At 42.3% G+C, this 263,174-nt stretch overlaps 2 protein-coding genes, 1 long non-coding RNA gene and 1 pseudogene across 3 annotated transcripts; 2 read left to right on the forward strand and 2 right to left on the reverse strand.

Annotated features, from left to right (window-relative positions):
- Positions 1 to 70,987: 70,987 nt before the first annotated feature.
- CAP2 (cyclase associated actin cytoskeleton regulatory protein 2) lies at positions 70,988 to 233,763 on the forward strand. The gene is made up of 13 exons (XM_003263543.4): positions 70,988 to 71,393; positions 98,768 to 98,889; positions 103,810 to 103,910; positions 137,461 to 137,538; positions 181,591 to 181,734; positions 182,067 to 182,152; positions 188,267 to 188,372; positions 215,411 to 215,600; positions 217,115 to 217,290; positions 218,960 to 219,083; positions 219,184 to 219,266; positions 227,442 to 227,582; positions 232,332 to 233,763. The coding sequence occupies exons 2-13, from the start codon at positions 98,769 to 98,771 to the stop codon at positions 232,413 to 232,415; spliced, it is 1,434 nt and encodes a 477-aa protein (XP_003263591.1). The 5' UTR covers positions 70,988 to 71,393; position 98,768; the 3' UTR covers positions 232,416 to 233,763.
- Positions 175,541 to 185,695, reverse strand: LOC105740276. The gene is made up of 4 exons (XR_001116320.2): positions 185,535 to 185,695; positions 183,000 to 183,120; positions 177,397 to 177,533; positions 175,541 to 176,165 (listed from the first exon to the last, which is right to left on the reverse strand). It is a non-coding gene; the product is annotated as an uncharacterized LOC105740276 (long non-coding RNA).
- Positions 206,279 to 207,628, reverse strand: LOC100590171 (annotated as a pseudogene).
- A 24,260-nt stretch (positions 233,764 to 258,023) lies between the features above and the next one.
- LOC100604768 (small ubiquitin-related modifier 2-like) lies at positions 258,024 to 258,313 on the forward strand. Its single transcript, XM_003263460.1, has 2 exons — positions 258,024 to 258,170; positions 258,245 to 258,313. Exons 1-2 carry the CDS (start codon positions 258,024 to 258,026, stop codon positions 258,311 to 258,313), a joined length of 216 nt encoding a protein of 71 aa, XP_003263508.1.
- The last annotated feature ends 4,861 nt before the right edge of the window (positions 258,314 to 263,174 follow it).

Below are 263,174 nucleotides of genomic sequence, written 5' to 3' on the forward strand. Positions count from 1 at the left end.
ACTATCTTCCTGCCTTGGCCTCCCAAAATCCTGGGATTACAGATGTGAGCCACCATACCCAGCCTTGCTTTCATTTTTAAAGAGTCATTCTGTGTTATAGATCAATATTTGAGAAGGAATATTGGTTGTAATAACATCAGTTGAACACCCTTTTTTCTTTTTTTTTTTTTAACCATTGTTACTCCTTTACTTTAAATATCCTGACTCTGACTTTTGGCTACCATTTACTGAGCATTCATTTGTGCCGAATGCACTGGCTTACATCCTCACAACCTCACAGCAGGCCTGGAATTGTCATCTCCATTTTACAGAGTTAATGTAATTTGCCCGAAGTCACAACTCAAATGGTAGAACTGTGAGTTGAAATGGGCATCTGTCTGATGGCAAAGAGTAACTGCCCCTGGATTATTTTAGCATCTTTTTCTATGTCACTAGGAATTGTCTTAGAAATTCTAATGAAAGCTAAATAAACATGCCTTCAATTCTGGGATCAAGATCAAATCTAAGGACTCTGAGGCGAGTTGTAGACATGATCAAAACTGTTAATAAGGATCACAGAACATAAACATCTCCATGCTCATTTTCTCTCATTTCTGTTGGCAACATTTGTTCGGTGATAATACTAAGGATTATTATGAGTAGTCATCTTGGCCTCAATCCACTTGTGCCTTTGTGGGGAAAATATACTAATGCTGTGATTTACTATGACGAACTCCTATAAAATCAAATAAGAGTATATCTCAGTTTATGTCAAAGAATATCAAGTAATCATAAGCTTTTAATAAACTTCACCTATTTTAATAATAACTTTGTATTTAAATAGACAATATAGTTACTAAAGGTGTATTGTTCAAGTCATCTACCACTAATTGCTTGCCTGACTCCTTTAAAACTCAGAGGAAAAGAAAAAGTACATACACACAATGAAATGCTATTCAGGCCGGGCACGGAAGCTCATGCCTGAAATCAGCACTTTGGGAGGCCGAGATGGGCTGATCATGAGGTCAAGAGATGGAGACCATCCTAAAAATTAGCTGGGCGTGGTGGTACATGCCGGTAGTCCCAGCTACTTGGGAGGCTGAGGCAGGAGAATTGCTTGATCCTGGGAGGAGGAGGTTGCAGTGAGCTGAGATCGCGCCACTGCACTCCAGCCTGGCGACAGAGTGAGACTCCATCTCAAAAAAAAAAAAAAAAATTAGCTGGGAGTGGTGGCATGCGCCTGGAGTCCCAGCTACTTGGGAGGATGAGGTGAGAGGATCACTTGAGCCCTAGAGGCAGAGGTTGCGGTGAGCCAAGATCATGCCACTGAACTCCAGCCTGGGCAACAGAGCCAGATCCTGTCTCAAAAAGGGAAATAAAAGGAGAAGAAAGAAGAGGAAAAGAGAGAGGAAGGGGTAGGGAGGGGGGAGGGGAGGGGAGGGGAGAAAGGAGAAGGTAAGGAGAAAATAAAGGGAAGGAGAAATGGAAGGGGAAAGGAAAAAGGGGAAAGGGAAGGAGAAGGGAAGGAGAAGGGAAAAGGGAAGGGAAGGAATGCTACTCAGCCATAACAAAAATGAAATCCTGTCATTTGCAGCAACATGGATGGAACTGGAGATCACTATGTTAAGTGAAATAAGCCAAGCAAAGAAAGACAAATATCGCATGTTCTCATTCATATATGGGAGCTTAAAGAGTTGATTTCATGGAGGTAGAGCATAAAATGATAGTTATCTGAGGCTGGGAAGGGTGTAGGGGGATGAAAAGAAGTTGATTAATGGGTACAAATATATAGTTAGATAGAAGGAATAAGTCCCAGCGTTCGATAGCACAGTAGGGTGACTATCATTAACAACAATTTATTGTATATTTCAAAATAGCTAGAAAAGAAGATTTGAGACCGGGCGCGGTGGCTCACGCCTGTAATCCCAGCACTTTGGGAGGCCGAGGCAGGCGGATCACGAGGTCAGGAGATGGAGACTGTCCTGGCTAACACGGTGAAACTCCTTCTCTACTAAAAATACAAAAAATTAGCTGGGCATGGTGTCGGGCGCCTGTAGTCCCAGCTACTCAGGAGGCTGAGGCAGGAGAATGGCATGAACCCGGGAGGCAGAGCTTGCAGTGAGCCAACATCGTGCCACTGCACTCCAGCCTGGGCAACAGAGCAAGACTCCGTCTCAAAAAAAAAAAAGAAAAAAAAGAAGATTTGAAATGTTCCCAATACAAAGAAATGATGAATGTTCCAGGTGATGAATATGCTGAGAAGCCACCATAGAAAAATACCCTGATTTGATCATTACACATTGTATGCAAGTATCAAAATATCACATGTACCCCATAAGTAGGTACAATTATTATATAGCAATAAAAAAAATTTAGTCTGGGCACGGTGGCTCACCCTTATAATCCCAGCACTTTAGGAGGCCAAGGTGGGAGGATTGTTTGAGCCCAGGAGTTAAAGACCAGTCTGGGCAACATGGGAGGCCTTGTCTACAAAACATTTTAACAATTAACCAGCCATGGTGACACCCACCTGTAGTCCCAGCTACTCAGGAGGCTGAGGCGAGAGGATCGCTTGAGTTTGGGAAGTCAAGGCTGCAGTGAACTGTGATTGTGCCACTGCACTCCAGCCTGGGCAACAGAGCAAGACCTTGTCTCAAAATTAAATTAAGTTAAAAACAAATTTTTAAGATTTTTTTTTTTTGAGACGGAGTCTTGCTCTGTCGCCAGGCTGGAGTGCAGTGGCACGATCTCGGCTCACTGCAACCTCCACCTCCCAGGTTCAAGCAATTCCCCTGCCTCAGACTCCCTAGTAGCTGGAGTCTACAGGCATGCACCACCACACCCAGCTAATCTTTTTTATTTTACTGGAGATGGGGTTTCACCGTGTTGTCCAGGATGGTCTCGATCTTCTGACCTCGTGATCTGCCCGCCTTGGCCTCCCAAAGTGCTGGGATTACAGGCGTGAGCCACTGCACCTGGCCAGAAATTGCTTTTAAACTGAGAGAAGACGAAGGAGAAAAGGAGATTTGAAGTCGTAATGGCAGAAGCAGGACCCATTGCAGTTTAGGAATCACCAAGTGAGAGCCTGGCACAGTATCATAACTCCTAAGAGAGTTTGAGGAGTAAAACTGCTCCTAAGAGACTTTGAGGAGTAAAAAGGACTTCTTTTACCAGGACTTGTCCTTTAAGTGCACATGTTGAATGTCTATGTCCGGGGCATACCGAGAATCTTGATCATTCACACTTTCGTAGCAGCTGCATTTCTTATCATCTTTGGCATAGTTCTTCAGCGTGCACAAAGCCTCTTATCTCGCCCACAGTCCCTCTCTAGACCATTGTCTCTTTCAGCTGCTTAGAGGCCACGTCCCTTAAATCTCCCAGCTGTCTTTCTTACCTCTCAGCCCTTGCTTCCTTTATCTGTATTTTAAAAAAAAAAACAATCTTTCCCAGCTGCCACTTTTGGCACAGTGGTGGTCTCTCAGTTCTCTCAGAATGAGACATTTCAGCAAGATGATGTGGAGAAGAAACATAACCATTTTAACAATGCATTTTCAAAATTGGCCCTGAAGTTCTATCAAGAAAAAAATTTCATCCCAGCTTTCTTACAACCTGTGCATGAATCAACCTCGTGCATTTCTGAAAGGGTGAGACATCCCGGAGGCTTGTGCACAGAAAGGCAAGCAATAACCACAGGGCACTTAATTGTCCAAAATAAGAGATTTTTCTCCTTAGAAATGCAGATTCTCTGTGGCTGCAGCCTCACTGAGTTTCTGTAATGCTCTCAGTTGGATACAATGCTAACCAGCATCCCCACTGTGCACAGATATGTAAATGCTAGAAGCTGGAGAAAAAATTCATTTTATTGGAAACTGTTTGGCTTCACTTGGCTACTGCCAATACCTCTGGTTGATTCCAAGCTTCTGTACTCAATGTGATTGTCAGTGCACAGGATAATTCTTACAAGAGAATTTTGATGGTTCTGCAGAGTTACCAGATTTTCTTTTTTTTTTTTTGAGACAGAGTCTCGCTCTGTCGCCCAGGCTGGAGTGCAGTGGCGCGATCTCGGCTCACTGCAAGCTCCGCCTCCCAGGTTCACGCCATTCTTCTGCCTCAGCCTCCCAAGTAGCTGGGACCACTACAGGTGCCCGCCACCATGCCTGGCTAATTTTTTGTATTTTTAGTAGAGATGGGGTTTCACCGTGTTAGCCAGGATGGTCTCGATCTCCTGACCTTGTGATCCGCCTGCCTCAGCCTCCCAAAGTGCTAGGATTACAGGCGTGCACCACCTCCCCCAGCCTAGATTTTCTTAATGTGATGAGTTCTGAGTGATTAAGAGATATAGTATATCAGTATTTGAGGATTTTTATAACTATGCAATAAGTCTTGTGGATCTCTGCACAGCAGAGAGGGGGGATTTGGAATGGCACACTGCCAGGCACTGCTAAGAGTTTTTGGCTCGGCAATTGTCACTCCTTCATTCCCATTCAAGAAAATCCTCAAAAAAATACAAGTGTCTTGGGTAATATACTTGCTCCCTTTGGGGGAGCAAATTTAATCCAGGAAATTTGAACAAATTTGTTGAAATATCTTTGTGTTGCCAGTACACCATTAAGACAAATTATTCTCCCAAAGAATGATATCAACCAATGTTAAAGGTAAATCTCTTAATTGTACAGAAATACATAGCCACCATGCTATAAAGTAAGTTCAAACTTTTTTTTTTTTTTTTTTGAGACAGAGTTTCACTCTTGTTGCCCAGGTTAAGTGCAATGCCACGATCTCCACTCATTACAATCTCTGCCTTCCAGGTTCAAGCAATTATCCTGTCTCAGCCTCCCAAGTAGCTGGGAGTACAGGCCCCTGCCACCATGCCCGGCTAATTTTTGTATTTTTTAGTAGAGATGGGGTTTCATCATGTTGGCCAGGATGGTCCCGAACTCCGGACCTCACGTAATCCATCCGCCTTGGCCTCCCAAAGTGCTGGGATTACAGGTGTGAGCCACCGCGCCTGGCAGAAACTTTTTATATATTCAATGAAGTCCAGGTTCTTGGGGTAAAGGGAAAATCAGCAGCTAAGGTCTATCTAAGCTGTATTTACTCATTGGGAGCATCTTCTTAAGCAAAATCAATCACCGCATCTGAACTTATTCTGAAGAAATCTGCATTGATTATAGTCTACCTAAAGGAGCAGCTGAACTGATACACAGCATATGCGTCTCCAAGCTGAAACGGGAAAATTCAAATCTTAGTATTGCTAATTAGATAACAGTTCAGATCCTGATAGAAATAGCTTGTATTAGAAGGCTAGAGGTTCTGTAACTGTAAAAGATAAACTGGTGTTGGGCCGGGCATGGTGGCTCACGCCTGTAATCCCAACACTTTGGGAGGTTGAGGCGGGTGGATCACCTGAGGTCGGGAGTTCGAGACCAGCCTGACCAACATGGAGAAACCCCGTCTCTACTAAAAATACAAAATTAGCTGGGCGTGGTGGCGCATGCCTGTAACCCCAGCTACTCGCGAGGCTGAGGCAGGAGAATTGCTTGAATCCGGGAGGCAGAGGTTGCAGTGAGCCAAGATCGTGCCATTGCACTCCAGCCTGGGCAACAGGAGTGAAACTCCATCTCAAAAAAACAAAAAAAAGATAAACTGGTGTCATATTTGAGATCCTCCGATTCCAGAAGTTTGTAATCTAACTGAGTTGGCTCAGACCTTCATAGCCCTGGGGCAGACAAATGATACAGGGAGTACAGTCTACAAATTAAAATTTTAAAATGAAAATTGCTGTAATTTTTCATTTCTAGAATCATGCTTTGTCTTTTTGTCGTAATAGTGTTCTCCTTTCCTGTTCTAATACAAAGATATCAATGCTAAAATCTAACCTTTACTGGGCACTACTGGGCATTTCCTCTGTATAAAAAGCTCAGTACACATTGCTGGGATTTTGCTTCTGTGGAATAGCCAGTCTGTGACTCCTAACATGTCCTTGACGTTCTTAATTTTTACTAGGTCTTTGAATAACTGACTTTTTCAAATCTCTATTAGAATGAAGTAGGAGTAACTAAAATGGTGGAAGCTGGGGTTTTTTTTTTTTTTTTTTTTTTGGAGACAGAGTCTTGTTCTGTCCCTCAGGCTGGAGTGCAGTGGCACAATCTCAGCTCACTGCACACTTCGCCTCTCGGTTCATGGCATTCTCCTGCCTCAGCCTCCCAAGTAGCTGGGACTACAGACACCCGCCACCACACCTGGCTAATTTTTTTTTTTTTTTTTTTGTATTTTTAGTAGAGACAGGGTTTCACTTTGTTGGCCAGGATGGTCTCAATCTCCTGACCTCGTGATCCGCCCGCCTCAGCCTTCCAAAGTACTGGGATTACAGCTGTGAGCCACCGCACCCAGCTGAAGCTGGTTTCTTAAAATTAAAATTTTCGCTATTTTATAGATCACTTATCTTTCTTATAATCATCCCAGAGGAATTATTTGCAATGGTAATGGTAAAATTTTAATCATTTTCATGAACTCAGGTCGAGTGAGATACACCCAGTATATGTTTATAGATTCTTCTTTTTTCAGACACAGAAGAGATGTTAGTTAACACTGATACGGATCCAAGCATAAAAACTATAGAAAGGCTACAGGAACATGCAAATGTATCAAAGAGTGAGGCAAGGTATTCGCTAAAGGTGGCAAAATAAAAATAGCATGCAACATGGTATAAAGAATCATAAATTTAAACAAAGAGAAGCGTTGAACTATTTAACTGTTCCAGTTACTTACTGAGGTATCATAAACCATCCCCAAACTTGGTTGTGTAAAAATAAAAACAGGCTGGGCATGGTGGTTCACGCCTGTAATCCCAGGACTTTGGGAGGCCGAGGCAGGTGGATCACTTGAGGTCAGGAGTTTGAGACCAGCCTGGCCAACATGGCAAAATCCCATCTCTACTGAAAATACAAAAATTAGCTGGGTGTGGTGGCACACACTTGTAATTCCAACTACTCAGGAGGCTAAGGCAGGAGAATCACTTGAACCCAGGAGGCTGAGGCTGCAGTGAGCTGAGATTGCTCCACTGCACTCCAGCCTGGGTGACAGAGTGAGACTCCATTTCGAAAAAAATTTAAAAATAAATAAATAAAAATAGAAACAGCAATTCTCTTTTCCTTTTTTTTTTTTTTTTTTTTTTTTGAGACGGAGTTTCACTCTTGCTGCCCAGGCTGGAGTGCAATGGCGCGATCTTGGCTCACTGAAGCCTCCGCCTCCCGAATTCAAACGATTCTCCTGCCTCAGCCTCCCGAGTAGCTGGGATTACAGGTGTGCACCACTACACCCGGCTAATTTTTGTGGTTTTAGTACAGACGGGGGTTTCACCATGTTGGCCAGGCTAGTCTCGAACTCCTGACCTCAGCTGATCCGCACACCTCAGCCTCCCAAAGTGCTGGGATTACAAGCATGAGCCACCCCACCCAGTTCTCTTCTCTTCTCTTCTATCTATTCTTCTCTTCTCTTCTTTTCTTTCGGAGTCTCGCTCTGATGCCCAGGCTGGAGTGTAGTGGTGTGATCTCAGCTCACTACAACCTCCGCCTCCCAGGTTCAAGTGATTCTTGTGCCTCAGCCTCCCCAGTAGCTGGGAATATAGGCCTGTGCCACCAGACACGGCTAATTTTTTGTATTTTTAGTAGAGACCATATTGGCCAGGCTGGTCTCAAACTCCTGACCTCAGGTGATGCACCCGCCTCAGCCTCCCAAAGTGCTGGGATTACAGGCATGAGCCACCGCGCCTGTCCAGAAACAGCAGTTTTCTTGTGCTTGCTGCCTGTGGATAAGAAATTCAGAAAGGGCATAGTGGGGACAGATCTTCTCTGCTCTTTAGTGTCTACTCTGCAATCAGTGGGATGATTAGAATGGCTGAGAGGACTCAAATGCCTGGTGGCCTGAACTGCTGGGGCTGGAAGATCACTTCCACAATAGCGTCTCAGCATGATTGCCCCAGGGCTGTTAGACGACTTTTCACAGAACAGCCCAGAACTCCAAAAGCAAATGTCTCCCATCAACAAGGTGGAAGCTGCACATCCTCTCCGGGCCTGGCCTGAGAAGTTACATAGCATCACTTCCACCACATTCTGTCAATTCCAGGTGAGTCCCAACCCAAACTCAATGGCAGGGACTTTGACCCCACCTTTTGGTAAAAAGAGTAAGAGGTATTTGATGTCATCTTAAAACTGCCATATTAACAAAGTTTTTTTCCCCCAACATAAATTCATTTACCTTTAATGCTATTTTCATCCCAATGTCTCATTTATAAAATATAAGTTCTCTTCCTCTTTTTGTGGCTGTTGCACAAGAGGTTACTTCTTAGTATCAGATGTATTACAGATTCGTTTTTTTATTTTGTTGTTTTTGAGATGGAGTCTTGCTCTGTTGCCCAGGCTGGAGTGCAGTGGCGTGATGTTGGCTCACGGCAATCTTTGCCCCCCAAATTCAAGCAATTCTCCTGCCTCAGCCTCCCGAGTAGCTGGGATTACAGGTGCCTGCCACCATGCCCAGATAATCTTTGTATTTTTAGTAGAGATGGGGTTTCACTATCTTGGCCAGGCTGGTCTTGAACTCCTGACCTCAGGTGATCCGCCCGCCTCGGCCTCCCAAAGTGCTGGAATTACAGGCGTGAGCCACTGTGTTTGGCCTACAGATTAGCTTTAATAATAAAACAGAAATGCAAATGTTAGTAGGATATGTTAAATAGTTATTATATGTGACTCATCACCCAACTTTTTAGGAGACTGATGCTTTTTCTAAACCTAATAATCAACTTGCCAGATACTAGGATGGGAGTCCAAATTCCTAGAGTTGTGATATACACCAGAGGAGAAATAGCCAGATCTAAGGAGCACAGAGGGAATCCTAACAATACAAGGTAGGAGCCCAGGCTCAGAGGAAGCCAGCAGGCTGTATGATGAGAACAGCATGGGACTGGGAAGCTAGAGGCTCCAAGTTCAATTCATGCTCCACCAGTATTCACCATTATGTGCTGGGGCAAGTCTATTTCTTTGTCTTAAGTTTCTTCAAGGAGTTTGGGCTAGGTAACCTCAGGAGTCCCTTCCTTCAGTTATAATAACACTATAATTTTAGTTCAAGTCCCTCCTACTACACTCCTATCAGAGGAGCTTTTAAAGTATGTATGAAAAGACGATAGGAAAAATAATTAAACAAGCATTCCTTTGGTAACCTACTTTATCTTACAATAGACCTGGTGCTTTGTGCATTTCAGTGCAGTTTTGCATATAATAAAATGCCTAAATGAAGCAAGACATGAGAAAGAGCTTGAAGAGAAGGTATTTTAATGCAACCAGGTTACAATCAGGATTTGGGGTCCAGCGAGAGCTTCCCGGCCAACCTGAGGGACATCCAGCAATGATGTCTGTCTAGAACAATGACAATAATTGCCAGTGTCCCTCCCCTCCCTTTTCAAGCTCACCTGATACCTCTGCTATTCACTCAGCCTGAGAAAAGGCGCTCTGCCTTTGAGCAGCAGCTTGAACGACAGCCACCCTCACATTGCCTTGGGCGGGCACGCACGTGGGCTGCTATATGGAGACATCTGTGCCCGCTGAAGTGAGGCTGAAGAGCTGTGTTGTGTTTGTCTAGGGTGACAGGAGGCCTTGCCTAACAGTGAGCTCCATCAATAATCTATGGCCCTGTGGAGAAAGAACCCTATTAATAAGACATGTTGCTGTTTGGAGAAGACAGAGCCAATGAGGCCCTCGTTCCAGGGAAACAGAATATGCTCAGCATGACGCAGCACTCCCTGAACTTTCCAGTTACATCACCCAATAGCTGAGATCAGAAGCAATTTTAGAAGATACATTCAACATACTAATGCCCTTTCGGCCAGCCTAGTTCAGTAAGGTCAAAGTCTGGTCAAAAACACGCTTTGACCTGAGGTTTGCTTGTTTGTTTGTCTTTAAGACTGATCAAGAGCGCTGAGTTATTTTGGCACGTTGGGCTTGTTATCAGGTCACTGTTTAAGTATAGAAATGTTTATCTGGGTGGTTTTAGATCCAATATGGAAGACCCTAAATCATCCGAATTCCCAAATATATTTTCCATTCCATTTAAAGCTCACAATCTTCTAGGTCCGCCCAGTTCTTCTTTATGGCAACAGTTAATTATTAATCCTCCCTTACTTTTAGGTTCTAATTTAAGAGTGCATTAATAGATTGCTCACTCGGTATTTTGCCAAAATCATGGCAGGACAAATTCATTAGCGTATGATGGCTAGAAGCATGAACTTGGAGGCCGACTGACCTGGGACTGGGTCTAGGCTCTACCACTTGCCAGCTGTGTGATGTCAGGAGAGTTACACACCCTCTCTGAGTCTCCATTCCTTCTCTGTCATGGGGGAAATGTCTCATAAAGTATGATAATGTAAAGCATAGAGCAAAGCAAGTAATAAGCATTCAATAAAGAGTAGGTTTTTGTTGTTGTTGTTTTTGAGATGAAGTTTCACTCTCGTCGCCCAGGTGAGAGTGCAATGGCGCGATCCCGGCCCACTGCAACCTCTGCTTCCCAGGTTCAGGCAATTCTCCTGCCTCAGCCTCTCAAGTAGCTGGGATTATAGGCATGTGCCACCATGCCTGGCTAATTTTGTATTTTTAATAGAGATGGCGTTTCTCCATACTGGTCAGGCTGGTCTCAAACTTCCGACCTCAGATGATCCACCCACCTCGGCCTCCCAAAGTACTGGGATTATAGGCGTGAGCCACTGCACGCGGCCGCATCGCTTATTAAGTATCTAAGAGAAGATGCCAAGCAGGCAGTTTGATCCACCGGTATAGAGTTTAGCAGAGATGTCAGGGTCTAAGACAAAACTGTGAGAACTGTCGTAATCATTAAAGCTATTCACCTATATATATATATTTTTTGAGCTGGATTCTTGCTCTTATTGTCCAGGCAGAATGCAGTGGCAAGATCTCAGCTCACTGCAAACTTAGCCTCCAGGTTCAAGCGATTCTCCTGCCTCAGCCTTCCATATAGCTGGGATTACAGGTGTGCACCACCACGCCCAGCTAATTTTTGTATTTTTAGTAGAGGCAGGGTTTCGCCATGTTGGTCAAAATGGTCTCGAATTCCTGACCTCAGCTGAACCACCCAGCCTCAGCCTCCCAAAGTGCTGCAATTACAGGCATAAGCCACTGCACCTGGCCCACCAATATTTTTAATTCACTCCTTCCATTATGGTAGGACCCTCTTGTCTACCCCCTTAAAGTTAGGCAGAGCCATGTGACTTGCCATAGCCAATGAAATGAAGGTGGAGGTGGCTGTCTCACTTCAGGCAGAATCCTTAAGCTTTAAGAGTATGGGCCGGTCACGGTGGCTTACGCCTGTAATCCCAGCACTTTGGGAGGCCAAGTTGGGGGGGGGAGTGGATCACCTGAGGTCAGGAGTTCAAGACCAGCCTGACCAACATGGAGAAATGCCGTCTCTACTAAAAATACAAAATTAGCCAGGCGTGGTGGTGGGCACCTGTAATCCCAATTACTTGGGAGACTGAGGCAGGAGAATCACTCGAACCCTGGAAGCGGAGCTTGTGGTGAGCTGAGCTCATGCCATTGTACTCCAGCCTGGGCAACAAGAGCGAAACTGCAACTCAAAAAAAAAGAAAAAAAAAGAGTATGATTCTCGGCCAGGCGCAGTGGCTCACGCCTGTAATCCCAGCACTTTGGGAGGCCGAGGTGGGTGGATCACAAAGTCAAGAGTTCAAGACCAGCCTGGCCAAGATGGTGAAACCCTTTCTCTACTAAAAATGCAAAAAATTAGCCAGTCATGGGAGCGGGCGCCTGTAATCCCAGCTACTCAGGAGGCTGAGGCAGAAAATTGCTTGAACCAGGGAGGCCAAGGTTGCCAAGATTGCACCACGCACTCCAGCCTGGGCGACAGAGCGATACTCCATCTCAAAAAAAAAGAGTATGATTCACCACGTCCTTGAGCGACCATGATGAACAGATACCCCTGTTGATTCATGACGGACACTTTACAGTGAAAGAGAAACATCTTTGTTGTTCTAAATGACTGAGATTTGAGGGTAGTGTGCAGAAAATTCTAGCCTATTGTGTATGAATCCTAAAGATAGGAATTTATTTAAATGCTTTGAACTGGATGAGATCTCCTTCAGCATGAGTGTTAATGACAATGAGAAGGAACTGAGTCCTTAGCATTTCAGCTGTCAACACTGAAAGGTAAGGAAGAAAGGGGAATTCCAGGGAAGGAGATTGCTATGGAACGAATGTTTGTGTCCCCGCAAGTTCGTATGCTGACAACCTAATCCCCAATGTGATGGAATTAGGAGGTGGGCCTTTGGGAGGTGATTAGATCACAAGGGTGGACCACTTATGAATGGGATTAGTGCCCTTATAAAAACAGGCTCCACAGACAGGTACAGTGACTCATGTTTGTAATCCCAGCACTTTGGGAAACTGAGGTAGAAGGATCACTCGAAGCCAGGAGTTCAAGACCAGCCTGGGCAACATAGGGTCATTTGTCTCTATAAAAAATAAAATAATTAGCCAGGCATGGTGGCGTGCACCTGTAGTCCCAGCTAAAAAGGAGGCTGAGGTAGGTGGATCGCTTGAGCTCAGAAGATCGAAGCTGCAGAGAGCTGTGATCACACCACTGCACTCTAGCTTGGCAGACAAAGTCAGTGTCTCAAAGAGAGAGAGAGGCTCCAGAAAACTGCCTCACAATAGAAGGCACTGTCTATGAGGAACTGGACACCAAGTCTTCCAGTGTCTTGATCTGGGACATCCCAGCCTCCTGTGAGAAATAAACTTCTGTTGTTTCTAAGCTACAAGGCAATTCTCATGCCTCAGCCACCTGAGTAGCTGGGATTACAGGCATGCGTTACCACGCCAGGCTCATTTTTGTATTTTTAGTAGAAATGGGGTTTCACCATGTTGGCCATGCATTATGGCATTTTGTTACAGAAGCCCGAACAGACTGAGACAGACACTGAGGAGTCTCTAAGGAAAAGTGAGAGGTCAAGTGAAGAAGCTGCCTCAAGAAGGAGGAAGTAGTCAACTGTGTCAAATGCTATGATAGGCTAAGAAAGATGAGGACGGGGAAATAAGCACGGGATTTGGCAATAGGGTATTAGTGTGACTTTGACAAGAAAGATTTTGTGAAGGGATGGGAGCAAAAGTCGGCTTATGTTGGGTTCATGAATGAATGAGATAAAGAGAAAGGAGATAGCAAGCGCAGACAAGACAGACAAAGGGAAATTTTCCATTAAGGGAAGCAGGGGTTGGAGGGGATCAAAGGAGCGCAATTTAAGACAGAAGATTGTAATGTGTTTATATAAGAAGAAGAATTAGCCAGTAGAGTGAGAATACTGATGATGCAGGAGCATAGACAACTGCAGGAACAATGTCACTGACAGGCAGAGGGGATGATCTAGGGTTCACCTGGAGAGGCTGCAATGTGGGCAGTCGTCCAGGTAAGAAGACAGAAGACAAACTGTAAGGGCACACATGTAGGTAGGTTGGTAGGTATGACTGGGAGGTACAAGTTCTCTTTTGATTCATTCATTTATTTTTTCTTTGAAATGGAGTCTTGCTCTATTGCTTAGGCTGGAGTGCAGTGGCACACGGCTTACTGCAACCTCTGCCTCCCGGGTCCAAGCAATTCTTATGCCTCAGCCACCCGAGTAGCTGGGATTACAGGCATGCACTACCACACCAGGCTAATTTTTGTGTTTTTAGTAGAAATGGGGTTTCACCATGTTGGCCATGCTGGTCTCGAACTCCTGACCTCAGGTGATCCGCCCACCTTTGCCTCCCAAAGTGCTGGGATTACAAGCGTGAGCCACAGGACTTGGCCAAGTTCAATGTTTTGTTTGTTTGTTTTTGTTTTTTGTTTGTTTGTTTTTTGAGACGGAGTCTCGCTCTGTCACCCAGGCTGGAGTGCAGTGGCACGATCTCAGCTCACTGCAAGCTCCGCCTCCTAGGTTCACGCCATTCTCCTGCCTCAGCCTCCCAAGTAGCTGGGACTACAGGCACCCGCCACCACACTCGGCTAATTTTTTTGTATTTTTAGTAGAGTCAGGGTTTCACCTTGTTAGCCAGGATGGTCTCGATCTCCTGACCTCGTGATCTGCCCGCCTTGGCCTCCCAAAGAGCTGGGATTACAGGAGTGAGCCACCACTCCCGGCCTTGTTTCAATTTTTAAATGAAATCAGTAGTCATTAAGTGAGAGTGAGGATGGCAAAGGTAAGGAAGGTTCTGCATGTTCTGCAGGGTTTTGCATGTTCTGGCTTCTCCCTGCCACCTCCCTGAGCTCATGTCGTACCACTCTCCCATTTATTTTCTCCACACTAGCTGTACTTTCTTCCTTGCACTTCCTTGATCACGTCAAGCACACTTCTGCCTCAGGACCTTTTTGCACATGCAGTTCGCTCTGCCCAGGATGATCTTCCTTCAAATGTCCACATGGCGTATTCCCTTACATCCTCTTGTTCTCATTCAAATGCCATCTTATCAAAGAAACCTCCCAGACTGGCCCATCAAAAATACTGCCCCCTCCTTCTCACCTCTGTCACTACCTCTTTTTCTACTGTATTCTATGTCATTATATTTATCACCTATCTGAAAAGTATATTTACTTGCTTATTTATTTTCAACTGCACCCAGAATTTAAACTTCAAGAGTACCAGAAATATGTGTTTAGAAGAGGGAGAACGAGATCTAAAATAAAAGTCTTGGGGTATGGGAGCGATAAGGGAAATGGAGCAGGAATACCAGGCAGCCTTTAAGGCCCTACCAAGGCCAGAGACTTAAAATGCTGTATCTTTTTCAAATGAGCCAATGTTTAGATTTATTTATTTATTTATTTATTTAGACGGAGTCTTGCTCTGTTGCCCAGGCTGGAGTGCAATGGTGCAATCTCGGCTCACTACAAGCCCTGCCTCCCGGGTTCACGCCATTCTCCTGCCTCAGCCTCCTGAGTAGCTGGGACTACAGGCACCTACCACCATGCCCGGCTAATTTTTTGTGGTTTTAGTAGAGACAGGGTTTCACCATTTTAGCCAGGATGGTCTCGATCTCCTGACCCCAGAGTGCTGGTATTACAGGCATGAGCCACCGCACCCGGCCCTAGAATTATTTTTTTTTACCCGGAAAAAAAAAATCAGTTTTATAAACAAACAGGAGAGGTTTTCTTAGGAAAAAAAAAAAAAAAAAAAGCTATAAGATGCCTAATGAAATGCTTTAGGTTGTCACCCAAACGGAGTTGCAGAATATGTCCCGAAAGCCCCAAAGCCTGATCTCTCAGCTAACTTCTTTGCTCCCAAGATACCTTTTCACACCCATCTCATTCACCTCCTATTAGACACTGGTGTTTTCTTTTTAAGAAATTCAAAGGAGCAGTCTGGAACAAGGAAGAGACTTTTCTACTCTCACTGCAAAAAGCTAAACAACCTTAAAAATTTTTTTAAAGCTGCCGTTACTTATAGCTTTTTGGGTCTGTCTGTGTAAAGCTGAGGGTTTGCTTTGTCTTTTTTAGAATGGGACACTCTTTGCTTATAATATCTTATTATATATAAGTTTAGTTCTATCATAGTTGTAACTAACCTAAAAGGATAACAAGACAAAAATTGTCTCACTTGCTGAGAGAGAAAATGTATTCTCTGGAACAAAGAGTCCCTGGTCTGGTTGGGGTGATAGTCATCTAAACAATTATAATATCTTCTGTTATAATAGCAGCTTGCAAAAAGTTCCAGAGGTGTAAGGTAATGTTCTCTTCTTCCCAGGACCTATCTTGAGTTTCCTTGCCCGTGAAAGATATGCTTTTGGTGATCCTGGCCAACCCCCCTCTAATATTTTATTAAATTAAGGCCTTGCATTTCTTTGTATGGAAGATTCAGCCTAACATTACTGATCAGCCCTCAAAGGTATACAATGTGAACAAGTTCCCAAATCTCAGGGGCCTGTAACAGCTTGAATTTTGCTCATACTAGAAGTCCAGCATGGCTGGCCGCCACTCTGCTTCATGGCATCTTCTTAGAGACTCAGGATAAGCCAGCACAAACTTCCTGGGATGGAGCTGGTCAGTGACAGGGGGAAAGCAATTCAGCAAAGCACAAACTGCCCTTCAACTCTTGCGTAGATGTGATCCACATCACTTCTCATATTCCACTGGCAAAAGCAATTCTCATGCCAAGCCTGACTTGAATGGACTGGGAAAGCAGACTCCTCCCAGGGAGGACAAACAAGCAGACATTGGTAAACAGTAATACAGCCTACCGAAGAAACTTCCCCTGCTCTCCCCAGAAAGTTCATCACTGTTTTTCTACACTTCTATAACTTTTGCATGACTCTGTGATAACAGAGGATATTATAATTGTTTACATCACTATTATAAGGGATAATTGGAAGGACAGCCGGGAAAGGAATGAGGCCAATAGACCCAAGTTCAGGCAAGCTGATTTATTGTCAGGCTACTTTTGACAAAAGCCGAGGAGGCAGCCCCGCTTACAGGCTATAGCAGGGTTTTATAGGGCATAGAACTGGGTCAGGGTGAAGGAAAAATAAAAAAAGCGCGGGGGGGGGGGGGGGGGCGGTGGTCCTATGTGCCAGGTGTCTGGCCGCTTCCTGGAGATATTTTTCTTGCCAGTTCTGTTATGCAAGGTAGACGTCTTAACTGCATCCTGGAACAGCTGGCCTCTGGTCAAACAGTTACAGGCGGATTTGGGATAGGGGGTCTTGCTTTTTGGCCTTTGGGGCTTAGGTCTGTCGGAGGGGTAAACGGTTCAGCTGGGTAGACCCTAACATTCCAACCTTTTAATAGATGATAGAGAAGGGGCGTTGATTTCATCAGACTGCTTCAAACTGAGAGGGGGCGGTGGCTAGGGAAAGGCTGGAAGGTAGGGGTTGGCTTTGGTTTTGAAATTGTTGATACTCCTGGAGTAACATCATGCCCTGTATGGTTCCATGGGCAAAAGCTCAGATACGGTTCTGTAAAAACTGGGTGAAGAGGCATATTAAGCAAGGCCCGAAGATTAGGAGAAGAAAAAGGATTATAGCGGGTACAAGGAGAGGGAGTAGCCAGGGGGCCCAGGTGCTGAGAGACCAAGAGGGCCAAGAGGGCCAGGTAGAGGAGCTGCTTTCCCTGATCGTTTGGGCTCGATCTTTGAGTTTTTTACTGCATCTTGAACTAAGCCTGACTGGTTAAAATAAAAGCAGCATTCTTCGTCTAGGAAAATGCAGAGTCCTCCTTTGTCGGCGGTCAGTAGGTCGAGACCTCTGTGATTTTGTAAGGCGACTGCTGCTAGGGAGTCTAGCTGAGCTTGTAAGGTGGATATGGAAGTTGCAAGGTCATCTATACCATCTGAAAGGCCTTTTGATAAGGTTTTATGGTAATAAGAGGAAGTTGTGATTCCTGCTACTCCTGTGCCTGCGGCTGCTGTGATGCCCAGGCCTACGAGTGGTGGGATAAGCTGTATGGCTCGGTGCCTGCGGTGTGGGATTTGAGTATTTAGGGTTTGGAGGGGCAGGTTTTCTCCTGGAGCTATGCCTATTTTAGGGCTGAGGAAGACCAGTGTACAGGTGCCTGTCCGGTTGGTGGGAAGAGAGAGGTAGGTGGAGGTGCCGCAAAGAAAGAATACGCCTTGGCTAGGGAGGCGGAAGTGGAAGTGTATGGCAAAAAGGGGATGTAAAATGTTGTTTTCTGAGCATCAGGTGTGGAGGGAGGAGGCTAGAGCCGCTTGGGTTAGGGGTTGAAGGGGGTGTGTTGAGGTGAGCTGGCTAGCTCCTGCTGTTGAGTTTCTAAGAGTAGAAAGCAGCGTTTTGTGTCAGTAAGTTGTCTGAGGGTGTGGTAGGCAGGGGATTTCATGCATTCGGAAGTGGGGATGGGGTCAGACAAGTGCTCCACCCTGTGATTCCTATGCAGGGCCTGTGTCGGTTATGGCAGAATCCTGATGTTTCTCCCGTGACTCGGGTGTGAGGGGGGTTGGAGATTTTGCGAATTTGTGTGGGGTTTGTTACTGTGACTGTTTGGATGCCCGTCGGGGGAGTGAGTGTTAAGGTATAGTTGCATAAGCTAGAGGAGAGGGTGCCTAGGGGGACTCCTGAGGAAAGTTCACGTTTTATGCATAGGGATGCTTGCTGGCTGAGTTTTGAGTCTGCGGTAAGTGCTCCTAAGATAACCTTGTGTTTTGAAGTACGTGCGCTAAGATTAAGTTTGTAACTTTTGAGTGCATTTACTCCTCCGAAACTTCGGTAGCGGGGGTGGAGGGTTATATTGGTGAGAACCCAGTCTTTGAGGGGAACTGGGAAGGCATCCTTTGATATGGTTTCTGAGGGGTGTACACAGAACCAGCAGGCCTTGGCCAGGGAGGGGTTAGTTTGAGTATCGTATGTGCCTGTTGAATGGTGCGCTCAAAGTGAAGCGGTAGTGAGGAGGAGGAGGGAAGAAGAAGTAAACAGACAGACAGCAAGTGTAAAGGTAAAGAATTCGGCTTCATCTGGAGTGAATTCCTGTAAATCCCCTTGAAATACAAGATCGGTGATCCAGTCAAGGAATGCCGTGAGGGTGGGATGTTCTGGGTAGGACCGTGAGATGTTTTCTGTGATGCAGTGAAGGAAGAGGGTGAAACAGCAGGACGGGCAAAGACAGGACATTAAGGAGGGGCAACTATTTGTTGGTGGCTGTTATACCTGCTATAAGGAGGATTATGAGGCAAAAGTTTACAGATACTGAGATTTTTTGTTTGAAATCCCACCCAGGAGGCGAGACAGTATATAGTCCTATGGCAAAGAGTAGAGTAAGTAGGCTGATTCCTGCAAGGGCAGCATAATAGATGATTTCCATTAATAAGGGTTTGGATACTTAATGGTAGGGGGTGACAACTTATCTGTTATGGTTCATGAGGGAAGAGTGAGGTCTTCTGGGATGGATGCTAGGCGGAATCAAGTTGGTCCGAGAAGAGTGCTGGAGTATTTGCAGGGAACAGCTGGTTGGTTAGTTGGTGGCAGGTCAGCCGCAAGGGCCCTTTTTAACCTGGAAAGATGGTACAAAGAGTTGTGTCCTGAAAGTTTGGCTGCAGTGGGGGTAGTGAGAAGGACTTGGAAAGGGCCATGTCACTTTGGTTTGAGACTCATTGGAGTAAGGGTTTTTAGAAAGACATACTGTCCTGGAAGGAGTGTCTGGTTGGTGGGGCCTTGGTGGGGTTTTGGGAGGGCCGAGTCAGCTTGTTCGCAGAGAATATGACGCATGAGGGAGAGTGCTGGAAGGTACTCTCCTAACTGAGAGTTAGGAGGGGGTCTGTTTTGTAAGAGGAAAGGGCGTCCATACATTAACTCAAATGGACTGAGGAAGGAGGGGGCTTTTGGACTGGCTCTGATGCGAGCCAGTGCTATGGGTAAAAGGGAGGTCCAAGGTTTTTTGACCTCAAGTGTGAGTTGGGTTAACTGAGTTTGAGAATTCCGTTTGCCCACTCAATTTCTCCGGATGACTGGGGCTGGTATGGGATATGGAGGCGCCATTGAATGTCAAGGGATTGGGAGACTTGTTGGGTAATTTGGGAGATGAAACTAGGCCCATTGTCTGATTGTATGGAGCGAGGGAGACCAAATCTAGGGAAGATTTCTGATATGAGAATTTGAGAGACTTCTGCAGCTTTTTTTGAAGGGATAGGAAATGCTTCTACCTAACCTGAAAAAGTGTCTACGGGGGTAAGAAGATACTTCGTTTTTTTTTGACGGGAGGCATGTGGGTGAAGTTTACTTGCCAGTGCTTCCCTGGGAGTGTTCCTCTGAGCTGGTGTGTAGGGATGAGGAGAGGGCAAAGGGCCCCTTGGGAGGAAGTAACGAGCATATACGACAGTTTAAGGTTATGTCCTTTAGTGAGGTGAATAGATGGGGGGAGGAGAAACAAGGGCGAAGGAGTAGGTATCGCGGGCGTGCATCAATATGGAAGGATTGGTGAAGAGGTGTTAGAATTTCCTTGGTTTGCTCTTGGGGAAGAACAAGCTTTTGATTTTTTATTATCCAGTCCCCATGAAGGAGGCTCCTTGCTGTAGTAGCGAAGACTTTTTGGTGGGAGGGTATCTGGGTGGGACTGCTGGGGTGACAAGGAGGATGGGAGCAAGGAGAGGAGAAAGGGAGACGTGTTTTCCTGCCTCATCGGCCTTTTTATTTCCTCTTGAGATTTTATCTGATCCTGTTTGATGTTCTTGACAGTGTATGACTCCTGCTTCAGTTGGGAGGTGTGAGGCCTGAAGGAGTTGGTAAGCCATTAGTAATGGGGGTTCTTTTGGTGATAAGGAATCCTCTCTTGCCAGATGGTGGCATGGGAATGAAGAATGTGATAGGCATACTTAGAGTCTGTGTATATGTTGACCCGTTTGTCCTTGGAGAGGGTTAGGGCTCTGGTGAGAGCTATGAGTTCTGCATTCTGGGAGGAGGTTCCTGGGGGTAGGGTTTAGCCTCAATTACATGGTTTAAGGTAACTACTGCGTACCCAGCAATTTTGGGAGAGCTGGGGGCTCCAGAAGAGGAGCCATCTATGAATAGTTGGTCATCTGGGTTAGTGAGAGGCTCGGAGATGTTAGGGAAGTGTGGCTGCAGGTGATCCAGAATGTCAGTGCAAGAAATGAGTAGGAGGGGAAGAGGATATGGGGAGTAGGGATGATGGGTTAAGGGGGGCGCTTTTGGCGAGGCTGATTTCAGGATTTTCGATAAAGAGGGCATGGAGTGACTGAATTCGGGAAGGAGAGAGGTAGCTTAACGCCTGAGAGGAGAGGAGATCCTATAAGTTGTGAGGGCTGTGGATGGTGGTGTTTTGGCCAAATGTTACTTTCCAGAGCCAAAAGAGCCGCTGCTGCTAATGCTCTAAGACAGGTTGGCCACCCTCTGACAGTGTTGTTTAATTCTTTAGAGAGGTATGCCACAGGGGCAAAGGAAGGAGGATTTCCTTTTTGTTGCCCTAAGACCCTGAGAGCTATTCCTTGGTTTTCGGTGGTATAGAGAACGAAGGGTTGGGAGATGTCAGGTAAGGACAGGGCAGGTGCAGTGACGAGAGCAGTTTGGAGTTTACAGAAACTGGGAAGTATGTTGTGTGTGGGGCTTAGGGGCTCACTGAGGGGGCCTTTGGCTGCTTTGTAGAGGGGCCGAGCCAGGAGGGCAAAGTTGGGAATCCATATTCTAAAGAAACCTGCTAGTCCTAAGAAAGAGAGACTTTCATTTTTTGAGGAAGATGGAGGCAAGCTGTTTATTAAGGTTGCTCATGCCGGGGTCATGGCTTGGGCCCCACGGGGAGAGTTGGACTCCTAAGTATGTTACTGTTGGGGCAGATAGGGGATTTACATAGCAGGGAACAAATGTAACAATGTATAAGAAAACAGGAACTAGGGAGGGGCAAGGAAGCAATCATGATGAATGAGGGATCTGGCATCTCTTTGTCTGGATGTGGTCATCTGGTGAGTTTCAGTTCTATACTTTTTGGAGAGGCCTGAAGGTCCCTTCCTGAGGAAAGAACTCAGATAAAACAAATGTAAGCTTCAAGCTTTAAGACCAGAGTCAATATCTATCTTTGTCCAAAAAAACCAAAACCAAAAACAAACAAAAAAACTATTTTGCGACTATTGGGTTGGTTTCAGAATCACGTGAGGCCAAGAGTTAAAGACCAGCCTGGGCAACATAGCAATAACCTCTCTCTAAAAAAAAGAAAAAACAAATCAGTGGTGGTGTTTGTTTGCCTGTAATCCCAGCTACTGAAGAGGCTGAGGCAGGAGGATCACCTGAGTTCAGGAGATTGAGGCTGCAGTGAGCTGTGATTGTGCCACTGCACTGCAGCCTGGGTGACAGAGCCAGACTCTGTCTCAAAAACAGAAAATAAAAATAAAATGTAATGATTTTTAATTAAGTCTTGAATATAGTTTCATAAAGTATATTATTCTAAGTTTACAATTGAGCTTTTCTAAAAATATTCAAGATACTTTTTTTTCTTTTTTTTTTTTTTGAGACGGAGTCTCGCTGTTGTCCAGGCTGGAGTGCAATGGAGCGATCTCGGCTCACTGCAAGCTCTGCCTCTCAGGTTCACGCCATTTTCCTGCCTCAGTATCCCGAGTAGCTGGGACTATAGGCGCCTGCCACCACGCCTGGCTATTTTTTTTTCTATCTTTTAGTGGAGACGTGGTTTCACCATGTTAGTCAGGATGGTGTCCATCTCCTGACCTCTGATCTGCCGCCTAGGCCTCCCAAAGTGCTGGGATTACAGGCGTGAGCTACAGCACCCGGCCCCTCTTCCTTCACTCTTAGCCTCTTCTTATGGTATCTATCTCAGCCTCTCTGAGCTTCAGTTTGGATATCTTCTAGTTAACTAATAACTCTCTTCAGTTTCTAATCTGCTGATCATCCACAGAGTTTTAAACTTATATTACTCTATTATGCTTTTTATTTATATAAATAAATATATATAAATTTTTATATATAAATATATTTAAATTTATGTATAAATATATAAATATATAAATAAATTTATATGTAAATATATAAATAAACTTATATATAAATATATAAATAAATTTATATATAAATATATAATTATATATAAATATATATATAAATATATATAAATTTATATATAAATATATATATATTTATATATAAATATATAAATATATATATATAAATATATAAATATATATATAAATATATATATATTTATATATAAATATATATAAATTTATATATAAATATATATAAATTTATATATATAAATATATAAATTTATATATACTTATATATACACATATATACTTACATACTTATATATACTTATATATATATTTATATAAATATATTTATATATAAATTTATATAAATATATATTTATATATAAATTTATATATATTTATTTATAATATATATATAAATTTATATATTTATATATTTATATATAAATATATATATTTATATATATATAAATTTATATATATTTATTTATAATTATATATAAATTTATATATTTATATATAAATATATATAAGTATATAAGTATATATAAGTATATATGTGTATATATAAGTATATACTTATATATGTATATACTTATATATATAAATCTATATATATTTATATATAAACTTATTTTTTTATATAAATTGAAAAATTTACTTATAAATAAATATAAATAATTTACTTATAAATAAATATAAATAATTTACTTATAAAAAATATACTTCTATATATAAATACATAAATTTATATATAAATATACAAATTTATATATAAATATATAAATTTATATATAAATTTATTTATAAATTTATATAAAGAAGTATATTTATTTATAAGTTATAAAATATACCTATTTACTGATTTGTTTACTTTTTAGAGACAAGGTCTTACCCGTTTCCCAAGCTGGAATACTGTGGCATGATCAAAGCTCACTGTAACCTCGAAAGTCTGACCTCAAGCAATTCTCCTGCCTCAGCCTCTGGAGTAGCAACACCATGCCTGGTTAATTTTTAAATTTTTTACAGAGATGAGATCTCACCGTGTTGCCCAGGCTGATCTCGAACTCCTGGCTTCAAGCCATCCACCCACCCTGGCCTCACTAAATGCTGGGGTTACAGATGTGAGCCACAGCTCCTGGCCATAAAATTTTTAATTCTAGATGATTTTTTAATCTAATCTGCTTGATAAAATTTTAGACTTTTATTTCTTAGGATGGTAAGTCTCTCGTATTTATTTAAACACATTAAACATACGCCGCCTGATGATTCAAATACCTGAGGTTGGCCGGGTGTGTGACTCACGCCTGTAATCCCAGTGAGAGGTGACAGCATGCTGGCAGTCCTCCCAGCCCTCGCTCACTCTTGGCACCTCCTCTGCCTGGGCTCCCACTTTGGTGGCACTTGAGGAGCCCTTCAGCCCACCGCTGCACTGTGGGAGCCCTTTCTGGGCTGGCCAAGGCAGGAGCCAGCTCCCTCAGCTTGCAGGGAGATGTGGAGGGAGAGGCGCCAGCGGGAACCGGGGCTGCGCGCGGCGCTTGCGGGCCGGCTGGAGTTCCGGGTGGGCATGGGCTTGGCGGGCCCCTCACTCAGAGCAGCCGGCAGGCCCTGCCGGCCCCGGGCAATGAGGGACTTAGCACCCGGGCCAGCAGCTGGGGAGGGTGTACTGGGTCTCCCAGCAGTGCCAGCCCACCGGCGCTGCGCTCGATTTCTCACCAGGCCTTAGCTGCCTTCCCGCAGGGCAGGGCTCAGGACCTGCAGCCCACCATGCCTTAGCCTCCCACCCCCTCCATGGGCTCCTGTGCGGCCCAAGCCTCCCCGACGAGCACCACCCCCTGCTCCACGGCGCCCAGTCCCATTGACCACCCAAGGGCTGAGGAGTATGAGCACACAGCGCAGGACTGGCAGGCAGTTCCACCTGCAGCCCTGGTGCAGGATCCACTGGGTGAAGCCAACTGGGCTTCTAAGTCTGGTGGAGACATGGAGAACCTTTATGTCTAGCTCAGGGATTGTAAATACACCAATCAGCACCCTGTGTCTAGCTCAGGGTCTGTGAATGCACCAATCGACGCTCTGTATCTAGCTGCTCTGGTCGGGCCTTAGAGAACCTTTAAGTCTAGCTCAAGGATTGTAAACACACCAATCAGCCCTCTGTATCTAGCTCAAGGTTTGCAGACACACCAATCAACACCCTGTGTCTAGCTCAGGGTCTGTGAATGCACCAATCGACACTCCGTATCTAGCTGCTCTGGTGGGGCCTTGGAGAACCTTTGTGTCCATACTCTGTATCTAACTGATCTGATGGGGACATGGAGAACTTTTATGTCTAGCTCAGGGATGGTAAACGCACCAATCAGCACCCTGCCAGAACAGACCACTCGGCTCTACCAATCAGCAGGATGTGGGTGGGGCCAGATAAGAGAATAAAAGCAGGCTGCCCGAGCTAGCGGTGGCAACCCACTTGGGTCTCCTTTGATCCTCTGGAAGCTTTGTTCTTCTGTTGTTTACAGTAAATCTTGCTACTGCTCACTCTTTGGGTCCATGCTGCTGTAACACTCACGGAGAAGGTTTGTAACTTCACTCCTGAAGCCACTGAGACCACAAGCCTACTGGGAGGAGCAAATAACTCCAGACGTGCCACCTTAAGAGTTGTAACACTCACTGTGAAGGTCTGCAGCTCCACTCCTGAGCCAGCAAGACCACGAATCCACCAGAAAAAAGAAACTCCAAACACATCTGAACATCAGAAAGAACAAACTCTGGACACGCCACCTTTAGAACTGTAACACTCACCGCTAGGGTCCACGGCTTCATTCTTGAAGTCAGTGAGACCAAACTGGGCCAGGAGTCATACCACATGCCTGTACTCCCGGCTACTTGGGAGGGGGAGGCAGGAGAATCGCTTGAACCCAGGAAGTGGAGGTTGTGGTGAGCCAAGATTGTACCACTGCACTGAGCCTGGGTGACAGAGACCGTCTCAAAAAAACAACAAAACAAAAAAAAGCCTGAGGTCTTTGTGTGTTTTTTCAACTCGTTGTTTCCACTGGCTCCCATTTGTGGCCACTTTTTTCCTTATGTTCTGAGGGATTTGTGCTTGTGAGCTCTTTCTCCTCTGAGGATCCTTTATCTAAGAGGATCCTTTGGGCCTTGGGTTGAACCAGCATTCTTCTTGCATTTGTTTCTCCCAATTGCCTTATAGGCACTAATAACCGAGGACGATTTAAATTAAATATTTCCTTTGGGGTAATATGGATTAGTTTTTGCCTTCCATTGACTTCTATCAAAGTTAAGACTGGCACATTTCCATAACTTCTTTTCTTCCATTAATTTATCAAAAACTTTTTTCTCACCTATGTATTCATCCCTCTATTCATCACTCCATTATGTTTTTTGGTGCATTTGAAAATAAAGTCACCCCTAAGCCCTTCAGCATACATACAATTAATACTTGTTTACAGTTTTTTTTTGGAGTACAAAATGTAAATGCAATGAAATGCAAAGTCTTTTTTTTTTTTTGACACAGTGTCTCACTCTCGCCCAGGCTAGAGTGCAATGCCATGATCTCGACTCACTGCAATCTCCACCTCCTGGGTTCAGCGATTGTTCTGCCTAAGCCTCCAGAGTAGCTGGAATTACAGGCACACAGCACCATGCCCAGCTAATTTTTGTATTTTTTTTTTCGTCATGTTGGCCAGGTAGGTTTCAAACTCCTGACCTCAGGTGATCCGCCTGCCTCAGCCTCCAAATTGCTGAGATTACAGGCCTGAGCCACTGTGCCCAGACTGTTTTTTTTTTTTTTTTCTTGAGACAGAGTTTTACTCTGTCACCCAGGTTGAAGTGCAGTGGCATGATCTCAGCTCATTGCCACCTCTGCCTCCCAGGTTCAAGCGATTCTCCTGCCTCAGCTTCCCAAGTAGCTGGGACTACAGGTGTGCGCCACCATGCTCGGCTAATTTTTGTATTTTTTTAGCAGAGACAGGGTTTCACCGTGTTGGCCAGGCTGGTCTCAAACTCCTGACCTCAAATGATCCGTCCACCTCAGCCTCCCAAAGTGTTGGAATTACAAGTGTAAGCCACAGTGCCCAGCCAGAATGCAGAAATCTTTTTACCCTGTAAAAGTTTCAGTCCTATGAAGATATAGAACATCAACATAACCCCAGAAAGTCTTCTCATGCCCCTTCCCAGAGTCAGTCCCATGCCCCCTGCCTCCAACAACTAGAGGCATCAATTGTTCTGATTTTGTTTTGTTTTGTTTTGTTTTTGAGATGGAGTCTCGCTCTGTCGCCCAGGCTGGAGTGCAGTGGTGCGATCTCGGCTCACTGCAAGCCCCGCCTCCCAGGTTCATGCCATTCTCCTGTCTCAGCCTCCCAAGTAGCTGAGACTGCAGGCACCTTCCACCATGCCTGGCTAATTTTTTTTTTTTTTTTGGTATTTTTAATAGAGATGGGGTTTCACCATTTTAGCCAGGATGGTCTCCGTCTCCTCACCTCGTGACCCACCTGCCTTGGCCTCCCAAAGTGCTGGGATTACAGGCGTGCGCCACCGCGCCTGGCAGCCTGTTCTGATTTTTATTCCTTCTTACTTTAGCTTGTTCTAGAATTTCATATAAATACAATCATACAATCTGTGTTCTTTTGTGTGAGGCTTCTTTCATTCAGCATAATTTAAAAAATTTGTTCATGTTGTTGTATCAGTATCTCATTCCTTTTTATTGCTGGCTAGTATTCTATTGTATATATATATATATACCACAGTTTGTTTATCCATTCTTGTGTTGATGAACACTTGGGCCCACTTCCAGTTTGGGGTTATTATAAACAAAGCGGCTGTGAACATTTCCATACAAGTCATTTTTTGAACATAACGTTTTCATTTTTCTTGGGTAAAGACCTCAGGAGTAGAGTTGCTGGGTCATAGGGTAGGATTATGTTTAATTTTATGGGAAACTGCCAGACCATCTTCCAAAGTGGTTATACTATTTTATACTTTCATCAACACTGTATGGGAACGTCTGCTTTCTCTTTCTGCACTGTAGCTTTATTTCTCATTCACTCCTTAAGATGCATGCCTTTGAGAGCTGAGCTTTATATGGGGAGTTTCTAATCGACTCCCACGTTGGATGGTCCTGAGACTTCATTCCCTTCTTGTGTGCCCTAAGTGTCAATCAACGTTTTGCTACAGTTCACTGTAATTGAGAAAATACCCTTAGGATAAAAGCCAGTTTCAGGAATATGCCTCCTAGGATTCCTGTTTTTATTTCATTTTCACATTTGCAAATTCTTCACGTGTTTGCCAGATCGTTGAAATGTTAAAAATACATAATTATTCATAATTCTTCGTTGTTTTCCATGAAAGAGTCATTTGAGAAATCTAGTCTGCCATGCTATCATAATGGGAAGTCTGAAGAATATACTTTTAAAAAGTAGATCAGGCCAGGCACAGTGGCCCATGCCTGCAATCCCAGCACTTTGGGAGGCCAAGGTGGGCAGATCACTTGAGGCCAGGAGTTCAAGACCAGCCTGGCTAACATGGCGAAACCCCATCTCCACTAAAATACAAAAATTAGTGGGCATGGTGGCGGGCACCTGTAATCCCAGCTACTTGGGAGGCTGAGGCAGGAGAATCACCTGAACTGGGGAGGTGGAGGTTGCAGTGAGCTGAGATCACTCCACTGCACTCCGTCTCAAAAAAAAAAGTAGATAAGATCATCTGGTACCTCTGATTAAAGTTTTCTGATGGTTTCATCTGGCACTTAGAACAAAACTTCAGCTTCCTGGCCGGGCGTGGTGGCTGACACCTGTAATCCCAGCACTTTGGGAGGCCTAGGGGGGGTGGATCACCTGAGGTTGGGAGTTCAAGACCAGCCTGGCCAACATGGTGAAACCCCATCTCTACTAAAGATACAAAAAATTAGCTAGGAGTGGGGGCACACGCCTCTAATCTTGGGAGGCTGAGGCAGGAGAATCGCTTGAACCCAGGAGGTAGAGATTGCAGTGAGCCAAGATCGTGCCATTGTACTCTAGCCTGGGTGACAGGATGAGACTCCATCTCAAGAGAAAAACAAAACAAACAAAAAAGAAACACAAAAAACAAAAAAACCTCAGCTTCCTATTTTGACCTTTATGATATGACTTATGCTTACTTCTAGGTCATCTTAAAACATTGTCCTCTTGCTATGTTCTTCTTGCTGATCCTCAAACACACTTACCTTCTCTCCATCTTGGGGCAATAATTCCTCCACGAAGCTGCCTCTGTGTTTCATCTTTAATGCTTCAGAGAGACTTTTACTGACTTTGCCGCCAAAAGTAGATCTCCCCCAATACCACTCCTTATCCCAATAGTCTGTATTCTCATAGCTCTTATGACCATAAGAAATTCTGTTATTATTTACCTATTTATTTGCTTGTTGTCTGTCTTGCTCTCTAAGAGAATGTAAATTCTATGAGAGCAGACACTGTTTCTTTCATTTCACTGCTGTTTCCCCAGTACCTAAAATTGCACTTGTAACTTAGAAGGGACTCAATGAACAGTTGTTAAATGAATGAAAGAATGAATGAATTCTGTAGCGACTAACATTGCACACATATATAACATATATTTATGAACTGTAAGCGTAGTCATGCCTGAATATGTAGATATTAATTTTTTTTTTTTTTGAGACAGACTCTTGTTCTGTCGCTCAGGCTGGAGTGCAGTGGTGCCATCTCAGCTCACTGCAAGCTCCGCCTCCCAGGTTCACGCCATTCTCCTGCCTCAGCGTCCCAAGTAGCTGGGCCTACAGGTGCCTAACACCACGCCTGGCTAATTTTTTTTTTTTTTTTTTTTTTTTAGTATGGGGTTTCACCGTGTTAGCCAGCATGGTCTTGATCTCCTGATCTCGTGATCCGTCTGCCTCGGCCTCCCAAAGTGCTGGGATTACAGGCATGAGCCACCGTGCCTGGCCTTAATTTTTATTTTAAAGAATAAATTGCTTTACGTTTATGTCTCCTTTACATGGTATTATTGGAATTCTTAAAGAATTTATATGTGCATAGGCATACCTCCAAAATGTTGCAGGCTCAGTTCCAGACCTCTGCAATAAAGATATCGCAATAAAGGGAATATTGCAATAAAGCAAGAGTCACACACATTTTTTCTTTCTAATGCATATAAGAGTTATGTTTACACTATACCATTGTCTATTAAGTGTGTAATAGTATTATGTCTAAAAAAACCAATGTGGGTCAGGTGCGGTGGCTCTTGCCTGTAATCTCAGCACTTTGGGAGGCTGAGGTGGGTGGATCACCTGAGGTCAGAAGTTCAAGACCAGCCTGGTCAACACGGTGAAACCCTGTCTCTACTAAATATACAAAAATTAGCCAGGCGTAGTGCTGGGCACCTGTAATCCCAGCTACTTGGGAGGCTGAGGCAGGAGAATGGTGTGAACCTGGGAGGCAGAGGTTGCAGTGAGCCGAGATCACACCACTGCGCTTCAGCCTGGGCAACAAGACCGAAATTCATCTCAAAAAAACAAAACAAAACAAAAAACAATGTACATACCTTAATTTAATAATGCTTTGTTGCTAGAAAAAATTCTGGCACAGAGACATAAAATGAGCACATGCCGTTGGAAAAATAGCATTGATAGGCTTGCTCAGCACAGGTTTTCCACAGTCCTTCAATTTGTAAAAAGTGCAGTATCGCAAAGCACAATAAAGTGAAGTGCAATAAAACAAGGTGTGGCTGCATATTACCTATACATTGCAGAAGTGATACTAAGTATTTATTTTAAAAGGAGATGCTGGCTTTCAAAGGGTCGAGAACCACTGTCCTAAGTGCTGATGATTCTCTATCCTCCAAGCACCAACCCATATTTGTCTGACATTCTACTGGACAGCCTACCCTCAGATATTGCATGGCATTCTAAGTTCAACACCTCCAAAACAAAACTCAGCATCTGACTCCACAAAACTTCCTCCTTGTGCTTGGCTTCCAGGTGTTACACTTTTGCCCAATCATCATTTAATCAGTTGTCAAATACTATCTTTGTACCTGCTTGACACCACTTGCAATTGTCTATTCCTTTTCTTCCCCATTACCATGTTGTAGTTTACATGCTCATCATCTTGCCCCTGGTACCTTGAAACATTCTCCTCTGGAGTCTTCTGCTGCCCTTATGCCACTACTATTTACTCTCTAAATGGCATTTATAGTATGTATATCAAATAACGCATAGCCTGTTGTGGGACTTTTCAGCCTCAATAGTCGCATGAGCCAATTCCCCTAATAAATCTCCTTTCATTTATCTATCTATCATCTATGATCTCTCTATCCATCCATCTTTCTATTTATGTCCTACTGGTTCTGTCTCTCGAAAGGACCATTACTAATACAGATTTTGTTACCAGCAGTGGTACTAGAGGAACAGAATTTCTCTTTTTTTTTTTTTTTTTGAGACGGGGTTTCACTCTTCTTGCCCAGGCTGGAGTGCAATGGTGCGATCTCAGCTCACTGCAACCTCTGCCTCCCAGGTTCAAGCGATTCTCCTGCCTCAGCCTCCCAGCTAGCTGGGATTACAGACTGCACCACTGCACCCAGCTAATTTTGTATTTTTAGTGGAGATGAGGTTTCTCCATGTTGGTCAGACTGGTCTCGAACTCCCGACCTCAGGTGATCCACTTGCCTTGGCCTCCCAAAGTGCTGGGATTACAGGTGTAAGCCACCATGCCCGGCCAAGGAACATAATTTTAAGGTAAATGTCCTTAATTGGTTCTGGGGTTTCTGGAAGTGGCTCGTTAATTTGATTAGACCTAAAAATGCTAGGGACTCTACTTCTAGTAGTACAGAGGGCACTGATAGTCCATGGCCTGAACTGTTTTAGAGATACGCAAAATAAATGCATTTGATACTTGTAATTTACTACTTATAAGAGGCAAAGAATGTAATGACTCTATACATAATATTCTCAAACACTTGTGGAAAATCAAGAAATATAATTGTGTCCAGAATTGGTTCCTTCCGGTGGGTTCTTGGTCTTGCTGACTTCAAGAATGAAGCTGCCGACCCTCACAGTGAGCTTTACATTTCTTAAAGATGGTGTGTCCAGAGTTTGTTCCTTCAGATGTGTCTGGAGATTCTTCCTTCTGGTGGGTTCATGGTCTTGCTGACTTCAGGAGTGAAGCCCATACCTTCAGAGTGAGTGTTATAGTTCTTAAAAGTGACATATCTGGAGTTGTTCGTTCCTCCCGGTGGGTTCACCATCTCGCTGGCTTCAGGAGTGAAGCTGCAGACCTTTGTGGAGAGTGTTGCAGCTCATAAAGGTAGTGTGGACCCAAAGAGTGAGCAGTAGCCAGATTTATTGCTAAGAGCAAAAGAACAAAGCTTCCAAAACACAGAAGAAGACCCCAGCAGGAGCGAGTTGCCACTGCTGGCTCCAGTGGCCAGCTTTTATTCCCTTATTTGGCCCCACCCACATCCTGCTGGTTGGTCCATTTTTACAGAATGCTGATTGGTGCGTTTACAAACCTTTAGCTAGACACAGAGTGCTGATTGGTGCGTTTTTACAGAGTGCTGATTGGTGTGTTTACAAACCTTTAGCTAGACACAGAGAGCTGATTGGTGCATTTACGATCCTTTAGCTGGACAGAAAAGTTCCCCAAGACCCCACCCGACCCAGAAGCCCAGCGGGCTTTACCTGTCATAATGATGTTGGTTGATTGGTCCTAGTGTCACTGGATAGAGTGATGAAGGAAATGGATGATCTTCCGGATTGGATTTCCTGACTCCCAGTCCACGTAAGTGACTTAAGAGTCTCTAGGTGTGCCCTGAGTCAGAATCTTCTCTCCTGTAACTACAAGTCTGAAATTGCCAAAAATCAAACAGAAGCCCTCATCACGTGACTGGTTGAATTGCAAGAAAAGCTGAACTCTCAGCCTCACAGACTATCTACTGTTAAAATGAGGGCATTGATTAGGAAACAGTGGAATTCTGCAAATTGTGATGAAGACGTGTAGGAAGACCCTGATGAACCTGATGAGTCTCACTGGCCAGAAGTGACCTCCCCATTTCTACTCCCACCCTCAGAGGCAGCAGTGTCCCCACACACAGTGGTATCAACCTTTCTGCTCCCTTTGAGGGGATTAACAGGAAATAGTAATGGCTTCCCCTGAGGCAGTAGCCATACAAGATAATGCTGATTCTCCTCAGGACCCAACCCCACCACCCTTTTTTGCTTCTAGAACTGTAACTAGACTCAAGTTTCATCAGGACCCTAAAGGCGAAATACCAAGTGTGAGTCAGGAGGAGGTGTGCTACACTCCAAAAGGGCTACTAGACTTTTCTAATTTATAAAGCAGAAATATGGAGAACACATGTGGGAATGGATATTAAGGGTGTGGGATAATGGTGGAGGGAACCCACAGTTGGATCAGGCTGAAATTTGCTAATATGGACCCACTAAGCAGAGATTCTGCATTTAATGTTGCAGCTCAGGAGTAAGAAAGGTGCTAACAGTTTGTTTGGCTGAAACATGGATCAAAAGACGTCCCATCAACAGCAAGTTAGGAATGGCTGATGTCCTGTGGTTTACCGTACAGGAAGGGATTCAAAGGTTGATAATGCTGGAGTGAATTTGCCACGTGAAACCTCACCCACACTAGGAGGGCCCAGAAGACATACCTTTCACCAATGCCTTGAGAAATGGATTTGTAAGGACAGCCCCCGAATCCCTGAAGAGCTCTGTGACTGCTCTTCCCTGTAGACCATACCTTAGAGTGGGAACCGTAGTCACTTAATTGAAAAACATAAATGCAATGGTAATAATTAGATTCCAAGATGGTAGGTCCCAAGTGCTGGCACTCAATGGTCAAAGGCAATGTAGGGGTAGTTACTGTAAAAACAAGAGGCAAGGCAACAATTGCCACCCTACCTACCTTTCTCTCTCTTAGATGGGCAGAGATGACTCATGTAGTTCCTTTTATAAATGAATCCACGGCCAGGCACGGTGGCTCATGCCTGTAATCCCAGCACATTGGGAGGCCGAGGCGGGCAGATCACGAGGTCAGGAGATCGAGACCATCCTGGCTAACTGGGTGAAACTCCATCTCTACTAAAAATACAAAAAAATATTAGCCAAGCGTGGTGGCAGGCACCTGTAGTCTCAGCTACTTGGGAGGCTAAGGCAGGAGAATGATGTGAACCTGGGAGGCAGAGCTTGCAGTGCGCCAAGATCAAGCACTGCACTCCAGCCTGGGCGACAGAGCGAGACTCCGTCTCCAAAAAAAAACAAAAAAGAATCCACGATCCCACTTCACTGTACCATCATAACCTAATCACCCCCTCATTAGGCCCCACCTCCCATCACTGTTGCATTGGAGATTAAGTTTCCAACACATGCTTTTGGAGGGACATTCAAACCTTAGCTCAGACTTAATGGAATCACTGCATATCTGTCATGGGCCGAGTAATTTAAGCTTGGAAAACCCCCCAGAACACTACAATCCCTACTTAGTGTTGTGAAGCTCACAATCTTGTGAGAAAATGATGGTATCACAGAACGTTAGAGCTGGAAGAGACTTTTGAACTTTAATCCAGTCCATCATTTTACAGAAGAGGAAACGGAGTGGAGGACACACCCTGAAGGCAAGTTGTAGTAGAACTGGACTAGCACCCAAATTCTCTGGTAGGAACACTAGAATACACACACACAAATGCACACAGTTGTGCCTGCACACACACACAGAGTAAGAGAGTGCAATAAGTGCATGCAGCCTTACTGGTTAGCCAGTAAATGAAACCCTATTTAAAAACTGGGAAATACAGCTGGGTGCAGCGGCTCACGCCTGTAATCCCAGCACATCAGGAGGCTGAGGTGGGCAGATCTCTTGAGGTCAGGGGTTCGAGACCAGCCTGGCCAACATGGTGAAACCCCATCTCTACTAAAAATACAAAAATTAGCTGGGTGTGGTGGTGCACACCTGTGGTCCCAGCTAATCGGGAGGCTGAGGCAGGATAATTGCTTGAACCCAGGAAGCAGAGGCTGTGGTGAGGTGAGATTGCACTCCAGCCTGGGTGACAGAGTGAGACTTTGTCTCAAGATAAATAAATAAATAAATAAAATAATAAAAACTGGGAAATACTAGTGAAGTGCTTGAGATCAATGTGCAGCCTTGGATAAGTAACTTAAATTCTTTCTGCCTCTGTTTCCTCACTTATAAAATAGGGATGATAATGGCTACCTTTCAGGGTGTTCTGGGAAAGATCAATGATGTATGTAAAATACCCTATCAGCTAGGGATGCTTTTGGCTGCAAGGAACACAAAATCCAACTGATGGTGTTCTAAACAAATAAGGGTTGATTTTTGTCCTATTAAGAGCATGAAGGGGCCGGGCGCGGTGGCTCACACCTGTAATCTCAGCACTTTGGGAGGCCGAGTCAGGCGGATCACGAGGTCAGGAGATCGAGATCTGCCTGGCTAACACAGTGAAACCTGGTCTCTACTAAAAATACAAAAAAATTAGCCAGGCTTGGTGGCAGGCGCCTGTAGTCCCAGCTATTCAGGAGGCTGAGGCAGGAGAATGGTGTGAACCTGGGAGGCAGAGCTTGCAGTGAGCTGAGATCATGCCACTGCACTCCAGCCTGGGTGACAAAGCGAGACTCTGTCTCAAAAAAAAAAAAAAAAAGAGCATGGAGGTAGGTGGCTGCTGGCATTTATTAGTCCAGTGGCATGGGTCCCTGAAAGTTTCTTGGCCTTTCCTTTATGCTTGTGGCTTCATGATGTTCAAATAATGTGAAAGTTCCAGATGTCATGTTTGCATTCAAAGTAGGAATAAGAGGAAACGAAGAAAGACTCTCCTAGGCACATCTATCCCTTGTCCTGGGGACAGTAGTTTCACCTAGACGTGCCCCAGCAGGATTCTGCTTATGTCTCATGGACCCAGTGCCATCATGTCATTACCCTTAGCTAGATGAAAAGCTATAGGAAGCTAAATGTTTGGCTGTTAAGCCTCTGGAGTGGGGATGGCAAGGGAAAGGGGGTTGGGAATAGCTTTTTAGTAGCCAATGAATGGGACCTGCCATAAGAAACTATCAGAGGCCTATTAAAGGGCAGTTTTTGGAATTTTAAGTAAACCTTTGAGGCTTGCCATGAACCTATCCAGGCATTTTGACTTTCAACAATGAACTTTCATTGCAAAGAGTTAATAAGAAAGCATGAGCTTGTTTTGGTGTGCAGTTTGTAGCTCTATCTCATCACTTACTTTTCACATTTTATGGATTTCTTGAAATTGCCCTGGGATTATGGGAATTTGGTGACTCAGGTCATGAACTCCATTATTTTGGCTTTAGCCTTCAAGATAAAGATCTGATAGTAAGCTGGTCTTTACATCTATTTTTAACATCTTGGATTTGGAGGTAAAGGCGATTGTATGGAACCCCAAAACACATTCAAGGTTGCGAAATAATGAAAATGTAAGTGGAGGCATGAAGATTCAATGTGTTCTTTATCATCCTTCGCAGCTTAAGTAAATGACTGACTATTCTCAGAGTCAAAAATAATTCAGGATTTAATTGGCAAAGGTATTTTAAGGTTCTGTCTTTTTCTATTTTTCTCCTGCCTTGGTAAAGCTATGAGTTATGTTGTAAGCACTGAGCATCTTGAAATAGTAGTTACTAAGACAACGTATTAAATTAAGAATTAATTGGATTTTTAAAAATTCTCCTGTGTGTACATACAAACATACTGGTATTATGGTTCTCATTTTACCTTGGCATAATATCCTCCTAAAGAGAAGCCCATATATCTTTGGATTCTGAAAATTATCATTTTCACACCTCCATAAGCAAATAGAATCCTTTTGACATATAAAGGATCTCCTTCCTAGGGAAAAGTTACTTATTATATACTCGTTAGTAGGTCTCCAGGCTGGCTTCCACCAAATTTTAATAAATCATTGTGTTTTCTATAAGTTGATTCCCCAGTTCCCATAATTATTTGCCGATAATGTCCAGGCATGTTTTCCATATGCTTTCCTTAATTCATTGTGCTATGAGAGTCCTCTAAAGTGGTAAATTATGCATCTCAAATCTAAGCTCTGTAAGGGCTGGCAAGTGCTACTGATGATATGAACTACGTAGTCCAGTATATTGTTGCAGTTGTCTATGGAAACAAATGTAAGCTTTCCTGTCAATGCAGGTTAGGGTCAGAAGGCATCTTAAAGAGCACACAACACATCCTACTTATGTTACAAAGAATCAAAAGCATAGATGTTTGTGGGGTTTTTATTTTGCTTTTTGTTTGTTTGGGGGGGACAAGGTCTCGCTCCATCACCCAGGCTGGAGTGTATGATCTCAGCTCATTGCAGTCTCAACCTCCCCAGCTCAAGCAATCCTCCTACCTCAGCCTCTCGAGTAGCTGGGACCACAGGCACAGGCTACTACACCTGACTAATTTTTGTACTTTTTGTAGACATGGAGTTTCACCTTGTTGCCCAGGCTGGTCTTGAACTCCTGGGCTCAAGCAATCTGCCCACCTTGGCCTCCCAAAGTGCTGGGATTACAGGCATAAGCCACCGTGTGCCCAGCCTGCATATCTTCAGTAGAGATAGTATGGCAATATGCTTCTCCCCATAGGCTTCATTCCTTACCTCTGCTGGATGTGAGGCACTATGCTAGATCTTAGGGATACAAAAAGGACTCAGATACGACATTTCCCTAAAGAGCTCATGATCTTAGGAACCTGCAAGAGGAATGATTAAGGTGAAGGGCCCTGATTTAGGTAGATGTCAACTCTGCCCATCTAAGGGAGAGAAAGGTAGGGAGGGTGGTGATTTAAATTAAATGAAGCCTCTTCTCTTGTTCATTCTGTCTTCTCTAAACAATCTTTAGCAGAAGGCAAAGTGATAGCTTTATGTTCAGAAGACTGAGAAAATAAATTTTGACTCAGCTATTTAGCCCTTTGCATCTCAATTTCTTTATCTGTAAAAAGGATGATAGTAATACCCATCCTCTAGAATTATGACAATGTACATAGTAAAATAGAGCCCCTAACTTATGCATTTTAGGGGGAGGAGAATGTACTATTCTCCAGGTGGACTTCAGTGAATTTGATTTTCCTTATGTTTATCCAGCCTCGTTTTTCTCCCTCATACAATTTGTCCTTCAAGGCTAAGATAAAACTTCTATCAACAGCCTTCCTCTTGTGCCTCTCAGATCCGGTGGCTTCCAGGGCTGTTGGCAACACAAACCCCTTAGAAATCACAAGAGTGAAGCATAGGTTAGGGGTGTGGGGTTGGGGTGGCTCAGTAGGGTGTGTGGAGTAGGGAGATGGAAAGAAGGTTGTAGCTGCCATCATTGCAGGCTCCTCAGCTGTGATTGGGATGTGGCTTCCAGCTCTTCTGTCTCTAAAACAGACGATGAATAGAGAGCCTTTGGCCTCAGCACTCAGTTTCCACTCCATCCTCACTTCTCATCTCCCACCACGAGGGCACAAACCAGGGCTTCTTTAGCATGGTTTAGGCAAGTGCCATGCCTTCCACTTAGAATAATTGGGCACTTCATAATTCTTTTTTATTATAAACAATGATGATTTTCTTCATTATAGAAAGAATATATGTTATTTTTTAATCAAAAAATTGAAATACACTTTTTATTATTTTGAAGCTTCACCATCTTTTAAATGCAAGCACGTAAGTGAATTGTTGAAAAAAGTTTTAATTTTTTTTTTTTTTTTTTTTTGAGACGAAGTCTCGCTGTGTTGCTAGGCTGGAGTGCAGTGGCACAATCTCGGCTCACTGCAACCTCCACCTCCCAGGTTCAAGCGATTCTCCTGCCTCAGCCTCATGGGTAGCTAGGACTATAGGCGCCTGCCACCACACCCAGCTAACTTTTTGTATTTTTAGTAGAGACGGGATTTCACCATGTTGACCAGGATGGCCTTGATCTCTTGACCTCGTGATCGGCTTGCTTTGGCCTCCCAAAGTGCTGGGATTACAGGCATGAGCCAACGTGCTTGGCGGAAATATATATTTTTTTAATTAGCTTAGTGCAGTGGTGCGTGCCTGTAGTCCCAGCTACTTGGGAGGCTGAGGCAGGAGGATTGCTTGAGCCCAGACGTTCAAGGCTACAATGAACTATGTTCATGCCACTGTACTCTAGACTGGACGACAAAGTGAGACCCTGTCTCTGAAAATAAAACATAAAAATAAATAAAAAATTAACAAAAAAGAAAAAAGCTTTTAGTTTAATGATTTGCTAAAATTAAATCTATAAATATCAATATTTCATCACCATTGTCTCATGAAAACTGTTTTTTTTTTTTTTTGGCTTAAGCTTTTAAGCATCACAATAATAATAGTTGTATTCAGAAGATTCATTTGCGTCATTTCAGGTATGTTGGTTGGATATATGTATTGTGTATATTTAGTGTGACATTATTTTTAATACCCACAAAGTTGGGAAACAATGAATAAACATTATGTCAAAGACTTTTTTTTTTTTTTAGATGGATTCTCCCTCTGTCGCCCAGGCTAGAGTGCGGTGGTGGGATCTCGGCTCACTGCAACCTCCACCTCCCGGATTCAGGGGATTCTCCTGCCTCAGCCTCCCAAGTAGCTGGGAATATAGGTGCTTGCTACCACACCTGGCTAATATTTTGTATTTTTAGTAGAGACGGGGTTTCACCGTGTTAGCCAGGATGGTCTCAATCTCCTGACGTTGTGATCCACCTGCCTTGGCCTCCCATAGTGCTGGGATAACAGGCGTGAGCCACCGTGCCCGGCAGGTCCAAGATTTTTTTTAAAAGACATGTTGGGCTGGGTGCGGTGGCTCATGCCTGTAATCCCAGCACTTTGGGAGGCCGAGGCAGGCAGATGAGGAGGTCAGGAGATTGAGACCATCCTGGCTAACATGGTGAAACCCCATCTGTACTAAAAATACAAAAAATTAGCTGGGCATGGTGGTGGGCACCTGTAATCCCAGCTACTTGGGAGGCTGAGGAGGGAGAATGGCGTGAACCCGGGAGGCACAGCTTGCAGTGAGTGGAGATCATGCCACTGCACTCCAGCCTGGGCGACAGAGCGAGACTCTGTCTCTAAAAAAAAAGACATCTTGGCCTGGCACAGGGGCTCATGCCTCTAATCTCAGCACTTTGGCAGGCTGAGGCAGGAGGATTGCTTGTGGCCAGGAGTTTGAGACCAGCCTAGGCAACATAGTGAGACTCAGTCTCTAAAAAAATTAAAAAATTAGCCAGGCGTGCTGGCACACACCCATGGCCCCAGCGACTCAGGAGGCTGAGGAGGGAGGATCGCTTTAGCCTGGGAGGTCAAAGCTGCAGTAAGCTATGATCACACCAGTGCACTCCAGCGTGGGTGATAGAGTGAGACTCGCCTCAAAAAAAAAAAAAAAAGACATCTGAACTCACAAATCAACTCCATTGTGGAGGTGATCAAATTATAGAAGAAACAGTTGCACACTTACCACTAGTTCTGTGGTCTTCTTTGTCTGTCTCTGGTGCTCCACCATACATCACTTTCTCAAGGACTGTGCACAGCTGAGACTTTGTCCTGCTCACACACTGAGATGTAGAGTAGAGGAAATTATTCACGTGGGTCAGCCATTTGGGGCTTTTAAATGATCAGATTATTTATCTATAGAAAATTTTACCCTGAATTACCTAAATATCTGCCTTGGTCCTTTGATCCATTTTATAAGTGTACCCACAGGGGAAGATTGGGTCATAGTTAAAAGAATGTTTGTTTATCTACCTATGTGGTACACTAAAACAGGGAGGCATCTTTATCCAAATCTGAGTTGCCTGGCAACTGAATCAGCTTTCCATTTCTAGTTAACCAGCTGTGAATGGAGCCTTATAGAGTCCAAGAATCACACTAATACGTATTCATGGGAGGCCTAGAACCAAGGTCAGTAACTCAGCTACAATCTCAATAGAATCTATATTTCCTGCATTTATTTATTTATTTATTTATTTTTTGAGACGGAGTCTCACTCTGTCGCCCAGGCTGGAGTGCAGTGGCGCAATCTCGGCTCACTGCAAGCTCCGCCTCCCGGGTTCACGCCATTCTCTCGCCTCAGCCTCCCGAGTAGCTGGGACTACAGGCGCCCGCCACTGCGCCCAGCTAATTTTTTGTATTTTTAGTAGAGACGGGGTTTCACCATGGTCTCGATCTCCTGACCTCGTGATCTGCCCGCCTCAGCCTCCCAAAGTGCTGGGATTACAGGCGTGAGCCACCGCGCCCGGCTATTTCCTGCATTTATTATTTACAAGTCATAGGCTCCCGGACTTGAAAGAGGTCTTAAAGGTATTGGAAGAGGCCTTACTTTTTTTTGAGACGGAGTATTACTCTTTCGCCCAGGCTGGAGTGCTGTTGTGCGATCTCGGCTCACTGCAACCTCCGCCTCCCGAGTTCAAGTGATTTTCCTGCCTCAGCCTCCCGAGTAGCTGAGATTACAGGTGCCCACTACCACGCCTGGCTAATTTTTGTATTTTTAGTAGAAACGGGGTTTCACCACGTTGGTCAGGCTGGTCTCGAACTCCTGACCTCGTGATCTGCCTGCTGCGGCCTCCCAAAGTGCTGGGATTACAGGTGTGGGCCACCGTGCCTGGCCAGAAGAGGCCTTACATATTAATCTAAGTGCCATCCTGTAGTTAACTTCACTGTGGAGTTATGGGCCAACCTCGGCATGGACATCTGCCAAGTTCAGTTCTAGCATACTCGAATTTTAACAGATGATGAGGTTTCAAACTATTAACCATGTGCCTATTTCAACATTTTTTTGTTTTCTGATTTTTTAAAAGGACATGCATTATGTTTTCAATGAAGAAGATCACTATTGCTTATTCCATCTTCGGACAGTTTTTACTCATAAAAATTATTCCTTATAATGAGACAAAATCTGTCTATTAATTCTCCCAGACAATCATAGTTTATCTCTTGGTGCTTTATAGATCAAATGTAATACCTTTCCCATAAGACAGGTTAGCAATGTGTTATCCTCATCTAAGTTTTTCCTTCAGGCTAAATTTTCCCAGTTTCTTCAGTCAAACCTCACACATAGTGTCAAGTCCCTTCACTACTCTGATCAGTCATCTCTCAACTCAAATTCATTTTTGCATATTGTTTCTGAACCAGGACTCTGGAAGTAGAATGCAACCTTCCAGAAATGACAGAGTGAATTGGGACCATGCCCTAACCTGAATAATACCATTCTCTTGTGAATGCAACTCAAGATTGCATGACCTGCTTGATACAAACAATCTCTAAAGTTGATAGGTATTGGGTTTATTGAAGATGAAAACCTCTGTCACTTAAACATAGTCTCCTCCACCACGTTCATACACTGTGGGAGTTTTTTGGACCCAAAACAAGACCTTAAATTTATCCTGCTAAATTCCATTCTATTTAATTCTGTCCCTCATATCAATATATCAAAATCTCTAGATTCTTTCTTACATATATCCTTTCTTTCAGCTCAGTGTCTTGCAAATATGTGATGTGCCACACCTTGTATACATTTACCCAAGTAGACGACAAAAAAATTTAAGTAGATAACAAGCATAGAGTCTTATGCTAAGCCTTGAAACTCGGTGCTAGTGATCCATTAATCTACCCCTTGATTATTGCCATTGAAGCGGTTGCTAATCCTTACATCTAGCCCATAATCCTCTATCTTCATGAGGAACAAACTATGAAGAACCTTATCAAATACCTTGCAGGAACCAGAAAAAGAGAAATAAAATACATTGGCTACCTCCTGCATTCAGTTATCTTTATATCACCTCATTTAATTAATTTGTGTTTTTTTAAACAAAGATTTAGTGAGTACTTATTATATGTCAGGTGCTATTCTAGGCTCTGGGTATATGCAGCAAAACTTCTTTTTTTTTTTGGTATTATCATACATTCAAGTATTATCCTCATTTTGCAGAGTAAGAAAATGAGACTCAGAAATGTGAACTACCTCACAAAGTGAATATATACTGTAATAGCATCAGAGCCAGGATCCAAACTTAACCATGTAAATTTCTTTTTCACTGATGGATTTCATCTCTGAAGTACACACCCACTGTAGCTACTAATACTCAAACACTTCAGTTTTTCAGCTTTTGCCTTCTATACATAATACTTTTTTCTTTTTTTTTTTTTTTCTTTTTTTTGAGACGGAGTCTCTCTCTGTCACCCAGGCTGGAGTGCAGTGGTGCAATCTTGGCTCACTGCAAGCTCCACCTCCTGGGTTCAAGCAATTCTCCTGCCTCAGCCTCCCAAGTAGCTGGGACTGCAGGTGCGCACCACCACACCCAGCTAATTTTTGTATTTTTAGTAGAGACGGGGGTTTCACCATGTTGGCCAGGATGGTCTTGGTCGCTTGACCTCGTGATCCGCCCACCTCGGCCTCCCAAAGTGCTGGGATTACAGGTGCCCAGCCTAACCGGATTTTTAAAAAGTAACTGAAATTTGGGTCATTTTTTTTTTTTTAGTAAAAGTAAAAGGCATAACAAAAAGGGAGCCTCCCGAATTTTCAAGTCTCTTTGTGCCTCTCAGAAACAATTGTAGATAATAGTTACCTGCATGCTCTCCACACCTAATTCTCTATGCATGTATGTATATGTATGTGTATAGTTTTTGGACAACTTTCCATATTAGGGCAACTTGGCACATTTTTTTTAATGTGTGCATTATATACTCCTGTACAAATGTAGTACTATATTTGATTTAACCAGATTCCTGCTGATGGATATTTAGCTCTTTTCCAAATCTTCACAATGAAAAGCAATTATTTTAACTTAACTGATCAATTCAAAGTATACTTATAAGGCACATACTAAATGCCAAGCTGTGTTCTAAGCACTTCATAAAAGTGCGCTCATTTAATCTCTAAAATAACCCATTGAGGTAGGTTTTACCATTATCATCTCTGTTATACAGATGAGAACACCGAGGATAGAGTGAAGTAACTTGTCACCGGTCACACTGCTAGTAAAAGTCAGAATTCAACCTTGTTCTGGCTCAAGACTCCATGCCAACCTTTGGTAGGCTTTGATGCCTCTCTGTTGCTGCAACACAATTGTCTATTCCCAAAGTAGATCAGCTGCTAAGCATAAGGAATGAAAGATGCTATTAGTAGCCAGCATTAGCAATGCTGTGAAAAAAACTAGGAAAGAAGATTAAAAAATTGACAGAATGGATCAAGACAGCCACTCCTATTCCACCCTACCACACCCATTCAACAACCTCTGCAAAGATTTTTAAAAGGTAGACAGACCAAATTCCCCTGCAAATGTGACAAATTTCCCTGCAAACATGAAATTACTTCTACCAGACACATTGAGGGAGTGGAGGTGGCAGCTCAAAGAGCTCTGGTTTTTAAATTCTGCAGAAAGACAGCACAGACACGAATACAATTTTGTACAAAGCTTCACTGGAGTCCATGATTTTAAGTTAAGAGTAAACACAATCTAATCAAGGCCTTTTAAAATAATTTGTCTCGAGAAACCTTTTTATCAGAGCTATTTTCAGTCAGAGGAGAAACAGTTTTGTTGCTGAAAAGCTCAAAAGCCAAATGCATTAAATCCTTTTTCCCAGATGCAAAGCAATTGGTTCTCTGGTGCCAATTTTTATATTTCTTAAGAACGGTGGCCAGGCGCAGTGGCTCACACTTGTAATCCCAGCACTTTGGGAGGCCGAGGTGGGCAGATCACGAGGTCAGGAGATCAAGACCACCCTGGCTAACACGGTGAAACCCCGTCTCTACTGAAAATACAAAAAATTAGCCGGGCGTGGTGGCGGACGCCTGTAGTCCCAGCTACTTGGGGGACTGAGACAGGAGAATGGTGTGAACCCAGGAAGCAAAGATTGCAGTGAGCCGAGATCGTGCCACTGTACTCCAGCCTGGGCGACAAAGCGAGACTCTGTCTCAAAAACAAAAACAAACAAACAAACAAAAAACAAGAATGGCATTGCATGCTGCCATTGGTAACACTGTTTGAATACTGTTTGAATCTCAATACTGGCAATACTGTTTGAATCTCAAAAGACTTGAGAACCCTGCCAATGTTTTGGGTTTTAAACTTGATAAAGCCCACCCTCCCATTCCCAAGGGGTAAATATGAAACATAACTTTCAGTTCCTCTTTGTACATTCAATGCTAATTAGCTCAGTTCTCTAATTTTATTTCTGCCCTTTGGTACAGCTGAAGCTTTGCTGGTGTATTAGTAACGACATAAATGTTTGCACATTTCTGAGAGTCTGCGGATATGAATCACCTTGAGAGAAATAGCTTTGATCACAGCATGAGAGCTACATTTCAACAATTTCTTTACTGTGTTGATGTTATTGGTGGTAAAAAGGGAATTTGAACTTTAGGATGAAAAACATAGAAGATAAATAAAAGAGAGAGAGCTCCTGCAAAGTATATATAACTCTTAGATCAGGCAGCCCAAAGAGAAAAAATTCAGAAAATTAATGGCTCATTTGGGAGACACAAATTAATTTGATGATCTGATAAAAGAAAAAAATAACATTTTCCTAGGTTTAGAAGAATTTACAAATAAATTTTCAGAAATGTCGAAAATCTTTGAAATGTTTCTTGACGTTTCATTTGACAACCCCAGAGGTCAGACCCACTGAGGGTTCAAAGGCTGTTGGCCTCCCACTTCCATCTGATGGTCCCTCATATCTGATATGTCCCCTCCCATCTAGTGTGCTCTTATTATACCACATGAGACACACAGTCCGGGAGGGGATTTGAGCTCTCAATAGCCATTTTGTTCTTCTGCTCTTGCAAGTGGAAGATGAATGTTCACATCCAAAAATTAAATATACATCATTGCTCTGTTTGGAATGACATCAGAAATATAAACTAAGAGAATGATAATTACCAAGGCCAGGGAAGAGTGGTGGGGTGGAGATGAAGAGAGTTTGATTAATGGGTACAAACATACAGTTAGATAGAAAGAATAAGTTCCAGTGTTCGACAGCACAGTAGGATGACTATAGTGAATAATTCATTGTGTATTTCAAAATACCTAGAAGAGAAGATGTGAAATGTTCTCAACACAAAGAAATGTTAAGTGTTTCAGGGAAGATATCCTAAATACTCTGATTTGATCATCACACATTGTGTGCATGTATCAAAATATCACATTTACCCATAAATATGCACAATTATATATCAATGAAAATTTCTTTTTGCCTGGGGGTAGTGGTTCACACCTGTAAGCCCAGCACTTTGTAAGCCAAGGTGGGAAGATCGCTTGAGCTTAGGAGCTCGAGACCAACCTGGGCAAAATGGCGAAATCTCATCTCTACAAAAAATACAAAAATTAACCGGGCTTGGTGGCATGTGTCTGTAGTTTCAGCTAATCAAGAGGTTGATGTGGGAGGATCGTGGGTCACCTGAGCCCAGGTGGTCGAGGCTGGAGTGAGCCATGGTGGCACCACTGCAGCCAAGCATGAGTGACAGAGCCAGACCCTGTCTTAAAAGAAAAGATAAAAGAAGCTTTTGTTTTTTCTTGGTTTTATATCATCTATGTAGAAAACATGTGTGAAAGACTTTGAAATGTACCAAAAGATTACTGAGTGACTTCAATGGAAAACAGTGTTCTGCTTATGGTGTGCCCTTGGGTTATCTGGTTCTATGGAGCATGTGTCTTTCATTGACTTTGAGCTATCTTACAACTATGCAAGTTACAGATAAAAGATTTTGCAAACATTTTTGTCAATAGACCTGCAAATAAATTCCACTTGGTGGAGACACAATTGTTTTATCCACCCTGCAGAAATAGCCAGTTTTGCATCTATTTGCAAATTTATTTCATAGCTTATGTATATATCTCCTCTTTTCAAATTCTCCTTGGAATCAGTTATAAAAAATCTTATTTTTCATTCAATTGATTTCATTTTGAGGCTTCTTTTAAAATTTCAATCAGTACATTGTCCTGGCTCCAAAATACTGTGCCAAGAATTTATTCTTGTTTTGTTTTGTTTTGTTCTGTTTTGTTTTTGAGACAGTTTCACTCTCACCCAGACTGGAGTGCAATGGTGTGATCTTGTCTCACTGCAACCTCCGCCTCCCGGGTTCAAGTAATTCTCCTGCCTCAGCCTCCTGAGCAGCTGGGACTACAGGTGCCCACCACCACGCCCATCTAATTTTTTTTACTTTTTAGTAGAGACAGGGTTTCACCGTGTCAGCCAGGATGGTCTTGATCTCCTGACCTCGTGATCCGCCTGCATTGGCCTCCCACAGTGCTGAGATTGCAGGCATGAGCCACTGTGCACAGCCAAATATATTCTTAACCCCTCCATCAGATTACTCATGCCAATATTTTCACAGCTTAATTTTTTTAAGCCATAAAAATTGCTACTGGCTACCTTGATTTTGTTGTTGGTGGTGGTGGTAGTGGTGGTGGTGGTGGTGGTGTTAAGTTAGAGAGAAAAACGACATGCAAGTGAAAAAGCAAACAGATCCATTGCAGCATTCATGTTGAGTATGAAATGGGGGGGAATTTGTTTCTAGGTGTGTAATGCAGTCAACTGTAAAAATTGATGCAAGTGGTCAGAGGTATGCTAGTACTTATTTAAGTACTCTCCAGAAAAAAAAAAAATAACTGATTTGCAACCTAGGTGCCCATCAACAGAGGATTAGATAAAGAAAATGTACATATACATCATGGAATACTAAGCAACTGTTAGCAAGAATGAAATCATGTCCTTTACAGCAATATGGATGCAGCTGGAGGCCATTACCCTAAGCAAATTAACACAGGGACAGAAAACCAAATACCACATGTTCTCACTCATAAGTGAGAGTTGAACACTGGGTACACACAGACACAAAGATGGGAACAATAGACACTGGGGACTACTAGACAGGGAGGGAGGGAGGTGGGGACTGAAAAACTACCTATTGGGTACTATGCTCACTGCCTAGGTGATGGGATGAATCATGCCTCAAACATCAGCATCACTCGATGTACCAGTGTAACAAACATGCACATGTACCACTTGAATCTAAAATAAAATTTGACATTTTTAAAAACTAAGAAAATAAGTGATTTGTAACATTTTCCAATTTCTGTGGCAAAAATACTTCCACAGTGGTCAATTTCAAGCTACTAGAATGAGCATCATTGAACTTGGGGTGGAGAAGAGACATGCTAATAGGCCCTTATGCGTCAAGTGAGCCCCCTCAATTGGAAGTGAGGGGACCAATTTTGGCCAGTACTTAGGGGAAAATATGCCTATGACATTTGACTCCTGGAGTGAATCATTTTTCATAAAAGATTTTGTAGAGTTATTTAAGGCTGGTTTGGACCTGGCACATTAAAATAAAGCAGTATTTGTTTATTTTTCCTGTCTTTTTGCCAACTATTTTGATCAGCTGTCCAAATTTGCTTTCTTTCTAAAAAGTATTTTAAGAATGAGAATTGCATCTATTCTAATATTTATCTTGAAGTGTTTCCCATCATTGTGAAGTTTAATCTGTATTTTTATATCAGGAAGAAACTTTAATAACAATTAAAGCTAAGTGGTTGTAAGAAGAAATATAATTTTATATCTTTTTTTTTTTTTTTTCAGACGGAGTCTTGCTCTTTCACCCAGGCTGGAGTGCAATGGTGTGATCTCAGCTCACTGCAACCTCCACCTCCCGGGTTCACGCCATTCTCCTGCCTCAGCCTACCGAGTAGCTGGGATTATAGGCCCGCGCCACCACGTCCCACTAGTTTTTGTCTTTTTAGTAGGAACGGGGTTTCACCATGTTGGTCAGGCTGGTCTCGAACTCCCAACCTCAGGTGATCCACCAGCCTCAGCCTCCCAAAGTTCTGGGATTACAGGTGTGAGCCACCGTGCCTGGACAATTTTGACTTTAGAATTGCTCGAATACCAGTGATACTCCTTCCTCCATAAATACATACATAGTTTGATCCCATTTAATATAGTTTTTTTTTGGCTGTTTGTTTGTTTGTTTTGTTTTTGAGACAGTCTCGCTCTGTCCCCCAGGCTGGAGTGCAGTGGCGCAATCTCGGCTCACTGCAAGCTCCGCCCCCCGGGTTCACGCCGTTCTCCTACCTCAGCCTCCCTAGTAGCTGGGATTATAGGCGCCCGCCACCACGTCCGGCTAATTTTTTTGTATATTTTTTAATAGAGACAGGGTTTCACCGTGTTAACCAGGATGGTCTCGATCTCCTGACCTTGTAATCCGCCCCCCTCGGCCTCCCAAAGTGCTGGGATTACAAGCGTGAGCCACTGCATCCGGCCCCCTATGTGTTTTTATAGAGATTGTACCACTTCAATTCTTTTAAGGCTATGATGTCTTTTGAGCTAATTTTTGAGTATAGTGTGAGATAAGATTCCATGTTTGCTGATTTATATGTATATATATAATCTATTGAGGTATTGCTTTTTTTTTTGTAGTGGATATCCAGTAAGCCTCATCACTATTTGACAAAAAGACTTTCCTTTCTCCATTTGTCATGACACCTTTGCTGACACCTTCATTTCTGCATTCTCAATTCTATTTCACTGGTCTATGGCAGAGATCACAAAATATGGTCAGTGGCCTAAATCCAGCCTACTACCTTTTTTTTTTTTTTGTAACATTTTAATAACATAGCCATTCCCATCTGTTTCCATGTGTCTGGGCTGCTTTTGCATTATAATGGCAGAGTTGAGAAATTGTAGCAGAGACCACAATGCCTCAAATACTTACTCTACAGCCCTTCATAAAAACAGTGTGCCAACTCCTGATTTATGAACTTATCATTATGTCAACACCATACTGTCTTTATTACTGTGGCTTTATAAGTCATGACATCAGATAGTGTAAATCCTCCAACTTTGTTTTTAATCAAAAGTGTTTTGGCCATCCTAGATAATACTTTGTATTGCCATATAAATTTTAAGATCAGCCTGTCAGTGTCTACAAAATAGCATGCTAGGATTTTGATAGGGATTGTGTAGAATCTATAGATTAATTAGGTGAGAATGACTATCTTGACAATACTGCTGTCCCTCTGTATTTGTGGGGGATTGGTTCCACAACGACACCCACCCCCCACTCGGCAACCCCCGAAACCGCCACACCCCCCAGCTTTTTTCCCCTGCTACCAAAATCCATGGATGCTCAAGTCCATATAAAATGCCATACTATTTGCATATAACCTCTGCAATCCTCCCCTATAGTTTAGATCGTCTCTAGATTACTTATAATACCTAATAAAATCTAAATGCTATGTAAATAGTTGCTATACTGTGTTGAGGGTTTTTTGTTGTTTTATTTTGTTTGTTTGCTTGTTTGTATTTTAAGAAACGGCATCTTGCTCTGTTGCCTAGGCTGGAGTGCAGTGGTGCGATCATAGCTCACTGCAGCCTCAAACTCCTGGACTCAAGCAATCCTCCCACCTCAGCCTCCCAAAGTGCTGGGATACAGGCGTGACCCACTGTGCCCAGTTGTATTATTTTTTATTTGTATTATTTTATTGTTGTATTATTTTTAATTATTTTTTCTGAATATTTTCCATCTATGGTTGGTTGAATCATGGATGTGGAGCAGGCAGATACGGAGAGCTAACTGTATTGCATCTTCCAGTTCATGAGTATGCAGTCTCTCTGTTTATTTAAAGTTTTAATTTTTCTCAACCATGTTTACTTTTCAGTATACAAGACTTTGATGTTTTTTGTTAAATGTATTTGTGAGTATTTTATTATTTGTGATGTTATTTAAAAAGAAATTGTTGACCGGTCGCAGTGGCTCACGCCTGTAATCCCAGCACTTTGGGAGGCTGAGGCGGGTGGATCACAAGGTCAGGAGATCAAGACCATCCTGGCTAACATTTTGACTGAGGCAGGAGAATGGTGTGAACCTGGGAGGCAGAGCTTGCAGTGAGCTGAGATCGCACCAGTGCACTCCAGCCTGGGCAGCAGAGCAAGACTCTGTCAAAAAAAAAAAAAAAAGAAGAAGAAGAAGAAATTATTTTCTTAATTTCATTTTTGGATTTTTTATTTATTTCTACTATATAGATACACGATTGATTTTTGTATATTGATCATATATACTGCAAACTAGCTAACATAGTTTATTACTTCTCTTTTTTTGTGGATTTTAAAGGATTTTCTACATAGAGAAATGAACACAAACAGTTTTACTTCTTTCTTTTCAACCTAGACTGGATGCATTTTGTGTTTTTGTTTGTTTGTTTGCTTTTTAACTTGCTGCAGTGACTAGAGAATATATTGAAGAATATATTGTTGAACAAAAGCAGTGAGAGTGGACATCCCTGCTTTCCCCCTAATTTTAGGGGGAATGTTTTCAGTCTTTCACTATGTAATATGATTTTAGCTATAGGTTTATCATAGATCCCTGTTATCATGTTGAGGAAATTCCCTTCTATTTCTAGTTTGTTGAGATTTTTTAATTCATGTATGGGTATTGGATATTTTTCACGTTTTTCTTCATCAATTGAGATAGTCATGTGATTTTTGCTACTTACTATTCATTCTATTAATATGGTGTATTACATTAATTGATTTTTTAGGTGTTGAACCAACGTTGCATTCATGAAATGCATCACACTTGTTCATGATGTATAACCTTTTTAATACACTTGAATTCTGTTCCTGAATTCATTTTTCTAATATTTTTTGAATTTTTTTTCATGTGTGTACATGATACTGGCTAATCGTCTTTTCTTGTGACTGCACTATCTGGCTTTGTTGTCAGGGTAATACTGGTCTCATAGCATGAGTTTAAAGGTGTTCTCTCCCTCCCTATTTTCTAATAGTTTGGTGAAAATTGGTATTACTTTAATAAAATTCACCAATGAAGCCACTTGGACCTGAGCACTTTTTGTAGGAATACAGTATTTCTAACTGCTAATTAGATTTCTATTAGAAATTACTGGCGCAATTTCTCTTTCTGTTTTAGGTTTATTCACATTTTCTATTTCTTCCTCAATTAGTTTTTGGAATTTGTGTCTTTCTGCAACTCTCTCCCCACCTGCCCAATTTCAAAGTTTGTCTTATTAGTTAGCATAATATTGCTTGTAATAGTCTTTATACTCTTTCAAATTTTGATAGAATCATTAGTGATAGCCTCTTTTTTGTTCTTAATTTTGGTAATTTGTGTTTTCTCTCTTATTTTCTTTGTCAATCTACATAAGGGTTTGTTAGTTTTATTGTATTTTTGATTTTATCTATTTTCTCTATTTTGTGGGCGGGGGTTTCTATGTCAGTGATTTTCATTCTAATCTTTATTATTTCCTTCTTATGCTTGCTCTGGGTTTAGTTTTCTATATTTTTCTAGTTTTTTAAGTTGGAAGCTTAAGTTACAGATTTGTGAACTTTCTCCTTTTCTGATACTAGCTTTGCTGCAGATTTCATGATATTTCTTAATGAATTCAATTTAAAATTACCAGGTAAAACAGTACGTATCTGTAAAGTTTATACCATGGTAAGATCATTTTGACAACTAATGTTTAAATTACAAATAATATCAAAATGCTTTGCATATCTTCTGTGCTGGCAAAAGCTAAAATAAGAAGGAAGATCTGCATTAATATGCTAATTTTCAGCAGATGTATTTTCTGATCTTAAACTATGAGATAAGACTCTGATAGGATTCTATAAATGCCTTTCAAGCAATGAATATGGTCTGTGTTTGTTATTGATACCAATATTTGGCAGTACATGTCTGCATAAAAAGCCATTTTCAAACATGAAATACAGAAAGTCTCATTACAGATCAGCATAAACATAAGAACATTTGCAGTTGACTGATGTTAGGGAATACTAAATTTGAACCCTAATTAAGCAAAATGTCATCTCAGAAAAAGAATTGCATTCTTGTGATTAGACCTGTATTACAAAAAGTTCTTAATTATTATGATTATATTTTGAATTTCATCATTGAAAAATGCAAGAAAATTTATTTTCTCATATTATATAGATAACATCATACATAAGATCCTTGATTGCTTCTTGGCCTACAAAACCTAAAATATTTATGATTTGGCACCTGACAACAAGAGTTTGCCAGCCCCTGTCTAAGATAATATCTGCCTAACAAATTAAAGGTTTACCCCATCTGGGAAATGATAACATCTCTAGCACCTCTAGAATTTTTCATACAGAATGTCTGGCATTCAAAGAAAAATTACTAAGTATTTTTAGCAATAAAATCATATTACTAAAAGCCAAGAGAAAAAAACAGACAATAGAAACAAAGATATGTATTATAGATATTGGAGTTATCCAATAAAAATTTTATTCAATTTAATGTATCCCTAGGTCAACTTCTTCCTGGCTAGATCCCAAAATTGAATATCACCACCCTTCCTTCCGTGATAAAGCTGGCACAGCTGTGTCAAGTGATTATTTCATCAGTCCTACAAACTAGAAAAGTAGAGGAAATGTGCCTTTAGAGCAGCATTGTCAAAGAGAAATGTAACGTGAGCCATGTATGTACATTTAATTTTGAAGTAGCCACATTTTTAATAAAACAGGAAAAAGACTGAAATCAATTTTAATATGCTTTATTTAGCCTCGTACATTCTAAATATTATTTCAACATGTAATCAAATTAATTTTTTGTGAAATTGATTTTTGAGATGACTTTTTTGTACAAAATCTTTGAAGGAAGTTGTAATGGAGAGAAAGTTGGAATGGAAAGAGACAATGGCCTTAACTTATTGTTGTTGAAAATATCTTATTTTTAAAAGGTTACAAAAATATATTTCTTTGTGAGTACATTGCCTGGAACCCCAGCCAGGGACTTGGAAGGAACTGAGGCAAATGAAGCTTAAGCTTCATTAGCTAGAAGGATAAAGGAGAAACAAATATTATTGGCAAAACCGCAATTACTTTTGCACCAACCTAGTAACACCCGGTATGCACTGGAGACTAGGGAGCTGAGAAGACAGAGGACAAGGATAAAAAAGAAACACACTGCCATTTGCATTTTATCTTTCTGATGTTTGTGTCACCTATTAAAAATTAAATTTAGGCTGGGCACGGTGCCTCACATTTGGGAGGCTAAGGCAGGTGGATTACCTGAGGTCAAGAGTTTGAGACCAGTCTGGCCAACCTGGTGAAACCCCATCTCTACTAAAATACAATGATTAGCTGGACATGGTGGCGGGTGCCTGTAATCCCAGCTACTTGGGAGGCTGAGGCAGGAGAATCACTTGAACCCAGGATGCAGAAGTTGCAGTGAGTGGAGATTGTGCCATTGCACCCCAGCCTGGGTGACAAGAGCGAAACTCAATCTCAAAAGATAAAAAATACAGGCCGGGCGTGGTGGCTCACTCCTGTAATCCCAGCACTTAAGAAGTTCAAGGTGAGTGGATCACGAGGTCAGGAGTTCGAGACCAGCCTGGCCAGCATGGTGAAACCTCGTCTGTACTAAAAATTAAAAAAAAAAAGAAATTAGCCAGGCATGGTGGGGTGCGCCTGTAATCCCTGCTACTCAGGAGGCTGAGGCAGTAGAATTGTTTGAACCCAGGAGGCAGAGGTTGCAGTGAGCAGAGATCATGCCACTGCACTCCAGCCTGGGTGACAGAGCGAGACTCTGTCTCAAAAATAATAATAATAATAATAATAAAAGTAAATGTTTTAATTGAGGCCAAATATTACAAATTGGAAATGAGTGGCAAATACATTAGGCACTAAGTAAACACTGCTAGAAATCTAACTAAAAAAAACAGTTGACAACCAGTGAATAAAGCATCTATCCAAGAATTCTGAGGGCTATCCATAGACCCTAAATGCCAAACAAGTAGTAGGATAATCATTCCATTTATCATCAACCCTCAGCCTCTCTCTCCTTCACAAATATTACACTGAAATATATCTAAGTATTGCATAATTCAATTCTTAATTTAATTACATGGATACAAAAATTCTGCTAATATTAATTCAGAAAGTGGAGAACTTTAAAGTTGAGCTATGGCCCTAGCCTCATTTGTCTACTAAGCACGTAAAATGTGCCCAGTACAAATTGAGATGTGCTATAGGTGTAAAATACCTACCACATTCAAAGATTTTGTAAAAAATTGATCTCAAAATTAATTTCACAAAAAATTAATTTGATTACCTGTTGATATAATGTTTAGAATGTACTAAGCTAAATAAAAGTATATTAAAATTAATTTTATTCTTTTTCCTGGGTTTTTTTTTTTTTTTTTTGAGGCAGAGGGTCGCTCTGTCGCCAGGCTAGAGTGCAGTGGTGCAATCTCGGCTCACTACAACCTCCATCTCCCTAGTTCAAGTAATCAAGTAATTCTCCTGCCTCACCCTCCCAAGTAGCTGGGACTACAGGTGCATGCCACCATGCCCAGCTGATTTTTGTATTTTTAGTAGAGATGGGGTTTCACCATATTGGCAAGGCTGGTCTCAAACTCCTGACCTCAGCTAATCTGCCCTTCTCAGCCTCCCAAAGTGCTGGGATTACAGGCGTGAGCCACCACGCCCAGCCTCTTTTTCCTGTTTTATTTAAAATGTGGCTACTTCAAAAACTAAAGGTACATGCATGGCTCACGTTACATTTCTCTTTGACAATGCTGCTCTAAAGGCACATTTCTTCTACTTTTCTAGTTTGTAGGACTGATGAAGACATCACTTGACACACCTGTGCCAGCTTTATCACTTTTCAAGAGAAAGTTAAATTCCAAAATACCAAGAGCAAAAAAACCTCCCAGAATGAGAAAATTACATATCTATCACTATAATTGAATAGATCTATTAAAGTGTTATATAATTACATTGTTTCACAAGTTTGAAATCATCTCAAGAATTCTCTTTAAAGTAATAAGTAGTTTCTCCAAATAGTTCATTCTAGTTTTTTTTATTACCAACACACTTTATGCCTCTCTTAAATATCTTAAATTATATAAAATGAGAATGATGAATTTTTATAAATTTTAGAAAATAATCTTATAAGGAAAAATTTATAAGCAAGCAAAAAAAAGACATACAAAATTTGATGTTTTTTAAGGAGTCAAATTCATTTATTACAGTAAGTAGTGTACTGGCTTACCCATCAATATCAGTCTACAGGTAAAAAACTTGGCTCACACCTGTAATCCCAGCACTTTGGGAGGCCGACGTGGGTGGATCACGAGGTCAGGAGTTCGAAACTAGCCTGACCAACATGGTGAAACCCCATCTCTACTAAAAATACAAAAATTAGCTGGGCGTGATGGCGTGTGCCTGAATTCCAGCTACTCAGGAGGCTGAGGCAGGAGAATTGCTTGAACCTGGGAGTTGGAGATTGCAGTGAGCTGAGATCGCGCCACTGCACTCCAGCCTGGGTGACAAAGTGAGACTCCATCTCAAAAACAAACAAACCCTTAAGGCAAGGTGCTTCAACATATAAAAATTATGATAATATACTACATTAACAGAATGAAGGAAAAAAAGCTACATGGTCATCTCAGTTGATGTAGCAAAATGATTCTCGACAAATTCAGCACCCTTTCATGACAAAAATACACTCAACAAATTAGAAATAGAAGGAAATGGCCAAGCGCGGTGGCTCACGCCTGTAATCCCAGCACACTGGGAGGCCAAGGTGGGCAGATGCCCTGAAGTCAGGAGTTCTAGACCAGCTTGGCCAACACAGCAAAACCTCTTCTCTACTAAAGATACAAAAATTATCCGGGTATGGTGGCATGTGCCTGTGGTTCCAGACACTTGGGAGGGTGAAGCAGGAGAATTGATTGGACCTGGGAGGTGGAGGTTGCAGTGAGACAAGATGGTGCTACTGCACTCCAGCCTAGGTAACAGCACAAGATTCTGTCTCAAAGGAAAAAAAAAAAACATACTTAGAAGGGGAGCAATATAAACTTTTAATTTTAATTTTAAAATTCAACCCTCACCACAAAGAGATACCATAACACACCTATTAGAATGTCTGACATTGGAACACTTGAACATACCAAGCGTGGGTGAGGATACAGAACAACTGGAACTCACATACAAGACAGGTGGGAATCCAAAATTGTACAACCAATTTGGAAAGCTTTTTGGCAGTTTCTTTAAAAGTTTCAGCCAGGTGCAGTGTCTCACACCTGTAATCACAGCTACTCGGGAGGCTAAGACAGGAGGATGACTTGAACCTGGGAGGTGGAGGTTGCAGTGAGCTGAGATCACACCATTGCACTCCAGCCTGGGTGATAGAGAGAGACTCTGTCTCGAAGAAAAAAAAAAGTTTCAAAATACTCCTACCATATGACCCAGTTATTCCACTCCTAGGTATTTATTTATTTATTTATTTGTTTATTTTGAGACGGAGTCTCGCTCTGTCGCCCAGGCTGGAGTGCAGTGGCACAATCTCGGCTCACTGCAAGCTCCACCTCCCAGGTTCACACCATTCTCCTGCCTCAGCCTCTCCGAGTAGCTGGGACTACAGGCGCCCGCCACCATGCCCGGCTAATTTTTTCTTTTTTTGTATTTTTAGTAGAGACGGGGTTTCACCATGGTCTCGATCTCCTGACCTTGTGATCCGCCCGCCTCGGCCTCCCAAAGTGCTGGGATTACAAGCGTGAGCCACTGCACCCGGCCATAGGTATTTACTTGAGAGAAAGAAAAGCATATGTCCAAATACTTGTACACAAATGTTGATAGCAGCCTTATTTGTAGTAGCTCCAGACTGGAACAATTCGCCATCAACATGTGGATGAATAAACAATGTGAGATACAGCCATAAAATGGAATACTACTCAGCAACTTAAAATAATGAATATGGATAAATCTCAAAATAATAATGTGGAGTGAAAGAAGTCAGCCAAAATATTAATACAAACAGTATGGTTCCCCATATATAAAATTAGAGAACGTGAAAATGAATCTATAATGACAGAAAGTGCATCAGTGGGTGCCTGGGATGGGAGAGGGGCCACAAAGGGCGTGGGAACAGGATTACAAAGAGACTCAAGGAAACTTTTGGGGACAATGGATGTATTCATAATCATGATGCTGGTGATGGTTTCCTAGGTGCATACAGATGTCAACACTTAAATTATCGAATTTAAATATGTACAGTTTATTTTATGACAATTGTGCTTTAATAAAACCTGCTATCAAATTATGCTTTACTCACGCCTGTAATCCCAGCACTTTGGGAGGCTGAGACAGGTGGATCATGAGGTCAGGTGATCGAGACCATCCTATCTAACATGGTGAAACCCCGTCTCTACTAAAAATAAAAAAAATTAGCTGGGCGTGGTGGCGGGCACCTGTGGTCCCAGCTACTCTTGAGGCTGAGGCAGGAGAATGGCGTGAACCTGGGAAGCAGAGCTTGCAGTGAGCCGAGATCGTGCCACTGCACTCCAACCTGGGCGACAGAGCGAGACTCTGTCTCAAAAAAAAAAAAAAAAAATTATGCTTTAATAAAACCTGAACCTTAACAATATCTGCCAAGTGTTTGACTTCCTTATATAAAATTAATAAACAAGAAGCCCTCCTGATGGCTTTAGACTATAGGCCTGTGGGGGTTTTTTGTTGCTTTTGTTGTTTGAGACAGAATCTTGCCCTGTCACCCAGGCTAAAGTGCAGTGGCATGAACATGACTTACTGCAGCCTTGACCTCCCAGACTCAAGGGCTCCTACCACTACAGCTCCCAGGTAGCTGGGACTACAGGCGTGTGCCACCACTCCTGGCTAATTTTTATATTTTTTGAAGAGAAAGGTTTTCTCCATATTGTCCAAGCTAGTCTCAAACTCCTAGGCTCAAGTGAGCTACCCCCTTTGGTCTCCCAAAGTGCTGGGATTATAGGCATGAGCCACTGTGCCCGGCCCAGGCCTGTGTTTTTTAAAATCTCTGAAGCATGAGATAACGGTGATGAGGAAGAAGTGCTGGAGATGCATGGAGTGGAAGAACCTTTTCTCCTCTCAACTGTTTCTCCTACAACCTATCAACCTATTGGTCAGCTAAATGCTGTAGTGTCCAAAACAGAAGCCATTAGCCACATGTGTCCATTGAGCACTTGGAATGTGGCTAAAGAGGAGTTAAATATTTTATTTTATCTCAATTCATTAATTGAACTAATTTAAAATTTAATGATAATAGCAACATGTCTAGTGGCTGCCATGTTGAACAGAACAACTATAAAGCACTTCTTGCTAGAAGTCTCTTTATCATTGTTCTGTCCCTGTCCAATTGCTATTTTATTTTATTTATTTATTTTTGGGGGCAGGGTCTGGCTGTGTTGACAGACTGAAGTGCAGTGGTGCAATCATAGCTCACTGCAGCTTCAACCTCCCAGGCTCAAGCAATCCTCCTCCCTCAGCCTCCAAAGTAGCTGGGACTACAGGCGCATGCTACCACACTCAGCTAATTTTTGTTATTTTTTGTAGAGACAAAAAATAACAAAATTTTCCCAGGTTGATCTCAAACTTCTAATATCAAGCGATCCATCCACCTCAGTCTCCCAAAGTGCCTGGATTACAGGCGTAAGCCACATACCTGGCCCTGCTATTTTAGTTTTCTGTGTCCTCACAAAGATGTAGAGGAGACTTATTCTATGAGGGATACAGTGCGGGGACAGAGGGAAAAGTACACCTGAACTCCTCCACCAACTTGGACATGAACACCTCCATCATCACAGAAAGTTCTTTTGGTGGCCGGGTGTGGTAGCTCACGCCTGTAATCCCAGCACTTTGGGAGGCTGAGGCGGGTGGATCACCTGAGGTTAGGAGTTCCAGACCAGCCTGGCCAACATGGCGAAACCCCATCTCTACTAAAAATAACAAAAATTAGCCAGGTGTGATGGCTCACTCCTGTAATCCCAGCTACTCAGGAGGCTGAGGCAGGAGAATCACTTGAACCCGGGAGGCAGAGGTTGCAGTGAGCCGAGATCGCGCCTCTGCACTCCAGCTTGGGTGACAGAGCAAGACTCCGTCTCAAAACAAGAAGAAGAAGAAGAAAAAAGAAAGTTATCTTGGCCCCTGCTGCTCTCGGTTTGCTGACCATGTTTGAACATGATAGATTTGAACCAACGTGAGAAATGAAATTTGCTGTCTGCTTACTTCCAAAGCCAAGAACTGAAGAGTGATTGAACTGCACTGATGGCCTGTCTTAAAATACACAAAGCAAATGCTACCATGAGTCAGCCAAGATCAAGCCCCGCTCCAGAATGCAGACTGTTCTTCACTGCTCCAGAAACCAGGGAAAAGACATCTGGGACTTTAAGCACTGGGGCTGGATTGTATGTGGAGAGTTGAAAAACTACAGAATGTATTCTTACATAATGGCTAAGGTTCCTCCACTGATAAATGCCAACATTCCAGTGGACCACGGAAAATTGTCTATTTTGGGCCACTCTGTGGGAGGCCATGGAGTTCTTACTCATGTTGTGAAGAATCCTGGAAAGTGCAAATCTATGGCAGCATTTGCTCCAATTTGCAACCAGTTCTCTCTTTTTGGAGGGTGGAGGTGGGGATGGGGCAAAGATCTCTCAATGGATATTTGAAATCAGATCACAAAAATAAAAGGCTTATGATGCTGCCATTCTTAGAAAGTTCTATTCAGGTTCTGGTTAGACGTAATCAAGGAAATGATGATGAAACATTTCAGCAAGATAGCTACTTCCTTACACCAACTGTTTTTAGATTTCAAGAGGCTTATAATTACAGTTACCTTTCTTTGAAGTCTTCATTAATGACCACATCAGACTTCATGCAAAATACCTGAACGCAGGAAATTCAGACACTGAAGTCCCTTCTGAATTATATATTACAATAAAGGAAAATGCAGTTATTGTATTTGAAAATATGAGTTTTATGACCCTAAAAGATCTTCATTCATAGTAGAATCATCTTCCAAATAAATGTACATAATACAAACAACAACAAAACTTCAAATGTATACTCATGATTTTAGAAAGTGTATCAACCTTCAAAATGTTTGAATGGCCCCATCCAGTTACTTAGACTTTTCTATAGTTCCTTTATTTATTTATTTACTTATTTATTTATTATTTATTGAGATGGAGTTTTGCTCTTGTTGCCCAGGCTGGAATGCAATGGTGCGATCTTGGCTCACTGTAACCTCCATCTCCCGGGTTCAAGTGATTCTCCTGCCTCAGCCTCCCAAGTAGCTGGGATTACAGGCATATGCCACCACGCCCAGCTAATTTTTTAAAATATTTTTAGTAGAGATGGGGTTTCACCATGTTGGCCAGGCTGGTTTCGGACTCTGGACCTCAAGTGATCCGCCCGCCTCAGCCTCCCAAAGTGCTAGGATTATAGGTGTGAGCCACCGCACTCGGCCTGCTTTATTTATTTATTTATTTTTAGATACGGAGTCTCTCTCTGCCACCCAGGTTGGAGTGCAGTGGCACAATCACAGCTCACCGCAGCCTCAACCTATAGGGCATAAGTGATCCTCCCACCTAAGCCTCCTGAGTAGCTGGGACCACAGACACTGTGCCTCTGCACCTTGCTATTTATTTTTTTAAAATTTTCTGTAGGGACAGAATCTCCCTCTGTTGCCCAGGCCAGTCTTGAACTCCTGGGTCCAAGCAATCCTCCCTCTTGGCCTCCCAAAGTGCTGGGATTATAGGGATGAGCCACCTCGCCCAGCCAATTGCTTTTTTAAAAATGTGGAGCAGATAGGTCTTACTTTACAGATTTCTTTGACACTTTTTATAAAGTTGTAGTAAATTATTCAAGATTTGGCTGAAGATGAGTTTTGTTGCATAAAGAATGAGTTTTCACTGCTGCATATGTGAGAAGTAAGAAATTAATCCCTTTTTTTTTTTTTTTTTTTTTGAGTCAGAGTCTAGCTCTGTCACCAGGCTGGAGTGCAGTGGTGTGATCTCGGCTCACTAAAACCTCCGCCTCCCAGGTTCAAGTGATTCTCCTGCCTCAGCCTCCTGAGTGGCTGGGACTACAGGCACGCCACCACACCCAGCTAATTTTTGTGTTTTTAGTAGAGATGGGGTTTCACTGTGTTGGCCAGGATAGTCTCGAGCTCCTGACCTCATGATCTGCCCGACTTAGCCTCCCAAAGTGCTAGGATTACAGGCGTGAGCCAATGTGCCCTGCCCATCACTCTTTCTTTTTAGAATCAACTTAGATTCAAGACCCTGGAATTTTTCTTCTTCATTAGGTCAGAAACTGGAAATACCAACTTTATTCCATTCTGTGCCATAGAATTCTCTCTCTTCCCAGATACTGCCCCTCTTCCCAGGCATTTTGCAGAGGTGCCATTGAATTTATTTCGTCGCTACTAGGAGAAATCCACAGAATTGTAGTTAGGTGGCTACTGAAGTTCCAAAAATGCAGAATTTCACCCATTAATGCTTTTATTATTCTTAAAACGTGAAATTAAAAAGGTAGCCTCACCAGACTCTTTCAATTTCAATTCAAGATTACTTTCAGCGAGACCCGCCATGTGGTCATGGAAAGTTGACTTGAAAGATTTTGTTCCACTCAGGCCCTGGTTCCATGGGCCAGTGATGCCCGCAGCCCGGCCAGCCATGCTCGCCACCCCGGCACCGTGGGCTGTCTTGGTTCTGTCTGTCCTCACTGGCCGCATGGTGCATTCTGCCTTTCCTGCTGCCTGCTCCTGGGCCTGCCTGCATGTGCACATTGCTGTGGGGCTCCATGGGAATCCTCACCTCTTTTTGTCTCAGTCACTGCGCCTCCAGTTTGCCAAGCGTCCAGCTCTTATGAATCCCTGGAAAGTAGAAGCCTGGGGAAAGAGCCAACACCAAGGAGGGCCCCAGCTCCCTTCTTCACACCACTGTTCCACTCACTATTAACAGATCTGATGGGGCCCATAGAACTTCTGAAATGGTATGAGTGAACATATGCTGTCTCTAAAGCAAAGAAAACCCAGCTGCTTCTGATCTAGTACCATATGAAATCTTATTCAAAAGAACAGGAGTGGCTGGGCATGGTGGCTCATGCCTGTAATTCCAACACTTTGGGAGGTGGAGGCAGCAGGATCACTTGAGGCCAGGAGTTTGAGACCAGCCTGGGCAACAGAGTGAGACCTCATCACTACAAAAATTAAAAAATTAGCATAGTGCATGCCAGTAGTCCTAGCTACTTGGGAGGCTGAAGTAAGAGGATTGCTTGGGCCCAGGAGTTCAAGGCTACTGTGAGCTATGATCCCACCACTGCACTCTACCCTGGGTTACAGCATGAAACCCCATTTAAAAAAAAAAAAAAGGAAGAAAGGGAGGAAGGGAAGGAAGGAAGGAAGGCCAGGTGTGGTGGCTCATGCTTGTAATCCCAGCACTTTGGGAAGCCAAGATAGGTGAATCACTTGAGCCCAGCAGTTTGAGACTAGCCTGGCCAACATGGCAAAACTCCATTTCTACAAAAAATACAAAATTTAGCTGGGAGTGATGGCACACACTTGTAGTCCCAGTTACTCGGGAGGCTGAGGAAGGAGGATTGCTTGAGCCTAGGAAGTAAAGGCTGCAGTGAGCAAAGATTGCACCACTGCACTCCAACCTGGGTGACAGAGTGAGACCTCGTCTCAAAAACAAAATAAAATAAAAATTTAAAGGCTTGAATAAATTTTAAGAGAAAGAAAGAGAAAGGAAGGGAGGAAGGAGGGAGGGAGGGAAGGAGAGAAGAAAGGAAGGGAAGGAAGGAAGAAAGGGAAGGAAGGAAGGGAGGGAGAGAGGGAGGGAGGAAGGAAGGAAGGGAGGGCAGGATGGCAGAAGCTAATTAAGATATAGTTGACAAATAAAAATTGTATACAGATGCTCCTTGACTTACAGTGGGGCTATGTCCCAATAAACCCACTATAAGTTGAAAATACTGTGAATGGAAAATGCATTTAATACCCCAGATAAACCCATGGTGAAGTCAAACATCCTAAGTCAGGACTGTCTGTGTATTTACCCAATGTGTACAATGTGATGTTTCTATATATGTATACACTGTGAAATGGTTACATTAAGCTAGTGAACATACCCATACCTCACATACTTACTTTTTGTTGTGGGACATTGAAGATCTACCCTCTCAGCAATTTGCAAGTATATAATACATTATTATTAACTGTGGTCACCATGCTACACAATAGATCTCCAGAACTTGCTCCTCCTGTCTAACTGAAACTTTGTACCCTTTGACCAACATCTCTCCATGCCCCAATCTAGCCCCTGGCAACCACCATTCTACTCTCTGCTTCCCAGTTCAAACTTTTGAGATCCCATAAGCTGAGTCTTTATTGTAGCCTCAGATATTCTTGTGCGAGCACTGATGAGATGACTACCCCAAAGCCCGCATGGTGTAATCAAAGTGTGCATGCTGATACATTTCCTTAATTCAGGAATTTCCCCTGTGTGATCAAGTTCTCATGTCGGCAGCTGAGAAAGCCACTAACAGCTGGGGAGCTATTTTCTCCTTTAGTCACAAGATGATAGAGATAATCCTGGATGGGAAGTGTGGGGGAGAGAAGGAGGAGAATGTTCGTTGTTCTGACCAGAATTGGTAAGGGGGCTCCTAGAGCTTCCTTTCCTGTAGACTCAGCATCTAAATAACTCATGATGTTATCCTGTACGTTCAATGAGAAACAACTGGATCAGATCAACAAAACACTTGAGGTATCAGAAAGAAGGATCAGGTTTTAAAAAATTAGCCTTATTTTTTTTGTTAATTTTTTTGAGATGGAGTCTCGCTCTGTCACCCAGGCTGGAGTGCAGTGGTGCCATCTCGGCTCACTGCAAGCTCCGCCTCCCGGGTTCATGCCATTCTCCTGCCTCAGCCTCTCCGAGTAGCTGGGACTACAGGCGCCCGCCACCACGCCCGGCTAATTTTTTGTATTTTTAGTAGAGACAGGGTTTTACCATGGTAGCCAGGATGGTCTCGACCTCCTGACCTCGTGATCCGCCTGCCTCGGCCTCCCAAAATGCTGGGATTACAGGTGTGAGCCACTGTGCCCAGCCAACCTTATTGTTATTTTTAAGGATCATTGCAAAAATATTTCATCCAGATTGCATTGTTGCCAAAAACTGAGGAACCCATAACACTCAATAGAGTATTGTTTTCCAAGAGTGAGGTCTGGCCAGGACAATTATTCAAAGTTAATCCCTCTTGTTTTGGTCATCAACAAAACAATGACTATGGAACTAAAACAGGCAGAAACTTGTGTATCTAGAACTGGTCTTTGTAAAACGTTTGTACGTACCCTGACTAGGAATCTCCCTGACTGGAGGGAGAGTTACTGTTTCGGAATTTTCCACTGGCTGTCTTAGAGATTCCATGGAATTACAGGTTAATCCACTCTTTTTTGTATATATTAAATATTATAAATATTCTGTATTTAATGGTGCCAGGTATATAATATGCACGGTATATACAATATTAAATTCATAATACACCACTGACTTTCATTTATTGTTTAAGATTGCTTTTGGACAATCAAAGTTTCTTCTAGGCAATACATATTTTCCCTATTTTTTCCTAAGTGTTATGTGTCACAATATTCACTTCAAGTGATATTTATTGAGAGCCTTCTATGTGCCAGGTGTGTGATATTTGGGCATTTGTTTCACTTCAAAGGGAGTTGTTAATTTCGGCTAAGTTCTGGGTAGACTTCTCCACACCTCTCAGTTTTCTTTCTTTGCCCTCGCCTGCTGCCCCATTTCTAGCAATAATATAAAAACTTACTTCTGCCTTGATTAAATGGGAGGGGCAGGATTCTACTCAATACTCACAATTTTATCTTTAAAACTGAAATCTAATGCTTTTTTTTTTTTTAACGGAGTCTTGCTCTGTAGCCCAGGCCTAGGCTGGAGTGCAATGGCGTGATCTCTGCTCACTGCAACCTCTGCCTCCTGGGATCATGGAATTCTCCTGCCTCAGCCTCCCAAGTAGCTGTGATTACAGGCACCCGCCACCACGCCTAGCTAATTTTTGTATTTTTAGTAAAGACAGGGTTTAGCCATGTTGGCCAGGCTGGTCTCGAACTCCTGGCCTCAGGTGATCCACCTGCCTCGGCCTCCCAAAGTGCTGGGATTACAGGCATGAGCCACCACGCCCAGCCTGAATTCTAATTCTTGATTTCAACTATAGATTATGGCTTCTCTTTTAACTTACAACTACAAAATATACCACATAGAAGAGATATGAAAAGAAATGAAAGAATACACAAATACATGCTGTTAGGATGACGTGATATTTTTATCTGTTCTATATTTTCATTACTTTTAAGATTCTATATTAAAATGGAAAATAAATAAACTTGCTTTCTTACTAATAAAACCTAACCATCGGCCTCAGGCAATTTCACCCTCTGAAGCCTTCTTTATACTCAGAGTACAAGTGTTAAATATCATATTGGTAGCTTTTTCTGGATTCAAATTGGCCTACAGGTCTCTTACATTCTCTCGAATAATTTCTCTTCCTCAGACTGTCTCTAAATTTTGACATCTGGCTTTTCTCTTATTAATTTTGCTATCAAAACCATTACCGTATTTCTTCTCAATAATTGTAATTTTTATAAAAACATGTCACATGCTTTTGGCAATCGTTTTATTTCCTACATTGTTTAAGATAAACTTGCCAGCCAGGTGCGGTGGCTCACGCCTGTAATCCCAGCACTTTGGGAGGCCAAGGCCGGAGGATCATGAAGTCAGGAGATCGAGACCGTCCTGGCTAACATGGTGAAACCCCGTCTCTACTCAAAATACAAAAAATTAGCCGGGTGTGGTGGTGGGCGCCTGTAATCCCAGCTACTGGGGAGGCTGAGGCAGGAGAATGGCGTGAACCCGGGAGGCGGAGCTTGCAGTGAGCTGAGATCGCGCCACTGCACTCCAGCCTGAGCGACAGAGCGAGACTCCGTCTCAAAACAAAACAAAACAAAACAAAAAGATAAACTTGCCTATTTCTCTGCAAGTCCCAACTTTAAACCTGGATTCGTTTCATTAAGCAAACTAATAAAACTGTAGACTCACCACTGATTGCATATTATGAACTGTCCTTGTTCAGGAACACCATGTATAGGTGTGTGGGTGGCTTACGGATGAATGGAGGATATTTGCTAACAGGTGACAAGAGGAAGAGACACCACATGGGCTGGTAGCAGCCCTTTCCTTAGGATTGGGTAATAACATAAAAGACATTTGCGATATCTATGGCCTTGCTTTTAGGCACTTACGGGTTGATAGCGGACACTTAGAAAACAGAAAACAGAAGAAATTTAAGATAGTAATTTCTTTCTAATTTAATGAATAAACTGTAAATTTCAAAGGTATTTAAGGAAGAGATGCAAGTGGACTGAAGCATTCAGGTACAGTTCTAAAAGTCAGTGGCATTTAAAAAAGATGATTATGTTTGTTAAGATCAGTGGTCTTATCTATTTTTAGTTACATAAAATTTTTATGTGGGGACAATCTTATCCACAAGGTAGATTATTAGAGACACACACAGTGGTTTGAGTGGTGTCAGGCACCTCCTTCCTCTTCTCAAATACCTTCTTCTAACCCACCCCGACTTTAATACCTGGAATTTGAGTTAAGGTACGGCCATCATAAGATGGTCTTTTAAAAAAGAAGATATTTCCAAAAGGCTAAACCTACCAAACATGATCTACTCAGATGATTCTGGTGAATGAGGCCGTTTGTGTCTCAAGTCAAACAGGCCCTCAGGAGATTTGGAGAAGAGATCATAGAAGCCAGGATGCCATCTGATACAGCAGCCTGTGGTTTTGTTTTCTTTGGTTCAGTTATCTGTGCTCATCTGTAGTCTGAAGATATTAAATGGAACGTTCCATAAATACACAATTTTAAATTTCAAACTATGCTCCTTTCTGAGTAGGGTGATGAAATCTCAAGCCATCCTGTTCCATCCTGTCCATTTGTGAATCATCCCTTTGCCCAGTATATTTATGCTGTCTAACAAGCTTGTCCAACTTGGGGCCTGTAAGCCACACGTGGCCTAGGATGCCTTTGACTGTGGCCCAACACAAATTCGTAAACTTTCTTGAAGTGTTATGAGATTTATTTATAATTTATATATATATATAAATTATATATATATAATTTTTTTTTAGCTCATCAGCTATCATTAGTATTTTATGTGTGGCCCAAGACAATTCTTCTTCCACTGTGGCCCAGGGAAACCAAAAGATTGGATACCCCTGCAGTCCAGGCTATCTGTCTGTTGACATCATCGGTTCCTGCATCCAACCATAGCCATGGTAATGACTCCATGACCCAGTGTCACTGATATGGTTTGGATCTGTGTCCCTACCCAAATCTCATGTTGAATTGTTATCCCCAGTGCTGGAGGTGGGGTTTGGTGGGAGGTGATTGGAGCATGAGGGCAGTTTCACATGGTTTGGCACCATCCTCCCTTGGTGCTGTCCTTAACGATAGTGAGTTTTCGTGAGATCTGGCTGTTTAAAAGTGTGTGGCACCTCCCCCCTCCCCTTGCTCCTGCTCCTGCCACTTAAGATGCCTCACTCTCCCTTTGCCTTCCACCATGATTGAAAGCTCCCTGAGGCCTCCCTAGAAGCAGAAGCCGCTATGCTTCCTGTACAGCCTGCAGAACCATGAGACAATTAAACTTCATTTCTTTATAAATTACCCAGTCTTGGGCATTTGTTTATAGCAATGCAAGAATAAACTGATAAAATCACCCAAAGCAGGTGACTCGTCTTCTGACATAATCATCAGAAGATGAATAGTAGCCTGACGCCCCATCACAGTGCCTACGTCATTCACCTCAGCTCATTAAATCCCACAGGCATCTTATCATCTCACATCACCACAAGAAGAAGAAGGGCAAGTATAGTACAATGAGATACTTTAAGAGAGGGAGAAGGACTACATTCACATAACTTTTACAACAGTATATTGTTATAATTGTTCTATTTTATTATTGATTGTTATCACTGATCTCTTACTGTACCTAATTTATAAATTAAACATAATAGGTACATATGTATAGGAAAAAAACATACTGTATAGAAGGTTCAATACGAATCTGTGGTTTCAGGAATCCATTGGGGGTCTTCGAACGTATCCCTCGTGGATACGGGAGGACTGCTGTACTGTATAAGCTTTATAGAATTTTGAGGTCCTGGGTCACCTCCTCTGTTGAGATTCTAGCAAAGCCCCTTATATAAAAGAGTTCATTAAAAAGTTTTACTTTGTATAAACAAAGGTAAAAGAGCAGTAGAATCGTTCTAACCATAGGTTAAATAGGGAAAAAGGATTTTTCCCCTGAGTCTACTGTGTTATCAGCCCTTGAGTTCAGCCTTGGCTGTTGCAATTGGAGTGTAATCCATGGGGACAAACTCAGTGCAGAGGAGGTGGCTCAGAATGCAAGGACAAGGGCACAAGGTGGAAAAAGAGACCAGAATACTTTTAGCAATGACAAGGAAGGAGACATCAACTCAAAAGAAATATACAGGACAAAGGAGATGACGGGAGAAATTTTGAGGTAGAGGGGAGAAAAGTTGAAGAAGCAGAAGTTAACACAGTTATCAGCCTCTTTGGCACATCATGAGATCATGGGCTAAGGAGAAAGGCAGGTTTGGGCTGGAATCTCAAGGGGAACTGAAAAGATTTAGAAAAGCCCAGCTACTGTCCTCTTCTTTCCAATTCCACTATTTTCTGACCCAATACTGTACAAGAAAATGTTATCAGCAAATATGTAGTCAATGATCTTCATGTGTCTGGCCTGAGAAAATAGCGATTAACCAAACAAACCTAATCCCCACTTTCTTGGAAAGTACAGGTCTAGTTGGAAAATACGGACAATAAGTATCAAAGAGTTGTGAGGAAGAAGTGTTCACTGGGGGCTAGCCCTTTTGGGGAGACATCATATAGCAGACAGATGCTATGATAGGGCTAGTTCAGGGAAGAGTTCAGGCTTCAAGTTGATGCTCGTTACTTTCCCCTCCAGACTAGCTAATTATTTCTTAGTGGATTTCCCTGCCTCCTATCTCTTTCTAGTCCTATATACCACCACCAAATTAACCCTTGTTATCATGACTATGCTCAAAAATGGTCAATAGTCCCCCAGTGCCTACTACTTAGGCTTCAAACATTTTAGGCTGAGATTGAAGGCTTCTACCAGCCAGGGCCTAACCTTCCTTCCATACCTGGCTTCCACAACCCTCCATTCCAGCTAAACTCACAGACTGTCCTTCATACATGCCATCCTTTATTACCTCTCCACTTTTGTCCCTGCCCATCATCTTGAGGGTTTTTCCTCCACAATCCACTCTTCATGTCTAATTTCTGCATGAAGACTCAACTCTCATGTCCATCAGAAAGTGTTCTCTGATCCCCAGTCTAGAAGCAACCTTCCTCTCTTCTGAACATCCATGGAAATTTGTTCATACTTCTTTTAGAATTTTTTTACGACATTCCTAGAACTGTGGTTATTTTTATACTCTTCACATCTTCCTACTATATTATCAACCTAAAGACAGGATTTGTGGCTCATCCACTCTTAGACTCCATAATACTTTATACTCCAATAAAAAATAGATTTAGCTAAGGAAATACTCTGCTAATGTTTGTTGAAGTTAGTGCTAAAAAAAATGTCATATGAATGGATGCTTGGAACTTCCCTGTGATCCTGCACACATTGATTCTTATGGATATATATTTTTTCCGCATTTCTGGAACACAAATGTTCTAAATGCATACATACTTCATCCATCCATCCATTCATTCATTATTTAATACAAACATATTGAATGCCCGCCATATGCAAGGTATCCACAGGATAGGGAGGGTGCTGGCTCTCGCTTTATGCAATGTACGCACTCGTTGATCAATGTTTATGTCATTTTGTTTCCCTTCTTTCCAGACAAAGGGAAGCAAAGACTCACTGCACCTCATTACTGTCAGCAGAGAGCAATGTGTAATTGGAATGACCTTTGTATAAGTGCTGACCTATGGGGTCAGAATAAGCCTTATAATGTACAGAACCAACTTATGTGCAATTTTAACATCGACAGAGAATACTGGCCTTTAAGAAATTCATCTCATATTTATTGTTTGGAGATTTTACTTTCGGAAGATATCGGTTACATTTCCCCTCTTTTTTTCTCTTCTCTGCAATTATTTTCCTGGCATTCATTCAATAAAGAGATTCAAGTCACTTTTTTAGACTGAAATAAACTTTGATGAAAATTGAAAATCAATGCTTTCCTTCTAATGACGTTAAGAGAAAAGCCTCCAATTTTGTAATTATAATCAATATGTAAAGGGGAAGTGGCCACAAATATGCTGCACATCTTAAGAAGCCGAGTGGGTTTGGTTACTTTAATTTTTAAATAATCAGGACATTTTAAAAGTTGCTGTTTATAAAATACTTTTTAAAAATGTCATCACATGCACTATGAGTGCACCCAATCTTGATGCCTCGCTAAAGCGTTAGCTGTCTAGCTCCTTCTCCTCCCAGAGCCTTTATCCTTATATTGGGTCTGGGGACACACATGCCGTCTCTTGATTCCTAAGGATCCATTACCCATTTCTCTGCACAAATCTTCGGGGATCCAACCTATCTGTGCCTCCTTCAGCCAGGAGCCTCCGGATCTTTCCAGACTTCTTTGCAATACTGCCTCATGCACTGAATCCATTTCTCGCATAGACTGGCGCTTGGCAGGCAGGCTGGCGTTCCCTGGCTCTGCCTTCCCCATCTCCCTGTCTTTTCTCCCACGGCCCATCTGCCCCTCCTTTCCTCCACCCCCTTCTCCTCTCTGCTCCCCTTTATTTCCACTCCCCACCCGCTTGGCTTTGCTCTCCCTCTCCCCCCTCAGCTCGTCTGTATTTGGAGCTCCGGAAGCTGCCGGCGACTCTCCCCTGGAGCAGCGTGACTGACACCGGCTCCTATTCAGCTGGGAGGAGGGAGAGGGGAGGAGAAGGGGAGGGCCGCGGGAGGAGGGTGCGAGTGGCCGATCACGGATTTGCATTGCCGAGGACGGGACCCCAGGGCAGCGAAGCAGGTAATCCTGCAGCGGTCGGGGCCCGGCGAGGCGGGGAGGGGTCGGGGTGCAGGTGCTGGGGGCGCCTGGCGGCGGGCGCTGGCAAGTTGCGCCCGATGAGTGGGGTGGGGAAGCGGCTGGGACGCGGCGGCTGTGGCGGCAGCGCGCGGGGAATAAAGGCGGCGCGGGCGCGGGGTCCGGGGCGCGGCGACCCGGGCGCGGGGCGCGGGCGCGGGCGCGGGCGGACTCCCATCTGGGTCAGCGGAGCGGCGCGCCCTGCCCCCGCCTCCCCAGCTCCGGCGTCCTGGCCGCTCGGAAGGCGGGGTGCGGGCAGGAGCTGCCCGGGGTTGGCGGGCGGCCGCGGCCTCCCCACCGCAGCGCCGCCGCCCGCCCGGCCGCTCTAACTTTCGGGGGTCTCGTACGCCGGGCTGTAAGTCTTCCGGGGGGTGGGGGTGGGAGTCATTGCGCCGGCTCTGACCAGAGCCACCTCGATCAGAAAGTGCTGGAAAGAAACAGACCTGGCTTCCCCTCTGCAGAACCTGACTTGAGGCGATGAGTCACTTCTAAAAAATGCAGAGGCAACTGAGACTGGGGGAACGGCTCGGAAAAACGGCACCCGCCGCTGACTCTCTGACTGCTTTGGGTAGAGGGGTGTTCGTGGAAGTAGCCGCCCTATCATCACTTTTAGGGCCAAAAATCAACCTGCAGATGGCCTTTTCTTTATTCTCATCAGAGTGGTGTTCGCTGCAAGTTGTAGCAATATTTGAATGGATGCATTCTTAAAAATGAGTAGGTATGGGTGACTGCATTTAGGAAATTGAACCAGGACTAGGTCTAAACAGCAGAGTGGAGATGAACACTTGGTAAAAACATCTAGGACCTTTGGTTTTATAGTCATGGAAATGCAGAAGCTTCTGGGACTTGAGCACTGTAGTTTACTGAGTACTATTTCCTTACTGCTTCTGTAGATTTCATTTAAGCAATGGTCCTTAGAATTCTTGGTAAACTAAGCCCACTTAGTGTAAAATTACAAGGGTAGAGTGAACTTCAGAGAATTGGATTTATAGTTACTAGAGTCTAATTAGACTGCAAGCCTCTTGAGAGCAAGGATGGGTTGTTTGGTAGTTCCTACAGCACCAAACAGTATTTGGCTCACAGCATGTAATGGATAGACAATAAAAGTGTGTGAGATAATTAATTCAGTACCTTAAGTGTAGATGGAGCATGACTTCTTGAATATACTGCATATTTTGCAAGGAAAGGCGACTTCTCCATGAATCCCGAAATTTAAAAATTCTTAATAGCATTACAATCAAAGTGTCATATAAATACTTCTTAAGGATAAAAAGAAGTTGACTATGAGATATCAGGAAGGTGATTATCAAGGTGGTCTTTGCTAGTAGGAAGTAAGTTTTTGTTCCCCATCGTTAATGTGAGAAGTAATTTAATTTGTTGATACAGGGTAGGGTTTGGTAAACCTTTGAGTTAAGAGCTAGATAGTAAACGTAGGTTTTGCAGGCCGTATGGTCTCCTCAGCAACTACTCAGTTCCACGGTTATAGTTTGAAAGCAGCTAAAGACAATACCTGAAGGAATGGTATGTTTGTGTTTCACTTTATTTACAGACATTGAACCTTGAACTTTTCACCAGTAACAAAATATTGTTTTTTTCCAGGCATTAAAAAATGTAAAAACTATTCTTAGCTTGAGGGAGGAGCAGAAAACACAAAAGTAAGGGAGAGGGGAATGGATTTGTCCTTCTAGTAGTAGTTTGCTACTCCCACTGATTGATTCTGTGCTAGAATCTGGAGAGGAGCCTATTGAAAGGATTAATGGGCCACATTCTCTTGAGTGCCTGTTATACCTTGGTAGTTAAGTTAAATACCCTCCAGAAAAGCATTAACTTATTTTGAGCATTATGGAGTTTTGTTTTGTTTTGAATATTTCCTAACATCTTTATGCATGAGGTTTTGTTTTGTTTTTAATTTATTATGTAACATTTTATACGTAAAAATAATATGCTAAGTCAAGGTAAGTTATGAACATTATATTCAACTGAACACCTGCGAACCCACCACTAGGTTTATAAACTAGGGCTTAAGAACTAGACAGTTGTGAAAAGATAGCTCATAGAATGGGAGGGAATATTTAGGAATCATGTATCTGATAAGGGACTTGTATCCACAACATATAAAGAGTTCTTACAACTCAATAATAAAAAGAAAAATAATCCAATTTAAAAATGGGCAAAGGATCTGAATAGCTATCTCCAAAGAAGATATACAAATGGCCAATAAACCCATGAAAAGATACTCAACATCATTCTTCATCAGAGAAATTCAAATCAAAACCATGATGGGATACCAATTTATACTCACTACCATGGCTATAATCAAAAAGTCAGATAATAACAAATACTGGTGAGGATGTGGAGGAATTGGAACCTTTGTACACCGCCGATGGTAATATAAGATGGTGCCCTCACTTTGGAAAAGTTTGGCAGTTCTTCAAATTAAACATAGAGTTACCATATGACCTAGCAATTCCATTGTAAATATATGTCCAAGAGAAATTAAAACATATGCTCACAAAAAAACCTGTACACAGATGTTGACAGCAACACCATTCATAATAACCAAGAGGTGGAAACAAACCAAATGACTATCAGTTGATGAGTAGATAAATAAAAGGTGGTATATCTATACAGCGAGATATTATTTGGCCATAAAAAGGAGTGGAGTACTGATACATGCTACAACATGGATGAATCTTGAAAACATTATGCTAAGTGAAAGAAGCCAGTCAAAATACCACATACTGTATGATCTATTCATTTGAAAATGTCCAGACCAAGGAAATGTATAGAGCTAGAAAGTAGATTTTTTGTTGCTTAGGGCTGAAGGGGCTGGAGGTGGGTTGGGTAGGGAAGTGATAGATAAAGGTCACAGGGTTTCTTTTTGAGCTGAAACATGAAAATATCCTCTAATTGACTGTAGTGATAGTCGCACGTATCTGTGAATACACTAAAAACCATTGAGTTGTACACCTTAAATGGGTGAGTTGTGTGGTATGTGAATTACATCTCAATAAAATTGTTAAAGAAAATAAACAGAAAATTGGGGGGAAAAGAACTAGATTGTTAGCATCCAGTTGCATCTTTGTGTTTTTCCTCTGTGTCTGCTCTCATGTCCATCCCAACCCTGAATTTTGTGTTAATCATTCCCTGGTTTATTGTAAAACAGTTTTATCAGATGTGTATGTATTCTAAAACAATAGTGTTTAGGTTTGTTTTTTGATTTATAAAGAAAGGTATTTATAATCTCGCATTCTCTTTTGAGATGGAGTCTCTCTCTGTCGCCCAGGCTGGAATGGAATGGCATAGTCTCAGCTCACTACAACCTCTGCCTCTCAGGTTCAAGAGATGCTCCCGCCTCAGCCTCCTGAGTAGCTGGGATTACAGGCGCGGGCCACCATGCCTGGCTAATTTTTGTATTTTTAGTAGAGAAGGGGTTTCACCATGTTGGCCAGGCTGGTCTCAAACTCCTCACCTCAGGTAATCTGCCCTTCTCGGCCTCCCAAAGTACTGGGATTACAGGTGTGAGCCACTGCACCCAGCCTAATCTCGCATTCTTAAAATTCAACATTAGGTCAGTAAGAATTACCCACGTTGGGCCGGGCGTGGTGGCTCACGCCTGTAATCCCAACACTGGGAGGCTGACACGGGCGCATCACGAGGTCAGGAGATTGAGACCATCCTGGCTAACGTGGTGAAACCCCGTCTCTACTAAAAAATACAAAAAATTAGCCGGGCGTGGTGGCGGGCACCTATAGTCCCAGCTACTCCGGAGGCTGAGGCAGGAGAATGGCGTGAACCCGGGAGGCGGAGCTTGTAGTGAGCCGGGATCGCGCCACTGCACTCCAGACTGGGCGACAGAGGGAGACTCCATATCAAAAAAAAAAAGAATTACCCACGTTGTGGCATGTAGGTATGTAATATTTCTTGGCAAATATTCCATGATTTATTTCACCATTCTCGTTGACAGGCATTTGGGTTGGTTCCTGTGTTTTGCTATTACAAAGAATCCTGCTTTGAAGACTTTTTTTCCGTGTCTTGGCACACATGTGGAAGAGTTCTTCACCGTGAATGTGCCATGTATTTTAATGGAAAAAAAAAAAAAGGAAACCTGATTTTCCTTTGACTTACACATTGATGGCATGTAACCACTTACTCATTTCCCCAAACCAAGATAAAATGACTAGATCTGACGCTCTGACTTCTCATCCTATTTACATTCTAGTTGTAAATGTATTTCCAAACGTTTTAAGAAGTGTGGAAAATCCAAAATTTCGCAACTGAATTTCACAGCAGAGCCTTTTAACCCGGTCACTCACGGACATCTTCATCTCCTTATATCACCTGGGTTTAGGATGGGAGGGAAGACAACTTTATTATTACATCAAAGGAACATTACTTTAATCAAAGCATATGAATGGTTACTAAACCTCACTAAAAGTTGCCTCGTATTGTATATCCTGCTGGGTGGTCTAGTATTTCCGATACGATTTAGTTAGGTAATTCTGATAACAATGAGCCTCGGGCAGATCTAAATCTGTCATTGACTTAGGCAGTGAGCTTTTGCCGTTCATTCAGGATATTTCTCCTTGAACTTAGAAGGGGGAAAGCACCATAAAGTCAGAACAAACCATTATAAGGAATTTTAAAATTACTTTTACTATTTTAAGATACATATAAAATTTACGATTTCAAACTTTTTTTTTTTTTTGAGACAGAGTCTTGCTCTGTCGCCCAGGCTGGAGTGCAGTGGCACAATCTCCGCTCACTGCGGAGAGGGTTACAAGAGGCTGAACATAGAAGGGAGGTAACCTAAATGGCAGTTCTGAAGAGGAAGATGGTTCCTGGAGAAGTTAGATGCTGGAGACACCAAAGACAGACCTGTAGTGGCTGGGCATGGTGGCTCACACCTGTAATCCCAGCATTTTGGGAGGCCAAGGCAGGTGATCACGAGGTTAGGAGATCGAGACCATGCCGGCTAACACGGTGAAACCCCGTCTCTATTAAAAATGCAAAAAAAAAAAAAAAAAAAAATTAGCCAGGCATGGTGGCATGTGCCTGTAGTCCCAGCTGCGTGGGAGGCTGAGGCAGAAGAATCACTTGAACCCGGGAGGTGGAGGTTGCAGTGAGCCGAGATCATGCCACTGCATTCCAGTGTGGGCAACAGAGTGAGACTCCATCTCAAACACACACACACACACACACACACACACACAACAAAACAGACCTGTAGCACATAGACAGCTTTGTTGTCCTATTATTATGCTCGGTTTAATGAGAAAATAACCTCTGTCACTTTGCATCATTCCATTTGGAAATCCAGAGAAATTCTGGGATCCATTGGTTGACTTACTCCCCCTATGTTGAGTGACTGCTATATCCCTAGCATCTGGGGATGCAAAAATGAACATCAGTGAAGGAAGACAGAATGAATAGAAGATGACACTTAAGCTGTAAACGTAAGTCTCAAAGGATCTATTCTGATGATTGTCATCATTTCCTACTTTGTTTCTGTTTAGTTTTAGTGAGAGAAGAATCACTGGATTCTTGGCCAGGCATGGTGGCTCATGCCTGTAATCCCACCACTTTGGGAGTCTGAGGCAGGCGGATCACAAGGTCAGGAGATCGAGACCATCCTGGCTAACATGGTGAAACCCCGTCTCTACTAAAAATACAAAAAAAATTAGCCAGGGGTGGTGGCAGGTGCCTGTAGTCCCAGCTACTCGGGAGGTTGAGGCAGGAGAATGGCGTGAACCCAGGAGGCAGAGCTTGCAGTGAGCCGAGATCCCGCCACTGCACTCCAGCCTGGGCAACAGAGTGAGACTCCATCTCAAAAAAAAAAAAAAGAATCACTGGATTCTTATGAAAATGAATTATTTTATCCTAAGGCAACAAGAACAGTTAAATTGAACCACACTAAGAAAATGAGATGATCAGATTTTTCAGAACCAGGTAAAATAGGCTTCCAGGTGGTGGATGTATAGTTCAGTGTGGTTATAGTGTGATATACTGGAGTTGGAGGCATCCATTTGTAATCTTAGTTTCGAAGCTGCTATGGTCTGAATGTTTATGTCCTCCCAAAATTCACAGGTCGAAATCCTCACTGCCATTTGATGGTATTAGGAGTGGAAGGCCTTGGGAGGTAAATAGGTCATGGGGCAGAGCACTCATGAATGGATTAGTGCCCTTATGAAAGAGAACCAAGGGAGACCCTTTGCTTCTTTCGCCAAGTAAGGACACAGCAAGAAAGTGCCATCTATGAGCCAGAAAGTGGGCCTTGATCTGTATTGATCTTGGACTTCCCAGCCTCCAGAACTGTGAGAAATGAATTTCTACTGTTTATAAGCTATCCAGTCTGTGGTGTTTTTTTACAGCAGCCTGAAAGAAACTAACATAGTAACCTGTGTATTACCCAAACTGTGCAAGTGATAGATCAATATGATATAAGTGTGATCTTTCCATCGAATGTGTACTGTCCTGGTGTTGCTACTCACCCCTCTCCAGTGGCAGGAAAACCAAATGTCTGGCCTAATGAGTTAGGTTGATTGATGGACAGGTTCAACTAATTGGTTACTTGACAGGAGGTAGGCTAAATGCAGATAGTCTTTCTCTCGGCAGTCGTGCTAGAAGCTGTGGCTAGAGATTTTCAGGGTACAATGCAGATCCACAATTATTTAGGCAATTTTTTTTAAGTTTACATTTTTATTTCTCCTCCATTCGAATTTCTTCTCTGTTTCTTAGTACTCCTCTCTGTGTTCAAAGATCTCACTGTAGACAACCTTCCACTCCCCCTCCTTCCATCTTGCTTCAGAATAGCCTCTCTCTTCTTTAGGAATTCACTCCCCTCAATGCCTCTTTCTGAATGGAAGGTGGACTATTATCAATTGAAAGTCTTCAGTAATTGAAAACTTTAAAAAGAGGCTTGTTAATAGTGTGAGTCTCTATATAATTGAGGATGGAACTCATTTTTATGCTTCTTATTTTGGTTCAGCAATCTTTAAACTGTGTTCATTTACTGTATGCAAAGGCTTGCCAAAGGTACATGTGCACAGGTGCTTTGAGAATATAAAGGTCCAAATCCTCCTCTTCCATATGTGCTTTTTCCTAAGGCTAATCTTGATGAGAATGGACCTGTAATGGAGACACAAGTTCTCTTTCCCATCTGCTTTTCCATAATCAACTTCCTCTCGCTTTCCTTGTGAAAAGCATATGTCTACCCCATTTTCCTAATCCATTTTACTGAATGGTTTATGTCTAACCCATTTTAGTAAATTGCTTTCCCCAAGGATGTAAAACTCTAGGGGATGGGGAGGACAAAAAAGGGGGAAATTTCTGAATATAAATTTCGTTTCAGGGGTGAGAAAGCAAATGACTCTAATGCCTGAGCAGAGACCCTTTTGCAAATCATGTGTTTTCTAAATCTATCTTAAAAAACAAAAAGTGAAGGCCAATCTATTCAAATAGTAAACCGATATTAAAGGATAAACTCTAAAAGAGAATGAAATTTTGACTCTCATACAAATAAAAAATAGACATTTTCAAACTTATTTAAAAAATGAGAGAGCCAGAAAGGTTTTGCAGTCGGTTTAAAGGAGATCATTTATAAGAATGCTGGAATGAATTTGCTTAATATATGTAAAACTGGCTTCTTCCACAATGGGAGAGGGAAGGTGATTGGACTTCCACAGGATAAAGTTTATTTGCATGTCTGTATGACTTGCTTTACTATCAGCTTTCTGCAACTTAACATATATCTCTACAGAGTTGTAAAATAGCTTAGTCAAATGCAATCAATGACTGAGATGACGCAGATGAATAAGTAGTAGGGTACTCATGAAATCTGTCTTCTCAATTTTTCCTTACACTGACAATTAAAATAAATATTGATATTTCACTACCATGTGATGTTGGAGTTCAAAAATTAAGTGACATTTCTATAACAAAATTCCTCCCATTTCCATCTCCTCATTATGTTTCTCAGCATTACAGTGATAAAAACAAAAAATAAGAATTAAATTGATGCTCAACATTGACCCATTTTATTTATTTTTATTTTATTATTATTTTTTATTGAGACGGAGTCTTGCTCTGTCGCGCAGGCTGGAGTGCAGTGGCACGATTTTGGCTCACTGCAACCTCTGCCTCCTGGGTTTAAGTGATTCTCATGCATCAGCCTCCTGGCTAGCTGGGACTACAGGCGCGAGCCACCATGCCCGGCTAATTTTTTGTACTTTTAGTAGAGATGGGGTTTCACCATGTTGGCTGGGCTGGTCTCAAACTCCTGACCTCAGGTGATCCACCCGCCTTGGCCTCCCAAAGTGCTGGGATTACTGGCGTGAGCCACTGCACCCAGCCACCTTGACTCATTTTAATAAGTATACACATGCACATATCCATAAAGTAATGAAAAGTAAGTGTTCAAAAGGGAGATTTCCAATAAAAGTTGCTTTTTATTTACTTTTAGCAATTATTTGTCAAAATTTGTAATACTTGTGTTGTTTTCTAAGTCACATCCTACTAACAGTAACAATGGTATTGAGATGTGACAGCCTGCTGGCAGTCCTCACAGCCCTCGCTCGCTCTCGGCACCTCCTCTGCCTGAGCTCCCACTTTGGCGGCACTTGAGCCCTTCAGCCCACCGCTGCGCTGTGGGAGCCCCTTTCTGGTCTGGCCAAGGCAGGAGCCGGCTCCCTCAGCTTGCAGGGAGATGTGGAGGGAGAGGCGGCGAGCGGGAACCGGAGCTGCGCGCGGGCGCTTGCGGGCCAGCTGGAGTTCCGGGTGGGCGTGGGCTTGGCGGGCCCTGCACTCGGAGCAGCCGGCCGGCCCTGCCGGCCCCAGGCAATGAGGGACTTAGCACCCGGGCCAGCGGCTGCGGAGGGTGTACTGGGTCCCCCAGCAGTGCCAGCCCACCGGCACTGTGCTCAATTTCTCACTGGGCCTTAGCTGCCTTCCTGCGGCGCAGGGCTCGGGACCTGCAGCCCGCCATGCCTGAGCCTCCCACCCCCTCCATGGGATCCTGTGCGGCCGGAGCCTCCTCCCCGGCGAGCGCCACCCCCTGCTCCACGGCGCCCAGTCCCATCGACCACCCAAGGGCTTGAGGAGTGCGAGCGCACTGCGCGGGACTGGCAGGCAGCTCCACCTGCAGCCCCGGTGCAGGATCCACTGGGTAAAGCCCGCTGGGCTCCTGAGTCTGGCGGAGATGTGGAGTACCTTTATGTCTATCTCAGGGATTGTAAACACACCAATCAGCACCCTGTGTCTAGCTCAGGGTCTGTGAATGCACCAATCGACACTCTGTTATCTAGCTACTCTGGTGGGGCCTTGAGAACCCCTATGTCTAGCTCAGGGATTGTGAATACACCAATCAGCCCTCTGCATCTAGCTCAAGGTTTGTAAACACACCAATCAGCACCCTGTGTCTAGCTCAGGGTTTGTGAATGCACCAATCGACACTCTATCTAGCTGCTCTGGTGGGGCCTTGAAGAACCTTTGTGCCCATGCTCTGTATCTAACTGATCTGATCGGGACGTGGAGAACCTTTATGTCTAGCTCAGGGATTGTAAACGCAGCAATCAGCGTCCTGTCAAAACAGACCACTGGGCTCTACCAATCAGCAGGACGTGGGTGGGGCCAGATAAGAGAATAAAAGCAGGCTGCCTGAGTCAGCGGTGGCAACCGCCTCGGGTTCTCTTTAACCCTGTGGAAGTTTTGTTCTTTTGCTCTTTGCAATAAATCTTGCTACTGCTCACTCTTTGAAGTCACACTGCTTTTTATGAGGTATAACATTCACGGCAAAGGTCTACAGCTTCACTCCTAAAGCCAGTGAGACTACCGAGCCCACCGGGAGGAATGAACAACTCCAGACTCGCCGCCTTAAGAGCTGTAACACTCACAGCGAAGGTCTGCAGCTTTCCTTCTAAGCTAGTGAGACCAGGAACCCACCAGAAGGAAGAAACTCCAGACCTGCCACCTTCAGAGCTGTAACACTCACTGTGAGGGTCTATGGCTCCATTCTTGAAGTCAGTGAGACCAAGAACCCATCAATTCCGGACACAGTATCAGAATAGCTTTTTTTAGAAAACGTTTTGACCGTTGAATTAGAGTTTAAATTTAAATAATGTTTTTGATGCAGAAAAGTAAGGTAGCCTAATGAGTGAAATAAACTAAAGCACAAAATACGTAAAATTAGGGTAAACTTCTGTAGGGCAAGAAGTGTGGAAATACAAGTGCAAGGAGAAAATGGAATTATGCAAAATTTGTGACTATTGAAGAGCAGCCTGTTCCAGTATTCTTTTAAAATGAGTAAGAATGAATTTCACAGGACATATAAGATAGCTTTATATGTCCATATTTACACAATGTTGGAAGTTACATTCTTTGCGACTATTCACATTTTGGTGCCGGTTTCTATATGCCAATCTAAAAATGTGCAAGAGGCTTTTACAAAATTCTTTCAGGGTATAAACAAGTAAATTGAAGATTCCTGTTGTATGGCTCACCCTGCTGCTATGTTCTGACCAAAAACCAAGGGTCAGTAATTGTGGCAAAACCTTTCTAGCTCAGTATTGGTAAATGAACCAATTCATTAATTGACATAGTTCTAGTGACTTCTTGTTTTACTGGATGTCCCTAAGGAAGACATTTAAGAATTAAAGGTTTTGGCTGGGCACGGTGGCTCACGCCTGTAATCCCCAGCGCTTTGAGAGGCCGAGGTGAGTGGATCATGAGGTCAGGCGTTCGAGACCAGCCTGGCCAACATAGTGAAACTCCATCTCTATTAAAAATACAAAAAATGGCCAGGTGCGGTGGTTCATGCCTGTAATCTCAGCACTTTGGGAGGCCAAGGTGGGCGGATCATGAGGTCAGGAGTTGGAGACCATCCTGGCTAACACGGTGAAACCCCATCTCTACTGAAAATACAAAAATTAGCCAGGTGTGGTATAGACCGGGCGTGGTGGCGGGTGCCTGTAGTCCCAGGCACTCGGGAGGCTGAGGCAGGAGAATCGCGTGAATCTGGGAGGCAGAGGTTGCAGTGAGCTGAGATTGCACCACTGCATTCCAGCCTGGGCGACAGAGTGAGACTCCGTCTCAAAATTTAAAAAAGTTTAATGTATAAATTAGCTATAGTAAGAGATTAACAATAATAACTAATAATAAAGTAAAACATTATTGCAATATATCATAATAAAGGTTATGTGAAAGTGGAGTCTCTCTCCCTCTCTCTTTCTCTCAAAATATCTTACTGTACTGTGCTCACCTATATTTGGACCATTGTTGATCATGGGTAACTGAAACTACAGAAAGTGAAACTGGGCAAAGGGCAACTACTCCATTTGGATCTGTAAATATATAGCTTTCACCAAGTTTGGAAGTTTTTGGTCATGATTTCTCCTTTTGTTTTATTTATTATTTTCATTTTTATTTAAAGCACAAAAGCATAATGTTTTGCTTTTTTGAAACAGGGTCTCACTCTGTCACTCAGGCTGGAAGGCCGTGGCATGATCTTGGCTCACTACAGCCTCCACCTCCTGGGCTCAAGTGATCCTCCTGTCTCAGTTTCCCAAGTAGCTGGGACTATAGGCTCACGCCACCACACTCAGCTAATTTTTAAGTTTTTTGTAGAGATGGGGTCTCCCTATGTTGCCCAGGCTGGTTGTGAACTCCTGGGCTCAAGCAGTCTCCCTACCCCAGCCTCTGAAAGTGCTGGGATTACAGGTTTGAGCGACCGCGCCCAGCCTGAGCAGTGGTTTATGTCTACTTCAGTTTGCAAAGCCTTTGGGACTGTCCTACGCATACACAGCTCAGGGACTTGTGCTGGTTCATACACAGAGCCAGGGCATCCCCTTCTTTAGCTCTCTTCTCTCTGGGATTCTCGCCACACACCTCTACCCCAAGATCCTTTTTTCCTGTTCTGGAAAGACTAGATTTCTTTTAAAGTTTAAGGTGCTTATGCTGCTGTAGAGTTCTCCAAGACTTGGGGCCATCCTCAGGACAAAGTAGCGAAAGGAATAAAATACCAGGAATTCTCCCCATACTCTGTGGACCATGAGGTCCCCTGTTCCTCTACTTTTCTGTCAGTAAGCCCAGATTTCTTTTTCTTTTTCTTTTTGAGGCAGAGTCTCGCTCTGTCACCCAGGCTGGAGTGCAAGGGCACGATCTCGGCTCACTGCAACCTCCACCTCCCGGATTCAAGCAATTCTCCTGCCTCAGCCTCCTGCATAGCTGGGATTACAGGCCCATGCCACCACATCTGGCTAATTTTTGTATTTTTAGTAGAGACGGGGTTTCACCATATTGGTCAGGTTGGTCTGGAACTCCTAACTTCATGATCCGCCTGCCTCGGCCTCCCAAAGTGCTGGGATTACAGGTGTGAGCAACCTCGCCCGGCGCAGGTTTCTTTAGAAAAAAACCTTCAGGTGCCTGTGCTGCTGCTCACTGTTCTGCCACACAGTTCTGTGACTACAGCAACGCTTGGGAGAGAAAAATGCAAACAAAACCCAAAACCTGGGCTTTCCTCGCACTCTTCTATTAGTCAGGGCCCCCTTTCCAGTTCCTCTGGCCAAAAAGAGGAGTTTCTGTTGGAGTGTTCGCTACCTGCACCCCCACACAATTCTGATTTCAGGTTGACCCTGAAGAAAAAAATGAGAAAAAAAAAAGCATTTTACTCCCAAATGGGTACCCTTTTCAATTTTGATTCTTCTCAATTCATGTACTATTGTTTTGTCTTTTGGAATCAGATAGTTGCCTTTTGTGTTTTGAACACAGTTTGGAGAGAGGCTGAACTGGGCTTCTTCCACCTTGAGTGTCCCTGGTAGCCCCTTCCTCTTTTTGAAGCTTTCTCTTGTTTCCTTTTTCTCCTCTGTTTCCTCCACACCATTCTTTTCTTTCCACTTTACCCACTTTCTCTGTTTCCCCTTTTACTTTGGGGTCCCAGGTTCAAAGAGCAAAAAAAAGAAGAACCTGTAGTTTTTTAGTGGTCAACAGCATGAGTTGAAACCCCTGATTGATTGTGTTGAAGTAATAAATTGAAGCTGGGTGTGGTGGCTCATGTCTGTAATCCCAGCACTTTGAGAGACCGAGTCAGGAGGGTCGCTTGACCCCAGGAGTTCAAGGTTGCAGTGAGTTATGATTGTGCCACTGCACTCCAGCCTGGGCAACTGAGTGAGAACCTGTCTTGAAAAAAAAAACAAATGGCCGGGCGCATTGCCTCACGCCTGTAATCCCAGCACTTTTGGAGGCCAAGGCAGGTGGATCACTTGAGGTCAGGAGTTCAAGACCAACCTGGCCAACATGATGAAACCCTATCTTTACCAAAAAAATATAAAAATTTAGCTGGATGTGGTGATGCACGCCTGTAATCCCAGCGACTCAGGAGGCTGAGGCAGGAGAATCACTTGAACCTGGGAAGTGGAGGTTGCAGTCAGCTGAGATCCTGCCACTGCACTCCAGCCTGGGAGACACGGCAAGACTCAGTCTCAAAAAAAAAAAAAAAAAAAAAATCAAAGTCAAGTGTGAAAGTAGACCCAGGAAGCTAGAGACACATGAAGAAGCAAAAGGGGGCTGGAGGAATGCTTGGGCCAAATTGATCACCTGGCTATTTTATTTTACATCAAATGATCACACTTGGATTTGTTGGTAATTTCTATTCATAAAACTGGCCCAACACTTAAGAACTGATCTTTAGGGCTTTTCTTTTTTCATTTTCTTTTAAGAGAGTTGCTGAATCTTTTATTTAATTGCATATAATTACAATGAATGATGGTAAATTTTGAGATTGCAAGGAATTTCAACAAACCTTATTACTCGTTATCTAAGTCCATTAGTATTGCTATAAAGGATACCTGAGACTAATTTACAAAGATTAGAGGTTTATCTGGCTCACAGTTCTGCAGGCTGTACAAGAAACATCTGTTTCTGGTAAAGGCCTCAGGCTGCTTCCATTTGTGGCAAGAGTCGAAGGGAAGCTGGAATGCACAGATTACACGGCCAGAGAAGAAGCAGGAGGAGAGGAGAGGTGCCAGGCTCATTTTTTTTCTTGCCACTCTACAGCTCACGGATGGATGCCAGCCTCTTTTTAACAACCAGCTCTCCTGGGAACGAATAGAGCAAGAACTCACTATTGTGAGAATGGCACCAAGCCATTCATGAGGGATCTGCCCCCATGACCCAAACACCTCCCACCTCCCACCTCCCATTAGGCTCTAGCTGGGGATCAGATTTCAACATAAGTTTTGGAGGGGGTCAAACAAACCGGACCATAGCACTCGTCATTCCAGAGAGACAAGGCATTCTTCACATTGAAATGACAGAATTTAATAAAGTAAAACATTTCTAGTCATGAGAAGTAACTGACTATATGAAACGATAGCCTCCTTTTTTTTTTTTTTTTTTTTTTTTTTTTGAGACGGAGTCTCACTCTGTCACCCACACTGGAGTGCAGTGGCACCATCTCTGCTCACTGCAAGCTCCATCTCCCAGGTTCATGCCATTCTCCTGCCTCAGCCTCCCAAGTAGCTCGAGTAGCTGGGACTATAGGCGCCCACCACCACGCCCAGCTAATTTTTTGTATTTTTAATAGAGACGGGGTTTCACCATGTTAGCCAGGACGGTCTCGATCTCCTGACCTCGTGATCCACCTGCCTCGGCCTCCCCAAGTGCTGGGATTACAGTTGTAAGCAACCGTGCTTGGCCCTATGAAATGATAGCCTCTTTTATGCTTTCAGTCCATGGTGCTTTTGATATCCCCCTGCTTGCAGTCTGCAGTGATTTTGCAGTGTGCTTGTTCTGTGGCCTGGTTTGAGAAGTGCGGTGTGTGAGGCCAGGCGTGGTGGCTCACGCCTGTAATCCCAGCACTTTAGTAGGCTGAGGCAGGCAGGTCACCTGAGGTCAGGCATTCGACACCAGCCTGGCCAACATGGTGAAACCCCATCTCTACTAAAAATACAAAAATTCACCAGGTGTGGTGGCGGGCACCTATAATCCCAGCTACTCGGAAGGCTGGGGCAGAAGACTCACCTGCACCCAGGAAGCAGAGGTTGTGGTGAGCTGAGATCATGCCAATGCACTCCAGCCTGGGTGACAGAGTGAGACTCTGTCTCAAAAAAAAGGAAGTGTGGTGTATGAGATGTTACCATCATTGGGTCTGGAAGATAGAGGAGGTAGTAACACTTGCCATGATAATTCAGGGATTGAGCACTCACTGGGTACAGATCGCAGTGGTGAGTGCTGTGGACCATTCAGAGGGAAATTATAATAATGACATGTAGGCATCACTTTGTAGTTGCAAAGTTCACTTCATGGTCTCCTTTCACCTTCCCAAGAATCCTGAGGCATGTATTATTATTGGGTAGCTAATACTTACGACATATTTCCAGAAGGCCCCTGAGCTTTAGGTCCCTACTCGTAACTGCCAACTGTAGGCACTTGAAATGCAGATCCTCTAACTCTGAACTCCTCTGCCCTGGGCACCTCCACTCCCTATCTCTGTTTTGATTGGCACCACCTTCCCTGAAGCAAAACATCTAAGATATCCTAGCTTCTCTCTTTCCCTCCAAACCTCCAACAATTTAATCTTTTCTCAAATCTTGCCTAATGTAAACTTCTCTTAGATCTTCTTCAACCCGCTGTCACTTTATTCCCAACTCCCCTCCCAGCCCTCACTACCACCCCTTCTAACTACTCATCAATCCCTTGTTTCTCATGTTCTGTTAGATAGCTCCTGGTGCATAATGAATGTTCAATTAATATTTACTCGTCATTCATGCTTCCATGCCTTTGCATATGTGAGGCATAGGCGCTGGGATGCCTTTACTTATTTTTCTTCTTCTGAATACCATCCTCTCATCTTTGAGACTTAATTTGGTTCTTATCATAACTTTAGTAGCCTCTCTACTTCCCAGGGCTCAGTTGCATGTCTGCCTTTCTTGAGCTCCCCTTCCCACATGCTCCCACCACATTCCTGCATGCCTCTGTTACAGTAATTCTCAAAGTGTGGGCCCTTGTACTCTGAAGAGTGCTTCTTAAAAAGGCAGATTCCTGGGAATACCCAGAACTACTACATCAGTATTGTTGAGAGTGGGGCCCAGGAGCCTGCATTTAAGAAGCCTCACCTCTCCCCCAGTGATTCTTACGCAGAGAAAAAAGAGTGGTGGGAATCAATGTTTTATTCTCTCACCTGCCTTGGCCCATACAACTAGTTCCAGGAGTGGGGAGTATGGCCACTTGGAGCAGTCTCTGGGTAAGTTTCACCACCACTTCTGACCGTTGGGAGATGAGAACAGCAAAGTTACTCAGATTTAATGTTTTTTTTCTTTTTTTGAGACGGAGTCTCGCTCTGTCACCCAGGCTGGAGTGCAGTGGCATGATCTCGGCTCACTTCAAGCTCCACCTCCCAGGTTCATGCCATTTTCCTGCCTCAACCTCCCGAGTAGCTGGGACTACAGGTGACCACCACCACACCTGGCTAATTTTTTTGTATTTTTGTAGTAGAGATGGGGTTTCACCATGTTAGCCAGGATGGTCTCAATCTCCTGACCTCGTAATCCGCCTGCCTCGGCCTCCCAAAGTGCTGGGATTACAGGCTTGAGCCACCATGCCCAGCCAGATTTAATGGTTTTTAACTGTATCTTTATAAAGAGGCACAATCCTTTTTCACTTGTTTGTTTTTAAACCTTTTTTGAGTTATAATTTTATATGCAATAAAATTGACCCATTTTAAATGTCCTAACCTACTTTCTGTCTCTATAGATTAGCCTTTCCTGGATATTTCTTATAAATGGAATCATATAACACACAGTCTTCTTGTCTTTCATTTAGTGTAATGCTTTTGAAGTTCACTTGTTTTGTAGCATGTATCAGTATTTCATTCTTTTTTATGGCTGAATAATACTCCATTATAATACATATGCCATATTTTGCTTAGCCATTCACTGTTAATGGACATTTGGATTGTTTCCATTTTTTGGCTATTATGAACAGTGCTGCTATGACATTTGTGCACAAGTCTGTGTGCGAACATATATTTTTATTTCTCTTGAGTGAAATAGAGTGGAATGGCTGGTTCATATGGCAAACATGTGCTTAACTTTTGAAGAAACTTCCAAACAGTTTAAACCAACTGCCCCATTTTCCATATTCACCAGCAATGTCTGAGGCTTCCAATTCCTTCATATTCTCACCAGCACTTTTTATTATCTGTCTTTTAGGTTGTAACCATCTTAGTGTGTGTGAAGTGGTATCTGATTGGAGTCTTGATTTGCATTTTCCTAATGACTACTGATGTTGAGCCCTTGCACATGTGCTCTTGGCTATTTGCCTGTCTTCTCTGGGAAGATGTCTATTTCGATATTTTGCTGATTGTTAAACTGGCATATTTGTCTTCTTATTGAGTGTAAAAGTTTTTTTATATATTCTGGATACAAGGGGAGTAATACATTTACTTGATGGAGGGAGAATGGTTCACGACCCCCCTGCCCAGTCTGTAGTGGCCTGGCCAGCAGGGTCTTCATGGCTCTTCTTTTCGCAGTGCCAGCGTGTGGCCCTTAGGGGACTCCTAGAAGCAGTTCTTTGAACTCTACCTCCTCCATGGCGTAAACAAGTGCAAAGGGGCAACGTGGGGACACAGGAATAGAAAGAGCTTCCTCAACAGCATAGGTGCTTAGAAAGGGCTATAGAGGGGCCTGGGGAATGAGCTCCTCTTCAGTGAAGGGTTTCTATCTCGTGTTTAGCCAAGCGAGTTTCCACTCCGTGATAGGGGAATAGCACAGGGTTTATCCTGGTCCTGGTCAGCATTCAGAGTCCTTTATTTTATGGCTCTGCCTTACTCAGCCCCATCACCCCAAGTCAGTGCACAGAGCCAGGCTTCGGGGTGTACTTAGCCTTCTCCATGGCCTCAGTTCTCACTGGGCTCCCTCCTGCCACGGTAGCCCAGTTCCCTGTGGCCCAGTGCCGTGGACAGCTGGCCGGCCCCCAGTGGCTGAACTGTCTACTCCTCAAGGAGATTGTGCCTTGAGGACACAGTCTGTGTCTCATCCACCTGTGTAGCCCCAAGCCAGTACCGAATGTAGCTCAAAACACCTTTGCAGACGATTTTCTTAAGCCACTGAAGGAGGAAGAAGGAATGAATTCATATATTGGAAATAGGAAAACTGAGACTCAGACAGATTAAGTAGTCTGTCTACTAGAAGACTCAAGACCTCCAGAATCACGTGGGTTGTCAGTGAAGGGGCTGGGTCTCAAATTAAGATTCTCTAATCCCCAGAGTTCTTTTTCCACTACATTAAGTTAGGAGTCCTAGCCTTTTATCTTCAGACGTTTCAACTTAGAGGACAAATGCTTAAACTACGAGGCAGATCAGAGATGGTTCTGAGGGGTGATACCTCCGGAGTGGAGGGGGCAAATGGGATGGCGAGGTAATTGTACATGTGGTTTCAATGGAAATGTCAGGGAGTAAGTATTTCTAATTTCAACTCAGAGGAGGAATATTTATATACAAGGCAAATTAGGGATGGTTCTGAGGGGTGAAACCACCACAGTGGAGGCGGCAAATCGGATGGCGAGGAAATTGTATATGTGGTTTCGATAGTTGATGGAGATGTCAGGGAGTAAATACCTCTCCAGAGATTACTCTGATTTGTGAGACACTGCAAGATCTCTTGGAGGAGCTGGGATTTGGGGAGTGAAAGTAATGGTGCTAGGAAGAAACTTACAGGCAGCAGAATCATGGCATAGGAGAGGGATAGGGTAGGACATGTTTGGGCCTTGGGGAGTTGTCCCTGTGGCTTGTGGGTATCTCAGGAGCATGGGGAATTGTAGCTAGAGAGCTGGGGTGAGATCTTTCTGAAGGTCAAGCTGAAGCATTTCTCTCCTGCAGTGAGACCTGATTAGAGGCCCTAGAGGAGTCAGTTGGCTAACCAGGATCTCATACATGTTTTCTCCAGTTTCATGAAACATTGAGAGTGTTCTTTTTCTTATATAACTTTCTGGTCTCAGCTATTCTGATTACACCATCTCAAAAATCAGAGACTCTTGAAACATCTTTGCAATAAAAAGAAAATGGTGCTTTTTGTTTGCTGTTTGGCGGGAAGCTGGCTCCAGAAATGCTCTATAGGAGAGTAAGCAAAAGATACGAAGGCGGGCACCTTGGCAACGTGAATGTATCTCTGAGTTATACAGCTCCCTGGCTTGACTGAGCAGGGTTTGCTTTCAGCCCCCTCACACTACAGTAGGGCAGGAAATGTTTTTTAATCAGCCTTAGTTTTCTAGATGTGAGCATTGTGCCTAGCAGATAGTGGGAACTGACTGATTGAGTGAATGAAACAAACATATTTAATGAGCCAGTTAAAAAATGAATGAATGAATACTGTGATGGTTTGTTTCTCCTGTACATACCATTACCCAATTAGTAATAGTGAATCACAGGGTTACTTCTCCCAGTGCTTGGTAGTTTCCTGGGAAATAAAAGAAAGTCACTGATGTGGTTACAGTAAAGAGAATTTAACAATTGGCCAGGCGCAGTGGCTCACGCCTGTAATCCTAGCACTTTGGGAGACTGAGGCGGGCGGATCACATGAGGTCAGGAGTTTGAGACCACCCTGGCCAACAAGGCGAAACCCTGTCTCTGCTAAAAATACAAAAATTAGCCTAGCGTGGTCGTGGGCGCCTGTAATTCCAGCTACTTGGGAGGCTGAGGCAGGAGAATCACTTGAACCCAGGAGGCAGAGATTGCAGTGAGCCAAGATCGTGCCACTGCACTCCAGCTTGGGTGACAAAATGAGACTCTGTCTCAAAAAAAAAAAAAAAAAAGAGTTTAACAATCTAGGACAGTCTGATTTGATGGTAGTTTACCAAATATTTTAAATTTTGATGGACTTATAGAGAAATTTATTGTAACTTTATTTTTTGCAGAGAGTTCACATATAAACCAGTTGCTCAGCCTCACTATGAGAAAAGGTTTGAAAGTCTCCAGTTTCCTGTCACCTCAAGTCTATTTCCTTTTTTTTTCTTTATTTCTCTTTAAAAAACACTTTAAAAAATGGGGTACATGTGCAGAACGTGCAGCTTCGTTACATAGGTATACTTGTGCCATGGTAGTTTGCTGCACCTATCGAGCCATCCTCCAAGTTCCCTCCCCTCAGTCCTCATCCCCCAACAGGCCCTGGTGTGTGTTGTTCCTCTCTCTGTGTCCATGTGTTCTCAGTGTTCAACCCCCACCTATGAGTGAGAACATGGGGTATTTGGTTTTCTGTTTCTGTGTTAGTTTGCTGAGGATGATGGCTTCTAGCTTCTTCCATGTCCCTGCAAAGGACATGATCTCATTCCTTTTTATGGCTGCATAGTATTCCATGGTGTATAGGTACCACATTTTCTTTATCCAGTCTATCATTGATGGGCATTTGGGTTTGTTCCATGTCTTTGTTATTATAAATAGTGCTGCAATAAACATATGTATGCATGTGTCTTTATAGCAGAATGATTTATAATTCTTTGGGTCTATACCCAGTAATGGGATTGCTGGGTCAAATGGTATTTCTGGTTCTAGATCCTTGAGGAATTGCCATACTATCTTCCACAGTGGTTGAACTAATTTACATTTCCACCAACAGTGTAAAAGTGTTCCTGTTTCTCCACAGCCTCACCAGTATCTATTGTTTCCTGACTTTTTAATAATCACCATTCTGACTAGCATGAGATGGTATCTCATTGTGGTTTTGATTTGCTTTTCTCTGATGATCAGTGATGTTGAGCTTTTTTTCATGTTTCTTGGCCACGTAAATGTCTTCTTCTAAGACAAGTCTATTTCCTATTTAATCTTAGATTCGTGATCTTCAGAAGCCCTTGGATCTGGGTCTCCCTTGCAGAACTGGAAGAGAAACACTCACTACCGTTATTTCTGTATTTTTGTTCTAGTAAGGAGAACTTTCAGCTAGCAATCAGGAAACCTGAAAGACCCACCTCTTTTATTAACATGAAAACGTTATCCAAGTAGCATTATCTCTTACTTGTTTTGTGAACTTGTTGTGAGGAATTTACAAAACCCTTTAGACAATGCGGAGTTTTAACACAATTTGAAATCCTGAAGAAAAAGGAGCCATGAAAGAGACCCAAAGGCTTACATTAGAGGGAGCAAGTGTGCTCTTTCAAGTCATGGGAGGGAGCCACTGTGGCTCCAAGTAGGAAAAACTAATCTAGCAGGTTCTTTTAAATGAAAATTTCTCCTATGAAAATCTGGCTTTCAGCCTGATCTGGGATGGTGTCAGTGAGTGGGTAGGCAAAGAAAAGGCAGTGAATGGTAGCTAATTAATTAGTCAATCAAAAAGTATTTATAGTTCTCTAGGTATAGGGCACCATGCTGGACTCAGTGGGAGATGCAAAGAAGAGTAAGATCCAACCTCAGCCCCTGAAAAGCTTGCAGCCGGTCTCCTTGGGAAGCGAGGTGTACATGTGCTGACAGGAAAGAAAGCACAAGGCAGGTTTTTAATTGGGCAGTATGTCTCACAGATGCAAAACAGGTGATCCAGGCACATAGGTTGTTATTCTAGGCTTATCACCATTTACATTGGGCCATGGAGTGTCAATGTTCAAAGCATCTGTGAAAGCTGCTTTTATAACTGGTTAGATTGAGCTAGTTAAGGGCTTAACAGACCCTTCACCAATGAGCATAAGATGGGTTGGGTGAAGAAATGGGAATGCTAACATGTCTCCTGGTATAGTCTTTCTTTTATTTATTCTTCAGTTTATCTTAGTAACTGTCCTGAAAGTTTTAAGGGATGAAGGAGTGCTGCTATTTTCCAAAAATGACCCCAAAGAGATTGGGCCTTCATCCTTTGCTGTTGAGAAGCAAAAGAGTCATTGTAAAAATGTTTCATAGGGAAAATATGTGATGAAAAAAACGAATTACATGCCACAATTTTTATGGTAACCGCACATACACGTAGACTTGAGAAAACTCTTTTAAACATGTTGGAGGAATAAGTACATGGACAGAGGAAAATGAAATGTTGGGGACAAAAATAAGGCTATACTGACCTGAAGTTTTCCATTAGTCATTTCCATTGACCAGATCTTCTAGATGACTGCTTGACGTTTCAAATGTAACTATTCCCACTGACAGCAAAATGAGATGGGATGACTTAATAGCTGCAGCTAGCATTCATTACTGACCATGTTCCAGACTTTCTCTACCTTTATACTTAATGGCAACCCTGTGTATAGTATACCTCATGGCTCAGATGCAAATAGTCATAACTGTGTTAACACTGGATATTGATTACAGAAAAATTGTGATATGACACTATTGGGAGGACAAGACAAAAGGCAATACGCATGTAGGTGGTAGTGGGGACTGGGCAAGAAAAAAGTAAACCCGTGTATTTTTGGTGGCACCTCAGTAGATAATGCCCCAAACTGAAGAAAACCAAACAAGACACAGAGATAGAGTCATGTTATTTAGAGATGGGGGGGGCTGCGATTATCAAAGAAACAGTTAAAATTAGTGAAAATGGTTGGCATTTATGACACAGAATAGAAGAGTATAGAACTACTGATTCTTTAAATTATGTGCATGTCTAGCTTTGATAAAAATAAAAATTAGCCTGGATGCCATGGCTCATGCCTATAATCCCTTTATTTGGGAAACTGAGATGGGAGAATTGCTTGAGCCCAAGAGTTCAAGACCAGCTTGGACAACATAAAGAGACACTGTCCCTGCAAAAAATGAATTTAAAAAATTAACCAGATGTGGTGGCATGCACTGTAATCCTAGTTACTAGGGAGGATCTTTGGTGGGAGGGTCCCTTGAGACCAGGAGGTGGAGGCTGCAGTGAACTGTGATTGTGCCACTGCACTCCTGCCTGAGAAACAGAGTGAGACTCTGTCTCAAAACAAAAAACAAACAACCTTAAAAAGTGAGGGGAAAATTCAGATAAGAAAAAAAAAAATGACCAAAAAGGAGGATGGGTGCACTTCTCATTATAATGAAACTTAAAAGAGAATACAAAAAAATTAATTCAAAACAAGGAATTGACATTAATCTCAAGTACAGTTTTTTAAAACTGATTATTATTATTTTTTTTTCTGAGACAGGGTCTCATTTTTTCACCCAGGCTGAAGTGCAGTGGGGTGAACATGGCTCACTGCAGCCTCGACCTCCCAGGCTCAAGAGATCCTCCTGCCTCAGTCGTCCAAGCAGCTGGGACTATAGGCGTGTGCCACCACAACCAGCTAATTTTTCAATTTTATGTAGAGATGGATTTCTCTATGTTGCCCAGGCTGGTCTAGAACTCTTGGGATCCAGCAATCCACCCGCCTCCGCCTCCCAAAGTGCTAGGATTACAGGCGTGAGCCACTGGCCCCGCCCCTAAAACAAATCATGAAAAGGAGAAAGTTGTGCGATGTTATGTTCCTTCCTCTTTTTTCCCCACACACACTCACACTCTGGTCAGGTGCTTGTGTGTATCCTTTGACCTTTCCTTGCCATTGGCTTCTACTTGAATAGGATGACTAGCGAAGATCTGGGGGGCCAAGTTTGAGCTGTGTCATCTAACCCAGTCTCTTCATTCTCCAGCTATGAATCTGGCTTCTTTTTGTTCTTCACTGGGTTCTTACAATATCTTCTTTCCTGCCATCTTGCTGTATCCCCCTATTCTGCTGGCCTCCTGAACCAAACTCCTCGGTCTACCCCCTGGCTCTGACTCATTCCTTACCCTGACCTTGCTGTCTGTATTTGCTTTGACTACTCTATGAGTTTCCTCAACCTAATTCTTAATTCCTGGCTGCCACCTCCTTGTCAAAACTTGGCTAAATCCACTTTGGAATGCTAAGGCGGATGGGACTGCCTGGGAAGAATTTGGAGAATCTGCAGCTCTGCTCTTTCCTCATTCTTGAGAGCCAGGCTAGTGGCAGAGGGTATATGGGGAGAGAGACAGGGAGAGAGACAGAGAGAGTTTGGAGAGAAGGCGGCATGATCATATTGATCATCTTGGGCCCCATCAGTCTCCTTGGGAATGCTAACATGTCTCCTGGTATAGTCTTTCTTTTATTTATTCTTCAGTTTATCTTAGTAACTGTTCTGAAAGTTTTAAACCCAGAAACATCTCTCCAGCTTCCTTGAATGAGCTGTATTTTGACCGCTTTAGAGGCTGTGGCAGGATTTCAGTCTTGCTCGTGGTGATTTTACATGGAGTGACATCTGAGTCGCTTTTCGACTGCATTCCACACCAATCTGTCCAGCCCTGCAGTTTGTGGGCTGACTCCTGTTGTCTTTCAACATACGGAGCACTATGAGATAGTGCGAGTTTGGGTCTTGTCAGGGAGTCTGATTAAGCCACAGTCAGAGATGGCAGTCCTAAGTGTGAAATGTAACAGGCCTTCTCAAGACAGCTTCATCTGTGAGCTGCTGGAGGTGGCTGGTGCCGTTCTGTTGGGAATAGGGGCTTGCTAACAAAGCAAACATTTTTTTTTCTATCGCAGGCTAGGTCTACGGTGGTAACATTTGGCAAGTTGAGTAACAGGGAACATAGATAACTGTGAACAGATGGGCAACTATTAAAAGATTTGAGGGGCTTTCATCATTTCTCAAATGGCCTTCACCCACCTACAGGATACCCAGCTCCCTTGCAAGAGGATTACGTAAAGGATTCAATTACATTTCTCTTTCTTTTTTTTTTTCTTTCAATTGCGATGGAAGCACAAGCTCTGACGTGAAGAGGAGAAGAATAGATGAGAAATTTCTAATTTTGAATTCCCTTAGGATTCGATGCTGATTTCAGCTGTGCAGAGAACACTGCCCCATATTTTGCAAGAGTAACTGCTGCCAGTTTCAGGAGAGATGACTTTCCAAAATAGACAGTAAACTCCGCCCTCCATAGCTGATGACCATCTGACATTCAGACAGAATTACAGAGCTATACAAGTTTTGATAAGTATAACCTTGCTTTTGAAAAACGGCAGTGGCACGTCATCACTGTGTTTAAGCTCAAAACTGATGGACTACAAAACCCATAAGAGAAATGTATTGCCTGGTCCCCAGCAGAAACATAAAATATTTATCCATCTGAGAGCAATTAAATTTATTTACCCCTGCTTTAGGACAGCAGCGTCTCTGATTCAGAAGCATGCTGTTCCTCTTTTGCTCAGAATGATGTTTGGAAGGTTCTTAAGAGGGAGAAGAATTTCAGGCACTGATTAAGAGGAGGCATGTGGTCTTCTCTTAAGGGGCAGCAGCCTGATTTTGCCAAAAGCAGCCATAAGTTGATATGGCCGGGGTTAAGGTGGCTATCAGCTAGATCTCCGTAACCTGAACAAATTAGATTGGGTTTCATTCCTCAGAGGTTGCCTTAATGACATATAAATTCTAGGGCCAATAATCTTAATATAAGTTTATAATTTTAGTGGGTACTTACCCTATGCACACTCATTTAATTTTCTGTTTGGAAGCAGGAAGCATGGATACCCTGCCCCCTCGCCATTTTTTTTTTTTTTCTAGACAGAGTCTTGCTCTGTCACCCAGGCTGGAGTGCAGTGGCGTGATCTCAGCTCACTGCAACCTCCACCTCCTGGGTTCAAGCAATTTTCCTGCCTCAGTGTCCCGAGTAGTTGGAATTACAGGTGCCCACCACCATGCCTGGCTAACTTTTTAATTTTTATTATTTTATTTTATTTTATTTATTTATTTTTGAGACAGAGTCTTGCTCTGTCGCCAGGCTGGAGTGCAGTGGCACAATCTCGGCTCACTGCAATCTCTGCCTCCCAGGCTCAAGTTATTCTCCTGCTTCAGCCTCCCGAGTAGCTGGGATTACAGGCGTGTGCCACCACGCCCAGCTAATTTTTGTATTTTTAGTAGAGACGGGGTTTCACCCTGTAGGCCAGGCTGGTCTCGAACTCCTGACTTCATGATCCACTTGCCTCAGCCTCCCAAAGTGCTGGGATTACAGGCGTGAGCCACCGCACCTGGTTACCCTGCCCCATTTTTATCCCCAGTCCTCTAATCAGCTTTAGTCCCTATTTATCCCAGCCAAGAGTACTGGGTAACTGAAGATCCCTGTCTCTACAAACCACCCCACCTAAGACTAAATTTTGCTTAAACATAACCAGCAGCGTTACAAAAGGAAAATAACCATTTGTCATATTTTAAATTAAAACCCTACATTCAGAATAATTATAATTTAAAATAATTCAGCAACAGAAACACCAAAACAAACCAATGAGTAATAAGTGGAAAACAGCTCTTGGAGGTGATGGCCTCTTTGCCTGCTAAATGATGCTCAGATTCATAAACTCAGTTCTCCTGGGCTGGGCTGTTTGGTTTTATGTAATTGAGTAAATAAAGATTATCGGTGGGTTTAGTCTCCCCTGGAGAATTATACTTTAACAGAAGGAATTATTGGAAATAGTGAAAATATGTTCTCACCATTAGCAGAAGAAGAGCTGGCAATATTAATTTTTCCATATATGTTTTGTGGGCTTTTAAAAAGTTAAGTGCTGTACATAGATTGTGTCATGTAACAAGGAAGCATCCACACAGGCACTTGGAAGCAGTATAAAGGGAGTGAATATTTGTGTATTACATATTGGGCTTGTAGTAATCACTAATGGAATAGAAAATAAGCTCAATATAATGCCAATTTTTTTTTGTTCCAAGTTTTAGGTTCTTTTGGATTTCACATATTTTTCTGATATTTAGAAATACTCTGTAGGTAAATAAAAGACGCATGCACACACATTTATAGCAGCACAATTCACAATAGCAAAGATACGGAACCAACGTAAGTCTCCATCAACCAATGAATGGATAAAGAAAATGTGGTATATATGCACTATGAAATACTAGTCAGTCAAAGAAAGGAACAAAATAATGTCTTTTACACTAACTTGGATGGAGCTGGAGGCCATATTATTCTAAGTGAAGTAGCTCAGGAATGGAAAACCAAATATCATATGTTCCTCACTTATAAGTGGGAGCTAAGCTATGAGGACGTAAAGGCATAAGAATGATATAATGGACTTTGGGGACTTGGGGAAGGGTGGGAGGGGGATGAAAGACACATTGGGTACAGTGTACACTGCTCAGGTGATGGGTGCATCCAAACCTCAGAAATCACCCCTAAAGAACTTATCCATGTAACCAAAAACCACTTGTACCCACCCCCAAAGCTACTGAAATCAAAAAGCAACAATAATACATACAATTTCATGGTTAAAAAATAAAAATGAAGCCATCCCCAGTGATTGTGTCTTCCTCCTCGCTGTTGTTGAGACTGATGGTGTTGGTTTGTTCATCCTCCCTGATGCTCACGCAGCCTCCGTTTGTGCCTGTGCTTTTCTAGAATGGCCAACATGCAAGGACTGGTGGAAAGACTGGAACGAGCTGTCAGCCGCCTGGAGTCGCTGTCTGCAGAGTCCCACAGGCCCCCTGGGGACTGCGGGGAAGTCAATGGTGTCATTGGAGGTAGGGTCACAAACTGTTGTCATTCCTGGTCTTCTTGTGGGTCACTTCATTTTGTTTCCATCATTTCACTCTCAAGGAACATTTCTGTTATCCTTCAGCTTCCCTACTCCTTCCATTGTATGTGACTATAACATTAACCAGAGGCAAGCAATCCCTGAAAAAAAGAAAGGAAGAAAACCTTTCAACCCACAATCCCCAAAAATTATCAGTATCTGTGCCTTTTAGACACGGTCTCGCTCTATCACCCAGGCTGGAGTGCAGTGGTGCAATCATAGCTCACAGTGACTTCAAACTCCTGGGCTCAAGGCATCTCCCTGCCTCGGCCTCCCGAAGTGCTGGGATTACAGGTGTGAGCCACTGTGCCCAGACTCAGTGCCTCTTAAGAGCATATTCATCTTTCTTTCGTTTAGCGTTCATACTGCTGTCCCGCACCCAATGACTAAATATATTATCTACGTAATTATCAAAAAAGAAACTAATGCTCTCGATTAGAATGTAAATTGGAAGGAATTATCATTCTGTAGATTTTCATTTTAAAAAGAACAAATCACTAAATTTAGGAACTAAAGTTTTGAAAGAAGCTAGTCTTATGTGAAGGCAAATATGACTTTGATGTAACATAACGACATCACGGTGTTTTACTTTTGCCTATTCTTAACCAAATATGCCTTTTTTTTTTTTTTTTTGAGATGGTGTCTCGCTCTGTCGCCCAGGCTGGAGTGCAGTGGCATGATCTCGGCTCACTGCAACCTCTGCTTCCCAGATTCAAGCGATTCTCCTGCCTCAGCCTCCCAGGTAGCTGGGACTACAGGTGCCCGCCACCATGCCCAGCTAATTTTTTGTATTTTTAATAGAGATGGGGTTTCACCATGTTAGCCAGGATGGTCTCGATCTCCTGACCTCGTGATCTGCCCGCCTCGTCCTCCCAAAATGCTAGGATTACAGGCATGAACCACCATACCTGGCCAACCAAATATGCTTTTAAAACTATATCCTAATATCATACTGTAAAACATTTTTTAATTACATCATCAAAAATAAAAGGTTGGCTACTTTCTCAAAAAGGGTACCACATATAGCAAGCTCTGCAAGTTATCTACAATAATTTTTCCAATTCCTTCTTGACTAAGGGACAAATAAAAATTACAAATAATTTACTTAATAATTTTTTAACAAATAAAGGACAACCAATTAAATTTGAATTTCAGATAAGGAACACTTTTTCAGGGGGTATAAGGATGTCCCAAATACTGCATGGGCTATACTGCGTGTTACGCACCTACAGCAAACATTTATTCATTGCTTCTCTGAAATTCAAATTGAACCAGGCAATCTGCATTTAATATGGCAACTCTGTTCTTGTCACATGGGCACTTCCTCCTTATCTGACCCATATTGAATCCTGTCAGGTTTTTTGGGGCTGAGAAAAGCCATGGGGAAGAAGGGACTTCAGAAAAAGCTTTCACCAGGAAAGACCTACATTGGTGCTTCTAGAATTTCAGGCGAATTTGGACCCGTGCCTGTATTACATACCACGGGACAAAAATTACTGTGTGAGCACAAATGTGCTGGCTGGTTTATTTCCCCCCTGAACATAATGAAAATTAAAATGCTTTGAATGAATTGAAAGGGGCTGTTGTTTTAAGGAAGGCTGCCAGGAGCCTCTAAGTTTTTTCCGCACCAACTGAGACACATCTATGATTTCATTTTAAGCCTCTTTTTGTTAACTGTATACAGTTGGTGTATGAGATTCAATGAACCTTATTTGTAAGAAAATATTTTCACCCTCTCTTCAGTAACTTTGTTTCATTATACTGTTGGCATCAGAAGATTAAAGACATTTCTCTAAACTACTGACCACAAACATGAAGCCTGTGAATACACAAAACAAAGTTAAAATCCAACTACCAGGAGATTATATAGTATTATTGAGTAAAGAAAAAAAAAACTCAATAATTTGAACTTCACTTATTCAAAGAGGTACTAGACTGAATTTGGTACTTTGTAAAAAAAAGATTTTTTTCTAGGAAAATTAATAGGCTAAGTAGAATTAGAGGGTATGTAATTAAATTATTTAAATTATTTAAGTGTTTAAACAAATATTTTCTCATATAACAAATCATTCCAAACCAGTTATTAAAGCAAAGCTCTTCTGAAACAACTTAGCCCATAATTTACTTCCTACTTGAAATGAAGTAGGATAATTAGTAAATTGTCTGAATGATATCCATCCTTAAAACATTTTACTAATTCTAAACAACACCATTTCCATTTCTTCTTAATTAGTAAGTTTTGACAATTTTCTAAATTCTATTTTTAACAAATCCGCAGAACAACCTTTTACCTTACATGTAAACATCATTACGACAATGTTATAACAAAAGTTATTATTTTTTTTTAACTTAAACTTAAATATGTTTAAAATCGGGCCGGGCGTGGTGGCTCACTCCTGTAATCCAGCACTTTGGGAGGCCGCGGTGGGCGGATCACGAGGTCAGGAGATCAAGACCATCCTGGCTGACACGGTGAAACTCCGTCTCTACTAAAAATGAAAAAAACTACCCAGGCGTGGTGGCGGGCGCCCGTAGTCCCAGCTACTCGGGAGACTGAGGCAGGAAAATGGCGGGAACCCGGGAGGCGGAGCTTGCAGTGAGCGGAGATTGCGCCACTGCACTCCAGCCTGGGCGACAGAGCAAGACTCCGTCTCAAAAAAAAAAAAAAAGAAACTTTTAGAAGGAACATAATCCCTTACGAATGCATAATAGGCATAGATCAAAGGACCACTCTATTGTGCTACTGATATTATGATGTGCTTTAGAAGGTAAGTGTTTTTTTTCTCTGATGATAATCAGTTAAGTTCCGCTCAACAGTTGAAGAAATACTTTTGCGTTTTTATAATGCGACAAACATTGTGCTAGGTGCAAGAAAATTGAAGATGAATTATACACAGTCCTAATGCTCCAGAATCTTTGGTCTCAATGCATTACTATTCATGGCCCCAAATTCTTTGATTAAGGGATGCTTAAAGGATGCAGTTTGGAGAGAAAGACAGGTCTGCCCGCAGGAGGTGTGAACAGAGCTGAACGATGAAAGGAAATTGGAAAATATTCCCTTTTGTCATTGTACCTTCTGCTATGTAGAGGACTCTGTCTCTTTTCTGAAACTTTCTCCCACTTTAAATACTCAGCAGAGACCCCCCCGCCTCGGGCCTCTTCCATAGCAACAAACAGGTTTATCTGTTTCCAAACCCATCCGTAAGGAGCCTTTGGGCTTGTGTCCTTTTTATGTTCCAGAAGTTGTTACATACTGTGCTGTGAACTTTAAGATAACTCAGCTTCAACGTCTAGCTTCAACATCCTGCTCAGAAGTTAGAACACACCTGCAGAGAGTGTAAATAACTTGTTTCCATCACCCTTTGGGCCTGTGGAAATGGGTAATTGGGAAAAAGAGAAAAAGAAAGACACTCTCCTAATAGTTTTGTGAGCATGGATGATATATTTATACAACATGAGAAAAGGAATCCTAGGTTTTGGTTAGAGTTTTCATAGTTTCTCAGCATTGTATTTCTCAATATTAGGGACATGAAATCAGGGACTTAGATTTTTTTTCTGTTAATTAAAAGGCAGGGAAGGAAATGCAGAGCACACCTGTTGGGCAGTTGCCACTTGAGCTTTGCCAGTAATTTGGCAGCTCTGAACCCAACAGGTATGGGCTCAGCAGTCAATTTCATTCCCACTATGGTTGTCCCCACACCCCCCCGGGGAGCGAAGAAGGAAGAAAATGAGTGAAATCAGCTTTCTTTTCCTCCTTGCCCAGAGTTCATTATTACCTTCTGATTGCCCTGGGTAATCTTGGTAACTGTTTGTAAGGTCTTTATAGCACCTGAGCAGGTGGCTATGGAAGAAGGGCCACTGGCTTTGGATGAACCGGCTGGGTTCAGGTTTTGGATCTGCCTTTTATTTGGTCTGTAACTCTGGCCCTGTCAGGTGCTGTGTTTGCAGCCATTTCCTCATCTGTGATGGTGCTACCTACCTCCCTGGGTTTGCAGGGAATGAAATGAAATTATGTAGCGTCTTTACTCAGGAGGATGAAAAATAAGAAAACAGTGTTTTCCTGAGCTACTGAGAAATGTTTAATAAACATTGATGGAGATCCGGGCATGGTGGCTCACGCCTGTAATCCCAGTACTTTGGGAGGCTAAGGTGGGCCGATCACTTGAGCCCAGGGGTTTGAAACCAGCCTGACCAATATGGTGAGACCCTGTCTCTACAAAAACTGCAAAAATTAACAGAGCATGGTGGCATGCGTCTATGGTCCCAGCTACTTGGGAGGCTGAGGCTGGAGAATCGCTTGAACCTGGGAGGAGGAGGTTGCAGTGAGCCAAGATCACGCCACTGCACTCCAGCCTGGGTGACAGAGTGAGACCCTGTCTCAAAAAAAAAAAAAAACCAAAAACATTGATTGAGTGAAGGAATGACTTAGCAAATGAATTAGTGAGAATGACATTAATGATATTAAACTTCCATATTGCCTGTGGCAAGACAGTTCCAGGTTTTCTTTTTTTTCTTTACTTTTTTCTTGAGATGGAGTCTTGCTCTGTCACTCAGACTGAAGTGCAGTGGCGCGATCTCGACTCACTGAGATCACCTCCACCTCCCAGTTTCAAGCGATTCTCCTGCCTCAGCCTCCTGAGTAGCTGGGATTAAAGATGCCCACCACCATGCCTGGCTAATTTTTGTAATTTTAGTAGAGACGGGTTTCACCATGTTGTCCAGGCTGGTCTTAAACTCCTGACCTCAGGTGATCTGCCCGCCTCGGACTCCCAAAGTGCTGGGATTACAGGTGTGAGCCACCGTGCCTGGCTAGTCCCAGGTTTTCATTCAACGGCCAGGGAATAACAAACTGCTCCTTTTCCCCAAGGTGTGGCACCCTCTGTGGAAGCCTTTGACAAGCTGATGGACAGTATGGTGGCCGAGTTTTTAAAGAACAGTAGGATCCTTGCTGGGGACGTGGAGACCCATGTAAGTACTTTCCTCTCCTGTTCTCAGTAGAGAGTTTAAACTTACCAGCCCAGCCTCTGACAACTCTAACAGCCTGAGGAGATCTTTATTTATTTATTTTTTACTCTGGCTAGGCAGATGGTGGCTAAAACATTCATTTACCCATTTATTGATTTAATTGTTCCTGCAACGCCTATGGATAGAGTATTGTCCGGCACTGTTCTGGAAGCTAGGAGCATGGGGATGAACAAGATAGGCCACATCCTGCTCTCACAGAACTTCTACTTTAGTCTGGGAAACAGATGATATATACAAATATGTAAACTAATTCAGGTAGTTTTAAGTACAAAAAGAATAAGAAAGCAGAGTCATGATTTAGATTGCTGGAAGCAGGGCTATTGCTTGAGATAGGAAGGTGTATCTGAGGTGACACTGAGCAGAGATCTGATGGAGAGAGGTAGTGAGCTGTGGAGTGATGTGGGGAAGAGAATTCCAGGCAGAGGGAACAGCAAGAGTGAAGGCTCAGAGCAAGCTTGTTGTGTTCCCAGCAGAACAGAAGGCCTGGGAAAAGATAAGGGAGGGGGGTAACAAGGGCTCAGAGTACAACATGCTCTTCTAGTCACAGTGAGGGACTTGGCTCCCCTTCCCACTGTGATGGGAAGCCACCCGGGGTCACCGGGCAGAGGACTCAGGGCGATTTGATTTATGCTTTAAAAAAGTTCCCCTGGCTGAGCTGACTCAGTCACCAGCCACCCTTCTTCTTTCTGTAAAATGCGGCCTGAGGATATCACCTCATATCCATTGGGATGGCTACTATCCAAAGAACAGGAATTAACAAGTACTGGTGAGGATGGGGAGAAACTGGAGCCTCTATGCACTGTTGGTGGGAATGTAAAATGGGGCAGGCACTGTGGAAAACAGTGTGTTGGCTCCTCAAAAAAATTAAAAAAAAATAGAACTACCATAGATCCAGCAATTTCACTTCTATGTATATCCCCCAAATTTAAAAGCAGCATCTCCAAGAGACACCCATGTTCATAGCAGCATTATTCACAATAGCCACGAGGTGGAAGCAACCCAAGTGTGCGCTGACAGATACACTAAATGTGGTCTGTACATACGATGGAATATTATTCAGCCTTGAAAAGGAAGGAAATGCTGTTACATGCTGTAGTATGGATGAACCTTGAGGACATTATGCTAAGTGAAATAAGCCAGACACAAAAAGACAAATACCGTATGATTCCATTTATTTGCAGTACCTAGGGTGGTCAGATTTGTGGACACAAAGTAGAATGGTGTTTGCCAGAGGCTGGAGGGAGGAGAGAATAGGAAATAGTTCAATGAGTACAGAGTTTCAGTTTTCCAAGATTAAGAAGTTCTGGAGATTGTCCAACTACGTGAATATACTTAACACTACTGAGCTGTACACTGAAAATGGTTAAGATGGTAAATTTTATGTTATGTATATCTTACCATAATTTTGAACAAAGTACAGCTTGAGGAAAAGCAGAAACACAGAATTTGATAATCTCTGGATTGGAAGAGAACTTTAAAGTTACCTAAGCTAGCCTGCCAGTTTTAGACACTTTTCATATTTTAAAAAATATTAACGTCAGCTCCGGGGTTAGTCATTGTTTGCATGCATTTAGTGAAAATCTAATGTGATAGCCAGACCAATTAAAAACATAAAAAGAAATGTATCACTGGGTTCTTCTTTTTCTTTGGCCTTTGTTTCTCACTAAGGATTGAATTCCAAATCCATCTACCTATAGATTTCTCAGCAATGACAGAATACTGGCAAAACCATTTTCAGTATAGATTCACAGAAAATCTGATTCTTGAATAAAGTTGTGGTTTGGGGCTTTTAAAAAAAAGTATAAAGGGATTCTCTCTTTGCTCCCCTCCCAATTAGACATCATATGCAACACCCAACACCAGTCTCCCAGGGGATCCGGTGACTCTGGTTATGCCAGAGGCTCCACGATTGTAATTAAATAGGTGCTTATCTCATCACATTGCAATGTATTTGTTTGCCACATCTGAGAAAAACAAAGATACTTCTCCATTTCTGTTGAAGTACCCCTTGGTGAAACAGACAAACCTTGATATATACGAGTTCTGGAAAAACCTGGGCACTAAGAAGCATCCGCATCAAATGTATCCCACAGCTCTATCGTTACTACTCTAGTCTGTTCTTTTCCTCAGTGTTTTTGTTTACAAGAAACCTTGTAGGCAGCAAGAGAGTGGCTGAGCCTCTTGTATTCCGAGGTGTGATAACTCCTGAACGCTAGCATACACAAAGGAATGTTATCTGCAATACACTGAAAAAGATGCTTGAGTGATTGATGAACATTTTCTCTCTTGAACACTATCACAGTAATCATTGCATCATTGTGGTTACTATTAATTAATGCCAACATTAGGCTTCTGAGGTACACAGTACATTATAACTCATTAGGAGTATCTCAAACATTCTAGATAGAAGCTTTTTACGAGAGAATAATGAGACCTATAAAGAAGTATATTTAACTTTGCATTTTTTAAAAAAGTAAGATTTGCATGCTGTCTTCAAATTGCACAGTAAACAGTCCCTTTAAGTTCTTTTTAGAACAAAGTGAGTTATAAAGTGTAGCTTGATTAAGTTTTTCATCTCTTCGTTCGTCAGGCTGTAAACAGGATGACTCAGATGAAGGAATATTCTCAGTAATGAATGCTTAAGAAAATTTATGTTCGCACTAGTTTTTAAAAAATAGAGGAAAGGAAGGAAAAGAATAAAAGGGAAGGAAGAAAGGCAAGCAAGAAAGAGAGAAAGAAAGAAACACTTGTCATCTGAAAGTTTAGACTCCAGCTCTACAACACAAAGAAAAGTACAGGCAGCTATAGTCCATCTGCCCATGACTTTAATACTTTGAACATGCCATTTATTTTTTCTCTCCCTTATAGAACCATGTGTCATTGGCATTAAGCTTGCAGCTGTTGCCTCTCACATCAGCCAGAAGTGGGGGTTGAACTTTATTCCAAGAACACACCTGTTGCCTAGAAAAAAAGCCCTCACATACCTGATTGTACAGGATGGAAATTTGAGAGCGACACAAATGTGTATCATGTTAAATCCTGTGCCTGTGCTTAAAAGCCATTTCACAGATACCAGTAAGGAATAAGGGCAGCCAAGCTATGATTTAACGTCTGTCTCGATGTGTTGGCTGCTGGTTGGGCTTAATTTACTGAACACTCTATAGTCTATTGACAGAACAGACCACAAAAAAGGGGAACTAATAGCTACAATTAGGAATCTCTGCTGAACTGAAGAGCATAACAGGTTTAGAAAAGATTAGAACTTGTAAAGCCTTCTTGTGTGCAACCTAAACCAAAGGGCTTATTTAAACTACTCTTCAACCCAAGAACCTTGACACAGCTTGCACCCCTTTTAAAAAAGAATAGATAATTTAATGCATAATTGCATACATGCATGATTTTATAATAGATGTTGGGTAAATAGAGTTCTCAATGTCAAAGAAGCAGATCCTCTAGAAACTGTGCCTATATAATACCTAGCCCTTGGTTGGACATCATTTATCCATAAATAGATTTATGTGACTTTGGGTTTTTTTTTTTTTTTTGAGACAGAGTCTCGCTCTGTTGCCCAGGCTTGAGTGCAGTGGCGTGATCTCAGCTCACTGCAACCTCCACCTCCTGGGTTCAAGCGATTCTCCTGTCTCAGCCTCCCAAGTACCTGGGATTACAGCCGCACGCCACTATGTCTGGCTAATTTTTGTATTTTTAGTAGACACGGGGTTTCACCATGTTGGCCAGGCTGGTCTTGAACTCCTGACCTCGTAATTCACCTGCCTCAGCCTCCCAAAGTGCTGGGATTATAGGCCTGAGCCACTGCACCCGGCCATTAGGGGTTATTTTTTAACAAAGCTATCCTATTGTTAGGATTCATGGCAGAACTGATCTCAGGTCTGTTTCTAATTGATGTGACAAATATGAAGCAACTGCAAATCATAGCTTTTCCTAACCCAAGTCCTTTTTGGAGATTTCTAAAATTTACATTTTAAATGTTTCTAGGAATCTGGAATATTTATTTCCTGTTCTTGATTGAAATGGATTTAAAAAACTGCTGTTACCACATGCTCTCACTAATAAGTGGGAGCTAAACATTGAGAACACATAGTCACAAAGAAGGGGACAGTAGACAGTGGGCCAACTGGAGGGTGGAGGGCAGAAGAAGGGTGAGGATCAGAAAGTACCCATCAGGGGCTATGCTTATCACCTGGGCAGTGAAATAATCTGTACACCAAACCTCCGTGACACAAAATTTACCTACATAACAAACCTGTATGTGTACCCCCGAACCTAAACTAGTTTACAAAAAGATATCATTAAAAAAAAATTCTTAATTATTTAAAATGAAAGAACCACAATTTGAACAAAAGGGCAATAAAATTCACCTAAACGTAACACACATAAAGCATACTATGATTAAATCACATGCTGTATAACGTTCTGTCCTTGAGTTCCCTGACTTCTATAAAGGATGAACATGATCAGAAAGTTATTAGAGCCTCACTTTTAATGGGTCATAGTCACTATGCTAGATATTCCTAGTCTTTACCATTTATTTAAATCATCTACAAAATAGGTTGCTCATTTTGTGCCATGCCGTTCAGTTAATGAGTTCAAAGAGTGACAAAATGAGAAGTCTCTCTTCCTCTGACTCGCACTGGCAGTTTGTATTAATATTTGGATTTAGAGTGGCCCTGCTTTTGAAAGCATGACCTTGAGCTAGTCCCTTCATCTGCTCCTTAACGAGGCAGGACGACATAATTTATCGGGGTCTCTGGCTCTCAATAGCCCATGCACCTGACTCATCAGTTTTCTCAGCCTGAAAGCATGAGGGAGCTATTTGGTTTCCAAAGGCTTGCAATAGAGTGGCCTCATCACCTTTATAAAGAGCATCTTCAGCCATGCCGGGGAAGATACCCTGAGAAACAAGTAGAAGGAACCATGTCAGAAAAAGAATACGCAGAACACTAAAGACAAAACATCTTTCCACTCTCTTGTGGTATAGACGAACATCTGGCTCCTTCATCTTAAGGGACCTGTAGGCCTCTACCAGTCTGTGCTTTCCGGTCCTATGAATTGTCACATCTTCCTTTACATGAATCTTATCTCTGAAACATATAATAACCTCATCTCTGGAATAAATGGTACAAAATATCTGCATGTTTATTTTACGGATGGTATCTTGTATTCTTTCAATTCTTTTGATTCTTGAAAATATTTATGGATCATCTGTACTCATTTTAAAACTGACCATTTACATGTTTGGTGCTTTAGAATCTGTGTCTATCCAGGATCCCCATCCCAAAAAATCTTATCAGAAGCACCACTTTGGGGCTGACCAGGCAAACCAGCCCATTCCACGTCGATCTCCTCACCTCCCCACTCTGCCTTCATCCAACTTGCTCTTCCCATGAACTTCCAGTTTCCTGTTCACTGTTTTAATTTGAACATTAATTTTTATTACCACTAGATGTGGAATATCTTGGCAATTGCAAGCCCGAAGAATCTGTATGTCTTTCAATTTCACCAAATGGCAGAGATCCAAAAAATGACTTGCATCAAGAATTCTGCCTCTAGCTTTCATCCAGGCTTTAAATCGGGCATCTTCTTTCTTACTGTCTTAGCCATTAATGATGGCCAGAATTTTTAGAGAAGGAAGCATTTAAGGTCATCCGTTCCAGTTATCCACCCATCCACTCCCTTGCTTGCGTGTTTTCTTTTTTTCTTGCTTCCTTCTTCCCGTCTTTTCTTCTCCCTCTTTTCTTTTTTTTTTTTTTTGAGACGGAGTCTCGCTCTGTCACCCAGGCTGGAGTGCAGTGGCGCGATCTCGGCTCACTGCAAGCTCCGCCTCCCGGGTTCACGCCATTCTCCTGCCTCAGCCTCTCCGAGTAGCTGGGACTACAGGCGCCCGCCACCACGCCCGGCTAATTTTTTGTATTTTTAGTAGAGACGGGGTTTCACCGTGGTCTGGATCTCCTGACCTCGTGATCCGCCCGCCTCGGCCTCCCAAAGTGCTGGGATTACAAGCGTGAGCCACCGCGCCCGGCCTTCTCCCTCTTTTCTTTCTTTTCCTTTCTTTCCATTTATTTTCATCCTTCTTTCCTTCCCTACTTCCTTCTCTCCTTTTCTTTTTTCCCTCTTTTTTTCTTCCTCCTTTCCTTCCCTCTCCCTTTCTTTCTTTGCTTTTATTTTCTTTTACTTCCTTCCTTCCCTCCTTTCTCCTCCCTCCCTCCCTCCCTCTCTCGCTTCCATCCATCTGTCTTTCTATCTTCTACAGAGAAGGAAACTGCAAATTAGAGCGGCTAGGTGATGCGCGTGGTGTGTTAAAGATCTCAGCAACGCGGTGGCAGAGCCAGGAATCTAGTCTCCAGAGTCTCTGTCTGTCACCTTGGCAGGTGCCTACTTTAACCTGCAGTAGGGTGGCCTCATCACATTATAAAAAGCATCTTCAGCCATGCCAGGGAAAACACCATGAGAAGCAAACAGAAGGAACCATGTCAGAAAAAGGATACACAGAACACTGAAGATAAAACATCTTCTCTTCCTGCTCTCTCCTTGTGGTATAGACGAACATCTGACTCCTTCATCTAAAAGGACTCTAGGCCTCCACGTGTCTGTGCTTTCAGGTCCTACAAGTTGTCATGGCAGCTGTGTCTCCCACCACCCTGTGGTAATTGGCTGCCTGGTGAGAAGCAAGACCGCACTGACCTGCCTCCTTCCTCACTCCCTCTTTCTAGAAGAGGAGGATAGGTCTCCATGACCAGGCTCAGGCCCAGGGCAGAGGAGAGGGTGGAAGGCTACTGTGCCTCTCAGTGACCAGGAGAATGCTGCCTCCAGGACAGAACTCTGTCCCTCTAGGTCTTCATTTCTGCTCCTTTGCACTGGAGTGGGCTCGGCCTGGTCATTACTCACTATGCTGTTGGCACCAAATTTGCAGAATTCAGAAAAGTCACAGATAGATCAGCCTCTGTTATCATGTCTTCCCAAGAACGTGGAGAAGTTTTATTCTCAGCGTAGAACACGTGTTTCTACCAAACATGCTTTGATTCACAGCCCGTCTCCTGCTAAATCTCAGGCCTTAATTGGACATCCCTGTGACTCCTTTTTTGCTTAAAGTTTGTTTCTAGAGCATACAATCCGCATCTATCTCACTGAACATTCTACTTTCATAAACACACTTAGAGCTTTGGGGACTGGCCAATAAGAAACCGGACTTGGAATCAAAACCAGACTTCGAAGGGCCACCAGGCCTCACTAGCCACAGGGTTTTCCATCTACTCTACCAATGAAAAAAATCACCAGGATACCTTGCTGAAACAACGAATCAGATTCCATGAGTCTCTAAGGTTAAGATGATACCTGCCCTTTTTCTTTTCCTGGACAGCAAATACACTTTCTGCCAAACTCTTGCCTCAGTGCTTTTCTTTCTGCTTTCTTAGTAATTTAATTTCTTTTTTTTTTTTTTTTTTTTTTTCTGAGACGGAGTCTCACCCTGTCGCCTAGGCTGGAGTGCAATGGCGCGATCTCAGATCACTGCAACCTCCGCCTCCCAGGTTCAAGCAATTGTCCTGCCTTAGCCTCCTGAGTAGCTGGGACTACAGACCCGCACCACCAAGCCTGGCTAATTTTTGTGTTTTTAGTGGAGACCGGGTTTCGCTCTGTTGGCCGGGCTGGTCTCGAATTCCTGACCTCAAGTGATCCGCCTGCCTCGGCCTCCCAAAGTGCTGGGATTACAGGCATGAGCCACTGCACCCGGCCTGATTTAACTTTTTGAGTAAATGTTTGCATGGGTTAAAAAATTGAAGCCAGGAAAAGCACCACATGTACTTTGTGTAGTAACGTGTACTAATGTACGTGTTCATCCCATTTCCCTCCATACCCCTGAAGGTAACGACTTTTCAAGTTTCTTATGTATCCTTCCAGTGTTTGTTTTTGAAAATACATTTATTCTTATTTTCCTTTTATTACTAAACGGTCATCTCATTATATACACTGCTTCACACCTTGTTTTCTTCACTTAATATATTCTAGAGATCTTTTCTATCATTCCATCTAGAGCTTCTTCACTGTTTATTACGGCTTCAAAACACTCCTCTGTGTAGATTATCACAGTTTATTTGACCAGATCCCTGTTGCTGGACATTGGGTTGTTTCTAATCTTTTGCTACAGTGCATAAGCATGTATGCACAGAATTTTCTATATACACAAGTATATCTGTGGATAAATTCTCCAAAATGGGATTCCAGGGTGTATCAGTCAGGGTCCTGGAAGGATACTCATGGACAGATCCTGTGAGTCTCTAAGGTTAAGATGACTAAACTCTTAATCTTGGCGTGGTTAAACTAGGGAATCAATCTTTCTTTCTTTCTTTCCTTTCTTCCTTTCTTCCTTTCTTTCTTTCTCTCTCTCTTTCTTTCTTTCTTTCTTCCTTTCTTCCTTCTTTGAGATAGAGTCTCACTCTGTCACCCAGGCTGGAGCACAGTGGCGCGATTTCGGCTCACTGCAACCTCTGCCTCCTAGGTTCAAGTGATTCTCTTGCCTTAGCCTCCCAAGTAACTGGGATTGTAGGCGCGTGCCACCCTTCCAGCTAATTTGTTTTTTCTTTCGTGTTTTTAGTAGAGACAAGGTTTTACCATGTTGGCCAGGCTGGACTTGAACTCCTGACTTCAAGTGGTCCACCCGCCTTGGCCTCCCAAAGTACTGGGATTACAGGCATGAGCCACCGCGCCTGGCCCAAACAAGGGAGTTTGAGGAGAGTTTAATAAAGGGGCTATTTCCAAAGCTGTGAGCAGGCAGTCAGGAAACAAGAAATCATAAAGGACCCAGGACTACCAATCACAGGAATCACTGCTACACCGAGGTTTGGAGAGGAAGAGAGAGGGAGGCGGGTATCAGAACCTTCCACAGAGAGACACAGCCATGCAATGGAGGCCAGCAGGAAGAACCACGGGAAAAAAGGCCACCTCCCGCTTGCCTCTCTTGCTCCAGTCTCCTGTCAAGCCTTCCACTGACTGAACCCAGTGAGAATCCAGGAGCCAAGGAGCCTTTGGATGTCAGGGGTCCCTGACCCTGTTAGGAAGCAGGCTGCACAGCAGGAGGTGAGTGGTGAGTGGCGGGCAGGCGAGCGGGCAAAGCTTCATCTGTACTTAGAGCCACTCTCCATCCCTCGAATTAATTACTACCTGAGCTCTGCCTTCTGTCAGATCAGTGGCAGCATTAGAGTCTCAGAGGAGCGTAAACCCTATGGTGAACTGCGCATTCGAGGGATCTAGGTTTTGTTCTCCTTATGAGAATCTAATGCCTTATGATCTGTCACTGTCTCCCATCACCCCCAGATGGGACCATCTAGTTACAGAAAAACAAGCTCAGGGCTCCCACAGATTCTGCATTATGGTGAGTTGTATAATTATTTCATTATATATTACAATATAATAATAGAAATAAAGTGCATAATAAATGTAATGCACTTGAGTCATCCCCAAACCATCCTGCTCTGTCTGTGGAAAAATTGTCTTCCATGAAATTGACCCTTGGTGCCAAAAAGGTTGGGGACCGCTGGTCTAGTGGTCGACCTGGAGCACAGAGCAGGGTGCAGCAGGGTAGAGAGTGGGTCTAGAGCAGCAGAACAGGGATAGGCAGGATGCTGGGTGAAGGGAAGGGCACTGTGCTTTTGAGATCTGTTGTAAATTGCCTTCCATGGGGAATATGCCTGTTTTACTTTCATCAGCAATGGATGAGTGTGTCTGTTTCCCCAAACTCACCTACAGAGGGGGATGTCAGTGGAGTTTTGCCAATCTGATAGGTGACAAACGGTATTTCTGTGTCGTTTTCAATTTGTATTTTTCTTACGATGAGTGAGGTTGAGCACTTTTTCGTATGTCTAAAGGCCACAGGCTGGGCGCAGTGGCTTACACCTGTAATCTCAGCACTTTGGGAGGCTGAGGCGGGCGGATCATGAGGTCAAAAGATGGAGACCAGTCTGGCAAACACAGTGAAACCCCGTCTCTACTAAAAATATAAAAATTAGCTGGGCGTGGTGGCACATGCCTGTAATCCCAGCTACTTGGAAGGCTGAGGCAGGAGAATTGCTTGAATCCAGGAGGTGGAGTTTGCAGTGAACAGAGATCATGCCACTGCACTCCATCAAGCCTGGGCAACAGAGCGCGACGCTATCTCAAAAAAAAAAAGAGTCACTTAAATCACTTTTGCTGTGAGTTGTTTATGCATTTCTTTTGTCCATAGGCAGGAGCAAGAAAGTCATTGGTTTATTATTGATTTCTAGAGAACTTTACATATTGGGGATATTAGCCTCTGTCTGTGGTGAGAGATACAAATATTTTTCCCCATTGTCATTATGACATTATGACTAGATTATAACATTGCTGGCCGAGCGTGGTGGCTCAGGCCTATAATCCCAGTGCTTTGGGAGGCCAAGGTGGGCGGATCACAAGGTCGGGAGTTCAAGACCAGCTTGGCCAACATGGTGAAACCCCATCTCTACTAAAAATACAAAAATTAGCTGGGCGTGGTGGTGGATGCCTGTAATCCCAGCTACTCAGGAGGCTGAGGCAGGAGAATTGCTCGAACCCAGGAGGTGGAGGTTGCAGTGGGCCGAGATCGTGCCACTGCACTCCAACCTGGGCAAAAGAACGAGATTCCATCTCGAAAAAAAAACAAAAAAAGACATTGCTTATGTTGGTTTTTTTGTTTGTTTGACCATCCAGAAGTTTTTTTTTTTTTTTTGAGACAATCTCTCTCTGTTGCCCAGGCTAGAGTGCGGTGGCATGATCCTGGCTCACTGCAAGCTCTGCCTCTCAGGTTCACACCATTCTCCTGTCTCAGCCTCCTGAGTAGCTGGGACTACAGGCGCCCACCACCACGTCCGGCTAATTTTTTTGTATTTTTAGTAGAGATGGGGTTTCACAGTGTTAGCCAGGATGGTCTCGATCTCCTGACCTCGTGGTCTGCCCACCTCAGCCTCCCAAAGTGCTGGGATTACAGGCGTGAGCCACCGCGCCCTGCCCAGAAGTTTTTTTATGTAGTAGGATTTATTATAAACATATCTTTTTTTTATGGCTTCTAGAGTGTGAGTTGTCATTTAAAAGGCTTTTTCTGCCGGGTGTGGTGGCTCACGCCTATAATTCCAGCACTTTGGGAGGCCAAGGTGGGCAGATGACAAATGTCAGGAGTTCAAGACCAGCCTAACCAACATGGTGAAACCCCGTCTCTACTAAAAATACAAAAATTAGCCGGGTGTGGTAGTACACACCTGTAATCCCAGCTACTTGGGAGGCTGAGGCAGGAGAATCACTTGAACCCAGGAGCCGGAGGTTACAGTGAATCAAGATTGTGCCATTGCACTCCAGCCTGGGCTACAGAGTGAGACTCCATCTTAAAAAAGAGAGAGAGAGAGAGAAAAGAGAGAGGGAAAAAAGGCTTTTTCTTCTAACACTTCCATGGCTTCATTTTTGACACATAAAGTTGATCCACATTTGAGTTTATCTTGGTGAATGATGTAAGGCATGGGTCCAGCTGTTTTTTTTTTTTTTCCAGGTAGGTTCCTGCAATTCCCATCACTATCATTAATCAGTCCATTTCCCCCATGGATCGAAATGCTGCCTTTATCACATGCTAAACACCTGTATGTCTTCAGGTCTGTTTTTGGACTTTGTGTTTATTCCATTGTGCTGTTCATGTCTCAGTTCCAACTGCTTTAGTCACTGAGGATTTAGAGCAGCAGTAGTCAACCTTTTTGGCACCAGGGATCAGTTTCATGGAAAACAGTTTTTCTACAGACCAAGGAGAGGGATTGCACTTATTTCTATTATTATTATGTACTCATCAGAAGATGGAATCAGTGAGAGCCTTGAGCTTATTTTCCTGCAACTAGATGGTCCCATTTAGGGGTGATGGGAGACAGTGACAGATCATCAGGCATTATATTCTCATAAGGAGCATTGCAACCTAGATCCCTTGCGGGCACTGTTCACAATAGGGTTCACACTCCTATGAGAATCTAATGCCATTGCTGATCTCACAGGCGGTGGAGCTCAGGCGGTAATGCAAGCAATGGGGAGTGGCTATAAATATAGACGAAGCTCTAGTCGCTTGCTGGCTTGCTCACTGCTCACCTCCTGCTGTGCACCCCACTTCCTAACAGGCCATGGACCCGTGCCAGTCTGTGTGTCCTGGGGATTGGGGACCCCTGATTTAGAGTATGTTTCATGTGTAATAGAGTTAATTCCCCCATGGCTCTTCCTATCCAGAGCTCTCCTGGATGGTCTTGCTTGTCTTTGCCTTTTTATTTAAAATCAGCTTGTCTATTTCCAGAAGAAAAATGTTGGAGTTTTTATTGGAATCGGCTAAAATTATAAGTTAGTATTAAAATGTTCACATCTGTGTGATGTTGAGTCTTCCTATCCAAAACCGGGATACGTCTCTCCATTGATTCAAGTCCACTTTTGTATCCTTCAGGAGTAGTATTAAGTTTTTCTGCAGAGTTTTGGCATGATTCTTGAGTTTATTTTGGAGGACAGGGGTTGTTATTTTTAGTAAATGGGCTAATTTTGTCTGTGTATTTTTGAATTGGTTCTTCGTATATGTGAAGGCTGCTGATTTCTGTGTGTTAATTTGTGTCTGGCTACCTTTCTGAAAGTTCACTTTTGTTGCTGTTTATTGGAGCTTTTCAGTTGATTATCCAGCACTTTTTAAATATAAAGTTATTTGCAAATAGTAATTACTGACCTCTTCCTTTTTATACCTTTCATGTCTTTTTATTCACTATTACCTTTAAGACAGTATTTTAAAAATATTGACAGAGGCTTATCTTTTAGCAGGAATGCCAGCCCATTAAGTATGATGCTTGTTTTGGGCTGAAAAAAACTGTGTGTGTGTGTGGTGTGTGTGTGTGTGTGTGTGTGTGTGTGGTCATTTTAATGTTCAATTCTGTATCTCTCTTTTTTTTATTATACTTTAAGTTCTAAGGTACATGTGCACAATGTGCAGGTTTGTTACATATGTACACATGTGCCATGTTGGTGTGCTGCACCCATTAACTCGTCATTTACATTAGGTATTTCTCCTAATGCTATCCCTTCCACATCCCCCGACCCCATGACAGGCCCTGGTGTGTGTTGTTCCCCGCCCTGTGTCCAAGTGTTCTCTTTGTTCAGTTTCCACCTATGAGTGAGAACATGCGGTGTTTAGTTTTCTGTCCTTGCGATAGTTTGCTCAGAATGATGGTTTCCAGCTTCATCCGTGTCGCTACAAAGGACATGAACTCATCCTCTTTTATGGCTGCATAGTATTCCATGATGTCTCCCATTTTTAAGCAAGAAGATTGTTGAATTTTTTTCAAAGGTCTTTTTCAGCATCTGTAGAGATGCTAAAAATATAACTTTTCTTCTTAGATCTTTTAATAAATTACATTAATATATTAATATTTCTTCATATTGAGTCATTCTTGTAGTTCAGGAGGCTATTTAGTTATATCGAAGGGACCATTCTAAACTTTATCTCATGAGCCACTAGGCCCGGCTGACCCCATCACTATTAAAATAAAACTCTTGAGAGTAACCAGCAACTTTCTTCCCAACATTTTCTCCTCAAAAATACGCTTTCATTAGCTGAGCATGGTGGCACGCGCCCGTAGCTCTGGCTTCTCGGGAGACTGAAGGGGGAGGATCATTTCAGCCCAGGAGTTCTAGGCTGCAGTGGGCCACGATCACGGTATTGCACTCCAGCATGGGTGACAGAGGAGGCTCTGTCCTAAAAAAAGAAGAAAAAAATATGCTTTTAGAGGATTGTTCCCAATGTCCTGAATTAATCATGTTACTGAATACTGCAGAATATATGTTCTTTGTCTTGCTTTGCCTCCTTTTTTCCCTATCTTTCCTTCTTTCTAAAACTATACCCATAATTGGAAATCTGTTGTTGTTTTCTGTCTAGACTTCAGGATAACTCTGTTGTTTGCCTGGAGGCTGCTTCAGCAATACTCTTGTACAAAAGGAATGACCTCTTTACATACTGATTTCATTTAGCTTATCTTGTTATTTCTATTCATGCACCCATTCCCACAAAACACACACACACCGCACGCGCACGCGCGTGCTCCCTCCACTCATCTATGAACTCCTCATGATATTGTGTTGGCTACATGTAAGAAAAAACAGTCTCAGTCAAATGTATGGGCACACTGGCTGAAGCATCACTCTGATTCTAGGGAATGTGTTTGCAGATTTATTATATTACTATGCATAAAGCAAGTACAGAATATGTTTTCCAACCTTCAGTATTTTTGTTCCTTTTCTGGTTGTCTTTACATTGTGGTTTAACACTGTTAGTTTTAAAACTTGCCAGATTTTACACACACACACACACACACACACACGTTATAACACATTACCCACCAAGTCTTTTTCATGTATCAAATATAAGATGTTTTAGTGATATAAAAGAGAACTCACATGTGTTTGCAATACAAATCCTTTCTCTTTTAGAAAGCCCTTTTAAAAAATAGTTTAAATAGTGAGATACTTGGAATGCTGATATTTGACTTTCAATTTTTTTAGTTAAAACAAACCAATATACAGGCAAAGTAGCATGATTCATAACTTTGGGCCCACCTGTTGAGAGTTGAGGTTTATTACAAGGTTCCAGAATTATGCTCTTTTCTTCCAGCCCTCTCTCTGTGTAGCACTGTGCCCATAGTAGTTAATAAGTGTTTTCTAAATAAATAAGTGAAAACAAGTATTTAAATGGATGAATCAAATTATTAAGGAACAATGGACTCGATGGACAGATGAATTTACTGTGGCTGACAGCTTGAATCAAGCCAAACCTAGACCAGTAGTTAAAAAACAAATCATCAGCTAGGCGTGGTGGCTCACGCCTGTAATCCCAGCATTTTGGGAGGCCGAGGCGGGCAGATCACAAGGTCAAGAGATCAAGACCATCCTGGCCAACACGGTGAAACTCCGTTTCTACTAAAAATACAAAAATTAGCTGGGTGTGGTGGCGTGCTGGGACCTGTAGTCTCAGCTACTCGAGAGGCTGGGGCAGGAGAATCACTTGAACCTGGAAGGCAGAGGTTGCAGTGAGCCGAGATCGTGCCACTGCACTCCAGCCTGGCGACAGAGCAAGACTCTGTCTCAAAAAAAAAAAAAGAAAAGTCATCACAGCCCAGGTCTTAAGTCATGAAATTAGCAAGTGAAATGTTGAGAAACATAGGCTATTATCAACACCTGTGAAAAGAAGGGGAAAAATACATAGACTATTAGATTGCCATGTCTCTATAGATTTTTGTTTCTCTCTCTCCACACACACACACACACACACACACACACACACACAACACGAGTCCTGAATTTATTACAGCTGTGACAGTTTATCCCGTACCCCCCTCATTCCCTTCATTCTTGTTGCTCTTTTGTAGTTGAGGAAAGTGAGCCATTGAAAGACTGGGGCTCTGAGGCAATTTAGGAAAGTGAGACAAAGATTCATAAGTTACCTGAAAATTCATCAATATATTGACTTATAGTCACTGCCAATAGAAACACCTTTAGCTTCACCTGAGACAAGATATTTATGTGAACCTTACTATAAGTATTTTATTTTATTATTTATCTATTTGGAGACAGAGCCTTACTCTGCCACCCAGGCTGGAGTGCAGTGGCACAATCTCAGCTCACTGCAACCTCCACCTCCCGGGTTCAAGCAGTTCTCCTGCCTCAGCCTCCTAAGTAGCTGAGATTACAGGCGTGAGCCACCACACCCAGGTAATTTGTGTATTTTTAGTAGAGAGGGGGTTTCACCATGTTGGCCAGGCTGATCTTGAACTCCTGACCTCAGGTGATCCACCCATCTCAGCCTCCCAAAGTGCTGGGATTGTAGGCGTGAGCCACCACGCCTGCCCTCTATAAATATTTTAAATCGAAGGTCAGGTTAAGAAATAGAATTTTGTTTGGTTTTCCAGTTTGGATTGGGTTGTGGCATGTTGCTTCCCCCTCAATTGTTAACATTCAAAGTGAGAGATAGGGCAAGAAATGACTTTGGAGTCTGAAAGGATAAGTTGGGAAGTTAAACTTTTGGTGGGGACTTTACTGTGTATTTCTAATAATCAGATCTCCGTGGTTTCAAGAGTCTTTCACTGTATCTATATCATTGTAAACATCTGGATGGAAAGTGAAAAATTCAGTTGATTATCTCAATATATACAAATACAGGCAGTCCCAAATTTCTCAGTGAGCTCCTCTCTCCCCAAAGCTCGTTTGTAAATTATTTCTTAGAAACTTGGAAGACATTTTCCCATAGACCATGGGTGGTTGGGCTCCCATGAAGATATCAAACAGCACCACCGCACATGCTGTGCACAGAGGCTGCAGCTCGAAAACTATTCGCTAACGGTTTGTACCATGAGATAAGTACAGAAATTATGCGTTACACTTTGAAAACTTGTATAGCAGTGCAACAGAGGAATTAAGTCTGCTAAATCTAGTAATTGAAATAACTTAGACTTATACTATACTTTGTATTTCAGTTTTTTAAATTTCATTTTTCTAGTACTGCATTTTTACTTATTTTACAAAGGTATCAGTCTGTGATAGATGAGACATTATGAAGAAAAACCTTCCCTATAGGTTACTGAGCAGTACTTACATAATGCAAAATACTAAAACATTTATTTCACCATGCTTTTAGTTAAATGAAACAAGAAAACAATAACATGAAATGAAAAATAGTCATTTGTTATGAATGCTGATACCTAGGGGAATGTGAGTTTAATTAGAGAAAGCCAAAGACATAAATAGGGATTTCTATGTGTATTTTCAGCTGACTTTGGGTCTGATTCCTTTCTACTTTTGATACCAAACAAGATTTTTCTTTTTTCTTTGTACGAGTATATAGTTATGCTGCTTTGGTGCTTAGCAACCATTATTAGGGTTACCTTGGAATTCACATGTGGGACAAAAAGACAGGAAAAGAGATTTTCTGAGGATAACCAAGTAGGAATTGAAAGAAAGAAGAGTAGGGAGGTGGTATATGCACTTAAGAGAGATTTGTCTTGTTAAAAATAATTTCTGGAGGGCTATTCATTGAATTACTGACGGTGGTCACCTTTGTGGGGTGGGATTATTGAGTGTTTTTACAGTTTAAACATCGATGTCTTTTGAACTTTTTACAACAAGCATGTGTTGCTGTTATCATCAGAAGAGGGGAAAAGGAATATTTGGTGCTAGAATAAAAATGCTTGGAATCAAGATATTACCTGAAAGGCAGTTCACCAAGCAGCAAAAAACAAAGTAAAGAGAAAATGTGGGGGCCAGCTGGTGCGACCAGTCCTGCACAGCTTGGCTACAGGGCAGCCTATTGATCAGGGGTCCCAGCTGCCTGGGAATCCACGAGGAATGAGGAACCAGTGTTTAGCAAGGACCTCTCATGGTTGAGCGGTCATAGTGAGTTCTCAATGCAGATGAGTTAATATTGGCTGGGCCTGGTTCATGAATGACCAAATCCGGTTCTTAGCTTTTTTATTTAAGAGGCAGAGTCTCCCTCTGTCACCCAGGCTGGAGTGCGGTGGCATGATCATAGTTCACTGCAGCCTCAAACTCCTGGGCTCAAGAGATCCTCCCACCTCAGGCTCCCAAGTAACTGGGACCACAGGCAGCTAATTAAAAAAAAAAAAAGTTTATAGAGACAGGGGGATCTCACTATGTTTCCCATACTGGTATTGAACTCTGGGTCTCCAGCAGTCCTCCCACCATGGCCTCCCAAAATACTGGCATTAGAGACGTGAGCCATCATGACTGGCCCTTAGCTAAATTTTACAGTCCAGTCACTAGAGATCAACTTTCTTTTCTTGCCTTATTTTTGTTTTCCATATTAGTAAGAGAGGCAATTTTTTAAAAGGGGAAGGGAAACTAGCATTTGTGGAGGGTCTGCTAGGTATCAGGTCCTGGGCACAGCTATCAACAAACATTACTTCCTTAATCATTAGGAGAACTTTGTTTGTTTTTCTGAGACGGAGTCTTGCTCTGTCGCTCAGGCTAGAGTGCAGTGGCATGATCTTGGCTCACTGAAGCCTCCACCACCTGGGTTCAAGCAATTGTCCCACCCCAGCCTCCGGCTAGCTGGGATTACAGGCACTCGCCATCATGCCTGGCTAACTTTTGTATTTTTGAAGAGACTGGGTTTCACCATGTTGGCCAGGCTGGTCTTGAACTTCTGACCTCAGGTGATCCACGTGCCTTGGCCTCCCAAAGTGCTGGGATTACAAGCTCGAGCCACCACGCCCAGCCAAGAGTTTTTAGTGTATCTTTCGAGGTAATGAAACCATGCCTCAGAAAGGTTGGGTAAGTTGGGAATGGCTATGTGTGTAGTAAGGGGTAGAGTTGAGTTCGATCCCAGGCCTATTTGAAGCTCATGCTTGTGGTTTCTCTACTACATCACACTGCTTTACAGTAATTTCAGTCCTTCATTATTAAGCAGTAATTGCTGAGCTTCTATTGTAATAAAGGCCCTTCTATATAGGCACCTACTGGCTTAGTCCTCTGGAATATATTTTCTACGTGGGGACACAAGGCATATATACATGCATGAAAACTTGGATAAGAATATGACTTAAATAACACAAAATGAAAGGATAATGCCATAATGCTTAGTGTCACAGTGGATTCTAATATAAGGAGTACCTTGTTGTCTCTGATTTTTCTGAGCGGCCTTAGTAGCCAAGTGTCCTTTATTTGTGAAGACCCAAGATTCATCAACCATGAAGGATTTGCTGGTTCTCTAAGTCAAAAGATTTGGCTTAAATATGTTGACAAAGTGCTTTAGATTCCTTAAGTGACAGAAAAACAAGTTAGAGAATTTGGAGAGGAGCCAGTCTGCCAAGTGTTTTGTGGCTATACAATGACTGAATTTGAAAATGCAGTTTATTCACGAGAATGACAATATTCATGCCTGTCAGAAAAGCAAATGGATTTAAACATGCAATGGTGTTTTCTTTCTTTTCCTATTCCCATGCCGTGATAACTACTCACTGTTTTAAATTCTTTCCAGTCTTTGATCTTTTAAAATATAAATTGCAATAATAAATTATTTAGAAGAGTTCAATGTTGGGCTTTTTAAGTTACAATGATGGGTCTTACATTATAGATTTTGCAGACTTTTCTGCACATACTGTTTCTGTAACCTGCTTATTTAACTTAGACCATGTCTTCTGGGTCTCTTTCCATGTCAATGAGTTGAAGTCTACATTATCTTTTTTTTTTTTTTTTTTTGAGACAAAGTCACTCTGTTGCCCAGGCTGGACTGCAGGGGTGCGATCTCAGCTCACTGCAACCTCCGTTTCCCAGGTTCAAGCGATTCTCCTGCCTCAGCCTCCCGAGGAGCTGGGATTACAGACACCCACCCCCACGCCAGGCTAATTTTTGCATGTTTAGTAAAGACAGGGTTTCACTATGTTGTCCAGGCTGGTCTCGAACTCCTGACCTCAAGTGATCCGCCCGCCTTGGGCTCCCAAAGTGCTGAGATTACAGGCGTGAGCCACAGCGCCTGGCCTACATCATCATTTTTAATGCCTGTATAGTATTTCTTCACGTGTTACACCGTAATGGATTCAAATCAAAATTATATGTAGGTGAAGTAATGTATGTACGAGAATTTAGAGCTTGGACTAAGGTGACACAAGTGAACATTGCAGGGTGTGACCTAAAGAGAGAGCACGTCTTAAATTCCATACCATGGGCTCCTTGCTAGCTCTACCCTGGTCCTATCCCTGCAAGGATGGTTATCTAGTGGTATTTATAATCATTTAAAAAATTAGTGTCATTTGACTTGTTTTCAGTTTTGACCCTATTGTAAACCAAATTGCAGTTAAAAGCCTTGTACGATTATTTTATTATTATTATTATTATTTTTTGAGACACAGTTTCATTCTTGTTGCCCAGGCTGGAGTGCAATGGTGCGATCTCAGCTCACTACAACCTCCGCCTCTTGGGTTCAAGTGATTCTCGTGCCTCAGCCTCCCAACTAGCTGGGATTACAGGTGCCCAACACCATGCTTGGCTAATTTTTTGTATTTTTAGTAGAGGCGGGGTTTTGCCATGTTGGCCAGGCTGGTCTCAAACCCCTGACCTCAGGTGATCCACCCACCTCAGCCTCCCAAAGTGTTGGGATTACAAGCATGAGCCGCCATGCCCGGCCAATTATTTTATAGTTATATAATTATTTTCTCAAGGAAAATTCCTACAATTAGAAATTCCTGGCTAATGGCAAGTGGTCCCTAATATTTATTGCCAAATTATTCTCCCACGTATATGTTGTACTGATTCATACTCTCACAGTGTCTTAAATGCTTTAGGCTATTTGGTGATAATTATGAACTAGGAAAATAGGAGTTTTAGGGAAATGGTGCATGATTTGAATGCACATTAATATTCATGACATTGATTGTTTAAAAATACTTTGCCGTCTGCTGAACAAGCAGGAAAATAAAACAACCCACATAAATCATCGTTTTTGCAAAAGAAAACCATGTATCAGTTCTACCTTTTTTTTTTTTTTTTTTTTGAGACAGGGTCACGCTCTGTCGCCCAGGCTGGAGTGCAGCGGTGCAATCTCGGCTCACTGCAAGCTCCGCCTCCCGGGTTCACGCCATTCTCCTGCCTCAGCCTCCCGAGTAGCTAGGACTACAGGCACCCACCACCACGGCCGGCAAATTTTTTGTATTTTTAGTTGAGATGGGGTTTCACCATGTTAGCCAGGATGGTCTCGATCTCCTGACCTCATGATCTGCCTGCCTCGGCCCCCCAAAGTGCTGGAAATACAGGCGTGAGCCACCATGCCGAGCTCTAATTCTACCTTTGATCTATTTGATGCACCAAGAAATTTGTTTAAATTGCCTCTTTGGGATTGGATATGACATATTTTGGATGGGGTTGGTGGGGCATTGAGGTCACCTTAACTGAGACCAATAATGCAGCTGAAATATATAATAGAAGATTCTAGGTCTGGATGTAGAAAAGACACATTGGAGCTGTTTCTTAGTCAGAACTGTGCACTGATGTAAATAATTTTGTGAGCTGGAAGTTGCCAAGGCAACAGTTCTATTAATGAAGAATAAACCTCATTTATTATCAGTGCCTGAATAATTATTTTTTAAATAAATGTACCCGGTGGTCTAACATTGACATTCTCAATCTACCTGCTCATCTTTCCTTCGCAGATTGCAAAACTATTTAGCCTTATTCAATAAGCATGCCTCCTTTCTCCGCCAATGAGAGTAAAATCATTGAAAAAAATCAGTAAAATATAAGGGCATTAAAAATGCTAATTTTTAACAATTATCTAATATAAAATTATTGCCCTTTTGATTTGTGCTTTGGCTAAGGCAGAGCCTGAAATCAACTGTGATTTGGCTGGTATTTGAGCAGGCCAGAGTCTTTAAATTAACTTGTCTTTACGATTTAATGGAATATTGCCAACATATTTGTTAAGTAAGTGGAGTGTGACATTACTGCTTCCTTCCTCCCGTCAGACTGTAAATTTAGACTCCATTTTATTGTGCACACATGGACACTTCAGAAAGGCAGCTGTGGCTGAGTTGTAGCCTTTATGAAATCTCTTGTCTTGAGGAGCCCGAGAATTGTGTTAAGGGAAACAGTGGTTCCAAATGACTGAGGACCAAGCAGGGTACTTTCTGGATTTTAGAGAAAAGGAAATCTTCTATCCAAAAAAAATAAATAAATAACATTTCCCTTTTCATTTTCTTTTTTTGTGAAAATGTTTCTTGTGTTTTGTCAAGCTGAGCAAATGGGAATACTTACCTTTTCAACCATGGGTCATATCAACGAACCTCCTGTCCAGGTTGGATGTTTGCTGTCTGCTCCACACAGTTCACACCTCATCACTTGTTGCTCACATGCACTAATGATTCTGTGTTCCTGTCTTGTTTCCCCTGATTTATATCTAATTTAGCATCTCAGCACATAGTAGGTATTCAGAAAATACTTTTTTTTTTTTTTTTTTTGAGACAGAGTCTCGCTCTCTCACCCAGGCTGGAGTGCAGTGGCGTGATCTCTGCTCACTGCAACCTCCACCTCCCGGGTTCAAGCGATTCTCCTGCCTCCGCCTCTCGAGTAGCTGGGATTACAGGCGCCCGCCACCACGCCCAGCTAATTTTTGTATTTTTAGTAGAGATGGGGTTTCTCCATATTGACCAGGCTGCTCTCAAACTCCTGACCGCAGGTGATCCACCCGCCTCAGCCTCCCTAAGTGCTGGGATTACAGGCGTGAGCCACCACGCCCTGCCCAGAAAATACTTTTTGATTATAAAATTGTGTAGTAAGTTTCTGTTTCACTCAGGTCTTTTCAACAGATTTTTTTCTCATAATGAAAAAAATGTTTGACATAGGAAAAGAGAACATATTTGAAAAAGAGAACAAAAAGAGAACATATTTGAAAAAGAGAACAAAAACCATTCAGAATCCCACTACTTGAAGATAACTTCCACTGATACCATGGCGTGTTTATTTCATAAGGACATTTTTTCAGAGTCTAAAAAACCCAATCATTGTACAGTCTGTTTTCTCCTTGATAAGATAGAATCACAGTGTAATCTGTGCTGGCTGTGTGTATAGGGCAAGTAACACCTGCCAAGCACTAGCAGGGTATAGGTAGTTCAGACGAGATATTAAAATGCCAACTAATAATGGGACCAGTCACAGACCAAGAAAAGCTGGCCCTTCTGTCTCACCACGGCAATTTCAGATTCAACCACAAATAGCAGGCAATCTGATTTCTCATTTCTTAACTCTTCGTGTTAGACTGTGTTACTGACAAAACAGATTTTACCCTCAGAATAAGTTTTAGCACAAGCAGACGTATATGTTTCTTTGTCGATGGCACTTCTGGCTTACTTCTTTGTGCCGTTTCCTAATGGCACACTGGGAAGAGAGTAATTTCCCAAACTTATCAGGCAAAATAGGAAAAAGTCCATGGGAACCCAAGAAGTCATAGCAAAGAAATATTCCGTACTTCTTTATTTTATTCTTGGCTATGACAGCACAAAGGGGGCAGTTTGGATGTTGGTTTAATGCCCCCCTCCATCTCTATGACACCTCCAACCATCCCCAAATAAATATGCTAAAAATAACAATAATAAGCACAAAGAATAAAATCGTATGCAGTTAGTATAAGCATCTTTAGAAGACTTTGCTATTTTTAATAAGCAGAAGCAATCCAAGTAAAACAGCACTTATCAGAGAGTTTCTTAGTGACTTCCCATATCACAGTTTCACTGTCCTTTCCCCCAGATAACTGTCTCTAAGCCCCTCTCACATAAGTATTTATCACACTCACCCTCACCTCACCCGTAGTCTCCCCACACATGTCAGTTCATGGGGAGACGAACTGGAATGGAAGTTCCATAACATTGCCTGAATAAGTCCTTTCTAGTTTTTAAAAAAAGTGGAGGAGGGGGCCACATATTTTAACTCACAGGACTGATAGCAAAAGTTGGGAAGATACAGGGATGTTACGGCTTCTCCATCAACTACTTATAAATCAACATTGGTTGGGTTTAACTTTTAATAATTTATACTCTGTTCAAATTCTGACCATGTTGTTCCATTCATTCTTCCATCTGCTCGGCAGATCTTGAGCACCTGTTGTGTGGCAGGCAATGGGCAGGGTGGAAACTGAGATTGGAAGGTGAGGTGGGACTTTGAAGTAGAGACTTGGAAGAATGCTAGAGGGAGCAGACTAGGACAAAACCAATGATGGCATGGAACACTACTGATGACTTTGGAGAACTTCTCTATTGAGGTCTAGATGGTGTAGACTAAAGAATTGCCTTTTTCCTGCCTTACCATTATTGATTCGTTGCATGATTGGTATTACTTGGAACTGTGTATCGGGAGAAGGCGAATGCCTATGAAATCCATCTGCATCTTGTTTTTGAGGCTGGTCATATGTCCCATCTGTTGTTCTTTGAGCCCTCACCAGTAAAGTAAGCTCCCATACTTAATTTTCAGTCACGTTGCCTTGACCACAGTGAACAGAATCCTTATCAAACGGTTAATACGTGTAAGTTGTCTGCTATATGCAAAACCCCATGCTAGGCTCAGCAGAGGATACAGAAGAAGGGAACTGGAAATCTTGGCTCTTTAGGGATGGAGAGTGCCATTGAGGAAGCAGTGAAGACACTATTCCCACAAAGTTAACCCACAGGGGTGATTAGCATGGGATTAGGGAGAGGGCAGTAGGCTCAGGTCAGTAGACCCAACTGTAATCTTACATTTGTCCACCAATCTTGGGAAATTCACTAACCTCTCCAGGTCTTGATTTCTTTTTTGGAGAGGCAGAGACCTGTCTCTGGGTAAACAAATATATTTATTGTCTCAGGGCTCTTTCTCTTTTTATTCTTTCTTTCTTTTATTTTCCTTGCCCGGGCTGGAGTGCCGTGGCATGATCACGGCTCACTGCAGCCTCAGCTTCCTGGGCTCAAGTAACCCTCCCGCCTCAGCCTCCCGAGTAGCTGGAACTACAGGCAAGTGCCACCATGCCTGGCTAATTTTTTAATTTTTGTAGAGACAGGGTTTTGCCATGTTGCCCAGGCTGGTCTCAAACTCCTGGGCTGAAGCGATCCACCCACCTCAGCCTCCCAAAGTACTGGGATTACAGGCATGAGCCACTGAGTCCGGCTCAGGGCTCCTTCAAGCAGATCCCTGGGATGCATGGGAGACCACCCTGACTGGAGCAGAGGGTACTTGGAGAGGAGTCGTGGCCGTGACGCTAGAAGATGAGGGTCCAATTGTACAGGGCTTTGGAGGCCAGGCAAAATTCTAGACTCATCCAAGCCTTTTATAAGAAATGAGAGCTCTTGAAGTGATTATAAAAACGTAAGTGTCCAGGCGCTGGCTGAGTAGGGATATGATGAGGCATTCTGTCCTCGGCCTGCAGCCTCTGCTCCCAAACACCATTAGCACATTTTTACCCTGGGGTCTTGTTTTCTTTCCTTTCACTCTTCTTTTGTAATCTCCCATTACCATGGCTGCCCTGTGTTCAGCAGAGAGGCAAAGTGCTCATGTGGCTGCTTTATAAATACTTTTGGGTGGTGATAGTTCCCATGACTGGCTTAACTCTGCCCACTTGTCTTCTTCCATTAGGTAAGTAGTAGTAGCTCTGAAGTCAGTCTTGCTGATATGTTTCAAAAGAACATTGGCTTGACGCAATTATATCCAGCTCTCATGATCTGCATTGTTTTCATTTTCTTTTGCCAAACTTTTCCGTTTTCTATGCTTCAAGCCTCTCTGGGCAATAAAAGAGAACTTGGAAAGAATCAGGATTTAGGAATTCTTGCTTCAGCTTTGACACTTGGGCAGAAAGCTTTATTTTTTCTAGACGTTCATCCTGTCACTTAAAAAAAAATGCAAGGATTGAGCGAAATGAGCCCCTTCGGATGGTATGAGTGCATGGTTTTGTTACAGTAGGTTGTTAGTCAGACATGAGCAGGGCAGGAGAGCCCCCGCTCCAGGAATGTCAGGCCACCATCAGATGATGGTCCAGAGGTTGTTAACTGTCTCGCTAAAATAATAATTGGTCGCAGCTGGCACCAAGGAAAGGCAATCTCCCAATAAATAGGAAAAACCTGAAACTAGTGATAAGGTCCCGATAAGATCTAAGCTTATAAGGAGACTCAAGCATGAGCACTAAGAGGCAAAATGGTGGAGTTTAACTGGTATATGACCTTCCTCTAGGAATGCTCTACTGGTAAGGGAAAAAAAAATGCCTCAGGTGAGCATGCGCACAACTTAAATAACACACTGCCCGTGGTTCCTCCCAGGGGCTGGCAGGTGTGCATACGGACAGCCCATCCCAAGGGAAGAATCAGGGGAGAAGAGACACAGACCCAGGAAGAATGCTAACATGTAGAACCCCAAATCAAAGGGCAAATCACACACTTGAAACTCTCAAGTCACCCACTTGGCCCTCTTCCAAGTGTACTTTACCTCCTTTCATTCTGCTGTAAACTTTTTTTTTTTTTGAGACAGAGTCTCGCTCTGTCGCCCAGGCTGATGTGCAGTGGTGCAATCTCAGCTCGCTGCACGCTCCGCCTCCCGGGTTCATGCTGTTCTCCTGCCTCAGCCTCCCAAGCAGCTGGGACTACAGCACCCGCCACCACGCCCAGCTGATTTTTTGTATTTTTAGTAGAGATGGGGTTTCACCATGTTAGCCAGGATGGTCTTGATCTCCTGACCTTGTGATCCGCCCTCCTTGGCCTCCCACAGTGCTGGGATTACAGGCGTGAGCCACCATGCCCAGCCTAAACTTTTTAATAAACTTTCCCTCCTGCTCTCAAACTTGCCTCAGTGTCTCTCCCCACCTGTGCCCCTCGGTTGAATTCTTCCTTATGAGGAAGCAAGAACTGTGTGGTTGCTGCTGACTTGTACAGATTTGCTGCTGCTAACAGTTTTGTAGTGGATGCCCTCTGAGCTGTTTTGTTAATTCATCTGCTAATGAAAATGGAATAGAATTGAGAGACAAAATATATGAGGTATCATTTAGGCCAGTGGTTTTGAAAGTGCAGTGTCCAGACTCGAAGCATCAGCCTCACCTGAGAACTTATAGAAATGAGAATTCTCAGGCCAACCCAAATCTACTGAATCAGAAACTCCAGAGATGCGACTCAACCATCAGTTTTAAGAAAGCCTCCAGTTGATTCTGATGGACACACAGAACCACTGATTCAAGCCTTCTGTGAGATGCATATGTCAACTCAGATATCTTTTTTAATCTGAAAAGATATAGAAACGGGGTTGGTGCTTATGTTCATGTTTACAAAATCAGGCATCTTCAGTCTTCTTTTAAGCAAAATCATGAAATGGGTGAAATTTGTCTTTAGCATTCTATTACCTCCTTTTGGGGCTCATTTCTTCTCTCAATTTCATCTGTCAGGTTCTTCTTTACCTCTTCATTGGCAGAAACTCTAGGGACTTTTCCTTTAGGGTAGAGTAGAGGACCCTAAACAACAAATCTGAAAACACAGTGTCTCTAATTACGAAAAGCAGGGCATCAGTAGACCAAGTGGGGAGGTATGTGGGGATGGCATTGGCAGTAGGGCCTGCAAATTGCACTGAGTACACAGATGCCCATTCCCCCATCTTTAGAGGAAGAGGGGCCCCTTCCCTTTGCTATCTGGTTCTCAAGAAGAGGGCTGATGCAGTTTCAGAAGGATCTGGAAATGCCTTTAGCACAAGCACCCAGTGTGGATGCTTTTTCCATCTTCCAAGTATATTGCCTGTGGCCTTACCCCCCATTGTGCCTGTTCATTTTGCCATCCACATGGGACTTTGCAGCCTGTAGCACTTCCAGTGAAACAATGCAAAGCTTTGATGAGTATCCAGAAATCAACTGGGCTTCCCTAGGGAGCTAGCTGTCTTTCCTGAGGGGATTAGATAGAAATAAGTCATATTTCACTAGTGTCTGCTGGCTCCCAAGGATGGTTTTAAACTGATTTCTGAAATTCATTCCCCTATTCTTCGTCCTAAGACCACACAGCAATAGATGTTCCACCAGCCTGTCTGAGAACCTCGGTTGCTGGTGTGATAACTGATAAAGTTCAAACAGAATGCACAGACTTGACCTTGCCAAAATTATCCCTTTCCTCTCTGCACACACATGCTCACAGGCAGATAGATGCACATGTTCACCCACAAAGGTTGCCCAGGCTTTCCGAGCCCTGCACACATGTGATGGACAAACTCAGCAAAACCCCTCGATTATTTGTCGTTACTGAAAACCCCTACGTTTGGCTTTTTCTTTCACAGTGTTTTGAACTGCCTGAGTGAGCCAAATTCTCCCTTTCAAGTTACCAGACTCAGCAGGTTCAGTAAAATTGCTCCTAAATAGGATGCTGTCTGGTCGAAGGGACTCATGGAACTTTCCAGAAGGAAGAAGCAAGTGGATCGGAAGTTGGAATGAAAGTCCTTTGACATGTCGACTGATAAGGTTAAAAATGAATGTAGATTAGAGTCTGCTAATTATTCCCAGAGTTCCGGGAAGCTGAAAGAAGTACACAGTCAAATTCTCAGAAAGGTTTTGTCTACATAAGCAAAATGGAAGGGAGAGTTGAAGCAGATATCTCAATATTGGGCCATTCTCCACCCCAACCTCAACGTCTATTGTTCCCATGAAACACCATTTGGAGGAAGAGACTAATTAATGAAATTGGCCATCTTTGCTCATCAGACCTGCCAGAAAATTGCTCTATTAGCAACAGGCTAAATGTTGTTACTAGGGAAAGTAAAAAGGCTAATGATCATGCTCATCTTGGGATAACTACAAAAATATTGTTAATGCCACCTCTGAGCTACAATTTTAACTGCAGAAGTCAGACCATCCGAATTACTGTTTCCACAGCAACTACAATTCGGTCGGCTCTGCAAGGCTTGTTATAGATGAGGATGTTACCTCTATATTATCGTTGCTGGGGAAAAGTGCACTTATTTTATTTATAGCCAAGCTGTGCAAAGTTGTATTTTGTAGTCTTTTATTTGGAAACATGGTCATTAGAGACCGACAAAAGTCCTTCTGAATCACTGAAATATATGTTTTGATACGTGGAAAAATACTGCATAGCTCAGAGCTTCCCATTCATAATGTCATAATGGCCTCTAGGACAGTGAGATTTGAAAGCCCTCTATTCTTCCCTAATGAATATCCAAAATTTGAGATCTTGAGCAGTACAGTCCCAGCAATCAGGCTACCAGGACAAAGGGAAAGAAGATGGTGTCCTCCAAAATGGCTTTGAGAAAAACATACACTAATTCAAACATTCAGGAGACTTATATCTGTTGTGTTAATGATGATTGAATTTGTGATTTTAAATGTAAATAGTCTACAAATCTTGGTTTGATTTCAAGCATTTTCGTCTCAGTGGGAAAAAAATATCTTTGGATGAGAAGTGACAAGGAATGTTAGAAACATGAATAAGATGTTCGTTCATTTCATTTATATTTTGGAACGTTTGTCAGATGCCAAAACGTTAATATGAAGTGGTTTGACAAAAACTAGTCATTTTCCAGTTAACACATTTACCCTTCCAGCCCAGAAAATTATCTGATATTAACACAGGGATGAAATTAACCTAATCCTCTTGTTATTTTGTTGTTTTGGTATCCGTTTTTGAAAATGTATTAAGCTAGTTCTTGCCTATCTACTAGAGAAGTCAGTTCATATCCAAGATTGCAGAGAGATAGAAACTGCCCATAAACAGATGTGGAGCTAAAAAGGAGGAGATTAAAAATGAAATTATGTATAGAAGAATATAAACTCATGACCAAATAAAACCGAATCACAGAATTTTTCCCTCCCCACAAAGGAACAACAGCAACAAAAAAGAATTAAAGAAAGACACCGCACTAATAGTAAGCAAACAAAAAACCCATAACCTAAAGCAATACATTTTAGTAACTGGTGGCTGAGTGGCTTTTGATTTCTAACCCTGTCCCCAAGCCCCCTTAAAGACATTCCTTAGGGGAAATGAAATCAGGAAAGGAGAATATGAAGCAAGAAAAAAACATCATGGACTGCTTCTGTTCATAGATGTAAAGCCCTCATGTCTAGGTTCTGAATCAGAGAAATGATCTAAAGTCGGAAGGGACCACTCCGTCCGACTGGCGTGTGTTCCAAGTAGGTGGAGTGAATCCTGGTTTGGGGCATTTAGCAAATTCCCAGAAGAATGAGCAGCACTTGAAGACACAAATAAAGACTGGACATCACCTCAGCCAAATTCTTCCTCTCCCTGTACTAGCAGGCCTTAAAGAATGGAGAGCAGAAAGCATTTAGCCCCCAGATTCTGGCTTGAAAGGGCAAAGAAGCTGATCTCCAATATGATGGCAAGGAATCACCCACATTTTATCAGAAAAATTAAAATATCTGAAAAAATTAAAATATGTGCAAGATGGGAAGAGCCAATGTGGCAGCTACAAGTAATATGTCAGAAAAGGGGCTAGCAGGCAAAGTAGAAAGACATGGGCTTACCCTTGAAGAAAATAGTATTTAAGGAACAGAAACAGGTTCCTCACAATGGCTTAATAAGAAGATAACTTGTACTCTTAGAACTTAACAAGAGTTTAAAAAGTATTTTTAAAATAGCCTAAAGACAAGGTGATAAAACAAGAACGAAATGAAAAGGGAAATTTAAAGTCTGACAAATCATGAATTAAATACATTAATGCAAAAATGATATATAAATTAGAAATGGTAACATATATGAGACCTGTTGAAAATTTGTTTACTAACAATAGAAAAAGTATTCTTATAATCAGAGAATACAGATAACAAACAAGGAGATTAAAGACAGAGAGACTCTAAAAGATATTAAGACATTCAAATATTCTACACTATGAAGATAATAATTGGGTCCCTGAATAGAGACTCTAACAAAAGGAACAGAAGAGACACTGAAAGATGTAATAAAATTTCCCAGAAATGAAGAAAGGACCAAATCTATTCCAGGAAATATACTATGGAATGTTCAAAACTCAAACATATCTTAGTTAAGCTATTAAACCTCAAGGATAAAGAAATAATTCTTGAGATATCAAATCAGAGTAAGTCAATTTCCTACAAGGGAGAAAAAAATTAAGCTAGTCTCAGATGTCACTATTGCTACATCTGGGGCCACGCTCTGTGAAAATGGAGAGAGAAAGTGACCCAAGGATATTATATCCCATCAAGATCTTGTTAAAATATAAAGACAACAGGGAGACTGCTTCAACCTGAAAGAACTAAAACAACTTTGAGAGCTTGTTGAATAAAATACACAGTAATGAATGCCCGGCCAATTAAAAAAAATAAATAACTCAGAAACAGAGAAGTTATGGTGAGAATCATTAGGTTTGCTTAAATGCAGAACTAATACTTAACAACTATGTACACTAATATTACAGATCGAATATGAATGCTATCAGTTTGGAGAAAATAAAAATAATAACTAAAAACTATGGAAGATAGGGATCAGAGATGGAAAAATTGTAAGTACTTATGTTCTCATCTTTCCCAGCAAGAAGTCAGTCAATACTATCTAGAATTATAACATGTCATTTTAGAACACAAACACATAATTATCCGAATTTCAACATTTTATAATCTTTTTTTTAAACTTAGAATGATCTTTTAGGACATAAAAACTACTATGGTGCAGAAACTTTTCTTTGAAGTTTAACAGTTCTTTTTCATTTTCATCTCTACTATTCAATCATAATTAAAATGTAGCTTTTTAAGTCTCTCTGCATATATTCTTAAAAGGTGGTTACAATGATGTTCATTTAATGATTATTTCTAGGTTGTGAGGCATTTTTTAAAAACTTTAATCTTTGCTGGGTATGGTGGCTCATGCCTGTAATCCCAGCACTTTGGGAGACCAAGACAGGAGGATTGCTTGAGCCCAGGAATTTGAGACCAGCCTGGACAACACAGCAAGAACGTATCTCTACTAAAAATTTAAAAGTTAGCCAAGTGTGGTGGTGTGCGCCTGTGGCCACACCTACTCAGGAGGCTGAGGCAGGAGGATTGCTTGAGCTCAAGACTTGGAGGCTTCTGTGAACCAAGATTGCACCACTGCACCGCAGCCTGGGTGACAGAGTGAGACTCTGTCTCTAAAACAAACAGACAAAAAAAGAAAAACAAACAACAACAACAAAAACCCTGTAATTTTTGAAACATTCTTTTTTTTTTTTTTTTTTTTTTGAGACATAGTCTCCCTCTGTCACCCAGTCTGAAGTCTGAAGTGCAGTAGCACAATCTCGGCTCGCTGCAGCCTCCACCACCCAAGTTCACATGATTCTCCTGCCTCAGCCTCCCAAATAGCTGGGACTACAGGCATGCATCACCGTGCATGGGTAATTTTTGTATTTTTAGTAGAGACAGGGTTTCACCATGTTGACCAATCTGGTCTCGAACTCCTGACCTCAAGTGATCTGCTCACCTCGGCCTCCCAGAGTGCTGAGATTACAGGCATGAGCCACCATGCCTTGCCTAATCTTTGAAACTTTCTGCATTAAAAAAAATTATTCCAAGTCAGTATGCTTGATCTTACAAGAATAACTGCATGAATTTTCTTAAAAATCAGAAAAAAATGCCAAAATGGTTAATTCTGGGTGATCTGGATATTTTTTCGTGGTACACTTCTGTTAATTTTTTTAATTTAAAAAATTAACCAAGCTGGGCGCGGTGGCTCATGCCTGTAATCCCAGCACTTTGGGAGGCTGAGGTGGGCGGATCGTGAGGTCAGGAGATCGAGACCATCCTGGCGAACACTGTGAAACCCCATCTCTACTAAAAAATACAAAAAATTAGCCTGGCGTGGTGGCAGGTGCCTGTAGTCCCAGCTACTCGGGAGGCTGAGGCAGGAGAATGGCATGAACCCGGGGGGCAGAGCTTGCAGTGAGCCAAGATCGTGCCACTGCACTCCAGCCTGGGCAACAGAGTGAGACTCTGTCTCAAAAAAAAAGAAAAATTGACATAACAAAAAAAGAAAAAAGAACCAAAAAAAACCCCAAAAATTAACAAATTAGTGGAATGAGTCAAGGGTGAAGGTAAGATAATATGCGTTTGAGGCCATTCCTGCTTGCACGTCTCCTTATGGGGTGTTGAGTCCAGGTGGGGCCCCCTCTACCAGGGCCCAAATGGCACTGAAATCTCTCCTGGGCCCATCTTAATGATTATAAGCCACTGGCTTTCAGTGAGCATATCTAAATGGGGATGGCTTAAGGGACAATTCTCTTTCCTCTAGAAGGTGTAGAATAGAGTTTGGGCACAGTGTGAAAGAGGCTAAGAGAGAGACAGCCTTTGAAAACAAATGCGCTTTGGGGCTCAAACATTTTTTAACAGCTTTATTGAAATATAATTCACATGTCATAATAGTCACCTTTTTAAAGGGTGTGATTGAGTATATTCACCAAGTTTTGAAACCATCATCATTGTCTATTTCCCGAACATTTTCACCACCCCCAAAAGAAACCCCATACCCATTAGCAGTTCACTCCCCATTCCTCCCTCCCAGCAGCCCCAGCACCCACTCATCGGTAGTGGTTTCTGTCTCTATAGATTTGCTTCTCCTGGACATTTTATATAAATGGGATCATACAAATGTACTCTTTTGCGACTGACTTCATTCACTCAGCATAATGTTTTCAAGGTTCACCTACGTCGTAGCAGGTGTCAGTACCTTGTCTCTTTTTCATGCTGAATAATATTTTGTTGTATGGATATATCACATTTTGTTTTTTTGGTTCATGAGTTGATGGATATTCAGGTTGTTCCCATCTTTTGGTTTGTATATGATGGTGTTATGAACATTCATTTACAAGTTTTTGTGTGAAGATATATTTTCATTTTTCTTGGGTATATACCTATGGGTGGAATTGCCAGATTATATGGTAACAATTTTTAAGAGTCAAACATTGAAACTGCCATCTTCCTCTTTGTTCCCAGGCAGAAATGGTGCACAGCGCTTTCCAGGCCCAGCGGGCTTTCCTTCTGATGGCCTCTCAGTACCAACAACCCCACGAGGTAAGAGAGTGTCCTGAGAGGGAAGGTGTCCCAGGGTATGGGCAGTGTAAGATGGAAAACAAGGAGGCAACAAAAGCATTTATTATAGTCGACCTCCTAAAAATGAGACTTATAGCACGTGTAGGTTCTGTCTCTAATCTGGATCATGGTATAGAAAAATTCTTCTCTCTCATAATCTCATTAATAGTCGACAAGTTTTTTTTTTTTTAAGTATGCCATTTGCGAAAAAAAAAGAAAAAAAGCAGTGTGTCTTCTTACTACTAATATATCATTATGGCCAAATTCTTATTGTAACAAATGGACATTACCAGTTTAAAAGGTGAGGTGACTTGTGTCATCATCTTTATACTAGTCTCACAACTTTTTTATAATCAAGGAAGTGTTTATAACTAATTTTTAGCTCAGATTTTGAGCTGCTTTGTTACCAAAGACTGTTCACATCTATGATCATCTCTAACCTCCATGTATGGATTTTATTAGCTCCTATTTCCTAAGTAGCGTAGATGGGCTGAATCGGTGGTTAAGTGTTTTGTGTTTATGGGTCATCTACGGAGCTGCATTGCAGTTTCTGGTTCATCAGGCCTGGATTGTGTCCCAGGATTCTGCTTTTTAATAAGCTCCTGGATGATGCCCATGCTGCTAATCCTCATTCTCAAAACACCAAAATTGGAAAGAATTTTCATGACTCTATAAGAACTTAGTCCACCTCACCTTTCTCTTCCACCATAAATATGAATGAACTTTTCTTAGGTTAAAGATATTTAGAGGTGTGAGAGGATCTGATGCTAACTGCAACAATATTACCAATGTAGTAATTTTAACAACTTTTAATCTATCGTAAAGTTACCAAGTAAGGCCCATGGTAAATTTTAATACAGAAGGAATAAAATTGTGAGAACAGATGTTAAGAGCAAAGTAATGGTTGGCGGAAGTCCGTCTCATTCCCCAGGCCCTGTAAATTTCCGATTCTCTAAACCAAAGCGTGATCACCACCTGCCCAAACTACTGACATTGTGTCATGCAAATAACTGCGTTCCCTCTACCAAGGGTTCATAATAATAACTTTTGAACATGCTGATTGTGTCACGAATGAAATTATTCATTAAAAAGTAGTCCTACTACCAGCATACTTTGTTTTATCAGAAAAAAAATAAAAATTATTCTTTTGGCTAAATATTCTGCATCTGAAGTTTAAGAACATTTATATAAATAAAAAATAAATTGAGCATACATTATGACACAATAGCTTAAATGTAATAGCTCACTTTGAATTATAAAACAAACTCCTGAAATTGAAAATTTTGAGCTAAGAATCCTGGGAATCCAGAACTTTGACCTTCAGGGGATGACACTCAGCTCCATAAAGGGGCAAGACCGGAGATCCAAGACCCTCCCTGGAACGGACATTCCCAGCCATGCTTGTGCAGTAGAATCACCTGCAAAATTTTAAAAAATACCAGTACCTGGGTCCCAACCCAAGGGACTCTGACTTCGTTGGTCTGAGGAGTGGCCTGGGCTTTGAGATTTCTATGGGCTTCATGGGTGATTCTGACTTTCAACCAGAGCTGTAAGCCCCCACCCGAAATGGATATATCACCTCCCTCCACGTGAAAGGAGTTAGCTCACAGCCTAGGTAGGAGGCTCTGTAGGGGTGAAAATATTCCATATTCCACCATGGATGCATTTTCCTCCTTGCTCTTCTCAATCTCTGCTTTGCAGAAGAGCAAAGTGAAACTGGGAAATCGCAAAGTGATGTGTTGTGGATTCAGCCTTAGCCTGCCTTTTCTGTGAAGTGGAAGGAGAGGTGGTCCAATTGAGATTCTCAGGTAGAAGAAGAACTGTGACTTTCCTCACTGGGTTACCACTCCATCCCTTCCCTAAGCCTCAGAACAAGTGGCCTCTCCAATGGCTTTGCAGGCCTTAGACAAAAAAGCCACTCACTAAATGTTGGATGAAAATGTGAGTGAATGAACAATGAATGAATGCATTGGGTCTGTGGCATTCCAGCATGAGCCATGGTCAGGGACAGTGTGTGGCCTAGCATGTGGCTGTGCAGATTCTTGGGTCATATCTACAGTTTCCCTTTCTTACTCTACGGCATTCTCTCTTTTTTTTTCTTTTCTTTATTTAAAGATGGGTTCTTGTTCTTGCTCTGTCACTCAGGCTAGAGTGCAGTAGTGCAATCCTAACTCATTGCAGTCTCAAACTCATGGGCTCAAGTGAACCTCCCACCTCAGCCTCCTGAGTTGTTATTACAGGCATGAACCACTGTGCCTGGCTCTATTGAATTCTTGATAAAGGGGAGGGAAACTGGTTCCCAGGGAGGCATGCACTGGAAATGTCTGGCAGCACTTACCACAGTGCTCCATGTGCAATAAGGCCTGGACCAGGACCAGCAAAATGCAGAGCAGGCTTATGATGGCTACCTCCCTTCCTGGCCCTTCCCTCTACTTCCCTTTCCTCTTTATTCAGAACACCGTCCTACTACTTCCACCTGAGAGAAAAGTAGACCTGAGAGATCACCACATGTTGTTCGGAACCCCTATCCACTCCAGTGGGGACAGCACAGGCTCAAGGGGCTGAAGAAGAGACCCACAACCAGCAAACAAGACCTGGGGTTTTACTGGGGACTTGCATGCAGGGGAGAGAACCCAGTAGCAGAGGGCTGGACAGAAGAACTACAACCACTTGCAACAGGCGTGTTATTTATGTAGCATTTTCATGTAACATCCTCCCTCTAACAACCTCCACCTGGTAACCTTCATTTAACCTAAAACTAAAGGCCTCCATCCCCCATATGGCCAGTGTTCCACGGCGTTCCCCAGCAAGCACCAGGGGCTCAAATGTTCCTCATAGAAGAGCAACGGATCTCCAGGTTGGCCACTCCCAGATTCCTTAGTCTCAGACTCTGAACACACATTCAGGTGGATCTGCCATACAAGATCACTCTCAGGGTATGTTCAAGTCATTGCTGTCAACTGCGTCTGTCATACACAATCGCCACAGTTGTGAAAACAGTCTATGGCCAGACCTTGATCCACCCAGTATGCATTCTAGAAGATGCATCTTAAAGATCAGTATCATAATGCAGATCATATTTTCTCGTAGGAACAATTATTATAACCATTTGTGTCTTACTGTCCTCCTTCTTTCAGGAGGAAGAGAATTAACTGCTATAATTTCAGCTCTCATTGACATACAACAGCGATTCTCCAACTTTAGCGTGCATGGCAATTCCCTGGAGGGTTGTCAAAACTCAGACTGCTGGGCCCCACTTACAGAGCTTCCAATTCAGTAGGTCTTGGTTGAGTCCCAAGATTCTGCGGTTCTAAAAAGTCACCAGGTGATGTGATAATCCTGGTCCAGAGACCACACTTTGGATCCTGTGCTGTATGGATGGTTCTCGCTGTTACAATTCAAGCTCAGATTTATTTCAGGTGCTTCAGAATTTCATTTCCAACTGTCTCTAGACCACTGCTTCTCAAACTTCAGTATTCATTTGAATCATCTGGAGATCTTGTTAAAGTGCAGAGTCTGATTCAGTTGGTCTCAAGTGGGGTGCAAGAGTCTGCCATTCTAACAGGCTCCCCAGCGATGCTGGTGCTGCTGATTTCCCACTACACACTGAGCAGCAAGACTTTAGTCACTGCCATCCAAAATCCCAACAAGCACAGAATCCCTTGGTAGTCAAGTCTCGAATTCATATTCTCTTCCCCTACCATTTCTGTAGCAAAGTAGGCCGTGTTATGCTACAGTATCAAACATCTCTAAAATCTTAGTGATGGATAACTGCAGAGGTTTATTTCTTGTGCACACTATATAGCTATCTGTTGCAAGTCAGCTTAATATCTAGTGGATGAATTACTAAATAATGACTCATATAATTATTTACTTAGCGTTGTAACAGGGCTCTGAGAGAAAAGAGTATAAAATGAATCTTTAACAGGAGTTTTGGGCATTGGGGAGGGAAGATCTTTCAGGGCTGGAGAACCTTCCAGGGAGTCCCTTGGATCCTGCTAATGAATGCAGGTGACCACTCTTGCTGCCACAGCATAAGGCAAAACTAAACCAACATGAGTGGTCGGTTGTGGCTCATATTAGCCTTGTGAGACCCTGAGAGAGAACCTAGCTCTGCCTTGGCCCAGAATTCTGATCTACAGAAACTGTGAGATGATAAATGGATATTGTTTTAAGCCACTAAGTTTGTGGTAATTTGTAACATAGCAATAGAAAACTAATAGGGATTCTCTCAATTCCCTTGTTGCTGAACTCTAAGATAATTTTTTAAAACTTTTTGTGGGTACATAGTAGGCATATGTATTTATGAGGTTCATGAAATGATTCGATACAGGCATGCTATACATAATAACCACGTCATGGGGAATGGGGTATCCATCCCCTCAAATATTTATCCTTTGTGTTGCAACCCAATTATACTCTTCGCGTTTTTTGTTTTTGTTTGTTTGTTTGTTTGTTTGTTTTGAGACGGAGTCTTGCTCTGTCACCCAGGCTGGAGTGCAGTGGCGCTACCCTGGCTCACGGCAACTTCAGCCTCCTAGATTCAAGCAGTTCTCCTGCCTCAGCCTCCCGAGTAGCTGGGATTATAGGCACGCGCCACCACACCCAACTAATTTTTGTATTTTTTAGAAGAGACGGGGTTTCATCATGTTGATCAGGCTGGTCTCGAACTCCTGAACTCGTGATCCGCCTGCCTCGGCCTCCCAAAGTGCTGGAATTACAGATGTGAGCCACAGCACCCGGCCTACTCTTCGTTATTTTAAAATGTGCAATTATTGTTGACTACAGTCACTCTGTTATGCTATCAAATAGTAGGCTTTATTCATTCTTTCTAACTACTATATTCTTACCCATTAACCATCCCCACCTCCCTGCCTCAGCTCCCCTGCTACCCTTCCCAGCCTTTGGTAACCATCCTTCTACTCTGTATGTCAATGATTTCAATTATTTTAATTTTTAGATCCCATAAATAAGTGAGAACATGCAATGTTTACCTTTCTGTGCCTGGCTTATTTCACATAACATAACAATCTCCAGTTCTATCCATGTTGAATTTTTTTTTTTAATAAGACCACAGGCCACAGACCAGAATGTGCCCTTCAGTTCTTCCACCTTCACCCTTCCATCTATCCTGGCAGAAGCAGGATAAGGGATTCTTCAACAGCCCTGATTGACAATGGTGACCCCCAATTTCAAATTCCTTTCTCACTTCGGCAATGAGGAAACAGATCTCTTGCATTCTCTAATACTAGGACATTCCAACATTTTGGCCTTGACCCACAGAAAAAAGGATATTTTACTTCACCACCCAGTTTCACAAAACAGTATTCTTACCACGTGCGCTGCATTCTGACATTTTTCTTCTAGTCTATTCTGTGCTGTGGTCATGACCCACTGAACTGATCTTAAGATGCACTAGTGGTCACACCTTGAAGTTCAGAAGCACCCTTCTCATTGATTTATTACGTGCTCATGACATAAAACATATTATAAAACATTTGCAAAACATCTCAGCTTTTCTTGTCTCCCCTTGTTGTATTTCACATAAATAATCTTTGGGCAAAAGAATGGCCCAGTTCTTATAGTACTTATAGTTCTTACAGTCTAGAATTTGTCAAGCCCATCCTCTTCCAGTTGATGGAAGGATTCTCACATGGAAAATGGCCAAGAAGCCCCCACCCTGGCTTGCTCAACTCTTCATTTACTTTTACAGCAGGTGAGCATAGGGAAGATATGTTATTTCTAGTTCTCAAACATAAAAAACAATATTCAGTGATACATTAATAATCCAGCCCCAGGATGTAGACCTGGGCCCATTCCTTTATTCACTATCCAGAGTCCTTTTTGCAGACACTACATGTAAGAGCCACACTACACAGTCATTTATAAGAGTTGTATGTCAAAATAAAACTGTAGAAAGTGTTTAGTTGACATGAACAAGTGTTTTTTGGCCTGAGGCCACCTCACCTCACCTGGGAGAGATGAGAAAACAAGAGTGTTAACAATTTTAACCATGGGTGACTCCAAAACTCTGGCCCGAGCTGCAGAGGTAACCTTTGGTAAACCATGCATCTGATGCCTTGATGGGCACCACCCCAAGGAAGACTATCATTCGGGGAATTCCTGGGAGGTCTCCCACTGATGTCCCACCAGTCTAACCCTGAGTAGTTTGCAGGAGCAAAAGAGAAGCACCCGGAGGGTGGAGAACTACAGCTGGTGGGCCATAAGTACAGCAGGCTTTCTGCTGCCTTCACACTTTCCCTATTTTCTCCAGCATTTCTTGTGCTGCTAAGACCTGACAGTGAAATGATCTCTGTGTGTGTGTGTGTGTCTGTGTGTGTCTGTGTGTGTGTGTGTATTTGCATGGAATCAATATGTACCTGCACACAGAGAAAAAAAAATCTTAAGTTTTTCAACTTCAGGGAAGATGATTTATGGTCATTGGCTGCCCGGTGGGTTTTATTCTATCTAGGAAGTCTGAGTTCTGTATTCCTCCATAAGGAGGAGAGAGAAAGAGAGAGCGTTTCTACTATCCTCCCTCTCCTTTTCTTGTCTTTATTTGAACTTGTACTTTAAAGGGAAATAGTGCCTTCCTGTGCATAAAGCAGGCATCTAAAACTGATTCTCTTTGCTTTCATTGTTTATACAATCTGAAAAATTAGAAGGAGAAGGAGAGTTAGCGACCCCTCTTGGCCATTCCTCCATCTCTGAGTGAATGCACACGCCCAGCACAGTCCCCCGCTCAGCATTTTCTCAATAAGGATTTTCTAAGGCATGGAGCAGTCATCAAATTTGTTAACACTTTGTTCACATTAAACTAAGCAAAAAAGCCTAGTGGCAGTGATCTTAGGACTTAAGCTAATTATTTAGATGCATGAGAGATCCAGATTATTAGTGGGCATAAATATGTTCCGGATTTTAATAAAACATATTAATTTGTGAGGGTGGTCAAGAGCAGAAACTTTGAACTTGGGCCTGCTTGGATTTGAATTTCACATTTTCTACTCATTAGCTCTGCTAATCCAAATGCAAGAAAAACAAATTCATCTGTGTCTTCTAAGTTTGAGAGTCTTCTATCTTTTTCTCGGTATCTACTGGAGAATTAACTTGGTAATCCACTGACCCACTCTAAGCAAACCAACTTGTCAAGTTACCCACTTGGGGAAAGGCAGTTAAACTTTCTAAGCCTGTGTTTTCTTGTCTTTAAAATAGGGATAACAAATAATTCCTACCTCAAAGGGTTACTGTAAGGATTAAATGAGAAAAAGCAGGCAAGGGTCATGCGACTGAGTAGAAAAGTTCATTATTAGTCAGTGTTGTCTGACTGCTTTAGCAAAAAGTCCCCAAATCTCAAAGGCTTAACAGAAGAGATGTTTTTTCTTGCTCACATAAGGTCTGCTCCAGTGTTTTTGGTTGCCAGTCTTCCACATGGTCGTTCAGGGACCAGGCTTCTTCTATCTTGGGGCACCCAACTCCTCTAAGTCCTCAGCCATTGAATTGGAAAAGAGAATGCAGGAAGGTTTTATGGGCTAGGCTTGGAAATGGCCTATGTCACCTCACCTTCATTCAGCCTTCTGGTCATTCCTAGCTGCAAAAGAGACTGGGGAATTTAACCCACCTCTATGCCTGGAAGGAAGAAGTAACAGATTTGGTGAGCGTTTGGCCAATCCACCAGAGTGAGTCACTTGGATTGGCTAAAATGAGCTCTTTCTCTGTGGAAATGTATTGTCTTTCCAAAAACTCATAGGGATTTTCCAGAGTAATACCCCACTTCTCTAGCTGTCCAGGGAAAGACAAGAAAGACTTTGAAATCTAACAGCTGAATTTTTATTGCACTTTGGTATGAATAGATGTATCTATGTATGTATGCAATATTTCAAATTTTCTTTTAATTACAGTGAGTTTATCCTTTTTGCCTATAAAATGTTTTACCATAACTATAAGGTGTCAAGTTATTGTCCAGTATTTAAAAATGCCAAACAAAGTAATCATGTGACTGATCTCAGAGCATACCTTGGGTAAATTACTTGGTGCTAGTGGCAAGTCTAGAAATTGCAAAGGAAAAGCAAACGAAGGAGCACAGAGCCAAACTCCCAAGTGTTTCTTAAGTCCATGCCCAGAAAATGTCATAGCATTGCTCAATCAGAATTGCTGAATCTTCCTGAAAGATTTGGCCATGATTAGGGCTGCTAAGTTCTGTTGTCAAGGGCCATATGACAGATAACATAATGCAATAAAGTAATTCTGGCCCTAATGTAAAATGAAATGTCTATTTTGAAATATTGCTATGAAGTTGGGTTTTTCTTAATACAAAGGCATCAAGAAAATTTTCTGTTGAGTAACTACTGTTAATTATATGTGCACAGCAACAATTTTTAATGGATTTTTAAATATCTGTTTCATTGATCTTGGAAGTAGAAAAAAACTATAAGAGAAGTAAAAGGTAAAAAAGTTTCATTCTTTGTATCACGCTTAGTTATGTTTCCGTTTAGCCATTTAGTCGCGGTATTTCCCAGTGGTCTGGATTGACAGTTTCAGGAAGGAGTAGCACCTTAGAATCTAAACCAATGACTCACTTTATGGCCTTTTCCAAATTACCTCGATAGTCTCACTTCATAAATATGCGTAAGTTTCTGCTCGATTGATAGTGCTGAATGGGTTGGCTGTCTTCACTACCAACACAAAAGCACCCAAAGGTAATATATGCTTTTAATTTCTGGAGAAGCGTATTAGTTTAAGTTCAACTAAAATATCTGCTTAAATATAATTTATGTAGTATAGGTAAAAACCAGTTGCATTCTGATACTTACAAGATGGCTTTTATGTAAACAGCAGCTTTCTGAGTAGCAGAAGCTGGAGAAATGAGGCAAAAAGAAGCCTTTTTTCCTTTTCCTATGAGCCTTCCAGTGGCAAGAGAATTACCTTGGTAATTACATGGTGCCTAGCATGTGAGGGCTGCTGCCCGTGCTGGATGTAGATGCTGGTTAACACACAATAAAACACCAGGGAAGGAAGGAGAGGCAGGGGTTTGTGTGATATCATCAGCGTCTGCTTGAGTTGACAGCCTGAAGCTACCCAGTCAGGGCTGAATCCCAACAGGAAAGCTAATCATTAGTTTATCAGGATGCAGAGAGGGAGGTAATCAGAAAAGAGAGTAATTCTGTCATTCTTCTGCCCAGACTGTTTGCTTTAGCAACATAAAGCTGTGGGTGAGCCTGTGAGCTGTGACTATGAGTTGGTAGCTTTATAGGTATTTAGAAACCCAGGACTGTGGAGGCAGAAGGGATTTGCTAAGATCCTGTCCTGTTGGAACATCACTCATGGTGACCTTTTTTTTTTTTTTAATCTGATAAGGCACATTAGCTCATCTCTCTTTGTATAAGACATGAATTAGATAATGAATGGCTGCCCAAAGGAAGTGAGGTGGTTATCACACCCTGGGGATTCGAGAGATTATCTGAGGGGTAAAGGTTAATAAAGAAGGATAATATCCTTTGTTTGATCAACTGTTCTATACTGAGTTCGTTAGAATTCCAGACTGCCTTGATGGCAAATGCTACATAAATGATAAAACTGTGTATGTACCAATATTTGACTAGGGAATTTTTATTCTCCATTTAGTTAAATATTGAGATCACTTTATGTTTTTAATAAAATAATTATCAACGATATATCATTTTCCGCTGTGAAGCTCAATATTTGCTTGCTTAGCCACCATCAAATGTGATATAAAAAGTTCTAAGGGTTGCAAGTTTTTCTCTCATGACCTGAATCAAAAAGTAATTTAGAAAGAGGTCACTGTGTCATTCAACAAATCTTTTTAAAAGCCAAACATATTTTGACCTTTTATTTGGATTTCCTATTTGTTAATTGTTTCAGCAGCCTTAACTTAGATCCTCTTTGCAGAACATAGCTTCTATCATCTGTACAAAGCTGTATATGTGAAAATTGAAGGCAAGGAGAAGGTAATTCCAGCTGGCATTCCAGTCTGGATCTGCTGTCATAAATTACTTAGCAGAGGGCATGCTTTGTTACTTTTTATGGTCATGTTCTATATTTGTATGTGCTGGGGGGGGTGGATCACATGACAAAACCATCATTTGATATTAGTGTTTATGTGCACCAACCAGTGAGGGCTCGATTGAAGCTTCACCGTGCAGTACTTTTAATTTGTATATTTAGCTCTTAATTGAAAATGCAGGCACTTCCATAAGTACTAAAACTACAAATAATCTAAATAAATTTTATATAATTGTCTTTAGGAGAAGAAAAACTGCTGTATACCAAGCTAATTGAAATACACTCTGCCTTTCAGAGATTTAAAAACATAAAATTTTGAATGAGCTAGTCAACATTGCCAGAATAATAAAGACCAAAGTTTACCATTTTCCATTTTTTAGCCCCTCCCCTGATTAGCTGATGTCTGTTTAAGAGGAAAGACATTTTTCAAACTAATCAAGAAAGAGGAAAAAAACACAGTTTTTTTTTGTTCTATTCTCCAAATCCCTTCCCCTAGTGCAGCTTCATATTTAAGTTTATAGTGGCAAGCACCTTGAAAATGTCCTTCTTGTTTGATTTTTTTTTTCCCCATAAACTAAACAGGAAAAAAAAATGGTCTTGTCAGGTTTTGGTGCATCCACTGCTTTGAGAACTAGTGTTTCCATATCTGGAATCGTTTGTTAGATAAATTTGCCTGTAAGTAGTTGCTTCAGATCTTTGTCAGGCCTTGTTCATCTTACATACTGCAGCCCTCTTTAATTTCCTCAACTCCATTAATTCATTTTTCAGGCTTTTCTTTCACTAAGTATTTATTGCATGCCTACTCTATAGTAGTCAGAGCACTTAGCACGTCTACATCTATTATTTCATTTGTATGAGAACATACTTTGGAAAATAAGGTCAGGGTGATGTTATTTGAACTTCCTCAGCACCTATATAGCAGTCTCTGTCAAACCACAAGTAACTTCTGAAATAATTATTGTAGAAACACTTCTACTGTTATTTTTTGTGCATATCCATCCCCTCTACAAGATTTGCAGAGCCTCAGGGATCTTTAGAGTTGATATCTCTTTGCTTTTCTGACATATTGTGGTCTTCACAATATTTTTTATTAGATGCCAAGTTTGATGAGAAGAGAGGCTTGGGTTCCAAGTCACTTGTTTTGTTTGAGGAATAAAAGCTAGGTTCAGCCAGGCACAGTGGCTCACACCTGTAATCCCAGCACTTTGGGAGGCCCAGGCAGGCGGATCACAAGGTCAGGAGTTCGAGACCAGACTGACCAACATAGTGAAACCCCGTCTCTACTAAAAATACAAAAATTAGCCAGATGTGGTGATGTGCACCTGTAATCCCAGCTACTCAGAAGGCTGAAGCAGGAGAATTGCTTGAACCTGGGAGGCGGAGGTTGCAGTGAGCTGAGATCTTGCCACTGCACTTCAGCCTGGGCAACAGAGCAAGACTCCATCTCAAAAACAAAAAAAAGAAAGAAAGGAAAGCTAGGTTCATGGATTACAGTGGTGCAGGGAAGGGAGAGTGAAGGAGGGACATTGTTGTTTGGTGATGCTGTTATCTTTTACTGAAAAGGAACTTGATGTTTGGTAAGGACTTAGTTATCAATTGACAGCATAACTGGTAACATGTAAGTCCTGGATCAGCTTTGAAAGAGTATTCCTTATGGGAAATGGGAAGATTAGAAAAGAACAAGCGAGATGGTGTTGGTGAGGCATTTCATTTCAAAGGTTTGTTTCTCTTACACCCCCTTTTACTAAATGAATGCCTTTGAGGGGACCACGGAATGGTTCATTTCTAGATGTGTGGCGCTAACGATGAGAAATGACGGCAACCAGATTTGGGTGACAGATGTCGCTCAAGCCTTCAATGATTATAGAATATAGGTTCTGGGAAGAATGTGCTGATTAAATTCACATGGGCTGTGGAGATCCAGCTGGCCTGATATTTAAATGCTGCTGAAAAATGTTCCAATTAGATGGATTCTTCCCTGTGCAGAGTTTTCATGTAAATTGTGAAAAACGGTACTTTCTTCAGGCAATGAAATTGTTGTGAATGTCCAATGTCACTCCTCTGAAGATGGTAATTATGCAGCTTGAACTACAGAAACTGCAGCGCAGAAGAACTTCAGGGTTTATCCTGTCTCTGTGCAGATGGACTCTCTATATAGAATAATGACCAACACATCACACAAATTGGATTTAAATGACTTGAACAACAGGAGTCCCATCATTTTCTTTGGCTGAATATCCTATAGTTGAATGTGTACAGGATTCCTCTTGGATAGTCATAATTGGATTATATTTCCCATAGGAGCAGGGTTGTAATTTGAAGCTTCATATTTTACCAGCTTGACAGCAAATTAAGCACAGACAGGACAAACTATACATCATACAAACCAAGATACAACTAAAACCTTTCTAATTATTTAAAATGGGAAAATGTGGCTCCAGGTCCTGTAAAGTGGTTAAAATATACTGTTCACGTTGATTATAAGAGTTGCTAATGAATTCTAACTGCAATATAGCTCATAAAAAAAAGTCTATATCATAACTTACCTATCTGAAGCTGATGATGGATGGCCATAGTAGGTAATCATCCATAATAATTTTATTTGACTCTTTAGAATTTGAAATGTCTTTTCGTAGAAAAGCACTGGACCACCCATATTTTTAAAACATTTTTTGTGATTAAGTGAGAGCTCTTGTCTTTTCCTCTCTTGACAGCATTTCTCTGGCCTGGACAGATATGTTCAAAATCACTCTGTAATTCTCTAATACCACACTTGAGATTGGATGAGATTGGATTATCTTTTTCAAAAGTAACAATCAAAGAATCACAGCATTCTGAGGCTGTACCCAGGAGTGCACTGGGGAGGGCTCCCTTGGCACCGGTCTTTTCATTCAACTTTTCTTTGTTCTGCCGTCTCCCAAGGCTTAAATGGGAAAAGGAGACAGACGAGAACAACCGGAAGTATGTGAGGAGAGCGGGTAGAGAAAGATAATCCTATCCCTGTGGCTTGTCAGTTAGAATGAGGGAGGGAGTTGTGAGCTGATCATGTGACTATGCACCTTAGAACTTTTTCCCACAATACTTCTCTGAACCACTTTGGTCTTATTTTCTTCCTTCTTTTCTTTTTTTTTTTGAGACAGAGTCTCGCTCTGTCGCCCAGGCTGGAGTGCAGCGGCGCAATCTCGGCTCACTGCAACCTCCGCCTCCCGGGTTCAAGTGATCCTCCTGCCTCGGCCTTCTGAGTAGCTGGGACTACAGGTGTGTGGCCACTCCCAGCTAATTTTTTGTATTTTTAGTAGAGATAGGGTTTCACTATGTTGGCCAGACTGGTCTTAATCTCCTGACCTCAGGTGATCTACCCGCCTCGGCCTCCCAAAGTGCTGGGATTACAGGTGTGAGCCATCACGCCCGGCCTTATTTTCTTCTTTCTTTCTCCATCTTTTGCAGCCTCCAAGGCAGGGAAGCTGAAGTGTAGGCGTTAATTAGTAACAAGGCAATAATGAAAGAGTGTAACTGTGAGATGCAGGGCTGCCTGTGCTGTTACAGCATGTCATCTGGCCACTTTCATTTCCTTGACTTATTTTTGTACCTTTATTTCGAGTCAGGTTCCCTAAACTTAGTTGTTTCCCTTACATTGACTCTTGATGCTCTTGGGTTTTCCCAGTCTCCAAATCAGTTTAAGTGCTGACTTAGGTAGTGAATAATCACTGAAATGACGGCCAGTAAGTACCAGGGAGAAGCTGATAGAATAGAATATGATTAGTCAGTACTTCTGACAGGGAATGCCCAGCTCTGTGTCCAGTGCTCATAATGAGTGCTCAACAAGAGACAAAATGAATAAACCATCCAAAACCAGCCAGACCCCAGAAATTTGAGATGATTAAGGTCTTTTCCCAAGATCACTTATTAAATGAGTCTCTGAAAACCTCCTCTTGTCTTTCTGTTTGTGGAAAGTCAGCTCTAATTACTTTTTACAGTAAGAGAAACTCAAGGAGTCTGGAAGAGGGTTTTCTCCCCATACTTAGGGGATGCACAGAGGAGATTCATACTTAACAAGATCATCATTAAAACCTCCCCATAATTATCTCCTGACCTATGGATTGCTTATGAAAAAACTATTGTTCCCATGTAGATAAGGAATAGCATAGATCTTTGTGATTAATTTTGGGGAAAGATCCCATAATTATCTCCTGACCTATGGATTGCTTATGAAAAAATTATTGTTCCCATGTAGATAAGGAATAGCATAGATCTTTGTGATTAATTTTGGGGAAAGATCTATTTTTCTTGAAAAGAAACTGTGATTTAAATGTAATCCTGTCATTTAGGTTGTTTCATATAACTGTTAGTTTTTTCTTAATGATTACAATTTTTAACTTTGCTTCTGTTCTTTGTTTAGTTGTTCAGGTATGTCCTAAGCAGAGTTTTAGCTTATGTAATTACTAATTTTACTTCTTGCATTTTCCACTTTTTATATACATGAAATATATAATATACAAAATATATTAATTATATATCATTAATAATAATTATGTATAATATATAAAATTTTATGTTGCTTTGGGCATAAACATTTACTCTCTTAGATAGGCTGTATCTATTGCAATCCTATAGTGACCCCTCAGCTGCTTTTTTTCTTGAGACATGGTCTTGCTCTGTTACCCAGGATGGAGTGCAGTAGTGTGATCTTAACTAACTGCTACCACTGCCTCCCAGGCTCAAGTGATCCTCCCACCTCAGCCTCTTGAGTAGCTGGGACCACAGACGTGCACCACTACGCCAATTTTTTTTTTTTTTTTTTTGTATTTTTAGTAGAGACAGGGTCTTGCTAGGTTGGCTAGGCTGGCTAGGCTGGTCTCAAACTCCTGAGCTTAAGCAATCCACCCGCCTCAGCCTCCCAAAGTGCTGAGATTACAGGCGTGAGTCACCGCACTGGGCCTTTCAATTACTTTTTATTCAGAATACTTTTTTAATCTGATAACATTATAAATATCCCTTTTCATGTTGTTGATGTGATCTCCTACCTTCCCTAGAACCTTATCTAATCAATCATTTCCTTCTTTCTCTCCCTACTGGATCCTTCTGTTTAGTCTACAAGCCAAATCAGTTTTCTCTGTTTAAAAAAACCAAACCAAACAAAACAAAAACAACTTCCTTCACTGCCTAAAATGTCTCTGTCCTCCTCTTTGCTGCCAGCCTTCTTAGGAACACTCTGTCCTCCCTGATGTCATGCCCTCACTTCCCTGTCACTTTTTAATCTCCTGTCCTCTGTCTTTCCTCCTTATTATTTGACCAAAAAAGACTTTCCCAGTGCCCTGCTTGCTTCCTAATTGTCCTCATTCCATTCAGCCTCCTTGAAGAATTTTTACTGCTGACCATCACCCTCCTCAAAGTTTTTCCTTCTGTTGGGTAATAACACTATGCTTTCTGTCTGTTTTACTTCATTTCTTCCTCTGACTTCTCTTCTTCCCTCTATGCCTGAAGTGTACATATCCCTTTAAGATTCATTCTATGTCATCAGAAGAGGACTTTCTCAAACCTGGTCTCTCCCCTGTCAGTTTCATCCATTCCCATGGTGGGGTCCGTCACTCATCTGCTCGTGGTGCCCACTGTACGTCTCCAGCTGAAGGCTCTTGCTGCACGGCCCTGGGCCTGGGTGTCCTCCAAGAGCTCAAATGCAGTGCGTTTGTACCACATACACCTCCCCCAGATGCTGGGCTCCCTCCTCATTCTTTCTCCCAGTTGATGGAACCTCAAGCCACCCTGTCTCTTGAACTAGAACGCCTAAGTCCTTGTGACTCCTCCTTTCCTTCGCCCCCACATCCAGCCGATCTCTGAGTCCTGATGATGCCCTAACCAGGAGAATCTATGGAATGTGAAAACTTCACTTCATTCCCATTTGCTCTAATTTGGAAAGGAAGGCAGGATGAGAGTGAAGAAGAGGAGAAGGGAGGACGGAAGTAAAAATGAAAGAAGGAAAAGAGGCAAGGAGGAAGGAAAGAAGGAAGGAAAAAAGGAAGGGGTAGAAGAGAGAAAGAGAGAAGAAGAGAAAAAGATATTTTTAATTTATTTATTTATTTATTTATTTATTTATTTTGAGATGGAGTCTCGCTTTGTTGCCCAGACTAGAGTGCAGTGGCGCGATCTCGGCTCACTGCCAGCTCCGCCTCCTGGGTTCACGCCATTCTCCTGCCTCAGCCTCCTAAGTAGCTGGGACTACAGGGGCCTGCCACCACGCCCAGCTAATTTTTTGTATTTTTTTTTTTGGTAGACATGGGGTTTCACCGTGTTAGCCAGGATCATCTCGATCTCCTGACCTCGTGATCCGCCTGCCTCGGCCTCCCAAAGTGCTGGGATTACAGGCGTGAGCCACCGCGCCCAGCTTAATTTTTTTAATATAAGGATATTACAAGCTTGCTTTTTCAAAATCTCTGAAATGAAGAAAAGACATAGAAGAAAAACAATCCCACCACTCTCTGACAGACACTACAGTATGGCCTCTTCAACCAGTCTCTGCCTCAAAGCTTCCCCACCTCCAGTCTGTCTTCCATTCTTATCATCGTAACTGTTGCTACAAAACAAAGCAAACAAGCAGAAAACAAAGCAAATCAGGAATGCTGCCATAATCCATTGCCTATGCAATCAATTCCAGACTGCAGAGGGTGACATTAAAGGCCCTTTGCAACTTATTTCAGCCTCTGAGTCCTCTCCTCCAAAACTTCTCCCCCACAGCAAATCCATTATCCCAATCACATTGGACAGCCCAAGTGCTATGAACATGTATAATGTGTCTTTGTTCATGTAAGGGCCCAAAATGTCCATCCTTCTTTTCCTAATCTGTATATTCTTCATTTTAACAGGTGTAGTGTATTCCATAATTTGATTAGCTGGGTTTGGAGACACCAAGAACTGCTTTCTCTAAAAGCTCAAAGGCTAACAAGGGCAAAAGATAAACCTAAACCTTGTATATGGTAATAAGGGTATTGTAATAGGTACTGAGCTGGTGGGGGGCCCTAGGTAGCAGTCCTGAACACCGCATAGGGATTGGGGAGTTGGAGAAGAGGTCACAAGGAAGGGGTCCCTTGAACTGGGACTTGCGAGAGAAGCAGGATTCATGCATGAGAAATTGTGCCTGACAAATGGGAGTGCCTGAAGTGTCTTTGCTCTGGTATTCACACAAACAGATTCAATCTCAGTCCATTCTCCCCCACCCCATCTGCCAAGATGACTTGGTGCTAAATGTGTTTTTTGTTTTTTTTTTTTTGGAGACAGAGTTTGCTCTTTTTGCCCAGGCTGGAGTGCAATGGCACAATCTCGGCTCACTGCAAAATCCGCCTCCTGATTTCAAGTGATTCTCCTGCCTCAGCCTCCTGCGCGAGTAGCTGGGATTACAGGTGTGTGCCACCACACCTGGCTGATTTTGTATTTTTTATTTTATTTTATTTTTTTTAGTAGAGACAGGGTTTCACCATGTTGGCCAGGCTGGTCTAGAACTCCTGATCTCAGGTGACCTCGGCTTCCCAAAGTGCTGGGATTACAGGCGTGAGCCACTGCACCCAGCATAAATATGTATATTTTTTAAACAAGATTGTTGAATTTTATTTTTTAATCCGGTCAATTACTTTTTAATTCTAATAAGCAAGTTTAGGCTGTTCACACGTGCTTTTTGGTATGTCATTTGTCCTGAAGCCCAAGTAAATGTATCTTTATTGTAGTCGTTCTTGCTTTCTCTTTTCATTTCTGTAGTTTTTATGGCAGATTTTAAACTCTTTCTTTCTGAACTTGGTCAAAGGATAATCTTAAGCAGTCTGATGTTAACATTTTAACAACAATATATTCCAGAAAAACCATTTTAACTGCTTCTATTTATTTCAATTAACTAAGTAAACTTGGATTCTTTTCTAGGAAACAAAAAGAATCTTTTGTTCCTCTTCAGCTGTTCATTATTTGTAGTTATTATCTGAGATCCTTTTTGAGATTCTGCTAATACCTGATAGTTCCAAGAATTTATTTGCTAATTTACTAACCATTTCCATTATATTCTGTTAATCCTTGCATAACATTCTGATTCGTTTCTCAAATATGTCCTTATAAATCTCTGTCTAGTTTTGTTTCCTACAGTGGCAAAATGGATACGTTTCTATGTGACACACTGTTCATATTTTTTTTTTTTTTTTTTTTTTTTTTTTTTTGAGATGGAGTCTCGCTGTTGCCCAGGCTGGAGTGCAGTGGCGCGTTCTCCGCTCACTGCAGGCTCCACCCCCCTCAGGTTCACGCCATTCTCCTGCCTCAGCCTCCTGAGTAGCTGGGACTACAGGCGCCCGCCACCATATTTTTAATTGGTCAGCTTTTCTAAGTCTGAAAATATCCTTCTCTGCCTTCAAAGAGCAAAATGACCCTGGGCAAGTACCTTCTCTTGACCTTGTCATAGCTTTTCCACCCCGTCCTCTCCTCCTCCCAAGTCTAAGGAGAGAAATCTAATTACTATTCCATGTCATTAAATACCAGCTCTCTTTACCTGTGATCACTTTAAAGCTTTGCCTTGGCCTTTCTATTTCTTTAAGGTGACAGACATGCATATGAAGGAGAGTTCGGGCATGGGAAGTCACCCACCACTGAGTGAGTGTCTTTCTCTGGATTCTCATGATGTTCGTGCCAAAATTCTATTTCAGTCCAATAAATTTTCTGTTATCTCTGTTCCTAATTTTATACTCATCACAATCTTTCCTTTCTGTCCTTCAAAGTTTGAGCTTCCTTATTCTGTTTTGTAGGTGTATTCGTCAGCTAGGGCTGCTGGAACAAAATAACACAAAGTTAGTGGCTTAAACAACAGAAGCGTATTCCTTCATAGTTCTGGAGGTTAGAAGTCAAGGTGTAGGCTGGGCGCGGTGGCTCACGCCTGTAATCCCAGCACTTTGGGAGGCCGAGGTGGGGGATCATGAGGTCAGGAGATCGAGACCATCCTGGCCAACATGGTGAAAACCCATCTCTACTAAAAATACAAAAAATTAGCTGGGCATGGTGGCGTGCGCCTGTAGTCCCAGGTACTTGGGAGGCTGAGGCAGGAGAATCGCTTGAACCTGGGAGGCAGAAGTTGCAGTGAGCTGAGATCGCGCCACTGCACTCCAGCCTGGTGACAGAGCGAGACTCCATCTCAAAAAAAAAAAAAAAAAAGTCGAGGCATGGGCAAAGCCACGCTCCCTCAGACAGCCCAAGGGAAGAATCTCTTCTGAGACTCCCTCCTGACTTCTTGAGGGTTGCTGGCAATCTGGTGTTTCGTGGCTTGTAAATGCATCATACTCCGTCTTTATGTTCACGTGGTTTCTCCCTATGTGTCTGTCTCTGTGTCTACATTTCCCCTTTCCATAGGGACACCTAGTCATACAGGACTAGGGGCCCTCCCTACTGCAATACAACCTCATCTTAACCAATTACATATGCAACAACCCTATTTCCAAATAAGGTCACATTCTGAAGTACTTGGGCTAAGGACATCATCATATGAATTAGTGGGGGCACACCACTCAGCCCGTAACACTAGATTTGTCAGGCATTGTTCTACTGTTATTATCTGTGTAATGCAGGCGTCATTTGGGCCAGTTGTTCTAGCATGTCCTGGCTTACACCATCACATATTCCTCTGTACCAGTAACTGCTTCTTCTCTCTCTCTCTTTGGAAGCTTTCATCGTGAGCCCATTCAGACCTGCTCAGGTGGAGAGTTCCAGGCCCATTTGCCCCTTTAAGTTGCAAAAGTGTGTTTTCATAGGAGTCAGGCTGCCAATTGGTGGGATTTCATTTATTCGATTTCTTTATTGTTTATGAAGCCTATCATACTGTGTTTGTTGTGTCTTGTTTTCTTATTTTCTAAAATCTTACAGATAAAAATATAAGGAGGGATTACCATCTGTGAAACTCCTTCCCAAAAGTGCAGAGTACATAGATAGCATTCAGCAATTTTCTTGAATTCTTTTTTTTCCTCCATTGTTTTCCTGTCTAATTTTTGTGGACAGTCATATGAAAAGCTCGGTGACTTCCTGAGACTTCACGTGCACACGTAGAACTCACGTAAAAGTGAAGGAGCAGCATTGGTGTGCATTTGATCACACTCCAGGGAGACATACCCAGATTAGACCAGCTCCTCAGGGTGCAGACAAGGTGACGTCAAAGGACACAGTTGGACTGGGATTCATTCTTACAATAGGATAAGGCAGGGCTTAGGCCCCTGTGAGAAAGAACCAAGTACTGGTTCCTAAAGGAAAGGTATGAAAGATGGAAATGCAAACTCTCATGGAGCCCCAGGGCCCCTTGATAGAGAATTCTCACATGCCCAGCTCCACCACTGTGCCACAAAGGCTTCCAGAAGCCCAACCATCAAGGCTGCTGAGAGATTCCTCTCCCCGGCATGGCTGACGGGGGTGTTTTCACACCAGGAGCCACCAGCCCACTGTTCAGTGATAAGGAGCACTCATGAACTCTGCACACGAGCACCCTGAAAAAACCCAGAGGAGCTTGCCCTGGAAATAGCCCCGTAGGTTCTCTCCTGTGTGCTTCTTGTCTGTTTCTGGTCACTCCTGCTTGGAGTTGTATGAGTCCAGTGAGAAGAGTCCCAGAGAGCAGAGTGGCAACTGCTACACTCCCAAGCTTATGTCCTTGGTCTGCCAGCCTGAGATGAGAACTATTTTTGCAGACCAAAATGAAAGACCATGGACTCCCTTTGTTTTTTTTTTTGCAGACCAAAATCAAAGACGGATGGACTCTATTTTTTTGGCAGACCGAAATCAAAGATGATGGGCTCCATTCATTTTCTTTCCAGAGCTCTTCCCTGATAGCGAAGATGTTGTGGGCAGAGAAGGATAGAAAAGAATCATTTCTATAGCAGTTTCACGAGTCTGTGTCTGTGTATTCAATGCTTGGGTGGGGCTCCCCCTTCTCAGGCAAGGCCTTGTCACAAGCTCCTGTGCCATGAATTGTTGGAACCCGCAGCCTGGCTCAAATGACCACAGGGATGCCTCTTTGTCAGACATACGCTGCGCATCTGGCGGCATCGTAAGGGTAATGTGATATGGCTCACAATTTTAATTTTAACAAAAAAATACATCTGTCAGACTCATTTCAGCTGACAGGATAAATATCATATTTCATTGCCAGTTTGTAAACACCTCACTTTTCATCTCTATCTAACATGTTTCCTGGGTAGTTTACAAATTGAAAAATCAAAGGGAATACATTTGAGGCTGAGCATGTGTGCTGTGTCAGTCAAGTCTGAGGGTAGTGTTTATGTGGAGCCGGGTCCGTGCAAGCAATACATAGGTGGCTGACCAGGAAATGTGACGGTGGCAGATTTGTCTTATGTAGCATTGTCTATAGTAATAAAACCCAGTAGAGAAAGTGGTTTTGAGACCATTCGGCAGCTGCCTTGGACACCTGGAGCCATTTCTTCTACAGGTGAAGATGCATTGTGTCATTGTCTCAGGATCCTTTTCCTGTTGCTTCTCTGGCTACAAATTGTTCTTCACCAAAGATGATTTTATTTCACTGTCTTTGAAAATGATTCTTTATAGGTAGAATATGAAGATTCTCTGAAATGATTCCAAAATGCAAAACTCAAGCACTATTGTCCAATTTCTTTACTTGCAACAGGAGGGTAGAAGGGACGGTATTTGTTTTGTGATGTTGGGGTGTTCGTCAGGGAGAGAATTTGAGATAAGTAGAATAGCAAATAGAAATAGTGAAATAACTAGATCCCCAGTCCTGAGGGGTTTTTTTCTCAGTCCCGTTATAAACAGTACTGATGGCATTTATGTGAATATTTATGAGGGACCTTTTAATTAAAGGATCTCAAAATTCTCTTATCACCTGTTAGTTAATTTTCAAAATGTCATGCTAGAGCACGTGGGTAGTAATGTTATATGCCACGTACAGATGGAGAGATCAAAGCCCGCAGATGTTCAGTTACAGAACTTGCCAAGAACCTGCAGTGATCAACTGGGCTTTTTCCAGCCTGGGGCACCAGCCTCTGGTTACCGGTGCCACCCAGCTTTCCCAGGTTTGGTAACCAGTGAGAATCAGGTCTAGGGCTAGCTGGAAAACGACAGGAATGGTGACTTTGGACCCACCCCAACCCTTTCCTGCCATGTGAACTCCCACCTCCCACCCACTCATCTTCCTTTCTTGTCAGTCTGTTTATTACTCTGGGCTGATTTCCACTGACCCCGGAAAAGGATTAATTGATAACTACAGGGGTTAGTAATTATTGACAAGGTCACACTTTTCCAAAAAGTATATGCATTTTCAAATGGAAATCTAAATGCCAGCCAGGTCTTCCCCAGGTTTGGCTTCCTGCTGTCCTGCTTCAAATACTCTTTTCCTTCATTGTTAGGAACCAGAGATGCATAAGAACCTTCTACAGAAGTAGCCCTCAAACTACCTCTCCACGGCAGGCTCTGCCAAGCCACCACTTAGTGCAGAGGCTTCTGAGGATGAGGAGGGGAAGGATGGAATGGGAGAAGGACATCCTGTTTGTGTTCCCACAATCCACGGCACTATAACTTTCAAAGGGTGAAGCAGTGAACATTGGGTATACCAATTCTGAAAGCCTAAAGTCCCTCATACACAACAATCACCTCTAATATATTTGTGGCCAAACATGTTCTAAAATCCAGTAAAATAAGCCAGGCATGGTGGCATGCACCTGTAGTCCCAGCTATCTGGGAGGCTGAGGTCAGAGGACCCCTTGAGCCTAGGAGTTTGAGGCCAGCCCGGGCAACATAGCAAGACCCTGTCTCTCAAAAAAATACATTAAACAAACCAATGAGATAGAAAAACTCTGCAAAATCTTGGGAAGTAGAATTCAAGGAAGTTGTGACAGTTGATAATTTAAGCTCAAGTAAATTTTCTCAAGGGAAAAACCTAGATAAATAACTGACAGTGGGTCAGGTGTGGTGGCTCATGCCTGTAATCCCAGCACTGAGAGGCTAAGGCGGGCAGATAGTTTGAGCCCAGGAATTCAAGACCAGCCTGTGCAACATGACAAAACCCTGTCTCTACTAAAAATACAAAAAAATTAGCCCGGCATGGTGGTGTACACCTGTAGTCCCAGCTACTTGGGAAGCTGAGGTGGGAGGATCACTTGAGCCCAGGAGGTCCAGGCTGCAGTAAGCCAAGATCACACCACTGCACTCCAGACTGGGTGACTGAGCAAGACCCTGTCTCAAAAAATAAACAAATAAGTAAATAACTGACAGTGTTTAAGCATGGCCAGGATATCATAAGATGACCAAGATTATTCTTTAGAAATCAGCCTCAAAATACCATCGATTAGATGTTTAAAGGCTAGGGATCTAAACATGTTTTCTCTTACCCACTCTGTTACTATAATCCAAAGGCCAACTGAAGTCACCCTTCCACTTAGGATCCAGTAAGATGTGCTGGAACCCACATTCGTGTCCTGTGGACATGCCAGGATATTTGGAAGTGCTCGCGCAACATACTGTCACGGTCGCCCCGGCTTCCAGGCTGAGCCACTGCGGAGGACTCAGCTGTGTCTTTTCTGCTCATGGAGCCCTGCAGTTCTCCTTGATTGCATTGGCAGGAGGCAGTTGCAGTTTTAAACAGCAACCTCCAAGCAAGGAACTCAGAATCATCCTCTGTGTCCCCCACTGCCATCACTTTTCTTGCTCACCTCATTCATTAACTCAGCACTTAATTGCTGAGCACGTACTATGTGCCAGGTGCTGAAGATACTGAAGAAAAGAAGCCATCCTCATGCCTGCTGGAAGCCCTGTCCCTTACCTGCCTTTCAGAGCCGTCTCCTCCTGTCCCCCTTGCTGTGGACTTCCCCAGTCACTTATCAAGCCCCTGAGAAACATTCCCAATTGGTGTCTGCTCTGACTTGGTGCTGTCCCCCTGCCCTGCCTTTGACTCTCTCCTCCCTGACAGGTCAGTTATTCTAAACTTCCAGCTAGGCCACTGCTCTTCATTAAATCCTCTTAGAGCTCCCCAAGAGCAAATGCCTGTCTGGCTCAACAGCCTCATCACCCAGAATGCCCCCAGGTGGGTTTGTTTGTTTGCTTGTTTGTTTGTTTGTTTGTTTGTTTTTGAGATGCAGTTTTGCTCTTGTCGCCCAAGCTGGAGTGCAGCGGCACCATCTTGGCCCACCGCAACCTCCGCCTCCCAGGTTTAAGCGATTCTCCTGCCTCAGCTTCCTGAGTAGCTGGGATTACAGGCACCCGCCACCACACCCGGCTAATATTTGTATTTTCAGTAGAGACGGGGTTTTCACCATGTTGGCCAGGCTGGTCTCGAACTTCTGGCCTCAGGTGATCCGCCCACCTTGGCCTCCCAAAGTGCTGGGATTTCAGACATGAGCCACCGCCCTGGCCCAGTTTTTTTTGTTTTGTTTTGTTTTGAGACAGGGTCTTACACTGTTACCTAGGCTGGAGTGCAGTGGTGCCATCATGGCTCACTGCAGCCTCAAACTCCTGGGCTCAAGTGATCCTCCCACCTCAGCCTCCCTAGTAGCTGGGACTACAGGTGTGTGCCACTATGCCTAGCTAGTTTTGTTTGTTTGTTTGTTTGTTTGTTTTGTAGAGACAGAGTCTTGCTTTGTTGCCCAGGCTGATCTCCAACTCCTGGGCTCAAGTGATCCTCCCGCCTCAGCCTCTCAAGTAGCAGGGATGCCCAGTTAGTTTTATTTTAATTTTTGTAGAGATGAAGTCTCACTATACTGTCCTGGCTGGTCTTGAACTCCTGGGCTCAACTGATCCTCCCACCTCGGCCTTCCAAAGAGCTGGGATTACAGGCATGAGCCACCACATCGGACCTGATTCTTACTGCATGCCATTCAGGAAAATTTGTTGTTTCCTGAGCATAGCTTGGCTTTGTGCTCTTTTTGGTATTTTTGTCTGCTGTTCTCTCAGCCTTTCCCTTCAGATTTCTTCTCATCTGTAAGTAATCAGCAAACACCTCCCCTCTGGATTGTCCTACCTGATGCCACCCACAGTCAGACCAGCAGCCTCCCAAGCCCTCGATGGCTCGGTCCCACAGCCCCACAGTAACCGTTTGTTCAGAGACCATCTCATTCATCTTTGAATAGCTCAGGGCCAGGAAAATGGTAACTGTGATAAATTTAGTCATTTATTGTAATTCTTCAGTGAATTTCACATCTCGTTTTTTAAAAAAAAAGCCCACTCATATCACAAGCCCACATTCAGCTCAGAGACAAATGTTAAATCGGCCTAAACCTCACTTTCCTCTGCTGAAAAATGAGGATAATAATACTGAATTACAAAGTCACTAAGAGAATTAGCATCTATCCTTGTGGAAGCCATAGTTTCAATCACATCAGAGCATCTCCTTATAGAGCTGCAGTTTGTGTTAGTTCTGTTGTCATCAACGTTTGCACGCCAAGTTAGCACACTTGGTCTTGAATTATACCCTCTGGACATCTAAGGGATTCATGAACATGAACATGGTGCACCTGCTGCTTCATATCTGTTCCATGAGATGGATATTCTCTCAGTTAATAAGGGGCAGAGTCAAGACTAAAATCCAAGACTGACTCTGATGCCCATGCTGTGTGGAAACCCACTGTGCTGAGGGGTCTGTGCTGGCAGGACGTCCTACCATTACCCGTTTTGCCTTTGGCCCACTCCTGCAAACACAGGAAAATGCCTCCACCAGAAAGTCTACAAACTAACTTCCCTTCCAAAATTAATAAAATTGATGGCCACCATGAGCCACAGAGAAACTGCCTTTAAAGAAAATCAGGCTGGGTGCAGTGGCTTACGCCTATAATTCCAACACTTTGGCAGGCTAAGGGGGGCACATCACGAGGTCAGGAGTTCAAGACCAGCCTGGTCAACATGGTGAAACCCCATCTCTACTAAAAATACAAAAATAAGCCGGGTGTGGTGGCATGCACCTATAATCCCAGCTACTCGGGAGGCTGAGGCAGGAGAATTGCTTGAGCCTGGTAGGCGGAGGCTGCAGTGAGCCGAGATCATGCTACTGCACTCCAGCCTGGGCAACAGAGCAAGACTCTGTCTTAAAAAACAAACAAACCAAAAGAAAAAACAAAAGAAAATCACAACACAGTAACTACCATTCAGTACAGTTTCCAACAAGCAACAGTGTTAAGTCCTCAGAGTCCCACACGGTTCCCCAAAGGGTGTTGAATGACCAAATGTCCCACAGTTGGCATTACCCAGTGTCAGCTACCATCACGGGGAGAGTTCAGTTGCTACTACATTCTTCCATGCGCCTCTCTGCTTGCCTGTTGGGATTAGCTTCTTGAAATGTGTTGCCTTGCCCCTTACTAGCCAGGGTTTTGCATCCATTCTCTCATTTAACAAACACTAGTTGAGATTCTATTTGCCAGATCCTGGTCTGGAGCTGGGAAAACTGTAGTGAGCAAAACAGATCTGCCTTCCTGGAGTTTGTAATCTAGTAGGTCCATCATGATAGTTGTGCCATTTAGCCAGATCTTGAGTTCTCCACGGGGGTGCTAACGTCCTCCAAAAGGGCATTTTGGAAATGCGTGAGGTTGTCAAATACAGGAGGTTTCTTTTGGCATTTGGTAGGCAGATGCCACAAGCTCAGCAACACACAACACAATTCATTATCCCTCCTCTTACTTGACTGTCACCCACCACGTATGCATGTAGGTGAAAAACATTTTTAATCATCTGAGCTTAGAACCTAATTTCATTCCATATTCTATATTAATATGCATAGTAATTTTAATATATATCCTAAATTACCCTGGAATGCAGCTGCAGTGCAAATTGAGGGAAGATGACACTTTGTTTTGTTTTGAACTTTACCATTTGTTATTTTCCATGTCAGAAAATGGCATCTCCAGATATCTCCAAAAGACTTCTTGTATTTGAGTTGCTAAAACGCTCACCTGTATGAGTCCACATCTGTGGCTGTCCCTTTCTGCAGGATTCTATGGGCAGTTGCAACTTTGAGACTACATCATATCTTCCTGGTGCTGTCGTGGCCAAGCATTTATGTCTTGAAATTACTTTCCTTTTATTTCTCCTTTATTTTACAATTAGACACCATATGGATTTCTTAAAAGTGATGTGTACATGTAGTTTATATTATCTGTGAATCTCTTTCAGGCTAGAAAAGAGAGGATTATAAAACACTTGCAATTTTAAAATGGAGTATTGGGTTGGGTGGGGTATAAGTCACAAAGCTAGGTGTTCCTTCCGTGTCAACAGCACTCCTTTGGGGGCAGAGCTCCTGCCCATGAGTTTTCGGTTGTAGTCCTAAGATTCTGCATGGGTCCAATCAGAACAAACAGAATGAGAGCCTTGGAGAAGGATCCTGGAGGCCTCCTACTAGGCCAGGATTGCTGGAGTGTGGGGACTTTGAGGAGTTCTGGAAGAGATACTGGGGCAGCCAGGGCAGCAGGGGGTACCCAAAGGGCTTGGAAAGTGGCCGTTTGCCAACCACTACAAAGGATCACGGTGCCTTAACAGCTGGTGAAGCTGCCCTTGTGCCCTTTGGCTGGATGTCAACTATAAGCTCAGCCCTCCTGCTGACATGTCTGTTTCCCACGCAAGTAAACTCTTCAGGCTGTGCCCATAGCACCACTGGGTAAACCAGAGGACGTGTGCTACTAAAAGAAATCTGTTTCTCTTTCATTCTTCTTCTGCCTTGAGCTGGTAGAAGCTCAGTGTCATTAACATCATGCCCCAGAAATGCGAGTTTCTGATCCGGGGGTTCTTCTAGCACCCTTGCATTGAACTTAAACAGCTTTTCCCAAGGACTGTCCCCCAGTGCCCCAGAGATTGTCAGGGTGCCCCATCTGTTCTCCACCTTTTCCGGTATGTCCCAGAGTCACGTAAGTAAATTGCCTGAGATTCTCAAAAAGAGATGACCTAAGTTTCCACCCTGTTCAAAAGGGCCTGCATTGTAAGCAGGTCCTTCTTACCACATATCGTGGGCACCGTGTTCTCAGTTCTTTCATCAGCTACAGTGTTTAACTCAGCAATAATTATTCCATTTTGTCCAGCTATCCATGATATGCTTTTCTTTCAGTATTTGAGGTCAGTAAAATTGCTTGAATAATTACAATAATAGCAGCTGTCATTTGTAGGCCTCTATTATGTGTCAGACATGAAGCACATATTTCTTAATCGTCATCAGAACCTTACTGATGACATAGGAAGAATACTGGGGCTCGGACTAGTGTGAACGATACGGTTTAAACCCAGATGTTTCCTGTTCCGAAGCCAATGCTTTTTTTGTTTTGCCTAAGAATATTAGCTGTGGGAGCCAGATATATCTGGTCCAAATCTCAGTTCTAGCCAGATGATCTTGGGCAAGCTACTAAGTATTTCTTGATCTTGTTCACTCACTCATAAAACAGGGATAATAATGCTAATGTTTCCACCAAAGTTTTATGATGTTTATATAATATATAGAATACAAAGTACAGTGCCTGATTTATAGTAAGCAATCAGTAAATTTTCATTTCTTACCTCCCCACAAACTGATCTTAAGATGATAGTCATCCCACAGGACTCTCACAGATTTCTGCGGGCTTCCTAGCATGACCTGCTGATGAGGACCAAATAAATCCCATTGTCTATCCAGCTCAGCTGCTCTTGGCCCCAGCCTTGTCCCTGTGTTTATTCTGGAAGGAGTACTTAATGTGCCAGGAGGAAGGAAAGGGTTTGACCTTACTGGTCTTTGCAGGAACTGTGTTTTGTGCTTTGCAGTACCCATGTGTGATGCTGGAAAGGTACATCCTAGAAACTCAGAGAAATCTTCTATAACCAACCATAGCAAATGGTTGTCTATTTTTTCTCTCTATAAATTTCCCAACTTCTTGTGATGTTTGCCAGTGGTGGAGTGCATGTATTTTGATTTTAACTTTGTATTTTGGGGTCACAAAAAAAAAATCAAGACACAAGTAAGCCTATGGGCTGGAAGTCAGAAGGGGCAGAACTGAGGGAAGTTAACTGAAAGAGAAAAACAAGATTGGTGAGGCACCAGAGGGTCCAGCAGGAACATGGAACTGCAGCTGGCAGGCATTATTCTGTGCTGCCAATCAGCACCAGGCATATTATATCCTGGACTGTGTGCCGGCGTCCAAAGTGGCTGGAATTGAAAGTGAACTTTAGCCTATGCGTGGCTGAATTCAGGTCATCCAGTTGGGGGGAAAGCAGCTTTTATCCCTGTCCACTTCCTGATTTCTCCTCACTGATGTTCCATACTCCGTTCTGATCAGCTGCTAGCATGTGACAGGCTGGCTGGATCAAACAGCATCAACCAAATGTTCAGTCAAACATTGTAGTCAGCTAAATATTTTCACATAAGCCTTTTACATTAATAAAATCTCCCCTGCTCCTCTGACCCCTTTGTACTGCTTCACTCCTTTTTTTCATAGTACAATATCTTTAATATGTCTGTTGTTTACTGTCTGTTTACTGCTTGTAAACCCCAAAGGAAAGACCTGTTTTCCCCACTTATGTATCTCAAGTCCCTAGGACTATGCCTGGAACCTAGCAGGTGCTCAATAAATATTATAACAGATAAAAAGGACAAGAAAACATGAGGTCAGAGTTAGTGCACATCAGGCAGAAAAAAATGTTTATGAAGGAAAACAGAGGAGGACATAAAAGACAGTATCTGATCATTTTATTCACATATGAATGAAAAATCTGTATCAAAACAAGATAAACTATTACCATCTTTAGAGAGGTACATTTTATTTCTGATTTACCCAGATCACATTAGACTTTTCAGAAGCTTAATTTTTATTTGTCACTTCAGTGTTAGTTTGTGTATTCATTCCCTTGTTCATTCATTCCTGTTACATGACACTGTGTTTAGCATAAAAATGCAAGCTAGACCGCCAGCATCCACTCATATAACCCAAATAAGCCATTTTAAGTAGTGCACCTCTCTCTCACCTCAATTTGTTAAAATATGGTAGAGATGAAACCAAGGCTAAAGGTTGTTTCTCTCTACAGGCCAACAAATTTTAGGATACAATGAGTAATTGACCTGGGAAATTAAACAAAAATAATTTTACCGCCAACCACAGACTGTACCCATAATGGAGGCTGGCTGTCTCACAGACTTTTGCTGCTGGCCAGAGTGAATGACTCAGCACAAGTCAACCCCAGGAGAGAAACAATACAGAGTTCACCCCTGGCTGATTGAGGGCCAGAAGCGCCATTCTTGTAGGTGAGGAATAGAGCATGTACACATTGTGTTGTTCTGAATTGGAACGGAATTGTACTGAATACAGGAACATATAGCACATTTATGAATCATGTATACTGGATTGAAAATGTGAGAAGAGGCTCCCAAGCAAAGACACACTGAGGAGTGGAGACCAGAAACGAACTGAGCTGGGGCAGGGGGTGGGGGGCAAAAAAAAAAAGCATGCCTGTCGCAGCCGCCCTGCAGATATTACTCATCAGTTGTGGCCCCTGGGAACGCCTGGTTGAGGGCAGCCGAAACAGTATGTCTACATCGGAATTCCTGGTCTTTGCGCTAAAGCCTGCTTCTTCTGCCATTTCCCCCAACTCAGTTGATGACGACTCCATCCTTCTAGTTGTTCAGGTCAGAGACCAAGGAGTCATTCCTGACTCCTCATTTGCTTTGATACCCCACATCCAGTCTAAAATCTACTTTTCACAATCTCCACTACATTCACTCTGGCCTGAGCTGCCTTCATCTCTTGTCGGAATTATTGCAGTAGTCTCAGATACAATGTCCCTAGTTCTGCATTTACCCTCCAATAATCTATTCTCAATACAGCAGCCAGAGCGATCCTTAGAAAAGAAAACCACATCATGTTATTCCTCTGCTCAAAATTCCATGGTGATCTCTGCTTCATTCAGGATAAAAGCCAAAATCCTTTCAGCAGCTCCCATGATTGGTGCCCCAACACCCTGTCATTTTCTCTCTGACTTCAAAGCCTGGCCCTTTCTCCGTCAGTCGCTCCATTCCAGCTACACAGGTCTGCTTGCTCCTTAAACACTGGGGGCACATTCCTACCTCGTGATCTTTGTAGTGGCCATTTCCTCTCTCTGGGGAGCCCTTCCTCCAGATGTCTACATGGCTAATGCCACTTCCAGATATTTATTCAAATGTCATCTTCTCAATGAGACCTGCTCTGGCCATCGTATTTTAAATGGGAACCCACCCCCCCATATATATTTCTGATCCTCCTCGCTAGGCTCTACCTTTTTCCCTCCATTGTTTTTAACAGTTAACATGCTATATAATTTAGTTATTTATTATAATTATTTCTCTGGGTCTCTCTCCCCCTGTGATGGTTAATTTTATCTGTCGACTTGACTGGGCCCTGGGGTGTCCAGATATTTGGTTGAGTATTATTCTGGGTGTTTTTGGATGAGATTAACATTTAAATTGGTAGACTGAGTAAAGTAGATTGCTCTTCCCAATCAGTTGGAGTGCCTCATCCAATCAGTTGAAGGCCTGAATAGAACAAAAGTCTGACCTTCCCTTAAGTAAGAGAGAATTCTTACCTTTGAGCTGGGAAATTGGGTGTTTTGTTTTGTTTTTTCCCTGCCTTCGGACTCGAATTGAAAGATCATTGGCTCTTCCTGGATCTCCAGCCTGCCAGCCTTCAGACTTGGACTGGAAGTTACGCCATTGGCTCTCCTGGGTCTCCAGCCAGCTGACTGCAGATCTTGGGACTTGTCAGCCTCCATAATCACATGGGCCAAATCCTTGTCATAAATAAATAAATAAACACATCCTATTCGTTGTGTTTCCCTGGAGAACCCTGACTCATACATGCCCCTTGCCACTTAAACAAAAGAGGGCAGGGACATCAGAGTGCTGTCTGTATTGTTTACTGCTATACCCCAGCACCTGGACCAGCTCTGGCACATAAAAGTCACCAGTATATATTTATTGAATAAATGGAGAAACAAATGAACCAGCAGGTAACAAAATAACTCTCTTTACTGATAATAGTGAGCAAAATTGTCTTCATTTTATTACACAGTCCTGATTTATAAGCTTTACATCTAAGAACTGAGTCAAAAATCAAAGAATGGTCCTTCCAGCACATGCCTCATAGAAAGTAGTTCTGGTTGTACATCACGTTTCATGCTGGATTTATACACACCGTTAGCCGCACTTTTCCTTTGGGGTCAATGTCAAAATCCAGGCTCAGCAGTCTACAAGCACTGATAAGACTTGGAGTCCATGGGATTTATGGCATACGGAGCTGTGGGACTCCTCTGGACTTGGAAGTGGCCAAAAATCCCCCTTGGACAACAAACAAGCATCTCAGCTCAAGACTCGAAGATGAAAGGTCATTGGCCACAAGTGTGTGCTGCAAAAGAAAAGGACTGCAATTTAGTGGCTTTTTTCCTTAAAAAGCCTGCTTTTTCACACAAGTTTAGGTGCGTGAAAGAAAAAGCAAGAAAATACAGAGAAAGGACAGGAAAGAGACTGTAACTGTCAATGGTGGGAGTTGTTAGAAGTGGGGACAGGGCTGGCCAACAAATGACCTGCAGAAAAGACAGCAACAGAGGACAGAATCTCAGTGCAGTGGGGGGATGGCTATGCCAGCAGCCCATCCAGAGATGTTTATAGCTCCTGAAAGCAACTGCTGTGCATGCATGTGTGTGTGTGTGTGTGTATGTGTGTGTGCGTGTGTGTGGTAAGTGAGGGAAAACAGGCTGCTTTACCTCTGTTAAATGCCCTTGAAAGCATCTCCATGGTTATGAGTGAGACAACCAGAGAGGAAAGGGCAAATGAATACACGGTGAGCAGCCCAGCAGGCCTCCATGAAACCCTGAAACTACCCCACAGGCCTCCCTGGGTCTGTTCACAGAATACCAGTTCCTTAGAAAACTGTGGGTGGAATTAAAAGCTCCATGGATCAAAAAGCTTGAAAAACATCAGGTTAAGTAAAGTTAAACTGGTTTCTTTAGTATCTTGTTCAGTATTCTGAAGTGAATTGTGGGCCACCAAAAGAGGGGGCGCCATATGCAGAATCCTCCCAACCCTGTTGACCAGGAAGCACGGCTCGTGTTGAGCTACTCACCAAATGAGCTAGTGCTCTATGGGATGCATTGCTCTGTTTTTTCTTTTCTTTTTTTTTTTTTGTAAAGATGCAATCTCACTCTATTGCCCAGGCTGGTCTCAAACTCCTAGGTTCAAGCCATCTGCCCACCTCAGCCTCCCAAAGTGCTGAGAATACAGGTGTGAGCCGCCACGCCCAACTGTTTGCTCCTGAGAATAACAAACAATGGAATCTTAGGAAGATGATGTTACCCTTAAAAGAGAAAGGAGTTTCCGATTAAGGATCATTGGAGCTAAGCATCAGTGGCTCGGTACAATGGCTCATCTACCCTGTGGAATATCTTAACACTCACAGGGGAGTTGTTGAAATTCTTTGCATCTCCTGAGTTTGAGGTGGAAACTGTAGATTTACATCCTCTCAGCCACGTTCTACATAAATGAATCTCAGAGAAGAGATCTGGCCATCCCTCTACCATGGGCCACTTAAGAGGGGAGAGACAGTGACCCAGCAAATTCAGTTGACCGGGCTGGGAACTTTCAAATGGTGGATTTGGTAGTTTAAACTGAGATTTATCATTAGAAAGTAGAGACAACAGATGAAAACCAATCAGCATGGTATTTGGCATATAGTCAATGCACATCAAATGTTGACAGAATGAAAAATGAATTGCAGTTCAGGAGAATTTTTTTCTTGCTATTTCAAAGAACTAATTTCTGATCAATATACATTGTCATAGATTTTATAAAGCTGATGAATTTGAATGGTTTCAGCAGTTTTCTCCAATTTTTGTCCCTAGGGATTTCTAGTGAAGTCCCTCTGGGTTTAAGTGAAGCATAGGTGAGACCTTCTGCTCCTCAGCTTTTATGTGCAGAATCTCACAAAGTGAAATTATAGGTGATTATAAAATTCATCGCTGTCAGAAGCCAGATGATACCTCCCCATTAGGGTAAGAGTTGGTATCTTCTCAGCTGAACCAGTAAGCTGAAATAAGAACAAAATACAAAATGAGATACTTCTTAGCCACCTGATCTGTTCTGTTATACTTATTGTAGACAACTAGGTTAAGCTTTGGTTTTCAACTTAATTTTCTCTCCAAAACGTCTGGTTTTTCTCTGCAGCAATTTTGTATGTCGTTATTTGTCATTGCCTAGTATTGATCCACTACTTCCTTCCTGGATCTCAAATAATTCAGCTAAACCCATGCCCCTGCCATGAATCCAGCATTTTCTGGAGTTCATGTTGTCAAGTCCCCTTATACAAGGGAAATACACTAGAGCCTCCTCTGTCTCCCATATTCATTAGATAGCTTCACACTGATGCATGAATGGAAAAGATATGTTTTCTCTGACTGGACTGTTAGTTTTTTGCACTACCAGTCAAGTATCTATCAGAACAACTATAATGAAAACTATAAATCTCAACCTGAGGGAACAGTTAATGTGAAGCGTTTTCTTGTTTGTTTATTTTGTTCTGTTTTTATGGTCTCCCAAGCCCTAGTGTTGCATTAAGATTCAGGACATGAGCTATTGTGAGGCTATTGTAACATCATGGGTTGTTGTGTTAAACGTTTACATTTCCATTCAACTTGACTTTTCCTCTCACATAACCTATCCTTCGGAGAAGTGTCAAACATTGACAGCATAGAGAAAATTGTGGCCCACACATCATGTCAACAGAACTGTGTTCTTGTTCTGATGTATAACTTGTAGGTTTTAGAGTGAGCACTCCCTCAAATTCTGCAGCACAAAATCTAGAAATGATGAGAGATGGGAATCACATCTGTGAACAATGGCAAAGACAAAGAATAGTAAGTGGGAAGTGACAAAAAAAAGTCTACTGTTCATTGTGTCAGTGGCCCCAAAATCCTAGAGACTTTGAATGATTCTGACAAGTTAAAACATATTGATAATGACAATGTACATTATTATCTATCTGAAGGGTACAAAAATGACTTCAGAGAAGGCTTTTTAGCCTGTGATTTGCTGAACACTTTTGCAGAAAAGATATTATATTAAAAATGCCCAATTTGCAACTGCAAGTGTATTATTCTACCTTTATAGAGCAGTAGAACAATCTCACGTCAAATTTCAGTGCTGCCCCAGAGGTCTTATCTAAATAGTTCTATGTCCCAGGCTCCAGATCTCTTCCTTTCTAGTTCTCCTGAAGATGTCAGTAAAGGGGCATCATAATGATTTTCCTGGGCCCCCATGAGAAATTAAATTAAATTATAAATGGGAGCTTGTCATTATTATTACGTTTTTCTGTGTGTCTAAAATAGTTTGTTTTATTTTATTTTATTTTATTTTATTTATTTATTTATTTATTTTGAGATGGAGTCTTGCTCTGTCACCCAGGCTGGAGTGCAGTGGCACTATCTTGGCTCACTGCAAGCTCCACCTCCTGGGTTCACGCCATTCTCCTGCTTCAGCCTTCTGAGTAGCTGGAACTACAGGTGCCTGCCACCACGCCCGGCTAATTTTCTTGTATCTTTAGTAGAGGTGGGGTTTCACCGTGTTAGCCAGAATGGACTCGATCTCCTGACCTCGTGATCCACCTGCCTCAGCCTCCCAAAGTGCTGTGATTACAGGCGTGAGCCACCGCGCCCGGCCAGCTTGCTTTAAAAACAAAAACTATTACTGAAAAAAAAAAAATGTGCCAATGAGATTGTTGAAAGATTAGCATTAAAAATTAAAGTAGGGGCCAGGCCCGGTGGCTCACACCTGTAGTCCCAGCACTTTGAGAGGCTGAAGCGGGCAGATCATTTGAGGTCAGGAGTTTGAAACCAGCCTGGCCAACATGGAGAAACCCCGTCTCTACTAAAAATACAAAAATTAGCCGGGCATGGTGGCACGCGCCTGTAATCCCAGCAACCTAGGAGGCTGAGGCAGGAGAATCGCTTGAACCTGGGAGGTGGAGGTTGCAGTGAGCCGAGATCACGCCATTGCACTCCAGCCTGGGTGACAGAGCAAGACTCCATCTCAAAAAAAAAAAAAAAATTAAAGTAGGAGTTTATGCATGTTAAAAAGCTTCTCTCTGAGATACCAGGGCAATGTAACTATCCAAAGCAATGCATCCTTTGGAAGACCAAGTCACCAGGTTTTATATTCTTGAAGAATGATTTTTAAAGAATATAAGCAAATATAGCTTGGGCATGGTGGCTCATGCCTGTAATCCCAGCACTTTGAGAGCCTGGGGTGGGAGGATTGCTTAAGCCCAGGAGTTCAAGACCAGCCTGGACACAACACAGGGAGACCCGGTCTCCTCAAAAAAATCAGAAACTTAGCCAGGGCTGGTGGCACATGCCTGTGGTTCCAGCTACCTGGGAGGGTGAGGCTGGAGGATCTCTTGAGCCTGGGAGATTGAGGCTGCAGTGAGCCAAGATTGCACCACTGCACTCAGCCTGGGTGACAGAGTGAGACCCTGTCATAAATAAATAAATAAATGCAAATATAGTATATAAGGAATATAAGGAACATAAAGTTTAGCAACCCTAAAATAAGGAATATATATGAACCATCAAGTCTTATAAAGATGTAAAAATATTTCCCAAGGAATCTGTTATTATTCAATATAATGGCAACTGCTGTAAAATCATGTACATGAGTGGTGCTCACTAGGTTTTGCAAACATTTTAAATTGTTTAAATTGTACAAGTGTTTTTGAAAATATCTCCATGGATGTATTCTGAAATCTCCAAAATGTTCCTAGACAGTAAAAAATTTTTATTTAATGGGACTCAACAAGAAGGGAACTAGCCAAGGGAAATACCTACAATTGCGCCAAAGTGAAAGTTAACTCAATTGAACATTTCTGATTTGTAAAAAATTGCTGCTGACTTTAAATGGTGAAAATAATTGCTTCAATTATTAGAATGTGTCCAAATATATATGTGTGTGTCCAAATATATATATATCTCTCTATATATAGAGAGAGATTTTTTTTTTTTTTTGGAGATGGAGTCTTGCTGTGTTGCCAGCCTGGAGTGCAGTGGCCCGATCTCGGCTCACTGCAAGCTCCGCCTCCCGGGTTCAAGCTATTCTCCTGCCTCAGCCTCCCGAAATACTGTTCCTGATTTGGATAACCTTTGCTTGAGAAAACTTTATTCTTCTTCACCTGTGTAATTTATTCTGGCAACTTCCGCTTGTGTTTTCCTAAAGCTTCTTCCCTGATTGGAAGGAGGTTTAATATTTTGTTGACACATGCAAACTTAACAGCTCCTATGTGAAATATTTTCTACTTTTGAAGGTGTGAAACTGGTTAAAATGTTTTAAAACTTTTCCCTTAATTGCAAAGGAAATGTATGTACATGTTAGAAGATTTAGAATACAGAAATAAGCCAATAAAATTAAATAAAAGTTCTGTGTTGACACTTTTTGATGTGTATCTTTCCATATATTTTCTGTGCTGTGCACTCACACACATACACACATGCATCCAAATGGAATAAACTGGTGAAACTTTGCACAAAAACACATAAGCCAAAGTAATAATGATTAATATTTGGTAGTGTGGTTTACGAATGCATACTGCTTGATATGAGCTTTCCTGGAATTTTAAAGGTAGGTGGAACCCAAACCTTTTTCAAAATTTTACTTTAATGCTATTAAGTTTGTTTGAATTGTGGTGGTACTGCAAATGTCATTACCTTGAAATCATTCTTTCTCAAATGATAGAGTTCTCACAGTACATGCCAGGAACGTACTGATGGGATTTTATTTGTGTGCTTGTTTGTTTTCATTAAACTGTTTGAATTAAACTCTTAGAATCATTCTTGATGGTTTGAATCACCACTACTTAAAAAGTAATTATTATTATTTCTGAAAATATCTCCAGTAATTACATCTTCACTTGATCTTAGCCAAAAGGCCGAGAAGCGATGAATAATTACATCTATAGGAAAAAAAAAAATGAACAACTTTTAGCACTGCTTTTTTTCCATGTGGTGGAATGCAGAATGTTTATTGTTCACTTATGTTTTACATCTGTATTTTTCAGTGTTTCACGAAGAGCATATATTGATTTTTATAATCAGAAAAAGAAATTCGTTAAAAAGAAGTAACAATGACTGAACCATTTTCACCTGATACAGAACTACATGAGAACCATGAGTTCCACAAATAACAGACCTATTTTGTTTTGCTCAGTGATACATCTTTGAGGTCAAACTCCCAGAGTTTGTGCCATCTCTTAACAAAAGAGCATGAGTGGGAATCTGGTTTTCCTTTTTGGGTAAAGTTTCTACAAAGCTTGCTGATAAAACTCATTTTACTTTTGCAAAACAATTCCCTTACTTTGGGAGCTAAACAGAGATGAAGCTGATAACGGGACTCAGTTCTTCAACTTTAAGCAGAAGCTAGGGTCATAAAGACATGGAGTCCTAAAATACTCTTCCAAAGTACAGTCGCATCCAGCTAAGATAACCCTTGGAAATGTTTGCTGAAAACGTGCAGTTTGTTCATGCGTCTCTTCCATGTTGGCCCTTTCCACCTTCTGTCAAAGCCACGGAAACTAGGGAAGGCCAGGGAGCAGGTTCAGCTCATCTTCACATGAATTCTGAGAAATTAATTGAGAATCAAAGAAACCTCAGTGAGACGTTAACAAAAAGTAATCTGAGTGACATCTATGTAAAAGTCATTGCAAAGCACACTAGCTGCTAGACATCCGGGAAGCTACCACCACCAATGCACTCCCTTGACAGAAAACCAGGACACCTCTTAGATGAGCTCCTTCTTTAGTGGAAAACCCTTATGTAATTTTAATTGACATCAATGCAAATCAGCCTGTATTGAGTGAGTGTACCTAATATATGCTTAATACTGAAACAAGTTGAAGTACCTCTCATAGACCCCCCCATTGACTTTTCGTCTGACATCCCACACAACCAGCTCCAGCTTTGATGGAAATCACACCATCACTCTAATGTTCTCTTCTATTTTTGATTCCAGCCTTGCAAGTCAGGATGAACTGGTGAAGATAAGACTTCTTTAAAGTACAGGAGAAATCTATTGGCACAGAATAAAAGCACTAATGTTTATTAGAGTTGTGCAAATAGCTGTTGTACTTAGTTCCGTCAACATTGCTTTTTTTTTTTTAATGATGACAGTTCTTCACATAATTGCCAAACTAAAGCAAAAGAAAACTTTCTCAATCTTTATGATGCTTTCATCAGATAACCAATATAAAGTATCTTCCAGAAGACTCTGTCTCCTCAGACTTTAGAGTTTGTTCTAGGGAAGTTAGAGATAAACAAAGATGGCCTTAATAAATCTCTCTAACGTTATAAATATACAGTTTCTGGTTCTTTTTCCCCTTGGGGCAGTGGGCCAGGTATCATCAACAATTCAGATATTCTGGCCTTTCTCAAAAATGTCATTACATTAAGAACATTATGACTTAGCAAATTGTTGGAGAAAATTAGGATTTTTTTTTTAGTAGTTCTGCCATCATTAAAAATCAGCTGCCTTCTGGGGAAACTGATGCCACACCTTTGATCAGGTGTTGAATTTGGACTGAAAAGAATCCCCCAAAGAAGGAGATGTTTGCTTTCTAAAAAATGAAGCTCCAGGGAGGGTATTTAAAACTGATTTTTGGCAGCCATTAACAAACAAGCATGATATAATTGTGTTTGGGGCCAGGAGTGTTTAGAGGGGTTTTTGTTTGTTCTATTGTTGAGAGTTTGGAGGGAAGGAGTCCCTGAACTGCCGTTACCCCTGCATTGGTTTGCTAGGGCTGCCATAACAAAGTACCACAGACAGGTAGATTAGAAACAACAGAAATTCCTCACAGTTCTGGAGGCTGGAAGTCCAGGATCAAGGTGACAGCAGGGTTGGTCTCTCCCCACGCCTCTCTCCTCTGTGTGTCTCTGTCCTCATATCCTCTTCTTATAAAGACACCAGTCAGGCCGGGTGCAGTACCTCACACCTGTAATCCCAGTACTTTGGGAGGCCAAGGCGGGCGGATCACAGTTCGAGACCAGCCTGGCCAACATGGTGAAACCGAAACCCCGTCTCTTCTAACAATACAAAAATTAGCTGGGTGTGGTGGCGTGTGTCTGTAATTCCAGCTACATGGGAGGCTGAGGCAGGAGAATTGCTTGAACCTGGAAGGTGGAGGTTGCAGTGAGCCAAGATTGTGCCAGTGCACTCCAGCCTAGGCGACAAGAGCAAAACTCTATCTCAAAAAAAAAAAAAAAAAAAAGACACCGGTCATGTTGGATTGAAGCCCACCCTAATGACCTCATTTTAATTTAATCATTTCTTTAAAGACCATATCTTCAAATATGGTTGCATTCCCACCATATTTAAGACCCTTTCTCCAAATATGTTACTGGGGGTTAAGGCTTCAGCATATGAATTTGGTTGGGGGGCGGGTGCACAGAGCGCAGCTCCTAACAACTCTGATTCAAGGTCTTTTCACCAAATCCATAAGCCCTTTGCTTTGCAGTGGTCAGAAGGGAAAGAGAGGAGACAGGAAGATATTCATGGCTTTTCCACAAGAGCTGACTAGCTTCTGCAGCAAATGTTTTTGTTTTTCCCCTCCTTCAGTACGGGATAGCTAAAAAGTCCACTCGGAACCTTGAGAGCACTTTGCTTTCTTTCCCTGTATTTCTTTGTTTCCCCCAAAGAGAAGTGTGCCTCTGTCCCTCAGCATATGTCAGTTAGGAAACCGCTCTCCTTGTGTTTGCGTATAAGGGATGGGAAAGAGCTAGTCAGTGAACTTGGCCAATCAGAGGCTTTGTAACTGGCAGGTACCTTGGAGACCACCAGCCACCTGTTGTGCACCCAAAGTATACCTGACCCTTTACCAAGCATGACATGTTCTCTCATTTACTCCTCCTAACATCCCTGTGAAGCAGGTACTGTTGTCAACCCTAGCTTGCAGATTGGGACAAGGGAATCTTGGCAAGTTTGGTCATTGGTATAAAGCCCCAGAGCTGAGTACACTGTGGAGCAAGGATTTGAACCCAAGAAGTCTCATTCTAGAACCTTTGCTCTTAATCTCTTCTTTTTTTTTTTTTTTTTTTGAGACGGTGTCTCGCTCTGTCGCCCAGGCTGGAGTGCAGTGGTGCAATCTCGGCTCACTGCAAGCTCCGCCTCCCGGGTTCACGCCATTCTCCTGCCTCAGCCTCTCCGAGTAGCTGGGACTACAGGCGCCTGCCACCACGCCCAGCTAATTTTTTGTATTTTTAGTAGAGACGGGGTTTCACCGTGGTCTCGATCTCCTGACCTCGTGATTCGCCCGCCTCGGCTCTTAACACCTTTCCCTAGTCTTATTGGTAGAGAACTGAATGTAGAGAACTAACCATATTTTTCTCAGCACCCAGTATCGAGAATTGTCTCAGGGACCTAGCTTCTGGCTCCAGCTCCACTAATCATTGCTAGCTGGTCTTGACATAGTAAATTAACCTCTCTGATCTTGTATTCCATATGTAAAATAGGAGAATTGGATTATGGCCATGTTTCTCAAACTTTTAGGCTAGATCCATAAAAAGAAATACATTTTATTTGGCAACCCAGTACACACACACACACACACACACACACACACACACACAAACTTCATAACCAAAACAAGTGTTTAATACCAAAATATCCATCCTTATTACATGTGAATGCCCTCTGATATTTTCTATTCTAATCTGTTTTCGTGATTTTTAAATACTAATTGTGACCTATTCTGTTGGATTTGTCAAAAAGCTGAACTAGGTGACCCAGTGTAGACTCCTGGAATCCTAAAATCCTGTTAATCTATGTAGATGTCTGTTTGGAGCTTCTCATATCTTGAATGCATATTTATTTTAAACAAATGAATATCACATATTACAGGGGACAGCATCCTTTTTACCTCTGGTATGAGTTAACTGCATCATGGAAATAATAATTACTTCTATTTATTGTGTACCTCCCATGTGCCAGGGCTTTAAAATGCAGTATCTCCTGTAGCCTGTAGGTGGTAGGTATTACCTCTAATTTATAGATGAGGAAACTAAGGATCTGATTAAGTAATTTGCTCAAGGCCCCGTAGGCACCAAAGCTATTTGAACCAAGGCCATTCTAATTCCAAAGCCCTTACATTCAACATTCTTTTCAGAGGAGGGTATATAAAGGGGTTTAGAAGGAGAGGTAAAGTCTAAAAGCTACTGCAGCTGCACATAATTTATTTCCTAATAGTTTGCTGTCCCTGGCAGAAATGACTGTCCTCTGGGGTCTGAAGCCACCGCTGCAGCAATGATTGAAATCACCTGGGAAGCTTAAACAATCCCCGTGCCCTCACCCAGGCCACCCCGGGACCCATTAAATCAAAATTGCTAGGAGTGGAACCCAGGCCTTAGTGGTTTTTAAAACCCCCAAGGTGGTTCTAATGTGTAGCCAAGGCTGGGAACCATTGCTCTGAAATCTCAGAAATTAAAGAGCTGTAAGGAGCTTTTCTATTTTACCTCCTGCAAACAAGATTTACTAAAATACTGCTTAAAGCTCTTTAACTGCTTCCACAGAGCTGAAGTATAGAACCTTTGCTGTTTCTTTGGAGCACACATGAAAATCTGATAAACAACCTTGTATCTGCTTTTCAACACCTAGAGAAATTAGAGAATGCTAAGGATGTAGATGAGATGTTTAAAGCAACTGTGGTATTCTGGAGAATCTAGCTCTGAGATACTTCATAACTCAGCTCATGTCATTTTGTTTTTTATTTTTTATTTTTACTTATTTACATATTTTTTCAAATAGGGTCTCACTCTGGCACCAGGCTGAAGTACAGTGGTGAGTCACAGCTCACTGCAGTCTCAAATTCCTGGGTAATTCTAATTCTCCCAGGATTGGAGTCTCCTGAGTAGCTGGAACTACAGGTGCACACCACCACAGCCACCTCATTTTTTACATTTTTTTGTAGAAGTGGGGTCTTGCTGTGTTGTCTGGGCTGGTCTTGAACTCCTGGCCTCAAGCAGTCTTCCCGCCTCAGCCTCCCAAAATGGTGGAATTACAGGTATGAGCCACCACACCCAGCCAGCCAGCTCATGTAATTCTGAAAGTCATTTTTGTGTGAATGGAAAAGTCAGTTGTTGAATTAGCAGAATTGAGTGTGACCTGTAGCCATAGGCCAAGCGGACTGGGGACAATGTAGAATGCCAACAAAGACTAAAGTCACTATAAATATGATAAGCCATCACATTTTCTTAAAAAGGGCCAGGTGCGGTGGCTCATAGCTGTAATCCCAGTACTTTGGGAGGCCAAGGGGGATGGCTCATTTGAGGTCAGGAGTTCAAGACCATCCTGGCCAACCCCGCCTCTGCTAAAAATAAAATTAGCTGGGCGTGGCGGCAGGCACCCGTTGTCCCAGCTACTCAGGAGGCTGAGGCAGGAGAATTGCTTGAACCTGGGAGGTGGAGGTTGCAGTGAGCCGATATCGCGCCACTGCACTCCAGCCTGGGACAGAGTGAGACTCCGTCTCAAAAAACAAAAGGGTAGGGGGGTTGCCTCGGTGAAAGATTTCCACTTTTTCACATGGATTATGGTAACTGTGGTGAAACCAGGAAGCCTCGCCCAAAGCATTTTCCCACAGGAATAGGATGATGTCATTTTACTAACCTTCCGGTCTTACCCAACTTTATACCGGGGTTATTGCTGTGTGTGATCTATTTGCCATTTGAAATACAAATGGTCAACACTCAATTTCACTGTCTTCCATGAAGGAGTCTTCAAAATGGGAGCTGTGCCATACTGCTGGGTTTTTTCCACATCTCAAGCCACAGCGTTAATAATGTTAAAAAATCTGCATTTTTCATACTTCAGACAGTAAAAGCACAGCATTACCATAACCAAGAACAAATGCGTGCTATTCTCAGAGATGATTATATGTTTCTTTTAGACCCCTTGACAGATGGCAGGTCCTGAATTCTCCTGCTTAGGCCAACATGGATAGAGGTGCTATGCATGTGTTCTGTCTGTAGTAACAGCCCCCGATGTTTGACTGCTTACAGAATGACGTGGCCGCACTTCTGAAACCCATATCAGAAAAGATTCAGGAAATCCAAACTTTCAGAGAGAGAAACCGGGGGAGTAACATGTTTAATCATCTTTCGGCCGTCAGCGAAAGCATCCCTGCCCTTGGATGGATAGCTGTGGTGAGTCCGGGTGCAATGTTGCCTCTTCACCTCATCACACGTTTGGAGTATTTAGGAGAACTCGTAGCTTAGCTAGTACCTTCATGCTCCTTGCACTGAAGGAAGCTTCTTCCTAGGCTGAATGCATCTGCTTTCTCCTACCCTGTTTAAAGTTCAATGCTTTCTGTTCTGAGATACGGTAGAAAGTGTTTTTATCAACCTTTACAAAGCAACATGTGCCTCCCACTTTCAAGTCCACATGTCTCCATTGCTTTTCTTCTTCTTTAAGGCATTTTCTTTCTTATCCTATTTTTTTTTCCTTCTATGCTTGGGTGACGGTCCTGTTTTCTCAGTCCCCCAAACCCGGTCCTTATGTCAAGGAGATGAATGATGCAGCCACCTTTTACACTAACAGGGTCTTAAAGGACTACAAACACAGGTACGTACCTTCCTTTACCCACCCAATTTTCAGTTGATTACTTGTTAGACATATGTCCCTAAAACTCAGTCCAGTTAACTACTGATTCCTTTCTAAGGATCTACACTAATGTACTATAAATTTTAAAGGAAAATCTAATCTTTGCAGATAAAGTCAAGTGGAAAGTGGAATCAATTATCCAGATAATATATGGGTTTTAGAAAGTCTGCCTCAGTTCTCTCGTAATGAATAAACTCTCCCCCATTTGAATGCATGTCACTATCTTATGTATTCCCACAATAATCAGAGAGCTTGGTGATGGAGCAACCCTATATGGTACAGAACCTTTACATGGATCAAAGTAGAGTTGGAGGGTGAGCTATAGAAGAGAGGAGGAATCAGGAAATGAAGTGTGAATCAAGAACAGAAATGAGATTAAACAACAAACCAGAGCAGTGAGAAGGAAACCAGAGACTCAGTTAATATGAAACACAACTGGGGTGGAAGCAGGGATACCTGTAAGACTAGCAGCCATTCAGAGTGCTGCTGAAAGTATAGATGAGTCTAAACCAAGGGGCTTTGCCCAGTGAACCAGCGTGAAAGGACCTTGCGTTTGACAGCACAAGTAACAGATCCCAGAGTAACTTAAACTGGAGTCAGAACAGAAAATAGGCCCTAACGTAGACGTGGCAGAGCTGAAGAAATGTCTAGGAAAATGTCTCCTACACTATTTAAGGGATATCATGAGATTCCTCCCCCTCTGATAAGGTCGTGCCTTGTACTCAAAACAGCTGGCTAAATGTGATGTGGCTGGTGCCTAGGAACTAAGGGAAGAGATGAGGCAAATATAAGAGCAACAAGGTTCTACCTGCTTCTGGCCCTGGACTTGAGAGTGGATCTCCCTCTGAGCTCTTAGATGGCAGCAACGGAAGTGACCATTGGTCAGCAAATGCAGAGGAACCTGGGGACGTCGCATGTGTTGACCCAGGCTGTTCAGGTGGAAGGAAATTAAAGAACCTGCATTATTGGATTATTGTTTCAATTCACCTTCTTTTTTTTTTGTTTTGTTTTTTTTTGAGATGGAGTCTCGCTCTGCTGCCAGGCTGGAGTACAGTGGTGCGATCTTGGCTCACTGCAACCTCCGCCTCCCGGGTTCAAGCGATTCTCCTGCCTCAACCTCCCAAGTAGCGGGAGCTACAGGCACGCACCACCACTCCCAGCTAATTTTTGTAATTTAGTAGAGACGGAGTTTCACCATGTTGGCCAGATGGTCTCAATTTCTCAATCTCTTGACCTCGTGATCCGCCCACCTCGGCCTCCCAAAGTGTTGGGATTACAGGCATGAGCCGTCATGCCTGGCCTCAATTCACCCCTTTGTTTTACTAATGCAGATCTGAAAATTAGAACCAGAAGAAAAGGGTCTACAACAATATAAGACAAATTTTATATGGAATATAGAAAAATTGCATAAAATATATAAATAAATACCTAGTATACTTCCAGGCCATTAATTAATATTACATATTCAAAATTTTCATCACTGTTTTTGTAGATTTTTTAATTTTAAAAATATTGAGTAGATAAAAAAGAATATTTATAAAATACACACGAGATGTAAAGGATTACAATATAAAAAAATACCCATACATCCATCCCTCAGGTTAAGAACTATGTAACAATATTTTTTTACTATAAAAAGCAGGCCAGGTGTGGTGGCTCACACCTGTAATCCCAGCACTGTGGAAGGCTGAGACAGGTGGATCACTTGAGGTTAGGAGTTCATGACCATCCTGGCCAACATGGTGAAACCCTGTCTCTACTAAAAATACAAAAATTAGCCATGCGTGGTGGCGGGCACCTGTAATCCCAGCTACTCAGGAGGCTGAGGCAGGAGAATCGCTTGAACCTGGGAGGTGGAGGTTGCAGTGAGCTGAGATTGCGCCACTGCACTCCAGCCTGGGTGACAAAGTAAGACTCCATCTCAAAAAAAAAAAAATGGAGCCATATCCAACAATTCCACTCCTAGATGTATTTCCAAAAGAACTGAAAACATATGTTCACCCAAAATCTTGTACACAATATTCATTGTAGCATTATTCATAATAGCCAATAGGTGAGAACAACCCAAATGTTCATCAGCTGATGAATGGATAAATAAAATATCGTATATCCACACAATAGAATATTATTTGGCCATTAAAAAAAAGAATGAAGTATTGATACTTCATTCTTTTATTCGGGCAGCAGCATGGATGAACCTTGAAAATATTGTGCTAAGTGAAAGAAGACAGGCACAAAGACTACATATTGTATGATTACATTTATATGAAATTCCAGGATAGTCAAATCTATAGAAACAGAAAGTAGATTAACAGTTGCCTAGGGCTGGAGAAATTTAGGGAAAACTTAAACTTTTTAAAGTTTAAGTTTTTTTTTTTTTGAAGTTTTAAGTAATGATTCCCTTTTGGGGAGTAATTGCTAATGGGTATAGGGTTTCTTTTGGGGGGTTATGAATATGTTCTAAAATTGATTGCAGTGGTGATTGCTCAACTGAGTGATAATTCTGCTGAGCTAAACTATGGAATTGCACACTGGAAATGGCTGAAGTATATGGGATGTGAATTATATTTCAGTAAAGCTGTTATATTTTAAAAAACAAAAAGAAAAACAGCCATTGTATTCCCCTCACAGAATTTAGTCGTTCCATGTTGCTTTTAGGAAGAGGAGCTTTAGCAGACAGAACTCCTAATTCCAGGGTCTTCAGTGCGCCTCTTTTCGTCTTAGGGGCTCTGTCCACCCCGAGAAAACTTTGGTTAAAACAATTGTGCTCAGTTACAGACTTTTTGCATCAAGGCAATTGTGCCCCATGATATGCTTCCAAATGTTGCCGTGTTGCATTAGAGACTTTAGAACTGTGCGGCACGCATGAGAAAGGCATCAGAAATGCAAGGTGGTCTGTTCTTCTGACATGAAAATAACATTTCAGAAAAGAGCAAGTTTCATTTCCCAAACCTGGATATCATATGACAGCATGAACATACACCCGTGGTGACTTCTTGTGTTCCAGATATACAGACACACACCTACACATGCCAGTTCAGGACAGCTCAAGCACTACCTAGGTTTCTGCCTTTTTACCTTCCACCCTTGCAGACTATTTTAATTAGTATCTTAGTTCATCAGCTCCTGTCCTTCTCCCAGTCCCTCCTTGAGTATATGTTGGGGCTGTGGGTGTGAGGGGTTCTCCCCATGTAGCAGCATAGTCAAAAGGGTTAGGCTTTTCTACATGCTTTTGTTCACAAAGAGGGTTCAGTATTTGCCCCTCAGTGTTAACTCTAGCAATTAAGTAGAAAATGTACTTCCAGTAGTACCAAAGATGACTCAGTTAAGCTCAGTGGACCACCTCAAGACTGTACAAGAAGCCGAAGAAATGCAGCTGGAAGTGCAAATGCATTCGTTTTACTGCTAGGAGTAGTCAAAGCACTCCCAGGTCACCCTTGAGCTTCTGAAAGCGGGCTAAGCAGCATACTCCACACCATGCAACACCCATTTACTGGTGGACTCAAGCCCGCGGTGCCGTCTCTGTGTCGCAGTCATTTGTGAGTCGCTGCTGCCCATTGGGCAGATAGGACCTAGGTAGAGGAGTAGAAAGGCAGACTTGCCTGAGGTTTAAACAGGACTGTGAGCAGTGGAATTTGTATCTGTGCAACGCTTACCACCAGCTTGTCTGCTCATTGGCTGTTTTTCTCTTTTTTTATTTTTTTTTATTTTTTTTTGAGACAGAGTCTTGCTCTGTCACCTAGGCTGGAGTGCAGTGGCACGGTCTCAGCTCACTGCAATCTCCGCCTCCCGAGTTCAAGCAGTTCTCCTGCCTCAGCCTCCTGAGTAGCTGGGACTACAGGCATGCACCACCACGTCCAGCTAATTTTTTTTGCATTTTTAGTGGAGACGGAGTTTCACCATGTTGGTCAGACTGGTCTCAAACTCCTAACCACATATGATCTACTCGCCTCGGCCTCCCAAAGTACTGGGATTATAGGAGTGAGCCACCCTGCCCAGCCTGGTTCTTTCAATATATGAATAGAGCAAGTCATTTATTTTAGCTTTATAGAGGTGTGGCCTCTCTGAGTCATAATCATTAAAATTCACATTCCCTTACCATAGCTTCTTCCAGAGTATATGAAAACTGAAAATAGGTTTGCAGCTCCTAATGTGTATTTGGGTCCTGCTCAATTTGTTACCCCTTAAAGACTGATTTCAGGTAAAAGGGCGTGATACTCTTAGTCCTTATTACAAGTTTCGCTAGAACGTTCTTCAAGTCAAAATAATACTGCATTGGTTAAAAAAAAAAAAAAAAGAATTTGCCCATATAGACTTGAACTTCATCCATTGTTAAATTTTTTAAGGAAAATATACTGAATCAGACATGGTGGCTCATGCCTGTAATCCCAGATCTTTGGGAGGCTGAGGAGGGAGGATAGCTTGAGGCCAGGGGTTCGAGACCAGCCTGGGCAACATAGTGAGACCCCCCCCTTTACAAAAAAATTTAAAAATTATCTGGGCATGGTGGTGCACACCTGTAGTCCCAGCTACTTGGGAGGCTGAGGTGGGAGGATCACTTGAGCCCAGGAGGTTGAGGCCACAGCAAGCTATGATCTCACCATTACACTCCATCCTGGGTGACAGAGCAAGACCCTGTCTCTAAAAAACAAAAAGAAAAGAAAGTATATTGAATGTCAACATGCTATTTCTATAATGTCCACAAACATACATGTGTGTTGTATGTACATACACACGTAAACATAGACATGTGTATGTACATTTATATTGAAGTAATGTTCATGCTCTAATAATAGCTATGTGTATACTGCTTCCTATGTGCGAGGCACTGTACTAAGACCCTTACGAGACCCTACAGACTTAGGAAACTAACAAGAGAGACCATTGGAGCTACACTTAGTTTTTGAGTTTTGACTTTGAAGGTGAGATAAAGCGACAATGAGATTTTTCATACATTTGATGAAATAATCAGTACATCTAAAAATGTAGAACAAAACCACACTCACATTTTTTCTATTTGTGGAGTGAATAATTATGACTTCGGTTCCCAATTTCACTCTTTCTAAATGGCATGCCTTAATACAATAGGATTCTAAACATGCTGGTGGTACTTTAGGGCTTTTCAAGGAAAACAAAATATGTCTAGAGACAAGTCATTATTACAAGAGCTTTAATAATAGAGATTTCCATTCGTGATTATCTTCAGATTAATGGCCCAGGAACATAATTAAATTTTTCTTAACTCAAATGTCAGTTCTATAAGTGAGAAAAAATATATTATAGGTTAAAATTGCCAAAAGGAAATGCAACTATTTTTACCTATCTATAAGCTTAATATTTCTAACAATTCTTTCAATCTTGTATGTTAATCCCGTTATAAAAGGTAAGCATTTTACTAGCCCTTGGTTCAATAAAATAGAGATAAAAATACTGGTGATGCCCTGCTTGGTTTGTATTGTCATTCAAAGTATTAAATTAAGGGAATTTAAGTAAATGTCCCTTTAGAAGTAAGGGGTGTAACCTGTTTGTAAGAGATCAATTTTCTTCCTATACCAACTTCTTTGTCAGTCATAATGGCTAAAATTCTCCAATTTGGTTATACTTTTAACCAAATAATTCAACAGAATTATTAGAAAATGAACCCGATGCCTTTTTTTTTTCTTTTTAATACCATTCTCATTCTTGGAAGCATATTGTCTCTCATTTCACATCAGAAGCAGTGCAGAAAGAAACAGTCTCCCCTCCACGCCCCCGTCACGTGAGGGCTGACTGGGACAGTGTGAGGACACCCTACTTAAGTCAGCTTAGCTCTGTCGGGTCCCCTCTCTGTGGTCCCTCTGCTCCATACCTGGAGCTCAGGGCATCCGGCCACCTGCCGCCTCCCCTCAGGAGAGTACTGGGCCAGCTTCCTCCTAGGGTTCCCTTCTGAAGCCCTTCACGGTGACTGGGCTGCAAGGACAATTGCTCCGGGCTCCAGGGCCCCTAGTCACTAGATAACCATGTGCCCCCACAATCTTTTTAAAATTTTATTTTAGATCCTAACTCTGCTTTCTTCCACTCTCTTTCACAACAAAGTGATTTGCGTCATGTGGATTGGGTGAAGTCATATTTGAACATTTGGAGTGAGCTTCAAGCATACATCAAGGAACACCACACCACGGGCCTCACATGGAGCAAAACAGTGAGTACCAGGCCTTCCTCCACCTGTGTAAAAAAAGGCCACACCTATATATACACCTTGTGGCCCAGTGATCTCACGCCTTAAAACTTACCTCAAGGAAAACATAAGATTAAATGTCCGTGTAGAGGGCCAGGCACGGTGGCTCACGCCTGTAATCCCAGCACTTTGGGAGACTAAGCCGGGCGGATCATTGAGGTCAGGAGTTCAAGACCAGCCTGACAAACATGGTGAAACGCTGTCTCTGCTAAAAATATAAAAATTATCCAGGCATGGTAATGCATGTCTGTAATTCCAGCTACTCAGGAGGCTGAGGCATGAGAATTGCTTGAACCCAGGAGGCAGAGGCTGCAGTGAACCGAGATTGCACCATTGCACTCCAGCCTGGGTGACAGAGCAAACTCTGTCCAAAAAAAGACCATGTCGAAACTGTTTATGGAAATGTCATTTGTTGTAGGAGAAATTTCAGAACTGCCTACATAACATAGAAAAGAAATAGAAAAGAAAATGGCTGGCCGGTCACAGTGGCTCACGCCTGTAATCCCAGCACTTTGGGAGGCCAAGGTGGGCGGATCACCAGAGGTCAGGAGTTCGAGTCCAACCTGGTCAACATGGTGAAACCCCATCTCTACTAAAAATACAAAAATTAGCTGGGTGTGGTGGCGCATGCCTGTTCCCAGCTACTTGGGAGTCTGAGGCGGGAGACTCATGTAATTCGGGAGGCGGAGGTTGCAGTGAGCTTAGATTGTGCCACTGCACTCCAGCCTGGGCCACAGAGTGAGACTTCATCTCAAACAAACAGCAACAACAAAAAAAAAGGAAATGGCTAAGTAGTCCACAGTAAGAATGCAGTGAAACACTCTACAGCCATTAAAATGCTTTACCAGTTAATATTAAGCAATAAAGTCAATTGCAAAAGTTTATGAGTATTAAGAGATGTATATGTTAGAAATTGCATGATAGAGGCTGGGCATGGTGGCTGTAATCCCAGCACTTTGGGAGGCCAAGGTGGGTGGATCACCTGAGGTCAGGAGTTCGAGAGCAGCCTGGCCAACATGGCAAAACCCCCGAGCTAAAAATACAAAAAATAGCCGAGCGTGGTGGTGCGCGCCATAATCCCAGCTACTCGGGAGGGTGAGGCAGGAGAATCACTTGAACCCGGGAGGCAGAGGTTGCAGTGAGCCAAGATAGTGCCACTGTACTTCAGCCTGGGTGACAGAGCAAGACTCTGTCTCAAAAAAAAAAAAAAAAAATGTGTGATAGAAATTGAAGAGAACAAGGTTTGAAGACAGGTGTACATGGAAAGCTATGCAGCCATAAAACAGAACAAAATCATGTCCTTTGCAGCAACATGGAAGCCGCTAGAGACCATTATCCTAAGCGAATTAACACAGGAACAGAATGCCAAATGCCATGTGTTCCCACTTACAAGTGGAAGCTAAATAATGGGTACGCGTGGACGTAAAGATGGGAACAACAGACACTGAGGACTACTAGAGATAGGATGGAGGGAGGAGTCCAAGGATTGAAAAACTACTTACTGGGTACTGTGCCTACTACCTGGGTGACGGGATCATTCACACCCCCAAACCTCAGCATCACACAATATACCCAAGTAACAAACCTGCACATGTATCCCCTGAACCTAAAGTAAAGGTTGAAATTATTCAAAAAAAAAAAAAGGAAGATAGATATCATTTTAATGAGGTGGAATTATGATTAAAATGTCCTTTAAATGTTCTTAACTTCTCTTTTAGTGTTTTAAAGTGTATTGAATAGTATTTTTGAATACCTAGGCGATCCTAGGACTTTGGTATCTTAGTAGCAGCATAAGATCCCGGCCTGTGTCTGTTCCCACTTTAATTCCCATGTGAGATGTTGCGCTGACCTTTGCCCCTTTCAGCTTTATCTCTCACATCCTCTCCCATGTCTCACCATGTGTTCCAGCAACCCCTCACTCCTTGTGGTATCCTGAACAAAGTCAGTGCTTGGATTGCACCAAATGAAACTGATGTTGTTTCAAAATTTACCAAACTCATACTGTGTAACCTTTATCGCAATGTCCTGAACCTATATCCTGCTGTATAACCTAATTTCCCCCGGGGAAGTACCCCTACGTCTTCTGCAAGGCTCACCTCACACATCACCTCTTTAAGAAACTTCCATTGATCTCCATCAGCTCCCCATCTGGGTTGAGTGGCTCTGCTCTCTGTTTGCCTCCTTTGCATCTTGAGTATACCTCAGCCATATCCTTAGCATGTGGAATGGTGCTTTACTGTGTGCTTTTGGGACTCTCCCACTAGATTGGAAACTCATCTCTGTCTCCAGCCCCAAGTATAGTGCCTGGCACAGAGTAAGTGCTCAGTAAATGATTTGAACTAAGTGATCAGTGAGGGGACTCTTAGAATGTTTCTTGCCCTTTGGAATCTCTGCACTTGCTTTTCATGGAAACTCCTTTCCATTAGAAGTTAATGTTACAGTGGACTTAGGGGACTTGAGGGAAAGGGTGGGAGGGGACTGAGGGATAAAAGACTACAAATTGGGTACAGTGTATAGTGCTCAGGTGATGGATGCACCAAAATCTCACAAATTACCACTAAAGAACTTACTCATGTAACCGAACACCATCTCTTCCCCAAAAACCTACGGAAATCAAAATAAAATAACGAAATTAATGTTAACTTGAATGAAACAGCTTCTTTGTGAATTCCATTCAGAGGTAAAACTCACTGTCCTGAAAGCAGTACCCCAGCACCTAACCCTCCGTGCTGGATGTCCCTCTCGGTATAGTAAGCAGGCTTCATGCTAAAGGAGAGTTTGTGGTTTTTCAAGAGAGTGTGGGGCCTTCTACATTTGTTTTCCAACACTTATACAAATGTTAACATTGACCCTTCAAGACCAGTGTTTCTTTTTATATTCTACTTTGCCTATTTTCTCCTATAGCACTGAAATGCACAGTGCAAAATACAACTAAGTGGATTTTTTTTTTCTGACCACAACATTGTGACTTTTGAGAAGAGAGTTCAAAAACATGTGAAGGGTTTTAATAAGTAAGGGTATGTGTGGATATGGATGGGTGTTTATGTAGACTAATTGGAATTATTTTTTATCGATTTCCAATGAGATAGTGTTTTGTTGTAGAGCCATGTATCATAAAGAGAAAGTGTCACATCTTTGCAATGGAGTTAGATCATTATTAGAGAACAGTAAAATGAAAATCAGGAGCCCTTGGTTCTATTATTATTTCATGGTAGATAAATGCCAGAGGAATGAGAATCCATTTATGGAAAATAGTGTCAACAAATGCTAGCCTGTTAATTCTCTAATGGTGCCCATGGAAAATGAATAGAAAATTACTTTTAAATGGTTTGAATACCTTTAATGCAATGTGCAAAGCTGAGTAATTGTGTTTATGAATATAAAAGAGAAGAATTGATTATTAATTACAGAAAAATATAAATGTAGTTGTTTTTCTTTGTTCTAAAGTGAATATTATGTTCAAGCTTCACAAAACAATACTTGCTCTTACCATGTACAACACATTCAGATATTTTATTTTTTATTTCATTTTTTATAAAATTCTGGCTGTGACCCAATAAGTTGATTTCATGACCCCACTTGTGAGTCACATCTCACATTTTTAAAAATGTGTTATAAGCTAGGTGTGGTGGCTCACGCCTGTAATCCCAGCACTTTGGAAGGCTGAGGCGGGTGGATCACCTGAGGTCAGGAGTTTGAGACCAGCCTGGCCAACATAGCAAAACACTGTCTCTACTAAAAATACAAAAATTAGCCAGGCATGGTGGCGGGCACTTGTAATCCCAGTTACTTGGGAGGCTGAGGCAGGAGAATAGCTTGAACCCGGGAGGCGGTGGTTGTAGTGAGCCAAGATCGTGCCACTGCCCTTCGGCCTGGGCAACAGAGTGAGACTTGGTCTCAAAATAAATAAATAAATAAATAGTTATAAAACGTGTTACATTTATACAAAATAAATATGATCCATAGAGCACATCAGGCATCATGGATTGCCATGAGAGCTGTTATTTATATTATACATATTATGTGCTCACATAATATGCCAGGGGAAAATTCTATTCAAAATGGTAAAAGCAAAGCATCTACTTCACTTCTTTAATGGAAGAGTAAAATGATAAAGTTTTGGTCAGATATTAAAAATGACTAAAAATCTTTTGTCAAGCTTTAAAACATATGCCTTGAAATATATTTCCTGATTTTTTGTCTTATTCTTCCAAGGTTTAGGAAGCTATTAAAAAGTATATTATAACAATTATATTTTTGAATTTTAAAATCAAATTTCTTTTGAATTATTAAAAACTACCTAAAGATTCCAAAGCATAGTCCATAGCATAAATCAAGCTAATTTCTCCTCTTTTACAATGGCCTGTTGACATTCCAGCAAAATGAAGGATAAACAGTCATAGCCAGAGTTGCAGCATTCTTGCAGAGAAGAGAAAAGGGCTACTAGAATCATCTGATTGAATGGTCTTTGGGAGGAAAAAATAAAACAAGACCGTTTCATTTGTTTGCCCACTGATCACAACTCTGTAAAAACTATGTATTTATAAAATGATAAATATCATGAAAGAATACAGAAAGATGTGGTGTTGATGTTCATGGACACCACAGTATTCAGAGATTTTTTTTTAATTTATTTTTTTATTTTTTTGAGGCAGGGTCTCACTGTGTCACCCAGGCCGGAATGCAGCGGCACAATCATGGCTCACTGCAACCTTGACCTCTTGGACTCTAATGATCCTCCTGCCTCAGCCTCCTGAGCAGCTGGGACTACAGGCCTGCACCACCACTCCTGGCTAATTTTTTTATTTTTTGTAGACAGAGTTTTGCCATGTTGCCCAGGCTGGTCTTGAACTCCTCAGCTCAAGGAATTTGCCTGTCTCAGCCTCACAAAGTGCTGGGATTACAGGCGTGAGCCACCGCATCTGGCCCAGAGGTTTTTAAAAAAAAACCATTCCATCTTAACAGACAGTCCATTGCACAAAATTCCTACTTGCACTGTGAAAAGTTTATGATGACTTAACATCTCAAGTAATTTCAGTAATTGTTGTTTTTTTCTATTTTCAAATTGGATTTTGAGATTTGCACTCTGTGGGGTTTTTAGTGACTGACAGCATGCTGTTCGAGACCTGGACTGTCCAAGGGCACGTAGCTCTACAAAATCATCCTTCCCTGAGTTAACAGTTGGAGCTGAAAGTCCCTGATCCCATCTCCTAACCTCTGCCTCCAGACCGCAGCTGTGTCAGGCAACTGCTGCCCTGTTCAGTTGTCAGGGTGAAATGCCAAACTTTGAGACCAGTGATTGGAAGAGAGTCTATGTGTGTGTGCAAGCGTGCCGGGTGGGGTGGGGGTGAGTTGGGTGGGAGGAAGCAGCTGTGGAGTAATCTGTCTGGAATGTCTTCTCACATTTACCATGGTAAATGGAGTCTTGTCATTTCTATGAGCTTTTTTCCAACGTTAAGACAGCTGTCAACTAGAAAGACCCCACACCAGAAACTACTTGCCGTTTTCAGTTAGTTTCATCTTTGGGACCGGACCTCTTTTTCATATGAGTTTGTGTCGTTTCCTCAGTGCTAAGTTTCAAATGCACTTTGTTGAACAAATTGATCTTTGTCACAAACCCATTAGCAGCACTGTTACTTAGGATCCCTCACAGTTGGTCAGAGCTGTAATATTCCTTGGCATTTCCTTCAAATCAGATAACTAAAGTCGAAAGACTAAGGCCTAGTCTTTACACTTATAATTACTGAAATAATTGATTTTGTTCCTACGAAACTGTTCATTTCTGTGAATCTATAAATGCAGACTATTATTCTGTTCTAAAAAAAGGTCTGTTCAGAAAATTCTGCTCAGATAAAGGTCATGTAAAGAATTCTATGATTAGGATAAATATGATTATTTTATTAACTTTCGGTTGTTAAACTTGTTGACATGTATTCTGTCCTTTCCTATATTTCTGAATTACTTTAGCTTTGGGATCAAATAGGATATAATTATTTGTAGAGTAGAATAAAACTGCACATGGATGAATGTATGTACAGTCTTATGTAATAGTGATGTAGTTCTATTTTTTTTGTTGTTACTGTTTTTTGTTTTGTTTTGTTTTTTTTGATACAGAGTTTCACTCTGATGCCCAGGCTGGAGTACAGTGGCACAACTGCAGCTCGCTGCAGCCTTGACCTCCTGGACTCAAGCAGTCCTCCTGCCTCAGCCTCCTAAGTAGCTGAGACCACAGGCATGCACCAACATGCCTGGCTAATTTTTACATTTTTTTTGTAGAGATGTGATTTCACCACGCTGCCCAGGCTGGTCTCAAACTCCTGGGCTCAAGTGATCCGCCTGCCTTGGCCTCCCTAAGTGCTAGGATGATAAGCATGAGCCGCTGCACCCAGCCAATGTAATTCTTAATAATACGGGTTTTAAAAATCCGTCCTATACACTGTCATCCATCTTAGCCTCTCCTGAACCTCCAGGAAAATGCAAGTTGTTGGGGGTGGTTACAATTACAGACAAGGTGGCGTTTCATTTTTCCCAAAGCAAAACGCTTTAGGATCACTTCTTTTCCTCCAGGTAGATATTTCTTTTCTTTCTGTTTCTTGGTGTAAAGGCCAAATGTCTGTTAACAAAGTGAAAGTTTAATAGCTTACTTTTGATCAAATTAAAACTCAGCCAGAGGGTATCCTGACTTATTATAAATAATGTAGACTCTGTGGCATGGCATTAAATATGAATATGTATGCCTTGTACGTTTTCAAGTCTTCAGGCCTCTTTACCTTCCTCTTGCTATTTACAAGAGAAAACTGTTCTTAAGCTTTTATATCCAAATTTTTATTTAGAACTTATACCAAACCCACACCTTAGGGGTATTAATCAAAGTGAAGGGGCAGCGCCTCAGATGATGTGTTGGATGAGACAAAGCTCACTATTCTCTATGGCTGTTCCCCGGAGTGGCTCTGGCCAGTGTACCTGATCACAGCTGCTTCGTTCTACTTAGCTCAGTTTGGGCTTGTAGGTCCCTTCTGGGGCTCTGGGTGGCCAGTTACTCTCATTCTCCTATGGAAGGGTTCCACATTGCTCAGCAGGGGTTAGAAGTGTCATCAACTGGCCGGGCGCAGTGGCCCATGCCTGTAATCCCAGCACTTTGGGAGGCCGAGGCGGGCAGATCACGAGGTCAGGAGATCGAGACCATCCTGGCTAATACGGTAAAACCCCGTCTCTACTAAAAATACAAAAAAAAAAAAAAAAAAATTAGCCGGGCAAGGTGGCGGGTGCCTGTAGTCCCAGCTACTCGGGAGGCTGAGGCAGGAGAATGGCATGAACCCGGGAGGCGGAGCTTGCAGTGAGCTGAGATTGTGCCACTGCACTCCAGCCTGGGCCACAGAGCGAGACTCCGTCTCAGAAAAAAAAAGAAGTGTCATCAACTAACAAAGGAGCCTCAAATGCACAAATAGATAATAAAGTTAGGTTGGAAGCGGCTGTGAGTTCAGCCTGACAGAGACCACATAATTAAACCAATATGGCTTAAGCATCTACTATGCACCGAGTTCTGGGCAAGGGGCTAAGAATACAAAGATGGGTAGATGGCATTGTGGACACGATTCCTGTCCACGGAAACGCACATTCTAGCTGAAGAAGATAAGCAGTGCAGCATGATAGAATAGGGGGAGCAGTGTGCTAGGGAATCCACACAAGGCATGACGCTTGCCTAGACCAGGACAACGTGGAAGATATGGCCCATCCTGTAGTGCAGCGTGGTTCTGGGGCCAACAGCAACCTGGGCACTTGTTAGAAAGCTCAGGCCCCTTGACCGGGCATGGTACCTCGAGCCTGTAATCCCAGCACTTTGGGAGGCTGAGGCGGGTGGATCACCTAAGGTCAGGAGTTCCAGACCAGTGTGGCCAACATGGTGAAAACCTGTCTCTACTAAAAATACAAAAATTAGCTGGGCGTGGTGGTGCAGACCTGTAATCCCAGCTACTCAGGAGGCTGAGGCAGGAGAATCGCTAGAACCTGGGAGGCGGAGGTTGCAGTGAGGCTGCATTGCACCACTGCACTCTAGCCTGGGTGACAGAGCAAGACTCTGTCTCAAAAAAAAAAAAAAAAAAAAAAAAGAAAACTCAGGCTCTCAGGCCCCACCTCAGCCTTCCCGAATCACAACCTACTTTTCAACAGGATTCCCAGGTAATTTATATGCATAGTGAAGTTCGAAAAGCACTGCTCTACTGTATTTAAGTTGGGCCAAAGGAGTTGTTATAGGGAAATCATTCACTTTTACACGTTCATTTATTTAGTAATTCACTTCCTTGGTAACTATTTATTGGCTACTTACCATGTACCAAACACACACCAGGCATTATATTGATTCTACAGTTCTTCCGTGAAGCAGCAGGGTTTTTATTACGATGCATAAATAAATAACAGCAATACAAAGCTAGGTTTGAAAATAAGCCTTGTGAATTAGACTCCTTCCTGGGTGGGCAGGAAGAGCCACAAAAGGGCTGACACTTGATTTGGATCGTGAGGGTGAGCAGGAGTTCCCTAGGCAAACAGTAAAGGGAAGGGCAGTTTTGGGGCAGAGAATTCAGCATGTGTACGTAAGACATTAACAATGTACTTTGAGAGAAAGGCTGGTGGTTTTACAGAGCTGAATGTGGCAAAAGGTGAGACCAGAAAGGCAGGTTGGGGCCAGATGGTGAAATCCTTATGCATCATGCTAAGAAGGTGGGGTCATGTGGTGTTTGAAGTTGTTTCCTTTGCCATAGGTTTTGTTGTTTGTTTTTTGTTTTTGAGACAGAGTCTCACTCTGTCACCAGGCTGGAGTGCAGTGGCACGATCTCGGCTCACTGCAACCTCTGCATCCTGGGTTCAGGTGATTCTCCTGCCTCAGCCTCCAAAGTAGCTGGTACTACAGCCATATGCCACCATGCCTGGCTAATACCTCAGGTGATCCACCCGCCTCAGCCTCCCAAAGTGCTGGGATTACAGTTGTGAGCCACCGCACCCGGCCTGCATGGGTTCTTAAGCAGAAAGCAACACACTGTGAATAATGACTTACGAATTGCATACAATAGATGGAGAGGTGAAGAGATTAGAGGCCCTGATAAGTGTTAGGAGACTTTAGGGGATGGCTAGAGGGTGAGGTAGTTAGTATGTGACCTAGAGTGTGACAATGGCAATGCAAAGAGATGGAGTGGCCACTGAGTTGGAGGACGAGGGACATAAAATCTAACACAAAATTTCCAATCTGGAAGTCTGGGAGAGAATCGTGGTAATATAAAAATAGGGAAATCATAACGAGGAGCTGGTAGAGAAGGAAGAAAAATCTTCACCTGGGGTTTCACTGCATTGTGTTTGAGGTGCGGGAGGTATAGGAGAGACGTCCAAACACATGGAGTCAGGAGGTGAGATTCAGACCTGGAATTCACTGAAGGGGGAGACCCCGATGTACGTGTTGGGAGTCATCTACCTAGAAATGACTGGCAAATAAATAAGATGATTAAAAAAGAGAGAGTAAGATCAAGGATAAAACCTTGGAAAACACCATTATTTCAAGAATGGGGTAAACTAATCAAGGAGACAAGAGATAGGAGAACTAGAAGAATGGAGGGTCTCAAAGCTATAGGAAAAACAGGCTGGCCAGTGATAACAACTGCAGTAAGCTGTGGTGAATAAGGATTGGACAAAGGCTGTCATCAGCCATGTTTACCATGTTATTAGTAACCTTCCAAGAGCAGTTTCTGGAGGACTGGAGGCAGATGCAGTTTTACAGAATTAAAGAGTAAAAAGTTTTTGTAATCAAAGTACTTTGGGAGGTCGAGGCGGTTTTATCACAAGGTCAAGAGATCAAGACCATCCTGGCCAACATGGTGAAACCTCTGTCTCTACTAAAAATACAAAAATTAGCTGTGTGTGGTGGCACATGCCTGTAGTCCCAGCTACTCGGGAGGCTGAGGCAGGAGAATGGCTTGAACCCAGGAGGCAGAGGTTGCAGTGAGCTGAGATTGCACCACTGCACTCCAGCCTGGTGACAGAGCAAGAATCCATCTCAAAAAAAAAAAAAAAAATAAAGGAGTAAGAAGTTTTCCTGTAATCATCTCTTGATTATTTCTGGACCAGTTGTCTAATTTGATGGATTATTTCTTATGGCTTCAATTTCTGCCTTTTGAAATTTGGGGTATTTGTGAATTTTCATTTTAATCTCTGCTATATCTTCAATAGAATAAGTTTAGGTGAAAAATAGTCAAATATCTCCAGTTTCACACACAGTCATTAAGAGCTGTACTGTGAAGCTCTAAGTAAATGTGTTCTATTTAGAACTGTTTTTATTATCTCATAAATACCTTTGAGTTTTAGTGTCAGTTGATAATGATGCAGGGAAGGTGAACCCCAAAAGTGGGACTTAGCTGGGAGGGTTCTTGGCTTTGCCCAGGCGAGAATTCAAGGGTGAGCCAGCGGTGTTAGACAGCAGCTTCTATGGCAGCAGCAGTGTGCAGCAGCAGCAGAGGGACCATAGGAACTGTGCCCAGAGTAGCAGCTCAGGGAACATTCTTCTCTCCTATTTATATTCACTTTTAATTACAGGCAAATTAAGGGGTGGGTTATTCAGAAAGTTCTAGAAAACAGGTGATAACTTCCATGTCATTGCCATGGAAATGGGTAACTTCCAGGTGTTGCTATGGCAGTGGTCAACTGACGTGGCCCTGGTGGGCATGTCTTCTGGAGAGGTGCTTTCACCACTTTCCCCCACTGCAGCGAGTCTTCAGTCTGGTTTGGCATTCAAGTCCTGCCCACCCCCTGTCAAGCCTGCCTCATACCTCAGTAAGAATCCATAAATATTTTAGAGTATTTCTTTTCTTTTCTTTCCTTTTTTTCTTTTTTTTTTTTTGAGATGGAGTTTCGCTCTTGTCACCCAGGCTGGAGTTCAGTGATGGCATGATCTCAGCTCACTGCAAGCTCCGCCTCCCGGGTTCATGCCATTCTCCTGCCTCAGCCTCCCGAGTAGCTGGGATTACAGGTGCGTGCCACCATACCTGGCTAATTTTTGTACTTTTTTTTTAATAGAAATGGGGTTTCACCATGTTGGCCAGGCTGGTCTCAAAATCCTAATCTCAGATGATCCTCCCACCTTGGCCTCCCAAAGTGCTGGGATTACAGGCATTGAGCCACCATGCCTGGCCATTTTAGAGTATTTAAATCTCTTTCTCCATCAATCAAAATAGTAGTAGCTTTTAAAGCTGCCTACTTTAATGGTCAGTATTATTTTATTTACCAAAACTTTTTCATAATCAAGAATTCAAAACTCTCTAAAATAAGGGCTAGCAAGTTAATATACATTTCTAATTTATTTAAACCATCATTCTGGGAAAATATTCATTTAAAATTCCTTAATTCATGGCGTTGAAGGCAGTGGTGCAACTGAGTGTGTCCTGTTGTCCATTCTTTCCTCCACCCCCTCTTAGGAACATCAGGAGGTGGTGGTTTAGGGGGGCAGGCAGAGATGCCCCCCAGAGCAAAGCAGGCGGTCACTGTGTGTGAGGAAAACTTGAGTGACCCCAGCTGCTGGCACCCCTGTATTGTCATTTGTCACTGAGATGCCACACTCTGCGTCTAACTCCCCAGCCTTTGCTCCCTAGTCCACCCCCACTTCCCGAGGTGGAGCCTCCCAGCAGTCACTGCCACAGCTGAGTGATTTGCTCCATCTCACTGTCCCTCCCAAGGCTGGAGTAAGAAAGGGCAACAGCAGATGAAACCCTTGGCCCATCTCTTTGGGGTCATTCAGGAGTGGCAAATAATCTATCTTTAACAATGAATTTTATCTTGTCACATGGCCAAACTCCATTGAGACCCTCTTCTGAGAGGGATCAATTCGAGTAATACTCTTTTCAGTCCAAAGGAGCAGAGTATAAAGGCATCAGTGAGTATTTGGTGTGCATGTTTTTGTAAACAGGTCTGAAGGCAACCAAAAAGACATTTTTTTGAGTAGTAGTGGTTTCATGAAGAAGTCTGTAGCATCCGAAGATCAGGCTTTGAAAGACGACACTGATGTGGATCCGTAAGTTCTTATGTGATTGTTAACAATTCCATTTCATTTATCGTAATGACAGTGTTCATGTCCCCAGCTCCTAGAATCCCCTTCCTCTTGCTTCTTTACATCAAATCCTGTCCATCCTTCAAGGTCTACTGAAACAGTCCTCACTCAAGAAGCTTCTCTGGGCTGGGTGCGGTGGCTCATGCCTGTAATCCCAGCACCTTTGGGAGGCCGAGGCAGGTGGATCACTTGAGGCCAGGAGTTTAAGACCCACCTGGCCAACATGACAAAACCCCATCTCTACTAAAAATATGAAAATTAGCCAGGTGTCATGGCACATGCCTGTAATCCCAGTTACTCGGGATACTGAGGCAGAGAATCACTTGAACCTGCGAGGCGGAGGCTGCAGTGAGCGTAGATCACACACTGCACTCCTGCACTCCAGCCTGGGTGACAGAGCAAGATTCCATCTCAAAAAAAAAAGAAAAAAGAAACTTCTCCAACCTCTGCTTATCACCATGCCTGCCACAAGCTGGAAGTTATCCTTCCATCCTCAGCAACTGCATAGCACTTCTATACTCTCCGTTTCTTTTGTGATGCTTAGCATTTCCTACCTTATACAGCAGCTATTTTCTCATTCAGTAACATGTTTATGAAGCACTTACCATGTTTCAGGCACTGTGCCACACTGAAACATGGAATTCCCTCCTAAAAGAGTTCCAAAAACCCTACAAAAGGAGGAAAGACACATTTTGGTTGAGGCTTGAAGGCTGTTTTCCAGATAGTCAATTGGGCAAGAGCCTTCCAAACTAGGCACACCCTGAGCAAAGACTCAAAGTCTGGGAGCCAAGTGCCTGCCACATCTGGGAACACAGAAGTATCCTCTCTTCCTAAGCTATGAGCTCATTGAATGCAGGCTCCATTTCTAGTTCAGCCTGAGATCAGTAGCAGTGACTGGTACCCTGGTTCTGGGACAGCAGTGACTTGAAAACAGATAGGATTCAAAGACATTTGCTAAATCCACTGTATTCATTTGTCATCACAATGAAATTTCCAAAGCATTAGTCCATTAACTATAGATCATGTCTGTTTTTCAAAAGCTGCATAAAAATGTGTCTTTTTTTTTTTTTTTTTTTTTTTTTTTGATGGAGTCTCGCTCTGTCACCCAGCCTGGAGTGCAGTGATGTGAACTCAGCTCACTGCAACCTCCACCTCCCGGGTTCAAGCTATTCTCCTGCCTCAGCCTTAAGAGCAGCTGGGATTACAGGCACGCAACACCATGCCGGCTAATTTTTGTATTTTTAGTAGACACAGCATTTCACCATGTTGGCTGGGCTGGTCTCAAACTCCTGACCTCAGGTGATCCGACCTTCTCTGCCTCCCAAAGTGCTGGGATTACAGGCGTCAGCCACCGCACCCAGCCAAAATGTGTCTTTCCTTCTGTCCAGTGATAGAATGGAATGGGCAATGCATTTTATTCAGGAACACTCATCGGCCGCCCACACCTCCTCTGCTCCTGTCCCTTGTCACCCACTGCCTTTCATTCTCAGTTGGTATAAACTCAGGAAACAGAAGGTAGTATTAACTTAAGCAAAAACTATTTTCTTAAAAAGGGAAATGGGGGAAGGTGCAGATTATCTTCTAAAGGTAAAACAAACCCTTCATAACACAGAACGCACAGGCTGGGCGCAGTGGCTCCCGCTTGTAATTCCAGCACTTTGGGAGGCTGAGGCAGGCAGATCTCCTGAGGTCAGGAGTTCAAGACCAGCCTGGCCAACATGGTGAAACCCCGTCTCTACTAAAAATACAAAATTAGCCGGGCATGGTGGCACATGCCTATAGTCCCAGCTACGCGGGAGGCTGAGGCAGGAGAATCACCGAAACCCAGGAGGCGGAGATTGCAGTGAGCTGAGATCACGCCACTGCACTCCAGCCTGGGCGACAGAGCAAGACTCTGTCTCAAAAAAAAAAAAAAAATAGAACACACAGACAAGCCCTGGCCACGGTTTATTGGTCCAGTCTGCACCCTTGATGCAAACTGAGCATCCCTAAATAAACAAAATGTATATATAATATGGAGCCAAAGGTAACTAATCTTTCTAACAGCTATTATTTTGCCTTAACCTCCACCCCTACTATCTACTAAGTATAAATAATTGGAGAAAGTACAGTCGTTTCTGTATGCCCCTGAAATCTGAAAGAAAAAAACCTGAATTTAGTGGTAGTTCAGACTTAAGCCCTTCTGGCCAAATGAAGTAGCTGTCCAGCTAATTCAAGCCACATGTCCCTCTTGGTCTTTATATAACTGTTGGGCCTCTTGAGTTTGTTTCTTTGATGAGTATACTCTGCTATCTTTAACCCTGGAAAGTTTTCCCATGGAAAATTTAATTTTATCTTTCCTTTTTTATGAGAAATTGTATTCTCAAGCTGGCAGACAAGAAGAAAAGACAATCTGGAAATTCCAGATTTGATCTAAATGTCAGCAAAGCCAAACTAATAATTACGGCCACATATCAAGGCAATTTATGCAGAATATATAGATCACTTGAGCATATTAGATTGTGTTCATTATATTCTTTTTCATTTTTGATCTCTTTTTTTTTTTTTTTGAGACAAAGTCTTGCTCTGTCGCCCAGGCTGGAGTGCAGTGGCACGATCTCGGCTTGCTGCAGTCTCGCCTCCCGGGATCAAGAGATTCTTGTGCCTAAGCTTTCTGAGTAGCTAGGATTACAGGTTTGTGCCACCATGCCCGGCTGATTTTTATATATTTTTTAATGACCTCAAGCGATCCACCTGCCTTGGCCTCCCAAAGTGCTAGGATTACAGGCGTGAGCCACTGTGCCTGGCCGTGTGTTCATTATATTCTTCTGGACTCTGCTCTGAGGGCTTGGTCTGCTTTTATCAAAAATTTTTACTTTGAGCATGTAGAACAGAAATCACCACCTATGTTTTTAGAAGGGCCACATCTGGGTATACAGGTAGCGGTTTGAGTACCCATACAGGCATTCTGTTTTTGACTTCGGTACGGTATTTAATAAATTACCTGAGATATTCAACCCTTTATTGTAAAATAGGCTTGGTGTTAGAAGGTTTTGCCCAACCGTGGACTAATGTAAGTGTTCTGAGCACTTTTACATTAGGCTAGGCTAAGCTATGAGGTTCAATAGATTAGGTGTATTAAATGCATATTTGACTATTACAATATTTTCAACTTATAATAGGTTTATGGGATGAAACCCCATTATAAGTCAAGGAGCATCTGCATAAATTAAGAGAAAAACAAACCTAAAAACACTTAGTTACTGGTTTACAGGTACTAATATAGACAGCACATGTTATTCCCAGGCTGTTTTCTGATTTTAAGCTGTTGTTACTTCTCCAAAGCAACTTTGCTTTCTCTTCTGTCTTTTTTTCATCTACTGCCAAGGCTCAGATCTTTCCAGATCAACAAACGAATGACATACAGGGGCCACAGGAGGGTGGGAGGAGTGGAGAGTCATGAAACCATCAGAAATCATCGACAAAACCATGAGATCTGAGTTTTTATGACCTTTCCCCTGGTCTTTGTATCTTGGGATAAGGGCGTTTGGAGCTTTGCCTCTGAAGAAAACGGATCCAAATGGGCCCCACAATTCCTTCATATTTGTGGGACTGTCTTTTTATTTTGACTATATTTAAGTGCCGTTAGTACTTTCATGGAAATCTGAAATTCCAGTAGTGTTGTGTTTTCCCCAAATTGACTTTTTAAAAATTATTAATAAACATACATTTAAAATATTATACAGCACTTCACTGTGGTATTATTAACAATTCTGTGTTCTTGGAAAGGCCCCCAGAAACTTTCTTTTTATTGACAGAAGTCTCAAAATTCTAAGAAGTGGAGCCAGGTGCAGTGGCTCACGCCTGTAATTCCAGCACTTTGGGAGGCCAAGGCAGGAGGATCATTTAAGCCCAGGAGTTTGAAACCAGCCTGGGCAATGTGGTGAGACCCCATCTCTACAAAAAAAATTTTTAATTCCAGTAAGTGATAAAAATAAGAGAACGGAGACAAAAGTCATAAATTCAATTCAGTTACACTCACATTATACAGGATAATCATCTTTTAGTTTTATGTGCAGCCTTTTTACTTGACTATAGTTGTCTTCTAATAAAAGTGTGCTATAAATATGAATGTAAAATTTGCAAGTTATTATGGAAATTAACAAATTTGGAAAGGTGTCAGTTTCACTAAGTTATTGATCAATGTACATCTTACATAAAATAGAAAGAAATTAGTTTTGACATTGAAAATATAAACACACCCTGGCCGGGCACGGTGGCTCACACCTGTAATCCTAGCACTTTGGGAGGCCAAGGCAGGCAGATCACGAGGTCAGCAGATAGAGACCATCCCGGCTAACATGGTAAAACCCCATCTCTACTAAAAATACAAAAAACTAGCCGGGCATGGTGGCAGGCACCTGTAGTCCCAGCTACTCAGGAGGCTGAGGCAGGAGAATGGCATGAACCTGGGAGGCGGAGCTTGCAGCGAGCCAAGATCGGGCCACTGCACTCCAGCCTGGGCAACAGAGTAAGACTCCGTCTCAAAAAAAAAAAAAAAAAGGAAATATATATATATATTTATATATATATATAAACACACCCTAGAATATGAATTTGTGAAGGAAGACCATCTGATTTATGTGTATAAAACATTAGGTCTGTTCTAAAACTGGCAGTTCTTTCTTTTAATCACTCCCTCCTATTATGCTATATGAGAGGCTTATCATGTTCATGTTTTATGTTCCATATTACACAAGGCCATTTGGGATTCTTTGTCTTTGGAAAAATTAATAAACAGTATTTTATTAAAATATTCAGTTGTCACTTTGGGAGGCCGAGGTGGGAGGCTCTCTTGAGCCCAGGAGTTGGAGACCAGCTTCGGCAACATAGTGAGACCAAAAAAAAAACAAGTTCCGTTGTAAGGCATTATTAGTCTCTATAGTTGTAGCATGAAGATGTAAGTGTACTTGTGATTGAAATGGCTTTGTGATTTTGAAACTGCTTTTAGTTTTTGAGACAGGGTCTCTGTCTCCCAGCTAGAGTGCAGTGGTGCCATCATAGCTCACTGCAGCTCAATCTCCCGGGCTCAAGCAACCCTCCCAGCTCCCAGGTAGCTGAGACCACAGGCACATAACCACCACACCTGGCTAATTTTTTTACTTTTAGTAGAGGCAGGATCTCACTATGTTGCCTATGCTGATCTCTAACTCCTGAGCTCAAGTGACCCTCCCACTTCAGCCTCCCAAAGTACTGGAATTACTTTACTTTACTGGGATGAGCTACTGCACTGGGCCTAAACTGCTTTTAAAGTGTATAATTGGACACCTATAAGTTGTCACTGCTACCTAGAGATCATTAATGATAAGCCGGGTGGTTATTGGGCCAGGATGGTTCAGAGATGGGCAGTTAAAGAGAATCTAACCGACAAACAGAAGGGAGTGTGTGTTTGTGTCCAGGAAGGACAGTTTGAGGAGGGGCTCATAAAGGAGGGATGAGGGAGAGGAAACACCCAGGAACAGTGCCACGGCATGTCAGCTGTTTCATTTTGTGGCTTTATGTACAATCTCCACAAATATGTAAAGACAGGTGGCTCACAGCAGTAGTACCACTAAGCTAGCTCTGTGGAAGAAACATCTTAACAAAAATTGTTCTGTCAGCAACATAATCCACCTGTTCAAAGAGACTGTCGGGTGATATTTTTTTCACTTTTTTGGTCTCCTGCTTTTTTTTTTTTTTTTTTCAATTTGAGAGCAGGTACTATTTACTAACTGACCAGCTTAGAAAAATAATCATGGTAGACACCTTAGTTCATTCTTCTAATAAGCCCGTTGATCTGGTCCTCCCTGTTGCCAGCATCTCCACCTTCTACAAAATGGGTGGTCTTTTTCTTCATTCCGCCTCGTGGAGAAGATAATTTGAAGGGCCACAGGAATTTATTTGCTTCTTTGAAGCGTTTTCCAATGATATAGATCTCATGAATCAGATCCTCCCTGCAGATGATGCCGTATTTACCGAGAGATGGAGCCATCAAAGCCTTGTCTGTCAAAGCAATTCGCTTCTTACTGATTTTGCCATAACCACACTTATAGATTAGTTCATTTACTGACTTCAGACTTGGGTACTCCCATGCAATATATGGCCCTACAATCCTCCGCATGTTAATTGAAGCCTTGTTGAGCTTCACAAAGGTTCTGTTGAAGATTTGACAAAGGGAAGAAGCTGCAACACCTTTCAGACCTTTGGGCTCACACCATTGATACCTCTGATCCTGATGACAAACGCCAATTTGGGTTCTGCAGGTACACAGAAGTTGCCAGCTTTTCTTGCCATCCTCGCCATTCGAATTTCAGTTCTGCACATCTGCCTATATTCCTTGTGATAGTGCTTTGTTTTTTCATAGATAAGCTTCCCCCTTGCCTTTCGAAGCATCTTTTGGGCAAACTTCTTTCTCAGGCGCTTGATCTTCAGCTCTGCGAAATTCCTTCCCTTTTTCTTTTTTTTTTTTTTTTGAGACAGAGTCTCACACTCGCCCAGGCTGGAGTGCAGTGGCGTGATCTCGGCTCACTGCAAGCTCCGCCTCCCGGGTTCACGCCATTCTCCTGCCTCAGCCTCCAGAGTAGCTGGGACTACAGGCGCCCACCACCACGCCCGGCTAATTTTTTTTCTTTTTTTGTATTTTTAGTAGAGAGGGGGGATTCACTGTGTTAGCCAGGATGGTCTCGATCTCCTGACCTCATGATCCGCCCGCCTCGCCCTCCCAAAGTGCTGGGGTTACAGGCGTGAGCCACCGCGCCCGGCCTCCTTCGCTTTTTCTTTTTTTTTTTTTGAGACGGAGTCTCGCTCTGTCGCCCAGGCTGGAGTGCAGTGGCGCAATCTCGGCTCACTGCAAGCTCCGCCTCCCGGGTTCACGCCATTCTCCTGCCTCAGCCTCCGGAGTAGCTGGGACTACAGGCGCCCACCACCGCGCCCGGCTAATTTTTTGTATTTTTAGTAGAGACAGGGTTTCACCATGGTCTCGATCTCCTGACCTCGTGATCCGCCCGCCTCGGCCTCCCAAAGTGCTGGGATTGCAGGCGTGAGCCCCCGCGCCCAGCCGCTTTTTCTTAAGGGTTTCTGGCACAGCAGGAACCTTCTTCTCTTCTACACCTTCCATGGTTCCAGCCAGAAAAAGAGTGGCCTCTGCTTCTTAAAAATGGGTAAGAACATTAATAGGTTGCCTGACCTATACTTAAAGTTGGAGATCAATGTTATCTATATACATTCCCCCCATGCTTAAAGCCCTTCAGCTTCTCCTTTTAGGATAAAGATACCTGCAAATCACCCAGACCGTCCTGAGGACAGCTGGTCACTTCCACCTTTGCACCCCAGCATCCCTCATTCATGTGATGTGTGACTCATATCACATTTCATCTACAATTACTTCTTTGTGCATTTGCCACCTCCACTAGATTATGAGCTTCTTAAAAAACAGAACATATGCCTGTTTCCTCATCGAGTACCCCATTCCCAGCAAGGTAGCCCATGGTAAATGTTTGTTCAGTGGACTGACAAAGCAGCCTTAGTTATTAAATTCACTTTTAATCCAACTATTAACAGTTAGATTCTACTCAAACCAAATTCTCTACTACCTCTATTGTTGGGTTTGAAAATCTTTTTTTGTTTTTTTTTTTTTTGTTTTTTGGAGGCAGAATCTCACTCTATCCCCCAGGCAGGAGTGCAGTGGCGCAATCTGGGATCCCTGCAACCTCCACCTCCCGGGTTCAAGTGATTCTCCTGCTCAGCCTCTTAAGTAGCTGGGATTACAGGTGTGTGCCACCATGCCTGGCTAATTTTTGTATTTTTAGTAGAGACAGGGTTTCACCATGTTGGCCAGGCTGGTCTCGAACTCTTGACCTCAGGTGATCTGCCAGCCCCGGTCTCCCAAAGTGCTGGGATTACAGGCGTGAGCCACCACGCCCAGCTGGGTTCGAAAATCTTAGAGTTTAGGTAGGGCGCAGTGGCTCACGCCTGTAATCCCAACACTTTGGGAAGCCGAGGTGGGTGAATAATTTGAGGCCAGGGGTTTGAGACCAGCCTGGCCAACATAGTGAAACCCCTTCTCTACTAAAAATTCAAAAAAATTAGCCAGGCGTGGTGGCGGGCACCTGTAATCCCAGCTACTGGGAGGCTGAGGCAGGAGAATCACTTGAACCCAGGAGGTGGAGGTTGCAGTGAGCTGAGATCGCACCACTGCACTCCAGCCTGGGCAACTGAGCGATACTCCGTCTCAAAAAAAAAAAACAAAAAAAAAAAAACTGCAAGTGTTGGCCAGGCGTGGTGGCTCACGCCTGTAATCCCAACACTTTGGGAGGCTGAGGCGGGCATAACACCTGAGGTCAGGAGTTCAAGACTAGCCTGACCAACATGGAGAAACCCTGTCCCTACTAAAAATACAAAAAATTAGCTGGGCGTAGTGGTGCACTCCTGTAATCCCAGCTACTCGGGAGGCTGAGGCAGGAGAATCGCTTGAACCCGGGAGGTGAAGGTTGCGGTGAGCCGAGATCACACCATTGCACTCCGGCCTGGGCAACAAGAGCGAAACTCCATCTCGACACCCCCACCAAAAAAAAAAAAAAAAAAAAAAAGAACTTGGAAGTGTTTTCCCTTTCCTAATAAAATCTAAAGGAATAAAGCGATTAGTATTTCAAGAAGTAACATTAATGAAAGCAAATTTTGATGTACATTAGTATAGAACTATATTAAATAGAGTATACTTATATATAGTATATGTATCCAAAAAAATCACAAACCTTCCACACGCTGCATATTGGTTTCATTATTTTATAGCTACAGTTCATATATTTAAAAATAGAGGAGGCATCTGTTCCCAGGACAGCTGAAATTAACTTAGAGAAAGGGATTTGCAGTACAGTAGCTTTTTAAAAAGTCTTTGTGCCAATTAAAAAAAAAGTATATAATTGAATATCTGCTCTCAAAATTAATCTTAATAGACCTTAAATGCAGCATTTTTAGGCGTTGTGCTGTGTTCTTGCAACAGAAGTGAACTTTTGTACTCTGAATATGGGCATTTAAAATCATAGATGTGCAGCTTTTCTTTTTTTCTTTTTTTTTTTTTTTTGAAACGGAGTCTCCCTCTGTCACCAGGCTGAAGTACAGTGGTGTGATCTCTCAGCTCACTGCAACCTCTGCCTCCTGGGTTCAAGCGATTCTCCTGCCTCAGCCTTCCTAGTAGCTGGGACAACAGGCGTGTGCACCACACCCAGCTAATTTTTGTATTTTTAGTAGAGATGGGATTTCACCCTGTTGGCCAGGATGGTCTTGATCTCCTGACCTCGTGATCCACCCACCTCAGCCTCCCAAAGTACTGGGATTACAGTCATGAGCCACCGCGCCCAGCCTCATTTTTTTAAGTTGTAAGCCATTGTTACAATGACTCCAATAGAATGTACTTTTTCATTATTCCCAGTCTGAGGCGTTAAGATACTTAAGTGACTCATTTCATCAACATAACAAAGTTGTTTTTTAAAAAAGCATTTGTGTATGGATCACTGCTCCTTAACTAAGGTTAAGTGTGTCTCCCTTCAGGCTCCTAAGCCGGGATACCTCCATTCAGTTCTCAACTTCACTTTCCTGTCCATGTGGCTTTGTGCAAGTCACGTGACATCAGAATCCTGTAGGTCCTGGAAGCTTTTAGATGTATGATTCTACATTGTAGAAATAAAATGAAACTAATTGTTAGGATAAAACATACTGCAAAAGAATTTGTTATTAAGAAAAGGCTTCTTTTGAGAAGGACCAGAAATACTCTGATAATTGACAAGTAAACAACATCTCTTATTTGGTGTCTTTGTTGAATGCTCCACGTGCAGATCCAACCACATAGCTTTTGTTCATTCTGCAGAGGCCCGAATGCAGTCTGCAGGCTATGGCTGCAGTTTCTCAAGACTCTCACTGGTAAATGGTACGGAAGAGAACCCTGTCATGTCTTACCCATCTCAGTCGGGTTCCTGGGCAGGTACTGTTAGTTCAGAGGCTCTTCCTAGCCCTCGTTCTTGGCACCTCCTAGACAAGTTTGCCCATCTGGGAGCGATCCTTCTGTATCTCTAGACTGACCTAACTCAGATTGTAAAGGATACAAAATATGCCCTCTGCCCGTGCCCCCTCTCCTGTGAGCTCTGCTGTCCCACAGAGCCTATTCTCCTACAGTTGCCCACTGGGATGGAGAAGTAGTGGATCACTCGATGGGCACCCAAGGCTGCAGGTTCTGATCTGATCCTTTCCTTCTCATCCAGTCTAGACAACCTGATATGTTACCTCTGCCATGAGAGTCTATCTTTAAAAGGAAATCACCCTGAGGGATCGTGTTGTTCAATCTCTAGTCTCCAAAAGACAGGTCACAACCCTATCTCAGAACAACTTGAGCCTTAGACGGAGAGTCAAGATCTGGGTACATGTACCCCACTACTGCAACCAGTGGGTACTCAGGAAAAATGAATGAGGCTAGAGGCCAGTTTCTAGAAGCAGGGCACAGAGTCACAACAAAGCCAGCATCCAGGGTGACTTAACTGTCAAAGCACAAGACATCTTATATTCCCATAGGATCAAGACTGATTCCGGAGGTGCTGTAGGAGCTCAGTCAACTGCTAAAAGGCATCGGGCGATGGAACAAGCGGTTGTGGAGATAAAAGCTGAGCCAGATATTACACCACTTCCCAATACTTCTGTCATATGTATTCTATCTGGAGGCCCACAGGCTGCGCTACATATGAGTCAAGGTAGCCCAGACCTTCCTTAATTTGGCTAATGACTTTTTTTTTTTTGAGATGGAATCTCACTCTTGTCACCCAGGCTGGAGTGCAGTGGTGCGATCTTGGCTCACTGCAACCTCTGCCTCCCAGGTTCAAGTGATTCTCCTGCCTCAACCTCCTGAGTAGCTGGGATTACAGGTGCCTGCGACCACGCCAGGCTAATTTTTGTATTTTTAGTAGAGACGGCGTTTCGCCATGATGGTCAGGCTGGTCTTGAACTCCTGACCTCAGGTGATCCACCGCCTCGGCCTCCCAAAGTGCTGGGATTATAGGTGTGAGCCACCGTGCCTGGCCATGACTTTTTTTTTTTAAGTCCAAATATAGCATAAAAGATTTCCCTGAAGAAGGCTTTAGAATCAAGCAGATATGTGATTCAATAATGTCTTTACCATTGACTGGCCATTTAATATTGAATTGAAACAGCCTTTCTGATTTCCTGCCATATTTTCTGTTAAAGAGATATTTCAGTACAGTCCCAGTGATATGGTTTTCATAATTAAGATTAATTTCAGCATATAGGAAAGAATGGTTATTCCCAAACTTGTCTACAGATTGGAATCACCTAGGGAAGGTCAAAAAATACAGAAGCCTATGTCACTGCCTCCTCCACCCACAAGAGTATTTCTGTGACACAACCTAGTCTTCTTTGGAATTTTTGGCCTCCCAAAGTGCTGGGATTACAGGCGTGAGCCACCGCACCCAGCTAATTTTTGTATTTTTAGTAGAGACAGTGTTTCACCATGTTGGCCAAGCTGGTCTTGAACTCCTGACCTCAGGTGATCCACCCAGCTCTGCCATCCAAAGTGCTGGGACTACATACAGGTGTGAGCCTCTGCGCCCAGCCTCCTCTCTGTTTTTTCTTGGGACATCTGAAGACAGTGTCAGGCTGTGATTCCACTTGTGGCCAGACAGAGGAGAATGTAGAAAGTTCCCGTGTCATGTGCTGTAATCTCCCACAAAATGAGAAGAGACGGAGGCAAAGATAAGTGACTCTGCCAGGGGCAGCTCACGGAGATCCAGTGAAGGGAACATCTAATCAGTTTGATTTCGAGTCCACTGTACGGTAAAGCGCCTGAATACTAATTGAAAAGTAACCTTGGAAACAAGAGCCCGGTATTGTGCTCTTGCTGGGGCTGATATGGGAATGAGCCAGGACACACAAAGGATTAGTCCAAGACGGAGTTTCAACTGGTCCTGAGTTCCCTTATGTTTTGGCTTTTATTTTCAACTTTGTAGCATTTAATCCTTTGTCCTGCATTCCTGGGCCAGCCATCTGAATGTATCAAAGTTCCAAAAAGCTGAATATGTGGCTTTTTAGTTTCAGTGTCCTTTAATGGCTCTTGGAGAGAGACTCTGAATTCTGAGAGCTAGGGAACCATCTAAATCATTCTAAGATTTAGAAGCCAGCATCGTCTTCCCTTTACACGAAATAGGACTATAAAGCTGCAGTGTTTCAGATGTTGGGGGAAGGGGCTGTCCCTTCACCGGCTGTATGAGTTACGATGTGCTTATGAGTAAAAGTAATATTTCGTGGTTCTCAGTGTCTGAGGACTAGAATACTGTTTGATGTCCAAAGCTTATATTATACTCTCTTTCTGATTCAGAGCAAATTCTCGAATTTTATCCCAGTAACATAGAAAACATTTCAAATACTGGTGAGAAAAATGGTCAGTCTCAGGAACTGTGAAATCATTTTCTACTTGACCTAAGAAACCTGATGGAATTAGGCTGCTCTTTCTTAGAAACAAAGACCATTGCAAATTAAATCTTCAGGAGATGAGCCCTCCAGCCTGCAGGGTTTCTAAAACATGCATTCTGAATAAGACAATTATATTTTATTTTCAGGGTAATTCTACACTTAATAGGAATTATATAAGTACTTTGAAAATAGTGAGTTTTTTTGTTTTGTTTTGCTTTGAGACAGGGTCTCACTCTCTGTTTTCCAGGCTGGGGTACAGTGGCGTGATCTCAACTCACTGCAGGCTTACGTGATCCTCCCAACTCAGCCTCCGCAGTAGCTGGGACTACAGGCATGCGTCACCATGCTCAGCTAATTTTTTGTATTTTTTGTAGAGACAGGGTCTCACTTTGTTACCCAGGCTGGTTTCAAACTCCTGGGCTCAAGTGACCCAAGCAATCCACCCTTCTCAGCTTCCCAAAGTGCTAGGATTACAGGCGTGAGCCACCTTGCCCAAGCCAGCATGTTTTGTTTTGTTTTTAACTGAAAACTACTACAGATTAAGAATCACTGATTTTGATACTGCATAATACTAAGTTGTTTATGACAATAAGGATATTCTGTTTTCATTAACATTTGGCACTTCAGTAATGTTTTACCTTTCATATTTGATATTGAAAATTGATGAGTCCAAGCCACATTTCCATTACTCCCAATTTTTTAAGCTTCGTGACTATTGAATTTGTTTATAGTTTCCTATTATAGGTATACAGTTTTACTTGAGGGTTCAAAAGTAAAACAGGGCTGGGCACAGTGGCTCACACCTGTAATCCCAGCACTTTGGGAGGCTGAGGTGGGTGGATAATTTGAGGTCAGGAGTTCGAGACCAGCCTGACCAACATGGCAAAACCCTGTCTCTACTAAAGATACAAAAATTTGGCTGAGGCAGGAGAAGGGCGTGAACCTGGGAGGCTGAGCTTGCAGTGAGCCGAGATTGCGCCACTGCGCTCCAGCCTGGGTGACAGAGCGAGACTCCGTCTCCAAAAAAAAAAGAAAAAAAGAGAAAAGTTTGCTGGGCTTGGTGGTGCACGTCTTTAATCCCAGCTACTCGACAGGCTGAGGCAGGAGAATTGCTTGAACCTGGGAGACTGATGTTGTAGGGAGCCGAGATCACGCCACTGCACTCCAGCCTGGGCAACAGAACAAGACTCCATCTCAAAAATAAATAAATAAAAGTAAAACAGTATATAGGCCAAGTTTGTGGTATATGTGTGTTTCTATCCTACCAATTTTAAGTTCTGTGAAAATATCACAGATATACAATATTTTGGATATTTTCCAAAATATTAAAACTGGTACTTTGGGAGGCCAGGGCAGGAGGATTACTTAGGGCCAGGAGTTCAAGACCAGCCTGGGCAACATAGTGAGACCTCATCTCTACCAAAAAAAAAAAATAATAAAAATTAGCCAGTTAGAGTGGCAAAAAACAAATTAGAAATTAGCCAGTTAGAGTGGCACATGCCTGTTGTCCCAGCTATTCAGGAGGCTGAGGCAGGAGAATCGCTTGAGCCCAGGAGTTTGGGGCTGCAGTGAGCTATGTTCATGCCACTGCACACAGCCTGGGCAGTAGAGTGAGACCGTCTCCTTCAAAAAAAGCAAAACTGAACTAAAGCAAGTCTCTCTTGTCTATCACGTCTTATTGCCATTTGAATTTGTTAGGCTTTCATACTGAAAACAAAAGTTGTGCTTTACATAAAAGTGAAAATAAGAATAACCATAGCTCTTGGATCAGGAAGAATCTAATTTTTAGTTGGTTCACTAACAGCCAACATTTGATGAAAAGTCATATGGATCCTGGACCCTCATTACCTTCGGGTTTGACAAGCATCTCGGTCACATATGCTCCTTGTTTGGGGGTCAGTTTGTGGCAGGCATATTTGGAAAATCAGGTCCAGAGAGTTTCTGTATCTCTCTTTCACTGCTTAAAAAGGTTCGGAAACATCCAATCACCACTGAATATTTTTACCCTTCCCCACAGCCCATTGGTGGTTACAGTTTCCAGTGTCTCAAAAGAGCTAATCGTTTTATCAGTTGGATCACTTTTTTCTTGTGATTCTAAATTGGCCAAGGCCCAGTGTCATTTAGATCCTGAGCCTTGGACCTGGACTTGGGAGTATGGCTCGTTTGCCTCTGATTTGGCAGCAGGGCTCATTGCCACACAGATCCTACTGACAGGGCCACACAGCTAAGTCATGTTCCACGTTCCCAAGCTGGAGCTGCCATGGTTCAGATCCTCCCAAACAGACCCATGATGCACAGGTGTGCCCTCTGGGAGCCTTTGCTCAGGTTTCAACCCCACTCCCTCATTGGCAGCAGGTTTTGACTCACTCGGGCAAAATCCCAGCAAGGGCGCAGTCTCAATGCAACGCTCTGTCTTCTGTCTTCTCAGGGTCCTGTAGCATCCACAGTATCAGTGTTTTCTGTCCTCTCCTCTGGGCCTGGCCTTCCTCCACCCCCTCCTCCTCCGCCTCCTCCAGGGCCACCTCCACCTTTCGAGAATGAAGGCAAAAAAGAGGAATCTTCTCCTTCACGCTCAGCTTTATTTGCCCAACTTAACCAGGGAGAAGCAATTACAAAAGGTAAGAGAGAAAACAAGACCTTGAAGCTGCCTCGCTTTCCCTCCGGCTCCCAGACACAAAGAGCCGCTGGAGCCCCAGTGATGGATACATCACTCCATCCCTGCCTCCAGCATGCAGGGAGAGGGGGAGCTGGTGCTGGGAAGACAGGAGCCTGCTATGTTCGTTATGTCCATGCAGACGGGCTCAGGGGGTCACTGTGTAGACCAGAAAGAAGTATTCAGAGACTCTGGGTTCTAAATGGACCACCGTGCTGCATCCTTGCTTTAGCCCCCGGTGCTTCCACATCATTGTCCACAACCAAGGCATCAAGATCAAGTGAAATAAAAATGGCAGGCTGGGCATGGTGGCTCACGCCTGTAATCACAGCACTTTGGGAGGCCAAGGCAGGCCTATTGCTTGAGCCCAGGAGTTCAAGACCAGCCTGGGCAACATAGTGAGACCCCATCTTTACCAAAAATAAACAGAAATTAGCTGGGCATTGTGGCACACACCTGCAGTTCTAGCTACTAAGGAATCTGAGGTGGGAGATTGCTCGAGCCCAGGAGGTGGAGGCTGCAGTGAGCTGAGATCGCACCACTGCACTCCAGCCTGGGTGACAGAGTGAGACCTTGTCTCTAAATAAATAAATAAGTAAATAAATAAAAATGGCAAACATTAGCTCCTCTGTCCTGAAGCAGTGTGCAGGCTTGTCGAAGAATTATATCCCACTATACTGGGCTTGGAGCTAAGACTCCAAAATTCTAAATTTTTCTCTGGCTCCAACTGGTTCTGCTGTGCCCTGTGAAACTCATTTGCAAAATAAAGGAATGGATTCATAAAGTCAATTCCATATCCTGATATATACTCACTGGAATGGCCTAACCTTTTAGGCTGTGTCTGGAGAATGATTTAGCCGTAAGAGAAGAAGTAAGACATGATCCTTTTTCGTGAGGTGGTTTGCTCTTTGCAGAATTTTTATCTATTATTTTATCTCCCAACAGAAGAGGTTCCTCAAATTAAAAAAAAAAAAAAAACTTGGCCAGTGCAGTGGCTCACGCCTGTAATCCCAGCACTTTGGGAGGCCAAGTGGGGCAGATCACCTGAGATCAGGAGTTCGAGGACCAGCGTGGCCAACATGGTGAAACCCCGTCTCTACTAAAAATTCAAAAATTAGCCGAGCGTGGTGGTGCATGCCTGTAATCCCAGCTACTTGGGAGGCTGAGGCAGGAGAATCACTTGAACCCGGGAGGCAGAGGTTGCAGTGAGCCGAGATCACGCACTCCAGCCTAGGTGACAGAGTGAGACTCCATTTCAAAAAAAAAAAAAAAAAAAAACAACGTACAGTGCTTCTGTCAACTCTAAACTTGTACAGGACTCAGCTCCTGCATCCTGACTTGGAGAAAGCACTAGACTGTTTTGAAAGTGGCATTTTACCAAAAGTTCTTGTGCTCTTTATTTACATCGTGCTGATCTAGCAAGTTAGAGACATATCCCTTTGCATAAAATAAATGTGTCCATGTGTGTTGTCCTCCTAGGGCTCCGCCATGTCACAGATGACCAGAAGACATACAAAAATCCCAGCCTGCGGGCTCAAGGAGGGCAAACTCGATCTCCCACCAAAAGTCACACTCCAAGTCCCACATCTCCTAAATCTTATCCTTCTCAAAAACATGCCCCAGTGTTGGAGTTGGAAGGAAAGAAATGGAGAGTGGTAAGTGAAGCATTTTAACCTTTATTTTCCTGACACGCGCCAATGAAAGGACCAACAGCCAAACCATTTACCAAGATCTGAAGGATTTTTTTTTTAATTTTTTTATCGATACATAACATTTGTAAATATTTATGGGGTACCTGTGATATTTTGTTACACGCATAGAATGTGAAATGATCGGCACTTTGGGAGGATCACCTGAGGTCAGGAGTTCGTGACCAGCCTGGCCAACATGGTGAAACCCCATCTCTACTAAAAATACAAAAATCAGCCAGGCATGGTGGCACGTGCCTGTAATCCCAGCTACTTGAGAGACTGAGACAGGAGAATCACTTGAACCCGGGAGGTGGAGGTTGCAGCGAGCCGAGATCATGCCACTGCACTCCAGCCTGGGTGACAGACTGATATTCTGTCTCAAAAAAAAAAAAGAATGGGTAATGATCAAGTCAGGATATTTAAGGTGTCCATTACCTTGAGTATTTATCGCTTCTATGTGATGGAAACATTTCAAGGCCTCTTTTCTAGCTGTTTTGAAATATATAAGACAGTGTTGTTAACTATAGTTACCCTACTCTGCTGTTGAAAGTTAGAATTTATTCCTTCTTTGTACCCATTAACCACCAAAGTGAAGTGACAGAGGCAAAAACTACTGGCTAGAGTAGAAACCAGGGTGTTTCTGAATGCTTCTATAAACTTTATTTTCACAGGTTCTCATGCATTCTTTTCTTCAACTTTTTAAATTATTTTGTAAGTGGTGGTAAAATACACGTAGCATAAAATGGACTGTTCACCATGTTTAACTGTCCAGTTCAGTGGCATTAAGTCTGTTCACATGGTTGTGCTGCCATCACCACCACCCACCACAGAACTCTTTTCATCTTGCAGAACCAAAAGTCTGTACCCTTAAACAATAGCTCCCTATTTCTCCCCCCGCACCCCTCCCAGCCCCTGGCAATTACCATTCTACTTTCTGTCTCTATGAATTTAGCTATTCTTTCTATAAGCTTTTAATCAGGCAGCAAGACAGACCATTAATATATGGAACTGGGAAGTCTGTGCCCCACTGTGATGTGCTGTGAGATGTTTCGTTCAGTCCCATGGATGGAGGGATTGATACCTCTGTACCCTACTGCTGCCACCCCCCACTGCCCGGGCTAAGTGTGTGAGCAGGACATAGACACTTCAGATGGGAGTGAAAGCTGTTGTCTCCTTCTGATCTGGAGGGCTTCCCTAAAGATGAAGGACCAAAGTCCCTGGAGAGTTGTCATCGCCTTGAAAACACAATGGGCTTAGACCACTGCTGTGACCCTTCACCAGCCTGTTTGCCCAACTCCTGTTTGACACAGCAGGTTTTGCTGCAGCATCAAGTCCAGACTTGGCATCAAGGCCTCAACAAAAAGCTCTCACATCCCTGCTCCAGCCTCCCACCTGCTAGGGTGCCTGATACCTGATGTTTACAAAGAGATACTGACTTGCTTCCAAGAAGTGGTTCCGTTTTTCCCATCCTAACAATGACAGAGTAAGACCTGTGGTTTCATCTATAAGGAGATGGTTCCAAAAGAATATATTGCAAAGCCATACTTCATGCTGAGCTCGTAGTAATTTCAGTGTGCAGTGGATTCTGTTTATATATGCTGATGTTTAATATTTGTATTTGTCTTAATTCTAGGAGTACCAAGAGGACAGGAATGACCTTGTGATTTCAGAGACTGAGCTGAAACAAGTGGCTTACATTTTCAAATGCGAAAAATCAACTCTTCAGATAAAAGGGAAAGTAAACTCCATTATAATTGGTAGGGCAGAATTATGGCTCTATGGTTATTATGATGTTTTATAAACAAGCTGTATGTATGTAGTGGAGTTGGTTTTTTGGTGTGTTTTTTCTCCCCACAGACAACTGTAAGAAGCTCGGCCTGGTGTTTGACAATGTGGTGGGCATTGTGGAAGTGATCAACTCCCAGGACATTCAAATCCAGGTAAGCAGAGCCTTTCCAACCACGCTGTAATAAGCAGCCTTTCCAACCACGCTGTAATAAGCAGCCTTTCCAACCACGCTGTAATAAGCAGCCTTTCCAACCACGCTGTAATAAGCAGCCTTTCCAACCACGATGTAAGCTGCGGCCTTGCACAGACCATCCATTCTGCCTGCAAGAAGGAGCCTTGAGGCCGGGCGCGGTGGCTCATGCCTGTAATCCCAGCACTTTGGGAGGCCAAGGCGGGCGGATCACGAGGTCAGGAGTTTGAGACCAGACTGGCCAACGTGGTGAAACCCTGTCTATATTGAAAACACAAAAATTAGCTGGGTGTGGTGGTGGGCACCTGTAATCCCAGCTACTTGGGAGGCTGAGACAGGAGAATCACTTGAACCTGGGAGGCAGAGGTTGCAGTGAACTGAGATTGCGCAACTGCACTCCAGTTGGGCAACAGAGAGAGACTCTGTCTCGAAAAAAAAAAAAAAAGGACAGCTAAGTAATCTTTACAGCCCCAGAAACTTGCACAGTACCTGTACATAGTAGGCATCCAGTAAATGTTTGATGAGTATATGATTTGAGTGAATCAACTAATGCATAAATAAAAATACTGTGACACTCTCCTAGTATGATTAGCACCATTCCAAAGAGAACTTTTTTCTCAGGAAAAATTGGTCCTAGATCATGAGGAGGAAAAGTTTTTCTAAAGAATCAGTGAAATCATCAGAAAAACAACCTGAGAAGTAGGGTTGGAGTTGAATTTGCAAAACAGAAGAAAATCTGTGAATTAAAATCTTTAATAATTTTGATTTAGCCACATGGAATTTTATGATATGCCAAAATCTAAAGGACTTCTTGGTTTTGGCCAATTATAACTTCTATCTTTTTTTTTCTTTTTCTTTTTCTTTTTGAGACAGAGTCTCTCTGTGGCCCAGGCTGGAGTGCAGTAGCGCAATCTTGGTGCACTGCAACCTGAACCTCCCAGGTTCAAGTGATTCGCATATGCCTCAGCCCCCTGAGTAGCTGGGATTACAGGTGACCACTACCACGGCCCAGCTAATTTTTTGTATTTTTAGTAGAGACAGGGTTTCACCGTGTTGGGCAGGCTGGTCTCAAACTCCTGACCTCAAGTGGTCTGCCCGCCTCGGCGTCCCAAAGTGCTGGGATTACAGGCATGAGCCACGGCACACAGCCCCAGTTTAGTGTTTCTGATCACTGCATTTATTCATTTAATAACACTGCTTTCTCTCCAAACTGTTATGCATGAAAATTTTAAGGAGGTCACTCATCTTCAGAAAAAGCCTGGTACTTCAAGGATTATCGTGGTTCATAGAAACCTAATGAGACCACACTTTCTGAAGAGCTATTTTGGATGGTGGGAGTTCCTATGTAAAGAACCATGCTTTTTCCCACTTTACATTATTTTTAATTTTAAAAAACTAGAAGTAACAACAGTGAAGTAATATTTGATGGCAGAGGTGAGAGTACATGTTTAGCCATAGTCATGCAATCATAGTGTGTTACAGTTGAAAAGTATCTTGGAAAGAATGCAACCTAACACACATACCACAAACACACCTTAATTTTAGAGAGTATATTTCAAGCTCCCTTTCATTCTTACAGAAATTAAGCTTAGGTAGCAATGGTGAAACCATATATAAGGAGTTAGCATTTTTTTTAAATGTAAATACATCACATCCAAAATACACAACCAAGTAAATTAAGTATAAAACGTGAAAATAGGAAGTTCTAAATATTCATCATGTTTTTGGAGGGAGAAAAAAATCTTAAACCAAGAAGAAACAGAGGAAATTTTCAAACAGTTAGGCAGATATGTCTACCTAAAAATTTAAAACTTCTGAATTCCATACAATGGAATACTGTGTAACCATTTTTTTAATTATACTTTAAGTTCTAGGGTACATGTGCACAACGTGCAGGTTTGTTACATATGTGTACATGTGCCATGTTGGTGTGCTGCACACATTAACTTGTCATTTAGCATTAGGTATATCTCCTAATGCTATCCCTCCCTCCTCTCCCCACCCCACAAAAGGCCCCAGTGTGTGATGTTCCCCTTCCTGTGTCCAAGTGTTCTCGTTGTTCAATTCCTATGAGTGAGAACATGCGGTGCTTGGTTTTTTGTCCTTGTGATAGCTTGCTGAGAATGATGGTTTCCAGCTTCATCCATGTCCCTACAAAGAACATGAACTCATCCTTTTTTATGGCTGCATAGTATTCCATGGTGTATATGTGCCACATTTTCTTAATCCAGTCTATCATTGATGGACATTTGGGTTGGTTCCAAGTCTTTGCTGTTGCGAATAGTGCCACAGTAAACATACGTGTACATGTGTCTTTATAGCAGCATGATTTATAATCCTTTGGGTATATACCCAGTAATGGGATGGCTGGGTCAAATGGTATTTCTAGTTATAGATCCTTGAGGAATCACCACACTGTCTTCCACAATAGTTGAACTAGTTTACAGTCCCACCAACAGTGTAAAAGTGTTCCTGTTTCTCCACATCCTCTCCAGCACCTGTTGTTTCCTGACTTTTTAATGATGGCCATTCTAACTGGTGTGAGATGGTATCTCATTGTGGTTTTGATTTGCATTTCTCTGATGGCCAGTGATGATGAGTATTTTTTCATGTGTCTGTTGGCTGCATGAATGTCTTCATTTGAGAAGTGTCTGTTCATATCCTTCACCCACTTTTTGATGGGGTTGTTTGTTTTTTTCTTGTAAATTTGTTTGAGTTCTTTGTAGATTCTGGATATTAGCCCTTTGTCAGATGAGTAGATTGCAAAAAATTTTTTCCCATTCTGTAGGTTGCCTGTTCACTCTGATGGTAGTTTCTTTTGCTGTGCAGAAGCTCTTTAGTTTAATTAGATCCCATTTGTCAGTTTTGACTTTTGTTGCCATTGCTTTTGGTGTTTTAGACATGAAGTCCTTGCCCATGCCTATGCCCTGAATGGTATAAAAACTCTCAATAAATTAGGTATTGATGGGATGTATCTCAAAATAATAAGAGTTATCTATGACAAACCCACAGCCAATATCATACTGAATGGGCAAAAACTGGAAGCATTCCCTTTGAAAACTGGCACAAAACAGGGATACCCTCTCTCAGCACTCCTATTCAACATGAAGTTCTGGCCAGGGCAATCAGGCAGGAGAAAGAAATAAAGGGTATTCAATTAGGAAAAGAGGAAGTCAAATTGTCCCTGTTTGCAGATAACATGATTGTATATCTAGAAAACCCCACTGTCTCAGCCCGAAATCTCCTTAAGCTGATAAGCAACTTCAGCAAAGTCTCAGAATACAAAATCAATGTGCAAAAATCACAAGCATTCTTATACACCAATAACAGACAAACAGAGAGCCAAATCATGAGTGAACTCCCATTCACAATTGCTTCAAAGAGAATAAAATGCCTAGGAATCCAACTTACAAGGGATGTGAAGGACCTCTTCAAGGAGAACTATAAACCACTGTAACCTTTTTTTTTTTTTTTTTTTTTTTTTTTTTTGAGACGGAGTCGCGCTCTGTCGCCCAGGCTGAAGTGCAGTGACGCGATCTCGGCTCATTGCAAGCTCCACCTCCCGGGTTCACGCCATTCTCCTGCCTCAGCCTCCCGAGTAGCTGGGACTACAGGCGCCCACCAACACGCCCGGCTAATTTTTTGTATTTTTAGTAGAGACGGGGTTTCACCGTGTTAGCCAGGATGGTCTCGATCTCCTGACCTCGTGATCCGCCTGCCTCGGCCTCCCAAAGTGCTGGGATTACAGGCATGAGCCACCGCGCCTGGCCCCACTGTAACCATTTTTTAAAGTGATCTAGAAATACATTTATTGTATTTTATTAGGAGAAAGTAAGTCTTATACCATTATGTAGAGCATGATTTCATTCTTCTAAATGTACGCGTGTAAATACATATATATGCACACATATATCTATAGATATATCTATATCCGATAATCCTAGGTAAAAGTCAGAAGGGTTATACTACATTCATAACTGAATTAAGAGTGTCTGTGGAACTCCTATAGCAAAAATCACACTTCATTTGAAACTTCAAAATTCCCATTAAAATTCTGCAGCAATGAATACGCATAGAAAAAAAAAAAGAAAGAAAAAGAAAATAAAGTCAGAAACAAGAAGAGGATTCCTCCTGTCGTTGCTTCTTGTTCAATAATGCATTAAAAGTCCTAACTGGCCTGGCACAGTGGCTCACGCCTGTAATCCCAGCACCTTGGGAGGCCAAGGTGGGCAAATCATGAGGTCAGGAGATCGAGACCATCCTGGCTAACATGGTGAAACCCTGTCTCTACTAAAAATACAAAAAATAAGCCAGGCATGGTGGTGGGTGCCTATAATCCCAGCTACTTGGGAGGCTGAGGCAGGAGAATGGCATGAACCCAGGAGGCAGAGCTTGCAGTGAGCCGAGATCACACCACTGCACTCCAGCCCGGGCAACAGAGCGAGACTCCATCTCAAAAAAAAAAAAAAAAGTTCTAACCTATGCAATAAGATAATGATCGAGGGAGATAAAACTGGAAAAGGAAGAGACAAAAATGTCCTTATTTCCCAACAAAATAAGTGCCTTTATATAAAACCCAAGAGATTCAAGAAACTATAAAACTAAAAAAAAATTCAGCAAGATGGTATAATATGAACATGCAAAAATCAATAGCATTTCTTTCTACCACAAATAAGTTTTAGAAAATGCAATAGAGGCCGAGCGTGGTGGCTCACGCCTGTAATCCCAGCACTTAGAGAGGCCAAGGCAGGCGGATCATGAGGTCAGGAGATTGAGATCATCTTGGCTAACACGGTGAAACCCCATTTCTACTAAAAAATACAAAAAAATAACTCGGCATGGTGCAGGCGCCTGTAGTCTCAGCTACTCGGGAGGCTGAGGCAGGAGAATGGCGTGAACCTGGGAGGCGGAGCTTGCAGTGAGCTGAGATTACGCCACTGCACTCCAGCCCGGGCAACAGGGCGAGACTCCATCTCAAAAAAAAAAAAAAAAATAGGTAAATCTCAAAAACAACATTGAGCAATAAAGGCAAGTTACAGAATTGCAGGCTCTGTATAATGTATCCATTTATTAAAAAATTGAAAACATGCAAAACAATAACATACATATTAAATATGCTTATGAGAGTTCCATGTGGCCATCCCAGGCATCTCACCTAATGGACAGACCTGGTGAATGACAAACACAAAATTCAGAACAGGAGTTACATCTAGAGAGGGAAGGAAGAAGGTGAATGAGGCGTTGGATGGTACAGAATGGGGGCTTCAACTATATTGCCAGATTTTAGTCCTAAAAAAAAAAAAGCAAATAAGCCAAAATGTAATAGTCTATAAAGCTGTTTGGTGGTTGGACATATATGTACTTATGTACGTGTTATATTATTTCTATATGTTTCTGTGTTTGAAATATATCATAATTTTTAAGGATATGGACATGTGTTATAAAAATACTCTCTGAAAGGATAAACCATGGTGACCTGTGCAGGAGGGCTGGAAACTTGGCCATGTGGCTCAGAGACAAGAGAAAGACATTTTTCTGAATATTTTTTGAACTTTTGAATGTTCAAACCAAGTGAATATCACGACCTATTTAAAACACTTAATACATTGTTTTAAAAGGGCTTGGTCATAATGGGACTAGAAGGTAGATGAGTAGTTACCTGGGGGTGGGGATGGGGATTGACTATAAATGGGCATTAGGGATATTTGGGGGCTGATAGAAATGTTCCCAAACTGGATCGTAGTGATGATTGCACAGCTCTGTAAATTTATTAAATATCATTGGGTTGTACACTTAAAGTGGGTGAATTTGGTCAGGTGTGGTGGCTCACACCTGTAATCCCTCGTTTGGGAGGCCGAGATGGGTGGATCACCTGAGCTCAGGAGTTCAAGACCAGCCTGGCCAACATGGTGAAACCCCGTCTCTAATAAAAATACAAAAATTAGCTGGGTGTGAAAAAAAAAAAGAAAATAAATAAATAAATAAAATAAAATTAGCTGGGTGTGGTGGCACACAGCTGTAATCCCAGCTATTCAGGAGGCTGAGGCAGGAGAACCACTTGAACCCAGGAAGTAGAGGTTGCAGTGAGCCAAGGTTACACCACTGCACTCCAGCCTGGGTGACACAGAAACACTCCATCTCAAAAAAAAATAATAAATTAAATTAAATGGGTGAGTTTTATGTTTGCAGATTTCACTTCAATAACACTAAAAGACTGAAAAGTGGGGGAAGGAGAATGGATGAAAGTTCATATGATTTGGCCCAGCATTCCTATTTTTGGCAAACTATCCTAGGATGATAGTACAAATTATGGGGGAGAGAAGAGACTAAGATAATAAATGGAAATTTTTTAAATTTTATGGAGAAAGATGTTCATGAAAAACAATATTAATGCAGAAACACGTTTAAATACACGTCACCCATCGCTCAGCAGAGGAGCTATTCTTTGGCCCAGCTCTCCTGATAAGAAACAATCTCTGTTCTCAAGGTGTTCACAGGCTACCAGGGAAGAAAGACGTGTTTATTACATATTCAAATGCAGTACTGCCCAAAATGCTGTGGAAATTAAATTCTGACATACCAGAGGTATTCTTAAAATTCCAGTACACATAGAGCATCCCTAATCAAAAAATCCCAAATCTGGCCAGGTCCAGTGGCTCATGCCTGTAGTCCCAGCCCTTTGGGAGGCCAGGGCGAGCGGATCACTTGAGATCAGGAGTTTGAGACCAGCCTGGCCAACATTGCGAAACCCCATCTCTACTAAAAATACAAAAAATCAGCCAGGCATGGTGGTTCACACCTGTAATCCCAGCTACTTGGGAGGCTGAGGCAGGAGAATCGCTTGAACCCCAGAGGTGGAGGTTGCAGTGAGCCGAGATGGTGCCATTGCACTCTAGCCTGAGTGACGGAGTGAGACTCTTATCTCAAAAAAATAAAAATAAATAAAAAATTTAGAAAGGACATCTAGAAATTACCAAAACATTACTGCAGATACATTCTTGAAATATAGATATATGTGCCGTATTATTATTTGTGGTAGAGCCCTATGTGTACCTGACCTTGAACTACCCCTGCCTTTTTTTTTTTTTTTTTTTTTTGCACTGGGGCTCAATTCCAACTCAGTGTTCAGTTTCTATGGAGAGAGAGGAGGAAACAGAGAACTAGAGTGACCTGGCCAGACTCCCCACAAGGAATTCTTTACATCACTCACACCATCAGCAAGAGTTGCTCCTGGTTTGCAATCCAGCCTTTTCTCCACGGTGAAAGAAGAGATGTCTTTATCGCTTTAATTACCATGGCAAGATGGAAAATCATAGAGTTGTAATATGGTCTTTGGGGAAACAGTTCTACCTTTTGGAGATTTTGGGGGGATGTCTGAAAACTGTTAGAAGAGAAATTTAAAACTGATCAGAATTTTTATAGCACTTCGATATTTATAAACAATACAAAGAATGGCCTCCTCTTTTGTATGATCCTATTTATCTATATAATGAATGTCCTGAGCCAAGCCCCCAGTTTTGTCTCCTGAAATGAATACATTTCAAAATACCCAGACATTCATCTCATGTAAGCCTCAAATTCAGCCACTGTGAGATTTTTATCTGGCAAAGGACTTCTGTGAAAAGAATGGTGGTGTTTCTTATTTAAGTTCAGGAAAAATCTACTCAGTTTTTACTCAAGAATAGTTTTACTTGTAAGTGACAACATTAGAACTTCTTTTAATCCTAGTTTCATAGAGATGTGTCAAAAGTAATATTTCAAGCAAATGAATGTGAATGCATCTTGTTTCTTTTATCATGAAATCAAATACATGTTTCGAATCCACTAACAGGGTTGTGAGGCTTTTTCTGAACATCTAGCTGTTGTTTCCAAATTAATCCCTTAATTTTGTCTCAGGAAAGAGACCCTGAGGTTTGAGAATCCCCTTGTGTGGTCTTTTCATTCTGTCCCCGAATGACACCTATCCTATTCTGCCTGAAGACTTTGCCATTAACCCACCTCCCCAGCTTTGACCCAGTGAATTCTAATGCTTGGTTAAGCCAAAGCTAAAGCCAAGAGGAATTGAGATTGTATTTATTCGAGGGCATTGTTATTTCTGTTTCTTTGCTTTGGTCCCAAGTATTTTTTCCTATTTCAGGTAATGGGGAGAGTGCCAACAATTTCCATTAATAAGACAGAAGGTTGCCACATATACCTCAGTGAAGATGCTTTGGACTGTGAGATTGTGAGCGCCAAGTCATCTGAAATGAACATACTTATCCCTCAGGATGGTGATTATGTAAGTACCTTTCAAAAGGCTGTCAAGAATTTTTCTGGAGCCTTCATTATTAACATTCTTAGAGATTGATTAATCAGCCACCAACCTGCGAGCTTTATTTGTAGCATAATTCACAGGCAGGCGAGGAATTCAGGGAGCTGTCTTCCACATCTCTTCCCGCCTATTAGCTTCTTGACTGTACTCACTCCTGGATTTCCAATTCTCAATGTAGTGTACTAATAATTCATTTAATGGACCAGCGTTTATCAAATAGCACAGCATGCATCTGAGTTCGTCTTATGTAGGACTAAATATTTTTCTTTGCTCTGGTGGAGGTAAACAGGAAAGAAGGAGAAATAAATACTTAGGGGAAAAAATGTGAAGACAGAGAAAAGACAATAAGTAGGGCTATTTGTGCAGCTATGCTTGAGAGGTTAAGTGTAAGAATCGAGAAGTTTTATGAAAATGGCAGTTTCCAAATCTTCCACCTGGAGGTTGGATTCAGGAGGCCTGGAGTGAGGCCCAGGAATCTGCATTTTAACAGGCATATCCCTTAAGTCCATCCAATGGTCCTTCTGAGAAACACTAGCCTAAGAGACTTGGCCACTATTTATTTTCTCAGCTTTCTCTCCTCAACAAAGCACTTTCTCAAAGAAGCATACACATATTCTCACACTTTGAAAAGGGAGTGTTAATAAATAAGTACGTTTCCTGGTTCATGAAGTGTGATGGATCTGCTAGTTGCTACTTCAAAGTGGGGAAATAAATACAGAGAAGGCCAAGCATGGTGGCTCACCCCTGTAATGCCAGCACTTTGGGAGGCTGAGGCGGGCAGATCACTTGAGGTCAGGAGTTTGAGACCAGCCTGGCCAACATGGCAAAAGCCCGTCTCTACTAAAAATACAAAAATTAGCCATGTGAATCCCAGCTACTCAGGAGGCTGAGGCAGGACAATCACTTGAACCTGAGAGGCGGAGGTTGCAGTGAGCTGAGATTGTGCCATTGCACTTCAGCCTGGGTGACAGAGCGAGACTCAGTCTCAAACAAACAAACAAACAAAAACAGAGAAAATTCCCTCTAAGTCTGCCTGTGCAGGGAGCCAGTGAACCAGGGAAGGATGGGAGAAAACACAACTTAGCAGGCAAACATCTGGAAGAGGAGCTCCCTCGGCCTGAGGCATCAATTGCCAGGGCCTACACAGCAATCAACACACAGGTTGATCTCCTTAAGCAGACAGTGTGACTGCTGCCACATTCTCCCTTCCCCACCTGGCAGTAAGTTCTTCAGCTCTGCTCAGCCACGTGTCATACATTACAGGCCAGAATTCATCATTTCAGTTTGAAAAAACAAAACTCTGCAAGCCTCAGGCCATGCTTTACTAGTAAGTGTGTATAGACAGTCTAACCCTGAGATAGAGAAGAGTCCTCTCTTGGGCCCGCCACCTAAAAAAATTCCTGGAGAGGTGATGCCAACAGCTTCAGGGTAGGAGAGCCAAAAATTGGAGGGAGGCCTGGCCTTTGCAGCTGTTTAAGCAGAAGGCTCAGCTGCACGGGACTGGATCTGCTAAGAAAAGCAGTGGGATTTGGATGAACACCGCAGACTAATGAAGCTGGAATCTGTGGGCGTGGGACCCAGGCACCTGTAATTAAAGCTTCCCAGGTGATTCCAGTGGGGAGCCAACGTTGAGATCCACTGGCCTAAAGGATGAGTGTAAGTCAAAACCTGAGCGTTCATGCTAAAAACCAAGGTCTCGGCCAAGTGCAGTGGCTCACGCCTGTAATCCCAGCACTTTGGGAGGCCGAGGCGGGCAGATCACGAGCTCAGGAGATCAAGACCATCCTGGCTAACACAGTGAAACCCTGTCTCTACTAAAAATACAAAAAATTAGCCGGGCGTGGTGGCACACGCCTGTAGTCCCAGCTACTCGGGAGGCTGAGGCAGGAGAGTCACTTGAACCTGGAAGGTGGAAGTTGCAGTGAGCCGAGATCACACCACTGCACTCCAGCCTGGACAACACAGCAAGACTCCATCTCAAAAAAAAAAAAAAAAAACCAAGATCTTGCCTCTTACAGGTCAATGACCTTGTGGCCCTCTTCACATATTCTTGGTTGGAGCTGGTAGGGAACAACACAGAGGACCTGCCATGGGCATTATGGTGTGGGAATGGATGGAGGAGATGATTCGTCCTGAAAGAAATTGGTCTCCCAGAGAAGACTCGTTAGCATATTACTAACCCCTCACTGCCAGGAACAGATTTGGGACACCTGTAGTGCAATTACTATCAAAGAGGTGCCTTCATCTGGCACATTCTCTACTTGGCCTGGTTCTTGAGAACAAACACCAGGCCTCATCTACCCATCCAAAAGAGCCCCAAAAGGAATATTGGCTGCACAAACACACACGTTATTCAGATTGTGGGTTCTTTACTTCAAGATTTTTCCATTGCAGATTTTACTCAAGAAGAATACATCACTCATTATAGCAAGGGCTTTGCCTTTTACTTTATTTATTTATTGTTTGCTTGTTTGTTTGTCTGAGACAGGGTCTTGCTCTATTGACCAGGCTGGAGTGCAGTGGTGCGATCATGGCTTACTGCAACCTCGACCTCCTGGGCTCAGTCAATCTTCCTGCCTCAGCCTCTCAAATAGCTGGGACTACAGGCGTGTGCCACCACACCCTGTTAATTTTTGTATGTTTTGTAGAAACAGTGTCCCTGAGGACAGGCAGAGACAAAGGAGAGGGTGGGATTACCATCCCCACTCCTGGGAATCCTTCTCTGCAACTCTGCCAAAAGAGATGCCGAATCAGAGTGGCTCTTCAGCAGCACTACACTATGTAAAGCTTGTCCTTATACAGTGGGGTCTCGCTACATTGCCCAGGCTGGTCCCGAAATTCTGGGCTCAGATGATCAGCTGGCATCAGCCTCACAAGTACTGGGATTACAGGTGTCAGCCACCGTGCCTGGCCCAGGCCTTTCCTTTTGAATGAATGAATGGCTTCATCCCAAAGAAACAGTTAGATCCTATATCTAGGAAGATAGGTACCCATGTGTGTTCCATGGAAACACCACAGCTTATGAGCATGGGCATCAGCTTGTCAGACACATGAGGTTTCAACAAGCACTGCATGGACTGGAAGTCCGAGGAGGCCCAGGAGACAGGTCCAAGGCCTCCTTGCCTTGGAGAGGTTTTCTATCTTCTTCTGAAGGTCTTCTGTCCTTCTTCCTTGCCTTGGAGGATGTCTTCTATCCTCTTCTGAAATGACTGGAGAATCACTGTCGGGGAAAGGAGAGTGTTGACTCAGACTTTTATTTTGACTATTCTGTATTATTCTTTGTGTGTACGCGTTTGTATGTGTATTTTCCAATGGGAGAAGTAGAGTGCCTTGGTGAAGTGTAACAAATGTGTATATAACCCTAAGCTCATTTTTACAATTTATCAAAGAGTAGAGAGCTACCTCTGGGATAAAACCTTTCTACTCCATGTGATTGGAACCAGCAGCATTGGCATCCCCTGGGAGCTTGCTGGAAATGTAGATTCTTATTCCATTCCCCAGACCTACTGAATCAGAATCTGCATTTTCATAAGATCCTGAATGAGAATCTGCATTTTTTTTTTTTTTTCTGAGACAGAGTTTCACTCTTGTTGCCCAGGCTGGAGTGCAATGGTGCAATCTCGGCTCACCACAACCTCTGCCTCCTGGGTTCAAGTGATTCTCCTGCCACAGCCTCCCAAGTAGCTGGGATTACAGGCATGTGCTGCCACGCCTGGCTAATTTTGTATTTTTAGTAGAGACAGGGTTTCTCCATGTTGGTCAGGCTGGTCTCGAACTCCCAACCTCAGGTGATCCACCCACCTTGGCCTCCCAAAGTCCTGGGATTACAGGCATGAGCCGCGGAGCCCAGCCAGGGAGAATCTGCATTTTAATAAGATCCTGGGTCAGAATCTGCATTTTATTATTATTATTATTGTATTGTATTTTACTTTTTGGAGACGGAGTTTTCACTCTTGTTGTCCAGGCTGGAGTCCAGTGGCATGATCTCAGCTCACCACAACCTCTGCCTCCTGGGTTCAAGCGATTCTCCTGCCTCAGCCTCCCGAGTAGCTGGGACTACAGGTGCATGCCACCATTCCTGGCTACTTTTTTGTATTTTTTTAGTAGAAATAGGGTTTCACCATGTTGGCCAGGCTGGTCTCGAACTCCTGACCTCAGGCGATCCACCCACCTTGGCCTCCCAAAGTTCTGAGATTACAGGGGTGAGCCACTGCACCCGGCCAGAATCTGCATTTTCATAAGATCCCAGTTGATTCACGTGCATGTTAAAGTTTAGTGGAGAGTAGTAGGTAAGATAGAGCCCAGATTTGAATTCTGGCTGCACTGTTACTGGCCACATCATTTGGGGCCAGTTGCTTAATCTCTCGGGCCTCCGTTTCCTACAGATGGCATCCCCAAGAACACCTAGCTCATAGGGTTATTATAGGAGATCTGCTGAGTTCATCTATGTCCAGTGCTTAGAAGGATGCCTGGTTTGTTCCAAATGATGCTTTTAGCTTTAATGATGATACTGTCTTGAAGTCACAGAACTGACACATGACATATACAAGTCTCCACGTGACAAAGACCTCCCCATGACACAGCTTGAAATTCGATCGAATTTCTTTGCCTATCATGTGGCACAAATCAGCCTCCCCATCTGTTTGCAAAAGGAAGCCTTAGTTTAAATAACTTCGTTGTAGTTTAAATAACTTTGTTGTTCTTGCCCTTTTCCAGAGAGAATTTCCCGTTCCTGAACAGTTCAAGACAGCATGGGATGGATCCAAGTTAATCACTGAACCTGCAGAAATTATGGCCTAACTTCCCGAGAGACCGAACCCCCTCACGTGAATCCCCCCTATCAAACAAACAAAAAAGCAGCAGTAAAGAGCTAGAAGTTGCAGTAGCCCCTACTGCTTTAGCCTTGGCCTCCAACGATTCTGTGCTATAGACACAGCACTGTTTCTGGCACGCCTTGTGGGCATTTTGAAATATTTAACGTTTCCTCATGATTTGCCTTTGTGTGTGATTTTAGTTCCACATGATGACTTGTGAACATTATGGATTTAAAGGAAAAAAAAAAAGAATTCTGTTCCCCTCATATCATGAACACAGTAACTGATAGGTAAAAAGACTGCATGATTCACTTTTACACTTATATTTCATTGCTAGTTAAAAAATAAAATCTTTGAGACTCTAAGATGTACATTTTTACCTTTTAGGCAATTTCAATATAATGTAGAAGTAGTAGTGTGCCCTGAAAAATGTACACGTTTTTTCTTATTGTTACCACATGTTCACCTTTATCAGCGTGGATACTGTCAGCATGCGTACATATTTCAACCTACGCTTTTAAAAGACGTAGAGTTTATATTAAGGATCAAATTCAGTTCCTTGGTCCTTGGAAGACCTATATTCTCTGTAGTTACTGAAAACTGAAAGTCAATTCTAATTATTCATCTTACATATTTTTCCACCATGTCATTTGAAAACTTACTTTTCTTCTGCATAAGAGATTCTTATGCCAAAACATTAAACAGAAGAAATCATTTTTTTGCTATGTAATACCTCGCAACTTTGCTCTAAAATCAAGCTCAGTTATTATTTTCCAAGTTTGAACATGTTAAATATCAGATGCCTTGTAAATTATGTCTTTAATGTTTTCTTATAGACTAATTTCCTCTTTTCCACCTGCCAGACTTGCTAACCAGGCTCAAAAATGAACATGAAAAAGCCATACATGTATTATTTCTCCTAAAACCTAAGGCATTATCTGTTGGTTTGGCTTGCTGCTCCTATTTTGTAGTCTTGATAGTAGATGCTTCTTCAGCGTAAGAGTAGCTATGATACTCCTTTTTATCTTTTCAGTACATAGTGCTGAAAAATCTGCAACTTCTTGGATCACATTTAATGAATTATAGTATAATGCTTGCAGGCCCAGTACAAGCATATATATTGTGCCTCTTATAGCTTTTGGAATACATCGTTTCCATTTTTTAGATATCTTCTATATCCATATAGTATTCAAATTATTAATGCTCATGTACCAAGGTTTTGCTATAAAAGTTTTGTCTGTATGAATAATGTGGCTTTAGTAAATAATCATTTTTCAACTGTAAACTTATTCTGAAATAAAGTAAAATTCTAATTGTTTAAATACTGTGATGAATTCTGGATGTTAAAATGATCTTTTTTCTACTTTGATTTGCTCCTTGCTCATGTGTCAGACTTAGAAAAGACAGCTGAGTCCTTCGGGTTGGATTAGAGAATTTATCCAGGATGCCATCAGCTTCCCTGATGAATGATGTCTCCTTTGAGATAGATATCAGATAAAGCCATTTGCAATTGGATTGACTGTCAGAAAATTCTAGAATTCAGTTTTGTAAATCGAGTCCTCTTTACTGAGAAAATCCTCCTCATAGATCTTTGTTAACGTAAACATCCCAGAACATAAGTGATTTTATAAATACCATATACACCTTATAAACATATAACTATAAATAACATAATAAATGTATAAGGAAACTCCTAAAAGAAAAAAAAAAAAAGATCCTAAAATGGATATATTATATACCCATAATATAGTGATAATTTTGTATTGAGAAATAAATCCACCCATAATTCTTAGAATCTTTCAACTTGCCTCATACTTGACATCAGTCTTCTAGCATGCCTCACCATATGTATTGAAAATCTGGACTTGAGGCTCAACGATTATTTTACCAGCCCTGTATTCCTTAAGCCAGGGGTCCCCAACCCCCGAGCTGTGGACTGGTACTGGTCCGTGGCCTGTTAGGAACTGGGCGGCAAAGCAGAAGGTAAAGGGCTGGCGAGCCAGAATTGCCACCTTAGTTCCGCCTCCTGCCAGATCAGCCACAGCATTAGATTCTCATAGCAGTGTGAACCCTGGTGTGAATTGTGCATGCGAGGGATCTAGATTGCGTGGTCCTTATGAGCATCTAAGGCCTGATGATCTGAGGTGGAACAGTTTCATCTCGAAATTATGCCCCACCCCCCCACCGTCTGTGGAAAAGTTGTCTTCCACAAAACTGGTCCCTGGTGCAAAAAGCTTGGGGACCACTGCCTTAAACCATCTACTTAAGTAACATAAGAGAAGGTTAAATTTGTTGAAAAACCTTTGGCAATGTATAAGCAATTACCAAAAACAATGCTGCATCACCAGTGTGCCTTGTTTCTTGCACCTTTTGAATTCCTGTGTTACCAATGCTGTGACCTAATAAATATTGTCAAAGCATTAAGAAATCTGTACTTAGCAGAATTGCTGTCACATCTATTCCCAAAAAGTCAAAATGAAAATCAGTGTCAGGGCCGGGCGTGGTGTCTCATGCCTGTAATCCCAGCACTTTGGGAGGCCGAGGCGGGTGGATCACGAGGTCAGGAGATCGAGACCATCCTGACTAACACGGTGAAACCCCGTCTCTGCTAAAAATACAAAAAATTAGCCGGGCATGGTGGCAGGCGCCTGTAGTCCCAGCTACTTGGGAGGCTGAGGCCGGAGAATGGCGTGAACCCGGGAGGCGGAGCTTGCAGTGAGCCGAGATCAGGCACTCCTACATCTCGTTACTTTGTAGCATTACAGGATAAAAGTGACAATTCAAAAGAGGGCTTTGTTGTCTTGAAAATTCATTTTTTGATAATACTCTCCCCTTAGATAATCTATTACTGATAGTCGACCTCTCACAGCAAGCCGTCTTGAAGTACGGCTTCAATTCTAACCACTCCTCCCTACATATATAACTGGCAAGAAATACGTGTAGTTTGATTCACTTATTCTCTCCTTCATTGAAAATGTCTGCTGCAACTTCTTAGACTCTAGATGGGTTTATCTAGGGGATCCCTTCATTTTAAAGATGAGAAAGCTGAGACCCTGGGCTAGAACACAGCGCACACCTTTGTATAACTACTGTAGTTTAGCTTCTAGTCTCAACATATGCCTCAGTCTCAGAGGTCATCAATCCCGTGGCTTCATCTCATCCTTCATTGGCTGAGATTCTCGACACTACCTTCATCTTATTAAACTCCCTTTGATGTTGTGATTCATGATGTGCTTCTCTGGCTCCCCTCCCTCCTACATTTTTTGTTTCCCTCTCAAATGCTCAAATACCTAATTTCAATACCTCTATGTAGAAGACTCCCAAATCCACATTCCCAACCCAAATCCACCTCCCCAGACCTTTCACTCCCAAGTGTCCACAGAGTATTTCTACCTGCCTGTCCCAAACTCATGCAACATGGCTAAAATTAATGCACATCTCTCACACATATCTATCTATTCCTTATCTGCCTTTCTGGTTTCAGTTAATGGCCCCCTCACATTTATCATAGATTTAAAACCAGCCATTTGCTGTAATAAAAAATATGAAAGAGGCCAGGCGCGGTGGCTCACGCCTGTAATCCCAACACTTTGGGAGGCCAAAGTGGGCAGATCACGAGGTCAGGAGTTTGAGACCAGTCTGGCCAACATGGTGAAACCCCATCTCTACTAAAAATGAAAAATTAGCCAGGCATGGTGGCTGGCACACACTTTTAATTCCAGCTACTGGGGACGCTGAGGCAGGAGAATTGCTTGAACCCAGGAGGTGGAAGTTGCAGTGAGCCGAGATCATGCCACTGCACTGCAGCCTGGGTGACAGAATAAGACTCTATATCAAAAAAAAAAAAAAAAAAAATGGCCAGGCACAGTGTGTCACACCTGTAATCCCAGCACTTTGGGAGGCCGAGGCAGGTGGATCACCTGAGGTCAGGAGTTCGAGACCAGCCTGGTCAACATGGTGAAACCCCATCTCTACTAACAATACAAAAATTAGCCAGGCATGGTGGCGGGCGCCTGTAATCCCAGCTACATGGGAGGCTGAGGCAGGAGAATTGCTTGAACCTGGGAGGCGGAGGTTGCAGTGAGCTGAAATCACGCCATTGCACTCCAGCCTGGGCGACAAGAGAAAAACTCTGTCTCAAAAAAAAAAAAAAAAAGGAAACAAAAAAACATCAAAGAGAATCAGATCTTGGAGAAACCATGGTTCAGTCTTGAACATGTTTAAAGCACGTTGTCTCTGTGACATTTAATTGGAGATGGAGAGTAAGCAGTTGGATTTGTGAACCCCAAAATACTGAGACAGGTCTCAGTTAATTTAGAAAGTTTGTTTTGCCAAGGTTGACAACATGCACCCATGACACAGCCTCAGGAGGTCCTGACAACGTGTGCCCAAGGCAGTCAGACCAGTTTGGTGTTACACATTTTAGGGACATGCAAGATGTCAGTCAACATATGTAAGATGAACATTGGTTTGGTCTGGAAAAGCAAAGAGGGGGCTTCCAGGTCATAGGTACATGCATATCTACCTATGCATTTGTAGAGACAAATGGTTACATTCTTTTGAGTTTTTGATTAGCATCTCCAAAGGAGGCAATCAGATATGCATTTATCTCAGTGAGCAGAGGGGTGACTTTGAATAGAGTGGGAGGCAATTTCGCCATAAGCAGTTCCCAGCTTTGACTTTTCCCTTTAGCTTAGTGATTTGGGGGGCCCAAGATACTTTCCTCTCACATTTCCCCCATTTCCTTTTTAAAAATCTTTTGTATAAAGCATTTTAGAAGAAAATGAGTCTCTAGTCTCTGGTTTCATCTGATTTATCATGGCGAGGATGGTTTACTCCTAGATAGGCAGTTCTTGAGTTATTAGGAAAGCTCATTTTTGAAGATTATGAAGTCTCATGTCCTATGAAGAGAAAATAGGGGGAGGAAGGAAGAAAACAACAACCAGAGCAATCCTGGAAAACCGATACAGGCCACATTACTCTGAGGTCCATACCGCAGTAAGCAGGTATGAAAGTGGCTTATGTATGTAAATAGGTTGCTGTTATTTTCTTCTGAGATTTAAGTTGTCTAGCTTTAGTTTGCAGGGCTTTACGAAAGCACAGCTTAGTTTTCAGTGACTCCAAATTAGAAAAATTGGAGAAAAAAAAGAAAAAAATTGAAAACATTATTTTGGAGACTTGTAGCCAAGAAAAATTAGAATTCTGTCCAAACTGTAGAAAACAATAAAAATTGAAAAACATTAGGCAAGACTAGACTCTAACAAAAGTATACTACAATTTTTAAAACACAGTTTTTCTCTCTCCTGTTTCTCATTTTTACTAAAGACAAACCATGGTAGGACTGGTTTGCTTTATTATACTTGGCCTAATTATTTGTATACAGTACAGCAAGAATAATTATTTTTTACATAGACTTTTAAATTGGCCTTGATGGAATGTTGTTCCATAGAAGGAATCTCAGATAAGACTTTTTTAAAGCCAAGCCCAGCCATGGATTTGTACCATCAAATACCTAGGAGTTGGGTGAATTCCTCTCCTCCTGAGGTTCCAAGATAAACTTGGGGCTCCTGGGCCTGTCAGAAAGTGGCATTCTTTACTTAGCACAGGTCAGGAACCCTGTGGGACTGTGTAGACAAAGAAATGAGGCCAGTTTTTCAAGGGGCTTTTATTGGCTCCATAAGTCAAGTTTGATTCCTTAAAGGAAAGCACACCATTCCAGACAAAACCTTGGTAAAATAACCAGTTTCTCCAATTGTGTCCTATTACAAAGGAAAACAGGTTCTTACTGCACTTATGCAAATAACTGTATTGTCATAAGCTAAGAATATGCACAAATAGTTGCCAAATTCTGTAGAAATCAGGTAGAGAGAAACAAATATGCTACAAATTTTGTTCATGGAAGGATACTTTACTCAATTGTTAAAAGCTGTAAACAGCTTAAAGGAAAGTTTTCTTCACTCTGAAAAACAAACAAAAAAAGGTTCAGCAATGTTTTCAGTAAAAAGTTAAAAAGATTACTTCAGACTTCTATTAGTTTATCTATGCAGTTAATTCTGTTCTGCTTGATATTTATGAACATTTCAGTTCTCCATGAGTCTTGAAAGTTTTTATTCTATCCTGATGTTACAATCTTCAAAGTTATCAGAAACCTGCATTCAAGAACACCTGTTAGAGTCTTATAGCTGATTATAAAACCACCTTCTAAAGAGGACCAAAACGAAACAATTTTCTGTGGATGACAAAAAGTGTTAGGGCAGCCACAGTCGAAGTCACAATTTACAAGGAAATTTGTTACCTCTGTGGCACACAATAATTTAACTTAACAATTACTGATAACATACATTAAGTCATATCAGAATTTTAGGAGTTTCTCATTATTTTGGAACACATACCAATAACATAGTTATAAAAATACGGCCCAAAGAAAACCAAACACCATTTTATATTTGGCAATGCTTCCTGTATAATTTTTGTACCAAATAAGCCAAATATGTCATTTTTTAGACTTTAGGGAACCTATTAAGAATATCTTAAAGAATTAATTAGGTCAGTAAAAGACATAATTTATAATTTGATTTTGGAAGTTTGTCAAATACCAAAGGTTTAAAACATTTTATATAGGTTGGGCACGGTAGCTCATGCCCGTAATCCCAGCATTTTGGGAGGCCAAGGAGGGCAGATCACAAGGTCAGGAGATTGAGACCATCCTGGCTAACATGGTAAAACTCTGTCTCTACTAAAAATACAAAAAATTTGCCAGGTGTGGTGACATGTGCCTGTAGTCCCAGGTACTCAGGAGGCTGAGGCGGGAGAATCGCTTGAACCCAGGAGGTGGAGGTTGCAGTGAGCCGAGATCATGCCACTGCACTCCAGCCTGATCAACAGAACAAGATTCTGTCTCAAAAAAAAAAAATTTTGATATTACAAAATAGGATCACAGGTCGTTGTAAAATAAGTCATTCATTTAATCAAAGTGATAACTCAAGGATTTCAAAACAAGGCAAAAACTTTCATTCTTTGACAGAGGAGACTTAATTTTCCAAACAATAAGCCCTCATAAATATAGCATGAAGCCAATTAAATTTGTTGTCCAAAATTTTATAAACAATCTGTAAAAGTTTCATCTTGATCATAACATATAACTTCCATAAACCTTTATACCCTTTATAATCCTTATTAAGGAGTAAGTTAATGGCAAGAAAACTTTGTTAATCTGACACAGGGGCCCATATGCTGGTCTTACATCAGTGTGCCTTTCACATTAAATATTAATCTATAGAGAAACCAAACTTATTTTATGTCTCAAAATTGGCCCTTACAATCTCTTATGACCACCTCTTTTGCAATATGCCCTAGGCCTTGAGGAGTTGAATAGCTTTAATTTCTGGCCCTGCGTCTGAAGAATGCAGTTTATTTTGATTGGCATCTTCTACTGGGCCTAAAGACAAGGCTTTAATTGCTGTCAGTGTTTAAGATTTAGCAGGACTTGCTGTTCTTTTTAGACCCAGGAGTCAAAGCCCTGTAACTCAATGTCACAAAGACTTTAAAAGCACATACAGGAGATACAGGGAGGTAACAACCTTAATTACCTTAATTTAAAAAAAAAGTTTAAATCTCTGTTTTTCCTAAGCAAACCAAACTTAATAATAGTGGCATAAGAATTATTTCAATAAAACATAAAATCTGTTAGGCCAGTTACCAAAAGACAAAAGAAAAGACCTTCTACAGTAACAAAAAAAAAACGTTGGAAGAAAACATTTCCTTTAGATCTTTAAGAAAATATTGTTACCATCAGGCCACGACAAACAGAACAGAACTCAAGAGAAAAAAAAAAAAGACTCATATGAGCTGAAAATGAGTTGAAGGAGAGTGTTACTATTTTGTGGCTTTTAAAAGTGAAGAGAACACCCAAACTGGTGACATGCAATAAAAGTTGAACTTTGGGTTAAAATTTTAAAAATTAAAATCTCATAATTTATTGCATAAGGCCGGGCACGGTGGCTCACACCTGTAATCCCAGCACTTTGGGAGGCCAAGGTGGGTGGATCATGAGGTCAGGAGATCGAGACCATCCTGGCTAACACAGTGAAACGCTGTCTCTACTAAAAATACAAAAAATTAGCTGGGTGTGGTAGAGGGTACCTGTAGTCCCAGCTACTCAAGAGGCTGAGGCAGGAGAATGGCAACCCAAGAGGCGGAGCTTGCAGTGAGCTGAGATCATGCCACTGCACTCCAGCCTGGGTGACAGAGAGAGACTCCGTCTCAAAAAAAATAAAAATGATAATAATAATAATAATGTATTGCGTAAATCAACCCCTTAAGAAAATTTCGTTGTTCTAACCAATTATTTCATGTAGAATTGTTTTTTTTTTAACATCAAACCCAATCCCTACAAAGACCATTATAGCTTCCCCTTAATCATAGACAACTTGATTATATAAAAGTTTTTGGTGTTTTTTTTTTTTTTTTTGAGACAGAGTCTCGCTCTTGTCTCCCAGGCTAGAGTGCAATGACGCAATCTCAGCTCACTGCAACCTCTGCCTCCTGGGTTCAAGTGATTCTCCTGCCTCAGCCTCCCAAGTAGCTGAGATTACAGGCACCTGCTACTATGCCTGGCTAATTTGTATATTTTTAGTAGAGATGGTTTCCATGTTGGCCAGGCTGGTCTCAAACTCCTGACGTCAGGTGTTTGACCTCTGCCCACCTTGGCCTCCTAGAGTGCTGGGATTACAGGCATGAGCCACTGTGCTGGGCCTGGTGTTTTTTTTAAATACAATTTCTTACTGTGACTTTTACAGATCATTCATGACACGCTTGGACTTTCTGGTTTGTCCTGAACATGTCTCTTTCTTAAACAACCAGTCATTTTACTTTAGGGCTAAATTTACCATACAAAATTCTTTCTCATATGAAATTATTTCTCTTTAAACTTTCTTACCAAAAAAAAATTCTTTATTTTTATAACTTTCATTACATCTCTTTTATTTCCTGGTTCTTTTTACCTTGTTTTATACATGACCTTTAAATAAGCTTTGAATTAGACAAAAATTGTTCCCCTTTTTAAAAAGAAACATTTTTGTTAAGAAAGAATGTTTTCCAGCCAGGCACAGTGGCTCACACCTGTAATCCCAGTACATTGGGAGGCCAAGGCAGGTGGATCATGAGGTCAAGGGATCAAGACCATCCCAGCCAACATGGTGAAAGCCCGTCTCTACTAAAATTACAAAAATTAGCTGGGTGTGGTGGTGTGCACCTGTAGTCCCAGCTACTCAGGAGGCTGAAGCAGGAGAATCACTTGAACCCAGGCAGCGGAGGTTGCAGGGTGCTAAGATCATGCCACTGCACTCCAGCCTGATGACAGAGCAAGACTCCTTCTCAAAAAAAAAATTTTCTTACAAATATATTTTTATTGAAAAATAACCAAATAATGAAATATCTATTATTTAATTTAATATAACTTTAAATTCTAAATTATGAGGAGTTTTTCTGCAAGTATTTATCTCATTACATTTACCTAATTATTTTATTTTAATCATTTACCTAGATTATGTATAAAAATTGTGATTTCATTATTTAAAGTTATAGAACCACCATAACTTTGCAAAATTATAACTGAGACAGTGAAAAAGATTTATCCTAACTGACTCCATCTTGCTTTTAACCTCCAAGCTGTCCTTGTTCATTCCTAGTGTAGGCTGAACTAACTTTGGGAGGAACTTAGTTTATAGTTTAGCTTTGGAACAAAGGTGATGACAGTCCTTTCTCAAAACCAACCTTAATGCCTGTGGACTAGACTGCCTAAAGCCACAAGATTGGAAATTATGGTAGTCTGACTAAATTCAAGATGTTGCTATTTTTATTAAACCAGTATTAATATCTTATTTATTAAATATTACACAAGCAAAGATCATTCTGTCTTGGGCTGGATTTATAGTTTTGTAACCCCTGTGCCAAATTTTGACACCTTACAGTATTTGGCAGGGATAAGTATGAAATTGCTTGATTAATAAATGCAAACAAAAATGTATGCTGGCAATTCTTAAGACATTTCTAATATTACTTTACCAATAATTTTCAAGCTACCTTATTTATTATTTTATTTAAATTATGTAAACTTGAAAAAGCATTTGTCTAGTCTTTTTTTGTGATAAACTATTTGATTCAAGTGCTTTTTTTTCTTAAGCCAATTAACTAGAGCTCTTTTATATATTTTCAGCTGTGAAATATTGTGTACACAACACATAAATACATAGATGTATTAGGCATGCCAATAGAAGTACATCTTATAGATTTATAAAAACCTTTTTTTTTCCTATCTTAGACTTTCAGATTCTCGATAACCTGTTTCACAACTCTAGGCAGTTGTCAGCTAAATAGCCTTAAATTTTCATATTAAAGGAAACAACTCAGGTGCAAATCAAATGGCAAAATTTACATCACAAGGTACAGAGAGAAAAAGTCTGGTGATGCTAGAGGGAGATTAAAAATCTAATCATTTATTTGATCAAATCAAACATAAAGTTGCAGAAAGCTATCACAGGATTGTATAAGGAGACTCATTTTATTTAGATAGGGACTACCTATCTTTTAAGCGGATCTCTGAGCTCTGGGCAGAGCCCACACTGAATCCTGGGTCTACAAAAAGGAAGAATTATTGAGGTTAAACCATGTGATGCTTTTACAGTGCACTTAAAAAAAATTTTTTTTAAGCAAAGACATTTCTAAGTGTCTAAACCACACTCTTCCTTAAAATCCAAGAGTAACCTCTGTTGCAATAACTATTTTAGTCAAAAAAAAAAAAAAAAAAAACAACAACAACAACAAAAAACAGGTAACACAATACAAAAGTAAGCAGCTTAAGAACTCAGACGAACTTGGCGGGGCACAGTGGCTCACACCTGTAATCCCAGCACTGTGGGAGCCTGAGGTGGGCAGATCACAAGGTCAGGAGATCAAGACCATCTTGACCAACATGGTGAAACCCCATCTCTACTAAAATACAAAAAATTAGCTGGGTGTGCTGGCATGCGCTGGTAGTCCCAGCTACTCATGAGGTTGAGGCAGAGGAATCGCTTGAACCCAGGAGGCAGAGGTTGCAGTAAGCCACTGCACTCCAGCCTGGGTGACAGAGCGAGACTCAATCTCAAAAAAAAAAAAAAAAAAAAAAAAAAACTGAGAGGAACTTACCAGTTTACATTCTTGGGGTTCCATAAGGAAAAACAGGTTTCTCCCCCAAAGGGAGTCTGGCGGCGCCTTCTCCATTTTCTTTAAGGAACCTGAGGCTGTTATAAACTATTTTAGGTCCCCCATGCAGCAGACGGTGCAAGAAAAAGGAGAGACAGCGGAAGTAAATGAAGAAACCAGAATTCAGCCAACTGAGAAGAAAAAACTTTTGCTCAAAAAAAAGACAAGGTCTTAGGAGAAAAACAAAAACAAAAACATGAAAGCCTTTTAAATACAAACACACACATATGCCCGCCCACACACACACACACACACAATCTTGGATGTTAGTTTTTAATTCAGCTGACTTTTAACCATTGAGTTCCTTTAGAAAAAATGTTTTTAAATCTCATTACCATATTTCAGCTAGGACAAATTGCTGCTATTTCAGAAGTACAGGCACTGCTCTTTTAGTTTGGCCTGGCTAGCAAAAAAAAGTGGACTTGTACGTAAATAAAGCTCCTTATTAGTCAAAATAAAAAATCTTTCCTCCTTTTTTTTTTTCCTTCTGCTGGCCATTTTTCTCCCCCAACCACACCATCTTTTTTGTGTGTGTGGTGGGGTGGTGGAATTTAGCCACTTCAGAGGCCTTGTTCCCCAAAATTAGGAGGAACTTCCTTCAGATTTGATCAAGTCGGGTAGAGTTGATCAAACCCAATGGGAAAAAGACCAAAAACAACAACGAAAATAGAAACAAACAACAACAAAAAAGAGGCAAGCAAAACAAATGATCGCACAACTTACATCATTACTGAGCACTCTAATGGTAAGGAGAAATTAAGACCAGCTGATTGTTAATTTTAACTTTAACTGAGACAAGGCCCAATGCAGTTACTTACCTAAGGATGGTTCTCAGGCTGTAGACTGCTCTCTACCACCCTAGAAGCAGGAAAAAAACCTCATCCTCCCTGTTGGAAGCAAGCTCAAACTCCATAAAGGAGTTAACTGCCTTCCATCATCACGGAAACAGGAAAAACTTGCCTTCTTTGAGTTGGAAACAAGTAAAACTCCAAAAAAAAAAAAAAAGGAATTGTATGGGCCAGGTGCAGTGGTTCACACCTGTAATCCCAGCATTTTGGGAGGCCAAGGTGGGTGGATCACCTGAAGTCAGGAGTTTGAGACCAGCCTGGCCAACATGGTGAAAAATCTCTACTAAAAATACAAAAATCAGCCAGGTGTGGTGGTGCACGCCTGTAATCCCAGCTACTTGGGAGGCTGAGGCAGGAGAATTGCTTGAACCCAGGAGGTGGAGGTTGCAGTGAGCTAAGATCACGCCACTGGAATCCAGCCTGGGCAACAGAGCGAGACTCCATCTCAAAAAAAAAGAAAAGAAAAGAAAAGGAATTTTACAGCAAAATAAACTTTAGATCTCGATCCAATTTTGGGAGATCAGGGATTCTCTAGAGGGGGCGCTTCCAGGCATCAGCAAATTGTCCTATTGGTTTGAGCCATAAAGATAGCTCAAGCTGGTACCAAGCACCAATAGATTTGTCAAAGGTCAGGGGCACTTCTACTCAGAATCTCTTCACGGTTACCAAAATGTGAACCCCAAAAATCTGAGACAAGGCAAGTCTCAGTTCATTTAGAAAGTTTATTTTGCCAAGGTTGAGGACGCATGCCTGTGACGTAGCCTCAGGAGGTCCTGACGACATGTGGCCAAGGTGGTCAGACCACAGTTTGGTTTTTAACATTTTAGAGAGACATGAGACATCAATCAATATATGTAAGATGAACATTGGTTTAGTCTGGAAAGGCGGGACAACTCAAAGCCTCAAAGCAGGGAGGGGGCTTCCAGGTGTCCAGGTGATAGGTAGATAAGAGACAAATGGTTGCATTCTTTTTTTTTTTTTTTAGATGAAGTCTTGCTCTTGTCGCTCAGGCTGGAGTGCAGTGGCTCCATCTCGGCTCACTGCAAGCTCCGTCTCCCAGATTCAAGTGATTCTTGTGCCTCAGCCTTCCTGAGTAGCTGGGATTAGAAGCTACCACCATGCCCGGCTAATTTTTGTCTTTTTAGTAGAGAAAGGGTTTCACCATGTTGGCCAGGCTTGTCTGGAATTGACCTCAGGTGATCCACCCACCTCAGCCTCCCAAAGTGCTGGGATTACAGGCGTAAACCACTGCAGGTTGCATTGTTTTGAGTTTCTGATTAGCGTCTCCAAAGGAGGCAATCAGATATCATTTATCTCAGTGAGCAGAGGGGTGACTGAATAGAATGGGAGGCGGGTTTGCCCTGAGCAGTTCCCAGCTTGACTTTTTCCTTTAGCTTAGTGATTTTGGGGGCCCAAAATATTTTCCTTTCACAGATCTATGGATCTGGAGCCTTCCCTTGTCTTCTCTACCAAATCCTTAGGAATTATTGCATAAACTTAATAGTCCAAAAGTGAATTTCATTAAAAATGTTCATTTCAAAAGAATTATTTTAAACCATTGGCACTTTCAGCACCACTTCAGATACAGATGCAATTTTAAGGGCTTTAATTGCTTCAACTGAGACAAGCTGATTTTATAATCTGTCACAGATTTCTTTTGCATATTTAACCATTTCAATGTTTCTGTACATGATGCAGCTTGTATCTGTGCTACAAGTGAAGAGTAAGCCAGCTCAAATTTCTCCAAATGGTTTTTGTTCCCCTACTGTTTGCTTAGTAACTTGGCACAGAGTATACAACTAACAAAGGGCAATGTTTGCCTGTTAGAGAATTTTTTTTCAGTTTCCCTCCAACACAATGTATTATTATTTTTAGAGACAGAGTCTCACTCTGTTGCCCAGGCTGGAGTGCAGTGGTGCAATCTCGGCTCACTGCAACCTCTGCCTCCCAGGTTCAAGCAATTATCCTGCCTCAGCCTCCCGAGTAGCTGAAACTACAGGCACACACCACCACGCCTGGCTAATTTTTGTATTTTTATTAGAGATGGGGTCTCACCATATCGGCCAGGCTGGTCTCAAACTCCTGACCTCGTGATCTGCCCACCTCGGCCTCCCAAAGTGCTGGGATTACAGGCGTGAGCCACTGCACCCAGCCGGCAATGTATTATTTTATATTTAAAGATAATTCTTGCCTAAAACTGCAACTTTGAATATTTGAGTCCTAAGTCTACTTTATTTCCTTGTTTTTTTAGGACTGTCAATAGTCAAAGAACTATAAACCAAAAATAAAATTATAAGGCCAGAATGTAAGCCAAAAATAAAATTCTGAGGTCCCCCAACCATCTGAATGGACTTCCTCCTCCACCAGGGCACTCTAAAATTTCACCTGAAAGACTGGTTCAAGCTAGGATGGGAAGTGGGGATTGGACATTACCTTCGACCCTCCAGCATTAACATCAACACAGACCTTAAGTCTGATAAGAAACATTAACGGTCAGCCTGGTGCAGTGGCTCACGCCTGTAATCCCACTTTGGGAGGCCAAGGTGGGCGGATCACGAAGTCAAGAGATCGACACTATCGGCCAACATGGTGAAACCCCATCGCTAATAAAAATACAAAAATTAGCCGGGCGTGGTGGCATGCACCTGTAGTCCCAGCTACTTGGGAGTCTGAGGCAGGAGAATGGCTTGAATCCGGGAGGCAGAGGTTGCAGTGAGCTGAGACAGCGACACTGCACTCCAGCCTGGCAATAGAGCAAGACTCCGTCACAAAAAAAAAAAAAAAAAGAAAACAAAAGAAAAAAGAAACATTTACAGTCTATTATCTCTGAAACCTGCTATCTGGAGGCTTCATCTGCACGATTAAATTTTGGTCTCCATAACCTCTTAATGTAACCCAGACATTCCTTTCTACTGATAATAACTCTTACAGCCAATTGCCAATCAGAAAATTTTAAAATCTACCTAAGATCTTGACCTCCAACCTTCCCCGCTTCGAATTGTCCCACCTTTCTGCACAGAACCAATGTATCTCTTTAAAGTATTTGATTGCTGTCTCATGTCTCCCTAAAATATGTTAAACCAAGCTGTGCCCCAACCACATTGGGCACATGTTCTCAGAACCACCTGAGGGCTGTGTCATTGGCCATGGTCACTCATATTTGGCTCAGAATAAATCTCTTCAAATATTTTACAGAGTTTGACTCTTTTCATCAGCAGAATGATACCCTCATAATAACCTGAAGATTCAGATGAAGTAAATGCACCACTTAATAAACTATAATGCCAGGTTTTAAATTGCATTCACCAATATTACAAAGGTTTTCTCATTGAAAATCAGTTAGTACTTTCCTGAGTTCAATAATTCATCCAAGCAACTGATCAGAGGTGTGCATTTGAAAATTTTTTTATTTTTAATAATAACTCTGTGACCTCATTTCTTTCCCTCAAAAGTCAATAAACCTACAATAGGAAGTCTTCCCATGAATATAGTAGTTCTGTAGATTTGTTTTGGGAGAATGAGGTTTGGGAAGACTGATCTTTCCTGCTTATTGTCCCTGTGGGGCATAATAGTGTCCACACATAATGAGTAGTATGCATCCCCTCACAGGGTGATTCTAATGACACATGCCCTCCAGCAGCCCACCCTGCATGCAGCTGATATTGTGATAGCCCCTGCTGCAGGCATTCCTCTTCAACTTAAAAGCTGTAGAGAATATATCAGAGTTAGGAGAATGCAGACTGTCTGTTCCAGGAAATTGATTACCTTCTGCAATCAAGCATGATAAAATTTATGATCTTTTACATATATTTAAAGATGTTGTCCTGTAGCATTACTAAAAGATGTATAGAGGTCTGAAGAAATATTTTACAAGAACTATGCATGACATGTTATCTTCAATAATAGGATATCAATTTATAGCAATATGATTTTTAAAGGAGTTGTAAATTATTTGTATTCTTTATGTTCTGGGATAAAGAGAAAAGCTGGCTGAAATAACCAGGAACTTCCACCACCATTATGAGTTGTTTCTTTAGCTCTGACTACAATGGCAAATCAAAACAGAGATTTTGGTATTTATCTGGTAAAGTTAAGCAAAAAGCAACTATACATGCCTACTGAAAAATAGTATTTGAAAATCTAAGTTATCCAAATTACCTGTACAAATTCACCAAATAAGTAGTCAACACTTACCCTACTGCTCAAAGCTGATATACAAGTATCTGAAGAATAAAAAAGGAATATTTTAATGGAAGCCTATTTAGTGAATGTGGAATTCAGGGAATGATGTCCCATCGTTAACAACTAAAATCTGAGAGATTTTCATGGAGTTATCAAAATGTTCTCTCATTTGTTAGCATCTAAAATAATTATGCCAGCAATATGGTCTACAGGCTGCTTCTACCAACTGACTAGACAACCATTTTCTCAAATTAAATTAACCCCATACTCTATAGTTTATAGAAGTCTCTCTCAAAAAAGCTGCAACCTCTCACCAGAGATATTTCTAATAGTGTTCATCTTCAGTGAAAAAAAAAAAGCTCATACTTCATTAACTTTAAAAAAGTAAAGTAAGCCTTGCATTAATGAAACAGGATCGTTCCCTTGACCCCTTCGTGGGACTCAGCCTACAGCTCTCAACCCCTTACAGAAGCGGGAGCATGCAGGCGAGTGGGTACAGGGGCCAGGACAAGTGCTTCTGGGTAACCAGCAGGAGCAGAACTCCGTGAGAGCCCATGGCAGCAGCTAGGGGTTGCCTGCCAACCCCAAGGCCCCAGAGGCATGTGTTAGAGTGCACTCTCTTAGCTTTGCCATCCACGGTTGGCTTAAGTGTTACACAGCTCAGTGGAGGGTCAGTGTGACAGCCTCTTGTACCCACACCTGGGATCTTGTCCATCATCCAGGAAGAATAAGGTCACATGAATGAATTGAAGGGTGGTGAATGTGGAGGATTTTATTGAGTGGTAGAAGTGGCTCTCAGCTGGATGCGGAGCTAGAAAGGGAATGGAGTGGGAAGGTGGTCTTCCCCTGGAGTCTGGCCATCCCTGGCCAAACTCTTCTCCAAGGTCTCACCATTAAGCCATCCCTGTGAAGTCAAGCTGCTTCTCTCTGATGTCCAGCTGCTTCTTCTCTTGTCTCCAATGTCTGGCTGTTCCTTCTCTCCTTCTCTGCCTCTCTGCCAGTGGAGCCTGGCTTTTTATGGGTACAGGATGGGGGATGGGGTGGGCCAGGGTGGTTTTGGAAAAGGCAACATTTCAAGCTGGAAAACAAGAATGCATGTTTTCACTTTGGGCTGCAGGTGCAGGTTTGAGGATGGGGCTTTGTCCGCAACACTGCCCTTTTCTGCTTAGTATTTCCCAACCTCCTGTCTGTATCATTCATTAGAAAGAGCTTTGCCAGCTGGGTGCAGTGGCTCACACCTGTAATCCCAGCACTTTGGGAGGACAAGGTGGACAGATCACGAGGTCAGGAGCTCAAGACCAGCCTGGCCAACATGGTGAAACCCCGTCTCTACTAAAAATACAAAAATTAGCTGGGCATGGTGGCGCACGTCTGTATTCCCAGCTACTGGGGAGGCTGAGGCAGGAGACTCGCTTGAACCTGGGAGGGGGAGGTTGAAGTGAACTGAGATTGCACCACTGCACTCTAGCCTGAGCAACAAAGTGAGACTTCGTCTGAAAAAAAAAAAAGAAAAGAAAGAACTTTGCCATTAGTGTCAAAAGATCTGTTTCCATTCTGGATCTGCCACTAACTAGAGGTGTGCCCATTTGACAAGTGTCTGTGATACCTTCAAAGACCATTCTTTTACAATGAGATTAATGCGTTAAAATTTTTTTCACATATGAAATTAAACAAATATATAACAAAACTGTGTACCAAAATCTAGTCTCTCCTTCTTATCATTTCCCAGCCTCTCTTGCAGTTGGATGGCCATGTGACTATATCTCCCTTGAAGGAATGTGAGTGTTAAGTAATGTGGTAAATCTCACTTCAGGACTTAGTCTTTTAAGACAGTATATTTTCTCCATGTTTCCTTTCCCTTCTACTAGCCAGATCCTAGACATGGCAACCAGCCTAAATCATGCAGATGACAGTATACTCTGGTTATGCAAGAATAACAAGTTAGAAAGAGCCTCAGTCTCTGAATCACAGTATGGAATAGAGCCATTCACTGACCTGTACTCGTCCTGGGTACTTACATGAGAAATAAACTTACAATGTACTTAAGTGATTACAAATTTGGATTTATGTATCATGCACCCTCTGATTTATTGTTTCCATTACTAGAAGTACCTTCCTTCCAAGAACTTGGAAAAATGTGCACAATATATTATTAAGTAAGGTGAGTATGTATCAGAAAAACAGATTGTCGCCAGGTGCAGTGGCTCATACCTATAATCCCAGCACTTTGGGAGACCAAGGCACGCAGATCATTTAAAGCCAAGAGGTTGCTGCAATAAGCTATGATTGAGTCACTTCATTCCAGCCTGGGCAACAAACTGAATCCTATCTCCAAAAAAAAAAAAAAAAAAAAAGGGCCAGGCAGGGTGGCTCACGCCTGTAATCCCAGCACTTTGGGAGGGTCAACTTGGATGGATCACTTGAGGTCAGGAGTTCAAGACCAGCCTGACCAACATACTGAAACCCCATCTCTACTAAAAATACAAATGTTAGCCAGGCATGGTGGCATGTACCTGTAATCCTAGCTACATGAGAGGCTGAGTCAGGAGAATCCCCTGAACCCAGGAGGTGGAGGCAGCAGTAAACTGAGATTGTACCACTTTGCTCCAGCCTGGGCAACAGAGCAAGACTCCTTCTGAAAAAAAAAAAAGAAAAAAGAAAAAAAATCGGAAGAAGGTAATTACATTCTAGTCCATCAAGTTATTTTTATTTTTTGTCTCAGATTACAGGTGTCTATTTCAAGAGAGTATACATGAAGAATATGGTTTAAAACCAACATGAAAATGATATAACCCAAAGAGAAAAATCAAATAATATTTTTAAATGCTTATTTGAAAAAAAAATGGTAAAAGCTACTTACCAGCACAATTGCTTAGAACCTAGTGATTTCAATCCAGCAAACTAAATGTTTTGCATTTATTTATTTATTTATTTATTTATTTTGAGACGGTCTTGCTGTGTCATCCAGACTGGAGTGCAATGGTGCAATCTCAGCTCACTGCAACCTCCACCTCCCAGGCTCAAGTGATCCTCTTGCCTTAGCCTCCCAAGAAGCTGGGACCACACTTGGCTAATTTTTGTATTTTTTGTAGAGACAGGGTTTTACCATGTTGCCCAGGCTGGTTTTGAACTCCTGGCCTCAAGCCATCCACCTGCGTTGCCCTCTCAAAGTGCTGGGATTACAGGCATGAGCCACCATGCTTGGCCAATCAAACATTTTTTAAACATTTCTATGTGATTGGTACTAAGGGTACAAGGGGACAAGAGCCCTAGTCCCTGCCTTGAAAAAAATACACAAGTAGAAGAATCCTTTAGAAAAATGTAAATTTTTTTATTCCTAAAAGCAAAGTTTAAATGCATACTTTCTAAAGTCACTGAAAAAGAAAAAACAAAAATATAGTTACATACCAAAGTACAGAAAATAACAGAACAAAGAATAAGATACAGAAATAACAGCGCAAGATGAAAAATTAAGATCAAAAGAGATACCAATAAATAAAATGTGACAAATTATATCATGAAAATACAAAAAATTCAATTACACAAATATATATATGTATATATACACTATTTCTAGAAGTATCTCACAACTTTAGAACTAAAAGGATGGCAAAGGGATAATAAATGAAAGGAAACACCAAGAAAACAGAAATCACAATATTAGTAATATGTATAATAACAAAATATTAAAATATGTAAAGCAAATATATTAAACAGAACAATAGAGGTTATTTTATAATCATGAAGGATCTAATTAACGCCAAAAATATAACTCTCAGAAGTCTGTATATGTTTGTATTTGTGTTCTCTTGCTGCATAACACAATACTACAAAATTAGCAGCTTGAAACATTACTCATTTATTATCTCATAGTTTCCGTAGGTCAGAAGTCTGGGCCCAGTGTAGTTGCATGCTTATAAAAGTATTGGTTACTATTAGGATCTCACAAAATTGAAATTAAATTGAGATGCCAGCTAAGGTGTGTTCTCATCTACTCATCTAGGGTTTAGGATCGTCTTCCAAGCTCATTCAAGTTACTAGTGTTGGAAATAAATGCTTGGTGCCACCAAGTGAAAATAGCACTCAGGCAAGTTTTCTCAGCAAGGTAATTTACTTCTATAGAAGGGTGCATCTCATGGATAGAGCAATGGCGAGAGCACACCAGACAAGGGAGGGGAAGGGAGTCTTATTCCTAAAGCATGCAGCTAGCCCCTACTGCTACCTCTTTCCCCTATTGACTAGGGTTGGACCACACAGTATAAGCTAATTCTGATTGGCTATTTTAAAGGCAGCAAGGGTACCTGCCAGGGTGGTGGGGTGAGTAGTTTCGGTGGGAGAGACGGTTACAGAAAAGGTGACTAAGGATGCCTAAGGACAGCACAGGTGACTAAGGATGGCTAAGGACAGAGCACGTGACTAAGGATCCCTAAAGACAGAACAGGTGATAGAGGCTAGGAGGGTAAAGAATGAGGACGTTAAACTTTAAAATGGAGAACAAAGGACAGGGAAGCTGAACATACTGACATATTGGTTCTTTGAAGAGGAACTCAGAACTCATTGTACTTAACAATTTTTTTTCCTCTTGAATTTTAAAGGAAGTTAACAGGCTAAACTTTGAAGAGGAATTTACTGTATCCTACATTACTAAAATTCAGTTCCTTGAGATTGTAGGACTGGGGTGTCTGCTTTCTTGCTGGATATTGGCTGGGATCACTCTTAGCTCCTGGAAGCCATGTGCAAGCCCTTGCCACACAGCCCCTCCCATAGGCAGTTCTCAACATGGCTGTTTGCTTCCGCAAGGCCAGCATGGGGCTCTCTCTCACTTCAAATCTCTCTAACCCCTTCCATTTCTGACCTTCCAACTCTCTTTTAAAGGTATCACTTGATTTGGTCAGGCCTACTCAGGATAATCTATCATTTGATCAACTTAAAATTGATTGATTCAGAACCTTAGTTATATCTGCAAAATCCCTTCAACTTTTCCATATAACATAACTTAATCATGGGACTCACAGCCAACCACATTCCCAGATTTCTCTCACACTCAATAAGAGGGGATTATTATGTGGAATCCATACTAGCCACCAGGAATTTTAGAGACCATCTTAGAATCCTACCTGCCAGTGTTGAATTGTTTTTCATGAAAATATATTAGCTGTTAATATATTAAGTATATTAACCATTACAAATGCAAAAAGATGGATTTTTAAAAATATATAAGAAGTGTGCTATCATATATATTTCTGTCTTTGACAGACTGACTAGGCAGAAGAAAATGGACTACAATACAAGAAATCAGAATTATATAATTAAGATTGATTTGAAAGATTATTGGAACTCTAAAAATAGAAAATATACTTGTTTTTCCAGTGTCTTATGGACTTAATCCTGTATTTGATAAAGTGAAAATCTTGGAGTCTGAAAAGTAAATATTACATGGGCCAGTCTCTGAGTGCAAGACAATAGAGCTAACAGAAGAAAAAATTAACCAAAGTTATGCAGGCATTGAAAAAGTTTACTCTTTTAAATAATTCTTGATTCAAAGAAGAGAGGTGGGTACTACAATAATAATTTAGTGACAAAAGATTATAGAATGATAAGCATTCCAGCCAAAAACTTAGGGAAAGAAAATGAAACACAATCGGCCAGGCGCGGTGGCTCACGCCTGTAATCCCAGCACTTTGGGAGGCTGAGGCAGGCGGATCACGAGGTCAGGAGATCGAGACCATCTTGGCTAACACGGTGAAACCCCATTTCTACGAAAAATACAAAAAAAAAAATTAGCCGGGCACGGAGGTGGGCGCCTGTAGTCTCAGCTACTCGGGAGGCTGAGGCAGGAGAATGGTGTGAACCCGGGAGGCGGAGGTTGTGGTGAGCCGAGATTGCGCCACTGCACTCCAGCCTGGGCAACAGAGCGAGACTCCGTCTCAAAAAAAAAGAAAATGAAACATAATCAAGGAATACAGGAAAAATAAATTAATTATAATAAAGCAAACATTAAAGAAATAAAACATTCAAAGTTTATTTTTTATGTTTGAAAAAGCAGTGAAGAATGTGGAAAGATATGTACTGACTTAACAGTGAGTGGTAATCCTTTCAGGTACAAACATAATTGTCTTTTTTTGTGGTTTAAATTTGTTATAATAAGCTTGGATTACTTTTATAATTATAAATAGATGATAGGTAGAAAAACAAGGAATATTCTGGTTTTTAAAGATTAGCTAGAAAGTTCCAATTATTATATAAACCATTTTTCCAATATCTTTTTTTTCTCTTTGTTGGGACAGAGTCTTGCTCTATTGCCCAGGCTGGGTTCAAGTGATTCTCCTGCCTCAGCCTCCCGAGTAGCATGGATTACAGGCATCTGCCACTACACCTGCCTAATTTTTTGTATTTTTAGTGGAGATGGGGTTTCACCATGTTGGCCAGGCTGGTCTCAAATTCCTGATGTCAGGTGATCCACCCACCTGGGCCTCCCAGAGTGCTGGGATTATAGGTGTCAGCCACCATGCCAAGCCCATTTTTCCAATATCTTATGGAACATATTTAAAAATTCATCATGCAATAGTTCAAAATTAATGTCTCAAATTCCAAAATACAAATATTATATAGGCATTGTCTCAAAACTCAAATATTAAGCTATAAAATTATAATTTAAAAATAACTGAAAAAAATTAAAAGTTAATTATTTTTGACAAGTATTTTGATTTTTTAATTTTTTTAGTGGTTATAAATGTCTTTAGGTTTTTGTCTTTAAGTCAATTTTGGCAATTTTTGATTTTCCTAGGAAATAACCTATTTTCTCTGGGTTTTCAAATTTGTTGGAATGAACTTGAACATCAACTTCATTTTATTTTCAAAAAATTGTTTCAGTATTTTCTTTTCCTTTTTTTTTTTGAGACGGAGTCTCACTCTGTCACTCAGGCTGGAGTGCAGTGGCGGGATCTCAGCTCACTACAAGCTCCGCCTCCCGGGTTCACGCCATTCTCCTGCCTCAGCCTCCCAAGTAGCTGGGACTACGGGCGCCCGACACCGCGCCAGGCTAATTTGTTGTATTTTCAGTAGAGACGGGGTTTCAACATGGTCTCCATCTCCTGACCTCGTTATCTGCCCGCCTCGGCCTCTCAAAGTGCTGGGATTACAGGCGTGAGCCACTGCACCTGGTGTTTCAGTATTTTCAATACAATTTCTCATTCTTAATGTCTATAGTTATAATTTTTTCTTTTTTTCTTAATTAACATTGCCAGACTTTCACATGCTATATATATGTATATATATACATAGACATATATATGTGTATATATACATATATATGTCTGTTTGTTTTGGTTGTTTTTTCTTTTTTTTTTTTTGAGATGAAGTCTGGCTCTGTCGCCCAGGCTGGAGTGCAGTGGCGTGATCTCAGCTCACTGCAAGCTCCGCCTCCCAGGTTCACGCCATTAGCCTGCCTCAGCCTCCAGAGTAGCTGGGACTACAGGCGCCCGCCACTACGCCCAGCTAATTTTTTGTATTTTTAGTAGAGACGGGGTTTCACTGGGTTAGCCAGGATGGTCTCGATCTCCTGACCTCATGATCCGCCTGCCTCCAGCCTCCCAAAGTGCTGGGATTACAGGCGTGAGCCACCATGCCCAGCCTATATATGTGTGTGTGTGTGTGTGTGTGTATATATATATATATATATATATATATATATGTGTGTGTGTGTGTGTGTGTGTGTGTGTGTGTATATATATATATGTGTGTATATATATATATATATATTTATTTTTTTTTTTCCAAAGAACTAGCTTTTGGATTTATTGAGAAATTTTACTATTGCTTCCTCTGCTGCCCTTGGTGCTGCTTGTATGCTCACTCTGAGAGGTGACAGTGTGCTGGCAACCTCGCAGCCCTCACTCTCTCTTGGCGCCTCCTCAGCCTTGGCACCCACTCTGGCCGTGCTTGAGGAGCCCTTCAGCCCGCCACTGCACTGTGGGAGCCCCTTTCTGGGCTTGCCAAGACCGAAGCCAGCTCCCTCAGCTTGTGGGGAGGTGTGGAGGGAGAGGCGCGGGTGGGAACCAGGGCTGCGCGCGGTACTTGCAGGCCAGCTCGAGTTCCGGGTGGGCGTGGGCTCGGCGGGCCCTGTACTCGGAGTGGCCAGCCTACCGGCAGGGGTAGTCAGGGGCTTAACATCTGGGTCAGCCAGCAGCTGCTGTGCTGGATTTCTCGCCCGGCCTTAGCTGCCTCCCTGACCATCGCCTGGCCCTGCTCCATGGCGTCCAGTCCCATCGACTGCCCAAGGGCTGAGGAGTGCGGGCACAGGGCTTGGGACTGGCAGGCAGTTCCACCTGCGGCCCCCATGCGGGATCCACTGGGTGAAGCCAGCTGGGCTCCTGAGTCTGGTGGGGACTTGGAGAATCTTTATGTCTAGCTAAGGGATTGTAAATACACTGATCAGCACTCTGATTCTAGCTCAAGGTTTGTAAACACACCAATCAGCACCCTGTATCTAGCTCAGGGTTTGTGAATGCACCAATCGGCACTCCGTATCTAGTTAATCTGGTGGGGACTTGGAGAATCTTTATGTCTAGCTAAGGGATTGTGAATGCACTAATCGGCACTCTGTATCTAGCTCAGGGTTTGTAAATACACCAGTGGACACTGTATCTAGCTAATCTAGTGGGGACCTGGAGAACTTTTGTGTCTAGCTCAGGGATTGTAAACGCACCAATCAGCACCCTGTCAAAATGGACCAATCAGCTCTCTGTAAAACAGACCAATCGGCTCTCTGTGAAATGGACCAATCAGCAGGATGTGGGTGAAGCCAGATAAGAGAATAAAAGCAGGCTGCCCCAGCCAGCAGTGGTAACCCGCTGGGGTGCGCTTCTGTGCTCTAGAGGCTTTGTTCTTTTGCTCTTTGTTAAAAATCTTGTTATTGCTTACTCTTTGGGTCCACACTGCCTTTATGGGCTGCAACACTCACTGTGGAAATTTGTGGCTTCTCTTCTGAAGCCATCCAGACTACAAACCCACCAGGAGGAACAAACAACTCCAGAAACGCCGCTTTAAGAGCTGTAACACTGACCATGAAAGCCTGCAGTTTCACTCCTGCACCAGCAAGACCACGAATCCACCAGAAAGAAGAAACCAAACACATCCGAACATGGGAAGGAACAAACTCCGGACATACCGCCCATAAGAACTGTAACACTCACTGCTAGGGTCTGTGGCTTGATTCTTGAAGTTGGTGAGACCAAGAACTCACAAATCCCAAACATGATTCGGTGTGAACCTGATACCTGTTTTCTGAAGGGGCAGCTCAGGAGACCCCGGGGCTCCCCATGGCTGACGAAAAGCGCGAGGAAGCAGTCAAGACTGAGAACAATGATCATATTAATTTTAAGGTGGCGGGGCAGGGTGGTTCTGTGGTGCACTTTAAGATTAACAGACATACACCCCTTAATAAACTAATGAAAGCCTATTGTGAATGACAGGGATTGTCAATGAGGCAGATTAGATTGATTTGATGGGCAACCAGCCCATCAACGAAGCAGATACACCTGCACAATTGGAAATGGAGGATGAAGATACAATTGATGTGTTCCAACAGCAGACAGGAGGTGTTTGCTGAAAAGAGAACCTGGTTCTTTACTCCAGAACTCTGTTCTTTAAAGGCCAACATTACATTCGCAATTAGAAAACTGCACTTTGGTTCCACCACATCCTGACTACTACAGTAGTTTTCTCTTTCATTTCCCCTTTCCCCATTTCTTTATTGTACATAAAGTAACTGGTGTATGTGCACAAGCATTGCATTTTTTTTTTTACCAAACAGCCAATGGTATGTTTCGATTGACATCAGATGGAGACGGGATGGGGAAAAATACTGATTCTGTGAAAATACCCCATTTTCTCCATTAGTGGCATGCTCATTTGGCTCTTATGTTTATATTCCAGTAAGTTATTTTGCTCTCATTGTTTTAGCAAAAAAATAAAAATCCTTGCATACCTTGTTCAATTGGAGAATTTTAATGTTTTTCATTTATCATTGTAAAACCAAGGACAATTTTATACTTTTGTGTACGTAGCTGTTACATGTAGGGCAATCTGTCTTTAAGTAGGGATAAATTAAAACAAAACAAAAAAGAATCCTAGTTTTCCCTTCAAGTTAAGCATCTTGTTTAAATAAACTTGTTTTAAGTGAAAAAAAAATTGTACTATCATTCTGGTTTCTAATTTTTGAATTTTTGATGGCTGTCTCATTTATTTTCTTTGTTTTGCTTTTGTAGATAATCCTACAGGAAATATGCTTGACTTGCATTGCTCTACTCTAGTGCTCATATTTCTGTAAGGTAGATTTCTAAAAGGATTAAGGATTCACAAGGCTCAGATATTCTGAATTTGGGTGGATGCTGCCTAATTATCCTTCCAAAAAGATGTCTAAGCTTATACTTCCACAAATGACTGAACCTGTTTCTCCAAACCTCGTCAACTCTGGATACCACCTATCTTAGTAATTTTTCCAGTCTGATGTGCAAAAACATGACATGGCCTATTTAAGTGCATAAAATTGATCAAGAGTGAGGACAGTCTATTGAATAAAAAAGAGGATAAGTTCTCATGGTTAGTAAGAATAAAATGAGCCAGGATATTAAACATGGAAGAGTATATAGGCCTATGAAAAGAGAAAATGAAGAAGAAACCAGGAGAATTGTGGAATTTTTTTTTGAGTGCAAGGAGAGCCTCTGCAGGAAAATAAGATAGAATAGGAATAATACAAAAAAAATTTTAATTAAAAAATAGAGAAAGGGGAGCCAGGGTAAGTGAGAATTTGATGAGATTTAGTTGAGGTTTCAGTTAATGCCCTGCGTGTGTACAACTTCAGACTGGCCAGGCATTGGGTCTCCACTTTATGTCAATGATAAGATGATGTAATAGAGTAAGTCTTAACGGGGAGGGGAAGATCAGCGATCAGGCTGGTGGGCTCCACCTTGCAGGGAGGTCAGGAGGAGGTCTGGGATGAGTGGTGGCTGACACGAGCAAGGGTCATATTCTAAGGGAAGAAATTGCGTTAGGCACAGAAGGCCTAAACTGACGGGTGCTCAGGAGCGTCTGTGGCTGTTCCCTCTGGATTCATTGTTTCCAGGGCTAAAAAAGAAGGAGCAGCAGAAGCAACTCAATGTTTTTTGTATTTGTTTGTACCAACACTTTATATTTTACAAATATTTGCGTTTGTCTTTCATAATAGCCTTCTATTGCTGACTGGGCCAAAGTCAAACTCAGCCTCCCTCCCTGACCTTTCTGCATGATGTCACCCTTTCTAGCATCTACCCACGGCACTCTCTTGTTGGCTTCCTTCCTCCCGTATGTCACAGTCATTTTCTTCACACAATCGACTTACTTTCAGTTTTTTAATCTCACGCTATCCATACCTAAAGCAATGCTTTCTCTTGGCCCCAATCGCATATTTCACAAGTAAAATCCAATCCTAACCTAAAATAGTCTTTCCTTTTGCCAGAATGTCATGGGCGATGTACTTCTATGAGCATATTATCTCAGCGCTGCTCCACAGTCTTCTATTAGTATAAAGCAGAGAAGGCTGAACAGATTACTTTAAGGCCCTCATGCTCTGAAGTTGGGTTTGGAGCCTGTGGTGTTCTTAGCTTTGGAAATTTCTCCACCTACTGGTTGCCTAAAATCCTGTCTGTTCACATTATATAATGAGGTTCACAGTTGTTTTATGAGATCGGCCTATTTTTAAGAGTAACACGGGCCTCTTGTGAATGATGACACATTTCTAAGTCATTTCGAATTCCTAAAATAAAATTTAAAATGTGCTATAAAGAAAATATTTTCTTATCATAATAGAAAATGTTTTCAAGCAGATGACAAATTTCTTAATGCTTTTGAACAACCATTAGGGGGCAGAAAATCATTACACAGTATAGCAATTCAATCCATGTTAGGCTAGAGAAGAGAAAGCCTATTTTATGTGTATTTCCAAAAGTTATTACCAAAATCGTGTTATTTTTCAATGTAATCATTGATTTGGTGCTTGGGCATCTTATTTACAAAAGAAGCCTTCCGTAGCGGCTTTATTTTTTACAACTTGCTTCCTATCCATGTATCAAATCAGATGAACCTTATTCTGAAGGGAACACTTTAAAGACCAATGTGACATCTTGGGGCAGGTTTGCCATATATTACTAGTAAGAATAGTTGAAATATGTTGATAAACTAAAAGTAAGTTTATCTCACTAAAAATTAGAGAAATTCATAATAAAACAATAGATTTATGGCTGCCCAAGTTTCAGGAACTCTCTTTTCAGTTACCCTATCAAACCATGGGTTCAAGCGTGGTTAAAAATAGTTCGCTACTTCTTTAACAGCTTCTCTTCCAAAAAAAAAAACTCCTTAAAGATTAGAATGCAATTATTATTTCTACTTTCTCACTTCCATTCCCCCATCAGTCAGCCTTTCACCTCTCACCCCACGAAACTTCTCAGGGAATGCCACCCATGACTTCCTAATGGCCGAATCCAGGTTTTCTAATTAGAAGGATTATAAACAAGCACTTGCTAATTTAAGTTTAAGAGAAATTTATTGAAAGTATGTCACAAGCTGGATGCAGTGGCTCACGCCTGTAATCCCAACACTTTGGGAGGCTGAGGTGGGTGGATTGCTTAATCCCGGGAGGTCGACACCAAACTGGCCAAAATGGAGAAACTCCGTCTCTACAAAAAAAAAACAAAAAAACACACACACACACAAATATAGCCAGGCATGGGGGCACTTACCTGTAATCTCAGACACTTGAGAGGCTGAGGTGGGAGGATCACCAGAGCCTGGGGAGGTTAAAGTTGCAGTGAGCCATGATCATGCCACTGCACTCCAACCTGGGAAGCAGACCGAGACCCCATCTCAAAAAATAAAATAAAATAAAATAATAGGCCAGGTGTGGTGGCTCATGCCTGTAATCCCAACACTTTGGGAGGCCAAGGCGGGCTAATCACGAGGTCAGGAGTTCGAGACCATCCTGGCCAACACGGTGAAACCCCATCTCTACTAAAAATACAAAAATTAGCCAGACGTTGTGGCAGGCGCCTGTAATCCCAGCTACTTGGGAGGCTGAGGCAGGAGAATCGCTTTAAACTGGAAGGCAGCGGTTGCAGTCAGCAGAGGTTGTGCCACTGCACTTCAGCCTGGGCAACAAGAGTGAAGTTCCGTCTCAAAATCAATCAATCAATCAATCAATCAACAATCAATCACAGCTCCTGAAATTAAAGGAAGAAGCATCGGTAGCAAGAGTTAATCAACACTCTTATCAGATAAGGGCCCTCTGCTGGCACTACATTTATTCCATCCTTGGATCACTTAGCTCAAGTTTTGAAGTCCTCGTAAGTCAGTCCAGTCTGCTGAGCTCGGGCCACATACCCACCTGGTGGCTTGGAGTGAGCAGTGCAGAATGCCCTGAGAGTCTTAGCACAGGTGCACACATTGGGGGAAGAGTTATTAAGTGGAAATTCTCTCTCTCCAAAAGAAGGGGAAAAAAAAGAGGTAGTGTGGTCGAAAGAGAAAATGCCCACCACAGTTTTCATCCTTCCTGATTTCTTTATGGTTTTCACACCAGATGTAACTCCTGTGATGGTTAATTCTATGTGTCAACACGACTGGCCAAGGGGCACCCAGATTAAACGTTGTGTCTGAGTGTGTCTGCGAGGGTGTTTCCAGATGAGGTCAGCATTTGAATTGGTGAATTCAGTAAAGCAGGTTGGCCTCCTCAATGTGTGTGGGCACCATCCAATCTGTTGGGAGCCTGAACAGAACAAGAAGTGGAGGAAGGAGGAATTCTTCCATTTTTTGTTTCCTGCTTGTCTGCTTGAGCTGGTACATTGGTCCTCTGACCTTGGACTCGGAATCACACCCATATATATATACATATACATATACACGCACACCCGTATATATATATATATATATATACACACACACACACTGTGTATTGGTTCTGGTTCTCTGGAAAACCCTAATATGACTCCTTTCTTATGGAAAGTCTCTCTTCCCACTCAATCCTACTTTCCTACAGACCTCAGTAACTATTCCTTCTCCATCTCTGTTTTCTTCTCTGTTCTTGGCTTTCTTTTCTTCTTATTTCATTGTTTTCCATCTACTTGTCACTTCAAGGACCATCTGTATGCCTATGACTCTCTCAATCTGTATTTTTTTTATGTTAAAACTTTTTTCTTTGGCTTTTTTTTCTCTTCTTTATTTCTGAATGATCAATCTGTATCTTTACAGATGCAACATATTCAACAGCTGGTGTCCCTTGGATGGCCCACCAGCACCCCACTGCCCCACTTCCACCCTCTTGCTCTCCCTTCCTTTGCCTTCTTCATTTCCATGAATGGCATCACAATCCACTCACCCAGTCATCCAAGCCACAGACTCTCTCCAAATACATTCAGTCATCAAATTCTGCAGACTGAGGCATA

The sequence above is a fragment of the Nomascus leucogenys genome, chromosome 8 (assembly GCF_006542625.1).
Source record: "Nomascus leucogenys isolate Asia chromosome 8, Asia_NLE_v1, whole genome shotgun sequence".
Classification (NCBI taxonomy): Eukaryota; Metazoa; Chordata; class Mammalia; order Primates; family Hylobatidae; genus Nomascus; species Nomascus leucogenys.

Coding starts and splice junctions, on each gene's coding strand:
- LOC100604768 (XM_003263460.1), top strand. CDS start 258,024: ATGGCTGACGAAAAGCGCGAGGAAGCAGTCAAGACTGAGAACAATGAT. Junction 258,171..258,244: donor TAATGAAAGCCTATTGTGAA/TGACAGGGATTG, acceptor GCAGATACACCT/GCACAATTGGAAATGGAGGA.
- CAP2 (XM_003263543.4), top strand. CDS start 98,769: ATGGCCAACATGCAAGGACTGGTGGAAAGACTGGAACGAGCTGTCAGC. Junction 182,153..188,266: donor TTAAAGGACTACAAACACAG/GTACGTACCTTC, acceptor TTCACAACAAAG/TGATTTGCGTCATGTGGATT. Junction 219,267..227,441: donor CCCAGGACATTCAAATCCAG/GTAAGCAGAGCC, acceptor TTCCTATTTCAG/GTAATGGGGAGAGTGCCAAC.